A 262,450-nucleotide genomic window follows, 5' to 3' on the forward strand; every position below is an offset into this window, starting at 1 on the left:
TGAGGCCACACCTCCTAATAGTGCCACTCCCTTTGGGCCAAGCATTTACACACATGAGCCTATGGGGGCCATACTTATTTAATGCACCACATTCCATTCCCTTGTCCCCATAGGCTTGTAGTCATACCATAATGCAAAAAAGCATTCAGTCCAACTTCTAAAGTTCCCATAGTCCAAAACAGTCTAGACCCTATTTCAAAGTCCAAAGTTAAAAATGTCTTCTGAGATTCACATCAAAATCTCTTAACTATAATTCCCTGTAAAATCAAAATAAAAACAGATCACATACTTCCAACATATAAAGGCACAGATAATACATTACCATTTCAAAATGGAGGAAAGGGAGAATGGTGAAGGGAGAAGCCAGAAGCAAATCTAGCCAGAAAACAGCCAGGCAAAACCCAAACTCTGTATCTCTTTGTTTGATATCAAAGTGATCTTCAGATCTATAACTCCTTTCAGTTTTGTTGACTGCAGCACACTTCTTTTTCTTGGGCTGGTTCTACTTTCTGTTAGCAGCTTTCCTCAGCAAATATCCTATGATTGTAGCATTTCCAACATCTTGGGATTTCCAAGGAAATCCAAGCTTAATGTCACAGCTTCACTCAAAAGCCTCTCTGAGAGTCCATGAAAAGACACTCCTGTCACATACCTGGGCCTCAATGATTTGCTTTAGCCATGGAGGGAGATTTCATAACATTTTTTTTTTGTATCTTTGACTCTAAATCCAGAACCATGTGGCCAAAGTTGCCAAGTTCTGCTGCTTTCTGGGGCTGGAATATGCTCCCCTCATTCAATTATATTTTCACCAGATTTCTGTTTTTTATGGTTTCCTTCACTGCCTAAGCTTGGCTGTACTGGAACTTTCTCTGTAGGCCAGGCTGGCCTCAAAGTCAGAGATCTGCATGCCTCTGTCTCCTGAGTGCTCTCGGATTAAATGTGATTACCACCATGCCTAGACCTAAATTGTTCTTTAACTCTTTTTCACAAATTGGAAGCTTAGCTGGATGAGCTCTTGCCCTGGGGTCATGACTTCCTTTATTTCACTTAACATTAGGCTTTCCTCTAATCTGTTTTTCTCCTTGAACAGAGGATTTAGCTCCTTTCCACTTCCTGCTGCCCCTTTTCTACTCAAATTGTACATTTTGTATTTTTCCTTGCTCAGCTTGCTCCTTTTTGTTACAGATTTTCATAAGAGTGAACAATGATAACCATCTAACAGAGTTTATACTAGGCTGTCTTGAGATTTCCGCTGCCAATGGAATTAATTCAAAACTCTTCACTTTAGCCTCAGGCAGACTTTTTGGACAATGGCCAAAAGCAGCCACATTCTTCCCTAAAATATCACAAGACCCATCTCTAGGCCACGTACTAGCATTCTTCTCCTCTGAAACATCTTGAGCCAGGCCTTCAAAGTTCAAATCACTCTCAAAACCACTGTCTTTCATGTTTCTAGTAGGATGGTCTATTATGCCCCCATTTAAGGCATTCAACTGTTTTTCTAATCCATAGTTTCAAAGTCCATAATTCTTCCAAAGAAAAACATGGTTAGGTCTATCTGCAATACCCCAGTCCCTGGTACCAATTTCTGTCTTGGTTATGGTTTCTATTATTGTGAAAGACACCATGATCATGGCAGCTCCTACAAAAGAAATCATTTAATTGGGGCTGGCTTACAGTTTCAGAGATTAGTCCATTATCACCATGGAGGGAAGCATGGCGGTGTACATGCAGATATGGTGATAAAGAAGGGGATGTGAGTTCTGATCTTCATCTGCAGGCAGCAGAAAGAGACTGTCCCATTGGGAGTGGCTTGAGCATATTTGAGACCTCAAAGCTCATCTCTACAAGTGACACACTTCCTCCAACAAGGCTACACCTACTACAACAAGGCTACATCTCCTAATAGTGTCACTTTTATGGGTCAAGCCTTCACGTACATGAGCCTATGGAGGTCATACCTATTCAATCCATCCCAAGACATAAGCTAAAATATAACTTTCCTTTAAAATTTTTCTCAATTGATTTTATCATTTAATGTAAAGATCATTAACACAGTACTTGAAGATTTTTCATTTATAAAAAATGGTCCATTTAGTAGAAGAAAAACTAAAGCAACTCTAATATTCATCAGTGTAAAAAGTGTTTTATAGTATTATATATATATAATATATATATATATATGAAGGATTACTTAGAAACACATATATCATTATAGGTAGATCTCCAAAACCTATATTGACAGAAAAATACATTTAAGAAATTATGAACAAGTATAGATTTTCAACATAAAAAGTAAATGTATATTTATGGTGTTTTATTTGTTAATGCAAATAAAACGCATGAAATATAGGATTGCAGAAATCTCTAGAGGAGTGATTCTCCACCTTCCTAATGCTTCAGACTTTGAAACTTCCTCATGTTGTGGTGTCCCTCAAACATGAAATAATTTTTGCTGCTTCCTCATAACTGTAGTTTTATTACTGTTATGAATCACAATATAAATATCTGTGTTTTCCAATGGTCTTAGGTGACCCTTGTGAAAGGGTAATTCGCTACCACCTCCCCAAGTACATCATTAGTGGTATAGTGGTAAGCATAGCTACTTTCCAAAATTATACTGAGTTATTTCTAAGAAAAAATATAACTAGTTACAATTTCATAAATTTCTGTGTAAATGTCATATAAAACTGTTTCTCTACATATTGGGATTATTAAACTTTTCAAATTTTCTACAATGAATGAATACTATTTTTCTAAATCAAGAAGTTTCTTCTAAAGTAATATACTAATCTTTGAAAAAAATCACAAATCCTAATTGAACTATCAATGAAGTATATTAAATAATTAAATATTTAATTATTTAAAATAATTATATAATAAAAATTTCATTAAAATTATTAATATAAAAATAATTAAATAATCCTATACTATTTACTGTTGCAATATAAAAAATCATTAATATGCCTTGGTAATTTTTGTTTAAATTTCTTAAGTATTCTGTATTGATCAGAAGTGATAGTCTTCCCATTTCAAAAGTCATCTCATCAGGAAAATTTTATATCTCCTGTCAACTGCTTAGTTAGCATGAAGTGATACCTTTAGTCATTTACCCATATATTTATAACTAGCTATAGTAGTCCTCAACTTCTGTTGCTTATCATAATTATTAGGTGAATTCTTTTTAATCACACTACTCTTGACACACATTAAATGACTTTATAAGAAGTGGAATCTAGGTATCAGTTTTTAAAACAGTTCCTCCAGTAAGCGTGATGTGCATTTGGTATTGAGAGCTAGTAGACAGGCCTAGGAGTCCAGGTGTGGCTCACATACCAGGGGCATTGATATCATTCAAGAGCCTATTAGAAATAGAACTTCTTAGACCTCATTCCCAAACTACTAAATTAGAATCTGTATTTTAAACATACTCAAACTATTTGCCTGCATTTAAAGGTGGAGAATCACTATCCAAATATGCTCTCAGATGACTGATAAAGGTTAAGCCAGTAGCTTTGCACCTTTGAGACAACATTTGATTTAACGTGACTTGATCTTTAGGCCACTTGTATGGGTAACCTTTTGTGTTCACCGGTAGATGTGAGCTTATAATGATCTCCCAAAGGTAAATGAGGTTCTATTATTTGTTATCAGTTCCTCATTATCCCAGGGAAGCAGTCAGTTAATTCATTAATTATTAAGACACCATTTATGAACATTAATCCCGCAAGGACTTTTATGAACTGTGCTCACTTCATAGTCTCATGCTGGGTAAACCTCAATGTCTTTTTATATCCATGTTCATTTATATTTTGCATGGCACAGTCAGAGGAAACCTTGGACAAATACTGGGTAGCAAATATTATTTATATTTCAGTGCTGGGAGTTGAGTCCTAGACCTCATACATGTTGATCATCTGCTGTATTACTAGGTTTCGTTCACAGCCCAATATTCCTACCTTTATATGAGAAATCCCCTTTGAGTGGAAAGTCCTTTCTGCTCATTATTCACCTAACAAATGCAAACTTAGCATTCTAATACTGCGTCTCAGTATAACAACACCTGTATACTCTCATCCTGAGGACCATCTTGTTTGTCACCTCCTTTCATTGAAGTTAAATCTTCTATGGGGTGTGACTGCTGCTTCTTCTCACCATATTGATCCGGGAAAGGAATTAAATGTCTTAGAACTCCTAGGACTTTCTATGACCCCCATAAGTACATATGAATAAAATTTAAAACAATGAACCATATCCGCTTGTGGACGCTTGCCAGGTGCGTGGCAGAGGTTCTACACAGCCAGAATAGGGAATCACTATAAGTAAATGGGTTTTGAAAATGAAAGGCTAAAACCAGATCTTCACCTCTCCATGAGCTCTTCTAAATTCAGTCCCTCAGGCCCAACCCTAGCTCCATAGTGTTGGGAACTGTGAACCCCCAGATCCTGAATTTCTTGTAAACAATTTGTTTTCCCCTGATCTGAGTGCCTAAAGCTGCTCTGAGCACGAGACCCTCAGGAGTTCCCTAAGGTCAGAGGAATGGTTTCTGGTGCATTTGGCTGGGGTGTGGCTATCCCTATATAAGCTGCCCCTGGACACAATAAAGGGGGCATTCCTGTTTCAAGGATGACCTATGTCTCTATCTCTGTGTGTTTGTGTGTTTCAATCTCCAGCCCCTTTCCCAGTTCACGAACTGTATGGTGGCTCATAGAGTGCAGACGGGCATGGTGCATCGCACCGTAGCAAACCACCTGATAAGGCCTTCCTTGCTCCTCCCTGTGGACTACACAGATCTTCCCCTCCAGACATCTTTCCTCTACCTATTGCTTTATCTCACTTCCAACTCCAGCATGGGTCACTCCAACCAGGGAAGCAGGTAGGCTGACTGCAGATCTTCACTCTCCCTTCTGTTCCTCTAGATCAAATCCCCCAGTTCACCCCAGCTCTGCAGAGGGACTCCCTTCCCCTATTCTCATTTCCAGTGGAATTACAGGATCTTCCCCTCCTGATGTCCACCCTCCCACTCTTTGCTTTATCCCAGCCCCCAACTCTAACTGATATTCCCTGGGAACACGCAGGCCACTCCAGTCTGGGAAATAGAAAGGCTGACTGTAGACCTCCACTGTCGTGCCCACCTCGCTACTAGCAAGGAAGAACGCAACACCGGAACTCTTCTTGCAAGCGGTTTATTCAGGACCTTCTTACAATGGCTTCTTCTCGCTTCTCTCTCCGGGCAAGCTCCTCCCAGCAAGCTCCTCCCAGCCCTTAAGTAGGCCTGGACCGTCAATCCTGGATTGCTGCGTGGGCACTGTCCATAGGTCCACTTAATCGCAAGCAGCTTACGATCATGGCATGATTCCAGCCTTAGCCAAATACGGTGTTGTTTGTCTCCAAGACCTTCCGCTATTGGGAATGCGGAAGGAGGAAGCCCGCGCCATCTTAAGGGTGCGGCTCTGAAAGCTCTCAACACTCCACTTTTTCCACTGTTCCTCTAGATTCAATCCCCAGTCTCACCTCCAGCTCTGGATTAGAACACCTGCTGCAGGCTCGCTTTCCCCTGCACCCATCTCCTGTGCATCACAAAGATCTTCCCCTTCAAACTCCTTCCCCAAACCCATTGTTTTGTCCCAGTTCCCAACTCCAGGAGGCACTCCCTAGGAACCCACATGCTTCTCTGATCAGGGTAGTAAGAAGGCCAACTTCAGATCTTCACCTCTCCCTTCATTCTTCCAAGTCCAATCTCCCAGTTACATCTCCAGCTCTGAAGTAGGGCTTCTGCTGTGGTCTCTCCTCATTCATTATCCCCATTCCCTAAGGATCTAACTGAGCAGATCCTAGTGGATCACTTTGTTTCCCTCCCTCTTGTGAAGCTCCTTTACTCCCTGGCCCCAGCCCATGCCTAGTCTATGTGTCAACTCCCAATGCTCAGAAACACAATTTTACCTAGAACCCCCAGTGGTCACACCTATCAGGACCCCAGATATTTTCCTACCAGACAACACACAGTCACCACACTCTTAAGAACCAAAAAGGAAACAGAAACCAAGGAACAAAACACTCACCCAACAAAGACTATAACAGATATCAGAATTATTTATAGTCTTCCCAATCCAAGATGCCTAGATGACACCATAAAAATACAATCAATAAAAGCCAGGACAATATGTCTCCACTAGAGCCCAGTAACCCTACCACAGCAGGCCCTGAGTATTGCAACGTAGCTGAAGAACAAGAAAAGGACCTTAAAACAGCCTGCTTGAATATTATAGTGATCCTCAAAGAGGAAATTAATAAATCAATTAAAGAAATCTATGAAAATACAAACAAACAGCTGAAGGAAATGAATAAAACCATTCAAAACCTGCAAGTGAAAATAGAATTAATGAAGAGAGCTCAAACTACAGGAATTCTGGAAAAGAAAAATTTAAGAACACCAACAGGAACCACAGAGGCAAGCTTCACTAATGGAATGCAAGAGATAGAAGACAGAATTTCAGGTATTGAAGACACAAAAAAGAAATGGATGCATCGCTTAAAGAGAACATTATAACATTATATCTAAAAAACCCCTGGAGCGGGCTGGAGAGATGGTTCAGTGGTTAAGATCACTGCCTGCTCTTCCAAAGGTCCTGTGTTCAATCCCCAGCAACCAAATGGTGACTCACAACCATCTGTAATGAGGTCTGGACCCTCTCTGGCCTGCAGCAGACATGCAGACAGAATACTGTATGCATAATAAATGAATAAATATTTTTTTAAAAAAACCTGGAGCAAAACATCCAGGAAATCTGGAACATCATGAAGAGGCTAACTCTAAGAATAGTAGGGATAGGAGGAATGAGAGGAAAGTCAGCTCATAGGCATAAAAGACATTTTCAGCAAAATTATAGAAGAAAATTTCCTTAACCTAAAGAAGGAGATGCCTCTCAACTTATAAGAAACATACAGAATACCAGAGATATTGTATCAGAAAAGAAAGTCCCCTCAGCACACAATAATCAAAACACTAAACATAAAACAAGACGAAGAAAGAATATTAAGAGCTGCAAGGGGAAAAAGACCAAGTAAAATATAAAGGCAAACCTATTAGAATTACTTTTCAAAATTTGGATACTTTAAAAACCAGAAGAGTATGGGCAAATGTTCTACAGACTCTAAGAGACCATAAATGGCATCCCAGACAAAACTCTCAATAGCCACAAATGGATCAAATAAAACATTTCATAATAAAAGTAAATTTAAGCAATATCTATCTACAATTGTGAGAAGACAAACTACAGCCTAAAGACTTTAACTATATCTAAGAAAACATAAGGAATAAATAATCCTGTATCAACAAAGTCAAAAGAAAGAAGCACATACCTACCACTAGCACCAGCACCACCAGCACCACCACTAGCACCAGCACCACCACCAAAATAACAGGAATCAACAACCATTGGTCATTGATATCTTTTAACTTAAATGGTCTCAATTTCCCAGTAAAATAACATATACTATGGAGGTTTGAATGGAATGGTCCTTGGAGGTTCATATATTTGAGTGCTTGGTCATTAGGGAAGTGGTGCTACTTGACAAAGATTAGGAGATGTGGACTTGTTGGGGTAGGTATGACATTGTTGAAGGAAGTATAACATCAGGGTGGGCTTTGAGATTTCAAATGCCCAACCCAGGCCCAGTACCTTTCTCTTCTTACTGCTGCCTGCAGAGCTGTAGAACTCTCAGCTACCTCTCTAGCATCATGTCTGTCTGCATGTCGCCAAGCTCCTTTTCATGATGATAATGAACTAAACCTCTGTAAGTAAGCCCCAATTAAATGCTTTCTTTTATAAGAATTCCTATGGTCATGGTGTCTTTCAGAATAATAGAGCACTGACTAAGATACAGACTAACAGAATGGATGTGAAAGCAAGAACTAATCTAAGAAACACACATTAACATCAAGTATAGACATCCCCTCAGGGTAAAGGGTTGGAAAAATATATTCCAAACAAATGTACTAAGAAGCAAACTGGTGTAGCTATTTTCCGGTCTGACAAAATAGACTTCAAACCAAAACTAACCAAGAGACAGGGAAGGATGCTACATACTCATCAAAGGAAAAATCCACCAAAGGGACATTGCAATTCTTAACATCTATGCACCAAGCACAAGGGCACCCAAGTTCATAAACGGAACACTACTATAGTTTAAATCACATATTTACCTTACACACTGATAGTGGAGACTTCAATACCCCATCTCACCAATAGACATGTCATCTAGGCAAAAACTAAACAAATACTAGAGGTAAATGACATTATATTTCAAATTGACCTAACAAATATTAACAGAATATTTCACCCAAAACCAAAAGAATATACCTTCTCCTCAGTACCTCATAGAACTTTCTATAAAACCGACCACATTTTTAGACACAAAGCAAGTCTTACAAGATACAAGAAAATTGAAGTAATACCCTGTACGCTACACTACAGATTAAAGCTGGATATCAGCAACTGAAAGCTTCCAAACCCATGGAAACTGAACAACTCCCTTCTGAATGCAAAATGGGTCAAGATGGAAATTAAAAAAGGAATTAAAGACTTTCTAGAATTGAAAAGAAATGAACACACAACATACCAAAACATATTGAACGCAGTGGAGGTTGTTCTAAAAGGCAAGTTCACAACACTAAATGCATAAAAAGTAGAGAAAACACACACCAGTAAATTGAAAGCACACCTGAAAGCTTGAGAACTAAAAGAAGAAATCACACACAAAAGAACAGCAAGACAGAATCAAACTCGGTGTTGAAATCAATGAAACAGAAGCAACAACAGCAACAAAGCAATACAAAGAAACAATGAAGAGTTGGTTCTTTGAGAAAATCAAACAACTTGACAAACCCTTATCCAAATGAATTAAAAATCAGAGAAAGAATAACAAAATTAGAAATAAAAAGAGGGACATAGCAACAGACATCAAGGAAATCCAGAGAATCATAAGGGCGTACTTTAAAAACCTGTACCCCATCAAATTGGAAAATCTAAAAGAAATCGATAATTTTCTCAATAGGCATCATGTAGCAAAGTTAAATCAAGATCAGATGACTTAAACAACTCATAAGCCCTAGTGAAATAGAAGCAGTCATTAAGTCTCCCAACCTAAAAAAAAAAAAGACAAAACAAAACAACAAAAGACAAAAAACAAAACAAAAAACCCATGGCCAGAAGGTTTTAATCCAACCATACTTTCAAAGAAGAGTTAATGCCAACACTCTTCAAATTATTCCACAAAATCGAAACAGAAGGAACACTGCCCAATTTGTTTTATGAGGCTACAGTTTCCCTGGTACCCAAATCATACAAAAACCTCAACAAGGAAGGTGAATCATAGACCAATTTCCTTTATGAACATAGATACAAAAGCACTCAATAAAATACTTGCAAGCCAAATCAAGGAAAGCATCAAAAAGATCATCCAAGTGGGCTTCATCCCAGATGTGCAGGGATGATTCAACACACATAAATCGATAAATGTAATCTACCACATAAACAAACTGAAGGAAGAAAATCACATTATCATCTCATTATATGTAGCAGAGGCTTTTGACAAAATCTAACATCCCTTTATGATAAAGGTCCTAGAGAGATTAAGGACACAAAGGACATACTTAAACATAATAAAGACAGTTTACAGCAAGCTCATAGCCAGTATCAACTTAAGTGGAAAGAAACACAAAGCAATTCCACTAAAATCAGGAACAAAGTCAAGGTTGTCCACTCTCTACCTATTAAATATATTAAATACTTGAAGTTGTACCTAGAGCAACAAGACAACTGGAAGATATCAAAGAGATATGAATTGGAGAGGAAGAAATCAAAATATCTTTATTTGCAGGTGATATGATAATATGCATAGGTGACCTGAAAAATTTCACCAGGAAACTCCTACAGCTGATAAACTCTTTCAGAAAAGCAACTGGATACAAAATTATTCACAAATTAGTAGTCCTCCTATATACAAATGACAAACGGACTGAGAAAGAAATCAGGGAAACAATACCTTTCACAATAGTCTCAAATAATACAAAATATCTTTGGGGTAACTCTAACCAAGCAAGTGGAAGACTTGTATGACAAAAACTTCAGGGTACTGAAGAAAGAAGTTGAAGAAGGTATCAGAAGATGGAAAGATCTCCCATGCTCATGAATCATTATGAATAATATAGGAAAAATGACCTTCCTACCAAAAACAATCTACAGATTCAATGCAATCCCCATCATAATTTCAATATTTATTCACAGATCTTGAAAGGACAATTTTGAGCTTCATATGGAAATGCAAGACCACAGGAGAGTTACAAAAAAATTCCTGAACAATTAAAAAAAATTCTGGAAGTATCACCAGCCCTGATTTGTGTGATAGTGAAGTAAAAATAGATACATTAATCAATGGAATAGAATTGAAGAGCCAGACATAGATTGACACACCTATGGACACCTGCCTTTTGATAAAGCGGGCAGAAATACACACTGGAAAAAAGACAGCACCTTTAGCAAATGGTACTGGTCAAATTGGATGTCTGCACATAAGAGAATGCAAATAGATTCATGGTTATCACCTTGCACAAAAATCCAAATGGATCAAAGACCTTAACATAAACAAACACAATGAACCTGATAGACGAGAAGTGGGGAATAGCCTTGAACACATTGGCACAGAAGACTATCTGAACAGAACATCTTTCGCACAGGTATTAAGATCGACAATTAATAAATGACACCTCATGAAACTGAAAAACTTCTGCAAGGCATATGACACTGTCACCTGGACGAAGAGTCAGCCCACAGAATGGGAAAAATGTTTTGTTTTTGTTTTTGTTTTTTTCAACTCCTACACATGATTGATAGAGAACTAATATCCAAAGGACCTTCCTTAATGCTGCTCATCAGGGAGAGCCCCAGAGCAAAGGCTGTGGCCCTTGCTGGGTCTGCTTTAACTCATTTGCCTACAATGCTTTCAGTGTTCTTCCCATCAGGCCCTTTTATAATAAATTTCAGAACTCAACAATAAGAGATAAAACTGATCTTTACCATTGACCAACTTCCATGCAAATTAGATTTGTCAAACATGTAGTCTAGGGGAAAAGAAGCTGCCATAAAAATTGGGAAGATCTAAAATACTTTTATCACTTATAACAGGAAGAAGAGTCGTTTCACCATGAGTTTCTCAGTGCCTGTGCTACTATCTCATGCCAATCCTTCACAAACGTCCACAGTTTTTTCAATGTGACTGTCTTATGTCCGTTCTACAGTTGCTTACTCGTTGTCATGACTGGCTTTTGTCCTTATGTAATGGCATTTTTTAATCAATGCTAAAATATCACGATATCTGTGTGTTCGGAGAAGCATTTTTCAGTTTCTTTCAAGAATCATTTAAATTAGAATCTCTTTGGAAGGGTTTATTGGAAATGCAAATCTCTAGGTTCTATCCTTTGAACCTATCTGGAGACATGACCCATCTTTTTATTAAGCTTCATGTGACAATTGCTGATTGGCTCATAAATGAACCCATTTCTCAAAGAGAATCACTGAGAGGTCTTAGAATTTCAAAGGGGTGGCTTTTCAATTAGAAGCTACAGAAGAAACAGGAACTTCATTTTGTTCTCTGGCATTTCTTTCACACCTCAAATAGGGTTGTCTACAGAGTTTATTTAACTGACCTAATAGACTATGTCCCAATTTCCCATGAACAGAGAATTGAGAAGTATGAGTCAACCTCATTCTCTTTTGCTTGGAGGAAGAATAGAATCAAAAGGAGGATATTCTAATGATACCCATGTTCCCAATTCTAGCTATTGCTGAGGATTTAGCTATCTCTCTATCATTCCCTTGTTTTTTTTAAATTCAATAAATTGCCTGGAATCAATGCCTCAAATTCCTCTGATTTAATATCTGTCTCTTGCAACTTACAAAATTCTAATAAATAGAGCCAGAATCTTATGATCTATTATTTGTAAATTATTTTGTTTTATTTATAGAATTTTAGTATAAAGCCTAACTTCTGAATTAAAGTGAGTAATAAGTGCACAGTAAAGAGGGAGACATTTCCTTAACCCTATCTACTCATGCTTGGAAGGATAAAGACTAAAATGTTATTGATGCTTCCTTCTTAATGGAAAACAACAGAAAAATAAGAGATTGATATCTTCACATTGTTTTTTCCTGTCATGCTTTCTGATCAGCTTAGTGTTAGAGCAAAAGTGGCTCAATGACAAGAGAGTTACAGTATAGAAGCTTCAGAAATCTCATTCTGCTAAAGAAAGAATATCTGTCCAAGTCTTGTCTAGCTTTAGTGCAGGTATCATTTGTCAGAGGAGAGTGGGGTAGTAAGGGGAACTTATATACAGCCACAGGGAAGAATTGTGTGGTCATGATGGTGATTCAAAATTATTAGGAATCTAATAATAATACATTAAAATAAAAAATAACACATTGCAATAAATATTGTCTGACTTAGACTTTGCATATGTCAAAACTTGAAATTATCTCTTTGAAATTTGGCTTAAATGTGAAAATGGGAAACATAAAAGTTGAAAGTATTTTGTTTCCCCATCATCTTTCCACTTTTACCCTGGAATGAATGCAATAATTTTCAATGAGGTATTATTTCTCATTCCAAAATATTATCGAGCAAGTGCATGTGACCAAAAGTGTGGTGAATTAGATTGGTTTTATAATTAGCGTGTGATTAAAACCAGGCCAAAAAAATCAAAATCTTCAAAGAAGTACCTTTTTTAAATTAAGATTTGTAAGCTATATATAAAAACAGATTTGAAATGAATCAGACATGAGTGGAAGTGAAGAGAAAGGTGATTGTGGGCCTACAGACTTCCTTTTAGCAAAACTTAACTTCAGTTGAATTTTTGTCTAATATAGAGTTATCTAAATAATTCAGTGAAATTATTGAGAGCATTTATCAAGCAATGAATGTTTTAAAAAATGAAGATAAGATGGAAACAACTAACTAAATATGAATGGGCAGAAATAACAGGAAGTCTTAGTGGCATCAGAGGGGGTTTGAGAAAAGACTCAGTAAGTCTTTTCAGAGGACCTGAGTTTGTATGTTAACATCCACATGAAAAGCCAGATACAGCAATATACATCTGTAGCAAAAGACCTGGTGGGTGGAGACCAGAGGGTCTCAGAGCCTTGCTACCAACTCGTCTACTGGAAATGGCACAATTCAAACTCAACGTGAGACCTTGTCTCAAGGTAGAGAGGGATATACCTTTGGTCTCCATGTGCACACATATGCATAAACACACACACACACACACACACACACACACACACACACACAGGCAGAGAAAGAGAATCATGGCTAAATGACTCAGAGAACTTTGTATATTAAGTAAATGTATAATAAGAAGAAATTATTTAGTTTTAGTTTATTTTATGAAAAAGAGTCTATTGAAAATTATAGAAATATTAGTTGAGTTATAACATTTATGATAAAGTAAAACTCTCTCATCACTTTCGTGTTTGTCTATTTTTTATTTAAATAAAAAACATTATAATAAATGTCAGCATAAAACAAAAACTGTGAACATTTATAGAGATCTGAGGCTATATCAACCCAAACAATTAAGGCCAACTTGAACAGAAGAAATGATATATTAAGAGGAAATTGGGAAGCTCATAGCTAGTCTGAGAGGTCTAGTATTCTGAGCATAGGCTAAGGGCTAGGAAAAGTGTTCAAAATCATCCAATAGAAATCACCCATTGAAGACTTAACTGTTACTATTACAGTTTGTACCAAAATTTCCTTGGTACTGGACATTATGGAATACTGCCATTCGGATCCCATCTTTTCTACTCTGGATACTCAATTTTGACATAACATTTGGTGGTGTGGTGGTTTGAACAGGAATCATCCCCATAGGCTATATATTTGAATGCTTGTTTGTTAGGGAGTGGTACTACTTGACAGGAATTAGATGTGGCCTTGTTGAAAGAAGTATGTAACTAGGTGTGAACGTTGGGGTTTCAAAAGCTCAAGCCAGGCCCAGTCTCTCTCTTTCTCTCCTCCTGTTGCGTGTTGATTCAGGCATAGAACTCTCAGCTACCTCTACAGCACTGTTAGGAAAAAATTCCTAAGATGAGCACCTCCACCGGCACAAAGAAATCCAATTAGGTCAGATTAAACTGAATTAAAATGCCCATTGTTTTATTAAATATGATGCTCTCAGGTGGCCAAGTGCATGGTGGGGAGACAGGAAAGTGGGGAGCGCATGCAAACCTGAAACCATCTGGGAGTCCACTTAAATACCCTGTGGGAGTGGCATGCTGGGATTTGGAGTCCAGACCAATGCAACTCCCAGGCCAGGGGGCTGGGATGGATGCCAGTGGCTGGGGTTATGCTCCAGACTTAACAAGCACCATGTCTTGTTAAGCATGTAGGCATGCTTATAATGTAAGCCAGCCCAATTAAATGTTTTCCTTTATAAGAGTTGCCATGGTTAGAACACTAAGTCAGAAATTGATTTCAGGGACTGGGGCATTGCTGTGATGGGTCTGATCATGCTGCTTGCTGGCAGAATGTGGACTTTGGGATTTTGGATTAGGAAAGCATTTGGACTTTTGAAGTAGGGGTTAATGGGTCACACTAGTAGGAGCAGAGAAGATAGTGGTTCAGAGACCAATGTAGATTGTACTGCCCTTGCTCAATAGGTGTCACAGCAGAAGAATATTAGCAAGTGACTGAAAGATCTTTCTTGTGATATTTTGGAAAGAATGTGGCTGCTTTTTGTTTTTGTCTGAAAAATCTGACTGAGGCTAAGTTGAGTGTTTTGGATTAAGGGCATTGCCAGAAATGATTTCAGGGCAGTCTAGTATTGATTTTGTCATGTGGTTATTAGTGGTATCTCTTAGGTAGATCTATAATGAATACAAAATGTACAGTTTGAAGAGAAGAAGAGCATCAGGAAGTATAATAGAGCTATGTTTTATCTCCTATGCTCAAGGAGATAAAACATTGAAAGAAAACCCTGGTGCTAAATAAAATAAAGGGAGTGGTGACCTCAGAGCAAGACCTCACCCAGCTAAACTTCCGACTTGTGAAAAGGAATGAAAGAAAATATTAGGGCTGGGCATGGTGGCACATGCCTTTAATTCCAGTACTTGGGAAGCAGAGGCAGGTAGATCTCTGAGTTTGAGGCCAGTCTAGTCTATAGAGCTAGTTCCAGGACAGCCAAGTTTTGGCAGTGAAAGAAATAACGGAAAACAGAAAAGCTAGTGAAACTGTAATTCAACAAAGGAGTCATATTCCAGCCCCAGAAAATGGCAGAATTTGGTAGCTCCAGCCACATGGTTTGGGCTTTAGAGTCAAGGATAGGAGAAAGGGGTTATAGAATTCCCTACACAACTAAGGAAAACCACTGAGAGCATGCATCAAGGGTGCCACTGCATAGAAGTCCACAGAGGCCTTTGTGTGAAGCTGTGAAAGTGAAGCCTGGTTTTCCTTGAAAACCCCAAGACGTTGGAGATGTCAGAGTCGTGGGATACCTGCCAAGGAGTGTTGCTAACAGGAAGCAGAACCAACTCAAAAGATCAAAGTGTGTTTCAGTCAACAAAACTGAAAGGAGTTGGAGATCTGAAGAGTGCTTTGACATCAGACATGGAGATACAGAATTTGTAGTCTGCCCTACTGTTTTGTTTTTGCTTTTGGTCTTTCTTTGGTTCAGTAGTTTCTCACTATTGTCCCTTTGCTCCATTTTGAAATGGTAATGTGTATTCTGTGACATTGTATGTTGGAAGTAGGTGATCTGCTTTTTGATTTTGATTTTTTGTCAGGGAAATTCAGTTAAGAGATGGCCAGGTGTTGTTGGACCCTAGCTTCCAATCACTGAGGAGGAGGAGTTGCCCCAAGAGACCATCTCACACATCACAGCTGATGTAAAAGCATGAGGATTTTTATTAATTCTGTCAGGACAGGGTCCTCCAGCAGTCGGGAGGCTAGAAGACCCTGAATGTCTGGTACAGGTTTTTTTTTTTTTACTTACTTATTTATTTATTTATTTATTTATAAAAATTTCCACTTTCTTCCCTCCTCCCAATACCATCCCATTCCCCCCACTCCCTCTCCTCCTCCCTCTCCAGTCCTAAGAGCAGTCAGGGTTTCCTGCCCTGTGGGAAGTTCAAGGTCCTCAGTCTTCCCTCCAGGTCTAGGAAGGTGAGCATCCAAACAGACTAGGATCCCAAAAAGGCAGTCCATGCAGATGAAACAAGACCCAGTGCCATTGTCAATGGCTTCTCAGTCAGCCCCCATTTCAGCCACATTCAGAGAACACGGTTTGATCACATGCTCGTTCAGTCCCAGTTCAGCTGGCCTTGGTGAGCTCTCATTAGATCAATCCCCATGTATCAGTGGGTGAACGCACTCCTCGCGGTCCTGACATCCTTTTTCATGATCTCCCTCCTTCTGCTCCTCATTTGGACCTTGGGGGCTCAGTCCAGTGCTCCAATGTGGGTCTCTGTCTCTATCTCCATCCATCGTCGGATGAGGGTTCCCTCTGATCCTGCCTTCCTTGCTCACGTTCTCCCTCCATCAGTTTCTCATTTGGACCTAGGGAGTTAAGTCCAGTGTTCCAATGTGTGTCTCTGTCTCTATCTCCATCCATCGCCAGATGAAGGTTCTATGGTGACATGCAAAATATTCATCAGTATGGTTATGGACCAAGGCCAGTTCAGGCACTCTCTCTTCTGCTGCCCAGGAAACAATCTGGGGACCTCTCCTTGGGCCTGGGAACCCCTCCAGAATCAAGTCTCATGGAATACTCATCCATTGTTGGTGGGAATGCAAACTTGTGCAGCCACTGTGGAAATCAGTGTGGCGGTTTCTCAGGAAACTGGGAGTCAACCTCCCTCAGGACCCAGCAATTCCACTCTTGGGAATATACCCAAGAGATGCCCTATCATACTACAAAAGCATTTGTTCAACTATGTTCATAGCTGCACTATTTGTAATAGCCAGAACCTGGAAACAACCTAGGTGCCCCTCAATAGAAGAATGGTTAATGAAGGTGTGGAACATATACACTTTAGAGTTTTACTCAGCGGTAAAAAACAATGACATCTTGAATTTTGCATGCAAATGGATGGAAATAGAAAATGCTTTACTGAGTGAGGTAACCCAGACCCAAAAAGAGGAATATGGTATGTACTCACTCATAAGTGATCCTAGAGAAGCTAAATAAAAAGGTGAACCTGAAGAAAATCAAATAGTTATCCTCCTGGATATTGGAAGTAGACAAGATTGCCAGGCAAACTTGGGTGCACGGGGGGCGTGGAGGGGTGGGAGTAAGGGGAGAGGGCTAGAGAGAAGAGAGAGGGGGAGGATTGGGGATAGCTTGGGGGAATGGGATGGGGGGAGGGAGGAAGGATGGTTATGGGAGCAGGGAGGTATATATTTCAACTAAGGGAGCCATTTTAGGGTTTGCATGGTACAGGCTATTTTTAAAGGGAAAAACCGCAGAAGGAAGGAGTGTCTGGGGGTTGTTCTTTAACTATCATGATTGGCTTATTCAAAAGGGCTATTATCAATAATTGGCTGGAGAGTGGTTGCCAGATCAGATGAGGTAAAGAGACACTTCTGAGGGTCACTTTGCCCCTTCCCAGGGACTAAGTGAAAACATCAGTAACTGAGTCAACACCTAAGGGTTATCTTGCCCCTATTCAGGGAGATGGAAAGTTCCCAACATTTCAGTACGTGCATGCATAGCTGTTATGTCCTTGGTTCCCAGGGGAGGAGGGGAAGTACTGAGAGGGTTCAGAAATGGCTTCAGAATTGTCTTAAAGTTCTACATTTCCCCCTCTTATTTGGTCAAATATCCCAATCCTGGGACTAATTGGATCTTATTTGGACTTATTTGGTCAAATATCCCAATCCTGGGACTAATTGGATCAGTACACAGAAATTAGCAGTGTCATCAGAGATACAAAGGGTTAAACCAATGTTGTAGGCCCATCATAGATCAATGAAGGGCACCAGGTACCAGTTTCCTGTCATCTTGGGATTTAGGAGAGTTAGGTTACATACGTATTGATATTGAGGGGTTGGAGTCCCCAAAACATACTTTTGTTAAGGTTAACTTTTTCTGTTGCCCCCATTTACAGGACATGTGAGAGGTGATATTGTTGAAACTGCCAAATGAGGCTATTCCCTCGTAATAGAGAGATCCTGTTGACAGGCATAGCCAGCAAGATTGTGTCAAGCTGGGGTCAGTACTATTTAACAAGGAAATGGCTCCCCAGACAAGGTTGAATAGTCCTTGGCTGGTGGTGGGAGGTGCCGGCAGAGAAGCAGGGAGAGTAGCTTAGTCCAGCCAGCAGCAGCAGGCCCTGGTCGGATAGTACTTGGTTCTCTACCTTTAGCTTAATCGTGAAGGTGGCACCTAAATCTTGCTGCTGTATCCTGTTTGAGAAATACCATTGCATGCCTCAAGTCCTTCCTCACACCCATGGAAACAGTCCTGCTGCTTGCTCCTGGGAGACAAGTGGAGGAGATGTTACAGGTCACTGAGCTCCACAGGGAGCATTGCTTTGGAAGTATAATTTTTATGAACAGTTATCCAGTCCCAGGAAGAACTAGGTTTTCAATAAGCATCCCCAGTAGTTTTACATTTTCAGGCACCACAGTATAAAAATCTAGCTTTACAAGTGGCATTTGTGTTCTGGATCCGCACCTGAATATTTCCTACAGGGGAAAATCTTCTGCCAGCCTCCAGGGGCAGCTGTGGGGGATATGCATCTCGGATATCACAGGAGTCTAGCCCTGTTACTACAGAAATCAGGGACTATTTCGGAGGTGGTCCATACCACCTCTCCGGTTTGTGAGAAAACCCGCCAAGTCAGTTTCTGGGGTGCATGAGTATTGTTACAAAAGGGCCTGGGTAACAAAACAAGGGCTTGAGGAGACGTGGATTGCGGTGCAAACAGGTTTGAGCAGGTGGCTGCTGTTACGGCTGTGGAGTGCTGTGCTTTTCTCACGTCCCTCCAGATTTACCCCAGGTGTCACAGATGCGAGATTTCCCGGTGTCCGGCCTGGTTCAGATGGATAGATGACAGTCTGGGAAGAACAGCATTAGGATTATATACTGTTTTACATAGGATCCTGAAAGGGGTGTTTAGGACCCAGAACAGGACAAAGGTGGGTGGGGCTGCCCAGTAATTCCCTGCCGGTCTTTTTTTTTTTCTACCTGTCCTGAACTCTGGGGTCAGTAATTTCTCCCAGTCTTGTCCACATCCTGACTTACCTGGGCAACAAGGTAGTTTTACCAAAAATCCCGATTACCTTGGGCAGGCCAAACCTCAGAAAGATTTCTTCTTTATTTTCTTAACCACCAATTGAGCCATTTCTCATTTGGTGGGGAAAACTTCTGTCCACCTGGAGAAGGTGTCTATAAAAACTAGGAGATATTTATTACCATATTTCCTGGTTTTATCTCAGCGAAGTCCATTCTCCAATGTGTACCAGTTCGGTCTCCCCTTATTCTTATGCCCTCCGGGGCATTCTGATGCCCTGCATTTACCTTGGCGCAGGGGATGCAAGTCGACATTACCTGCTGAATGAGGGAATTAAGGCCTGGGATATTAAAAAAAATCTGTCTTTTTCATTAGATATTTAATCTTTTTTTCTTTTCCTAAATGAGTCCATCGATGCATTTGAGCGACCAGCTCAGGGACATCCTTCTTAAGTAACACGATTTTGTCCTGATACTTTCAAGCTTTTTGTTGTTCATTAAGTCTGCATTAAGTTTCTGGATAGTCTCTAGATCCTGGGCAGAGTATTGGGAATAATCCTCTGACTCTGGGGAATCTGATATCTCCACCAGAGACAATATTCTCGTTCCCAGTGCAGCATGCTTGGCTACCTCATCGGCCATACGATTTTCTCTGGCTAGAAGGTAATTGCCTTTTTTTTTTTTTTTTGGTGTCCTGGGCAATGAATAATGCTCACCCCCCCCCCTTTTTTTTGACAGAAAGAGGGCCTTCAATAGCGCCAAGATTTCAGTCTTGTTTTTAATCTCCTTTCCGGCAGATGTTAACAATCCTTGCATCTTATAGATCTCCCTGTGTATGTGGACCATTGCAAACGCATAACGGCTATCCATGTAGATGTTTACTTTTTATCTTTCTGATAGCTCTAGTGTCTTGATCAGGGCTATTGATTCTGCATTTGGGCTGAGGTCCCTGGCAGCAGTGCTGCTGCCCATATGATGTCTTGTCCTTCTACCACCACTGCCCCCACTTTGCGCTCACCTTTTTTGAGGAAATTGCTGCCATCTGTAAGTCTGCTCAGCTCGGCCACCATAACCAGCTCTGTTTGGGCAGCTTTGTTTGAAGCTGTGGTCTGGGAGCTGGGAGCAGTTGTTCTCTGTGAAGCTTGCAAGTAGCTCGGGAAGGCTGTTTGGAATTGGGTTCCATCACCTCCCGGGTCCCTCCTCTCTTCAGTCAGTCGCTGCCTGCTGGAGGCGGGCAGCTGTAAGCAGAGTTCCTGGGATTAGGCTGCAACCAAGGCAGCTGGGAGAGGAGGATTCAGCTGGCAGTGGCTACAAGGCCTTCCCCAGTGAGGTGGGTGTGGCAAAGGCTGAGAGCAGCCTGCTTTCCCTGCAACACTTGGGACAGCAGGGAGTGAAAACAAAAAGGCTTTTGATCACCTAAACCTAATCTGGGCCTTTGACTTTGTCAGCAAGTCTTTTTCTAATGAAGGCATGAGACACTCAGAGTCACTGGTCCTTTTCCCAGATCTACAGTTTGTAAGTTGGTTCACTGATAATGGTTGTTTCAACATAGAGTGCTCAGCCCTTGTGTCCACAGTCAAATGTTTTAGACACAGCGAGGGGGAACCCCTCCTCTTATTCTCGTATACCCAGCCTGGGTGCTCAGCGTAAGCAAGGGGGGTGTCCGGCTGCTGTGCGCCAGCATGGTCACCGTGGCCACTGCGTAGGCCGCTCTGATGGGCAGAGCGCCGCTTCAGTAGCAGGCCGTGCTCAGTGCCATTCTCCACCCCTCTACTTCTCAGCAGCTGCTTTAGGAAGTGTGTCTTTCAGCGGCTGCAAGGTCACTCCTCCTCACTGTTTGTTTTCTATTGTCACTGGGCCCAGGCAGTGGCCGCACAAGTCCGAATTCGGCCAGGTCAGGGGCTGCTCTGTCTGAGGCATGCAGTCTCTGCAGCTGCTGTCTTCTATTGCCTCCTTATCTGCGTGATTCTTTTTCTCCTACCACTGTGGTCAAAAATCTTTACAAATTTCTTTCTTGCTTACGATCCTTCCAGTCCTCTTTCTTTTGCTTCCTACCTTCCTCTCTTTCTTTCACTTTCTCTGCCTCCTGCTTCTGAAACACTTACTCAGTCCCTTCATTTAAATCTAACCACTGTAACTTTCTCCTTATGTCTGATGCTGACTGCTCTATGAAGGCCATAGCTCCCGCTGCCTGCTGACTATCAGAGGTTGGGTCAAAGGGAGTAAAATGCCTGTAAATCTTAAGAAACACAACTGGTGGTTTAACTGGCCCCTGAAGAACCTCTCTTACCTTGACCAAGTGAGTGGGACACCTTGCAACCAACTCCCTAAGATAGAGAGACCAACAGTGTTTGACTGTCAGCCACCCCCTACCTGCTGCTGTATTGAGATTCCAAGTGGTATGGTGGGTAGTCGGAACAGATTCTACAAGTCCAGTCATAGCCTGAGAGTTTTAGTGAAAGGGGAAATGTTTGGGAGGTCCCTCCCCTTTTACTTCCTCCTCCACACCTGTTCCTGAGGAGCCCCATTGGTAGGGCCCTAGCCCTGAAAACTTCAGCACTCAGTGTCTATGCAGGGACAGGGGAAGGAGATATCTGCCATGCCAGAAGAGCTTAGCTGGGTATCAGGAAGAACCAGAGGTGCCTAGATTCTGGGCTTTGTTCCTTCTTGTACAGGAAAGAGAAGACAAAAGGCTCGGAGGAGGGGCAACTACCGTTGCTGCTGTCTCTGCTTTCTGAATCAGAGGAGCTGATGATGGCCTTGTGGCTGTTACCAGGTTCTGAGTTCCTACAGGTGGGACAAATGGCTTGACCCATGGTGGGGGTCTCTGGATAAGCTCTCCCAGGTAATGATGTAGGGAACCTGGTCTGGGTGGCCATGAGGGCAGGTTTGGAAGATTTTTTTTCCTTGACCTGTAAGATAGTATCCAAGTTAAATGTCCCGTCCTGCGGCCAGTCCACCTCAAAAGTGGGCCATTCTGAGGAACAGAATGTCTGCCAGCATTTCTTTTGGATTTCCACAGATTGATTACTAGCTCGATCTTTAACCTCCGTCCAATGATCTTAAGTCAGGGTCAAAGGGGTAGTTAATTGTTAGCCCATTTTATCAAAGAAAAACTGATATACAAGAACAAAAATACAACGAGACAGACACAAACTCAAATCCAGAAGCTGGTGCTCTCACCACCACTCGGGAGCAGAACTGAAAATATACAAGAACAAAAAGACAGGCATAGACTCAAAATCAGAAGCCTCGCGAAAACAGATCCGAAAATACAGATGGAGGATCACACCTCCCCCTGGGACTAGGGCAAGTGACCTGGTCACCCCGCCCTCCCACAAATGCCCGTGAAACGTCTTTCAGGGCTCAGGGCCAGAGGTCTGGGGCACATCTGCTCCTTCTCTCAGTCCTATTTCAATATAGACCCTGTGCAGGTACAATTTTCAAATTACTGATTCACAATTACACAGAAACAGAAACACAATACACAGACAGACGTAAAAATGAGCTCATTCATACCTCCAACTGGATCTAGAGTGGGTCTGGGAACAACTCATTTTCCCGGTCAGGGAACCAAATGTTAGACCCTAGCGTCCAATCACCAAGGAGGAGGAGTCACCCCAAGAGACCATCTCTCACATCACAGATGATGTAAAAGCATGAGGATTTTTATTAATTCTGTCATGACAGGGTCCTCCAGCAGTTGGGAGGCTAGAACAGGCTATTTTTAAAGGAAAAAACCACAGAAGGAAGGGGTGTCTGGGGGTTGTTCTTTAACTATTATGACTGACTTATTCAAAAGGGCTATTACCAATAATTGGCTGGAGAGTGGTTGCCAGATCAGATGAGGTAAAGGGACACTTCTGAGGGTCACTTTGCCCCTTCCCAGGGACTAAGTGAAAACATCAGTAACTGAGTCAACACCTAAGGGTTATCTTGCCCCTATTCAGGGAGACGGAAAGTTCCCAACATCTCAGTACGTACATGCATAGCTGTTATGTCCTTGGTTCCCAGGGGAGGAGGGGAAGTACTGAGAGTTGTCAGAAATGGCTTCAGAATTGTCTTAAAGTTCTACAGTGTCACCAAAAAGACTTTGAACTTTGAACTTTTAAACAGGTTGAAACTGTTACAGACTATGGGGAATTTTGAAATTGGACTAAATGCATTTCTGTCTTATGGAATGGTTACAAGCCTGTGTGTACAAGGGAGTAGCAGAATGTGGTGGCTTGAATAAGAATGTCCCCTATAGGGTCATATATTTGAATGCTTGGTCATTAGAGAGTGGTGATACCTGATAGGGATTAGGAGGTGTACCCTTGTTGGAGGAGGTGTGGCCTTGTTGGAGGAGGTGTGTCACTGGGGTGGGATTTGATAGTTTCAAATGTTGAAGCAAGGACTAGTCTCCCTCTCCTACTGCCTGTGGATTCTGAATAAACAGAAAATTGGTAAGAAAGATGTTTAGGGAAGAACTATGTGGATAGATCCCTACAAATGGGTGAAGGATATGAAGATACTTTTGTCCCATGTGAATGCTCATCAGAAGGTGACTTCAGCAAAGGGTAAGTTCAACAATCAAGTCAATAGGATAACTGTGGACAGTTAGCCTCTTTCCCTGGCCATTCCTGTCATTGCCTAATGAGCCCATGAACAAAGTGGCCACAGTGGCAGAGATGGGGGTTATGCATGGGCTTGACAACAAGGACTTCTTTTTACCAAGGCTGACCTGACTGTAGCTTCTTGTTGAATTCCAGATCTGCCAAAAGAAGAGACCAACACTGAGAACCAGACATGGCATAATTCCCCAGGATGACCAAATGAAATCAAGTAGGTTAAATTGAACATGTTTTCCTCCATGGAAAAACAATGTTGGTTCTTACTGGAGTAAATACTTATTCTGGTTATGGATTATGCTCTCCTGCATATAATGTTTATGCCTAAACCACCATCCATGGACTTACAGAGTCTCTTATTCACCATCACGGTATTCCTCACAGTATTGCTTCTGACCAAGGAACTCACCTCACAGCCAGAGAAGTGAGACAGTGAGCCCATGATCATGGAATCCTTTGGTCTTACTATGTTTCTCACCATCCTGAAGCAGCTGGACTGATAAAAGGATGGAATGGCCTTGTGAAGACACAGTTACAGTGCCAATTAGGTGGCAGCATCCTAGAGAGTTGGGGCAGGGTTCTTTAGAAGGTCATATATGCTTGGAATCACCATCCAATATATGGCATGGTTTTTCCCACAGCCAGGATCCATGGGCACAGGAATCAAGGGATGATAAAGCGAATAGTTCCACTCACTAAAATCCCTATTGGGCCACTGGGAAAATTTCTTTCTTCCCATTCCCGCAACTTTAACTTTTGTTGGCCTAGAAGTTTTGGTTTCACAGTGGGGAGTGCTCCTGCTAGAAGCCACAACAAACATTCCACTAATCTGGAATCTCAGACTCCCCAACTCTGGCCACTTTGGACTTCTAATACCTTTAAACCAACAGGCTAAGAAATGAATAAGTGTTATTAGGGGTGGTTGATTCAGATTACCAAGGGGGAATTGGATTGCCTCTACACAATGAAGGTAAGAAAGATAATGTCTGAGATGCAGGAGATCCTTCAGGGTATCTCTTGGTGCTACCATATCCTGTGATTAAAGTCAATGGGAAACTTCAACATCCTAATACAGGCAGGTTGACAAAGGGCACAAACATGTCAGGCATGAAGGTATGAGTCATTCTTACTGAAAAAAAAAACTGCTGGAAAAGAACCAAGACCTGCTGAGGTTCTTGCCAAGTATGGAGGAAATACAGAATGCCAAGGTAGAGAAGATAGAAGAAGGTAAATATAAACACCAGATAATGCCATTTGACAAGTTATAGAACTGAGAATTATAGCTGCCATGAGTGTTTTGTTAAAAATGCATTTTTACAGATAGTTGTGTGTACTTTCCTCAGTTTCTTTATTGTAAGATGTAACATCAATTAAGACAATATCAATGGTTATTATATTTAGGTTTTAGATGTTAAAAATAATTTCCCTCAAGGGAAATTGCCATCTATTCTACATTTGTAATGCATTTGTGGGTATATGAGGCATAACATATCATGTAAGGTGTAATTATGACTTGGTTAATATATAATGCATTTGAAATTTTTTTGTGAAATAGTCATATTTAGGTGTTATTTGACCTGGTTATTACTTTCATCTGGAAATTAATCATGACATAAGAAGATATCAATGTGTATCAAGTTGACAAGGAGTGGACTTATAATGGCTATTCTTGGTTGTCAACTTGACTACATTTGGAAATAATTAGAATCTAGAAATGCAGGGCACACCTGTGAGGAATTTTTTTGTTTGATGTGGGTGGATTCACTTCTAGTCCAGACCTTTGGTGTATATAGACACAGGCATTTGTTCTGGTTCTTGAGGCAGGAAGATACATCTTTAATCTGGGTCACGCCTTCTGCTGGAAGTCTATATAAGGGCATGGAAGAAGGAAGCTTTTATTCTTTGCTTGCTTGCTCTTACCTTGCTAGCATGATGTGGGATGTCCTTCTATTTATGTGTTATTTTTATTGGCTAGTGAATAAAGCTGTTTCAGCCAATGGCTTAGCAGGGTAAAGCCAGGCTGGAAACCTGAACATAGATATATAGAGAGTAGGCAGAGTCACAAAGACACCATGTAGCTGCCAAAGGAGACAGATGCCATGTAGCTGCCAAAGAAGCAAGAAGTAACAAACCACAAGCCTTGTGGTAAAATATAAAATAATAGGAATTGACTAATTTAAGATGTAAGAGATAGCTAGAAATATGCTCAAGCTATTGGCCAAGCAGTGTTGTAATTAATATAGTTTCTGTGTGATTATTCAGGTCTGGGTGGCCAGGAAACAAATGAGCAGTCACTGTTTACACTAGCAGGTCCATTCCTTCACTGGCATTGGAATCTACTTCTTTGGGATTCCAGCATATACTGAAGACCAGCTGAGACATCCAGCCTTGTGGACTGAGTGACTGCTGGATTCTTGGACTTCCCCTTCCTAGCCAGTCATTGTTGGATAAGATCTACTGAAGCCTTTAATTGTCATAAATTATATATATATATATATATATATATATCTGTGTGTGTGTATTCATTCTATAAGTTCTGTTACTCTAGAGAACCCCAACTAATACAGGTTTGAATGAGAATGTCGCCATTGGCAAATATATTTAAATACATGGAACCATTATTTGGAAAGTATTAGGAGGCATGGTTTTGTTGGATGAGGTGTGTAGCCTGTGGCCGACCTTGAGCTTTCAATCATTCACAGTGTACTCTCTTGCCTCCTGCTTATGGGTCAAGATGTGAACCCTTAGCAGTTGCTGCCACCATGCCTTTACTCCACCATCATGGACTCTAATCCTTTGAAACTACAAGCCCAATTAAATACATTCTTTTATAAGATGCCTTTGTCGTGGCATTTTTTGTCGCAGCAATAGAAATATAAGTACGCCACCACCCAAGGAGAAGACTTGCAGTTCAAAGTTAGTCATACTGACAAATTCATCTGCTTGGCAGACTTTAATCATGTTCTCAGATTAAAGCTACAAGGGATATGGAAACACTATGAATTCAGTATTCTTAATTCTATACAAGGGAGTAGTTCTGCCTTCCATAAAAATGCAGAAATTTGGGATTTCTTAAGAATAGGATAGACTTCAGATAAAACAACTAGCAAAATCCCTTCACATTGTAATGTAGGTCAGACAACGCACTTGTTCACTTTGACTGGGGATGTGTGAAGTGAAAGGGATTGACTCTTAGGAGAATTATTAACAACTGAAGTTCTTAGACAATCAGAAGCATATGGAAGTCAATTCATAAAAAGAAACCTGAGCACTACTGAGAAGTGTCGGTAGAGTAGATAAAACATTTGTTACTATGAAAACCTGAGAACCTGTGTTTGGTTCCTGAGAATCAACATAAAAATTCTGAAGTAGCAATGCAGAAATCTGTAATGGTAACCCCTTCCTTACCAGGATAGGAGGCAAGGGAATCATGGAAGCTTGAAAGCCAGCTAACCTGGCACGTGCTGTATTGAAGTAAAAGACCTGGTCTTCCTGTCTAGAACAAAGAAGAAGAAGAAGAAGACTGACACTTGAGGTAGTTATCTGATCACCATTTATGCATTGGAGTCCACACACACACACACACACATGCACACACGCACACACACATACACATGCACACACTCTCAGAGAGTGACACAGACAGACAGAGAGAGGCACAGAGGGAGACTGTGTGTGTCTGGGGACCACATATCTTTAAACACATACCTCTTATGACCTACTTCCTGCAGCTAGAATCCCATTTTCTAAAGTTTTACCTTCTCACTTTCTCCCCTCCTCCCCCTCCCCTCCTACTCTCTCCACCCTTCCCCCCACCCCCTCCAATCTTTAGAGAGGTCAAGGCACCCTGCCCTGTAGAAAGTCCAAGGCCCTCCACACTACATCCAGGTTGAGCAAGGTTTACATCCAAAGAGAGTAAGATCCCAAAAAGTCAGTACATGCAGTGGAGACAAATCCCAGTGCCACTGTCAGTGGCCCCTCAGTCTGCCCCAACTGTCAACCACATTCAGAGGGACTAGTTTGATCCTATGCTTGTTCCTTCCCAGCCAGTTGAATTTGGTGAACTCCCATTAGCTCAGGTAAACTTTTTCAGTGGATGAACTCTTCGTGATCTTGACCTCTTGGCTCATATTCTCATTCCTTCTACTCTTCAACTGGACCTTAGGAGCTCAGTTCAGTGCTCTGATGTGGGTCTCTGCCTCTGTTTCTATCTGCTGTTGGACAAAGGTTTTGCAGTGATATTTAAGATAATCATCAGTCTGATTACCGGGCAAGGCCAGTTCAGGCACCCTCTCCTCTATTGCTTAGGGTCTTAGCTGGGATCATCCTTGTGGATTCTTGGGAATTTTTCTAGAGCCAGGTTTCTTGCTAACTCCATAATGGCTTCCTCAATCAAGGTATCCCTTTCCTTGCTCTCATATCTGTCCTTCCTCCATCTGAACTATGCCATTCCCTCAAGCTCTCCCCAACCCTCCCCTTCTCCCCTCCTTTTTAATTTTTAAGGTAATATAATAACAACAACAACAACAACAAGTCCTACAGGGAGCTCCAGGGATGCTGAACTGGGCTTCTGAGGATGGAGCTGCTTTTGAGTGATCCATGCACCTGTAAGTGATCCCAGCAAACTCATTGGTTTTCCAAATCAAAATAAATAAATAGATAAAGTTTCACCTTCTTCAAAAAGTGCCACAAGCTAGGGATCAAACATTTAACCCATGAGCCTATGGGGCACATGTTCTACTCCGAGTGTAACAGGAAGTAGTGCTTGCTGTTTTGCAAGATTTAGATAATTGGCATTGATTTTTTAAAATGTTTATAGGATAAGGCACAACCCCGAAATGCTATAATCATAAATGTTGAAAGCCTCAAAGGTCAAAATCTCAAATGTTCTGAAATCCTGAAAGGTGAAAAACACAATCTCCTGTGCTGGTAGCACAGAATTAAAGAAAGCCAAGTTCTGAGGAAGGAATTAGTGAGTTTTCAGTTACATGCAGGATAGTTGTGACATGTCAGGTAAAACATACCTAGAAATCTGGAAAACCATTGTTTGGAGTTTAGCTGTGACATTAGTGTGACTCTGAATGAACTAGATGGAGAAAAATTAGCCCTAAGTTGGGGTAGGCCAGAAGTCAGAGGCCAGAGTAGACAAAATTTGGTTTGACAAAAATTCATTATCACATTATTGATTTTATGTGTAAAAATATTCATGTATGCAAACATGTTTAAACTTCCTTAATAAATGAAGAGATATCACTTTTACACACCTATGTTTAGGAAACGTAAAATTTCTTCTGATCTTGATTCTTTGGGCAGGTACATATACTGTGGTAATTTTTCTTGTCTTTTTATTAATCTCATGAAAAGTAATTGATTTGCCAACTCCAGTATGCCAGATGACTATAGTTATGCATCTAAATATGCAAAACTGTACAAAAGTGCATCCATAGTTGCAAGCGTTCATATATTCTGATTTCTGTTTTTGGTTTTTTGAGACAGGGTTTCTCTGTAACTTTGGAGTCTGTCCTTGAACTAGATGTTGTAGATCAGACTGGCCTCAAACTCTCAAAGATCCACCTGCATCGACTGAGAAGCCAATGACAATGGCACTGGGATTTGTCTGTACTGCAAGTATTGGCTTTTTGGGATCCTAGTCTATTTGGATGCTCACCTTCCTAAGCCTGGATATAGGGGAAGGGCCTTGGACTTCCCACAGGGCAGGGTACCCTGTCTTCTCTTAGGATTTGAGGGGGAGGGGGAGTGGGGGAGCAGGAGGAAAGTGGGAGGAGGGGAGGAAGTGGAAATTTTGATTGATATTATTTATAAAGTAATAAAAAATTATCAGAAAAAAAGATCTGCCTGCCTCTGCTTCCCAAGTGCTAGGATTAAAGGAAAGTGCCACCACCGTCAGGCTACATTCTGATTTTTTTAAAAAAAACCAATTTATTTATGAATGTGGTTTATCTACTTGTAGCTATTATGTTTATGACACATTGTAAAGAAACTTGAGTGTTTATGATAGGAAAACAAGTGCCTTGTAACTTATTTTATTCTGAAAAGTGCAAATATTCAGTCACATTTGCATTTCTCAGGTAAATCCCCATTTACAAATGCAAATACATGTTTTGAAAGTATTTCAAAGGTATTTTTCAAGAATAATATTTTTATATACTTAGTCAGTATTAAAGAAAGTAATGCTTTGAGCTTTCCAGAATTTAGGGTTTGGTAATTTTGATATTTCAACATTTATGATTATGGCATGAATTTTTCTTTTCAGAATTACTTTCCCAATGCAGTAGAATTCACTTCTGAAGCCGCCTGGTTCTGGGCTTTCCTTTGTGGGGAGATTTATGATTATTTATTTAATCTCCTTAACTATTATAAATCTGATTGTATTTTTCATTTCTTCATAATTCAGTCTTAATGGGTTTTATGTTTCTAGGAATTTATTTATTTCTCCAATTTTCTGATTTATTATTATATATTTTTCTTGTAGTCCCATATACCCTTTTATTTTTGTGGCATCGGGAGTAATTCATCTCCTGGATTTTTTTTTTATTTTATTTGTTTGAGTCTTCTCATTTTCTAGCTAAAAGTTTGTCAATTTTGTGGTTCTGTAAAAAAAAAAAATCTAATTTCACTGACTTATTTGCTATCTTTCACTTTTGTATTTATTGTATGTCTTTTTCTAATCTTATTATTCCTTCTCTTCAGCTAACTTTGGGCTTGGCCTGTCCTCTCCCTCCACCTTTTGTTGAGACAGGGTCTCTAGTAGCTCAGGTTAATGTAGAACACACAGAATTCACAATCCTCTTGCCTTAGACTCCTAAACATTGGGAATATGAGCATAAACTATCACATCTAGTTTTTTTTTTTTTGGGGGGGTGACTATTTAGACTGCTTGAGATATTTATTTATTTAAAACTAGCTATTCATTATTACAAATTTTACTTTGATTATTGCTTTTGCTGAAATCTGTATGTTTTGGTGTATTATGTTTTCGTGTTTCTCAGAGTATTTTCTAATACCACTTTTTTACTTATTCTCTAAGTATTTGGCTATATGCTATTTTGTTGTTTAATCCTAACATATTTGTTTATTTTCCTTCCATAATTTATTTTTAGTTTCTTCCTTATGGTTAGAAAAGATACTTGGTATGATTTCAATCTTCTTAAACATTTTAAGCCTTCTTCTGTGATATAACATATACTCTATCATACAAAATGTTCCATATGTGTCTAAGAAAATGTATATTCTGTTATGGTTAAGTGGATTGTTCAGTGTATTTTAGGCCCATTTGTTCTTTAATTGTTGTAAGGAGGAGGCTGCTTGTTGGTTCCTGGCTACTTAGCCCCGAAATAACCACACAGAAACTGTATTAATTAAATCACTGCTTGTCCCATTAGCTCTAAATTCTTATTGGTTAGCTTTTACTTCTTAATTTAACCCATTTCCATTATTTTATATTTTACCATGAAACTTGTGGCCTACTGGCAAGGTTCCAGTGTCTGTCTCCAGCGGGGCTACGTGGCTTCTCTCTAACTCCCCTTCCTTCTCCCAGAATTCAGTTTAGTTTTCCCCACCTAGCTCTGTTCCCCCTTTAGCTCTGTTCCCCTACAGCTCTGCTATAGGCCCAAAACAGTTCCTTTATTAACCAATGCTATTCACAACATCCAGTGGGGAATCCCACGTCACTATAATGTTAAGGTTCTCTATTTCCTATTGATTTTCAGAAGTCTCTTGGCATCTCCTATTGTTGCTGTATTACTGCTATTTCTTTATTTCTTAACAAATTTAGATGCTCTGATAGTAGCATATGCATATTTACCATTGTTTAGTATTCATGGATAATTCACATATTTATTAAGGCATAATGTTCTTATTTTTCTATTATTACAGCTCTAAAACGTCTGCTGTTTGACCCAAATATGACCAGTGCTACTTTCTGTTAGAATGTAAATGATATTTTTTCTTGCCTTTGACTGTCTGTTTTTGATTATGAATTGGGCCTCTTGTAGACAGTTTATAATTGGATATTGATTTTAAAATATACTCAGCCACCTTCTGCCACCGGATTGACAAGTTTAATCCATTATCACTTAATGTAATTGTTGCCAGGGAAAGTCTTTGTTCATTATTTTCTAGTTTGGAGATCTTGTTATTCTTTTCTCTCGTTACTGCACATTCTTGTTATTTTTGTCTTATTTTGTAGTGATGTATTTTGATTTCTTTCTTATTTTCTTTTGGAATGTGATTCTTTTTTCATTTTATTCTCTATACATTTTCTTTGTGGTTATGAGGGGACTTACATAAAACACTTCTAATTATAGAATGCTATTTTTAGCCAGACTACAACTTAACTAACTTTAATCACACACAAAACCCTTGCTTTCTAATCTCTATCTTTAGAGGCTTTTCATGTTATTTTTTTTCAGTTTCAATCTTTTATTTTGCTGACTAATAGACATATATTTAGTTATAGTTTAGACTTTTTCTTTTAATTTTTGTGCAATAGCTGAAAATGACTTGAGCAGTACTGTTGTAGTATCACAGCATTATGTATTTGTCTAAACAATTTTTCTGACCATAAAACTTCACATTGTCATGTGCTCCATTTTGATGTACTCATTCTTGTTCATTTCAATTCAAATATTCAATTTTTCATGTCTTACAATGAAAATCTAATCATGGTGCACTTCCGCAAGTTTTTCCTTACTTGAAATAGTCCTTGTCTTCATTTCTGAATATAAAGTTGCCAGATATGAGATTTGGGTTAGTAGGCTTTTGTCTCACACACATGTGTGTGTATGTGTGTGTGTGTTTCTTTAAAGTTTTGGTTTTTTTTTTTTACTTTTTTTCTCATCTAAAACTCCCACATAACACATGTTTTTCCCCTTGATGGTATCCTATAAACTATTTAGACTTCTTTTTAAAAAAATATATTTTATTTATTTGTTGAGAATTTCATGTGTGAACATTGTTATTTACATCATTCCCCCCACTTCCAGCTCCTCTCATATGTTCTCATTTCTTCACAAACTCATGGCTTTTTATTCTTTAGTTATTACTGTTACATATATACATATAAGTGTATAGAAACAGTCTTCTGAGTTAATTTGGTGTTGCTCATATGTTTATGTAGTTAAGTCTGAGTGCTTAGGATTGGATCACCTATTAATAGTCTTGTCACTGTAGAAAACTGATTCTCCCACATAGACAGAAATTGAGATAGTTACTTCCTACAAACAACAAAAGTAAATCCTTTGACTTAGGTGCCTACAGACACACGTACAGAGAATACACATTAGTATACACAAAGATTCGAAGCCTTGAAAATCTTTTACCCAAGATGATTAGTTAGTGTTTTTACCTGTGTGAGCCCTATTCATAATGACTGAGAGAGGTGGCTGTCTATTCAAAATACAAATACTAATACAGAATTACTAAAATTCTATAGATACAGGGAGGAAAACTGAAGAAAGGAGTGATTAATAGCCTGTAGCTTTTCATTTATGGGTGGGGACTTATGAGCGTTTTCTCTTTCACATTGGTAGCTGAACGAGTTTTACATCTAGATCAGCAGGCAGTGGGAAGAGTGAATGACATTGGGCCTGGCTTCAGCGTCTGAAACATCAAAGCCCACCCCCAGTAACATATTTCCTCCAGCAAGACCACACCTACTCCAACAAAGCCACACTTTCTAATAGTGTCACTCCATATTGAGCTTATGGGGGCCAAACATGGAGGGAGAGGACAAGCCAAGCCCAAAGTATGCTGAAGAGAAGGAATAATAAAGATTAGAAAAGATGCACATGAATATAGAAGTAAAAGAGAGCAGATAAGTCAGTGAAATTAGATTTATTTTTTATAGAATAACAAAATTGACAAATTATTATCTAGAAAAGGCGAAGGCTCAAACAAACAAAATAAAAATCCAGGAGATTAATAACTACTGATGCCACAAAAATGAAAGGTTTCAGGGACTATAAAATGCATAACAATAAATCAGAAAATTGGAGAAACAAATAAATTCCTAAAAACATAAAGCCCACTAAGACTGAATTGTGAAGAAATAGAAAATATGACATCTCCAGCACCATATTTGCCTGTGTGCTGCCATGTCCTGCCATGATGATATGGACTGAACTTCTGAAACTGTAAGACACCCCAGTTATATGTTTTCCTTTATAAGAGTTGCTATGGTCATCATATCTTTTTACAGCAATAGAAACTCTTAACTAAGACAGGAGTGCACATGGATTCCCTAGATTGTGATAGTTCCTATCAATGCTCTTGATGGTCAAGACACAAGCATATATCCTCAGTCAACCCCACAGAAAGTTGAAACTTTGGATATATAGACCAATCATATTTTTTTTGTCTCTAGGGATAAGCATGAAGCCAAGAGCTAGGAAATTCCTCCCAATAACACTGCACTGTACTGGGCAGAGAACCTATGCCATCAGGGTATCATAAATTTTCCCACAGGCTTTGATATGGCTGGATTCAAGATTGTGTGCTGTAAAGGGAACATGTAAGTAGTTTCTGGATGTCTCACAGATGGAGCTGATCCATATCTGTGTGAATCTGTTTCCATGGAAAGAAGGAAGACCCAAGAGTTTCTGATCCTGCCAGTGTGATAATATTGCTCTATGCCTAGACTTTCTTTTTAAAAAGAGCAAAATAAAGTCAAATTGTGCTTAGAAATTTTGGGGGCATATTTTTATTTATTTTATTTTTCTGAGGCAAGGTCTCACTTTGTAGTCCAGGATATTCTGGAGCTCACTCTGTCGATGAGGCTGACCTTTAATTCAGAGATTCTCCTGCCTCTACCTCTTGAGGGCTGGAATTAAAGGCATGTGCCACCATTGCCTGGCTGGTATTTTTTTTTTATTCAGCAAAACTGTTTTCTAATGGCTAAAGAGAGATGGCTTCTTTGTATAGTAGATAAAGATACAAAATCCTTAAAATCATTACAAATCTAAAATAAATAAATTCAAGGTTCAATATTTTCTTCTTTCAAATGTGTGACAAGAGGAAGTTTAAAAAATAGGTTCTTGACCAAAAAAGGGAAACTAAATGATACTTAAGTTATGAGAGCATATAAAATATGATTCTTAGGAAGGCAAATCTTCCTAGTATTTATTTATTTTTACCCATAGCAGAACAATGGCTTTCTTTCTCCTTTCTACAGTTAGGAAGGACAGAGTAGATATCCAGATGTTAACTCATTAGTCTACCCCATACTATGTATTTTTCTTTGGACTGGATTAAAGTCCACAACAGAAACTAGAATAATCTTATAGTAAATAAATGGTCCAATTTTATTTACATTTAGTGATTGGGTAAATGAAATAAGTCAAACAGAAGATATAATAATCCTCAGAGATAGTGTAAATACATTCATGTTTCCATGACATTTATGTGGCAACGAAAGCCAATTGCATTATCACAATGCTGCTTAAGAGGATAAATGTATTAAAGGATTTTGCATGTAGTCACCTGCATAGCTCTTCTGCCTGTGGTGATCTTCCATTTTGGAATTATAATTTTATATGTCTCATGCAAAAATTAAGTCAAAATTATCTGTTCTGGATATGAAAAATATCATTTAGCTCCCCATTTTGGATATACATCTATCTATCTATCTATCTATCTATCTATCTATCTATCTATCTATCTATAATATATATATTTTTTATTGTGAATTTTTACTAATTATGAGGCATAGGTTGTATCTTGAAAGAATAGATTAATGATTTCCTGGAATATTTTAATTGAAAGAGAAAATATAATTGGAAGCTGAAGAAAGTGAAGATTTTCTTTTATTTTTATCTAAGCCTGACTTGTATTATTTTGTATTATGTTGTATTACTTGTATTACCAGCAGTAAAGCAAATGTCAGGTTTTTAAGAAGCAGTTTAAATCACAGAAAACTCTATGATATTTTTCAGGAATTTTTTTCAATTATGAGAGATTAGTAAGGTAAGTGAAAATGATAAAATTTTCCCATAGTATTTAAAGGACTGAAAAGAATTGAGGCAAACTCTTCATTCAGGTACTCCTTAATCCTTCCTTCCAGATCGCCCACACACATGGCCTTCATTCCCCATTTTCAATTCTACCACTTCAGAGTCAGATAGCCTTGCAAAAAGAGTAATTCCATCCTGTCTCATGCATCAGCAAGGACATTTGTCATCTTGAATCTTTATTATCAGCAAGGTTTCTTCTTTCACTTTAGAAGTTGAGTCTCTGGGATCCTAGTCTATTTAGATGCATGCCTTCTTAAGCCTGGATGGAGGGGGGAGGGCTTTGGACTTCCCACATGGCAGGGTACCCTGCTCTCTTTTTGGACTGGAGGGGGAGGGTGAGTGGAGGAGTGATAGGGAAATGGGAGGAGGGGAGGAAGTGGAAAATTTGGATGATATTATGTATAAAGCAATAAAAAAGTTGAGTCTCTCTCTCTCTCTCTCTTTCTCTCTCTCTTCTCCTCCCCTCGACTCTTTTCTATGGAGAACTGATTTAGGAAGACAGAAAAATTGGTTGATAAATGGACAATAGTAATCAATTTACTGAAGTGAGTGCATGCAGAACAATAAGGTTTGAAGACCCATATTAACATCTATGCAAAGCCAGATACCAAGTTTAACCCTTTGTAGGTATTACTGTTAATATTCCTTAAAAAATGCTGGCATGACCCTGGCAGGCTCGCAGGGCAGCCACGAGTCCAGCAAAGACAGCTGTGGGTCCCTGTAAGATCCCCAGGGGCCATGTGAACAGACGACGAGCTCACAGAGCAGGCAGGAGTGTGTCCCAGGTAGGCTGATCCTGCCATGCGGCCAGGAGAGCAGGAGGCTGATAAAAGGCTTACAAGACATAGTAAATAGACATAAAGCTAAACATAAAGCTGAACATTTATTACTTAAAAGAGAAAGAAAGACAGAGACGGAGAAAAAAAGAGAGAGATGGGAAAGCACATGTCAAGAGAGAGAAAAGAAAGAGGCCAAGATGGCGACGAGAGGTCAGAAGTCACTGGGAGTGGGCGTAGCTTGTCCCTTAAAGGGACCAGAGACCAAAAGGAATAACATTCCCAGATCCTTTTTATAATAAAAAACAGGAAATTAGACACCACAGTTTGAAGGAATTGGAGCGGCGAATTCTCAAGACTGCTTCCAGCTGATTTGTGGGCGTCGTCTTTGGGGGGGAACCCGAGAGAAGGCTGGGTGCTGGTCACATGCTGGTGTAGTTGGTCTCTGCTCCCAACAGGTGTCTGTGGCATGAAAATGTCTGGTGTTTCTTGTACCTGGTTAGGGTATTGGCAGAACAGAGGACAAAGTTAAATTAAGGAAAAAACAATTTAGGACCAGGGAATTGAGGGGGATGTATCTGACCTGTTTATGATGTGTTCTTTAATTTGGCTCCCTGGAACTCATAAGAACTCCTTGGGTTTGTAAAAACAGAGGTTTTAGACACATACATTGTATAATGACTGTGACATATTTTTGTACAATGAAAAGTATTTTTATTTAGTGGGGTAACCTGGCAAAACCTCTCAGCTATCAAACTGTCAGAGATCTTTGAGAAGGATAAAATTTTACTTGAGTTATTAATTAAAAAATGACAGAGAACTTACTTAGTTGGCATCCAGACCTACTCTTTTGGGTCCTCCATGGTCGCTGAAGGTTGCATTTGACCTTTGCTGTTTAGTGCAGAGCCTGTCAGGCTCCAGAAGACCCTGTGGGCTAAGAAATCTGTAAGAGGACAGGCCTACCTTACCCAGGCAGCTAGGCTGTCGATTGCAGTGATTCTGTCCACGTCCTGGAGGTCTTCAGTTTAGACGAAAGGCAGTTTTGCCCAATGGTCAGCATTTGGCAGGTGAAGCAAACTACAGATGGACATTTCTCTGCAACTGCAGATGGATGTTGTTCTGCGCCCATTTGTCTTCTGTCTTCTTGGAGGAAACAGAGTACTGCTGCTAGGAGCCAACCTGTCTCTTTTTGTTATGAAAAGTTTTTTTGTAATTAAATACTTAAATATCACATTCCCTGGATCTCTGAGCAGTTAAGACTGTTTATTAGGTATAGCTGCAGTATAGAATCTGTCTGGAAGCTTGGGTCTGAGCTTGACTGTACTGGCTCTTAACAGGTAAGATCCACACTCATAAAAAGACAGAAAGAAAGAAAAAAACTGTTTGTAATATAAGATAAGTGGCAGAACTGACAATGGTAGAGAACAGCTTAATATTAAATATAAGGCATTTTTTTTAAGAGAGTTAAAAGTACATACCAGTTTAAAATATGAGACTTATGATTTTGTAATCTGAAATGAGATGTAATGAACAATTATTATACATAGAAAGAATGAACAGGAATTGGGCAACATACATGCTTTTGATGGGCCCTATCAAAAGCATGTCACTGTGCAAAACACCTGTAACAGAGTTAATGAGAGAATTTCAGTGAACACTGGGGAGGGGGGAAAGGCAGGGCATACATAAGAATGGGAGAGCTTGGTCAGGTGACCTGGTTCTCAGCCAAGATAGCGATAAAGTCACCTGACCCCAGTGAACATGGCGGCGGCCACGTGTTGTGGGGAAAAAGTTACAATTTTTGAGCTGTAAGGATTTTAAACTTAATGAGAGGGACCTAAAGGCGTGATCTGCCCTGTTGCTGAGCTACCATGCCATACCACAAGCTGCAGAGGGGAACAAAAGGCTGGAACTGAAAAAACTGCACCATGCCATGGCTGAAATGGAAAAGCCGGCAGGAATTTTAAAAGCCGGGGGCTGCCTGCCATGGGCGGTTGCTATCCAGAGCCTGAATCATGAAAACCTGTGCAAACAGATAATTTACCCCTAAGTTATATTGAGGCCATTTTTGAAGAAAGACAGGTAAGTGTGGAGGATTTTAAATAAGGCAACAAAGCATGAGGCTGTATTTAGGCTGGGATGGCTTGCTTCCCATGGTCAAGGCCATGAAAAACCCACAAAAACCATGGTACCTCAAGCCTACAGCGAGAGCGGCTCCCCGTTTAGGCAAGATGCAGATGGAGCGAACACCCAGGACAATGTGACCGGGCGTCCGCGGTCCACATGTGGGGTGCTATGGGCTTGGCTGGTTCTGGGCAGATTGCTCAGAAAGCAGCTGCCGGGTCTGCACCGTAGCAGCCAACCATGAGAGCGAAAAGAAGGAAGGAAAGGAATGAAAAAAGAGAAAGAGTAAGAACTGGGAACACCGGGCACCCAGGTGCGGGTGGGGGGGGGGGGGCTGGCCACAACCAAGCCATCCTAGGCACGGGCTTAACAAAATTAAAGTAATTGAATGCCAGCGAAGGGACCCCAGGCTCTGAGGGCCCGTGGTTGGGGGATGTACCCCTGACCTTAGAAACACTGGGAGCTTCCAGGAGCTCACCGGTCAATTCCCGGGTTAAAAGAGTCGGTTAAGCTGGCTGGAAGGGGACACTCACGATTAGGAGCCAGTGTTGTTCGTTGGAGCCCGCCCAGGCAGAAGGAACACGTGGGTCATTGTAGAGGAGGTCCTCGGTTCTGATCATGCCCCGAGAGGGAGGTCAGAGCCCTGGGCGGCGCCTGAAGCCGGAGCTCCGGCCCCGGGTGGAAATCTGGGGCGGGCAAATATCCGAGTTGTGGCACCAAATAATATTTCTTGAAAAATACTGGCGTGACCCTGGCAGGCTTGCAGAGCAGCTGCTAGTCCAGAAAGGACAACTGTTGGTCCCTGTAAGATCCCCAGGGGCCATGTGAACAGGTGGCAAGATCACAGAGCAGGCAGGAGCGTGTCCCAGGCAGACTGGCAGGCTGGTCCTGCCATGCAGCCGGAAGAGCAGACAGTGGATAAAAGGCTTACAAGACATAGTAAACAGACATAAAGCTAAACATAAAGCTGAACATTTATTACTTAAAAGAGAAAGAAAGACAGAGACAGAGAGAAAAAGAGAGAGAGATGGAAAAACACATGTGCACATGCCAAGAGAGAGAAAAGAAAGAGGCCAAGGTGGCGACGAGAGGTCAGAAGTCCCTGGGAGTGGGCGTGGCTTGTCCCTTAAAGGGACTAGAGACCAAAAGGAATAACAACTGTAGCCATCCTATGAGAAAGATCCTGTTATCATTGTCAATTTATAGAGGAAAGAACTAAAGCTTAGGACAATTAAAAGCTCTTTCAAGGTCACACAGCTAGGTTTGATGAAACAGGAATATATCAGGTTGTCTTTTAATACCTCCATCTAGTCATTGTTCAAGAGTTTATAGAAATAATCCATCCTCTGTTATTCTTTCAAATTGAACTTTAGCAACACTTCCATTTTCTTTTCATTCTTTCTTGCTTCCATCTGCAGCTAGCTAGCTTTTCTAAGCAAAGCACAGTAAACTACCTCAAATACACCAAACCTGTGGGCTGGACATATGAGTCAAAGGGTAAAAGTATTTGCTGGAAATTATGAGTAATTAAAAAAACTGTTTTTTCATTTTACATATCAATTCCAGTTCCCACTCCCTCCTCACCTCCCGTTCCCTTCATCTTTCCCCCTACCCCACCCATCCACTCCTCAGAGAGGGTAAGGCACATTGCTTTGAGGAAGGACCAAGGCCCTCCCCACTATATCTAGATTGAGCAAGGTATCCCTCCAAAAAGAATTTAGGTTCCAAAAAACTGGTACAGACAGTAAGGATAAATCCTTGTCTCACTGCCAGTGGTCCTGCAGTTTGCCCTAGCCATTCAACTGTCATCCACATTCAGAGGGTCTAGTTTGATCCTATACTGGTTCCTTCCCTGTCTGGCTGGAGTTTGTTAGCTCAGGTAGACTGTTTCAGTGGGTGTCCCCATCATTGTCTTGACCTCTTTGTTCATATTCTCACTCCTCCTACTCTTTGACTGGACTTTGGGAGCTCATCCCAGTGCTCCTTGCCCTACCCCCTTCTCCTCTCCTCTTCCCCTTCCACCCTCCCTTCTCTCCCCAACACAATGCTCCCAACTTTCTCAAGAGATCTTCTCTATTACCACTTCCCAGGAGGTTCTAAATATGTTTCTCTTAGGGTTCTCTTTGTTACTTAGCTTCTCTGGCGTCCTGGACTATAGGCTCATTATCCTTTGCTTTACAGCTGCTATCCTCTTATGAGTGGGTATATACCATGATCATCTTTCTAGGTTTGGGTTAACTCACTCAGGATGGTTTTATCTAGTTCCATCCATTTACATGCAAATTTCAAGATGTCATTTTTTTTTCTGCTGAGTAGTACTCCATTGTGTAAATGTAACACATTTTTTTTTATCCATTCTTTGGTCATGGAACATCTAGGTTGTTTCCCAGTACTGTTTATTATAAATAATGCTGCTATGAATATAGTTGAACAAATGTCCTTATAGTATGATTGAGCATCCTTTGGGTATATGCCCAAGAGTCATTGTATTGTAACTAATTTTATCTTTAAAAAAAGATAGGATTCCAGCTGAGCAATTAACTCCCTATTAGGAGGACTTAAACTTTCTGGGGAGTGGATGGAAGATGGGGTGGGGAATAGGTGCAGGGAAACTGGAGAAGGGGACAGAGGGTGAACTGTGGTTGTTATGTAAAATGAATGAGAAGTATAAATATATAGATAGATAAAGAAAACAAAAAAAAGAAAAACAAGAAAAGATTTTAGGTGTGGTAGCATACACCAATAGTTCCAACACTTGGCAAACAGAGTCAGGCAGATCTCTGAATGAGTCCAGCCTGGTCTACACAGAAATTTTCAAGTAAAACAGGGATACACAGAGAGATCTTGTTTCAAAAAGAAAAAAAAAGCAAGTAATCAATATCTACAAGAATCCCAGACCTCCTTCTTTTGTGTCAGATACATACTTAAGCCAAAGTAGCTTTTCCAGGGCTCTATCTGTGAAAAGAACTCTGAGGAAGGCTGGGTGCGGGCCTTCTAGCAACATCAGCCCCGACCTTTTCTAGGGTTCTTTTCACTTCTGCTTTCCTCTGTGTGACTTCCTCTCTAGTATGCTTTCTTCTTGCAATGGTTGCAGTTAATTCTTCCACTTTAGCAATCCCAGAGTTAACAATAATTATAGATAATGAAGCTCATAATTTCTTCTGGTTAGGCAGGCTTAATACACACACACAAACACACACATACACGAATGTGTTTTAGATCCTCTTAAACCATATGATCTGGGAATGAGGCATGGTATTTCTCAAAGGAAAATCATGAATGCATCATTAGGAAAAATAGAAACTACATAGCCAATCTTCATTCTGCAGTCTATCCACATTACCTTTCCATACTATCTGTATAATTCTCCACTTCCAAAGATCATCTCTGTCAACACCCTTGTACCTTGAACTTTTATCTTATCTTCAGACATATTTATTGAGATTATATTTTGAATCTACATATAAACACATATATATTTACATCACATGAACTTTCTGGTCATTTTTATTAGTTGGTTCTGCTTTTCCCTGTGTGGTTTCTTTAGTGTGTTTTCTCTTTGCAGTTAAATGATGACTGATGATGACTGATTGTGTAGGTGGGTGTACACATATATTAACATGCGCAATTTCTTTCTCTACCATAATACTGTGAAATCACACTCAGATTTTAAACCTTAATTACCATTGTCCTTCTGTCTGTCCTCCATCCCTATCCTACTTCACATGCTGTTTTACTTGGTAGATATTACCTCCATTGACCCAACTACCCAGAGCAGAAAGACTACATAAGCCTTGATTCTTTCCCCTTCCTCCCTATTTCAGTTAGTTGTCACATTCTGTGTAACATGTCTGCTTATGTCTTTTGATATTTTTCAAATCTCTCTATTCTTCCTCCTACTGCCCTAATCCAATGTCCTGGTTGGAGGTTTCTGTTTGTTTGTTTCTGTATTACCAACTTTAAGTATTCTGTTATTCATCATAGGGTAATCACAATTACCTTGTAGGATTAGAAGCCAGATACAACCAGCAAGCAAATAACACCACATTGTCTGTAAAAGGACAGCAGTATTTCATTGGTCACATTGGCCAGGAATGATCTGCACCTTTGTTTATTAGATATGAGAATATATGTCAATTTTACCATAGGATGCTATAAGTTGGATAAATCTTCACTGAGAGAAGTGGGGGCAAGCCATGCACCCTCCTTTAGAAAAGAACTCCAAGAACAGGAAACTGTTATGAAAACTTCCCAAGTTAATGTTATGAGCTAGTATATTGGAGGGGCATTAAGGTACACAAGATGACTGGAGATGAAAGAGCAGGATATTAGTGACAGAAATAGAATAAGGTTTCTAGAAGTCCTGAGAACCCAATAGGCAATCCTGTGAATTATGGCTTTTCTCTTGAGGAGTAGAATCTAATGTATCATTATGGCTGCTGTTTTGAGAAGAGCTATAAGGGGAGAAAATGCAGAAGAAATGATAGCTGTCCAGTTATGCCATTAATCTAACAAATCAAGGATAAAATTTTCACACTGGGCCAGGAGGGCATAAATACTGGTTATAATACAATTCAGTTATTTCAACCATTTTTAAGATAAGTCCATGGAGAAAAAGCTTGAATATTTTTGAAAGCATTTTTAAGATGACCTATCTACCCCATAACATAAAGAATTCAGGTTTAAAAGATATAAAATTACTTATTTTTTAAATATTCACTCTGAGATATCAAGATTTGCATGAAGAAGACTTTTTATTTTAATATATTTTTCTTGCAAAGTTGTGCATAATTTTATGTGATTTTCTTGGTAAAAGCACAGAAACTGCTTCCCACCCATAGTTTTACACAATCCACATAATAAGGAATACTGAAGAAGAACTAGAACTGAGAGGTTCAGCAAATTGCAGAAACCATGTGGTGGGACTTATGTGTCAGCAAATGCTGCTGGAAATTCTGTGGCTATCAGGGCAAATCTTATAGATAAGAGTAAAATAAATGGCCTTGGTGGGATTTCCTACAGGCTATACATTTTTTTGGTTGAAAAATAGCTACTTCTAAAAAATCTACAGGAATTTTTAGACATAACTTTTTGAATGTCTCCTTGCTTTTATTTCCTCTGAGATAATTATTTTACCAACTATTTTTTCAGTGTTAAATAGATGCTGTTGATAAGAAGGGACTTCTATAAAATTGGGTGATGGGAATCGAGCAGGATATTCTAGTTACATTTGCTGAGTACCAAATTGTCCTCAGACTTAATAGCTTAAAATAATTTACTTTGCTTGTAATTTTGTGACTGGGTAATTCTGGATGGGCTTGTGGGAGAGATGTTCATTTGGAGTTGCAGTAATTTAAAGGTTTCACTGGGTAGATCTCCAAAGTGGTTCATCACTATCTGTCAGTTGATGATGTCAGCTGTCTAGGCTTCCTTACAATATGGCAACTTTAGGGTAGTCAGTTTTTGCTTTGTTTTTTTTTTTTTTTTAACAAGAGCATTCACGACTCCAAATGTGAAAGCTCTGGCATGTAAGTCAGAAACTGCCTCACCTTCTGTGACTTAGGCTTGAATGTCATGCAATGAAATTTCCATCACAATCTATTGAAGGAGAGCTACAAGGCTATCCAAACACAAGAGGATGTGGCATGTGCCTATTAGTGGGAGGAATGCCAAGGTCACATTGATTGTAGGGGAGCATGTGGCATAGGAGATATTGTGGCCATATTTGGAAAGTATATCTGTCACACAGGGTTAGTTAGTAAAAATAGAATGTGTGAAGTCACTGAATTCAAGGTAAAGTATAGAGGTCACTAGATCTTGGGGAGAAATTGACAAAGGAGGCAGAAATTATAAAGTGTTTACTTTCTTGCTTTTATAAGAATGAAGGAATTCAAGAATGATGTGGGCATTTAGGAAAGTCAGGTTAAAGTTCCTACAAGGATCCCACTTTGCATTCCACAGTTCAGGTACTTAAACAGTGACATTTTTACACTAATAGATTCAGCTGATAAAGTTTTAGCCAGTTCCTCCTGTATCAGGGAATAGTTTAAGGTTGTCCTAGGTTTCTGGTGCATATCAGTAAATAAATCCCTTACTGTCAGGAAGATGACATTATCGTGAAGTAATGATATTAAAATAAATAACAAAGCTTGCAAATGAAATGACAGCCAGAGTTGGGACTTTGGGTGATTTAAAGAGCTTGCTCCACCCTGGAAGATATTTTGAGCTTGAATTTTGTTGTGTGATTGTGCATAGAAAAAGGCCTTTTGGGAAACATAGCCTAGGGAGTTCAAGCAGGCTTCTAGATATCTCCAACCTCTTGCCCATCTCAAACCATCGGTTAATATCTTCTGTGTGACCCTGTGTGTATTTGTCAACATCAATGTTCAAAAGAACTTTTTAGGAGACTCTGTCTTGTATTCATTCCTTTAGGCACTGAACTCTGGAGGTTCCATAAGTAAAACATAGATTTCCTCGTGTTAGCTGCCAATGAGGCAAGATACAAGAGTTTGTCGGTACTGAGATGAAATCCACAGAAATCTTCTATCTTCAAATTTTGTTCTTACTCCTCTGCTCTTGCCATATAAGCATGTTTGGTGGGCCTGCTGGAGGACAATGACATGTGAGCCAGAGCCCCATTGCTTCCCAATAAGGAACCATTCCACCTTGGTATGAATGAATCCATTCAAGATTCTTCCAAGATTGTCAGACCACACTGAGGCTGCCGAGCTCTTTCTCTTGGTGACATGTTTACAGTTCGAATTTGAAGTCGTTTATTACAGGTTCTTTTCTTTGCTGTTGGTGCCACCTCTGGGCTGGGGTGTGCTAAAGTATAGCCAGAATCAGCATTAACAGAGGTGACTATAGCATCATGATAGATTGAAGATGTGGAGGCATGGGCTTTTATTTCTACTTGTTAAGTTTTGTAGCTTAATGTCTCCATAAGGAGGATGAGGAAGGAAGCCTCAAGATTACACCAGATATTCTAGTTTCAATTTTGATGCCCTCTTTCCTGTAAGTTAGCAAGACCTCTGCTTAAAAGTGGACTTACATTTATTGTTGTTGATGTTGATGTCATCATCATCATCATCATAATTATCATTAAAAACAAGCCAGTTTGGGCAGCATTATAGGAGGGTGGAGGCCATTCTGTCCCTGTATGGATGCCTCAGTTCTGGAAATAATCTTAGCAAACTGAGCTCATTTCCCAAATTGTATAACCAAGATGTGAGGACAAGCTATTTAATCTTCACATTGATGGTTGTGAGAAACAAGGACCCTGCTAGAAAATAAGCACACAAGAGACTCAGGGTAGCAAAGTCAACCATTTTATTTTTTGATCTTGCAAAGTCAGACATTAGCATAGAGAACAGACAAACATAGCTAGCACAGCAATTTGACTCAAAACGTGTTTTTATATTCCTAATTGCATTTCTGTGTCCCCTAAATTCATCGATGGCTAAGTTCTTCAGGCATGAGCAGTCTTCCCAGTGTATAGCATTACCACATCTCCCAATTCCCATCCTTATCATTTCAGGTTACATAGTCTTATCTAATGTGTATTCAGGGGCTCAAGATTCTCTCCTTTTCTGATACATGTAGTTGGTCATGTATGGAACTTCTTGTTATATTTCAACTCTAAAATGAACTGAGAGCACCGAAATAGGCAGGTAACAGCCGACAGCTAAGGAAGACATGGGGGCTAGTACCTCCTGTTTATCTGTGATTTTCTGAAGATCTCCAAATGCACCCCATATTAAAAATGACCATAATAATTTATTTCTTAAAATTTCTTCCATCTTTCCTTTTACTCTTATTGATTTCCTTTTAAGGTTTATTTGAACTGTTAAAATTGATCTAGCATCCTTTGACTTTCTTTATTAAAGGACCAACCATCTGGTGTATTACCTTAAAGGATTAGCTTATGTTACTGTATTATGGTCATTTGTTTGTTGATGGTTCAAGGAGTTTTTGAGTTAGCCTCGTTATACAAGGTATAATGCAGCATCCTACTGCAATTAATACTCCTGCTCCAATTACAAGGGAAATTAGGATCAAAACCACCAGCCCTTTCCATTTTCTAAACTATCCTTCTGGCCAGTCTATAAATAGATCAACAATTCATGAATTTTCTGCTAATTTATTGACAAGAGTAGTCTATGAAAGACCTTGAGAATTTTTATGACTGGGAACTTTATTATTGGGAATAAAAGTGCAACATCTTCTGAGAATAATACAAAAATATCCCTTTTCTGCTAACATTGTACCAAGTACAGTCCTTTTTTCCAAGCTATTTGGCTGGAAGCACCCCTCTGGCTAGACAATCTTTCAAGGACATCCCTGGTATAATTGATAAATCTTTATTGACAAGTCTACATTCTTTCTTCCATTCTACATTCTTATATTTTGTTGACTAGCAGACTATAAACAATTTAAATTCTGCAGCAATTTAAATTTTAGTTTCAAATTTAATTGCAACCCCACTGGAGATTGCTATAGAGTCAGTGTAGACATGATAATACCAAGATATTTATGTCTTAGCCCTGGGGTTAGCTTTATGGAAGAATCCAGGGAAAATGGTGTGACCAACTGAATCAGCATGCAGGTCCCATCCCAATTGGGTGGTAGGCTTGAGTAAAGTGTCACCTATCTGCAGCATTGCCATATACCAGCTTGGTGGACATTGATTGCAGAGTAGTTACTATTTACATGTTTGTCATTTGAGACACTCAGAACATAGGTACAGGCTCCATAATCCCTCAGTGGGTGAGAAGATTTGTCTTGAGGTCTTGAGAGACACAAAGAATAATTTACCCTATGAAGAAGAGAGGAGTTCAGGTTGGCCGACTACAGGAGGGACACTGGAAAGTCTCATTTTCCTAGGACTTCATATCCTAAAACATGACCAGCATGCAAGTTCCTCTGGTAGAGTCTGTGTACAATTCGAGGGGAATTGGGGCATTATGCTATGTAAGCATACTGATCACTCTCATTGAGCACATATACCATAAATTTAACTCATTCTACACAAGTATTCAATCCTCCATATCCAGTTTCTACTTTTTGTGGTCTGTCTTATGTCCTTGTCCTTGATTACCTTCTCTGTTGTTCTTGGATTTTGAGTTTCCTATAATGTAAAACTTTGCAGGCATCACATTTTATAGTAAAAGGTGATGAGGTTTTAGTTTCACTAATCACTAAGCTAATAGGCAAAGAATATGGAGCAACTACTGGGACATTCTTCCATTCTATTTGAAAACTCTCTATTTCTTGATTAGTAATAATCTACTGTACATACATTAGACTCCATAGGTAGGGTTAACCATGAATTCCCTTTAGGAAATGCAGAGCTCTAAGACTGGGCTACTTTAACAGCTTTAAAAAAAAGGACTGAATGTATTCTTTTAGAGGATTCTCTGTTTCACAATTACACAAACAAATTATAAGCAACCGATTTAGCAAAATCAAAACGGCAAAACCACCAACACTGTCAGTTAGGGAATAAGGTATCATTAGGCTTTTTGTGAAATTATTTTTAAAGTCTTGCTAGATGATGCACATGTTCCTCATTTTTCTCTTTTGGATGCTGGTGCCTCCTTGACTTGTTCTTTGACTTGGGTGTAGTAAGTCCACACCTTTCCAGCAGTCTATATAGTTGTTTTGATGATCAGAAGCATTTGATAAGAACCTCATCAACTGATCTGGAGCTTGTCTGCTCTCCAGGTTTGTATCAGCACTAATTGGTCGAGTTGGAATTGATTAACGGAAAACTTCAAAGGTGGGGCTTGGGCTAGAAGTCCCTTAGACTTGAGGAATAATTTGGAGAAGATTGCCAATACACAATTTTCCAAAAATTTGTCTTTGGTTTCTGTGGTGGAGGAGGTCATGTATCTGCTAAGACAGAATGTTGCTTAAGAATTTTATTCATTCCTTCTATTTTCCCAGGTGGGGAAGACCATGAAGCATGGTCATCTCAACTTAATATTTAAACTTGCACAATTCCCTGCAAGGAATTGGAAGCAAGGAAGCCACCATTCTTTGAACCTATATTTTCTAAATTGTCAAGTTATGGCATCACTTATTTTAAGATAATTTTAATCACATTATCAGAAATACCAACTGGGAGGGAGAAATCCTTCATCTACCCAGAGAAGTGCTCCATTATCCTGAGTAAACATTTTAGTTCTTCTACCTTATAAATTTCTTTAAAGTTTATTTGGATACTTTTGTCATCCTAGAAGACCATTCATCTGAGGTTTGTTTTTTAATTAAATTTTTGTTTTATATTTTGGCAAGTCACACATCTCCCACACACTTATGTTACCATCTATAGATTAATATAACCTTAGAAATTTTAATAAACTATAATCATCAAATATCTATCACCCTTAAATGTCATCTTCCATAAAGTCATTCAGGATTTCTGCAACTTGGCTTTAAGTTTTTTTCTATCTTTTCCCCCTTTTATTGAAAGTAGATTCTTGGCCTGAGCCAGCAACTTCTGCCAGAGCAGGCCAGAGCCAGTGACCTCCAGAGGAACAGGTATGAGGGAGCAACCTCCATGGGACGAGGTCTAGGCCAGCGACCTCCATGGGAGAAGTTTCGAGCCAGGGACATCCATGAAAGTAGGTTGAGTGAGTGATGTTCACAGGAAAAGGCCCAAAACAGTGACCTTCAAGGGAGCAGGTCCAAGCAAGTGACCTCTGGGAGAACAGGCCCGAACAACCTCCAACATTGCAGAGTGACCTCCAAGAGCACCAAGTGACTCTACAACAGCAAGACTTGAACACCCCAATATAGATGAAGCAGAAGAAAATGACCTAAAAAATAAATTTAGGGGAATGTTTGAGGCCCTTAAAAGAGGAAATGAAAAATTCTCTTGAAGAAATGGAGGAAAAAACAAACAAAAAATTGGAAGAAATAAGCCATCCCCTTAAAGAAAAGCATAAAAAAAAAACAATCAAACAGATAAAAGAAACAATTAAAGACTTGAACACCAAAATAGAGACAATAAAGAAAACACAAACTGAAGGAATTCTGGAAACAGAAAATATGGGGTAATGATCAGAAACCACAAATGCAAGTGTAAATAGCAGAATACAAGAGATGGAGGAAATAATCTCAAATGCTGAAGATATAATAGAGGAGACTCATCAGTCAAAGAAAATGTTAAACTTAACAAAAGCTTAACACAAAATATCCAGAAAATATGGGACACCATGAAAAGACCAAACTTAAGAGTCATAGGTATAAAAGAAGAAGTCCAGATCATAAGCACAAAAAATATATTCAACAAAACCATAAAAGAAAACTGATGTGGTATGTCCTTCTGTATATGTGTTGCTTTTATTGGTTACTGAATAAAGCTGTTCTAGCCAATGTCTTAGCAGAGTACAGCCAGGTGGGAAATCCAAACAGAGATAGAAATAGAGAGTAGGTGGAGTCAGGGTTATGCTATGTAGCTGCCAATGGAGACAGACGCCCCAGAATGTTGCCAGTAAACCATGAGTCTCAGGATAATACACAAAATAATAGAAATGGGTTGCTTTAAGGTATAGGAGCTGTCTAGAAATATGCTTAAACTATTGACCAAACAGTATTATAATTCATATAGTTTCTGCATGGTTATTTTGGGTCTGGGCAGCTGGGAATGAATGAGCAGCCTCTGCCTACAGAAAACTTTCCCAGCCTAAAGAGAGATATGACTATGAAGATACAAGAAGCTTACAGAACACAGAATAGACAGGACCAAAAAGGCCCCTTGCCATAAAAATATCAAAACAATAAATGTCCAGAATAAAGAAAGAATATTAGGAGCAGCAAAGAAAAAATATCAAGTAACATATAAAGGCAGACCTATCAGAATTATACCTGACTTCTCAGTGGAAACAATGAAAGCCAGAAAGTCCTAGACAAACGTTATGCAGACATAAAGAGACCATGGATACCAGCCCAGACTACTATACCCAGCAAAATTTTCAGTTACCATAAAAGGACAAAGCAATATAGTCCATGGCAGAACCAGATTTAACCAATACCTAATCACAAATCCAATCCTACACAAAGTACTAGAAGGAAAATTCTAACCCAAGGAAGTTAACTACATCCACAAAAACACAGACAATAGATAATCTCACAGCAGCAAATCTCAAAGAAGAGAAAACACACAATGATATCACCAACAACAAAAACTAAAATAACAGGAACTAGAAATCCCTGGTCATTAATATCCCTTAATGTAAATGGACTCAACTCACTTATGAAAAGATACAGGCTAATAGATTGGATACAAAAATAGAATCCATTCTTCTGCTGCATACAGGAAACATACCTCAACCTCAAAGATAGACATCACCTCAGAGTAAAGGGTAGGGAAAAAATTTTTCAATAAAATGGACCTAAGAAACAAGCTGATGTAACTATTCTAATATTTGACAATATAGACTTCAAAATAAAAATCAAAAGAGACAAAGAAAGATGGTATGGGAGGTCCTTCTGCCTATGTATTGCTTTGATTGGTTAATGAATAAAGGAACGGCTTTGGGCCTATTGCAGAGCTATAGGGGAACAGAGTTAGGTATGTGGGGAGAACTAAATGGAATGCTGGGAGGAGAAAGGCAGAGTCAGGAGACACCATAGATCCGCCACTGGAGATAGATGGAGATAGGAACTTTGCTGGTAGGCCATGGCCTCGTGGTGATATACAGATGAATAGAAATGGGTTAAATTAAGGTGTAAGAGTTAGCCAGTAAGAAGTTAGAGCTAATGGGTCAAGCAGTGATTTAATTAATACAATTTCTGTGTGGTTATTTTGGTTCTGGGTGGCCAGAACAAACAGGTGGGCCCTCCTGCAACAGAAGGTCATTTCATATTAGTCAAAAATGGAAAAATCCATTCAGAGGAAATCTCAACACTGAACATCTATGTCCCAAATGCAGGGGCACCCTCATATGTAAAAGAAACACTTCTAAAGCTTAAATCACACATTAAACCTCACACACTAATAGTGGGAGGCTTCAATACTCCACTCTCACCACTGGACAGGTCTACCAGACAGAAACTTAACAGAGAAATAAGGGAGCAAGCAGATTTTATGACTCAAATGAACTTAACATTCTATTCAAACATAAAAGAATATACCTCCTTCTTAGCACCTCATGGAACTTCCTCAAAAATTGACCACATACTCAGTAACAAAGCAAACCTCAACAGATATAAAAAATTGAAATAATTCCATGTATCTTATCAGATCACCATAGCTTAAAAAGAGAATTCAACATCAACCCTAATTTCAGAAAGCCCACAAACACATGGGAAATAAACAATGCTCACCTGAATCACCAATGGGTAAAGGAAGAAATAAAGGAAGAAATTAAATATTTCCTAGAATTCAACAAAAATGACCACACAAGATACCCAAATTTATGGGATACAATGAAAGCAGTGTTAAGAGGAAAGTTCATAGCACTAAATGCTTACAAAGAACTGGAAAAATCCCACACTAGTGAGTGAGTTAACAAAACACCTGACAACTCTAGAACAAAAAGAAGCAAACTCACCTAGGAGGACTACATGACAGGAAATAATCAAATTGAGAGCAGAAATCAACAAAATAGAAACAAAGAAAACAATGCAAAGAATCAATGAGACAAAGAGTTGGTTCTTTGAGAAAGTCAATAAAATAGACAAACCTTTATCCAAACTAACCAAAAGACACAGAGAGAATACCCAATTTAACAAAATCAGAAATGAAAAGAGGGACATAACAACAGATATGGAGGGGATCCAGAGAATCATCAGATCATACTTCAAAAACATATACTCCACAAAATTGGAAAACTTAATTAAAATTGACAATTTTTCGGATAAATATCACTTACCAAGATTAAATTAAGATGAGATAAATAAATTAAATAGGCCTATAACTGCTAAAGAAATAGAAACAGTCATCAAAAGTCTCCTAATCAAAAAGAAAGAAAGAAAGAAAGAAAGAAAGAAAGAAAGAAAGAAAGAAAGAAAGAAAAGCCCAGGACCAGATGACATTAGTGCAGATTTCTGCAATATTTTCCAAAGAAGAGCTAATACCAATTGTTGTCAAAGGCTGCTTGTTTGTTTCCAGGCTGCCCGTACCTGAAATAATCACACAGAAACAGTATTATTCTAATACCACTTGACCTATTAGCTCACAATTCTTATTGGCTAGCTTTTATATCTTAAATCAACCCATTTCTATTAATCTGTGCATTGCCACATGGTTGTAGCTAACCGGTAAGTTTCTGTCTGGCGTCTGTGTCCTGCAGTGGCTACATGACTTCTCTTTGACTCTGCCTACTCTCTCCTCTATCTGCTTGGAATTTCTGCCTTGCCCTATTCTGCACTGCAATAGACCCAAATCAGATTCTTTATTAACCAATGGTATTCACAGCATACAGAGGAGAATCTCACATCAAACAATACTCTTCAAATTGTTCCACACGACAGAAACAGAAAGAACATTGCAAAACTCTTTTTACAAGGCTATAATTACACTGATGCCCAAACAACATAAAGACATTACTAAGAAAGAGAATTACAAACCAATCTCACTCATGAATATTGGTGCAAAGATACTCAATAAAATACTGGCAAACCGAATCCAAGAACACATCAGAAAAATTATCCACCATGATCAAGTCGGCTTCATCCCAGAGATGCAAAGAGGGTTCAACATATGATAATCTGTCAATATAATCCACCTTATAAACAAACTGAAAAAAAACCCACATGATCATCTCATTAGATACTGAAAAAGCCTTCAACAAAAGTACAACATCCCTTCATGATAAAGGTCTTGGAGAGAACAGGGATACAAGGAATATACCTAAACATAATAAAGGCAATATACAGCAAGCCAACCAGCCAACATCAAACTTAAATGGAGAGAAACTCAAAGCGATCCCACTGAAATCAGGAACAAGACAAGGATGTCCTCTCTCCTTATCTATTCAATATAGTTCTTGAAGTTCTAGCTAGAGCAATATAACAACAAAAGGAGATCAAGGGGATACAAATCAGAAAAGAAGTCAAACTCTCACTATTTGCTGATGATATGATAGTTTACATAAGCGATCTCAAAAATTCTACCAAGGAACTTCTATAACTCATAAACACTTTCAGTAATGTAGCAGGATACAAGATTAACTAAAAAAATATCAGTAGCCCTCCTTTACACATGATAAATGGACTGAGAAAGATCACCCTTCACAATAGCCACAAATAGCATAAAATATCTTGGAGTAACTCTAATCAAACCAGTATAAGACTTGTATAACAAGAACTTTATATCTTTGAAGAAAAAAAAATGAGTAAGGCACCAGGAAATGGAAAGATCCCCCATGCTTTTGGGTAGGTAGAATTAACATAATAAAAATGCAATCTTACCAAAAGCAATCTACAGATTCAATGCAATGCCCAGCAAAACTCCAGCAAAATTCTTCACAGAACTCAAAGAATAATACTCAATTTCATATGGAAAAGCAAAAAACCCAGGGTAGCCAAAATAATCCTATACAATAAAAGAACTTCTGGAGGCATCCCAATCCCTGACTTCAAACTCTACTATAGAGTTACAGTACTGAAAATAGCCTGGTATTGGCATAAGAACAGACAGGAGGACCAATGGAACTGAATTGAAGATCCTGATATCTACCTACAAACACTTGATCTTTGACAAATGAGTAAAATATATCAAATGGAAAAAGAAAGCATATTTAACAAGTGGTGCTGGCATAACTGGATATCAACGTGTAGAACAAGGAAAATAGATCCATATCTATCGTCATGCACAAAACTGAAGTCCAAATGGATCAAAGACCTCAAAATAAAGCCAGCCACACTGAACCTCATAGAAGAGAAAGTGGGAAGTACACTTGAATGCATTGGCACAGGTGATCACTTCATAAATATGACCCCAGTATCACAGACACTGAGAGAAACAATTAATAAATGGACCTCCTAAAACTGAAAAGCTTCTGTAAAGCAAAGGACACAATCAACAAGACAAAACAACAGCCTACAGAATGGGAAAAGATCCTCACCAACCCCACATCGGACAGAGGTCTGATCTCCAAAAATAACCAAAGAACTCAAGAAATTGGACTCCAAAAGATCACATAATCCAATACAAAAAATGGAGTACAGACCTAAACAGAGAACTCTCAACAGAGGAATCTAAAATGGCTGAAAGATACTTAAGGAAATGTTCAACATCCTTAGCCATCAGAGTAATGCAAATCAAAACAACTCTGAGATTCCATCTTACACCTGTCAGAATGGCCAAGATCAAAAACACTAATGGCAATTTATGCTGGAGAGCTTGTGGGGAAAAGGGAACACTTCTGCATTGCTGGTGGGAATGCAAGCTGGTACAGCTGCTTTGGATGTCAGTATGGCGATTTCTCAGAAAGTTAGAAAAAACAACCTTCCTTAAAACCCAGCAATACCACTTTTGAGTATATACCCAAAGGATACTCAATCATACCATAAGGACATGTGCTCGACTATGTTCACAGCAGCATTATTTGTAATAGTCAGAACCTGGAAACAACCTAAATGCTCCTTGACCAGACAGAAGAATGGATAAAGATGTGGAACATTTACACAATGGAGTACTACCCAGCAGAAAAAAAAAAAAACAATGACATCTTGAAATTTGTGAGCAAATTTGGATGGATCTAGAAAACATCATATTGAATGAGGTTACTCAGACCCAGAAATACAAATACAGTGGCTTTTAGACATAAAGCAAAGAAAAATCAGCCTACATTTTTCAATTCCAGAGAACCTAGATAACAAAGAGGACCATAAGAGAGACATACATGGATCTAATCTACATGGGAAGAAGAAAAAAAGCAAGCCCTCTTGAATAAATTTGGAGTGTGGGGATCATGGGAGAGGGCAGCTGGGAAGGGAGGAGGAAGGGAGGAGAGCAGAGAAAAAAATATAGCTCAATGAAAACAATAAAAAATAATTCTTTCTCATACAATATATTCTGACTATAGGTTCCCCTCCTTCTACTCCTCTTAGTTACTCTCCACCTGCCCTCCCCTCTGGATCTACTCCCTTTCTGTCTCTCATTAGAAAAGAAAAGGTTTTTAGGAGATAATAACCAAACATGACAAATAAGATTAAGCAAATCATCATATTGAAGTTGGACACAGCAACCCCACAAGAGAAGAGTCCCAAGAGCATGCAAATGTTTCAGAGATCCACTTGTTCTCTCAGTCAGGAGTACCATAAAGCATTAAACTAACAGATATAATATATACAGGACCCATGAATTTCTTGTGATTGCCTCTTCAGTCTCATAATCTTGATTAGTTGATTTAGAGAGCCTTGTTTTCCTGATGTCCCCATTTCCTCTTCCTCTTACCCCATTTCTGCCTTCACTTCTCTGGGGTTTCCTAAGCTCTGAGGGGAGAGATTTGATGGAGACCTCAAATATAGACTCTCTCTTTTGCATAATGTCTAGCTGTGGGTCTCTGCATCTTTTTTCATTTGGTGTTTAAGCTTTCTTTATTTTGTCCTCATTCGTTATTTTTCAGTCCTAGGAAAAAATATCATTTGATGATACATAATACATACATGTCTAGAATATTCTCTTTATACAGTTTTAACCAAAATATAATTTCATATTTGCATCATTTACAATAATTTTCTTTCTCTCTTCTTACTGTTTCTTGTTTCATTCCCTTAAATTAGAGTTGAATCCAAATTACATACATGGCACATTGAAGAAAATTAATATTTTATACAGCCTTAAAAATATGCCACTTACCAGAGCAGTGACGCATGCCTTTAATCCCAGAACTGGGAAGGCAGAGGCAGGTAGATCTCTGTGAGTTTGAGGTCAGTCTGATCTATGTAGGGACTTCCAAAACAGCCAAGGCTATGTAGAGAGACTCTATCTCAAGGATGGAAGAGGAGGAGGGAAAAGAGGAGGAGGAACAGGAGGAATCAAGCCCCCTTTTCCTGTTGTAAATCTTAGGCAACTTTTCTTTCAACTTGGATTTTTCTATTTTCCCCTTTTGGTCTAATATAGCCTGGGAGTTAGAGAAGCTTTTCTTTATTGTAAGAGCCTTTGGAGACATCAATGACCTTGAGAAGTGAGGAACTCACTTGTAAATAGGAAAAGGCAAGCAGAAAAGAAATTACATAAAGGATCAGAAATTCTTATGTTAATCCTGTAATTGCAGTTTTAGATGATAGAAGATATTTATTACCATTGTTCAAGCTATAATAGAGAGGAGGACACTCAAAACCCTTGAAGAGAAGAAGGAAAGTCAAAGGCTCTTGTATTTATAAATCAGGTACCATTGGGAACCCTGGATAGAATTAGGGATGGAAGTGGAGGAAAAAGAAAGAAATGATTTTTATTTTTTGCTAACTCTGGGGTTCTGTCATCTTCTTTATTCTAGCTAGAACAAAGGGAATACACATCTTCTGCCATCTAAAGCACTGTTTTGCACCTCTTTGTTCTTATCTAAAGTGGTGGGAAGAGAGGACAGAACACACAAAGGTGGGACTGGATGTGTCCCCCCACTCTCTAGAGACCTAGGTGTTCTTTTACCAAATACAGAAATTCCTTGAATTCCCTTACATTGTAAGAAATAATGATCCTCCCTCTTAATGAGCATATGGGAGACTCAGAATAGAAAAATGAAGCATTTTATTTTGTGACCTTGCAAAGTCAGTCAAAAATGGCTAGTGCACCAGTTTGGTGTAAAAAAACAGTTTTTCTAGTCCCAGTAACATTTCCCTCAGAAGTCCTTACTGCCTGAGCTCCTCAGGGAGGTCCAGTATTTCTGCTGTCTAATTTCATTCTCATCCCAATTCCCCATCCTATGGGTTCAAGATACAAAACCTTATCTAATTTATATTCTGAGGCTTTAGATTCCATGATTTTCTTTCTCTGTGCTTAGAAGACTTATTTTTATTTTGTATATATGAATGTTTGTCTACATGTACGTATGTACACTGTGTGTGTATCTGGTGCTCTCAAAGGCCAGAAGAGGGTGTTGGATCCCCTGGAACTGGAGTAAGACAACTGTGGGTCACTATGTGGGTGTTGGCAACTGAACTGGAAATCTTTGCATGAGCAGCAAAGATCCAACTCTTCCATCAGGATTCCTTCCTCTTCTGATGTATAGGCTGGGTCGTCTCGCAGACTACCTGTAACTTTTCAACCTTAGGATGACCTGAGAACACCAAGAAAAGCAGGCAGCTGCTGCCATCTAAGATAGACAGGGACCTAGTGCCACCTGCTATTCTGATTCTCTGGTGAGCTCTAAACACACCTCTTATTGAAAACGAATCATTATGATTTGATTCATACATGGTAATCGTTGGTCCTGTTGAGATAAATATGCTTCCAAACAAAGCAGGTTCTTAAAATGAGTGAATTAGTTGCTTTCTGCACAGTTTCAGAAATTTTCCTATGAGGAACTTGTACCTATATAGCTTCTAGGAAAACAAAAATCCCCTTGAGAAAGGAGGCCTCTTTAGCCTTCAGTAGTGGATACTTTCTGGAGAGAAGAGTTAGTTAAAAAGAGCTGAACAGAAGAAAGACAAATAGACTATTTGTCTTTTTCACCCCAGTACACCTCTCAAGGTGTCCGGGAGTGTGTAGTTACTCTATTATGAAGTTTCAAAGCACACAGGAGACTAGACTGGGAGTAACACTTGTGGAGGACAAACATGAGGGAGCCAAAGGGGGAGAGAAGTGAACAGCGAACTAAGGAAGAATTCAATTCTTCCCCACACTTTATCCCCCACGTATTAACTAGCTCATGATCTAAAGGTGTTTTCTGGCCTCTTTCTAATTTCATGAGGGAACAGGGAAATAGAGCGAGGAAAGATGTAGGTAAGGAGTTTTCAATATAGTGTGCTTCTTTGGGTTTTTATTCCTGTGCACGCCCAGCAAAACAATATAGTAGAAGGCAAGCAAGGAGTTCTCATGCTCCTTTTAAAAACATAAACCATGTTACACACTACGGGTCACACACTATTGCTGTCCTTAGTATTGAGGCATTTTGACTGAGAAAGCCACTGTGACCATGCTTGAAAGGCGACTCCCAGCTGTGTATTCTCTGGTACTTTAGCCTAGTTCAGCAGCTTCGCAAACTTTATTGTGGATGCTTCTAACCTAGGACTTTTGCTGTATATTTTGACTTTTGATTGACTAGGTCTGAGGAGAAACCTGCGGCGCTGCGTTTTTACCACGCTCCCAGGTGCTGCTGGTGCTGACCCGAGGCAAAGCCTCTGAGCACACAAGGGACTGGAAGTCATCACCTCTGCTGCCAGGTGTGCTGATGGCCAGCCTCAGCATTCCCGATCCGTGTCCTGCACGTCCCAGGCTTTCTGCAGGGAGGGGAGGAGCCGAGGGCGGAGCGGGAGGAGTGGCGCGGTCCCCGCGTGGGTCCTGCCTGAGGAGATCACCTCGGCCCCTTGGAGAGCCGCGGAGCTGCGGCGGCGCAGGAGGGGGCGGCTCTGGCGAGGGCGCGGCCTCCGGGAGGGGGGACAAGCGACACGCATTCTCCGTGCTCTCTCGGGCCACTCGGGAGCCTCGCAGCAGCCCGTTGCCCCACTTGGCCACCCGCTCCGTGATCCCTCCTTGCGCCTACCTCCTCTTGTCACCTCCCGTCTCACCCTCCTCGCTCCATCCCCCCCCCCCCCACCGCATCCACAGCCATCCGAGCATCTCAGAGAGCAGGAGGTGCTGTGCCGGGCTGCAGGGCGCTCCCTCCAAAGGTCCCCAGCTCGACATTGGGGGGCCACAGGCGACAGCATGGACACCAAGCGCTGTTTCGCCAACCGCTTCGATGACTACCAGGGCAGCCTGCTGGCTGGCCAGTGCGAGGAGGCGGTGGCGCCCTTGGTCACCTCCACCATCGAACGCATCCTCCAGGAGCTGCCCCCGCTGGGGGGCGGCGCTGAGGCTCGAGGGGCGACAGCGGCGGGCAGCAGCTGCCAGGGGGGTCTATACAGCGGCGTGGCCGGGGTGGCCTACATGCTCTACCACGTCTCGCAGAGCCCGCTTTTCGCCGGGGCCCGCGAGCGCTACTTGCGCTCCGCCAAGCGCCTCATCGACGCGTGCTCCCGCTCCGAAGAGTGGGGCGAGCCGGACGCCGACACCCGCGCCGCCTTCCTGCTCGGGGGCGCGGGCGTGCACGCGGTGGCCACGCTCGTGTACCACGCCCTGGGCCGCTCCGACTACGTGCAGCCCCTCGGCAAGTTCCGGGCTCTGTGCGCCGTCTGCGCACCGGTCTCCTTCCTGGAGTGCGGCTCCGACGAGCTGTTCGTGGGCCGCGCCGGCTACCTGTGCGCCGCGCTGGTACTCAAGCAGAAACTCGCCCAGGAGGTAAGATGCTGGCTGCCCCGGTCGCCGGAGGGCGCTCGCCGGCTGCCCGCGCCCCGCGTGGGTCATTTCGGGACTCTCCGACGCCCGGAGCACCACCCCTGGTTATGCATCCCCCATCTCTTCTTCGTTACTTCTTTGTCTGGAGCTGTGCTTTCTTCTGTCCCTTCTGCTTTTGTCCGTCCTTTCCCCCTTTCTTTGTCCGCGCAATCGTTCGCTGGATTACTTGGCTTTTTGCTTTGTTCCCCTTTGTGCAGTAAACTTGGTGGCATCACTTCAGATGCCTCCTTGCCCCATAGCTTTTTTGGGGGGTTGACCCTGTGGCCCTTAAAAGCTAGTGTTTAAAAATGGGGGGAACTATTTTCTTTCCTTTGACCGTGCTAGCAAAAGTACCCTTAAATGTTAAGTCTAAAAAAGTAACGGGACTTTAGGACTGATGTGCAAGAAAGTTGCTTCTGGACTCCTGGGCCTGTGACCAAGCTGTTCAGGCGTAGGTCTGATGTGTGCACTGTGCTTTTTACTATTAAATTAATCCTAGGACTCATAATAAATGTGTATCTGATGTGAGTATAGTCTCTTTAAACAGCTAAATGTAGACAGAAATATGGTCACTTTGATCAAAAGCGGTTGTTTTTCTTCCATTTTAAAATCAGTAGTTAGGTTGACCACAGCATTTGTGACCAGGAAGCTTTTCTTAATAAACACTTTTTCAGGGACTCCTTGAAAGCAATTCAGTTTCACAACTATATATGTAGGCATTTTTTTTTCTTAAATTGTCTTTGAATATAGTATGCATATGTTAGCAGAAAATGTGCCAGTTCCTGTGGAGTTGTGGGAATTTAAAAAAAACCTATAAAGCCTCATAGTAATTAGAAATGAAAGGGAGGCACATTCATTCATAATCCACTGGAACAACGTTCTGTTCAAGGGAGAAAGCAGCACATTTAACTTGGCTAGATATGGTGAGAAAGGCATTTGGAGAAAAAAATAAAGGTCTATGGAGTGACTTAAAAGTATAATTAGCTTAGAAAACTAGCAAGCAGACTTCGTGTTTTTTTTTTTTAAATTTACATCAGGTGAGGTTGATTCAAGTGAAGAGGAAAAATGCTGAAGGATGCACCAAGCTAGCAGGGCAGCCAAGGGCCATGTGACAAAGTTGTCTTGAAATAGTTTGTTCTGCTTCTGAGTCATTGTTATCTGCTAGCTGTTTCCCAAAGGCCCTTCCAGTTGTAGACAACCATTTAGAAGGCCACAGAGAGATTTACATATCATTTGCATTACATTTGCATTTGCTTCCCCAACCCTGCAGTCTGATGGTAGGCATTTTTTCTTTTAAAAAAAAAATCCCCCAGTTGTTTTCCTTAAGCTTGTTTATTCTTTTGCCCATGCCTTCCAAGTCTTTTTTCCATAATAGAATGGCAGAGTGGAAAATCAACCAAAAGACCAGGAGAGCTGTGCAGAGAAACTGGTGTTCCAAAACCAGTTGAAAGCCCTGCCCCACAAAAGCATTTAAGACCTTTTTTCTACCCTCCTGCCAAATCGGATTTGTCTTTTTGTGCTAATCAAATTGAGGTTCTCTGTCTGTCCCTGGGAGAAGGAACAAGAGAACCAGCTCTGAAGATTTTGAAAGAACAGCTTTTAATTTGTTAGATCAGTTGCCTCCATTTCAGCAATCCAAGAAATTGAGGCTTTGAGTGTGTAGGGCAGAGACTGGCACACCTTCCCCTCCCTAACTCCTTGCCAGCAGACAGCTTTTCTCTCAGTAGATGATCCGTGAACCTTGATTAAATTGAATTTCTAACTTGTGTCATTTTTCTATAAATAATCTGCCATTGTGTCCCAGTATCTTTTTTTCATTCAATGTCATTTACATTCACCTTCCTCTGTCATTTCCCATAGTTATCACCCTAGTTTAGAGCCTTCTCACATTATTTGACACATCTGTGCCACGTAATAAGTAATGAATGAATCACTCTGAGTTAGTTTTTCCCCCACTAAGCCATTCATCACCCTTTAAAAAAAGCTAGCTTCTTAAAGACACTTCTCATTACGTCATTTTCCTGCTCAGCATCCTTCAGTGGCTCCCTATTGCCTTTTCTCCAGTGGTTTCCTATCTCATAGTTAAACCTGTGACACTGGAAATGGCCGATAAGGCCTCACATGATGAAGCCTCTTGCGTACCTACTTTGCTTCTTACTCATGTTTAATATCCACACCGGCCTTATGTTGTTTTAGGCATTCTCTTGTCTCAGGCTGTTTGGACTCTCTGTTCTCCCTGCCTGGAACACTTCCTCTAGATATTTTTATAGCTAGCTCCATGACCTTGGATAGGTCTTTACCTCCTTAGTGAGGCATTACCTCTCAGCCTCATTTAAAATTTAAAATTACCCCCTTTCGTGTTTTTTATTCAGTTTGCTTGTTAATGTCTTCACTAATCAGACTATAAATTCCATAGGATGGAGATATTTTTATGTTGTAGTTTCAATATTAACATAGTGCCTAGCACATATGTAGGCACCTAACTCTTCTTTTGTAATGTTTCAAATATTGACTGTATACTATGTGACTTGCATTGCCAACCCACCTTTAAAATGGTAAGCCTTATCAATATTTCCCTTATGCTAATGCTTCTGGAGCTATGTTTAAAGAAAGCGTTTCCTACTTCTGGGTTCTCAGTAAATATCTATTGGAATAAATGAATTGAATAAATTATAGGTCCTTACAAATTCTTATTCAAATCAAAATGACCCACTAGATCAGTGCTTTAGAAAACATATTTTGCATAGGAATCACCTGTATATCTTTTCTGCAAAATAAAGAGAAATTGCCATAAATATTATAAATATATAGTAAAATATAGAAAACATTCTGATTTAGCCTTGGGAGAGGATCTGATATTCTGCATTTCTAACAAGTGCCTAGGTGGGACTGATAGGGTTGACTCATAGATCACAGTTTAGATAATAAGGCAATATGATGCCGTTTGGGTTTGGGTGTCACACCAGCCATGACTGTTAATCATGCTGCAACACTTCATTGTATGAAGCTTGATGTATTGATTTATGGGGCTGTAGTTTAGAATGCTCATTACAATATCATATCCCGTTCATTATAAGGACCCACAAAGGAATTTGTCTCAGGAGGTGGAAACAAATAGTTGCGTTCTTTTTACAATTGATAGAATCAGTCAGTCTTTGAAGTATGTCTTGTGGCTGATTGTACTTCTCATTTTCTTATACTAGAAAGCATAAGGCCAGAATTATGGATTACATGCTCTAGAATACAATGCTGTCTATATTTTCATACATCAACACTTCCTCTGGACTTACCTAATTTGTTACATTCTTAGGTGGTTCATTTAAGTTTTTGAAGTTTCCATTTGTGTTCATATAATTGATAAATGTTTAAAACGTGCTCTCCCCCCCCCACACACACACACAGAGAGAGAGAGAGAGAGAGAGAGAGAGATAGATACTGAATCGCTCAGTGTGCTTAACATTTCCAGTGAATTCAACCGTCCTGAAAATACTTAAAGAAAGGGGATTTGAAGTGTGTAAGGCACATAGTCTTATACAATGGATTAGTGAAGTTCCAAGAAATTGTGTCATAAATATTTGCTGTCAGTCTGTTTTGACTTTTACTGGTTGGTGGAGATATAGGGGGGATGGTAGAGGGATTAAGGGAAATCTAGGGTGTTAATGAAAGTAACTTTGTCACTCAATGATTTTGTACAAATAGCTTCAAAAAAGTCTGAGCCTAAACTTCCACTTTTGTAATTGGATTAATAAGAATTCTTTAAAAACATCAAATAAACTGAGCCCTACAAAACAATTCTTCATTGAACTTTTCTTCATTTTATTCATTCTTTAAGCAAGTATTAATTAGATTTTTCTGCTATACCAAGCACCGTGCTAGATGCTGAGATTTAGCAGTGAGCAGAACAACAAACCGAATTGATTGTAAGAAATGATCTGAAGGAAGTAAACAGGAACTAAGATGGGGGAGGGGACAGGTTAGAGAAGGCAGAGCTACTGTTTGGGAGTTGATGGTAGAAAGGCTCCTTTGTAAAGGCATGTTATGTCTCACAACTGAAGCATGAGAATTAAGAGACTGCCCTAGCAGCAGCCATTGTGGCACAGGGGCCAGCAAGGACCAAACCATGCCGGCTTAGAGGTCTCTAATAAATGAGTAGGAGATAAGGAAGTTCAAAGACAAGGAAGGTTCCCAGTTGGGAGTAAATTAAAATCAGATCCCTTGGTACCAAAGAAGTCAAAGTTATGTAACTGAATTTGTTTTGTGTTTAAACAAGAGTATATTGATCTTTTGAAAAAAATGTTCCTGATTTTCTGACTATTGAGTAGATTGTCAATAGTAAGAATGATAAGGGGATAGGTGACGTGGGAGGTGATATATGTGTGAATATGTTTTATTGCCATTGGTTAATAAAGAAGCTGCTCTCGGGCAATGGCTTAGCTGAGAAAAGCCATGCTGAAAGAGATAGAGAGAGAATAGGCAGAGTCAGTGAGAAGCCATGTAGCCACCGGCAGGGGACAGATGCACAGAGATTAATAGAAATGGGTTAATTTAAGATATAAGACTTAGCTGGAAATACACTTAAGCTATTGCCCAAACAATATTGCAAATAATATAGTTTCTGAGTGATTATTTTGTGTTCTGGGCATCCAGGAACGAACAAGCGGCCTTCCCCAACAGATAGGGATGCAGTTCTTGGTGGAAGTGTGTTTGATTAGGTTGTGAGAAGTCCTGAGTTTGATCTCTAGTGTGCATACACACTCACACAACACCTACAATAAATGTTTATGTGGCTCTTTTAAAATCTTCTTTGCACAAAGGCCTCCTTTGTCAGTCTGATGAACTTTCAGGACTTCTCAGGATAACATCTAAGAATGTATAAATTAAAACTTAGAATTACAAAAAGAAACCCATTGTAGTCAATTCAAAGCCCAAAACATTAAAAGATGTGATGCAGCAGCATAGGTGCTTTTTGATTAACACATTAGGATTTTACAGCGAATCTTGTGATTATGGTAATTCGAAACAGGACTCAGTCAGTGATACTTTGAGATTTCTTCAACAACTCCAGCATGATACATATATATCTATGACTTCTGTAGGTGGTTGTAGTCTGCATTTATTTTTTTAAAAATTTAATTGATGTTTTTGAGATGAACCTGGAAGGTCTGGAGTTTGTTATGTGTACCATGCTGACCTTGAATTCACAGAGATCTCCCTGGTTCTGTTTCAAGTGTTGAGATTAAAGGCATATACTCCCATACTTGGCCCAATATTTTTGGGGGTGGTTATTTTTAGGCTGGGTCTTACTGGCCTTTAACTCACTGTGTAGTCTATGCTGGCTTGAAACTCATAGCATGCTTCCTGCCTCACACTCCCTGGTGCTGGCATTACAGGCATTAGCCATTGTGCCTAGCTTATATTTGTACTAAAAGGAAATGCTCAGTTGTTTACATGAATTAGCAAACAGATTTTTTTTTTTTCATTTTCGCAATCAAAGGGAGCTGGTTTGGAAGTTGCTGTGATATACTAGATAAAATGCCTGTTTTATTACTTGGCACATAGTAGCTGTTTAATAAAAGTAATGGTAGCCCTTTCTGTTTCTACTAGCATATAATCCAATGCAATTCCAAATATCAGGTAGAAAATCATACTCAGTACAATATTTGATCTTTCTGCTGTGATTTAAAAATTTTAAAAGTGTTAATTGGGTCTTCAGCATAAGATAACTTCTAGGGTTTGCTGAAGAGGCAGAGACATAAGGATCACGAATTTGAGGCCAACTTGGACTTTTGAAATCTTCAAGCCTACCCCTAATAACATACTTCCTCCAAGGTCACACCTCCTAATCCTTCATAAATAGTTCTACTGCCTAGGAACCAAATATCAAACATAGGGCTGACATCTTCATTCACACCACCACATTGGGATGCTTTTATCTGAGAATCACAGAATGGTCAAGAAAACATAATTAAATCCAGATGTAGTAAGTGATACACACCCATAGTTCCAGCACGCAGGAAGCTGAAGCAGGAGAATCACTTGAGCTCAGAAATTGGAGGCCAGCTTATGTAGCATAGTGAGATTCCTGCCTCAAAAAGGAGGGAAAACTATATACATACAAGAAACTTTAAACTGACTAATCAGGTTGGATTTATATATGTAACTACCAACTAAGGGAACTGTGATTGGACTGAGGAAAACATTCATTATACCGTATAACAAAAGTATAGAGTTAAGCCATCCATAGGTTGGTTAACCAAAGAGACTTAAGGGAACCCACATCAGCATTTCCTAGCATATTTTCACTTGTTCTCCTATGTGAGCTATGTCATTCCTGTATACTCAAGATGGTCGTTGCGATTCCAAGCATCATGCTTTTGTATAACAAGGAGAGAGGGGAAAGTCTGTGGTTTTTCCCAGCATCTTTTTTTTTTTTTAAATCATGTAGAATCCTCTATACTAGAAGACTTTCTATTCTGACTCATTGCTTATCACTTGGTCCCTGGCCAGGTCTAGTTTTTAGGGAAGACTGAGAGCACTAATTCTCTTTCATTTTTAGCCTTTAAAATTGGGCACAGGTTCTGACAAGAAAGGAGAGAGAATGCAATGGCTGTTGGGAGGTTACCAAGCTGTCTATCCTTTGGCTTCTCTTGACATGATCTGTCTGTGACTTATTACCTTCATTCACTCAGTTTTCCTGTTGTGGGAGTTTCCCTTCCCTTTCCAGGTTACCTCTATGCCCCATGGCAAATGGAGAGTGACTTAATTTTGCTGTTGGCTGGCTATTAATCAAACAAAAGCTATGATATTAACTTCATTAAAATGTATGCTAGTAAATATTAGAAATATATTTTATAGTAGAAACTATTTACATTCCCTATTTTTCTTTTTTGGGTTACATGTAAAGGTTTATTATTTTTTTAATTGAAAATAGATTCTTTTCTTTACAGTACATTCCTACCACTGTTTTTTTCCCTTCCTCCACTCCTCCCAGCTCCCCCCATATCCCCTCTCCCCTAGATCTTCTCCTCCTCCATTTCCCTTCAGAAAACAGCAGACTTCCAAGAGACAACAACCAAGCACATACACATGTGCGCGCACGCACGCGCGCGCGCGCACACACACACACACACACACACACACACACACACCATGATACAGTAAAACAAGGCAAAAGCCCTCACATTGAGTTCAGGAACCAGAGACTGGATAGCCAAGTTTTAGTTCAGAGACCTAGTGTAGAACCAAACACAACTGGCCAAAAAAAAAAAAAAAAAATCAATGAAATGATTCTTAATGATATTCTGGTATACTTATACATCATTGCCTTTTCCAGTCATCACCAGAGAGGCTTCCTCCAGCAGCAGATGGGGGTGGGTACAGAGACCCACAACCAGACATAATGAAGAGAGAGAGAGCCTAAACTGGAAGTTTACATAGGGCCCTTACTTTTCTTAATAATTGTTATAGTTACATGCATATGGCAAGCTAAATCAGGCAACATAAAATGAGCTTTCTATGGACTATTATGTTAAATTTTCTTTTTTACAAGCGTATTTCATAAGTGTGTTTTCTTCACTTACACAGGTAATCATATTTTTAATATTTATTTTATCTCCAGTTGTATGTGCGTATGCACATGTGCATGCATGCATACACACATGTATGTAGTCACTATAGGAGAATGTAGGGGTCAGATCCTCCTTGAACTGGAGTTACAGGCTGATGTGAGTTGCTTTGATTTTGGTGCTGGAAATGCTACTCAGGTCCTCAGCAAAAGCAATCTGCACTTTAAGCCATCTCTTCATTCCAAACAAATGATCATATTATATATGTACTCTATAGCTTGCTTTTTTGTGTATTATACTTCAGGCATCTTTGCCAATCTTTTTTCTTTCTTTTATTATTATTATTATTAAAAATTTTCACCTCCTCCCCTCCTCCCATTCCCCTCCCCATCTCTCCTCCCTTTCCCCCTCCCTCTCCAGTCCAAAGAGCAGTCAGGGTTCCCTGCCCTGTGGGAAGTCCAAGGTCCTCCCCCCCACATCCAGGTCTAGGAAGGCGAACATCCAAACAGACTAGGCTCTCACAAAGCCAGTACATGTAGTAGAATCAAAACCCAGTGCCATTGTCCTTGCCTTCTCAGTCAGCCCCTCCTTGTCAGCCACGTTCAGAAAGTCCAGTTTGATCACATGCTATTTAGAGAAATATCTCTTTATTTTGGTTGTATGTGACTATAATATGACTTAACCTTATTGATGATCACTAACATTTCCTAGTTTCTTTTTTCCTTTTTCTTATATCAATAATAACACTAAAAAGAAAGCACATGTATATACAAATAGTGTTTATATTCCTCTTTCTATATGTTTGTTATCTACTGTAAATGGAGACTGTTCGTTTGTTTCCCAACTGCCCAGACCCAATAATCCCACAAGAACTATATTAATCACAACACTGTTTGACCGATGATGACTCAGGTGTATTTCTAGCTAGCTGTTACATCTTAAATTAACCCATTTCTATTAATCTGTGTATCACCATGAGGCTGTGGCCTACTGGTAAGGTTCTCGCATCTTTCTCCTTCAGCAGCTACATGGCATCTCCTTGACTCCACCTACTTTCTATATCTTTGTTCAAATTTCCCACCTGGCTTTACTCTGCTAAGCCATTGGCTGAATCAGATTTTTTTCATTAGCCAATAAAAGCAACACATACAGAAGGACATCACACATCAATCCACCTTTACAAGTGTGGATGTAGTAAACAATTTTTAAGATTGAGTCAAAGTTTACACATGTGTTTTTTTATTTGCTGGAGATAATCAGATTATTTTTAAAAATGCCATGCCAAGGGAGGCTGAGGTAGGAGGATTGTTGCAAGTTTGAAGCCAGTCTGGGTTACATAGTGAGTTCCAAATCACCTTGATCTTCATCATAAGATTCTCTCTTAAAATATAAACCAAACAACAACACAACCTTACCATCAATTTCTATTCCCACCACCAGAGTTTGGGGTTACCCCTGTTCTCACATTCTTTTCAATAGAGGATTTTATAAAATTCATTGGCCATCTAACTGATAAGCATAAAATGAGGTTGGACATGTCTGCGGTGGAAAAGGAGTCCTCTTACTGTTCATGTCCAATAATATGTAGGTAAAGGATTTCACTCAGTTTTTTGATATGAGAAATCAACATTTTTAAAAGCAGGCATGTATTGCACACTGCCTATATGGAGCTTAAAGACTGACTTGAAATGACAGTAATGTTGGGGAAGTTGGGTTATTGTAGACCAGGCCTAAGTTCTAATTGCTTGATTATAGAACTACCAAAAGTGGGTTGAGTCTATGATTTAGATGATATGTCACTTACAAATGAATATCCTGTAAATGCTAAAAGTCAAAAAGAAACTAACAGAACATAATTGCTTATTTACATGCACTAATGTAAACAATTAGAATATATTATGTTCCCATTCTTCCTGTAGTAAAGTGTAACTTTATTTTCAAATTTTTGTTTTTAATATCCACAATAATTGTTTATATGTATCAAGTACAATTGAATTTTTCAGTACATTGTCAGATGAGCAAATGGGGCTAATTAACACATCTATAATCACAAATATTCGTGTTTCATTATGAGATTGTTTTTCAGTCCACTTTTAAGCAATTTTGAAGCATCAAATACATTAGTATCTACAATATACATTTGTTGTGCTATATTACAAGAGCTTATTCTTCCTATTAAATTTATTTATCTTGTCTCCACCTTCCCTTTCCTCTGGTAACCACCCGTGACTATACTCTATATTTCTATGAATCTTGACTTGGAGTGTGTACATATATATATGATATGTATGTGTATATATATGTTAATACCATCAACAACCTTACCAGATGGGTACCATTACTATTTTCATAATACCCAGTGAGGAAACTGAGGCCCAGGGAGGTTGAATAATACACAATTGGACTGTGGTAGACATTAGACATGAGACTCCACTAGGCAATTGATAATATCTGTTCTTAGTTTGTGCTTCTCACACTTTAACATTCACACAGATTGTAAATATTGTTCAAAGTCAGATTTGGGATTGGTGGGTTTATTGTGAGGCCTGTAATTCTGCCTTTTGAGTAAGCTTATGTGTAATGCTGCTGCCACTGGTCTGTCAAGCAGTTGTGAATACAAAGTCTCCCAGTTTTATGGGATTTTCTCTCAAGAAGTTTTACTAATTTACCCCAAGTGTCATGAGTTTCATCATTGTCCTTTAATAAGAATCACCGTTTTCCATAGGTGCTTTTCCATTGGGTACAGAATCTTTTTCTTCATCCTTTTTTTCTGTATTTTTTTAAAATTGTGGGTAGTGAGGGGAACTGTGTAGGTTGTTTGTGTGTATCGTGCATATATGTGAGTGAGTGCGTGCATGCGTATACAGAGACCACAGCATTACATCTTGCTATTACTCGTATGCTTATTCCTGTAAGACAGGGCCTCTCATTGAATCAGAAGCTTGCTTTTGCAGCTAGAATGGCTGGCCAGTGAACTAGATCCCAGAATCACCTATCCACAGCCCCCAGTGCTGGGCTTATAAGTGCATAACTTCTATGTGATGCTGGGATTCAAATTTGGGTCCTGATGCTTGCGCGGGAAGTACTCTTCTTCCCTAGGCCATCTTCTCAGCCCCAGGAGGTTTGGTTCTTTTTTTCTTGTCTGCCTTTTTGAGACTGGGTTTCTCTGTGTAACAGTCCTGGATGTCCTGGAACATACTTTTTGTAGACCAGGCTGGCCTCTAACTCAAAGAGATTAGCCTGCCACTGCCTACTAAGTGCTGGGATTAAAGGCGTGCACCACCACTGCCCAGTGGTTTTGTTATTAAAGGGCCTAATTAACCACATTCTAGAAATTTTGAATTATTTAATGATAACACAAGAAGAGGCTCTATTATAACATCCCAGATAAAGTAGAAAATGTCTGCTCAATACCATCTCCCATTTTAGAATAGTACAATTAATTTCACCTGTATGACAGAGAGTATTGCTTCTCCCTCAATACAAACTGAAATTGAAGGTGATTAAACATTTTCCTTTTAATTTTTAAAAATTTTCTGATGTACTTATCTAACAGACATGATAAAGTCAAAATATTAAACAAAACAACCCACTTAGGTTTAGATATAATTTATAGCTTTTCCTGCATTTATATATATTCCACTAAAGCTCAAATGTATTCTTTATATTACAATTACTTGAAATATCTTGGTTAATTTTGTTTTGTTACTGAATAAATTAGAAAAGTAAACACAGTAAAATCTTTGTAAGTATACTAAATTTTAAATGTGTTGAGTTTTTCCAATAACAAACTACCATTATGCTATAAGAATATGGTTTTAATGAAATTGAATTTATTAATCTCTAAATATGAAAATGATTTTTATATTATATGAAATATGAATTTCTTATTAACTTGTTGACTAATTTCACTTACATTGGTTAATGTAATGACTGGTGTTGGTACATAATACACAGATTTCATCCAAGTAGAAGGGACTTTTTTAATATCTTTCATAGAATAGAAACAATCCCTTGATTAAACTGAACCAACAGTCTCTAATATGTGATATGTCCAATTGCTTTTAAACATGATTCAGTTTCAAAAACTGATCTCTGACCTATATTTTTTTAATTATGTACCTAATCCTTTGACTATATGGTTTGTTCCAGAAAAATAAACAACCAAATGTGTGTGTGTGTGTGTGTGTGTGTGTGTGTACTACTACTACTAACAGACCACTTAGGGTGCTAGACCCTTGGGCAAATTTACCTTTTATGAAATCACAGCATTGAATCCATTTGTTTTGTGTAAGATCAGACTTCTTTATGAATAGCTTTAGCTATTCTACAACTCCAGCAATGAGTGACTTTGACATATTGAAGTTTGAGTATTGTTATCTGAATCATAAAGAAACTGTCTCCAGGTGACAGATAAAGCCTTAACAGACTTCACTGGTGAGCACATCATCTAAATGAGAGGTGACAAAGGAAATATTGGCCATAGCATTAATGTGCAGTTAGATGTTACTGTGTCCATCTGCTGGTTGGTGTCTTTGCATGGAATAGATTCCAGTGCTCAGTGGTGTGTTGAAATCTGGTGTCCATGGCAACAAAAGCATCTCTGGTCTCAAAGCAAGCACTGTGGGGACCAGCTGAATCTCCACTTATACAATGACTTCAGAAAGGAGCCACTTTCTTAGCAGATTTTCCAGGTATCTAAGCTCAAAGAGACCCAAAACACAATCAGAAATGAAATATCCTCAACATACAAATTTGCTTTTTTGTTTAAAAAATTGCTTTCATTATTTTGAGATAGAATTAAAACATAGCTCTTGCTGGTGTTGAACTATGTTGGCTCAGGCTGTCCTCAAAGTCACAATTCTGCTTCAGCTTCCCAGGGGCTGTGATTACAAGCCTGTATCATCACTCCTGAGCATATTTTATCTCTTTCTTTTTTTGCTTTTAAAACCCTTTTCTAATTTGCCTGTGAGGCAAAATGAATTACACATATGTTACAAATTGTATCTGTTGAAATAGGTTGGGGTCTCAGCAAAGGGGTTTTAATGTAGTAGTTCAAAACAGAACCTTCAGATTTACCACCAGCTTTGAGATTGAATCCTGGCTCTAGCACAGCCGTTTGTTGACTTTAGGTAAGCTACTTAGCATTTTTGAGGCTTAATTTTCTGATTTGCAAAGTGTAATCCAAACATCACTGACCTCTTAGGGTACTGAGATAAGCCAAGGAGGCTATGCTCATAATGTGTTTAGCAGAGGATCCTCTAGGTATAGAGGGGGCTTGTGTGTATGTGAGTCATTCTTTTATTTTTATTTTGAATATTATCCCTAATGTGAAATGAAACTCTGTTGTCCAAATAGTACAGGGATGTGTTTTTGGACTTCTGGTCGTCTGTCTGCTATTCCCTGGGGTGGTTTTGGTAGCTGCTGTGTCCTGAATGGCAACAGTAGAGATCTGAGATTTTCCCTCAGAGGCTGCAAAGGGCTGGAAGGAAATAGCCTGTGCTCTGCCACACAGGAGATTAAGCTGAGCTGCTCAGACAGATTAGGTGTCAAAGTAAATTGAGTGCCTGGGCATCACCCCTGAAATATGAACCTACATGAGTTCCCCTTTCCTCTGGGGAAAAGAGTCTTCCTTTCTGTTGGAAAAAAAAAAAAAAAAACATTAGGTTCCTTACAAACTGAATCCAGGGACTTGATTTGCTGTGTCCCTAGAGGAAATCATCTCACTGACTTGAAGCTACTGTCAAATGCTAAGAAAATGATGTTGGAATGTCGATTTCTTGTTCTATCCACCCCTAGCTTTTTTTCCTTCTGAAGCTCATTTGTTTATATGGCATTAACTCAAAATTTCAGAGGAATTTTGACAGTTGTGATTTGTTGAAGTTACAACTTCAAATAACTTTTCCTTAGCAAATGATCCAGACGATATATGTTAGGTAGCCTGTTTTGGAAAAGGATGAATACAATTAATGATTCTTTCAAGGTGTGTATTCAGATTCTAGAGATTGAAGTAAATTGTTTTTGTATTAATTTACTTTCTGCTTTGTGTCAGAAAACCATAGTGCAGCTCATCATAGATTTTACAGACTAAATCTACATTTCACTCTTCAGTTCCTAGCTCTTATATATAGTCATTAATAATAATGCTTTTAGTACTAACAACTACTCTGCTCTAATGATTCATAATTGTGACTTCTTATCCATAATCAATGAGGTCCTGCATGTATTCATGAGTTCTACTTATGACCTTCAGTATCACGCCAAGTAAGTCCAGGTCTTGACTTTAATATTTGTGTTGATCTGTTATATGTTTTTCCTCTGAATCCAGTGCTTCTCACAGTTGAGCATGCAGCAGAATCCCTGCAGGGTTTGTGAAACACACATGACTGGCTCTCTCCCTAATGTTTTGACATAGTAGGTATAAAACTGGGCCTGAGAATATTTGTACATATATGCTCCTGTTTCTGCAACTGGTTTGGCAAATACATTTTGAGAACATCATTAGGCTAAAGTTGTGCAAACATCACTGAAATGTGGGAACTAGATGGAGTCATGTGATAGTTATGCCATAAATTTCTTATAAACTCCAAAAAATAAGTAAAAAACTAGGATTTACTATATGCTATTCACTATGATAAATGTAACATTTCTATTCCAAGTAGAAAGTAGGTCATAAAAATCACAGGGTAACATGCAAATACTCATGCTGAATTAATTGCGAGGACTTCATGACACACAAACATTTCAACAACTTAGGTTTTTCTTTCAAAGCAACTCCCACCACACTGGTAGCAATTCTGTGAGTCGAAGAGCAAGTTAAAAGAGTATGTATGACATTCAGACTCAAGAAAAAATAAGAGCCACAGATACTGATATTCGGAAGAATACTCTATCCCAGTGTAATTATAGTTACACTGCCTGGTCACTCAATAGCCACCAACAATCCTTCCCAAGCTCCCATTTCCCTTTGAGGTTTAACATTGAAACTGAAAAAGCAATTGTCTGTTAAAAGACATTTGATCTCAAAAGCAGTTACCTTAACAAAGAAAACCAACAAGGAAACTGAAAACTTGGAGGAAACAGATAGTATTAGGAACGTGCTACAGTTTGGGCCTTCAGTGTTCCCCAGAGGCCTGTTTTAAAAGGCTTTGACCTCAGCTGGTGCTATTGGAAGGTGGCAGAACCTTTCAGGAGATTTGGTTGTTTGTGTGTGTGGGGGGGGAGGGATGTCCTCAAATGGAATTGTGGGAGTCAACCTCTTTCCCTTCTTTGAATCTGACGGGAGGTCTTCATCTATTACATGATTCTAACATGATGATGTGACACTCCACAACTGGCCCCAAAGCATCAGGCCACCAACTGTGGATGAAACCTTTGAAACAGGTTTTTTTTTTTTTTTTGATATTGCTACAGTGACAACAAGCTCACTAACATTGAGCATAAGAAAACTAAATGTCCGACACTCTCCAAATGTGCAAATTGATATTGTCAGAGGGCAAAGTGAGCACACGAAGAGGATGAAGCAGGATATTATTGAGAAGGGCAATCACAACAGAAAAGAACTCTGAGAAGGTCACAATATGTTAGCAGTAAAAACACTTCCATTGAAGGATTAGACTACTGTTGAATAAACATCCCTAAAAGTTCAGCCAAAAAGCTGATAAAAAGAGAAGATTATGCCAGCTTTGATGGGAGAAGCATCACACGGCTCCTTTCCTAGAAGAAGAGCAATCAATGACTGCTGAAAGAAGGAGAACTCCTTGTCTCCACGGATGAGCCCCTGAGAGGTTATCAAAACCCCAGTGGTCAGCCCTAAACTTAGTACATAAAGGCAAAACTAAATGGACTCAGTAGGTTGTATACATACATGTATGTATATGTGTAATAATAATTTTAAAAGAAGAGGTCATGAATTTAAGAGGGAGTGGGTTCATGGGGAAGTGAGATGAGGGAAAAGGAAGGATGAAAATGATGTAAAGACAGTACTTATGTATGGAATTTCAAAAGTTATAAATTAAAGAACAATTAATTAGAAGAATACTAACCTCTGTCTACTAGTCAGTCCCAATTAAAAGAAAATAAAGTAAGTAAAGAGGAAAACGATGAAAAATGAAATAGAGTGCAAGACATGGGTAGCTACAGTTAAATAGTTCACCACGAAGTTTTTGTAAAGCTTTCAAAAAGAAAACCAGAATTGGTTTCATGCAAGAGTTAATTAACACTGTACTTTTCATAGCACCTGAGGAAGCTGGATGAGGAGCAAGAACTCCAAAATTCGAAAAGAAAAGCTAATTCTCAGTTAGAATTTCATAACAGCCTATGCTATCTGTTAAGTATAAAAGTAGCAAAATACTCAGATGCTACAGATCTCCAAGCTTAACATTTTTGGGGCACCCACAACAAGGGAATGAGTCAAGCAACAGAAAAGTGTAGGGATCTCAAAACCTGGGGTGGCAAAACAGATGTGGTAAGAGGAACCTATGAGAACAGTGCTAAAGGGCATTTTGGTTGATAGCTGAGTGTAAATGCCAAGAGGGGAGATCGAGGAGAGAGGAAAAGATAATCATCACATGTGCTATTTAGGGAAGCTGAGGAAGTCGGATGGAGGTATTATAAGACAGCTAATTAGTCACACCAAATTCATAAATAATTAATACATAGGAAAAATAGTTACATAAGAATTTCATTTTAATATATGGAGGTAAGTCATTAGAAAAAACATGGTTTATGAAAGTGTTCTAGATTTTTACCTCCAATGAATTGGAATATGAGGGGGGAGAGGTAGAACAAGGAGAAACTGTTCTTGTTTTGGAAACCTGCTGACTGTCTGGATTAGCTCCGTGTAATTTTTTGGAGAAATATCAGGAACATATTTCTTCACTGGCCTCACCTATATGGTGGGCTAAAATATTCTACAATGTGTTCTGCCCTTCACATTGCACTGTTAACCCTAAGAAATTTTAATTGTTATGTATTACTTACTAAGCTATCCAGTGTAGTGTTAAGGGATACATGTAGATTGTTAAAGGTTGCTATCATGAGGTAAATTAGCTGATTCGCTGTGTGTATTAGTTTTCAGACAATGTATTTGGATTATATCCTTGACTAAGTCCTCCCAGATCCTCACTTTCCTCCAACCCACTCTTTTTTTTTTTTTTTTTTTTGTGGCAAGAGCGGTTAAATTGTCAATCTAGTATGGAGCTCAGGAAACAGTATAATTTTATTACCTGTAGGTTGGTATCCTGCACAGTAAGCAGCTCTCTAGGCTTCTTCAGCCTACACATCTGTTGCTTTGTTTTTGCCTGATAATGAACCAATATTCCTGGAGTACTTACATTAAAAAATGAAGCCATTTATAGAAGAATGTTGCCAACCCATATTTAACATCAGATATATGGTTTGCTATAACTCTTACATTCTCAGAAGTCACACTCAATTAAGATTTAATTAAAATGATGACATTTCAATATTTCGAACTACCTTGAACTAATAGCCCCGTGTGAACAATTTGTATATTTTAACTTAAGACTGTGTCTTAGTGAGGTACTGTGTAAAATCATGAAAATAAGTTTATTAAACTTTTACATGGGGGTGACAAAGTTTTAGTTAAAATAATTAAAAGTGAAGGCATAGATGATTAGGATACAAGAGTGGTTGAAACATTTATGCAATACAAAATGAGACAAAATTTTCTCATATCCATGACTCAGATGCTTCAAGATCTAAAGTGCTTCCAATCCATTCTGCTGGTCGTATCTAATAATTATATACAGCAATGTATTGCCAACTACCTTTTACTGCTTAAGCTATCCTATTTAATTCTCATGATATCTCAAGTTTGAAATTACTTCTCACATTTTCAGACTAGAAAATAGGAAACATTTGAAAGGTTGAATAACTTTTCCAGGATATATGGTAAGAAGTAGATAATTATAGCACTATTGCCTAAGTTGGATGCTTTTAAACATATTTTTCTCCAATTTAATATATATAATAATAAATTTGATCATATTCACCCCTATTATGAATTTCTTACCCTCTCCACCTCCCACGAACCCTTTTCTTCTTCCCAACAAGTCCTTCTTCACTAGGATACTTTTGATAGGCACCAACTAGTTGGGAATCTAATTAAAAAGCTGCAAACCAAGACTAACCTCTGAAATTTATAGTCTCCCATTGATAAGGAATTGAATGAAGTCTAGAATCCAAATTCTTCTCCTAAGTTGTGATCTCTTTACATCATTCATCTAGTTTAACATAAATGTTCAAATTTCCCCTTTCTTGAGTATGTTAATAAATACTGACAAAATGACAGCTAATTTGTTTTCTGTTTATTGAGAAGCCTCTCAAGAGACTATTTGGAGCTTTTAAACCAACCTGAGGATTTATGACCAAATTAGTTGCCTACAAAGTCTCACAGAGGTGAGGTACAGGAAAGTCATTACCAAATAGAACATAGAAAGATGTTAGGTGGTGTTAGGATGGGAAAAGTATGACGCCTGCGGAAGTAATGGTAAGGGCAAGCGGTAAGCAGGCTTCCAGTGTTACATTTGTTCATGGATTTTCTTTTCCGTGTGTGTGTGTGTGTGTGTGTGAATGTATGAGAGTGTGTGTGTTTGTAAGTGTGTGTATGTTAGTTTTTACTTATATATTTGATTTGATCTTAATTTATTTTTTAAAACAATCTTTTCTCATTATTATATACCATTCCCATTTCCCATTTTCTCCCCTTCTCCTGCTCCCCCTGTTTTCCCCCTACCCTACCCCGATCCACTCCTCAGAGAGAGTAAGGCTTCCTTCCCAAGGGGAGTCAACAAAGTCTAACACATTACTTTGAAGCAGGACCAAAGTCCTGCTTACTGTATCTAGGCTGAGCAAGGTATCCCTCCTAAGAGAATGGGCTCCAGAAAGTCGGTTCAAGCAGTACGGATAAATCCTGTTCCTACTGCCAGTGGCCCCTCAGTCTGCCTCAGCCACACACAATGGTCACCTACATTCAAAAGACCTAGTTTGGTCCTATGCTGGTTCCCATGCTGTTAGTCTGAAGTTGGTGAACTAGTTCCCTAATTTTCTTTTAATATTTTTCTTATATTTTATTCCCTTTCTCAACACTTTGCCGTAGTGTCCTTAGCTGTTCTTTTGTTTGTACTGCTTACTGCACATAACGTATTTATTTTCATGCTGTGTGTCTCTCAGGGAGCCTTTCCTGCATCATACATGGGACAACTCCATATTTTTTACTGCCATCAATGTTTTACTACTACTGAGATGGGTACTGGTCAGCTTCCCAGCAAACAGAATAGTCTTTGTACATATTTCCTGAAAGAAGGAATAAGGCAGTTGAAATGCTTTTAATTTCATGAAATCTAATAACACTTTTGAGCCTGTTATACAATCTCCAGAAGGCAGGGCCATATTTTGAACCTAGCTCTTCACAATCTCTTTTTATAAATACGTTTTTACTCTCTGACAGAAGAGGCACTTAGGATTCAGTATTTGATGGACACAATTATTGGTTAGTCATGAACATTGTCATATTTTCACTTAGAATCAACCTTTCAACAGCCACAGAATAGTAAAATTTTGCTTTTTTCATTATAAATGGGAAATGTACTGGCTTGTAACAGGTCAAAATGATCCACTCATGCCATTCTGTGATAACAAATAAGAACTCTGTGATTGCTAACATCAAGGACACCGTGGAAGAATAGAATAATTTTGAACTGCACAATGCTTTGCATCTTAAAAGCTTTTGTTTTGCATTTTAAAATCATCCCCATTATGTTTATATTCTTGCAGGTGATAAAATCCTGTATATGTTTCTGGACCTTTTTCATTTACTATTTTAAGGCTTGCAATTTTTCTTGACAAACTAAACACTAACAGATGAGCAATTAGAATTGCTTCTCTTTGTTTCTCTAGCACAGTCACTGTTTTCTCAAAAAGAACAAAGGTAAACTTAAAATAGAAAATAGTGGCTTTGATTTTATGTTCAAGTAGCATCTCCTTAAACAGTTGTTAAATATGAATCATAAGTCACAGATTAAAAATTGATTTATAGTAATTTTCCTTGTACTATGGCAAATAAATGACTATCTAATCATACCCTCCCAGTAGTGAATAAGCACACTTGAAAATAATTAAACCATGTGTTTGAAAGAAAACTGGGCCTTCAGAGTATTTCTTGAGCATATGCCGACTGAATATTTCTCTAATTTGGTAGCTTGAGCTTTTAATTAATGAGGTGACAGCCTACATGGGATAACGGTTGATTTTTTATGCAGATTGACCAACAGGTGATTCAACATCACTATGTCCTGAAGTCATAAAAGGATTCAGTTCTTCTCCTTGGTGCAGATAATTGCCTCAAGTTCTAACTGACACTGCTGTGCCATGTGGCTTTAAATATTTAGTTTTCAAGCTTTGGAGATCTTATAGTTTACAGCAGGCAAGCCACACGTCTGTCCTGACACACCAAATGAAAGTCAAAGGCAAATCAATAGTTTTATTTGCTAATGTTGTTTTATTAAGGAGACTTCAAGCCCATTATATTGTTATAGTTATCTTCAGCTGTCACCTTGCCACAAACCTCGAGTCACCTGGCAAGGGAGAGCCTCCTCTGAAGAACTGCCTTGATCAGATTGGCCTGTGGCCATGTCTGTGAGGCATTTTCTTAATTGCTCATATATGTAGGAGGTCCCAGCCCACTGTGGGTGTTACTGTCCTTAGGCAGGTGGGTCTGATCTGTCTAAGAAAGGTAGAAGAGCAAGGCAGGAAGAGCAAGCCAGTTTATGCTTTTCAAGTTCCAGTCTTGAGTGCCTGTCCTGGTTTCCCTCAGTGATGAACTGTAATCTGTAAGTAGAAATAAACTCGTTCCTCCCCCAAGTTGCTTTTCGTCACAGCAACAGAAAACTAACTAAAGCATATACCTTTTGAGTAGCCTCGTGTTCTGAAGTTCTGTCCTTTGGATATCAATTGGCTGTGAATTGGCAAAGACTTCTTCGTTGTTGGTGCTTCCAGACTCAAAGTCATACGTTTAGTATACACTTAATTTAAAATTCCCCTCATTATGTGTTAATGCTTTTTGTATTTCTGAATTTATATCATCAATAATTTCTGCCTCTTCAGACATTGCCTCTCATTTTTAACAGTTATCTTGAGATATCAGTTACATGGCATACACTTCATTCATTAAAATATACAATTTGGTGATTTTAATGTATTTATACTGTTGTATAGTCATCCAGCCAGTCAGTACAGAATGTTCTATCACCTTAAGGGAAAGGAACATTGACGCTATTATCAGGGTCTTCTTTGGTATTCTTTTTCCTCTCATCTGTCCCAACTGTGGTAGACACCACTAATCTACCTTATTTTCTACTTTGCTGAACATTTTCCACAAAAAGAACACCCTCCATGGCAGAAAAACACTGGTGATTGGGTGTTTCTTTTTCTTAAAAAAAACAAGGACCCCCCCATCATTTTATTTTTAACCATGTTTGACTTCACCTTGAAAGTTTTGGTACACTAATGCAGACTGTGAGAGCTGAGTCCTACTACCCTACTACCTTCTGACCAATAGTTATGTTTAGATCCATTCCAAATTCAGATGTTAAAATGTGAAAAAAAGTACATCTTGGAATTGAGAAGTTTTTGTAGTGTTGAGGGAAGGTTACTGATAACGGTACAGAGCAGCGCTATTCAGAGTGTACCTGGATGGCCGGTGCTATTCTGCAAATATGTTATTGATCTACAAAGACGTAAGCACAAAAAAAAATGACAGTAAGTATTGAACTTTTGGACAATTAAACTGTAATTTTTGCAATTTGAGTCTAATAATACAAAATTGGGACTGCTGTTTTGTATGTTTCTTTTACTTCACTTTTCTGTAGCAATGATCAATACGTTATTTTAGGAAAATAGCAATCCATGGTGCATTAGAAATAAAATGAACAAAATAAAACTAGTCTTTTACCAGTGACAGTTTCTATAATATTGATCCTCATGCGCCTCAAATTTTGGCATTCCTTGAATCACCTGGAATGCTTAATAAATTGCAGGATACTGGTCTTTACATAGGTCTCGAGGCAGGTAGTGGGAGAATTTGCATTCCTACCAAGTTCCCAGCTGGTGTTCATATTTCTGGTCCAGGGATGCTTTGAAAATTCTTGCCTAACATCAGTATACTGCTGGCTGCAGAACTTTTGTGGCCAAAGATTTTCAGTTTGGTTTGTTGTCCAGAATCTCTCGATGCTCTGTAGGAAGCTTTTCTTCTTCCAGTGGTCATGTTTGTATCTAGTGAAGTTAGAGTAACTTCTCCAAACCTTAGTGTGAATATTTCTGTGGAGGCTGTTAGAATTCCACCGACTTTCCGAGTTGACAACCTCAGGAGAGGCTACAGAATACATTTGGTCATGTTTGATGAGATGTTCACACTCGTCTTAGGAGTGCAAGATGAATGTTTTGCTTCTCAGGTGAATTGGTGCCATGATTGGCTGTAAATAAGCTCCTGATTATTTGAAAATGTTTTCGACAGTCTGTTGACAGCACTGTAGAGTTTCGGACTGTTGAAGTAACACAAAGGCCCAAAGTGGCCCTTTCTTGTTTACAAGTCACATCACATCAGACTTGGAGCTATTAGCATTGCCTTATGGAGGTGACACAGGCACTTTCTTAGTGAGCATTAGCACTGCATATCACAGCGTGCTTTTCAGTAATAACTATGATCACATGTCACCTGGAACAATATGCACTACCCTTCAAAGCTTTTATAAAGTGACCTTCGGGGGAACTCGTCTTTGGAATTGTCAAAAACATCAATCGCTGGTGCTGCAGGCAGAGTGACTTCCTTTCTTCGCCTGATAACAGATGTGTAAATCTTTGCAGTGTCCAGAGTCACTCTAAATATTAGCTGTTGTCTTGCCCTTTGGTGAAGTTGTAGTAACTAGCCTCCTGTGATTCTGGATTTTATAACCTGTTATATATTTCTTCTCAAACTTCTTGTATCTGACTAACCTGGGAAACATGCTAGAGTTCCTGTATGGGCTTTGAGATTATGTATTTTTTGTAGGATTCTATTGATGCTCGTGTTCCTCAGCCTATGGAACACAGGTGAAGGAACCTGTGCTAAGTAGTTTTGAACTTCTTCTTTCATATGGCAACACCTCTTGTGAACTAGTAACTGAGATCCTAGTGTAATCCTCTCTACTAGACATGTTTATCCTGGTCACCCAGAGTGGCCTTTACCTGCACCCTTATGTTCATAGAACAGTAATATTTAACTACTCTACAGAGAGTATTCACCTTAAAAACCATTCCTTTTATCTCTTTATACTTTGGGATCTTTTTACCTCAGTTGTTAAGTTTTCCAAATTGAGGTGCTGAGGGTATAACACAAAGACAGAACATATGCATGTCATGTGTAAATCCTTGGGAAACAGCCCTCATCAAAAAATTTTCAGGTTTATTTCTAGCAGGAAATTATGTTGCAGGGAAAGGTTGTCATGAATGTCATACTGAAGGTAATTCTAAAACATTTTATCAGAGAAAACGCCCCATATCTAAGAAAAGACAAAATGAAGTCTTTGTAATGTGCTGCTTAATGACGTCCCCAGCTTTCATTTGTTAACCTTCAGCTAGCTATCAACGGTCAGTGGTGCATGAGATGACTACCGCTGTGCTAAAATGAGCGTTTCATTGTTTGGTTAGTCTCGAGTGAAACAGGAATAATAAGAAATGTTAATGCACTTATATATGGTCATCATACACACCTCTTCCCAAAGGATATGTTATTGTAACGTAGCAGGGGTTGTTTTAGATAGTGAAATCTTCTCAGATCTGAGGATGAATGCTGGATTCTCTTCCTAGCCAAATGTATCAGTTAACAAGGTTTTTAGTTGAAAAGTGGTAGAAAATCTGAGTTTTAGTGGCTTGAAATAGGGCGACTCTCGTAATGCATAAATACATCTGGAAGTAGGCAGCTGTTGGCCATTGTTCAATGAGTGACTGGTATCAATGCCTTTGTCTGTACCATTCTTTGCCCCTCCTGCATTATGGTTGCAGAATGTTTGCTGAAGCTGCAGATTGCCATGCCTGTGTTCAAAGCAAGTAAAGGTGAAAAGGCTCTCAACTTACCGGAAGAGCAAAAGCTGTCCAATAAATCTCTAGTTAATTTCTCCTCCAGCTTGAGATCACAGCTGTCACCTGGCCACACAAAGCTATCAGGAAAAGCTTGCATTGATCTGGATTGCCTTGCAACACATTAGTGAACAAAAAAAGAAAGTAATAGCTTTCTTTAATTTTTAAAAATTACATTTATTTATTCTGAATGTGCGCTGGGGGGTCATATTGAGTGGGCATGGAGGTCAGAAAACAACTTGCAAGAAGAGCTATTTCTGTTCTTTACTGTGTAGGCTCTGGGTATTGAACACAGGTTGTAAAACTTGCTGCCAGTTGCCTGAACCCACTGAGCTATCTCCCTAATCCCCCAAATGACTTCTGAGTATGCAACTGTGTGTCACACCCAAAGTAACTAGAAGTAGAATTTTCGTTCCTGCTGTGATCCAACTTGGTTCTTTTCTTTGCAAAATATACTTTTCATTACTGGGAATACCGTGTATAGTAGAGAGGTTTGATAGCAGGGAGAAACAAAGGTCAAATAGGCTTTATATATATATATATATATATATATATATATATATATATATATATATGACATGCATATGTATACAGGTTTCTGAAGGCACAAATTTTATTTAGATTCCAAAGAAAACATAAATGGTCCTCACATCCTAAATACAAATCTGTTTTTAAATTCAACAGCAGAATTTCCCTGGTAACAATCGTGCTGGTCCCCTTATCCTACCATCTTTTTAGAAAGTCAAGTATTAAACAGCTTGTGTTGTCAGCTTAATGAATCCCTAATGATTCTGAAAGAAAACCTTGCATTATTAATTATAATTAGAATGCCTCTTGGGATGCTTCAAGATTCAGCTGTTGATAAAGAGCAATCAATAAGTTTTGTTTTTATAATGAAGCAGCATGGAACATGAAAATCTTGAAATCATGTATATTTTCTTTTTAAAACGGTTCTTTGAATATTGATTTCTTTTATTCTAGTACTTTTGGTGTATTTTCCATCTAAGTTTCCAATGGCTTTCTTTGATTTTTCAACCAATACTAATTAGATTTCTATTTGACATTGCCAACTGTTGAGTCTAACTACTTGTGCCCTTTCTTTTAACCTTACTAAATAATTTAGTTGTTACTGTGATTTAATTCTTTTGAAATTGAAATTTTCATTTTTTTCTGACAGTGTATTTTTTTGTTCTCAATTAAAAACCTAATTTTTACAGTTAAAGTCACATTTCTCACTGTGGCTTTTTAATATTTTGAAGATGATTGCCAGATTTTAATCCTCTCTGTACTTTTTGACTCAGAATTAGCTCATGCATTTTCAGCTGTACTATAATAGTCAATGAGAAGGAATGATTTCCATATTGTACATATTCTAGAGTTTCTGGTGAAAAATTAGATGAAAGGCAAACTAATTTTGTTACACTTATCTCAAGAAAATAGGTCCAGCATTTGGGAGGCAAAGACAGGCAAATTTCTATGAGTTCGAGGTCAGCCTGGTCTACAAAGCAAGTTCCAGGACAGCCCGAGCTCTTATACCTTGTCTCAAAAAAGCTCATAAATAAATAAATAAATAAGTAGTGTTTCAGAATTTCCGCATCAACTTTTACTGGGAATAGTGACCATGAGAGCCCACAGTTAACAGTTTCTGAGTGTTGTGAACACGGAAATGAAATGCTATTCTTTAACTACATATTGCTTCCACTTTTCTGGTTGACATAATAACTGTAAACTTTACCTCCTCTTTTTGTATCTGCACAAGGCTTGGAACTTGGTTGGCCAGTTGATATTTTGGGTCAAGAGCTCCAGGGGCCAAGGACTGTATTTCATCACATTCACCACTATAATTGATGACCATTAAATCAATGAATGAATGAAAAATATCTTACTGTAATTTTTAGAATTGAGAGTTGCCTTGTGCCTGCTTTCCTCTGTTCTTAATCAGCTTGTATCAGAAGACTTCTTGCAATACCCCTGCAGATCCAGAAATTAAGACCCACATAGCTGTGATTTGTCCATGAGTACTCAGCTGCTAAAAGTTCTATAAATATTTTCAACTTTTCTTTTTAGGGCACAGTAATTAAAGGAGGTGCCTTGTATGCCAGTAAAGGAGGGTGGAAATGAATGTGATATGAAGAAAAGAAAAATGTTGAATTTGATCATCACAAGACACATTCAGGTTCTAAGTTAACTTTACAATTGCTGCCTAAGAAATAGACAATAAAACGGGTGACTCTTTTATTCTTGGGAGATGAAAATATTCTTTCAGCCTTATTAACTGAGGTTGCAATGTTGAGATGATGCCAGCTTCCCTGCTGGGCAACCTGCTGACATTTCACCTAGGCATCGAGTTTCCTGTTCCTCTGTCTGTGACCTTCCTGCTGTTCCCACTTTGCCAAAGGCTTGATCTCCCTCAGCTGTGTGAGAATCTGCCCTTTGTTGTACTTGAGCCGAGAATGATTCCAACATTTCAATTGCTCTTTTCCCGGTGAGCTGGAGAGACAGTGTAAAGCTGTGACAGCTGTTGGACTCTCCAGCTGGAAGATAAGGACTTTCCTAAAGCACCGCACCTTTGAAGTCAGAGTCTGCACTCTAGGTCGCTCTGTCTTTGAAGTTGTAGTCAGACAGTGGCTCTCCTCAGAGGTGCAGTGGGATAGTCCACGTTCATTTTAACATTGACATCCTTTGTGAGTAAATTAGAGAACTTTTTCAAAACACTCGAGCCTGGATTGCATTGGTCAGTTATTTATTGCCATATAGAAAAATGCCTCAAGACTTAGTGGGGTATGTGGTATTGTGACTATTGCTTACAAGTCTGCAGGTCATCTGGCAGTGGTTCTGCTCTGTGAGAGTTGGCTGATCTTGGCTGAATTTCCTCAGGTATCTATAGTTAGCTTTGAGGTCAGCTAATGTTGGCAGATCTGGGCTGAATGGCCTCCCTTATATCTTTCAGTTAGCCAGTTTGGGGGTAGATTGATAGGATAGAAATGGCTGACTTGTAGGAGTAAGGATAGAAGCATGGAAGCACATCACTGGACTACTTAAGCCATATGGTCAGTCCAGTTTCAAAAGGTGGCAGCTGGACTCTCTCTCTGTATGGGAGAAACTGCAAAGTAAAATGACAAGGCAACGGATTTAGAGAGGGTGGGACATTAGATAGGTTTTCCAGGATGACAGAGTAGGTGATGTAGCAGGCTATGGTTCATTGGGAATGAATGCATGGGTGTGTGTTTTCAGAGTTGTAGAGTATAGAAACACATGTCTGATGGAAAAGATGTATAAGACAGGTTCTGAGTAGTTGTCCATGATCATATAGTCCCTTTGTAGGCATCACCTCTTGTTGGGGCTGTTATGAAGAATGCCAACCTGCTTTATCCACTTCACAGGTATAATGAACTATTTACCACTGCTTTCTCAGAACCAGTACCAGGTAGTAAATGTCTATTTCCCCAGAGTGAGACCAGAATGGATGTGGTATAGTGCTTACTAATGCTCATTTGTTTTTTATTGTTTGTATTCAAATCCAAAAAAATGAATAGTGCTTATTCCGTCCAATTGTTAAGCTATTATGTTGTTTTTAGCACTGTTCTAACCTTTAAATTGAAATACTATGATTTTAAAAACTGTGAGTAATCCTTCCTGCCAGTACAAATACAAACCACTTAATGACTGCAATCATCAGTAGAGTGTGTCTTTTGTGTATTCACCTCACACTTGACATTCTCATAGTCACTTTTCTCTCGTTTTTAGTTCAAATTATCCTTTTGATAACCTTCAAGGGTCTAAATGATGATTAATACTTCCTGGTCCTACATGTATATCCTCAAGTTCTATCTAGCCTTACCCAGCCCCCATCTGGCTCAAATGGCTCCAGATACATCATCCTTCTTAGTGAGCCTTGAAACACATGTAGGTGCACTCTACCTTAGGGCTATTGCACAAGCTGTTTCCTCTGCCTAGCGAACTTTATTTTCATATGTTGCACTAATGCCCCTATCTCCTTTCCTTATTTGGTCAGTTAACAAAACCCACTTCCTTATTTATTACAGCACACTACAACTCTTTCACTCCAATACCCCAAGCTGTCTTTCGTGCCACATAGTATATATTTTCTTAACACTAATGCAGTCTGGCATGTTACATGATTTGCTCAGTTATATAAACCACGTATTGTCTGATCCACCCCCTTCATGTGGAAAGTCTCTAATACCATCTCTGGATTGATGACTCACCGGAAGAGCTCAGAAAAGCCAGCATGTGGTCATAACCACTGCTATGATTCTCTTATAAAGCAGAACAAATAAAGGCAAAAAAGTAGAGGGAGTGAAGCCTAAGGGAAACGGTACAGGCTTCCCAGAGTCTTCTCGCAGTGATGTAAAAATATGTACTTCATTCCTCTGGGAATGACTGGTGACAACACCACCAGGGAAGCTCACTGGCACTCAGTGCCTGCACATCTTATTAAAGGCTGTTTAAGTAAGGACCCGCTTCCCACCATATACCAAAATTCCAGATTCCCCAAATGAAAACAAGTGTTGAACGTATGCCACATTGTTTATGCAAACAGCTGAGGCACAGGGAGACTTTTTTGCCAGTTCTTGGAATGGTTGGCCCCCACATGCAGGTTTTTGAATTCCAACCAAAGACCAACTTTCTAAGCAGGCTTTTTAAAGAAAAATAGCTGCTAGGATTACTGTATTAACCATTTTATCTGCACCATGCAAAGGTATAAACTTTTTGAGCACAGAGATCTATTTTTTTATTCCATGGTATATCCCTGAGAACCGTGCCTAGTGTGTAATGGGTGATGGCTAAATGCTGGTTGAGGAAATGAGTGAAATGCAGCCTTCAGTAAATTCTCTGAGGTAGACATATCATGCAAAGGATGAAGGATTCCCTAACTTATTCCCACAGGGAACTGGAATTGTCAGAAGTCTCATCTCACACCCAAGCAATTCCCCGTCTAGGGAGCCTAACACCAGCCAGTCTCCACACTGGAATCGGAGTTTCTGATGCTTTCACATGGAAGCATAGCTTTTCAACGGATTTTCAAATGCTTATGATGGAGTCACTCAGCAGCTGAACTAGAAAAGGCTCTGCAAGAATTCATTTGCACAGGAGCAATATGACGAGAGTAACCTAGTTATCTCTTTCCTGAGGCACTAAGACTCTTGGTATGTTTTTGCCTCTCTTTACCACGTTTCTGTTTTGCTATAATTAGTGCCTGGAAGAGGGCAAAGTGTTATATTATCTTTAAACATCTTTGAGCTAGTTGGGACTAAGAGTGGCCTAGGTGTGCCTATGACTTTTCCTGGGGCTGGTTGTCGCATTCATGTCAACAATGTCTTTTTTAATGGTTGTTCTTATAGGCAAAGAGCCATGCCAAGAATTTCCCTTCCATATAAAGTACATTTCCTTCTCTCTTCTCTGAGTGCTAATCCTAGACCATTTTTCACTGTGACAATGTAAGCTCTTCAGTTTACCTATTATCCATGTGTTTTTAGGTAAAAAGCTCATTTTTTATTTCCTGAACTCACTCAGTAATAGCTAATTTCAAAGTTACTTGTGTCACGATTTTAGCCCATCTGGAAAGTCTGTTTCACCATAAATTTGCTTGTCACATTCTGAAGTTTTAATGGATGGGATGAGTCACTTGTTTAAATTCGACAAAGAGTATCCTATCCAGGCTTTGTGTTTCTGCTTAAGATTGGTCACAGCTCAAAAACTACTCAGTTGAATTCATCAGCAGAAAAAAATGAGTGGCTTCTAAAATGAGTGCCACACTATAATGTTAGAGTATAAATCTTACACTAGTCGTTAAAATTAAGTTTTAATATCATTGCAGTAATATATTGAAATATTAATGCAAATATAATATGTTACATTTGAATCTTAGTAACAATTATAACTAATATTGAGTTATTTTTGTTCAGAGAGAATTTTTTGGTAGATTGAAGGGGTAACTATGAATCTTTTGGTGGTTTTGAAAAATAATTTCACTACAAGAATCCATAATATGAAGATGAATTAATGTTTCTGATTGTGATATGGTGAATTCTAGAAGAGAAACTGTCAAAGAGCATTCGCCAGCAACTTGCACAAATTTCTTGGCTTTGAGAGAAATGTTTTAAATACAGCTGTTTAGTCGTTTTGATGAGCTTGGGTTAGCACTTCTGGAAACATTAAATATAAAGCTTACATGGAAAAAAACAGTGGAGATGAGCTAGGTATAGTATTCAGGCCTGTGGAATTTGGAAGGTGGGAGCAGGAGGTTCAGGATTTCAAGGTCAGTCTGAGGTACATAGTGAAAGCCAGCTATAAAAGACCTTACCTAAAAAATATCCCCCAAATGAAATCACATATCAAAGTATTATCAGCTAGACCTCTTTACTATGGTGATTTTTCAAAGAGGTGTTTGAAGCTGACATAGTAAACTAATAGGAGAACATCGAAGTAAACTCCAGGTGTTTTGTATTTTAAGTCACTGTACTACTCTGGTCCATTTTTACATTCTAAGGTGGTGGTTTCCACTTTCCAGCAGGCATCCAAGTCACCTAAAGGACTTCTTAATACAGACCGCTGGGCTGTATACTAAAGTTTCTGTTTCCAAATGTCTAGGATAGAGCCAGAGAATGTGCATTTCTGTAAATTTCCCAAATGATAGGCAAATTGTGTTTAGTCAGAGAACATGCTAGGAACCATTGGTTTAGAAGAATGTAGAGAGGACAGCAAGGAGACAGAATTGACTGTGGAATTTCTTAGAGGTTAAGAGAAAATGGTGAGTGGGTGGATGGATGGATGGATGGATGGCATGGAGCAAGTCCTGGACACACCAGTACTCAGAGAATGGGACTCTATTGGTACATTTGGTTCACTTAACTCTACTAGAGTGGTTGCCTTACAAATTTCATTGTTAGATTTATTTATTTTATGTGTGCAAATGTGTCTGAATGTGTGTGTACCACAAATATACACACAAGGCCCACAGAGGTCAGAAGAGGGCACCAGATCCTCTAGAAATAAACTTATGGGCAGTTGTGAGTCACCATGTGGGTGCTGGAGACCAAGCCCAGGTCCTCTGGAAACAAGTGTTCCAAACCACTGAGCTACAAAACTTCTTAGAGTTTCTAGGTCATGCTCCATCAAGGAAATCATTGAGTAAAGAAGATTTTGGCAAATTCATGTCAATTAGAAGCAAATCCATAGCTAAGAAATTCTTTGTGATATAAAGCAATGGGTGATTGTAAATACTTCCTTAGAACCCAAAATCTTCACCAGGAGGTTTTGAAATTCTTTTTGCATTTTGAATATTCACATTAACATAGAAAAAAGGGAACCAAAATGATGACTGCAAAAAAGAAAAGTGGACAGTTGACACAGAAAATTGCACTTAAAATAAGAATATAATTATCCCCAATTGTGTTTGTCAGTAACACTTAACAAATTAGTTGGCAGAACATGCTTCTAGTTTTCTTGGATGCTGCAGAATGGGAAAATTTCCTGATACAATTAAATTTGAAAACTCAATTCTTCCGGTGGAGTGTGTAAGTAACACATCGCATATTGCTGTGATAAAACGCCATGCCCAAAATCAACTTGGAAAGAAAATGTTTGCTTCATCTTACAATTTGTAGTTCATCATCTAGGGACATCAGAATAGAAGCTTAAGGCAGAACTTGGAGGGGAGGCAGGAGCTGATGCAAGGCCATGGAACAGGGCTGCTTACTGGCTTCTTCTCCATGGCTTTCTTGCTCAGCCGGCTTTCTTATAGCACCCAGGGGTGGGCACCCACAGTGAGCTGGTCCATCCCATATCAAACATCAATCATGAAAATGTTCTACATGCTTGCACATGGGCCAGTCTAGTGAGGGCATTTTCTCAATTGTGCTTTTTTCTTCCCAAATGACTCTAGCTTGTGTCAAATTGACACAAAACTAGCCAGCACAGTTGAAATAGGATCCAAAGCTAAAATGGCGACAACTGTGTTAGAGTTCTTTGATCCTGTGGCAAAATACCTGAAAAAGCAGTTCAATGCAGAAAGGGTGTCATTTAACTCACAGTTTCAGAAAATTCCTTTCATAGTTGCTTAACTGTATCACTTCAGGGCCTGTACATTGTGGTGATAGGAACAGGTATGTGCTGGAATAAAGAAGGCACCTCATGGCAGCCTGGAAGCAGACACACACACACACACACACACACACACACACACACACACAAACACACACACACACACACACACACACAAACATGCACAAAAGCCTGAGATAAGATATAACCTTCAAAGGCACCCCCGGAAACCAATTCTTCTAATAGATCCTACTTTCTATAGTTTCCACCACCTCTCAGTAGTGAGAGAAGAGACTTCAATTAGGAGTCACTCAGTGAATGGATTCATTGATTAGATCGGAGAAATGATGATTCAAGCACTCCTTAAAAGTCAATCAGCTGTCAAGCAAACATTATAGATGTAAAACTTTGGGATGGGATGAACACTTCATATCTAAACTATAGCAACATTCATCCTCTCCACCCTCTATCCAAGAAACTTTTATCTGCTAAAAGTAGACTCATATTTTCTTTGCTGTTCTTTCTGTGTTTAATTATTGATATTATAATTTAATTTCAGCATTTATCCTTTTCCTCCCTCCAAACTCTTTCATATACCCAACACCTCCCCCTTCTCCTTAAAATTCATGGCCATCTTTTTTATTAATTGTTATTTGCACACATATATGCACATATATGTTGGTATATTTCTAAAATATGACCTATCAGTCCATCGAATGTTATCTGAATGTATGCTTTCAACCAGCTGGTATGCTACTCTTCCCTGGGAAAGGCCACATCTCCTGCTCCTGGATTTCCTCACTTATTTATAGTTCTTTGTGTGGGGTTGAGACCTTTGGGGCTTCTGTCTGTCCAACTTGGCATGTTCATTGGTGAGACCTGTATTTTCACTCGTCATTCATAATTATGGGAGGAGAGAAGAGGAACTAGAGAAAGGAACAAAAACCGCAGAAATGGATTCTAGTACATGAGAAAACACTGAAGTGTGAGATTCTGTTAACAGCTGCAAAGGACAAAGAAATTGCAAAATGGGGAAGGGGTTTGCAGAAATGTTATTGTGAAGTGTTAATGGATTTCTATTATAGTATATTGAAAGACAAGTAAAAAAGGGAACTTCTTTTTTTCATTATCTGTGGATGTTATAGAGACATTACTCCAAGATTGGACCATGTGGGTTCTTAGAATTATTAAGTTTACCTAAAGTACCTAACGCTCTATCTCCACTGTAATAAAATTTGTTTTTCAGAGAGAATCATGGAAATCCATAGAAAATTAAGTTTCTAAGGAAACCAGGATAGATGGGATAAGAGCAACATTATCAGTTAGCATATACTTGTAGTCACCTGAAAGCTCTTGCTATTGGTGACTTAGGAAATTCTCTTCGTTGTTATAGTAGAATTAGGGAGAGAAGTAAAAGGATGGAAATACAGGATAGAACTCGACATTAAAACCTTCATAAAATAAGAAAATACGCCATGTTTTAAAGGTTTGGTAAAACCTTTGAGTCTGATTTTTAGTCCTGGGAACCAAGTATATTTGTTATCTATAGCTGTTTTTAAAAAATGACCCCAAAATTTAACAAGTCCAACATAACAACAATCATTTAATTTGCTCAAAGGTTTGCAATGTGGGTAGGATTCACCAGGTTGGCTTGCCTCTTCATTGTCTGTTTTGAGCCAGGTGAAACAAAAGAAGTTGTTAGCATTAACCAATTGTTATCTTTCCAACCAGCCATGGCTTCTCTCAGCACATTAAGAAATTCACCAAGTTTAGAACTTTTCCTAATGTAGTAGTTATGTGTCCATGTATATATGTATGTGTGTATATATGTATATATACACTCTCACTCCCCCCACTGCCACTCCCACATTCCTTATCTTATTTTTTTTTTTTTTTACCAGAAAGTACACTCTGGAATATGGACTCGAGAAAAGTTTATTTGAAATGTGATTCCAGCATAAACACCAAGGGAGTGTGTGATCATACGCAAGGCGTTGCTGTGGAAAACTGGGACTTAGCCCCATGGAAATGTTCAACAGATAATGTAGAATGCTCTCTCGCATCAATAAATGATCAAGATAATGCCAGCTAGACCTCTCTGCAGGCCAGCCTGATGGGCTTATTCTTCAATTGAGGTTTCCTTTTCCAAGGTGATTCTAGGTTGTATCAAGTTGACAACAAAAACTTACCAAGACAGTCATGAGGTTTCAATATCACTGCTCTGGATGGGTTGGCAGGGAAAAGGCTCAGATGGTGTCAAGGCAAGATCAGTTGTACCTGTTTTCTCCAGGATGTTGGATAGTACTTCTCTGTCAGAGTTCTCTAGATAGTTGAGAATCTCTTCTTGTTTTAAATATCCAATGTCAAAAGTTAAAAATTGGTGTGTTATTCATTCATAACTCTGAATGGTACTGCATTGTTCAGCAGACAGTTATAGAAATAAATGGTCATGTGATAATGTGTTGTGTCACCAGATAGCCAGGTAGATAGTAAAGGTTTTTTAATAGCATAACGGGGTCTCCTCCTGGTTGTGCTGAGTATATAAGAAGGTTAAGAGGGCCACATCCCTGCATTTGTGAGGCTCGCTGTAAAGTTCACCAGAGACCAGGAAATGGTGATAAGATAGTAAAAGCAGCAGTAAGGCAGTTTCAGTTTTATCACCGCAATGTTGTAGAGAGAATTGAAGTGCTTGACCCCTGCGTGTTTGGGCATACCAGACTGTACCTCCTGTGACTGTCTGCACTTGTCAGTTGGTACACTCGAATGTTTTCCTGACTTCAGGTGACCTTCCCATTTTCAGTGGATGTGATGCTTCTTATCTATTAGAAGTTGGAAACCAGATATCTTGACTTCCTGAATGATTGTTCTCTCAAAAAGGCCTTCTCCATCTAAAATAGTATAGCCCTCCTCCACGCAACCTCAGCCCTCCCTCCTCATGCTGCTCCTCTCTGTGGCACTTGTTTATCTGACATGGTACATGCATTTGTTTCTGTTCTACAGTCTGTTTTCTACAGTTCAATATTCTATAGTCTATTTTCGACTCTAGAGTGCAAGAGTCAGGAAGGCAGGGGTTCTGTCGATTTAGGTAGCCTGTGTCCTACAAGTAGAACACTACCTGTCTCGGTGTAAGCTCTTAAGATTTATAGAATGAGTGATAATAGAAGCAAATAAGAGGCTGGAGAGACTCAGTGGATTCATTCCTATCGCCTAATGGCAGCTTGCAACTGTCTGGATCTTCATTCTCAGGGAATCCAGTGCCCTCTTCTGGGCTTTATAGACACCCAGCACTCATGTGGCACACAGGTGTACATGCAGGTAAAACACTTACATATTTAAAAATAAAGAAATCTTTAAAAAATAGAAGATGCATTTCCTTTTTATTGCTGTATATCTTACGTGTAGTAAAGCACACATATCTTAATAGTTTGATATACTGAATATTGTGCTATGTGCATATATTGTAACTTCCCCCCACTCTGCAAGCTCCTTCATATACTTCCAGTTCTGGATCCCTCCCCCCAAAAAGATAGCCATTCATCCAAACTTCACTGATCATTGGTTTATTTTTCTGACTTGAATTTCATAGAAATTGATTTGTGTTTCTCTTGCTTTTGTGTTTCAGGCTTATCAATATTGTGTCAGTGAAGTTCCTCATGCTCTGTACTGGAGCAGCTCATGCCCTTTTACTCCCTGTGATTTTCACTGGGTAAATAATACATTCTTATTTAGTTTATTTAGTTCATTCTACTGATATGCAGGCTATATTCAGGCTTTGCTGTTATGGAAAATGAATTTTGAGATAGATTTGATGGCAACCCTATTGGGTGCTGTTTTTCAATACTTCATTTTGTCACTTTTACATTTCTACAGCTGCCCCTTTTCTTTTTATAGCATTTTTATTTGTACTTGGCCCTGATGTCTGTCCAAAACTAAATCAAATTTATAAAACTCCCATGTACTGATGGTAGGGAAATCTCCCATTCCTGTGGTTCATCTCAGAACATAAATACAGAGTGCTCGTCTGCTTTTCCATCAGAAACCCTTTTCCTCAACCCCTGTTTGCTTTATGCTAACTTCTTTCATTTAGTCACTAAGTGAAAAGTAAGTCACTTAGTCACTTAGCCACTAAGTCTTAGTGGCTGCATCTTCAGGGTTAATGTGTTTTAGAGCCACAGTTCTCAATCATGGCTGCACATTATAATTGCTTGGGGAACTTTAAAAAAAATTCTCATACCTAGGCTTCACTCTGAAACATTTAAATAAGCACTCAGGGGTGAGACTCTGTTACCAGAATTTTTGAAAAGCTCTCCAGCAGTTCTAATGGGTAGGCAAATTTGAGAGCCATTGCGTGACACAGATTATCCTAGGAAATAGTACAGACATGTAGGATTCCACTCGCCCCTCAACCCATCAGGCAAAATCAATTTGTTTCCACATAGCTTGCCAGATGGGACTCTTTTCAGTGCTGTCAGCTTTATAAATCTCAGACAGTAATTTATATGAGATCTGTGTTAAAATGGAGAAGTTAAAGAATGTGACTTTTTATTCCAACATATTAGTCATTTTGTGATGTCTAGAGCAGCATTAGTTAAAGTGTGACTGATGAATTACAATTTAGAGTTTTCATTTAAGCTCTAGGCTGTTGGCAGGGAAGTCTTGACTGTCTCAGTGGTGCTTAGGAGAGTGCTGTGACTTTTTCTTTTTCCAATGAGGACCATATGTAAGCAGAATTAGATCCAAGTTACGAATACGGTAAGGTAAGAATCCATTGGCTTTTTTTTTTTTTTTGAGATAGGATCTCCACTATTTAGCCCAGGCTGGCCTCACCATCATTATCTCCTTGCAAGAGTGTTTACATTACAGTCATGTATTGTTGTGGCTTTCTTTTCTTTATTTCTTTCATCCTTTCTTACTCATTTTTATTAGTTCTTTGAGAATTTTGTACAATCACATTCACCTCACTCCCTTCCCCCAATTCCTTCTAGATCCATTCTTTTCTTTTTCCACTCAACTTTGTGTAGCTCATTTTTAAAAAAATCATCTTCCTGACAGCACTCAACTATATTCTGTCTACTGCAACCCAGTATTTCCCTCTTTGTTCTGAAGATATGGTTTTGTGTATTTGGATGCTAACCTTCAACTTCTAATCTCTCTCTCTCTCTCTCTCTCTCTCTGTCTCTGTCTTACTGGATTACAGGTTTAAGATAGCACACCAAATTTTACTCAGTACTTTTTGATTTTGATATTTATTCTCTGCATTTACAACTCAAGTCAATCCTCACTATAAACTGTAGTCTGATTGAGTGTTATACCTTGTTCTAAGCTTTGTATGTGTATTAATATATTGATTCATTTATGCTGCGGGACAATGGTCTTTTATCCTGTCATTTGTATTATTTTTAATAAAATGCTGATTGGACAGTAACCAGGCAGGAAGTAGAGGTGGGGCAATGAGAATTCTGGGAAGAGGGAAGTTTCAGTCTGTAGTTGTCACCCAGACACAGAGCAAGCCAGACACAGAGCAAGCAAGATGTGACTGCCTTGCCGAAAAAGGTACCATGTGGCTAACACAGACAAGAATTACGGGCTAATATAAGTTATGAGTTAATAAGAAGCCTGAGATGATAGGCCAATCAGTTTATGATTAATGTAGACCTCTGTGATTTCTTTGGGACTTAACGACCGCAGGAACCAGGCAGGGCAGAAACCTCAGTCTACACGTTTACTTCTCTCAATAACCCTTTACATTGAGTTTTGTCATCCCCATTTTGTAGGTTAAAAACACCTAAGGCAAGTGCCATCCATGCCTGGGCCTCATAGAAGGTAAGTGTGAGGACTTGGGTTCATACAGATTGACCTCAGAGCCTGTTTCCTTATGTGCATAAAAGTCACCTAGGGATCTTGTAATAGTTCAGAATCTGACTTAGTAAGTTTGGGGTAGGATTCAATATCCTGCATTGCTAATGAGTACCTAGATGGTGCTACTGCTGCTAATTCATGGACCATATTTTGAGAAATGAGGTTCTGGCCTTTGAGGTAATTTATATTATCCCCATTTTCAGGTGATACTATGGGGCTCAACGAGGATAGTGTTTTCTCTATCTTCCTGTAGCAAATATACAATAAGGCTGTACTTGGGATTTCTGCTATTGGGGCTCAAAAGTTACTACTTAATGACCGTGATTAGAGTCCTTGGAAATGACTATTAAATGACTAATTCAGCTGTCATACAGAATTGGGGCCAATAGTCTACCACCGTATAGTCAAAACTTGAAAGGAAATTAATAGAATTCAAGTAATATATACCTTTTCATTTTGACTTTTGTAACCTTAGAAATAAATCTAGTATCAGTCATTACCTTTGCCACAGTTTCTTCTCATGGTTTAAACAGGTTGTTTGACCCATGCTTTTAGCAAGGATTCAAAAGGAAACAGCTCAGCAAGTTTTTATTGAGGGTATTACTCCATGGTCTTTTTATCACTGCATTTGCTTTTGAGAAAGTAGCACTTTTCTAGCATCCTGCTGATATATTATTTCTTATTAAATTGTCTGAATAGCAATACCAGCAGATGTTAGTGGAGACTGCTTGTTCATTTCTGGCTGCCCAGATCACAAAATAATCACTCAGAAACTATATTATTTGCAATACTGTTTGGCCAATAGCTTAAGCATATTTTTAGCTAGCTCTTATATCCTGAACTAATCCATCTCCATTAATCTGTGTATCACCATGTGACTGTGGCTTACCTGCAGGGTTCCAGTGTGTCTGTCTCTAGTGGAGGCTACATGGCTTCTTTCTGAGTTTGCCTACTGTCTCCTCCTCTATCTTCTTGGAACTCTTGCCTTGCCTTATTCTGCTAAGTCACTGGCTGAAACAGATTTATTCATTTTAACCAATAAAAAGCAACACAGAGACAGAAGGCCTTCCCAAACCAAGCAGGTATAGAAGCAGTATTTGTTCACAAATACTGCTACTATTTGAGATTTTGTCACTGGCAAAGGGATTATTTTCCATTACAGAGTGAAAGCAAGTATTTCCATTAGTAGCCTAGACTCACATTCAGTATGCTTGTTTAGTTTAGGTCTCACCCCCACATTATGTCCTCAGGTCACAAATTTCCCTCATGAGGGGCCTTCCACAAACAATACCCATCAAAATAAGGATCAAATTTCATGTTCCCTACAAGAGTTCAATCAGTAATGTTCCAGGAAGACCTCTTCTGTACTAACTCCCACCATTCTGAATAATGTTTTGCAGCCAAGTAATACAAATACATGACAAAGAGTCTTTGCCTGGAAGGAAATTTATTTGCTTATTTATTTTAAGAAGCACTTCTTGGCTAAGAGAGATTGAAGGAATGAAGTGTGTAATATAAACTATGTGACCCATAAAATTGTGTGACTCCATTCAACAGAAATCAAGACTGAAATCCTCAGGTCTCTGTGTAAATATCAGTGAAGTACTGGTCTATTTCACTTATTAATGCTATAATAATAACCCCAATCTGCATATTGGTATCTGTACTCACTTGCTTGCTCACTCAGCTACTTGCTAAAGGATTTGTTTGTATGTGTGGCTGTGATGGTGGAACTTAACTTAGGACCTCATATATACTAAGCCCAAGTCCTACCACTGAGATACATGCCTTAAACCTTCTAAAATAGTGAGAAGGGTGGTATGTGTGTGTGTGTCACTGGGCTAGATAATCTTGGGAATAATAAAGAGCATAAGATAGTCTCTGCTCTCAAGGAGTTCACAGGTTTCCTGGGGACACAACAGAAACAAGAAGAGCACCAGAAAGATGATGTATGATAAAAATAATACAAACACTATGTAGTGTCTTCTATCAGTGTTTCCTCAGAGAAAATGGCCCCTGAACTAAGCAAGCTGTTGTAATCTGGGGAATTGTTTTTTTATTTTTATTTTAAAATTGTCATTAATGAATTAAATTTTATTGTTGGTATTCAATTCACATATATTGCATTCTATAATACCATTATTTTTTCCACTTTCACTAGCTCCTACCCCTCCTTCTGCTTCCAAAAAGCCCCACCCAACTTTCCTATCTTTTTGTTTTTTTCATTACCCACATGGGCATAGATGTGGAGCTATCCAATGAGGTATGGGCAGCTCACTCGTCGCTAAACTACTGAAGACAATGGCTCCCCCCCCCCCCCGCCAGCAGCCATCAACTGTCAATAGCACCCTGGAAGCCCCTCCCCCACCTCTGAGCCATGAAGGGAGTAATATGTATGTCCTTTTTAATACTGAGCACTGGATAGTCACTTATAATGGATACCTTGATCAGCCATGCATGAATCTCAGCATTAACCACCTGTTCACTTCAAAAAGTTGTTTCTCTGATAGAGATGGAGGACAGCACTAGCCTATGGATGTAAACATACACATTTAAAAGACAGTTGAACAGTATACAGGAGCTTATTTTTAAAGTCACATATCGAGCCCCCCCTACATTAAACCTACTAATCAGAGCTTCTATGACTTTGGGTCCATTTTGAAAGGCTCCTTGGGTTATTTTAATGACTGTCGTGATTTCAAAAGGTATGTTCTTCAGAGGATGAAAAGATTAAGACCATAAACACAACAGCTTATAATTCTAAAAGGGAAAGTGGTCATTAAAAAGAAATAAGCACACGTAAATCAGAAACATTCACTCATGTGGCCGCTAGAAGAAGGAGAGAAAGGGAGATGTGTTGCTTAGTGGCAGGTTGGAAGGTCTATGAAATGTTTCCTAGGGGCCCTTTAATGAGGAAAGTTTATCAACTCTGAATGCATTTGACTATAACAGAAAAGGTGACCAAGAATAACATAAGGAGAGTTGTTCCTTCTCACACAAGTAGTCTGGAGGTATGTTATAGAGATAATCTGTTATCCAGTACAGAGCAATGTCAGGTATGTAAGGACTAGATTCTGACTCAGTGTCTTTTGTAGTCCTCTTCTTTCCCATGGATCATGGCCACGAGCTTATAGATGACGGAACTCTAAGAATCACATCTTTGTCCAACTATATTCAAATGCAAGAATCAGAGAGGCATGGCACAGATGTTCTACTTGCATATCAAGGAGACAACTATTTTCTAGAAACCTCTGAGCAAATATCCCTAGTGTCTCATTGTCTAAAGCCAAGACATACAATTTCTAAAACTTTGAGATCTGGTCTACTTTCCATTACTACTAGGTATGCCAACCATATTTAAAAGAGCATTTCACTGTTAGTAGGAAACATGTTTTCTTAAGTGACAGTTTTAGGATAAGTCCTCCATGGTTTATGATTCCAACTGACTTTAGTGGATGTGACTGTAGTTACTGTTAACTTGACAGCAGCTTGAGTCACCTAGGAGATGGACCTCTGTGTAGGCAGGACTATCCCCTGTACAGGTTATCTGAACTGTTTAAGTGGTAAGAGGGAGCTGGGAAGGAGCTTGCATTTTTCTCTGCTTCTTGACTGTGGCTGCCGTGTGACAGCTTCAAGCTCTGTACTGTTTTCCCCACAGTGATGGGCTGTACCCTTGAATTGTGGGCTGAGGAAACTGTTCGTCCATTCAGTTTCTTCTGTCAGGCTATTGGTATGGAAGAATTGTCTGTATTCTGTCAATCATGTTTTAAATAAAGTGCTCATTGGCCAGGCAGAAGGTATAGGCGGGAAAGCCAGACAGGAAGTAGTGTAAGGAGAGCAGAAGAATTCTGGGAAGGAGGAAGTTGATTCCTCCCACTCCTGCCCAGATCACCAAAGCAGTAGGATGTGAGCTGCCCCACTGAAAAAGGTACTGAGCCACATGGCTAACATAGATCAGAAAAATGGGTTAATCAAGATGTGAGAGTTAGCTAATAAGTAGCCTGACCTAATGGGCCAATCAGCATTATAACTTACAGAGATCTGTGTGTGGTTTTTCTCTGGGACTAAACAGCTGGAGGTCCGGGCAGGACAGAAAAACACAAACAAGCTGGCCCCCCTCATGTTACAGGCTATGCTTTCATTGTAATAGGGAAAGGCACTAGTATTGCAGGTAAAAAGCAAGTGTAAGGGCTGTTCCAGAAGGGGAAACATGAAAAGTGAAGTGTAGGGATTAAAATACTCAGCCAGTTTGAACAAGACTTGGGGGACTTACAAAGAATTCTGAGCCGTTTAAAAGTACATGGGTCTAGGAATGCTAACTAGCATGCACAAGTCCTCGGGTATACTCCCTAGAACTGCAAAAATAAACTGAATGAAAAATAATTATTTGGAATATTTTATTCATTTGTAATCTCATGTTGAAGCTCAGTTTACAAAGGAGTTGAAAGTATTCTTTTTTTTGTTTTGTTTTGTTTTTTTTAAAGTAAATTTTATTAAATTATAAAAGTTTCCATTTCCGCCCCTCTACCCAACACCCTCCCACTCCCCCCACTCCCTCTCCTCCTCCCTCTTTGTACCTTAGGGCAGTCAGGGTTTCCTGCCCTGTGGGAAGTTCCAGTTCCTTCCCCCTCCCTCCAGGTCCAGGAAGGTGAGTGTCCAAACAGACTGGATCCCCAAAATCCAGTATATGCAGAGGAAACAGGTCCCAGTATCATAGTCAATGGCTTTTCAGAAAGACTTCGGGCCAGCCACATTCAGAGAATCCGGCCAAATTCCGAGAATCTGGTTAGATCACCTCCTCGTTCAGTCCCAGTCCAACTGGCCTTGGTAAACTCTCATTAGATCCGTTCCCTTGTATCAGTGGGTGATAGCATCCCTCGCAGTACTGATTTCGTTTTTCATGTTCTTCCTCCTTCGGCTCCTCATTTGGACCTCGGGGGGCTCAGTCCGGTGCTCCAATGTGGGTCTCCAACTGTATCGCCGTCTTTCGCCAGATGAAGGATCTATGGTGATAAGCAAAATATACATCAGTATGGTTATGGGCCAAGGCCGATTCAGGCACCCTCTCCTCTGTCCAGAGAACAATCTGGGGGATCTCTCCTTGGACCTGGGATCCCATATGTAATCAAGTCTCCTGTAAACCCTAAAATGACTCCCTTAGTTGAAATATATTCTTCCCTGATCCCATATTCATCCTTCCTCCCTCCCCCCCCATCCCAGGCCACCGAGCTTTCCCCGTTCCTCCCCTACTCCCTTCTCTCTAACCCTCTCACCTTCCATCAACCCTCCCACCCCCCCCCCATGCACCCGAGGTTACCTGGGACTCTTGTCTATTTCCTACCTCCTGGTGGATAGCTAAATAATCTTCATCAGGTTCATTTTCTTATTTAGCTTCTCTAGGATCACGAATAATAGGCTCAAAGACCTTTAATTATGGTTAGAATCCACTTATGAGTGAATGCATACCGTGTTCCTCTTTTTGGGTCTGGCTTACCTCACTCAGTAAAGCGTTTTCTATTTCCATCCATTTGCATGCAAAATTCAAGATGTCATTGTTTTTTTCCCGCTGAGTAAAACTCTAATGTGTATATGTTCCACACCTTTTTTAACCATTCTTCTATTGAGGGGCACCTAGGCTGTTTCCAGGTTCTGGCTATTACAAATAGTGCTGCTATGAACATAGTAGAACAAATGCTTTTGTAGTATGTTAGGGAATCTTTAGGGTATATTCCCAAGAGTGGAATTGCTGGGTCCTGAGGGAGGTTGACTTCCAGTTTCCTGAGAAACCGCCACACTGATTTCCACAGTGGCTGCACGAGTTTGCATTCCCACCAACAATGGATGAGTGTTCCCCTCACCCCACATCCTCTCCAGCATAGGCTATCGTTGGTGTTTTTGACTTTAGCTATTCTGACAGGTGTAAGATGGTATCTCAAAGTGGTTTTGATTTGCATTTCCCTGATCGCTAAGAAGGTTGAGCATGACCTTAAGTGTCTTGTGGCCATTCGAAGTTCATCTGTTGTGAATTCTCTGTTAAGTTCAGTACCCCATTTTTTAATTGGGTTAATTAGAGTTTTAGTGCCTAGTTTCTTGAGTTCTTTGTATATTTTGGAGATCAGACCTTTATCTGATGAGGGGTTGGTGAAGATCTTCTCCCAGTCAGAAGGCAGCCTTTTTGTCCTACTGACAGTGTCCTTTGCTTTACAGAAGCTTCTCAGTTTCAGTAGATCCCATTTATTCATTGTTTCTCTTATTGTCTGTGCTGCTGGGGTCCTACTTAGGAAGAGGCCTCCTGTGCCTATATCTTGTAGACTACTTCCCACTTTCTCTTCTATCAGGTTCAAAGTGGACGGATTAATGTTGATGTCTTTAATCCATTTGGACTTGATTTTTGTGCATGGTGATAGATATGGATCTACTTTCATTTTTTTACAGGTTGACATCCAGTTATGCCAGCACCATTTGTTAAAGATGCTTTCCTTCTTCCATTGTATACCTTTAGCTCCCTTGTCGAAAATTAGGTGTTCATAAGTTTGTGGGTTAATATCTGGGTCTTCTATTCGATTCCATAGGTCGACTTCTCTGTTCTTATGCCAATACAAAGCTGTTTTCAATACTGTAGCTCTATAATAGAGTTTGAAGTCAGGGATGGTCCTTTGTGTATAGGAGGGCCACTGATTTTTTGGAGTTGATCTTGTATCCTGCCACGTTACTAAAGGTGTTTATCAGCTGTAGGAGTTCTTTGGTAGAGTTTTTGGGGTCACTTATGTAAACTATCATATTGTCAGCAAATAACGAAAGTTTAACTTCATCATTTCCAATACGAATCCCCTTGATCTCCTTATGTTGTCTTATTGCTATTGCTAGAACTTCAAGCACTATATTGAAGAGGTATGGAGAGAGTGGACAACCCTTGTCGCGTTCCTGATTTTAGTGGAAAGGCTTTGCGTTTCTCTCCATTCAGTTTGATGTTAGCTGTCGGCTTGCTGTATATTGCTTTTATTATATTTAGGTATGATCCTTGTATCCCCAGTCTCTCCAACACCTTTATCATAAATGGGTGTTGAATTTTGTCAAATGCTTTTTCAGCATCTAGTGAGATGATCATATGGTTTTTTTCTTTCAGTTTATTTATATGATGGATTACATTGATAGATTTGCGTATGTTGAACCAGCCCTGCATCTCTGGAATGAAGCTGACTTGATCATAATGGATAATTTTTCTAATGTGCTCTTGGATTTGGTTTGCCAGTATTTTATTGAGAATTTTCGCGTCTATGTTCATGAGTGAGATTGGCCTGTAATTCTCTTTCTTGGTTGTGTCTTTGTGTGGTTTTGGTATTAGGGTAACTGTAGCTTCATAAAAGGAGTTAGGCAATGACTCTTCTGTTTCTATATTGTGGAATACGTTAAGGAGTATAGGTATTAGCTCTTCCTGGAAGTTCTGGTAGAATTCTGCATTGAAACCATCTGGTCCTGGGCTTTTTTTGGTAGGGAGATTTTTGATAACAGCTTCTAATTCTTCACGACTAACAGGTCTATTTAGATTGTTCACCTGTTCTTGGTTAAACTTTGGTATATGGTACTTATCTAAAAAAAATGTCTATTTCTTTTACATTTTCCAACTTTGTGGCATATAAACTTTCATAGTAAGATCTAATGATTCTCTGAATTTTCTCTGTGTCTGTGGTTATGTCCCCATTTTTATTTCTGATCTTATTAATTTGCATGTTCTCTCTCTGCCGTTTGATTAATTTGGATAGGGGTTTGTCAATCTTGTTGATTTTCTCCAAGAACCAGCTTTTTGATTCATTGATTCTTTGGATTGTTTTCTCTGTTTCTATTTTGTTGATTTCAGCCCTCAGTTTGATTATTTCCAGTCTTCTAGACCTCCTGGGTGAATCAGCTTCTTTTTTTTCCTAGATCTTTCAAGTGTGCTGTTAAGTCTCCAATGTGTGCTTTCTCCGTTTTCTTTAATTGGGCACTTAGTGCTATGAACTTTCCTCTTAGCACTGCTTTCATAGTATCCCATAGGTTTGAGTATGTTGTGTCTTTGTTTTCATTAAATTCAAGGAAGAGTTTAATTTCTTTCTTTATTTCTTCCTTGACCCAGGGGTGATTTAGTAGTTGACTGTTCAGTTTCCATGAGTTTGTTGGCTTCCTGGGGGGAGCATTGTTGTTGAATTCTAATTTTAGTCCATGGTGATCTGACAAGACACAGGTAGTTACTAATATTTTTTTGTATCTGTGGAAGTTTGCTTTGTTACCAAGTATGTGGTCAATTTTCGAGAAGGTTCCATGAGCTGCAGAGAGAAAGGTATATTCTTTCCTATTTGGGTGGAGTGTTGTATAGATGTCTGTTAAGTCCATTTGATTCAATACCTCCAATAGATCTCTCAATTCTCTGTTTGGTTTCTGTCTGATTGACCTGTCCATTGGTGAGAGAGGAGTGTTGAAGTCTCCTACTATTAGTGTGTATGGTTTGATGACGGCCTTGAGTTCTAGAAGAGTTTCTTTTACATATGTGGGTGCCTTTATATTAGGAGCATAGATATTCAGGATTGAGACTTCCTCCTGATGAATTGTTCCAGTTATGAGTATGAAATGTCCATCTCCATTTCTTCTGATTGATTTTAGTTTGAAGTCGATTTTGTTAGATATTAGAATGGCCACGCCTGCTTGTTTCTTAGGTCCATTTGCTTGGAAAACCTTTTCCCAACCCTTTACTCTGAGTAAGTGTCTGTCTTTGTGGTTGAGGTGTGTTTCTTGTAAACAGCAGAATGTTGGATCCTGTTTTCGTATCCAATCTCTAAGTCTATGCCTCTTTAAAGGTGAATTGAGTCCATTGATATTAAGTGATATTAATGACCAGTGGTTGTTGACTCCGGTCATTTTTTTTTTTTTTAGGTAGTAGAGTGTATGTGTTTTTCTTCTTTGATTTGTGCTTGTGAATGGTCGCTAGATGTTCGAGTTATTGTAGGCCGTGTTGGGAATGTTGGATTCCTTCGGTAGTGATTTTCCTTCTAATATTCTCTGTAAGGCTGGATTAGTAGCTACGTATTGTTTAAATTTGTTTTTATCCTGGAATATTTTGTTTTCTCCGTTGATAGTGAACAATAGCTTGGCTGGGTATATTAGTCTGTGTTTGCATCCATGGTCTCTTAGTTTCTGCAGTACCTCTATCCAGGATCTTCTGGCTTTCATGGTTTCCATAGAGAAATCCGGTGTAAGCCTGATAGGTTTACCTTTATAAGTTACTTGACCTTTTTCCTTTGCAGCTCTTTAAATTTTTTCTTTAATATTTATGTTTTGTGTTTTGATTATTATATGGCGAGGGGATGTTTTTTTCTGATCCAGTCTATTTGGTGTTCTGTATGCTTCTTGAACCTTCATAGGCATATCGTTCTTTAGGTTGGGAAAGTTTTCTTCTATAATTTTGTTGAATATATTTTCTGGGCCTTTGATCTGCAGTTCTTCTCCTTCTTCAATCCCTATTATTCTTAGATTTGGTTTTTTTATTGTGTCCCAGATTTCCTGAATGTTTTGTGAAGAGAATTTCTTGGATTTGCCGTTTTCTTTGACCAGAGCATTTATTTTCTCTATGGTATCTTCAGATTCCGAGATTCGTTCTTGTATCTCTTGTATTCTATTGGTTATGCTTGATTCTGTAGTCTCCGTTTGTTTACCTAGGTTTTCCATATCCAGCCGGTTCTCCGTTTGTGTTTTCTTCATTGCCTCCATTTCAGTTTTCAATTCTTGCACTGTTTCCTTTACTTGTTTGATTGTTTTTTCTTGGTTTCTCAGGGTATCATTCACGGATTTACTTATTTCTTCAAACTTTTTGTTATATTTCTCATCTATTTCTATACTCATTTCTTCAAACTTTTTGTTATATTTCTCATCCAATTCTTTAAGGGAGTTATTCATATCCTGTTTAAGGGACTCTATTGCTTTCATAATGGCACTTTTTTCCACTTCTTCTGGGTTAAGGTGTTCAAGCCCTTCTGTTGTAGGGTCCTTGGGATCTGGTGTTTTCATGTTGTTTTTCAGATTGTTGGATGAGGTCTTGCCTTGGCGTCTGCCCATCTCTTACTTCAAATGTTCTCTATTGGAACTTCTGTTACCGGGTCAGGTTCCCTTCTTGGGCAGGGACTTCACTGACAGAATGCCCACCTTCCCTCAGGCAGGCTATTGAAGCACAGGCACTCCCTCTTTCCTGGATGAGCTTACAATGCAGGCTCAGCTTGCAAGGCAGCTGAGCTGGGGAAAATTTTATGGCCCCAGGGGGAAGGGAGAAATATAGGAATTCGTACCTGGATGGGAGCTGGGATGGCAGGCGGGAGGGGGTAGCCAGCACTGCAGGGCGACCTGGGCGACTGTGGGGTCGGGGAACGCCACAGCTCTTCCTCACCAGGACCCTGTCAAGGCCTGAAGCAAACTCACCCCACCGATGGCCCTCTGCTAGAAGTCAGGGCCCCTGCTGGATGGGAGCCGGGATGGCAGGCGGGAGGGGGTAGCCAGCACTGCAGGGCGACCTGGGTGTCTATGGGGTCGGGGAACGCCCAAGCTCCTCCTCGCCGGGACCCTGCCACGGCCTGAAGCCTGGTCACCCCACAGAAGGCCCTCTGCTAGAAGTCAGGGCCCCTGCTGCTCAGGAATGTGGCTGAGCTGGCACCTGGACCACCTGTCCTCAGGGAGGCCTTTAGGACCCAGGAACTGCCTCGAGCCGGGCTTCGCCTACAGCCCAGGCCCAGCTTGCAAGGCAGCTGAGCTGGGGAAATTTTATGGCCCCAGGGGGAAGGGAGAAATATAGAAATTCGTACCTGGATGGGAGCTAGGATGGCAGGCGGGAGGGGGTAGCCAGCACTTCAGGGCGACCTGGGCGTCTATGGGGTCGGGAAACACCCAAGCTCCTCCTCACCGGGACCCTGCCACTGCCCGAAGGAAACTCACCCCACCGATGGTCCTCTGCTAGAAGTCAGGGCCCCTGCTCGAAAGCATTCTTTAGTCCGAAGTAGAGTGAGATGCCTATGGCTGGCCCCATAGGCCCAAACATAGGGACGATAGAAATAGTGAGTGTGAACTGAAGGAAAACAACAAAATTTCAAAGTCGCCATTCAGGGGAGATTAAGACACGTACAAATATGGGCTTCAATTTAACTAAACCAATTTATTTTGAGGTTATATGGTCATAATGTAGTACCTTAGTAGAAAATGTGAAACCTGCTAATTAAGCATCATCTCTTAGTGACATGATTTGGTCTTGATCAGGGAAGGGAAAAGAAGTTTGCAAGCTTGCTTTCTCATATGCAGTTCTGTTGTCAGGTAGGAGGAGTGCTCTCAGTGGAGGTTGCTTCTGATTCCATTTCCCCCAGAAATAGAAGCCAACTGCACAGAAGCCCCATTCAGCATCCTGTGTGTTCAGACTCTTGCCTGAACCATCCCCTCTTCTTCTTTCTTTATCTTCATCTACCAAAAGCTCCAGTCATTTCTTCTCTTTGGAGAATTTTCCTTCCTTATTTCAAACACCCATCCTCATAGAAGCATGCTAGCAATTGATCACTCCTGACTAAAATGATTATCCCTCTTAATGTTCTTTAAGACTCTCCCAGGGAGAGTTCTGGGGCACACATGTGAGGAAATAAAACGAGGAACCCCTAGGGATGCAGATAAGCAGCCTCATCTGAGATGGCTTGGGATTTTCAGATGTGTCTGCCATGTCCAGAGTACTCAGCATTCTTGACCTCTTGAGCAGTTGTATGAATTGTGCCTTCATAAGACCCAACTGACTTCTGGGGCAAACTAAGGAGCATAGAAGTCTCTAGTAAAAGAATGTGCAAGCAAGGAAAATGTAGTTTTCATGTTCTGGGTCTGGGACCTGAAAAGACAGTTGGCAGCACTTGGCTCCTATCTGATGGAATCCTTCCCAAATCAGTAGATTCCAAATATTGACTTCTCATCAGGTTTGAGGAAATAGAGACCATTCCTTTGTCCATGTGGTTTTACATTCTGGGATAGTTTGCTGAGAAGTTCCAAAGACTTAAAATTCAAGCCTGGATTTGCACACCTCTTCAATACAAAACTCTCTCTATACCATATACTACTTAATAGTTGATGTCCACTTCTAGAGTCAGGAATTCGTGCACTCTTATGACTTTCTTACTTCCCAAAGCTGTGGAGAACTTAAAAATATGGTCAATACTATAGTATTAACCATGATGAGATCATGGCCTTACACAGATGGTTCAGCTACTTTCTTCAATCATTTCAATCTGGAGATAAAAGATGCTTTGTATTGAGTAATAAGTTATTGTCTCCAGGGGCTGGAGAAATGGATCAGCAGTTAAGAGTGCTAGGTGCTCTTCCAGAGGACCTGTGTTCAATTCTCAACACACACAAACTGTTCCAGGAGATCTGAAGTCCTCTTCTGGTTTCTGTGGGCACCAGACACACATGCAGACAGAACATTCATAAATATAAAAATAGAATAAAATTAAAAACTTAAAGGATACTGTATCCAGAATAATTTTCCAGTTTCTCCTTCATAACAGACTCCTGAAATAACACAAAGGGCTGGAGAAGTATGTACACCTTTCTATACAGATCTCTGCAAACCACAGCCTTGCTTCTGACAATGATAGCCTCCTTATCTAATTTACATCCAGTTAAGAAACCCTTAATACAAAATCTCATTTTTCACACATATGCCAAGCTGGTTTGGGATCTCTGAAGAACAAGTCCCCATGTCTTCCTGCCATTATTTGACTCCTTGGGAACCCTGTACTATTTGAGTGGCCCTACTGTCACTTCCCACTATCCATGCCTTGACAACGTGCTCCATCTCAGATATCTTTTCAGACAGCACAGAACTTGACCCGGCAACTGCAGAACACACAGATAGTCTTGCTTGACATGTAACTTTGACATGTTTTGCTGTTTCTGAAGGACACTGATTCTGCAAGCATTCTGGGCCTACAAGTATTATATTCCAGAAAACTCCTTACTAAAGAAAATTCTAGTTGAAGGTCACCTTTATGGTGGAAATAAGTGTTGGTCGATCAATGGCAACACATTATAAATACTTTCATGTTTACTGAATTAGAACATTAAAAGCAGCATTAAATAGAGTATTGATAACATTTTGCCATCTTAAATTAATAATGTTATTTTTTTTTCAATTTCCCTCAGCTCACTGGAGAATTGTGTCTTTCTTCCCTGCTGTTTCAATTAAATGATTTGTTTTGTGGTGGCAAATATTAATTATTAAATGCTAACTGTGGACTCTGTCTGACCCTTACATCTAAAAATGTCTTCTTGATTTTATAACAGAAAATAGTTGACCATGACTTCAAGTGGTCCACCTTCCTGAGTCCCGGCACCCCAAGGACGTGAAGGCAGGCATGTGTAGGCTCGAGGTTTAGCAATGACTCTTCTGACTCCGACTCATCTCAGCCCTGCTTCTTCACACTTCACAGCACTGCACTCTCAGGCCTGTTTCTGCCGTTTGGGCCTAACCACCATTCGCAGTTCCGGTCACGTGCCTCTCAGAAGTCCTCTGAGCATATTCCTTTTTTTTGTCCTTCCCAAGACACCATTTCCTCCTTTGTTTAATCTAGTCCTCATCTATTTCATCCTGTAATTCTCAACTTCCTGGTTTTTTTCTCCCCTAAGAGCCCCAAAACACAAAGTTACCATCCCAGCTTGACTTTTTCTGGAATCCCAATTCTTATGAAGAAGACAAGATTTCAAATGTGTATACATGAGAATAACTTTAGTTGAGAAGCAATTTGGAGACTCATAATGGAGATTTTATGATGCTTTTATGCTGACACTTCAGCTTGTTCCACAACCCACAGATCATTGATCTTAGACAAATTAGTTTCTTCTCTAGAATCAGTAGAGACTGTTTCCACCTTGCCATATACTATTAGTGGAGATTTTCCAAAAAAGAGGGACTTTCTGTTGCATGTTTTCTTTATAGCTTCTAGTCTACACAATTTTTTAAAAAAGCTTTATTTTTATGTATGTGGGTTTTTTATTTCTTTTATTTTTGAGATTTTAATTACATCATTCCCCCTACCCTTTCTTCTCTTCAAATTCTATGTACCCCTCCTTGCTTTCCTTCAAATTCAGTTTCTTTTTTCATTTTTTTGTTTTACACACACACACACACACACACACTTACATGCACACATGCTCAGTCTGTTTAATGTTACTTGCATGTGTGTTTTCAAGACTGACCATTTGATTTTCGATAACCGTTTGATGTGCTCTTCCCTAGGAAAGACTATTTCTCCTTCCCTCGCATTCATTCAGCTCATGTTTAGGCAGTCATGTTGATGAGACTTTAGAGGTGCGTTTTCTGACTTCCTAGAAGACACAATCTCAAAAAAATTGTTTCTCTCTTTCATATATTCATTTCACCTCCTCTTCTGCAATGATCACTGAGCCTTAGGTACAGGAGTTGTGTTATAGATAAATCCATTGGGACTGGGTTCTACAACTGCATGTTAATTGGTTATGGTTTTCTCTAACAGTCTCCGTCTGTTACCAAATGAAGTCTCTTTGATGAGGGGTGAGAACTACACTTAACTGTGGGTACAAGGCTAAATATTTAGAATGTAATTAAGGATTATGCTGGTTTAGTAAAGTGGAAGTTCTAGGTTCTTTTACAAGATCCATGACTTCACTAGCCCTGGGTAGTTGGCTAGGTTTCTGATGCCAATTATGATCTCCCTCTTGTTGAACAGATTATAGTCCAATTAGAGAACTGTTTGTTACCACCAAGGTATGTATGCCACTACTAAACCCTTAGGCTTATTGTGTTATACTAGTTGTTGTTATGGTTCATGGGCATCATATCTCAGTAGGACTGTTGGTTTATTCACCATTTCGAAGCTTGCTTGGTGCCTTTTGGTACTATGAAAGTTTGTCCTCAGGGAGAATGCAATAAGGTCAGTTCCAACTTAGGGGTCATTGGGCCCTGTGTCTGAAGTGTATATTATTTTCAGCAATAAGGACTTACCTTCTACCTCTGAGTGGCAACCAAGACAAATAACAATAGTCTTTAAGGTTTTGGGAGGTTCTCGGACAACTACAACTAATTTAAAAGAGGAATTCTCAGCCTTGATGTCCTGTCCTATCTTAAATTATGCTATCCATCGTGTCTGTCTGTCTGTCTGTCTGTCTGTCTGTCTGTCTCTCTCTCTCTCTCTCACTCTCTATCTATCTATCTTTACTTATTTTAGTCTCATTTACTTATTTATTTAGGCTGAATCTTTCCTTTCATTTTATTGAAAATGGATATTCTCACATAATCTATCACAATTACAGTTTCTTTTCCCTCTGCTCCTTCATTTCTTCCCTGCCTCTCTTCCTATCCCAAACCACCCCCTTTCTATCTTACATTAGAAAGCAAATGGGTTTCTAACATATAATAATAAAATATAATAAGATAATTAAAAAGACGAACACACCAGAATAAAAGGAAAAAAACAGAAAGAAAAGGGCCAACCCAAGGAATGACAGAAGAAACAGATTTAGACAAAGAGACCCGTTCTTTCAGACATTATGGACAAAGAGATCACACTTCACTTGTTACAGATTTTAGTGGAATTGCTCTAATTTTTTTCTCCATTTAAGTTGATGTTGGCTATGGGCTTGCTCTGAACTTCCTTTATTATGTTTAGGTATATCCCTTGTATCCCTAATCTCTCCAGGGGTATTGAATTTTGCTAAAGGTTTCTGCTCTAATGAGATGATCATGGATTTTTTTTGTCTTTCAGACTATTTATATGGTGAATTAGATTTATCAATGCATGTTTATTGAACCATCCCTGCATCTCAGGGATGAAGCCTACTTGGTCATGGTAGATCATCTTTTTGATGTATTTTTGGATTCTGTTTGCAAGTATTTTATTTGAAAAAATATGTGTGTTTATAAGAGAAATGGGTCTGCAATTCTTTTTGTTGAATCTTTAAGTAACTATGGCCTTATAAAACAAATTGGATAATAATGCTCCTTCTTTCTGTTTCTATTTTGTGGAATAATTTCAGGAATATTGGCATAAACTCTTCTTTGAAGATCAGGTAGAATTCTGCACTAAACTATCTGACCCAGGGATTTTTGTTTTGCTTAGAGTGCTTTTAATTGCTGCTACTATTTCACTGAGGGTTAGAGGTCTGTTCAAATTGCTTATTTGATCTTGTTTTGTACGAGTGGTACTTATTGAGAAAATTATCGACTTGCCTCTGTGGACACTATTCAAATTTCTAAATGTTTCATTTCCAGAATTTCCTTAGTTTTGGTTTCCTTTATTAATTACATTTTTTTCTGTTTCCTTGCACTGTTTGTATTTTCCTGTATTTCTTTAAGGGATTTATTCATTTCCTCCCACTGTTTGTTTCTGTTTTCCTGGATTTCTTTAAGGGTGTTATGTTAATTTCTCTTTAAGGATCTCTATTATCTTCATAAGGTTAAGTTGTTTTTTTTTTTTGCTTCAGCTATGTTGCAATATTCAGGGCCTGTTATGGTGGAGTTACTGAGTTCTAGTGGAGACATATTGTCTTGGCTCTTATTAGTTGCTTTTATGATTGATTGTGTGTGGGCATCAGGGTTTGAGATGATTGAAATTTTAGGTGTTCTTGTCTTTGTTGGGTGGATGTTTGTTCCTTGATTTATATTGCCCTCCTTGGTTCTTAGAAGGGCTGTGTATTGCCTTGTAGAGAATTCTTCTGGGATCCTGTTAGGTATAATCACTGGGTGTTCTAAGTAAAATATGTTTCTAGGTATTAGGACTTGACACTTAGGAATGGGGATAGGCTAGAGAAAGGAAGTTATGAATTCTACATGTGGGAGAAAGCAATGTGTTCCTCCAGGATCTGCTTAGTCCCTGGGAATGGGGTCAGAGAGTTTAGATAGGCCACAACAGGTTGTCTGCTACAGAGCCGGGAATAAGACTGATGGCTTGGGTATGGAGGAGCAGAGGAAGAATGAAGATCTGAAGCTGGCCTATTTGCTTCTCTGGCAGGCTTGGCTACTGGGTTCCCAGGAAATGCCTGCTGGAGTTGGGGGCAGAGACAAAACAATGAGGGGAGGGGAAAAATGTTGGAAGTAAAGACCTGTGTGATCCACTGGAGATGGAGACAAGGAGGAACGGGGAACTGCAGCAGGGTATCTGCTTCAGAGGTGGGGATGATACTGGGGGTTTGGATTTGGAGGATTGGGGGGAGAAGTGAAGATCTGCAGTTAGCCTACCTGCTTCCCTTGCAAAAGTGGCCTGTGAGTTTGCAGAGAATGCCCAGCGGAGTTGGGGACCAGGGTAAAGTGTTCATGTTAGGGTGTTTGGTATATGGCCTTTGGCTCTTGGAGGGAATATTGTCAACCCAGATCTGAAAATTTTATTTTAGGTATATTTATACACAGAATTATGTATAGTGTAGGTATTTTATGTTGATAATTAATAATAAGATTTATTATGTATTTTTCAGACCTCCTTATGGTTATTTTACCATCTTTCTGCTTCTGTATTTATTTCCCTTCCCCTGCCTAGTTAGAGATTCCCCATTTGTCCTGCTCCCCCTATCAAATTTCTTGCACTCTATTATTCCCCTCTTTATTGATCATCCACCATAGCAGTGACCCCATTTTACTTTCTTGGTTTCCGCAGTTACTCCAGGATGTGTTTATGTATATGAGTATTTTGGCTGTATGTTTCCTGCACGCCTACAGTACCCACAGATGCCACAAGAGGGCATCAGGTCCCCTGGAACTGAAATTACAGATGATAGCCACCAAGTGGGTTCTGGAAATCCATCTCAGGTCCTCTGAAAAGCAGCCCAAACCACTCCGCCATCTTGCCATCACTGTGTAGCTCATCTCTAAAGACTCAAACTGCTCTGAGAAGTTAAATATATATATATATATATATATATATATATATATATATATATATATATATATATATATATATATAGTAAGAGTGTTTGTCTATCATTTCCCAAGTACCTATTACCAAGAGCTTCCATGGTCTCTTCTCCCACTGTTGGGTTACTTGTTACCATCTGATAAGCACACTTTTGTAAACTAACACACTAGTTGTGTACTTCCTCATGTCTTCTAAGCCTGCTGCCAACTTGTATTAGTTTCTTCAGTCAACCTAAGCATAATATGCCATTTTATTGGTGTCTGTTTGCCCAGTTTTGCACTGGCTTGCCAGAAGGCTTTTGCACCTGTTGTTTTGCCTACTTGGATACTCTTAATTTTAGGCACAGTTTATGTCACAAATCTTCCTATCTATCCCTCCTTCAACTGTGTAGACTGTTTTCTGTATTGCATTAAGAAAAAAATCTAACATTCTAGCTGGGATTGGTCACACATTATTTTAATCCCAGCACTCAGGAGGCAAAGGCAGACAGATCTCCATGAGTCTGAGGCCAACCTTGTCTACATAGAGAGTTCCAGACCAGCCAGAGCTACATAGTGAGACCTTGTCTCAAAAAGAAAAAAAAACCACTTCATTTTGTCCCAGGCATGATTAGATATTCCTAAGGCATTATGGTCATTTCCCATCAACTGGACTACTTATTAGTTCCTTTTAAGTACAATTATTCTTTGTGCCCGTGTGTCCCTGTGTGTTCATGTCCCCGGGAGCTTGTGTATGCTCGTGCACGTTTTTGCATTGTGCAGTCACATGTGTGTATGCATATGTGTGGAAGTGAGAGAAAAACTTCAGATGTCATTCCCCAGATGCTGTCATGCACTTTGAAATGATCTCTTCCTGGCACTGAGCTTCCCATGTAGGTAGGCTAGCTAGCCAGCAAACCCCATGAATTCACCTGTTTCTGTCACCCTAGCACTGGGATTATGAGTGGGTGTCATAATCATAAAGCACTCAGATTTGCTTTTCACCGGGGTACTGGAAATTGAACTCCTGTCTCTATGTTTGAGATGTTTGAGCTATCTCCTCAGACCCCAAACAGTAGCTTTTGCCAAACGATCCTTTGCACTGAATGCAGCTTCTTTAACCAAGTATAGTTCAGTTATTCTCTGAAATGTGTACTCTGCATCCATCCCCAGCAAACGCCTTTCTACTTATGGATAGCATAACTGCTGTGGTTTTCTTATTGTTTTCTAATTCAATAGGAGATTACTGTTTTGATGTTTCATCATGGCTCAGTGCTTGAGAAGCACTTTAATTGCCCCAAAGCAGTCATACCATAGGTATAAATGAGGGTATTAAGCCTTCAGTCTCTCTATATTAAAAGATGAACCTTGAAGATGAAGCTGACATTCTCTTTTCTGTGTCCTCAAAGTTATGTAACTAACCCCAGTTCTTTGCTAACTGAACAACTATCATTAGTTTGCAAGTCAGTCACTATTGAATAAAAAAATCAATAACTTTTGAAAATCCAACCTTCCATAGTCTGATCAATAGATCATTATTTTTTTTAAAAATGACTATTCTTTTGAAAGCATTAATTTCTTTCAGCAGTAATAGGAAGACTATATTAGGTTTTTATTTCTGTTTATTACCCACTTTCTGGCAGTTCAGTTATTTGTTTATTATATGAGGTTTGAGATAGTGTCTCACTATGCAGTCCTAGCTAGCCTAGAACTTGCTATGAAACTCTGCACCACATGCACATGCCACTTTTTATTAACTGGATTCGCTTTTTGAAAGCACTCCATGCTCTTGGTAAAGCAAAACAAAAACAAGCAACAGTCAAAACTCTAACCCCAAATATACTGAACATTATAAAATGGGTCTTCCTCTCACTTTACACTGATTGCCAGTTTCCAGTTTTCAGGACTACATCTCTAAAGGTAACTAATTTTACCTGCTTCTTCTGAATCTAACCAGAAACAATCTAGAAGTATCCACGAACATTCCTACAACACACATTGCATGTGCCATGTTTATTTAGTTGTCCCAATGTATTAGGAAAATTTCCTTGTCTACTAAGTCCCCCAGAGCTGCCCCTTGGGGGAGGGGGTGGGTAGGCACAACATCAGTAATACAGACAACGGAAGCGGAAGTTAGGCTGAAGACAGCAAGCTCTGTGTATTCAGGAAGGGGAAAGTCGCATATATCCTTCACCCACCCTGGGGGAGGGGAAACGAGCACTGGCATCAGATCATTTCTTGTAGTGAGTGGAGACTGGTTCAGGTCGTCTTGTCTTCGGGGCACAGCAGCTGTTTCTAGAGCCCCTTGGCTCATGAGGAACTTACTACCATTGTGCATGCTCAGATAGCCTATTTAGTCTGTTTAGGCCAACTAGGGGGCCTGTTGGCTCTCAGGCCTTTTGTGCCTGACCAAATACCATCCCACATGCAGTTTTCACTTTATTTCTTTTGTGGCTAAGCAGTACTTCATTGTACAATAATGCATTATGTTTTAGTTAGCTAGTGCTGTATTGTTCCTGCTTGTACCATAGAACACAGCAGTACAGAAAGTGAGACACACTTATTTGTACATCTGCAAGGAATTATTCATTGGAATTATTAAGGTAATTTTTATCAGTGTTACCAAACTGATCTTCCAAAGAGGCAGTGAATATTAGCCTCCTTTCTCAACAGCATGCGAAAGTGCTTGTTTTCCCGCCAGGTACCTGTGCTGTCAATTTAACCTTTGTAATTTATGCTACTCTGCTAGATTGAAAATGGTATCTCATTTTAATTTGCATATTTCTAATTATAAAGATAAGCTTTGCATATGTTTTAAATCTTTTGCACATCATTATATGTGATATTGCATGTTCATTTCCCACTTATTTCATAGATTTTTTTCTTTATCTTGTTTATAAAATTTAAATATTAATATCATCTGTTATATAGTTCCCAACATGAATAAAGTTTCTCAACTAGGATTTTTCCTATACAACATCTATGATTACTCTTTTTCTGGTTTAAATATTTTATACACCCTGAAATTGTTTTATTTTACTAAATTATTGTAAAAATAATAACATTGCACTTGCTTTTAAGTTCCAAAAGAATGAGGGCAAAGTATCCTTTATTAACCATTGTACATGTAGTATCTGATGCATTTGCATTTATTTAGTACTGGCTGGGGCCCAAAATGTACTGAGTAGCACATTTCTGGCATTTTTGTTATTCCTTTTCTGGCTTCCTTCTTAATATTTTTTTTTTTTGGCCTGGCTTTTGTGAGAAATAAGCAATCCTATAGCGCTTTTCTGAAATAGCAGTCAGGCAGCAGTGGTAGAGGACTGCCACCTCTATCTTGTTCAAGGAGTCAGTCTTTGCCCTAATCTTCACTGTTGCCTTTCTATTGGGCATTGGGTACCCCCGACAGGGTGAGTATCAGTTCACATTCACCAGTGTCCTGTGAGACCCTTCCCTGTGTGACAACTGCCTTTATGTGGGAGAAACCCCACACCGTTATACACTTGGAAGCTTGAGAACACTAGGAAGAGAAGAATAGCTTGTAAAGAAGTCTGACCATGGGAGCTACCCTGCTGTACCTCAAGTGCTTACAAAACGACACCAACCTACACCATTTGGGGGGCCTGGAATTGATAATCAGGTAGGAAAATTTCAAAATACCATGATTAATTATTTTTAAATATTTAACAAACATCCTTAAATCTAAGTGACATATAAGCATTTTTTTCCTACCTAAGCAGGTGACTCTGTGTGGATGTACATTGATTCCATGTGTTTCTTGGTTCCCCTTACACCATTACCTATATTATGGTATTCTCATGGCAAATGCAAAAACTGAAGAGACAAACAAAACCACAACACCATATTGAATTCACCAAGGCCTGGTTGAAGGGACTTCCAAATTGCTTTGGGTTACCCATGATAAAACATGGCAGCAGTGTGGGGCACTCGTAAAGTTTATACACCAGAATCTGAGGATGTTGACAAAGCAGGTACTGTTAAATGCTACACAATTTAGCTCCATTTCCTTCCATAGTGATGGGTCTTGGCAACCCCAGTAGAAGTTTGCAATACAAAATTATTTTCTAGCCTCCCTTTTTATTTATTTATTTATTTATTTATTATTATTATTATTATTATTTTACCATTGTAGGTAGTCATATCAGACAATTCTGGATAATGACGTAGCAGGATAATTCTGCTGGGTGTTCCTGGGAATTTCCATATTTTGTTTGGGCAACACAGTTTCTCAGTTCTTCAGTATTCTGATCTACATATTGGAGCTGTTCACAAAGCTGTTGTATTAGTCAAATTTTGCTTCCTAACAATCAATATAAATTCTAACAATCAAGTACAAATCAATGGTTTATACTAAAAGGACTGTTTTTTTTTTTCTGAGTAGGTTTATGGATCATCTGGTCTACAGGTGGTCTTCAGGCACAGGACTGTCTGTGAGTAGAGTTCAGCTGAATCCCATGTGTTGCATAGAATAGAAGCTATGCAGGCTATTTCTGCCCATGACACTAACATACCTTCGATCAAAGCAATTCATGTGGTCAAGACCATCTGTAGCAGACAGATATGCTGCAGCTACAATGGGCCACTTATATGATTACAAAGATGAGACCATGCTATTCTTTCAAATGTGCATTCAAAGTAATGAATGTTTAGAATGGAACAAAATAATCATTCAAAGTTGTACCCTTTCTAACTGTGTGAATGTAAATATCTCCAGCTTCTCAGAACTTTATTAACATTAAAGATTGAGCCTCTTTTTTTTTTTGAGTTGGTATGAACACTAATCATGCAACCATATACTTTCAGAGACCCTTACAAAAGGTAGCTCTTCACCCCCAGCTAAAGCATGATTACTTACTAAATAAGTTCTTCCAAGAAGACAGGGATGCAATTTAATACTGACATTTCATAAGGTTGATGAATGTATGAAAATAACCCAGACAATAGCTCCCCGAGAAAAGAGACAGTTTGTTCACTAAGCAAATAATGATTGAGGACCTGAAATCATTAACTTTTCACATAGCAATAATCTAGAACCCATTTCCTGTTGTTTTCTTTTGTCTTTGGCAAATGTTTGTTCTGACAAGATGACAGGAACACTGCGTTTTTTGGTTGATTTGGGCTGTTTTAGAGGCTCCCTCTGCTGGAGTGAAACAGCATTTTCTCCTCAAGAACTAAAGCTACCTTCCTTTAACTGAAAACAAATGGTAATAAACAATTTGCTGCATTTCTAGGTTACCTTTTCATATAGTGTTTCTGGTAGTGTGTCCTGAATTTACCTGTCCCAGAGATATACACAAATTGTCACTAGTTACCTTTTTTCAAAATAGAGCCTTACAAAAGAAACTGATTTTGAAAGAATTTTCAAAAAATGTGAATTGTTAATAATAAGCAGGTTCCTGTTTCCTGTGAGTAATGAATGCCCTTGTTACTTCAGTTTGAACATTCATGGTTTTCGAACACTAGGGAGTATTATGGTAAGCCTGTGACAGATCTATTTAGAGGTGCTTGCTAAGAGGAAATTATCCTGAGTCACCACATTTGTTATGTTTTGTAGGTAGATCATAATTTTCCATAGAAAAAAAGGTGAGCATGGATGCAAAGCTAGCATTTCCCCTGCCAGAAGGAGCTACCGCTTTTTGGGGACACACACGTTCTTTTTTTTAAATTTTCTTTTTATTTATTCTTTGTGTCTTTCACCTCATGCATCTTTATCCCTTTCATCATTCACTTCCCCGACCCTTTGTACCCACCCTCTGCCCTTACAACCTCCTTCACTAAAATAAAATAAAATTTAAGAGAAAAAATAAGAAAAAGAAAAGAAAAGTCAATCTTGTCATGGAAGCTGTAGTGTGACACAGTGAGTCACACAGTAAACTCTTTTATCCATATGTCTGTACTTGCAAGTGTTCATTGCAAAGAGTCATTGGTCTGGTTTGAGGCCTTAGGTTTCTACTACACTTGATGCTGGGCCCTCACTGGGACTCCTCTTGGATATCCTGATGTTGCCCTGTGTCATGGAGATCCTGCAGCCTTGGGTCTGCAGGACCTGTCCCTTTATGTGCTCTAGCAGATCACAGATGGGGTGGACATTGGGGCGGGCCAACTGATAATCCTGGTTCTGAACCTGGGTAGTTGTAGGGTTGGTCAGCTGGCCAGCTCTCCCTTGTCCACACCTACAGGGTGAGCTCTTCAGCATCGCCTCTTCAGCATCGCTCTTCAGGATTGCCTGGTTAATTCACCCCTTGCAGTGACGAGCAAGGGGCGGGACCAGTTCTCCTGCTTTTATGTCCTCAGGGTTGGTTCTTCCACACCTATACCTTCAGGACCAGCTCTACTGTGCTGCCCAGGTGTGGCATAGGGACCACTCTCCCAAGTGCCACAGCTGATGAGGGGCAGGGACAGCTCTCCTGCTCTTATGGTCTCAGGGCCATCTCTCCCACCTGCCTCAGGTGTTGATGGGCAGGGGTGGTGTGGGGGATGGCATCTCTCCCCTGCCTATGTTGCATGCTGCCACATGACAGATGAATAATGGGGACAGCTGTCCCATGCTCATAACTTTGGAACTGGCTCACCAGCACATCTGCTAATGGGGCCAACTGACATATACATTCTTAAGGATACAAAAAGCAAATGTCTTACTTCTATTTTAAATGAAACTTTTCATTGCCTAACTTTTATGGTGCTTCATTTCACTTCTGTCTTGGCAACATGCCAAGTATGTATTGTTACCTTTTCTTACTACTATACTCTGTTGGCATTGCTTTTTGCATTTAAAGAACTTGGAAGGGCATTTCAATGATTTCTGAATTAGCTGACTCAAAGAGCTACAGTGAGTAGCAAGTAATTTCATAGTAGTGTTGACTCTCATGGTATGTGGATACTTACAGCACCTGACTTTCTGTCATAGCCCAGTTAGAGATTTGAAAGTCAAAAGATGGTCGGAATATGCCCAATTGGCATCATCTGTGGATTCGTAAGAGACATTTAATCTTGTGCTACACTCTGGTTCTACTGGTCTGAATGCTGAACTTCAACAAGCTTGCTAGGGAACTGGCATACGCTTTACAATTTGCACAACCCTGATTTGGAGGAAGGGGAGAAGGTGGCTGCCAACAGTGAGGCATATGAGATAGTGCTGGCTTACTGCTGTAGTCAGGAACACCTTACTTGGCATTCCACTAAAGCCTATGACTAACACCCACTGGCTCAGAGCCAATTCGCCCATTAGCTTTATAACACTGGGAATTGTGCCCATAACCCCTGCCCTGAAATCAGAGGTTATGAGCTTTGTTGGCTGGTGTACACTGTCTTTGATTTTGTGGACTCTGACTTCCTGCACCTACCTGTCTACCCCTCCACTGACTTGACTGATTAATCTGACTTCCATAGCACATTGAACTTATTGGCCCAAAGTCTGAAATTCTGAACCTTCCCAGTTGGAAAGTAGCCAAGCTTAAGCAATGCCACACCTTCCTGTTGAACCAGTGTGAGAAAAGTCCGAGTTATTAGCAGTGACACCTGCATCGGCATTGTGCTCTTTAAACTCTCCAGCAATAGAAAGTCATCAGAAAGTAAGTTACTCTTAGAAGCACCAATATGGGTTAAATACTGTATCCTTCTTGATATTCTGTTCCAGAAAAGCAGCACGTCACTTCTGAGGTCTTCCTGCCACAAGCATGAGCCGAATTTTGTCATCAGGTTAAATTAAGGGATATGTTCTTAAATAAATTGCCCATCATCTTTTTTAAGAAATTAAAATCAAGGGGAAAAAAGAAAAGGGCTTGAGGTTTCTTCCACGTTAGTGGCGTGTAAAGGGATATGACAGTTAAATATAATGTGTGGCCAATTCTGCCTTTGTTCCTGATCAGTAAATGAAATAGGCTTAGGAGATATATTGGGATTATCAGAAAACTGTTTAAAGATAGCCTGTATTGATGTTGTATCAATGTTAAATTTTCCAACTTTGATGATTACACTATAGTTAGATGGGAAAATGTCTGTGATTATATGATGTGTATACTGGAATATTATTAGAAAAAGTGGTATTATATACACAATTTATAATTCCTCCTCACCCCAAATAGAATGTAAAAGCAAATATGTCAAAATATTAATAAGAGATAAATAATGATGAGTAAATGATACATGGGAATTTTGCTGTATTGGAATAATGTATTAAAATGTATAAAATTAAAATGAAAGGGATAATCACTAGCAGAATACTAGGAACCTCACAGAATTAAAGGAAGAGATGTAAGGCTCAGGGCAATGTGTGGGCACAGTGGGACTGGAGGTTACGGCTTCATGCCACCAGAATAAACTGTTATCTAAATGACCCTCTTTGAGAGTAAGAGAACCTAGTACTTTGGAACAACTAAATGTGCGTTAAGGTCCTTGAGGGTAATCTAGCTGGCAAAATTAATTTTAAGGGTGTATAAATAGCTAAACAGCTAAATAAATAAATAAATAAATACAGTTTCCAGCTGCAGGTTAGGAATTCATTTTATCTTGTTTTTTTTTTTTCCCCAGTAGCTTCCCACAAAGTGCAGTGGAACAGTCAGTTGGCAAATGCATGACTATTTAGTAAATGTCTGATGTTTGGTCCTCTTCTTACAGTTTTTAGGAATATGAATTGAAAGAACAAAACAACATGAGACGTAAACTGAAACATTGCTGTATGTTCGGTAAACAAATAACTAAACACCTCCTCCATTTTCATGCCCCCCATTTTTTATACCTAAAAGTGTATAGTGTAAATAAAAAGTTTAAACATACAAAGATACTGGTAATTTTCTTTCAACACAGTCTTATTGACATTGTAGATGAAAGGATGTAGCACCTCTGGCAGTGTTTCTTTGGCATGCAAGAAGCCTTGGATTTGATCCTCGGCACCAGCAGTAATAAGCCAGGAATAGTGACAGACCCCTGTAATACTAGGACTCAGAGGGTGGAAGTACGAGGATAAGAAGTTCGAGGTTATTCTGGACTACATAATAAGTTTAAAGCTAGCTTGGGCTATCCGAGACCCTGTCTCAAAAGACAGAGAAAAATTCCCACAATCTTGTTTATATGCAAATGTCAGCTAGATTTGAATTTCTCTTTTCCATGGCATTTCCTCAACTAGTAGAGTGCCGTGACTCTCAGTTGGGAACTAACATTAATCTGGACTAATTTCTGGAAATACCCTTCATGATTTGGAGTGTCTTTTATTGCACTTGATCTAGAAACTGTCACATCAGACATAGAAGGATGCTGGGAAGATCTCCAGTTTCACAGGTTCATCTGTTAAAATTTTTATTATATATTTATTTATCGTGTGTGTGTGTGTGTGTGTGTGTGTGTGTGTGTGTGTGTAAGGGAAGGGGACATGGAAGGAAGGCAGGCAGGCAGGCAGGAAGAAAGAAGGGAGCGCAGGCATGTGCCTGAGCATGTATGCACAGGAGTGCCGCGATGCATTGTGGAGGTCAGAGGACAACTTGCTAGAGTCAGTTTTCTCCTTCAGTCATGTGTAACCTGGGTATTGAGATGAGGTCATCGGGTTGGCAGCAGGATCTTTATCCACTGAGCCATCTCTCTGCTTTCTACTACCCACTCTTTTTAAAGGTAAAGACAGACTGGCTAGTGAATTAAAACATTCTCCATTTCACACAGATCAAAATTTAAAGGATATATATATATATCTTCATATGTTGAGATAATTATCATTGCAGATTTCTGAAGTAACAGTATATTTAGAGAAAGCCACACATCCTCTCTGCATGCTATAATCCTATGTTACTTTGCTAGAAAAGGTATTTGTATACTGCTTAGCTAGGCTGCAAGCTGAGAACTAGGCTTTGACCAATACCTGAACCACAGGTTCGGAATACCTGCACCACAGCTTCAGAAATACAATGCAAATCATAGTTGAAGCATTCTAAATCAGAGTTGAATGCAATGCAAATCATAGTGGAAACACCGTAAATTCAGTAGGTAGTGGCTTAGTATGCTGTGAGAAGCAATATAATTTTTAAAAGAATTAAATGTGCGTTTCATCACTTGTGTCCAGACGTGATCATGAATAGCTAACAAATATTCAGATAATATGGATTCGTAGATTTCAGTGTGGTCACAGGCATGTTGTGACCTAGCAGACCCCAATTTCCATGGCCTTACTGAAGAAACCTAAATCTTTAATGACATGGTAATGCTCTCTGATAATTACTTGATTTTCTAATCTTTAACCTTTATCATAGGTGGCCATATTAAGGAAAACTCCTAGTGTCTTGCAGTCAACATATATATAGTTTGTGCTGCCCTTCCCTGTTTCTTTCTGCCTTGGATAGATACACAGCCATCATTTTGTGTCTATGGGTGCAAATGAGAGAATAAAGAGGGAGTTCTGTCATCCTGGCTCTGACACCGTAAGCCATTGAACAATATCAACAGTTGGCTGCGTTAGGCTTGGGTAAGAAAAGTGATGTGTTATGTGATTGAGCCATCAAATGTTAGATTTTCTTCATTTTCTCCTTTCTTGTCCATTTGTGTGTGTGACATTCAAATGTGTACCATGGCATGATGGGAGGTCAGCTTTAAAGAAGTAGAGAAAACAGGCTTGTATAAAGAGAGCAGAAGGCGCAGAGACCAGCATCACCAAGAGAGAGCCCTGCCTTCAGATTGGCAATTCTCCAGGTCCAAGTAAGACTCCTTCTTGGACCTGACTGCTCTCGGGTTTCAGGAGCTTTCCCAGTTTTCTTCCAGATAGCAGGGCAGGCCTTGAGTGTTTATAAGGTTACACCCTATGAGAACCAGTAGAAGAAAGGAAGTGAAATCCTACCTTGATGTGTTGGTCACTAAGCCTTGGCCCATGCTACAGTAGTTCATAGGTGATTTTCTCTCTCTCTTTCTTTCTTTCTTTCTTTCTTTCTTTCTTTCTTTCTTTCTTTCTTTCTTTCTTTCTTTCTTCCTTCCTCCCTCCCTCCCTCCCTCCCTCCCTCCCTCCCTCCCTCCCTCCCTCCCTCCCTCCCTCTCTCTCTCTCTTTCTTTCTTTCTTTCTTTCTTGTAATCCATCTACCTAGAAGGGAGCATGGCTTTTGCTCTCTCACACAAAGCTATAGGAAGGCTTCTTCTTCTGGACAGCTGGTGAAGGTGCCTTTAACTGATTAATAGCCAAAGAACTTTATATATTAAATAAAAAAATGCATTTTGTCAGTTAAAATGTATTAATTGATAGCCAAACTATTTGCTGTACTATTTGATGGATATATTGACCAATAGAGTAACCTATTTTTGCTTATATAAAATTGAGGAACAATTTACATGTGACAAACTATATTTTTTAAAAATCTTTAAAATGTAGCCAATGAGTTAACCACATAATTCGTATATAGGCCATCTATATCAAAATACAGAACATTTACTTAGGAGGCAGAAGCAGGTGGATCTCTGTGTTTGAGGCCAGCCTGTTCTACAAAGCAAATTCCAGGACAGCCAGGGCTATGCAGAGAAACTTGGTTTTGAAAAATCAAATCAAAACAAACAAACAAAGCCCTTTGACTAATCCAGAAAGGGTCTTTATCCCAATTACTGTAATTAATGAACTCTCTCTCTACACACAAACAAAAGGAAAGCAATTTGCTGACCTCTATCACCACACTTCACTTTTGCCTATCCTATGAATGGAACAACACAGCAAATACTCTCTGAGCATGGCTTCTTTGCTCAGCATGTTCCTTGGACCCACTTATATATGGCAGTGTCACAGTTTATCCATCCTTTATTCTACTGATGGATAATGAGTTTTCTAGGTTTAATTATTATACATAGAACTTCTTTGGACCATCTCCATTTTTGGTGCAGGGGATTGAATTCAGGGCCTCACACACACTAAGTAAGTGCTCTGCTACTATGAACATTCTTGTATGAGTGAACTTAAGTACTTATTTCTTGTGTACATTCACGTATCTAGGTAAATTTCTTCCCAGTTACTCCTTCTTGTAATAAATTAGGAGAGTTAATTTGAAAGTACCTTTAACTATTTTCACTTTCCATGTACCTGCACCTTTTATATAGTAAGCATGGTAAGCTCCCCTCTGCATTATCATGGAATGGTGTGCTTTTGTTTATTTATAAGGTAGTAAACAATCAGGGCCAGTAATTTATTTTCAGGACAACTAATGAAGCAAATATATCCAGAGGGTATGTAACATTAAGTCTATAATTAAGAGTCTAGTCTGTGACCAAGTGTAAATCCCATCAAGCTATGTGAATCACATAATACTAAACTGTCTTCCTTGTTGCAGTCACCTGTGTTATTTGCAATAATGAATAGCACTAGATTTGTAGTGCAAAGCCCTGGGAAGCAAGTGTATGTGGCTCCAGCATCACAAGTGGATTTTTGAAAGGTGTTTAGTCCTACCATCACCTCAAAGAATACATTTTAAGGAACTTGGGTTTATCCTTGTGGCCTCTGCTTTTCATGAGTTCCCATGCAATGATGCATTGTAGCAGTTGGCCACTTCTCCCCTATTTGCATATTTACAATTCTAATGACTGTAGTTGAGCACTGGCGGCTAATGGATTTCTTCTCCTGTTAAACTTTTCTTGAACAATGTAAGATGAGAAACTCTGTACATTTACTGATGCCTGATGCTGGTTTTTGTGAAAGTAGCGCTGTTGAAACAATAATTCTTTATGGAGACTGGCAAAATAAGACATATTGGGGCAATAGAACATGGATCAGGATATGCATTTATTCGGGCTGTCTACTAGATCTCCATGGTATCAAAATTTCTCTTTTTGCTCATTGTTCTCTTATTGATCCATACTAGAGCTCCATAAATATTTATACAATAAGCCTTTGTCAAAGACAGAGACTTTTGGTTGTAAAGCCTGCTTTGCTTAGTATTAAGCGTACTTCCTAGCTGCCTGCTCTTGCCTTTCTAAGGACCACAAGCCTGCTTTGCTTCCTTTATTCAATGCCAATCATTTGGATTTTTGGCAAAGCCCAATCTAAGGGTTCCTGTTGGAGAAAGTTCTCTCTTAAAAGAGTAAAAGTATTTATTTACCCTTCTTTCCTCTTTAGCCATAGTTCCAGCTCCTCCTGAAGTTTTCTATTTCTCTTTCTCCTAGTAGATATAAGATTAAAACAGAAATCAGCCTCTGTTTGTTATGACTAAGGGTTGCCTGGTCAACCCTCCACTTCCTTCAGACAGGTGTTAGCAAGTCCCTTTATCACATCTTCATTCTCAGGTCACCTCACATTCCCTTTTTCAATATGTCATTTATGTAGAAAATGATTACATCTAAATTTTACAATCTGGCTTTCATAAAGATCCCGATGTAAAACTTTTTTCTTGAAAGAAATCAGAAGAAAAGGAACCCGAATCATTTTATTAACTGCTAAGCCTTCAAGGAAAAACTCTTATATTTAGTCACCTTCAAAAGTGTTTTATTCACTAAAACTTCCTGATGAAAGTTCTGAGCATGCCCAGATGGGTTCCTGTCCACCATTTTTATGATGTATGTTAAGAAGATCTACAAGTGTTCTTATCCACCATTGAACCTTTCAAACATGTCTTCTAGTGGGCTGGAGAGATGGCTCAGTGGTTAAGATCATTGCCTGCTCTTTCAAAGGTCCTGAGTTCAATTCCCAGCAACCACATGGTGACTCACAACCATCTGTAATAAGGTCTGGTGCCCTCTTCTGGCCTTCAGGCATACATGTAGACAGAATATTGTATACATAATAAATAAATATTATTAAAAAACATGTCATCTATGACCTTGAGATAAATATGCACTAATATAACTGCCATTTTTCCTTCTTCAATTTAATTAAAGGTCTTCTTTGACCTTTAATTAAGCATGCTCAAAAATATGACTCTTAACTGAATATGCTCAGAAGGGTGCCTGCCCTAGAAGTACTTTCCTGTATGAATAATTATAGCCTCCCTGCATAAAATCTTTACACTTCCTTTGATCCAAAGGTATTGCATTACAAATAAGTCTCCGTGCATGCTGTAGGTAATAGATCATTCTCCATCCTTCAAAATGTTCTTTGCTATGATTACTTTGGCTTTGCACTCACTGAGATAGAGATCTGTTACATTTGGTAATTTCTTTTTTTTAAAACTATTGGAAAATATGTCAATACAACAAAATTGCTTTGAACATGAACAAAGAGGATGGTTTCTTTTTAATACCTTACTTAGGTATTGCCATAACCAAGAAAAGACCAAAGAGAAGTTGATAGAACAGTCACATCATTTTACAGATAAGGACAATGAAGTCAAAAAGATTAAATTGTTGGGGGTAATATAGTGACTAAGTCTGGAGTTCTAATTTTCCAACCGTAGCTACCCTTTACCATCCTCTGATCCTGTACAATAGCTTTAGATTTGCACATGCAGAACGTGCCATACATGACCAAGACAGCTCTGTATCTCGCTGCTTAATTAATTAATTCCTGAGAAGCACACTCATTAAAATGAATTTTAAAGTAATAGAGCAGTGGTTCTCAACCTTCCTAATGCTGTGACCCTTTAGTAAAGCTCCTCATGTTGTGGTGACCCCACCATAAAGTGATTTCATTGCTACTTCATGACTGTCATTTTGCTACTGCTATGAATTGTAATGTAAATATCTGATATGCAGGATATCTGATATGGGACCCCAAAGGAGTCATGACCCAACCACTGTAACAGAGGAAAGGAATAAAGATTTGAGCAGTTTAAAAAACTCTCCAATTTCCTTTTCTGATTTTCAGTCTTATAACAAAAGCAACTCTTTTAGCTACTCCTGTGGAAAGCTTCTAGGAGAAAGAAAAGCTTTTAAATGCTGTAAATTGTTCAAGTATTTTTTCATCAAGAATCATTTTCATGAATAGTTCTTGAAGGTGTCAAGAGTATGCAATACATAACACAATCACTTCAATTGAGAATACAAGTCCTCAAAGAGGAGATAATTTGCTCCAGGGCACCTGTTGCTGAGGCTCCCATTGGGGCTTCCTCTGTCTTCCCAAAGCAACCTTGGGGATTTGAAGATCAGCTGTCATGATAACACATTGGATGGATTATCTAGGACAGTGGCAGCAAATGTGGCAGTTTATTTCCCATTCCTTGTCCCTGAGCTCTAGGGTAGCAATTAATGAGAAAGATTTATTGCAAGTATAGGCAGAACTGGACATAGCATTTGAATTTGCCTGCTCAGGCCGTTGGCCCCGCATTAAAGAGCTCCAGCAGTATAGAATCTTGCTGAAACAGATGCACATGGGCAAATTTGCTTTATACGGAGATGGGTGCTTGCAAAGTTGTTAGATTGGCAGTTGGCTCTCCAGTTGATGGGTTTGTAAATAACTATGAAGAGTGACTTTTCAAAAGAGATTAAATCTCTCTCACAAGAGTCTAGAGATGGGTGGTCCTGGTTGCACTACCCAAGCTTTAATGATGTACACAAGCTCCCTAGATTATTCTTTCTCTCTCCTAATTTTCTTTAGTACTGACCTTTCACCCATTGCCACATAATACAAAATACATGACTCTGCACCCGAACTTGTGTATCACTCAAAACCACAATAACAGCAAAATGATTCCTAACAGCCAACTTCATCCATTTTATTTTTATCTATTATGAAGAAAAGAGTATAAAAGAAATTCTTTCTGATTTCCACATTGATCAAAATCTGTTACCAACTATAGACATACAGAATACTGTGTTTCTTTCAAGGAATAGTGGGATTGTCATGTTTGGCTAAGGCTGTTCACAATCCCTTGGGGCTGAACACAACTGTCATCCTAACAAAGTTGAAATGTGTTTATTAAAGGATAAGGTGTGAATGGATGCTGAGCAGAGAACCAGTAGAGGAAGTCATAAATACAGGTCAGAATTGGCTTTTCCAGGCAGGAAAGGCTTCTTCTGTTTATATGATTAGAAGCACCCACATATTTCTGCATAATCTTTTTAGCACAATATTGTGTGCTCATCATCTGATGATGCTCTAAATCACCTGAAGTTCTAATTTTCCAACTGTAGCCTCCATCTTTTTTCATCCTCTTCTGCCCAGTAGCTTCAGCGTCAACAACTTGCCTGAGTTAGTTCTTTGCTTTTACCATGTGGGATCCCAGGATCAAACTCATTAGGCTTGGTTGACAACAGGTGCCTTTATGTGCCTTTACTTGATAAGTTGGGCCATGGCTTGAGAATACTGCAATGGCATTCCCATTTAATAGTGGTTCACAGGGGAGAGCCTAGTGGGCAATGAGCATTAAGTGTCAGGTTTAATTATGTTATTGTGGTTTGAATGCAAAGTGCCCCCCACCCCCAGTCTTCTGTGTTGAAATATTGGTCCTTAGCTAGTGACACTGTTTAGAGAGATGGCGGAGAGTTTAGGAGTTTGGGCGCAGATGGAGAAAGTAGGCCCCTGGGAGGCATGCTTTTGAAGGTTAGAGCTGGCCCCAGTCCTTTCCTCCCTCCCTTTCTGCTTCCTGTCCACTATTGAACGAATAACCTACTGTAGAATTTGCACTCTGTTGATGTGATAGAACATCATGTCCAAAAGCAGCTTGGGGAGGAAAGGATTTATTTGGCTTACATGTCATCATCATAGTCCATCACTGAGGGAATGGGCAGGAATGCAAGCAGGGCAGGAAGTTGGAGGTGAGAATCAAAGCAGAGGCCATGGAGGATGGCTGCTTACTGGCTTACTCATTCTGGCTCACTCGATTCGATGTCTTGTTTTTACAGTTTGTTTCTACGTGCATGAGTATTTTGCCTACATTCATGCTATGTACCACATGTGTGCCTGGTGCTTGAGGAGACCAGAAGGGAGTATCAAATCATTTGGGACTGGAGTTATAGACAATTATGAACTGCCATATTGGTGTTGGGAATTAACTAAACTTGGGTCCTCTGGAAGAATAGCAAATGCTTTCTTAACTGCTGAGCCATCTTTATAGCCCATAAATTTGCTTTCTTATATACCCCAGGGCCACCTGCCCAGGGATGGCATTTTCCATAGTGGGCTGAGGCCTTCCACATCAATCATCAATTAAAAATAAAAATATGCCCAACAGGCTTGCTTACAGGCCAATCTGCTGGGGGCATTGTTTCAACTGAGGTTCTTTCTCAGATAACTCGAGATTGTTTCAAGTTGATTGACTAAAACCTATGCAACACACACATTCTCATAGCCATGTTCTGCCTTCCTATGAGTCCAAAATCAATGGAATTGAGGACTATGACTGAGAGTTCTGAATTCATGGTCCAGAGTAAATCTTTCCAAAATGTACATTGGTTTTTTTTTTTTTGGTTTTTTTGTTTGTTTGTTTTGTTATGTTTTGCCAGATATTTTGTCACAGTGACCCAGAGTTCAACTTACCCAGTTGTAGTCAGTTGTTTTAGGGGTCTTGGGTGACTGGTAAATGCACATATTCAAGCAAGCAGTGTAAAAAGAATTGTAGAGATGGCAAGAAGGCTCAGCATGTAAAGGCACGTGCTGTCGACCATGCCTAATGAGTTTGATCCTAGTAGCCCACGTGGTAGAAGGAAAGAACTGATTCCCATAAGCTGTTTTCCCATTACATCCAAAGGAAATAGACGGTTATTTTTAGAAAGTATTCTAGTTTGTTAAATTTTCTACTAGAAAGGAAGTACATAGCAATATAAGCTTCTTGTTGAAATAAAATATCTAGAATATGACTTTATGCCTCCTCTAAGAGATTAAATAACTACAACATACCATCTTATCTACACTTTAGTCTAAATTTGTACACACAGGGTTGTAAATATGTGCCATATAATGTTGAATCACAAAAGCTGCAAAATAATATACCTGAAACCAAAATAAAGATCACCTTTCTGTGATTGCTTTTTTTTCCTTTTTTATTCAGATGAGTAAACTGAGGTCCATAGAGCTTGTTTGGCTTGTTTGAAGCTATTTAGTTAGCTAGTGACAGAGACTTCTCTAGAAATCAGTTGGACCTGAGAGGTAGTTTGAAAGCAAAGGAGTGAGGCTTTGTGGAGAATGACAGTGGAAGCTGCCAGTATGATGATGAGGAAGTATAGATATGCAGATATGAGAGCCGTACATTACTAGTTTAGGACTTTCTTGTTGCAATAACTTAGGGGATGCTGGCATCCCATGGGTGTGGCTTGGATCACAGATAAGGTGCAGGGGAAGGACAGAGGCAGGGTTACTTTGTGAGAAGTCTTCTGAAGTTTATGTTGCTGGACGCTAGGAGTTGAGTCATTATTGGACCTCAGATTCCACATTTTAGTAGTTTCTGTGTGTTTTAAAAGTGTTTCATGTGAGGAACTATACTGCATATCTTTGGTGGAATCTTAACAATTCAGTGAGATAGGTTTTATTATAACTCCTTTTTGGCAAATGAGAAAACTGCGGTTTAAAAAGCATGTTAATTAGAATTCTTGCTGCTATCGTAAGATACTGAACAAAACAGCTTAAAATAAGAAAATATTCATTGTTGGCTCTTGGATTCAAGGGCTTCAGCCTATAGTTGCTGCTTCATTGTTTCTGGGATTGTGTTAGAGCAGAAGAGCATGACAGAGCAAAATTGTTCTCTTCCTGGTCGCCAGAAGCAGAGGCAGGTGGGGAGGCGGGGAACTGTATTATATTTCTAATCTCTCTAGTACTGTGTCATGTACCCATCAGATACTTGAAAAGATGTGTCATGGTTTAAGAATACTGCAATGACATATTCATTTATCAGTGGCTTACAGGGGGAAGGGCTAGTGTGCAATGATCAACTGAACATTCATGCTTAACGATGTTGTTAAGGTTTGAATGTAAAAGGTCCTCCACGTTTATAGATTGAAATTTTGACCTCTAGCCAGTGACACCAATGGTTGGAAGTTTAGGGGTTTGGGCCAAGTTAGAGAAAGTAGGTTACTGAGAGGTATGCGACCAGCTTGAGTTTAACTGAGCTGTTTCACTGGTCTGACTTCTTTTAAATGCTAATGTCTTCAGAAACTTTCTTCCTTAACTCCAACTTTATACAGAAATTTCTGAAAGAAACTGCAAGTACCTTAAGACTTTCTGCTTTGCTTTTCACTATGCTGTATTCCTTATATCCAAAACTCAGACTCCACTGATATCTTAGAGAATGATAAAATTTGAAGTCCTGAGGGACCTTAGGTGGTCATCTATTACAAACTTACTCATTGAGTGCTTCTCTTACTGACAACAATACCACCATCCACAAGATTATTACAAATACATTATCTCAGGTACCATTCCCCAACTACTGAGTCAGTCTCTGGCCCAGGAAGCTGTATTTTAGCAAGTCTCCCAGATTTTTAGGCAAAATTCTTCCTTTTTTTTTTTTTGCTAAAGTAGAATTACATCACTACGTCTCCCTTTCCTCCCTTTCAGCTTCTCCCAGCTATCCACCATTGCACTCCCTCCATGCCTCCTACTGTCAGATTGATAGCTGCTTTTTCTTGGAATATATTGCTATAGATAAAATGTGTATTTGAATATATATTGCTGCATATATGTGTGTATATACATATACTATTGCTACAGATACATCAGTGAACATGTTAAGGTGTAAGGGGAAAATTTTCACAAGGTTCTCATCCCTACACAAAGAACTAGAGGCAACTAATTACTGCAGAGAGAAGAGGAAAATTAGCCTTTTCTGAGAAAGAACTGCCTTATTGATCATCCTTGAATACATATAACATCACCAACAAAATGGACTCAATGGGTTATATTTATATACATTCATGTACTTTTATTAATAATATTGTTCATTGACAATTTCAAATGTTTTTGTAATGCATTCTGATCTATCTCTTCACGCCCTCTCTGATCTCACTCCCCATCAGTGATATTGTTTAAAGTGATATTGTCATATTACCTTTAAACGTTTTTGTCACAATTTGTGATTTCATGGTAATACTTTTCAACATTGAACTTTTGTAATCATTTTGAGAGCTTAAAAAATATGGAGATGTTGGGATACTCTACTCAGGGACTATGATGGCATTAATTTGGCCTTAGGTGAGGGCATCAATAATTTTCAAATTTTCCCAGTGACTGCAATGTTCCCCTTTTTTTCTGCAAATCTCTTTCCAATATTCATTTGTGGTTTTTCTTTTTTGTCCTGTAGACTTTAACTAGGGCCTCATGGCTAAACATGCAACTGGATATTATGGCTCCTTCTTTCCCAGAATCTGTCATTTTCCAATAGTCAATAAATATTAAGGCCCCCTGAGTCCCTTTCCCATCCATGTTGGATGATCCTGACTAATATAAGCCCAGTAGTCACAAACAAGCTGAGAAGCATATATATAAGAACAGATTTCAGCTTCGCTCCTTGATTTTAAAAAAGAGGGAACTGAATTCTCATCACTTAACCATGATCATGGTGCCAAAATTAGATCTCAAGCCCCAAATTTCCAGATTCCTGGTCCAGCTCACTGTCTGCAGTTTCTTCATTAACCTCTAACAAGTGGTATACTGCTAGCTGCCTTGGAAACCTTGGGTAGTGTTTGGAGACCTCTAGCTTGACTCAGCATATGCATTTATGTGCACGTCATTGTCTCCCTTCTACTTGTGTTTGTCGTACACTAAAGTCTGTTTTTCTGTACCTAGCAAACCTGCTGTTTATCTTCCATTTAACCTTCCTTTTCTTCCTCCTTCCCTTCTTCTTTGTCATATTACCTTTAAACGTTTTTGTCACAATTTGTGATTTCATGGTAATACTTTTCAACATTGAACTTTTGTAGTCATTTTGAGAGCTTAAAAAATATGGAGATGTTGGAATACTCTACTCAGGGACTATGATGGCATTAATTTGGCCTTAGGTGAGGGCATCAATAATTTTCAAATTTCCCCAGTGACTGCAATGTACAACCCTATAGTAAGAACTACCTTTTTTTTGTAGGAGTCTCACCATTACCTGAGTAAATAGATGTGGTAAGTGTCTTGGTTCGCTTTTGGTTTAGGCTCTGAGTCATCATCTAGTGTCACTGGATCCTGACTGGGTGACCAGTATCTCTAATGAGTCTTAAAAGTCAGCAGTCCACAAAAATGAAGTAAAACCTGTTTTGTTTGGTTGTTTCTTTTTTTCATTTTCTGGCTCTCAGTGTTTTGTTGGTTCTTGTTTCTTGACATGAGAAAGGAATGGGAACAACAGTGAAATGGTATTGGACCAAATGTTTACAACTGAAATTCCCTGCTGAGTTCCTTTAATGGCTGGAGAATAATCATCGCTCCAGCAACCTGCCTCCCATTCCTCATTGCCCAGCATAATAATAGTCAGGGAGCATCAGGAAAACCAGATGGAACTTGCTCATTCTGCACCAGCACACATGCCCCATTTGGAGACTAATTAAGAAAATAACAAACCTGGCCACATTGGCTGAGAGAGCTTCCCACTGGGGTTTGTAAATTTGGACATGTTTTTCCTGCGTGCAGCATATTGATAGACAATGTCCCATTGTTGCTTCCTCTTTCTGAGTAATCTAATGATTGTATAACACGATGCTTGACACTCCCTCTCGCTTCTCTGTTTTTCAAACTTCCTATAGTTCCTTTATTCTAGTTTTCTCACTACTTCCTAAGAGAAGTTCTGTGCAGTAACCAGTCTCTGTCTTCCCATTATCCTTTGCCACTTCAGGTGTGATCCAGAGGCAACACCACCAGCCTCAGCGTCATCTGGCAATTGTTAGAAATGGAGAACCCTAGCCTCACCCTAAACCTAACAGATTTAGAATCTTCATTTATTATCAATAACTTTAACTTAGCTTGTGTATATATTGCTGTTCCAAGTTTCTGTCTTCTCAGTGCCTATGTAAATACTCACCCACTAAAGAGAGTTCATGAAAGGCCTGGCGTTTCTAAGTAACTCAGAGAACCCCAAGCTGAATACAGCCCTAGAGACAGCAGAAGTACAACTCCAACCATGTGTGAATATTGTTCTTATATAAAACCTCTGTAACTATTTAAACTGATATTATTTAGATTGGTAATTTTAAAAAGTAACTTTACAATGGAGAATAGGATACTATTCTACTTTGCCCTGTTACCCCCTGGAAACACGGAATTGTTTTTTGTCATGTAGACATGTCATGCGTTGGTATTTCTCTTACTGGTACCATACCTTGAGACAAGAGACACATCTTTGATGCTACTGTATTCCTGAGTACCAGTAGGAAGGGAGCATACATCCTAACTACTTGTAATAACCCTCGTTTGTTGGGCGAAAGGAGGCTATAGTATCCTTTCTAAGGGTTGATACAAAAAGGTGTAGGTAGGAGCCTAACACGGCGACATATGCCTTTAATTCCAGCACTCCAGAGGGAAAGGCGGGCAGATCTCTATGAGTTTGTGACTAGCCTGGTCTACATAGTGAGTTTGGGCCAGTTAAGACTACATAGTGAGACTGTGTATCAAAACCAAAAATGTGTAAGTAGGAAATGGAGAGTTCCATGCTGACTTTCAATTTTCTGTTTCCTGGCCTTAAACTTTATCACAAAGTTCTTGCTGTCCCTCTGTAATAAAATCAAAACATCAATTTGATTGATTTCCTAAGTTGCTAAAAGACTTCTAAAGCACTATCTTTAAGACCTGTTTAAAAAACTCGTCAATTTCCTTTTGTTCATATAGAAACCAAGGTCCTTGCCATGAAGACAATGGACTAAACCTCTGAAACTGTTACCAAGCCCCCAATTAAATGCTCTCTAAGGAAAAAAAAAGAAACCAAGGATGTGGTAGTTACAGTTGAGGGACGGGTCTCGGGGCTGGAGAGATGGCTTAGCAGTTAAGAGAACTGTCTACTCTTTCAGAGGACCAAGCTTTGATTCCTAGCACCCATCTGGCAGCTTACAACTCTCAGCAACTACCATCACAGGGGGATCCCATTCCTATTCTGGCCTTCTTGGGCACTTCATACACGTGGTGCATCATAGATATATATTCAGGCACACACTCATGCACATAAAATTGAAAATAGATAAAATCTTTTACAAAGTGTTTTTAAAATATGAAAAGCCTGGCTTATGCAATTTAAATACGCAGTATCATCAGGCTTTCATCTAATACCAGATGAATTCACAGATAATAACTAGAGAAGCCTATGCTTCTCAAGCTGTCATGTGAATTCATGCCACCTGGCGATCTTGTGAAAATTCGGTTTCTGATTCTGTGGATTTTGGACCGGAGCTGGAAATCTGTACTTCTTCTAGAGGTTCTTAGATGGTGGCAGGACTTCTGGTCCATGGACCACACTTGAAGAGAATATGCATCTGAAATTTCAGATGTTTCCAGTGAGCTTTGATAGTGCCCGAGGACTGAAGTCTCTGTGTGTGCCTTAGATTCAGGCATCATTGTTCGACCTATACTGGGAGGTAGCGGAGTTGATGTGTTTATGTGGAGGATGGCAGCGTAAATAGAGAAAGCACTGGCTTTATATCCATGCTCTTCCAGTTAGGGTTGCTACGGGGAGGGGAGACGACAAGCCTCTAAAATAACTCAAGTTGGGAGGATGGATGAGAGTGTGTGCTGTATAAAAACTTGGCAGGAAGCCCGAAAGGGGATTTCCTTAAACTGTCCTGAGTTAAGAGTTATAGGGACCAGCTACCCAAGTTCCTTTCCACACAATTGTTTCTGCCCTAGCCTCCTTTCACTCTCAGTTTGGGGTGGCTTCCACAGTCTTTCTCCCCCATAGCTCCTGCATGTTTCTAAGTCTCAGCTGCACATGGGTCCATCCCTACCGTAACCTGACCTGCTGTCAGCATCAACTGTCATTGCTGACAGCTTCATTTCTTTCAGAATATGCATTTCAAATTGTTGAGAAGAGAAATTTAATAGCATAGGATGCCTTTGTACACTGATAGACCTTGAATTTCACTGCTGCTATCTGAAAATCCAATTACTGCAAATGGGGGAAGGGCCAATGGTATTTGATGCCCAGACAAAAAAATACAGCTAGCAAAGATTGCTCTTTCATAGGGGCTGTGTGCCAGTACAGAGTCTGTGGCGTGGGGCAAGCATCTTGCAGCCTACTCCATTTTATTCATTTCCTTAATGAAGGTCATCTCTGTATGGATGTGGTTCAGTCACAGCCTTCAGGCAGGACCAAGAAACATACCATTTGTTTAATTGCTCTTTCATCTCTTCATACTAGAGGCCAACCTAATAAGAATATGTTACAGGGTCAGTGAAGGGAATCAGTTAACTAATGAAACTGTTTAAAGCAAACCACCGCAGACCTGCTTCAGCATTTTTGAGATATCTTTATTTTAATTCAGCATAAGCAAAGGAGGTTGAAAAAAAAACACCAATTAATCCAAAGTATCAATACAGCATTAAGCCTTCAGTGTTAAGAATACAGGAGACGGTATCAGGCTTCTTGTAGGAACGATCTGATCAGCGGACAGGGAGCTCCTCTGTAGCTTTCTGTCCCTTCCACCTGGAACGACTGCTTTCTCATTCCTGGCTATCTGAGTGTACCCCGGAGACATATCCTCAAAGGGAGTGCTCATTCGCCTTCCTGAGTGCTTGAGCAGGAAATGAAGAGATGTTTGAGAAAGTAGACAGCAGAGGGACCCAAACTCAGCCCTTACCCCTAAGACTCATGCCCCAATACTTTGCTTCTGTGTTGTTTGTTGGTGGGGGAGGGGCATGTTCTTTCTCAGTATTTCTTCCCACACACAGACTTTTAGGGAGAACTATTTTCAGTTTTTATTTGCTGATCAATAAACTCAAGGGTAGGTCTTGTCTGTTCTCAGAGATAAAGAACTGCAGGCATAACTACTCTCTATCCAGCTGAGCAAGCACCGGTGTTCGCTTTGTTTTTCACGGTGTTTCTGTGAGATAAGAAGAAACCGCCCAGACATGATGCATGACCAGGCAAGGTTTTGAGAGAATATTTTATAAATTCATTTTCTATTTTGAATGGTAGGATGAAAAGAATGGGGAGGGTACCACACACAGGACAAGCTGATTTTTTTTTCTGGCTTCAAAATAAATAGGAGAATAAGAATACATGTGCAGCTGAGGAAAGAGACAGTTTTTAGTTCTGAATATGAAAAGCAAATAGAAAAATTGTAGTAATTTAGTAATTTGGTGACCATTTTCTACCACAAAAATTCTCTGTCACATGAACTCAGAATCAATATAGGACAGATAAGACCTGTGGATAGCCAAGGAGCAAGATATATTCCTAGGAAAATAAAAGGTGAATGGAACCAGATTAGAATTGTATTAGATCCAAACCCTCCAAGGATCTTAGCAATTTTCTGATGGAGGAGCTGTTTTGAGATTAATGATGTAAGACTTTAAACAGTAAGATTCAGTATAAAATTAGTTGCTTTTACTAAAGAAAAGAGAGTGTTTTCATATGGCAGGTAAATTTGGGGGCCAACAACTTACATAAGTTGAGTCAGAAAATCATTTAGGAGAAATATGCCACTGGGCTAAGGAAAGACCCGAGTTTGGCTGGATGTGACACTGGCGGTACATAGGACGATGGGGATTTCAGAGCTAGAAAGAAAAAAGAGATAAACTCAAGAGACAAAGACAGGTAGTTAGTAAAATGAAAATTGAAATTGAAAGCCATGATGCAAATGTTTCTGAGCAAGTGGAACTGAGGATAGAGTAAAATCTTAGGGAAGCTGAGCAGTACTTCATCGTCCATGTTTCTTTCCATCTCTAGGTTCATGAATCCAACAAACTGTTGTCTCTCATCTCCATCAGCAGATAGTAAATTCCCCATAGGGCAAAACGTAGTCCATACTTTCAAGAATCTCCCTAGGAGATCAAATGAGGGACTTACTAGAATAGAAACTCAATAAATAATAATTGGTAAATTAATGAATAGATAGTTCCCTTTTTCTTGAATACATTTTGAAATGTGGTATCAGTATAGAGGCCAGGCAGATCTAGAACTTGAGATTAGCCTCCCAAGAACTTGGATTACAGGATGTGTGCCATACTCAGTAACGGATCCTTCTTTAAGTAATCATCTTGTTAAGTAAGTCCTAGATTTGAGGAACCCAGAAAATGGATTGTACTTTATTTTCCAAATATTGGTTAAAACAGGGAATTTATAGCTTAGATCATTATTGTTTTACTTAAAACAGTAATTCGTTGGTCTAATGACAGATATAGATAAGTGAGACCTGTGGTCTTAGGAGAGAGGCCTAGATTCAGTGATGTTTTTCTTGCTCCTAGAGTCAATCAGGCTGGACTGTAGATAGCTTTTTCCAGGTCAGCCTGACCAGTACTTTTCTATTACTATTTGCCTTTTTGGGAAGCTTGGTGTCCTCAGAGCAAGTCAATGTCTATTATGTTCACTGTCCTAGCGCCAGCACCTACAATAAGCTTTTAAGAAATGGAACACACGCTTAAGAAATGATCGTGAAAAGAAGGGAAAGGGAAGAAAGCAAGAATAGGGGTAAAGGAAGGAGGTCTCTGCTTTTTATACTTCACTGAAAACTTAAGTCATCTGTTATCAAAGTTTTCTCTTCCCCCAACCTCAATTTTTGTGTTAGTCGCCAGAGATTCAAACTGATGAAACTTAATTAAACTGATGCTCTTAAGGAACTGATAGTCTGGTGAGATACAGAACTAAGACAGCAAGAAGGGAAGTGTTTCATCATAACAGGAAGCCCGATAATAGAGTAAACAAACCAAAGGAAGCATCCAGTTGGCCCCTGAGGGGATACAGGTCACTGAGCATAGTGCAAACCAGAGGAGAATACTAACAAACTCCTTTGTGCTTTGGAGGCTTGACAGAATCTCTCTTCATAATCCTAAAACTGATTATACACAGATTGAGCAAAATGTGACAGACTACAAGTCCTTGGATTTCAGACTTTCTCAATTCAGAATCATTTTAGTGATTAAGTGATTTTTTGTCTTGGCACAACTGGACGTTGCTTTCATTCTGGGAATGCAAGTGGCTGCTCTAAATTTGTCACGCAGTGGCTTGTTGTAGAGACATGGCTTTATAAGCACAGCCTAAATGCCTCCAATTAAAGGCCTGATGTCTGGACAGACCTGTATGTAGCATGTGCTGTGTCAGGAGTAGTGGCTTTGTTAAGCACCATCCATTAGCATCAGCGTTTGTTCTTTCCTGACGAAATTCTTGTCCCCATGACAAGGATTAATGATAGAACATGTATATGGTGGTCTTTGTATTTTATAACAACCTATCATGGCAAAAGTGTCTATTTTAAATGTTCTGAAGCGGGTAGATAAACTTGAATCAAAGAAGGAGAACCAGTGGCAGAATAAAAAGGAAGTTTAGTTGGCTAAATTTTTGCATATAGGTTAGCCTTTTTAAGCCCTCTGATTTAATGTTTGAGGGGCCAGAGATAGAGGTCCTGCTTTGACTTTGGCTTTTTGATCTTTCTTTATTCAGGTATTGACCCCAGCACAAATTAAATCAATATGCCAGGCAATTTTGGACTCTGGGAAGCAGTACGCCCTGAAGAAGAGAAAGCCGTTCCCCCTGATGTATTCTTACTATGGAACTGAATACTTGGGTGAGTGGCACATGCCTATAGACTGGAGAGTCTCTGCTGGTAACACCGAATAAAGAACAAATGCTTTCAGTTTTGCTATGGAACAGTGATTCTCAACCTGTAGGTCATAACCTCTTTTGGCGGTCTACTGACCCTTTCACAGGGGTCGCATAGCAAATATCCTGCATACCAAATATTTATAATGTGATTCACAACAGTAGCAAAATCACAGTTATGATGTGGCAACGAAAATAATTTTATGGGGGAGGGTCACCACAACATGAGGAACTATAGTAAAGGGTCGCAGCATGAGAGAGGTTGAGAACCAGTGCTGTAGACTGTCATTATTCATGAACAAGAAATACTTTAAAGCATTTGAAAACAAAAATTTAGGTAAAATTGAACACCTTTTCAAAGTGTGAATGACGGTAATATAAGTATTTTAATATTTATGTTTACTAAAGGTGAAAACCTTTATTATCACCCACTTATTTCTTTGAGATAGAAGTCTCAATACATTGCTTAAGCTGCCCTTGAAGTATTGGATTCAAACAAATACCCTACATCAGCTTCCCGGGGGACTGGAACTATGGGCATATATCATCATACATGGTTTAACTTTGTTGAAACATGATGAACAATTATTACACTGATTCTAAGTACTGTTTTGAATAGGGGAATAAGATCAATTCAGTAAGCTTTTAGTGATAGCAGATTCATAACAGGTAACTGAACTACTAATTTTGAGCTCCGAATAGGGGAATAAGATCAATTCAGTAAGCTTTTAGTGATAGCAGATTCATAACAGGTAACTGAACTACTAATTTTGAGCTCCGATTCATGTAAGGAAAAGATGAGACCCCACCCCCACCCCCAGTTTGAGTCCTTACAATCCTGAGCAAGACTTGTAAGCCATACTTAAATGGTGTTGTGTCACAAAGTGAACTCTTATCTTTAAATTATTTTTTATGTTCCTTTTACCTGGAATGTTTTACTTCCCAGAAGCCCTTCATCCGCTTCTAATACCCAGACTTCCAAACTTTGTGCAACCCTTATGAGATCTACTGAGACACATTCTGTGTCTTAGGGAAAAAGGTAGCTGAAGCCTATCTTGAGAATCATTAACATGTTTCATGTATTTTCCCCTGAAGCAAATAGGGTGACATCATGGTATCATGCCCACACTGTTAATGGAGTCCTCACTGTAACTTATTATAATTTGTGACTCACTTGTTCAACTGCCCTGTCAGGTTTTATGCACATTCAGGCTAGGGATTCATTCATTTAGCTCTCTGATCCTTGGCCCTTTGCCACAGAGGCTGCATTTAATGAGGCTATCCGAAAGAATGGCTGAATGGCTAATGAGCAACATTAGTGCGAGTTTTTTCAAAGAAGTCTTGCATTCTTTTCTAAGTCTTTGTAGGATCAGACCTTGAAACAGGATTTGAGTATAAAAATCTTATTTGAAATGTGATCCTAGAAAGCATTGCTAGGGGAGTGGAGAAATGAGACAAGGTAGAGGGAGAACTTCATTGTGATATAATGAGCAGTTCTAGATAGCACAGGCTCTGTGTTAGACTTCTGAGCTGCTTTGACAAAATGCCTACTGTAGCAACTTAAAGGAGGAGACATTTTTAGGCGCATGGTTTCAGAAGGTCCATTCCATTGTCACTTGCCGGAACTCATTCTGGGCCCATAATAGGGAAGAACATCGTGGGAGCAGAAGCATATAGCAGCAGTTACTCCTCTTGCGCTAGATGAAAATCAGGGAGAGGGAAGGGCATGAAGACCATCAAAGATATATACTAAGCAATGTGCTTCTTCTAGATAAGCTTCATATTCCAACAGTTCTACAATATTCCAAAATAGCACCACTCACTGAAGCACAAACATTTACTGTATGGCAAATATTTCATATTCAAACTGGAATAGGCTCAGTTTCCCTGGAGACTCTTAGAGGACATATAGGACATGCCTCAGAATCGTCTTACCCAGACTGAGTCCAGATATTTATCTATGCATTTCCTGCTGTATTGATTGGCTGCTCCAGGGCTGTTAATTCTGTATGTGTTGAGCATATTCCTGTGGCCAGAGAAAAACTCAGGCAAAATAAGAACTATTTAAGGTAGGGAGTTTGGAGAGCATAGATGTGCCTGAGTGTAAAGTTTGTCAGCATACTAGCAGTGTCTTTTACACTTCTTTCATTAATAGTATTTTTAAAGAGAAATTGACATTCTGGCCATTGATATACATACTACACACCACATTTCTGATAAATATGTAAATACTTTCCTGAAAACTCAAGCTTCCTTTTAATAATTATTACCATATATACTATGCAATATGTTTTAATGTAAGACTAAACAGTATGCATCATATATGTTCTAAGCTGTATATGTTATATAATATGTGAATATTTGCATGGATATTGTTTATTTGTGTAAATAATGAAGCACTAATAAAGGAACTGGATTAAAGGATTATAAGGCTGAAAAATCAAGACCTAAAAAGGTCAATATTGTAAGTTTCAGGCTGCGTCTAAGTCCCCAGGGAGAAGGCAAATGCCTAAGCTGGAGAATTATTTCTTAGTGTTTTTGTTCCATCCAGGCCTTGATGAGTGGGTGAGGACTACATACATGGCAAGGGCAATCTTCTTTAATCATTTTATAGGTTCAACTTTTTTTTTCAAGGCAGGGTTTCTCTGTGTCACAGCCCTGGCTGTCCTGGAACTCTTTTTGTAGACCAGGCTGGCCTTGAACTCACTGAGACCTGCCTGCCTCTGCCTCCCGACAACTGGAATTAAAGGCGTGCGCCACCGCCACCGCTTCCCGATGCCAGGTTCAACTTCCACAAGCACTCAAAATGACGTACTTAGAAATATTGTTCAACAAAATCTCTGGGCACCACTATTTTGCCTGGTTCAGTTGCCACATAGACTCACTTATGCTCCTCCTGCAATCTATTATATAGAGTACTTCACTTATATTCTAAGAGTTTTTAAAATATGACTCACTTTCTGAACTGAATGGGGAGTATACAAGAGTATAGGCAAACTCATATTCATCTTTTTTTTTCTCCATAGTGAGATGATGTCCAAAACACAAGTATTAATTGTGAAGACTTGAGTGAATTTATGCCAAGAGAAAGGGCTTCTTTTTTTCTTTTGTTTACTCATCTGTCTTTAGCACCTAAAGCATCTGGTGCATAGTAGATGCTTAATACTTATATTTTAAATAGATTGATGGCTTGTTAAGATATCTAGACCAAATTGATCTCAAGCATTTTGGGAATATTTTTATAAGATCAAATTTTCTATAACGAGCTTAACAGTTTTAGTTAGGGTTTGTGGACCATGTGGTTTCAGTCACAAATTCAAGTCTGCTGTATGATGCGAAGGAAGCAGAGAACAATGTGCAAATGGCTATGTTCCAATAAAGCATTCTTTACAAAAGTAATATGTGAGCCAGATTTGGGCTGCAAACTATATTTTTCCTGCTGGTTTAGGTTTTAGCAACTCAATTGTTATAGTACTATATGTGCTTTTAAATAATATTTTAATGTGAAACAAATGTCACAATTTTCTTTTCACTAGATCAAACTACCTTGCCTCGCTTGATGGATAAATGGTGCTTGCTTTGTCCACACAGGGGCAGCTCATGGCCTGTCGTCCATTCTGCAGATGCTTCTTTCTTACCACGAGCATCTCAAGCCTGCAGATCGGGAGCTGGTGTGGCAGAGTGTGGACTTCCTCATGGAACAGGAACAGAATTGCAACTGGCCACCTGAGCTGGGAGAGACGATCGAGAGAGAGAATGAACTGGTCCACTGGTGCCACGGTGCCCCAGGTCTCGCATACACTATTATCTGGAAACAGAAACAGGGCCGCCTTTCACTAAGCTTACACAAAGGGAGGTTCATTTTTCTGACGTCTGAGGGTATTTCTCATTCTGGGCCATAGCTATCAAGCTGAAATTTTTGACAACTAAAAAAAATCTTGATCTTTAAAGGACTTCTGAAAATCATTCCACGGGTTGAAAAAAAATTTCTCTATCCACAGTGTTAAACAAGCACTCTCTCAAAATGTAATGTGACTCACATATGTAGTCCAAACTTTTAGGGTATTTGAGTGGTAGAGTGAGTGATGAGTATGTTCAGAGTTCTGGGTTTGAGTCCCAGAATATATGCACAAAAAGAATCAGTAGCTCCATGTTCAAAAACAAAAAGAAATAGGAAGAATTAATTTTAATAATATGTAACCCAAATATTATTTCAGTATGATACTAATTTAAAAATAGATATGACTAGGCTAGGGACTGAAGGCACTGCTGGTAGAACCCTTGCCTGGAATGCAGAGGACCTGGGTTCAACCCAGAGCACTAAAAATAGTGTTAGTGTACATTCTTTCAGACATTGAAATCCTAAAAATTTCCTGCTGATTTTAAAGTTACATAACATTATAATCAAATGCTACATTTTAGAGTCTTTTTAGCTACATTGGAAAATGCACATCCGCAGCCTGATCACTTATATGGTGGCCTCTGTCATGCCTAGAAGCCTGACAACTTGTGAATCTCGAATCCCAGGCTCCATCACAGCCCAGTGAATCACAATGTATATTTGACCAGTATCCTTATGAAACTTGTATTAATCCTTAAGTTTCAGATGCATGGCTTGGAAATTCTTGGTCAACTGAGTATTTCCAGTAATAATTAGTAAAATGTCTAATGAAATAACAACCCATCCCCCAGTGAATTCTGAAATCGAGCCTTTAAACCAGACAAACTTCACTATTCTATCCCACGTTTTACAAATCCCATTATACAACGAACTAACCTTTTGGAGAAGGAATAATTTAAAAGAAGTTAAATTCAAACAAATAAATTCAGTTAATTGGCAAGGAGACTGAAATTATCAAATAATAGTTATTAAATTTGTTTTTTGACAATTGCATGTGTATATAATGTTTTATAATTTTATAATATTTTGATTATGAATGAATTTAGTTTACCAGGCTGTGCTTCAAACAGAAGAGCACAACTTTAGATTGCATTTGATTTATCTTTGTCTTGTTACCTGATTTTTATTGCCTCCCTTCTCCCTTTAATTAATGTTCTTTAATTAAATCAGAGTTCTGTTTTTTCCTTGATACTGTTTGAATAATATAAGTCACTGTCTATTGTCATATTTTCTTTGCCTGCCACATTTAACTATGGAAGGAATGGCAAATTGTGTATTTTAAAAGTACCAGGACATAGTACATTATGTTCGGGCTAGCTGCTGCCAGGTATAATTTGTGCCGATTACTTCTTGCTTTGACATTTTTGGGGAGAAAAAAACACAGCAGTTAAATACCATCCTGGAAATCATGTTTATTGTTATACTCAATGCTTCTATTTCTTCTTCCTCTTAATCAATCTCAGCGGTGGTCTCTGGATATTCTCCAAGAATCCCAGGATTCCTAAATTCTGGAGATGTCCCAAATTAAATATAGGCTATTTTAAAAGGACTCAATATGCTAGTAAAAGCCCTTAATAGAGTAGAAAGAAATCTACTAAAATGAGTGGGTGAGCTTGTTGAAGTGGATGTTTAAATGACTGTTATTGTACCCTTTCTGTATACCAAATGCCATCTGTTTCAGCAAGGCATGGATAGAACTCATGACATTGGAGACTTTACCTTCCTGTAACATTCATTCTAAGTGTTTTAAGAAGAGTAACATAAATATATTGCTTCAAATCAAAAATAAGTCCATGTAGTCACCAGAGTATGAAAAAGAAACTGATTCACTAATGAAATAAGGTCATTATTTCTGCTTACCTCAGCCCTCACCTAAGAGTGATTATAAAACTGATAATTGCAGATCAAAGACGGTCAAGATCTCACTGAAGCTGACTACAATCAATTTCTCTCCAAATTCAACAGGAAATGGCCTAGAAAATAATTTTATTTGTTTGAGAAAAATTTTGAGAATAGATTTATGAGCAGCACAGATGGTTTGGGACGACAGACCATTCCTGTGGTTAAAAATCTGCCAGAGATAATCTACAGTGTGGAACTTCATTAATCCTACCTTACCCACACCTTAGCTTCCTATGGGCTTTCTTTCAGCTTCACCTCTACTAGATATTAGGTATGAAATGCATAACTAGTTCTTGACTATAGATTAACAACTCTGGGGGCTAATTGTAACTTTAACAGTTACAGTTAAGTAACTCTAACAGTTAAGTGACCTTGAGAAAAATCTCTTTTTTTAAAAAAAAATCTGAAATGAGCATGCTGAAGTGAGGTAGTGAATCTCAGGGTTTTTGTCACCATTGAGACATTTTCACATCTGGACCTTTGCCATTCCTAAGGGAAGTATCTCTGACGTTTTTTATAAATACCTACAGTGACATGTAGCTTTGTCTCCTTAAATACAATAAAGTACTGCAGGAAGACTCATGTGATCCCTTCATAACCTTGATCACTCTGAAATACAGGATGGAAGTCATTTGCAGAATCATTAAAATAAATGCTGTGGCTAATATAACCTCCCTGGCTGCATCAGGTTACAGCATTACTTTGGTAACACTGACAGTGCACTTCCTTTAATTCTGTGTGAAACACAGGTGTGAGCAGTTTTGAAATTTCATTTCACAAAGGCTCTTGGGTAGGTGACTTTGAATAAAGAGCAAAGCTCCTGGAGTACAGATTGGTAGCTAAGTTTTGTAATGACTCAGCAGAATTACACATCCTAGCATGAACCTGGGTGATGATGCTCCAGTATGTTGAAGTAGTGTATTCTATCTGTCACAAGTCTCTGAAGACCCCACATTTCAAGGATTTAGTCTCCCAAAACCATCTTTATTAAGTCGTGATTTAATTTCCTGGTTGTATTTGGCAAAGTCATCTACCGTCACTGACTTCCGTTTCATATCATTGAAAACTAATTAGTGGCCGCAGGAAAAAGTTGTGCTAGTTCCCATCACAGTCAAAGAAACGTGACATCCTTTCCTTTAAGAATCAGACGACGTTAGGATGGTTTCCATTAGGTCAGAGTAGGTGCTAACAAATTTAGAACATGTTCAAGGCCCTACTCTGTCCAGAACCCTAGGATCCATAGCTTTTTAACTGTCTGGGGCTAATGCTTGATATAGCAATTAAAATCATCTCAGTCTGTCTTCTTTTCTACACCTCTGCTCTACTTCTAGTGCCAGCTTCCACTAAGGCAGTGGTGCTCAACCTTTCTAAAGCTACAACCGTTTATACAGTTTCGCACGTTGTGGTGACCCCTCCTAAAGCTTTAATACAGTTTAAATTTAATACAGTTTAATACAGTTTAATACCCTTTAATACAGTTTCTCATGTTGTGGTAACTCCAAGCATAAAATTATTCTCATTGCTACTTCATATCTGTCATTTTGCTACTGTTATGAGTAGTTATACCAATATCTGATATGCAGGGTATCTGATATGTGATCCCTGTGAAAGGGTTTGAGGCTCACAGTTTGAGAACCACCAGGTGCTAGGGTGCTAAATGAGGTATTTATTATAGGGACAACAGACATTTGTGGAATTATTTGGCGGCAAAACACCACACAACAGATGAGGAGAAAAGAAAAGGAATATGATAAAATTCCTGCCCTTTAGTGCTTTGCCTTAGAGTAGGGGAGGCAGACATGGAAACAGATAGTTTTGATTTGGTTATGTATAAGTTCTACATTATATATAGTGTGAGATAGGATCCAAGAAAAGAGATTTCTCATGCTGCCTCCAGATTCAGTGAAGGCTTCCTAAAGAAAGTGATTTCTGAGTTGAGTTGTGCCAAGAAAAACAGGCTTCTTCCAAGAATAACAGGCACTCAGTAGCGTTGGAACACTGCAGGTAGTCTGGTTTTATGGAAGTCAGAAACTTCAGTCCAAGAATGAAGAAGCAGCTAGCAGACAGAGCAGGATGTTGATCATGAAGGGCTTTCTGTATCATGCTATGGTGCCTGTATAATAGGGAACCCTTTGGCTTTTCCTTGGCTAAAACACTTTCCACCGAACACACTCTTTTCTGTGTATCTGGAAGCAGGCCGTACTCTCGAGGGAAACCTACTAGGCCAAGGGTTGTAGGACAAAGAAGCTAAGAAAGCCAGAGAAATGGCTTTCATGGAGACTAGCTTTACTCTGTCTGATTCTGAGGGATGCTAATAAGCACAAGATCCACTGAAAGTTTGGTTCTGTCTTGAGGCAAGGGAGTAGGCTTTTGTATTCCATGATAGCTCCAGAGGGCTGAGTACTTGATACAATTTTCTGTTTGCCTGTGGGACAATCTCCAAAGGCAGGAATCCAGGACATATGTTAGCAGCCAGCTGTTAAATTCAGGCGTGGCCTGCTTCCTGATAAGATAAAGGGAAGCTGAGTCAGTTATCTCATTGATTCCTGCTCATCCTTCAGTGCTCAATTAGAAGATGATAGTCTAGTAGGCCTTTCCCACCAGCAGGGACTCTCCTGTTTGTTCCCGTAACTATATTTGTAGTTACATAGCCTAGTTCGCACCTCCAGATTAAGCTACAAAAGCCATTAAAGACAGAGGCCTTTTTTATTGATTTTATTGAGCTGTACATTTTCTCTGCTCCCTTCCCTGCCTCTCTCCTCCCTTTCTACCCTCTCCCATGGTCCCCATGCTCCCAATTTACTGAGGAGACTTTTATGATTTTTTTTTTAAAAAAAATGCTGCAAGATCCCCGGCAGCAGTAGGCAGCAGAAATGCTGTAGGTCCCAAATGATGGTAGTGGGCCATGTGGCGGCAGGCAGCGGGCCCTAGGAGCAGCCAGTCCCAGAGTGGTGGCTGGACCCAGGCAGGGAGACACATGGCGGGCGGGCAGGAGACAGAGACATGGATAGACACGACAAACAGAGTGAGGTTGATTATTTATTCAGGGGGTTATGGAGGGGGAAAGGAGAAGGGGGAGCAGAGAAAGATAGAGAGAGAGAGAGAGAGAGAGAGAGAGAGAGAGAAGAGAAGAGAAGAGAAGAGAAGAGAAGAGAAGAGAAGAGAAGAGAGAGACAGAGAAGAGAGGCAGAAGCGAAGCGAACCTCAGGCTGGAAGTTGAAGACCAGCCTGCCTCAGCTGATGGGGGAGGGAGTGGGCGTGGCTTTTCTCTTAAAGAGACAGAACAACCATTACAGAGACCTTGTCATTTTCTACTTCGCATGTAGATTAGATCCACATATGTCTCTCTTAGGGTTCTCGTTGTTGTCTAGGTTCAGACGTCTGCCATATAGTTCATGCTTAGTTGGTCTAAACAGTCACTATGTCCTATGAAATTACTCTTCGGCAAATTTCATCTCCATCTTTCTGCTAACAAAACTAGCTCAGAGCTCTCCTATCTTTAGGTGTTTCCTCATAATACTATGTAAGAACAATCACATTGTTATGCAAAAATCAAAACCAATCAATTTATAATAAAAAAAGACTTCTAGTAGTTCCCTATCACCCACAGTATACAGTCTAAAATACCTAACAAAACTATCATACCATCCATAATCTGAACTCATTCTTATTCTTCTACCGTCCTGGCGCTTGGTTAGGATGCTGCCACCCTAACTTGTGGTTTAGACTTAGATGTCTTGAACCTCTTAGCCTCTGTGATCTTTGGTGCCTAATATGTTTTCCTTGCCTCGTCTTGGGCCTGGTGTTTGTTATGCAGCCTACAAACCCCAGAAAATGCCAGCTTCCATCCAAGGCCTCCCCTGACTGTTTCCATCAGGATAGTTTTCACTTGTCAGATCTCTAGTTATGCTGACAGCAGCATGGGCCCATGCCTTATTTTAGTCACAGTGTCGACCTAAATTTTAATGAATTTTAGTGGGTGAGCCCATCAAGATATTTATTCTATTCAAGCCCATTGCTTTCACTTTAAAAATATAATTTTGGAGGGTGCTAGGCACAAATCCCAGTACCTCACACTCGCTAGGCAAGCCTTGTACCTATATGCTAGTCTCTTAGCCCATTTCTGTCTTCCATCAAGGAGGAAAGTAGGCTATGCAGGAGCTGGAGTCATCTTGGATTATTAATTTCACTATGGACTGCCAGACCTTGCAACTTGGGGAAAATAATTTCAATTAATAGCTGTCATGTCTCTTGTTTCTGCTCTTGCTTCTGTACTGGCAAGTTCTGAAGGAATGTTTCTTTCTGTGGAACATGAACTACGGGAAGGGATAACCTCAAAGCTGGAGTCGACGTCTTATTGAGGTTGTTTGATTGTACTATTATTCCTGGAAAGGCTCCTAGCTTTGCTCTTAAGCAAATGGATATTGTTATAAATATGTAAACATTGCAAATTCTGAACTTCTGTGGGGTAATGGGTCATATTAGTTGACGTACTTTAGAAGTCCTCTCTTTAGAAATGTAGGTAGAAATGTAAAAACAAAAGACACTGGGTGTTAGAATATGTGGTGATTCATGAGGTGTATACCTTTGAGAAGTTATTAAATCCTGAAAGTCACCTCTTATTCTCATTGATGTATTTACAGGAATTGCTTATCTGTTTGCCAAAGCTTATCTTGTTTCCAAGAAACCACAGTACCTGGACACATGCATACGGTGTGGGGAGCTAACGTGGCAGAAAGGCCTACTGAAGAAGGGGCCAGGAATTTGCCATGGTGTAGCCGGCAGCGCCTATGTCTTCCTTCTGCTGTACCGTCTTACAGGAAACTCCAAATACATCTACCGTGCTCAAAGGTCAGCTGTTTTCCTGCGCATATTCTTAAAAATCCTTTTTCCCCTTGTGATAAGATCTCACATGTCTTAGGCTGGTCTTAAATTCACTATACAGTGATCAACGACCTTGAATTCCTGACTCCTTATGTCTTCCAAGTTCTAAACTTACAGGTGTACACCACCACACCATTTTATGAGGTGCTAAGGAGTAAAACCAGAGCTTATGTGCTAGGCCAACACTCTGCCCACTGAACTACATTCTGAGTTCTAATTTTTGAAATATTAATCTAATTAATTTTCTAAGCAGGTAATGTAGTCACCTGGTTTCAAATGTGTAAAAAAAGGAGCATAGCATAATAACCATCCGCCCCCCCCCCCCAGGCCATTTAATTGACTTCCCTGGAGATATGGTCTGGTGTGTCTTCCCAAGAATGTTCTCTGCAAATATGGGAATATATATCAAATTTTATTTTTCTTATACAAATGATAGTGCCTTGTTATCTTGTTGATTATGTTATATGAATACATAAAGGACCTCGTCTATCATTTTTGTTAGTCTTACTAAAACAAGAATATTTGACTCCAGTTGTTTCCAATATTTTCATTCTAAACAGTGCTACCTTTTACACTGTATGAATAGATTATCCTTTCCTGCCTTCTGTCTAGGAGGGAAGTAGCCTATGCAGGAGGCAGAGTCATCATGGATTACTAATTTCTTACACTGTGAACCTCCAGACCTTGCAACTGAAGGGAAATAATTTCTAATTTCTATTAATAGTTGTCGTTTCTCTTGTTTCTTCTCTTGTTTCTGTAGTGGATACTCCCTTTGTTAGCAAGTAAATTCCTAGAAATGGAATTTCAGAGCTAAAGGATATATATACGTGTGTGTGTGTGTGTGTGTGTGTGTGTGTGTGTATGATAATACTAAATTAGTCTCTGTAGTTTATTTCCTGAAGCATTGATACATATGGAAACCAGATGTAGAGCAGACAGCATTGTTTTGAATAGAAATAACTCCATACTGATTAACTGTATACACTGTGCCAGGAAGACTATGAATAGACTATAAATAAACTGGTAGAAAACTGAGCAGTCCCTTTGAAGGCACTTGGAAGCTGTCTGTGTAGGTCGTCAGAAGAAGTCTTGGTTTTCTGGGTGGCACTTATGTCTGCTAAACTAGGAGGCTTCTCAGCCATCCCCCATATAATTTGATTCTCTTGTATCTCTGAGTTGTCACTTAGTCGAGGCCAAAGAATAGTCCCTCATAGTTGTGAGAATCCTTTTGAAAGGATATACCCAGAATCATATTGGTTATGTGAAACAGTGCCCATTTTTCAGGTGTGTTGGCTGGTTTAAATAAGTTAACACATGAAAATTATTTTATTTTTTAAATTTTATAAACTTTATCATAAAAAATTGCAAATAAATATAAGAAAATCATATTGAATAATGCCTGGAATATATAACCTTTATGTAAAGATTAGCTTTTGTTATTACTAAATTTGAGTTTCATCATTTCTAAGTTTTATCTTTGCATATATATACATTGCTCATTTCTGAAAATGGTATGAATAGTAAAGTGAAAACTGTTGTTTCAAAAATGTACTCACTGTTTCTCAAATCAAATTAACCAATTTTCTCAATAATTCTCAGTTAATGTAGAAGCCTGAATGGTAATTATAGAACTAAAAAGAATAGACAATATTGGCTACAGTACAAATAAAAACTTAATGGTTCTATAAAAAAACTGAGCTAAGAAAACCTCATCATTTATAAATTATTACTTTTAAATAATAATTTATTTATAAATTTATTTATATATAATTATACACATTGAGTTAGTTCTTAAGTTACATTATTTTCTGCTGTTTAGAAGTACAAACTCTTATTTAAATGACTGCATATTTAAGAAAACAGTTGATAGAAAATCAGTAACAAGTGGAATTGCAATTTATTTCCTCATTTATTTTAAGCTGCCTGCAATAGTTTCAATGGCCCACAAAAGATCAAATGAGTAATTACTCTTGATAGGACTCCTATGGTGACTGCAATAATCTAAATTTATGACAGTACCAACTCTCAGGCCTCACCAGCATCAGAATTGGTGATTATTTTTGTTGTTAATGACAAATGGATAAGATAGTGAAAAACAATGATATAAGTGGGGGCATTGGAAAGGCTGGGAACTACTATACAATGTTGTTTAGTTAATTTAAATAAGAAAATGAAGGCCAAGAAGAATGTTTTTCATCAAAATTTTAGAGATCAGTGACTTGTTTTAAAAGCAAATTGTCTTAACAGTAATGCCTCATAGTTGAATTTACTATTTGATGGCACCATTATGAAAAGTTGCTTGCATCCTCCCATTCATCTTCATCCTTTGTTGCCCAAAGCAGATTGTGTAAAATCCTCACATTTATTTTCAGCCTCTGTGCTCTGTCACCTATAAATGAGACCAAGTTCAGAAATAATATGCTTCCAGAAACACAAATATTTAGATTTTTTTTAAAGGAACAGTGATATATAAGTTTGCTTTGGTTCAAGATAAACAAAAGTAGGATGATTTATGTGACTTTTTCACTTATAATTATTGGACAGTGGAAGGAATAGAATTTCAGAAAATACTAATGTGTTTTGATTAGCAGCTCCTAAAAATAGTTGGATTTGTTTGGCAACAAAATCTGTTGCAAAACACAAAGACTTATATAACTGATCTGGTTTTTTTCTCTAGAGAATGGAGTTTTCTCAAATTAATTACATAATTCTGAAAACAAACTGACACTAAAACTAATTTCACAAAAGGAGAAGAGCATCCTGTAGTTGGTCACAAGGACATATTAAAACTGTTCGTGTTTTCTTTTTCTCTTAGGTTTGCACAATTCTTGTTCACCGAAGAATTCAAAGCTGGTTCACGGGTCCTTGAAAGCATATACAGCTTGTATGAAGGCTTCTCTGGCACTGTTTGCTTTCTCATTGATTTGCTACAGCCCAATCAGGCTGAATTCCCTCTCTTCAGCGTCTTTGTTTAAAGGCTCCATCTCCCGTTGCAGCCTGGCAGAAGTCCCCTGAGATTTCCTGAGCCTCCTCTAGGCAGTTTCCCGCATAATCCACATCCAATGGCATCACAACTATGAGCCTTCACATTGCTGCCAGAAGGATGAGCCCAGCCTTATGAAGAAAGCGTGATACCAGACTGGAGAGGGAGCCTGCCAAGCAAAGATGCCACAACTCATCTCAAAATCACAGATTTGATGTTTCCGGGGAGAGATGTAAAACCGAAGATCAGAGAGAAGGCGAAGGGAAAATAATGCTTTCCAGTTGGTGAGACTGAAGGCAAAAGTGACCTGGAGATGGTGGGGATAGACTGGCAGCCCTTTGAAAACTGGAGAGCAAATGTGACCATCTGGCTATACCCTCCACCCTTAAATTCAGAAGTGAAGACAATCTAAATAATCTAAAATATATAAAATAATTTTGCCCTCTTAAAAACTGTTAGCAGGGATCAAGTGTCATGAAGAAGGGCATGAAAAGAAACCTTGATTGTCCTAGGCCTTCGCTTGCTGAAGTTGATGATTTTTTTTTGAGTGGAGATATTTGAATATGTATGTGGGTATTTTTAGAATCACTATCCTAAGGCACTTTAAAAACATCATATCATAACTTACTTTAAACACTGAAATTTGAAGCTTCCTTAGGTCTTAGAATATCTCTTTCCCTAGTTTTGTTTTCTTTCCTAGAGCTCATTATAGTGAGATTCCGAGCAGGAAGGATTGTAATTTTAGTGACAACCTAAGCTTAGTAGCTTTGGGGTGTGGCTTGTTTAGCATGCACAAGTCCCTAGTTCCATGCCTAGTACCATAAACAAACAAAAAGGAAGACAGGAAAATTCTTATCTAGCAAATAAGTGTTGTTGTTATGTGTTGTCTCAACTTGAAGTGTGACCTGTATATTGTATATGTTGGTAATTCTTCAAATGCCTTCATCTTTGTAATTTCTATGAAGCTATTAGACTGTAAAATATGCTCTCGGTGAAAATCATTCATCTCAAAGATCAGGGCAACTACCACAAAGGTAAGTCATTTCCATATTTCATAGAATACCATGAAAGACATGGAATGGGGAAAATAGAAGTGGTTATTGAAAAAATGTCATTTTATTTTATCCTATTAGATGAAGAGTGGAATAAACTCCCTGGCTGGTCACCTTACTTTGCAAAACAAAGGATATGCTAGAGCTTTACTATCATACCAGTTGATTCTAGTTATCATATTAAGTTTACTTTTGCTATAAACAAAAGTTATAAAAATGCTTCAAGCCAATAGTGGATTGCTAAACACTAATAGAAGCAACTGTCACTTCCATACACAGAATATGAGTTTACCACAGTCTTGGTATTTAACCACTGAAATTCAAGCATCATATTAAAGAAAACTGTTGTGCTGTATAAGATGTCATTGATTCAATAGTCATTAGTTATTTGGATATGTATATATGCTACATTTATTACCATATAATTTGAAGCAATATTTGAACTGTAGATTTTGGGAGGAGTTAGGTAATAATTTACTGCCTAGAAACATTTCTGTGTGTGCTGGCTTGTGGAGCTGTATGAACCAATGAATTCGTATGGGTTTGTATGAAAGTTATATGTGTGATCCTATTTTGGAAAAGAGGATCTCTTGTATTCATAAGATTCTCAAAGAATCTTACCAAAGAACTGTCTTTTTATATTTTATGACTCTTTGTATGTTTACAATCATTAACACAAGCTGGGACAAAATGATTTTTGCAAAATGTATACCTTGTTGGCTTATAGTCCCATTTCACACCCTCATATTTCAACATATAAAATTGGCTTTAATTGCTCATCTGTGAAAATACTGTTTGGAGTAAAACTTAATTAGATTCCAGAAGTTCTTTCTTGAGGAGGGCAAACACCTTTTAGAAGCCCTAAGAAAGATTCTGTTTACAGAATGTTCTCCTACTGAAAGGACCAGTAACAGCTGCTACAACATCTCATTTAAAATGCACTTGACATGGGCCCTACAGGCTAAAGATAACCAGGCAGAATTAGGCCTTTTACATTAAAGGAATACATGCTTTCATTGTGTCTGAGCAGCCCCTCAAAGTGTGTTAGGTGATCTCCCTAAAGACAGAGCTAGGGGAACAAAACAAGGTTTCGAAGTCTGGTTTCTCCTTTCAGGGTCATTTATTCAGTATTCTAGATTAGAAATATGCCAGCATCACAGCAGACAAGTCAGCCCCTCTCTCAAAGGAACCTCCATTTAAAATCTGCCCACCTCTTCCATCATTCATTATATGGACCGGAAAACCAAAGGGCTAGGAAATGACGCATAGATTTGTTGTATTTGTTATGTTTCCAGGAGCTTTAGAAAAACTGGACCTACCTTTTAAAGATGCAATAGAGTGACTGTAACTTTGTGCAGATCATTGTGAAAAGCTCGCTATTTTTGTATGTCGTATGTAAAAAGGGGTCATGTTTGGGTGTGGTCTTTCTGAAGTACCACCTCAGTAAATTTGAAACAAGGATACACTTTTTTTTTTTGGCTGTTAAACCTATCATTGAAACTTTGCATTTTCCTGAAAGAAAAGCACCGTTAGTTTGAGAGTCCTCTTCTATATTACTTTCCCAAGTTCCCAAGAAAGGGATGAAAGACACATATTTTCAGCAGGAAAGTAAGTCATGTCATTTATTCCATAATCAATTTCATGTGTAGTAACATTCTTAATGTTAAAGCATGATCCCTCTTGAAGGCTACTGTGGCATTTTTGGAAAGGTTTATTTTTATTATTTTAATTACAATTATGTGTGTGGATATGTGCATGAGAGTGCTGGAGCTACAGTTGTGGATGACTCTGAGGCACCCGATGTGAATTCTGTGAAGGGAAATCCAACTTGGGTTCCCAGAAAGTGGGATGGGACTCCATGCTCTTAACCATCGAGCCATCCCTTCAGCTCTCACTGCGGCATTTTCACCACTGCTCATGTTGTCATACTATTTACTATATAGGACAAAACCAATCCTGAATGCTGGGTGGAGATGTTTGAGGATACATTGAAAGAGCCTTAACAGTAAGGAAGGAGACACATTATACTTCAATAGCAATATATTGTAAAACACTGTAGCTTTGTGGCATTAACACAGTTACATGCCTTTCTTTCTACCCTTAACTGTCTATATTTAATTTACCCTATCTCATTGCCACTTTACCTCTTTTCAGTTTGTAACCTGGTATTTGAAGAGAACAGAAGTTTGACAGTGTATATTTCCCACTGACTTTTTTCCAGGCAATTGACCATGTTGTTAAGATAATAGTATTCAATTATGACAATTCATTACATAGAACAGCTTACTTGCTCTGTAGTAAATTCCATCTCTTCTTTTTACTTCTTTAGTTTTCTTTGAGATTTTAATCAAAGTGTTATGCAAATTGTTTTGGTTTCTGTAGAGAGTATACCTCAGTAATTTCAATGCAAAAAATATGAGTTTGGGATTTATAACCAGGCTAAGAAAGTATACACAAGCTGAGGATGTAATTCTATAGTAGAACACTTTTCTAGCATGCATGCTGCCCTAGGCCCTAGTCTCAGCATTAAGAACAAAAAGACATTAAAGAAAAGACACAATTAAAAGGCAGTAGTAATGTCAAGAGAACCATGTTAGAAATCCTAAATCCTTGTTCTGCCACTTTTTTGGGGGCACTGTATATAGTTCATACAGTTGTCATAGGAGTTATTTGTAAATATGGTTTTTTTATTATTTAAAAGGCTTCTATGTTTTAGGTTCCTATTATGTGCACATAAAATTATGTTCAGTTCATATTTAAAAACTAAACAAACAAACACATGTCATATGACGATGCAGTGCTTGGGGCCCAGGACACTAGAAGGGTAAATATTAATTTTATATTCTACTGCCAATTCTGACTGTAGTGTTTGTGCCTCAGAAGGTTCTGACTTGAAAGAATTTCCTCCAGAGGAATGGGTGGTGTAGTCTAAACGCTCTCTTTAACACAAATATTTTGCTGACTGAAAATAAAGGAGTCTGGTGCCAATAACTGAAGAAAAGGAACATCCAGGCCATAACTACACAGCAAAAAATGAATTGGGAAATAGGATAATTTAACACTGATTTTGATCTGTATTTTAATTTGGTCATCAGAGGTGTATTAGCTACAGGAATAGAATTATGCTGCTTGTGAAGCCTCCCTTAAATTATTATGCCTCAAATTAATAGCGGGATGACTAACCGTCACTTACCAAGGTCATGTGATCTTAGCGTAAATTTGGCTAGAGAAAGGCAAGCTAGAAGGCAGGATCAGGGCTTGGGGGTTGCTTACCAAAGCGTGGCATCTGAAGATAATTTGTACATGTGCATTTAATGGGACTAAACAAGTATAGTCTTACCACTGGGACTTTTTTTCTTGCTTACCGAAATCTCTTTAATCCTAATCCACCTTCAAGTCAGCATGTGTCATCACCTGTCTCTAAACATCTCATTCTGATAATGGATTTCCCCCCATGTCTGTTTAATCACAGGCATGACCTCTTTTCTCCTGGGAAGGCAGGCTTCCTCCGTATCTTTGTCCACATCTGTCCTTAGCTAAGAGCACGGGACTCAACAAGGCTTGAGTCTACTTTAGACAGAAGGACTGACCTCAAGGTCAGTAGCAACCAGAATTGGGACTATTCTGTAGTCAGATCACAAGTACAGGGCAAGCTGCCACAAGAGTGCTGTGCAATGAGAAGAAGGTGGTGGCCACATGCATCCTGCTTCCACTCTATAAACAGGACTGCCCATATTGCCTTCATGTCTTTTATTATGTCATAAAAGACAAAAACCGAAGTAGTTCCTACACAAACAAAGTCTCTCCCCTTATTTTATAAATTGAAAGTGTTAATGAATTGGGACCTAATGGGTGATGCTGTTAAGATATAAAAGAATATTCATTTTCATCTTCTTTAAATATTGAACCTTGTCCTTTCCATTCAGTTCCCTTCACAAATGACAAAGTCTCTCATCTTCAGGATTCTCTGCGTCTTCATTTCCTTTTAGGGTACCTGTTATTCACCCATTCTGAATTAACTTTGAAAAGTTATTTAAATGGAAATCCCAATCTTCTGTGGTTTTGTTCTGCACTGGGGTGGAAGGAGGGCCAGTGAATTGTATGACACATGAAGCAGACTTATCTTTGTACTCAGAATCACCTGAAAGGCAAGATACCATTTTTGTTACAGAATAATTACGTACTAAATTGAAAGTAGCTGAAGATCTATGTCTTAAAGATCTTCCTGAAGTACCCCAATACACTCCTTTGTGTTATGCCTTCAGAAACAATGAGCACTCCAAAAGAATGGAGATGGATAAAACACCTGTGTGTATGTGTAAACAGAATTTCTTCATATAGAATAATGCAGTTCTACTGAAATTTTCTTCATATATTTTGTGTGATGTGTTCCTCAATGTGTAATCTTATATTGTGTATGAAGTAGCTGTGACTTAGCAATCAGTATAAAAAAGGTATAAAATCTATACTTGTCTACTGTCTTTAGCAAATGACCTTATTACAACATATTTTAGTGGGATGTCTGTGTGTAAAGGGCAACTGCCAGTAAAATAAATTGTGTCATTAAATTTGATTCAAGTTGAATGTGGTAATACTTATATGTGGATATATTCAAATAAGCATATTGCTTCAAATAATCAGTCTTGTCTCTTTTAGGGCTTTTAATATTAGAGGTGTCTTCTGAAGACTATAGCAGCAGTAGACTCCTTTTGCTCTTGAACGTGCAGTATCATTTGTATTATAGAGATGTTCCAGCGGTAAGAGTGGAACACTGTAATAGTTTGGTCTCAGAATCTGGTATAGGCCACTCCAGTCTCTTGGATGTGGTGGCATCAAACTAACAGAATTTTTAAAATGGGTTTTGTAGAAATCAGTGAAACCTGATGAGAAGCCATAAATAACTAGGGACTGGTCAAACATCACATACTAAAGTGATAGAATATACTTCACCAAAAGGGTTTTCATTTTTGCACAATTTCCAATATTTACAAAAATATGTTTGTGTCATCATTGGGTTAAAACAAAGTTAATCTTCCTGATGGTACATTTCATAAGCAGCAAACCAGTACAATTCCTTAATCTTTTGGGGCAATACCCCAAATAGGGAATTGTCAGTATAGTATGACAACTTACTCCTAATTGTACCTAAGAGTAAACAAGCACCACAGTTTAATGTACTATTGAAGTTTAAAGACATGTTCAATAAATTAGTATTATTAATAAAGTTGTGCTCTTTGCTGTATTTCTCCACCAATTATGAATAAAAAATTATAAAAATAAACCAAATGATAGGAATAAGTTATTAGTACTTTAAAATTCTTTTAATTTTTATTAACATTAAATTTAACACCAGTTATCTGTTGTATATAGCAAGAATTTTGAAATACTTGCACACCAATTGAGAGGCTTGGTAGAAATGCCTTTTTGCCAAAATCAAGTTCTTTGACTTCTTGATAATTCTTATATGTCTGTAGGGGTACTTTGAAGGGTTTGAAAGATATATCAAGAGCAGTTCTAATCTTAGTGCAGAACATTTTGCTAATCATTTTACTATATTACAAAATGTTATACTATGATATTTTATAATAAAACAAAATTATCAAGTATTCTGGCCTATTACATATTATTATACCCAAACATCACTTTCTATAAGTCTATTACTGAGTACACTTATTTTTTAAAAAAAAAAATCACAGTGGGTATTTTGATCCTAGTGAGGAAGTATAATGCAATATCTGACATTGATTTTTAATGAAAATCCACTTAAATGTAGGGCAGGGAAACTAAGCTGTAAACGTGTGTGTTCATCTGACTGATAAAATGACAAGTGATAATTTGGAAAGGTCAGCTTATAAATGCTCATCAGATTTGAGCTTTTGTTATCTATTGTTCCTGGAGCAGGACGACAATTGTCAGTTAAATTTGCTTCAGCTTCACTGAGGGGTTTGCTTACAGTCCACTGCCTGGTGTAATGAAATCTCTTCTGAAGCAAGACTGACTTAGAAACTTAGTGATGCACCTTACTACTTTTTAGCTGCTGTTATAATATCAAAACACTGTGATCTTTCCAATGTGTTTTCTGTATCAGTTTTGTACTGTAGAAAATAATCTGCCATAAACTGCACTTTACTGTTTAAAGTGATGTTGCTGGCTTATTGCACCACTGCTCCACAACATGGTCCACTTAATAATGTAAATAAAACCTGTGATAATCCTTTGCCTTAAGATCTGATGCTAAACCGTTACTGTGTTCTAATTAATTATTCGTAGCTACTCATTAGTTACCCTTTAAAGCTAATGATGGTATCAAATAAAATATTAAACAAATACACCGTGGAGGGCTGCTGGTGATTCTGTTTGTGACTGTGTGTATCTGAATCCAGGACATGGTGGCCTGCTGGGCTCTATAAATAGGCATTCGTAATCCTTTTGGAGAAAGGGCCTGGTACTTCTCAGGCCTTGGCTGAATTCTCCCCTCAACCCTTATAAATAGATTTTCTGAGGTCACTTTAACAACCAAGTCAAACAACTAAACTTGTCCACACCTTCTCTCTTCATTCTTGTGGAAATCTTACAAATCTTTACATCTTGTTTGTATTTACATCATTTTCCAAAATAGAAAAATGCCCAAGATGCCTGAAAATTAAAATCACCCAATTGCTTCATGGAAAATGATCTTAGAAGGTGTGAAGGAGTGTGTGTGTGTGTCTGTGTCTGGGGGTGGGGTGCGGGGAATCCATCTTGATGTACAGAAGGTTGTGAAAAGTTCAGCGGGTACACGGGATGTGTACAGGATAAAACCAGACAAAACCCAGCACTGAGAAAAGGAAGTAGACACAAATTCCAACCTCCAACCAAGAAGATATTTGCAATTGATATGTTCTGTTTTTGCAATTGAGTGTCAATGAGTACCTGTCAGCCACTCTCCAGGGCAGGTCTCATGGTCAGGAGTAGTGGGCCAGCACAAAATGGACTCCATGTTTGTTGGTTGGTTGTTGTTTTAAAAAAATATTTTTGTACTTTTTGTTTCATTTTGTTGATTTTGACATTTTTTTGTCATACTGTTTTTTATTTTACGTATTTTTTGTGACAGAGATAGCATAAAGTTGGGTGGTTGGGAGGATGGGGGGGTAGGGCAGGGGAAAGAATATGTTGAAATATATTGTGTTCAATTTTTTAAAATAAACAGTTGAGTGAAAAAGAATTGTATTAACCTTAGGGGTTGGCATACCAACAGAGGTGTGTGGGGCTGGAAACTGCTTCCTTATTAGGCTCTGGTCTTTGACCTGCCTTGAGTTAGTCACAGCTATACAGCAATATATTTTGAAGGCAGTTTTATCTAGAAAGCAAAACTTCGGCTCACACAACTCTTTCGATGCTTCTTCTGTCTTTCTTCTGAGAAAGACAAAGGACATGCTCAAGAGTATCGTTGAAAAGTTAAAGGTATTTCTCAGTTGAGTGCATGACCAAACACTTGTGCTCTGAAAACCTTCTCAGGGGTTAAGGCCCTCTTGGAATAGCAGGAAAACCTGAACTTTTGACCATGCTTTTCTTCTGTCCAGAAACCAGACGGATCGTGGATCAGGAAGGAGTTCAGACTCCCTCACCCCCAATTCTGGTTTCTGCTGCTTATGGTTTATCAAAGTCACTCAAGACAGCTCAGACCTACGGACTCTAGGACCCAGAGGCTGCGCGCGGGCCACCTTGGTTGGCGGCCTCCAGGCGTGCTCGGGCATCTGCGGTCAGAAGGCGCGGGTTCGCGACCCGCCCGGAACAGTGGCCCCAGCGCCACCGCGAGCTTGTGGCGCGCGCTGGCGGCTGCGCACGGTGCGCGTGGGCGTGTCCGAGCGGAGCCACGCTGCCCGCCCCACCCCCCCTGTGGCGGTTGCCCCCAGGCTGGGCTCCGGCTTGCGCGGGGCGTGTGGCCGGGCCCGCGTGCCCTCAGCGGGCTACGCTGCGCGCCAGCGGCTCGGGCCGGGCATGCTGGGAACCGTTCGGTGAACCGTCACCGCTGCCGCCGCCGCCGCCGCCGCCACCCGCGGGGCGAGTCTCCGAGGCGCGGAGATGAAATTCCCGGCCTCGGTGTTAGCGTCCCTGTTCCTGTTCGTGGCCGAGACGATAGCGGCGCTCTACCTGAGCAGCACCTACCGCTCCCATGGGGACCGCATGTGGCAGGCGCTGACGCTGCTCTTCTCCTTGATGCCCTGTGCTCTGGTGCAGTTCACGCTCCTCTTCGTCCACCGCGACCTCAGCCGCGATCGGCCACTGGTGCTGCTCATGCACCTGCTCCAGCTCGGGCCCCTGTTCAGGTGCGTGCGGAACCCAGAACCCGCCCTTAGGTCACAGCCCCTGGCTGGTCCCCCCCCCCCCTACTGCCCCAGCTGGGGAAGAGGCCTTCCTGAAGGGGACAGGTGGCCAGAACCAGGGCTGCCCTGCCCTGCTTGCCCAAACCTTCCCATTCCAGTCTCCGGAGATGTCCTGGATTTCAGAACCCATAGATGGAATTGCCAATGTTAACTTGAATTTGCTCAAAAAGAGTAGCAGTCTTTGCCTTTTTTCGGTCTCCTAAAAATACGTGGCTTTCTCTGTGGTCAAGTGGACTTCTGCAGGATTGGCATGCGTGGTCTTTAGAAGTTACTCTAAGCGCGGTTAGAGTCAGAGCCTTTATGGGTCATGGGTCATTTGATTTAGTTTATCAAGCACATGACACTTAACTGTGTACCAGGCACTACTCTAAGTGCTTTGTTAAAATTTATTTAATTCATATACAGAAGTCTAGAAATTCATGCACTCTACTTTTCTCTTAGCGTGATGATTATTGTCTAGCGTGAAAACATACAGTACCAGAGATGTCTTCTGAGTCTGTTCAATTTTTAATATAGTCATGAAATCTGGGACACAATGTGCCTTGAAGACAGGAAGTTACTATGTGTTAAGAAAAACTGTTAATGCCGTTTCTGGGAGGAGAAGTTGTTGTTGCTCTTTGTGGTGCTGTGGATTCAGTCCAGGGCCTAGTACAGGCTAGGCAAATGCTCTACCACCGGGCTAAATCCTTAGCCCTGAGAATTAATCTCTATGAACACAAAACAAGAAGTACACAGTAATGAAATAGACCTGATTTTAATCTCAGAATTTGAAGGGAATTTAAATGTATTATTTTCCTATCTTTTATCTTACTGGGGAAATGCGAAAGTAAAAGTTTATGTTCAGATTAAAACAGCATTCACAATATTAAAACTTTGCATGCTACTTTAAACACAACCGTTTTAGCTTACTGTACTGACGTGCAGTTTAACAGGGCAAACTTGGTAAACAGGTTCTCCATTCTTCAAGAACTAGGGATTCCTAGAAAGGACAAGAAATCTATGCTGGTAGCAGTGAGAAACTGCTGCTGACAGGGAGGAATCAGAAAATTGGTTTGGGGGTACTTAGAAAGCATGGCAATCAATTAGCTAGTAGAGAACCCATGTTCCCAAGCAAGCCCTGCGGCCCTGCTAGTTAGTGCCCCTGCTCAAGAAGCAAAGTGAGGTTTGACCTTAGACAAGGCACTCATCATTTAATGTCATCTGTGGGGAGGAAACTATATTTGGGTGGAGTGGCTTGGGGAACTGAGAATTCACAAAGGTTGCTGGTGCTGAGTGGTTTGGTTCACACCTCCATGCCTTAGCTGATTGACTCTTGCATTTGTTCACAGCGTATCTATTATTTTGGTGCTGGAAGTTGAATCAAGGACCTTAGTCGTACTAAACCCGTGCTCCGCCAATGCTATAGGCGCTTTCAATCCCAGTCCCTATTTTATACAAGGGGCAAATGAGGCTCTGGAGCATGTTCCCAAGGCTTCCTTCCAAAAGGCAATTAGTTTCATTATGTTCTCTGTGTTCTGTAAAAGAAAGTAGAGTGTTCAGTACACCTTATCAGCAGTTCCATCTTCAAAGCTTTAAATGGTTCATCATTTGTGAGCAAAATTTTTTAAAAAAATAAACAACCAAAAGTAACCAGGCAAGTAAGACTCCTCTATCATTGCTGTCATTTAGAAGTGTCTCTTAACGTTAAGCTCAAGACAAAGCTGATAGAATATTGCTTATAAAAACAGCAACTATAATCTGGGGTTCAAGGGAGTGTATTATGATGTTAAGAACAGTAGTACTGAATGGCAGAGTGTGAGTTTAGGGTTTTTTTCCTCCTAAATATGAACATATGACAAATTTCTCCTTTATTATAAATTCTTTGGTATTCTTCAGTCATCACAGTACTTAAAAAACTTTATTAAGGAAAGGAGTCTCCTATTCTGATATTAGCTGATTTATGTCAAGAAGTAATGGACCCACGATCTTTGAAATGAGACACACAAAATAAGGTTTCAAGACTCTTAGCTTGCAAATGAAAAGCAAATTTGTTGATTTTTGGTTAACAGGACTTAAAAATGATTACTGAGATTTCTTGCTAATGACAGGTTCTAATTTGAACTCTGAAATCATCAGCTTTTCAGAAAGATCTCATTATTCCCTCAAACAAGGGAATCCCAACACTTGTTCCCCTTTACCCCTTAGCAATGGTTTTTAGTAATATTTTCAAGTTGTTTGGGGGCAGTTTACTTCTACTCAAGTTAGGGTAGCCAAACTACCATTTTTAGGGAGATGCTGTTACTGAGTTCTTACAATATGATCCAATTAAAGTGCATACATATTTTATTCTATATAGTGGTTGCCTTAATATGTCAGATCTTTAGTATGGGGAAGATGGAGGTCTGCAATACCTTACACTAATGATCATGAACTATAACTGTTAGCTCACTTCTACCCCTTCATTACTTCAGTGAGTCACTGGCAGCACTATTTAGTTCATTTATTTATTATAATTTTAGTCATATATTTAAATGTTTAGCTACACTTTCTATAGTACTTTCTAATATGAACTTTGGATAGTGTCTTGAATTATCTTTTTTCCCAATTTGAAGGAAAATCTTACTTTAAGTTATATTAAATATTCTGGAAAAACCGAAGGGAGACTTATCTTTTACCCTCTGTTTCCTATTATTCTCACAGTTATGTTAGCTTTCATAATTAGTTCAGAGGAGTAAATATAAATGACTGACAGCAGTAAATCTCCCATTTTTATTACTATCACAATTTAGCAGATAAAATGAGGGTTTGAAAAAACCTAGGTTTAGAAGATATAGGTTAAAAGTCTAACTGTGTCATAGAACATAACAAAGTGACTCATAGTAGTATTTCTTTATAGGGAACTTAAAAAATAAAAACAATAGCAATCCATATTTGAAAAGCATTTCTTTCCTTTGCAAAGTACATCCATCTGTAGTAAAACCCTGTAAGCGAACTGGCACAGTCTTATTTCTCTGGTCCAGGCGTTGAGACTCTGGAGATTAAGCAAGTGGCTTGTCAAAAGTTTCACAATATTTTCTATTTAACCAGCATAGGTCTCTGATGTCACTTCTCAGAGCATGTGTCTCACATGAACGTCATGTTTGGCTTGTAGGAAATCATAATATTTCTTTGGAAAAAGTATTTTCATTAGGGTCCTTGGTACCTCAAGTCATTTGTGCTGCCACCAACATGCCTAGTTTTACCTAGGGACAAACTACTGTTATGATTGACAAATGAATTATATTATGCTAGAAAATGGAACTGAATGATAAAAATGATCAGATTACTAAGTATCTCCAGCAAAGAGCATCACGAGGTCTGCAGGCTATGCTCCACTGGCCAAATCATGCCACCACCTGTTTTTGTAAATAAAGTTTTTTTCTATTTTCTTTCTTTTTTAAGATTTATTTATTATGTATACATTTGGCCTCCATATATGCCTGCAGGCCAGAAGAGAGCACCAGATCTCATTACAGATGGTTGTGAACCACCATGTGGTTGCTGGGAATTGAACTCAGGACCTCTGAAAGAACAGTCAGTATTCTTAACCTCTGAACTATATCTTCAGCCCCCATAAATAAAGTTTTATTGGAAGATAACTATCTATCCTTTATATAATCGTTCCTTTATATATTATTTGTCTGCAGAGGCAGAGTTGAGCAGAGACCCTGATAGCCTGTAGAACCTAAAATACTTACATTACACAAAAGCTTCCTGACCAATGGAGTATGTGATATTGAAAAACTACCTTGAATAATCTTTATGAAGGATGCTGGTCCTCTACCACTGACCTACATCCTTAGCCCTTACCTTGGGTGATTTTATCAAGTAGCTCATGCAGAAAAACAACAATTAAAACCAACCCTCTAAGCAATATTGGAATAATTAGATAAGTCTTGGCAGAATTTTAAGAAAACAGTAGTTTGTTTCTTAGTTTGTTTACTTAGTAGTAGTAGTAAGAGGTCTTAGGACAGTTCATAAATTTATAAGATACAATGTTTGAAGCTTTATTAAGATATGCCAGGCATGGTGGTGTATAACTTTAATCCCAGTATTCAGAAGGCAGAGGCAGGTGGATCTCTATGAGTTCGAGGCCAGCCTGATCTACATAGTGAGCTCCAGGACAGCCAGAACAACATAGAGACACCCTATCTGAAAGGAGGAAAAAGACAAATATATCACTTGGGGAAAGCAGTGGATTGTGAGAGGCTCCAACATTGGAGCTTGCTATGCCTTTTTTTCCTGGAAACTTTGTCATTTGCATAAGTTGATCTCAAGTTTCATTTAAAAACATTCTATAAATGATCCCTATTTTATATAGTCTCCTCAAACATCAATAGAATTTTATTTTTCTACAAACCCTTATTTCATTCATTCATTTCATAGAGCAGCTTTGGCATGCTCTACCTTTTGGTTGTTTATTTTGGTCTTTAAAAGCTCTAAGTTTAGGGGCTGGAGAGATGGCTCAGCGGTTAAGGGCTTTGCCTGTTCTTCCAAAGGTCCTGAGTTCAATTCCCGGCAACCACATGGTGGCTCACAACCATCTGTAATTAGGTCTGGTGCCCTCTTCTGACCTGAAGGCATACATGCAGACAGAATATTGTATATATAATAAATAAATTTTAAAAAATTTAAAAAAAGCTCTAAGTTTAACTTTTATATCACAAGTAAAGAATATTTGTTAAAATAACAGAGAAACAAAATATATTTGTAAGTGAAGAAAATAAAACCTTTAATTCAACTACCTAAAGAGAATTTTTAATGCTTTGTTTTATATCCTTGCTACTAATTATAGGGGTATGATTGTAAATGTCAGGGAAAATGAACCCAAATTTCAACAGTTTGATAATTTACAAAATTTATTTATCCCCATCAAGTCTGACCAAGGTACTAGTTGTTTAACAACTTGTTTACACCCTTTATTTTTAACAATTATCACTTTTGAGTCACTATAATTCAGTTCTGTCATTCCACTGTTGATGTGTATGTTTGTGTGAATATATGTTTGAAGATTTCTCTTAAAATTTCCTTCCCAATCCCAGAGAATTTAGACAACAATGAGGATCCTAAGAGAGACTTACATAGATCTAATCTACATGGGAAGTAGAAAAAGACAAGATCTCCTGAGTAAATTGGGAGTATGGGAACCTTGGGAGAGGGTTGAAGGGGAGGGGACAGGCAGGGAGGGGAGCAGAGAAAAATGTAGAGCTCAATAAAAATCAATTTAAAAGAAAGGGAAAAAAAGAAACTGGAAAGAATTGCTTCCCTTATCAAATATGATAAAATATTTTTTCAAATATGATAAATGTATTTTTATTTTAATAAATAAGATTGTTATGGATTGAATCCAGGGCCTAATACATGCTGAACAGACTATATCCCAAGCCCAGGATTTTAATTTCTTTGAAAAAATAAATTTGATTAATTGTGTATTTGTGTGTCTGTGTTAGCGTGCATATACACATGCCTCACACATACCTTGGTGCATGTGTGCAGGTCGGAGGACAACTTGGAAGAGTCGATTCTCTTCTTTCACCACTTAACAGAAACCCAGGGATTAAACTCAAGTGCTCGGGTTTGGTAGCAAGCACCTTCACCCACTAAGCCATCTCACCATCCCAAAAGTCTTATGCTATTTATATTAGACATTTTCCTAAACTGTTGGTTTTGAGAACAACATAATATTTAATTGAATGGATGTGCTTGTATATATTTATCCTTTCATTTTTGAGGACCTCTAAAATAATCCCATTATTTTGCTATTAGAAATGATGCTGGTTTAAATTCTTTCATAAGGTTTTTTCGTGAACTGGTATATCAGAAGCTATCATGTGAACCAAAAGTACAACATAAATATTGTTGTGTTACATATTATACTTATTCTGTATATGCTCCATTATCCTGTTTAGATAGTGAGCACCTCCGAATGAATGGAGTGGGAGTCTTCAAGCTATCTAGTAAAGTACATCTGCTATCATCACCTGTTTGAGAATAAATACCACGACCACCTTATCCTCTCTTCTACACCTTGCCACTTTTGGTGGTCTAACAATATTAACAGGGGTGTTCATTGTCAGTCAAAGGTTTAAATTTTGGAGGAGGTGGCCTTGAATTCATGAACTAAAAAGTATTATTATTTTTCTTCTGAACAAATTAGACTATACTGCCATGTCTTGATAAAATATATTAAAGCATCTTTGATTGAAAACGTATTACAAGATGAATAGTAGACAGACTTATAAACTACATCTGCTGTCATCACCACTTTGAGAATAAATACCATGACCATTTTATTCGATCTTCTATGCCTTGCCACTTTCGATGGTCCAACAATCATCTTTGAATATATATTACAAGACAGTAGACAGACTTCCCCGATATACAAACCACACACTTTCTTCCCCCTAGAAACAAGTGAACAAAGGTAATAATCATGAAATCTGTCCACTTCGTGTTTACCGGAAAGGTTGTTATATTCCTTTTCGTGCATCAAAACGAAGGTTTTAAATGACTATTTCAAATTATAAGTGTACTTAGGTTGTCATAGATACCTCCAGGTGATATTATAAAGTTAACAACATTCAATAAAACCAGTGAAGCCATAAAATCTAGCAGCATTGTAAGGTTGTTATGAAAGTGCCTGTTTTAGGGCATAAAAGTCAATGTGTAAAACTAAGGGAAAATTTGTTTTTCCTAGCATTTCATTATGTAAACTTTCAAATATGCAGAAGAAAATCTTTTTGATTTGTACACCCAAGTACGTACAACCTAGATTCTATAATTAAGATTTTGTTTCATGTATCTTTCCATTGATCCATTGATCAAATCTATCTCAGTCTCTTTCCCTCTCTCCCTCTCCCTCCCTCTCTCTCTCTCTCTCTCTCTCTCTCTCTCTCTCTCTCTCTCTCTCTCTCTCTGTGTGTGTGTGTGTGTATGTGTGTATTTGCTTTAAACAAATTATACCCACCAGTACTTTTTCTTTCCATCAGTGTCTATCTATAATATTACCTAGAGACAAAAATTTTAGACACTGGTTCCTTAAGGATGTGTCCCTAGAGCAGGCTTGGGACTCCTTAAATAAGACATTTGCCAACCCCAAGCATGTTTAAATTTACCATGGCCAATATGGGATTATTAGGATAAAGAAATAGATAATATGTTATGGTCTTTCAATGAATTCGAAATGCTAAGCATTTATCAGCTGTGTGTTATAAAAGTACCTAATTTCATTCATCTTCATGTTCCCCTCCTCCTTCTCTCCTTCCCTCCCTCCCTCCCCTCTCCCTCCCTCCATCCCTCCCCGCTTCCTCCACCACCTCCCAGCCTTATTGTAGCCCAGGCTCATCTAGAAGTCATTGTGTAGCCCACACTGGCCTTGAATGCTTGACAATTATTCTTCCCCAGCCTCTAGGCTCTAGAGAGTGCTGAGATGATTGAGTGAGCCTGCACATCCTTTTTTAACTAGGCTAGTTTGTGGCATCAGTTTTACGTGGAACGTTTACACACAGCCCTTTAGTCCTCTTTCATAGCAGGATGATAAAGTATGTATTGTCTCTGTTTTATTATTGAGAGGGAAAGTTCAGAATGTAAGGGCTTTATCTACAGCTGCACAGGTAATGTATGTCAGGAAGAAAAGCTAACCATTTTTCTGTGGCTCTAGAGTGTTAACTGCTTCCCATTGTCTTGTTTTCTTTGCCTTGGTAGCTTTCAGTGTCACCTTTTCTTGATTCTGGCTCAATTCCCAATGGTCTACTGGAGGCCTTGTAGAAGACTGACCCCTAAGAACTGATCCTGAGAGCATGTGATTTGGAGAGATTTAGAATGGCCGGGGCAAGGGTTTGAGAATCAGGCTATGTGAAACAAGATGACTGGGAAAGGACAGAATTCTGCCAGGCACTAATTGCAATGACTCATTAATTTGTTTCTAGGTGTTTTGAAGTCTTTTGCCTCTACTGTCAGTCCAACCCGAATGAAGAGCCTTATGTGAGCATCACTAAGAAACGACAGATGCCAAAAGATGGCCTCTCAGAGGAGGTCGAGAAGGAGGTGGGCCAGGCAGAAGGCAAGATGTTTACCCACCGTTCTGCCTTCAGTCGGGCATCAGTGATCCAGGCTTTCCTAGGCTCTGCCCCACAACTGACCCTACAGCTGTATATTACCGTCTTGCAGCAGAACATCACTACTGGAAGATGTATGTATGCATGTTTTTTTTTTTTAAAAATTACGCTTTCATTTGAGGTTCAAACTGAGAAGCAAAACAATTTTTATTTAGGTGAAATCCATTTAGGTGTTCATTTGTTCTGAATCTGTGTTCTCTTTGCTAACCTAAACTCCCAGTGAGTTAAAATGGTGAAACTTTTTGAAGGAGGGGTCTTATGAATCTGTATATTGGTCAGGGCTCAAAAGGATAAGTTTATCTGTGCTCTAGTGTGGACCAGCTGAGGTGGCTCAAATATGTAGGAGTTAGAATTCATTGAAGACTCATATACTGTTATGTTTTTAGAGACTCACCTCTTGTCCATGTGGGCAGAGTTTAGGCTTCCTTTACAGCATGGTACTGCTTCCAGGTGTGAAACTGAGTCATTTTTGTTGTTTTGAGCCAGCTACATGATACCTAGAGTGTTATTTTCTTTTTAACTGCAGTCTAATTTGTAAAGCAAATCCAGTAGTTTTAGTATATTTATAGTGTTGTGCCAACATAACTTACCTATCATTTTAGACTCTAAAATTTAGAACATAGAAGTAACCTACACATTATCAGTCACTATTTTCCTTGTTCTCTTGTCCTTAGCAACCGTGAATCTTCTTGCTGTTTCTGTGGATTTGTCTATTGTGCCTATTTCATGTAAATAACATCATGTACTATTACAAAGTTTTTGTATTGTTAACAAATAACATACCCTGTCTCTGTGAAATTTCATTTTGGATAGGGTAGACAGTCTTTGACCCCTTCAGTTTAGTAAGCAGAAGCTTGATCAAGTCACTGGGATCTTAGAGGATATGTTGCTCTTACACCCGGGTTACAATTCTAAGATTGTTCTGCTCTGGGAAGGTTCAGACAGCTTACCATTTGTCTTGCTTGAGGGTACCCTTCTGTATTCTACTATAGGAGGTAAAGTTGGCTGTAATAAAGAGTGTTCCATGGACACTTATTTTATGGCAGGTACTGTGCTGGACCTCGTAGCATTTGTTTCTCGTGGTGTCCCATGATGTAGAGGGTGTTCTTTTCATCTGCTTGAAGAGGGAAATCATACCTACAGTCTACTAGAGGAACCGTGAGCTAAGATTAGATTTGTGTGGTTTCATTATGGATGCAATGAGGATCTATTGAGTATGTTCTGTGTTCTAGTCTCTGTGCTTGTCTCTGGTGATAAAGTGTTAATGAAATGGACAGGCTCCTGTCACCTTGAAAGAAAATGACAGATGTGAAATAACTGATTAATCGTGTATTTGTTTTACTTCTGATAAAGTATGCAAAGTAAAAGTTAAGGAGACTTTGTGGATTCTAATCAAGGTTGGAAATGAGTCAGTTTTCCAGACATAGATTTATATTTAAAAATGGCCAATGAGGCAGAGAAGCTAGACTAAGGAAAAACAATATAGAGCATCTTAAGATTTAAAGTGTTAGCCCACATGCAATGTGAAGCCACTGATGAGTTTTAAGCGATACAGTGTCACAAGCGGATTTAGTATTAGTAAATGACCACCCTTGGAAATGAATTGGAAGATAGGGAAGGAATAGGAAGGACAGTAAGTGTGTCACTACAGTGTCTAGGGGACAGTGATAATGCATTTGAGTAGAATGGTCAGAATGGATTCTTGAAATAATATTAAAGATATGGAAAAGGAGTGACTAATTAGATATGAAGGTAAAGCAGAGGAGATGCTAAAGAGTATTTTCAGGTTTCTGCCACAGCTATAGTCATGAAAGCTCTCTCTGTACAAGAAGCAGGATTCTGTAACTTTTTTAATTTAAGATTTAGAGTTTTTACAAAATGAACATATTTAAAGATTCTATTTAGATCATGAGATAAAAAGATGTTAAAACTACCTCAAAAAGTAGACCAAAGAACAGACCTGAAGATAGAAGATGGGTGCATAAAGGGAGATAAGTCTGTGTTCAGTGGATGTCAGAGGTAGGACTAGGAGTGTGGGTCAGTGGAAGAGTGCTTACTTAGCAAGTGCATGGCCCTCCGTTCAGTTTTCATTACCATAGAAAAAAGAAAAAGGTATGGAAGAAACATAAAAGGGGCTAGGAATGTACCATAGCTCAGTAGGTAGAGTGTTTACTTAGCATGCATGAACCCTGAGTTCAGTCCCCAGAATCACACAAACCAAGTGTGGTGGTGCACACTTTACTACAGCGCTTGGGACAGGAAAATAAGAAGTCTAAGATTCCTTGGTACCAATCTGCTATATATGAGAGAGACTCTGTCTCAAAAAGGGGCAGAAGTCTTGAATGTGGCCTAGTCACTAGACTGCTTGCCTAATTTGCCTGAAGCTCTCTGAGTTTGATCCCCTACACTAACACAGAATAAACCAGGTATGGTGACACATGCCTGTAATTCAGCATTTGGGAGGTGGAGGCATGACTATCAGAAATTCAAGGCCATTTGTGTCTATATAAGAGTTCAATACCAGACTGGGGCTTCAGACCTCAGAATACCTTAAAGCTACTCTGCAAAGGATTGGAGGTATGAGAACTGTAAGGACATTTGAATCTGGTTTCCAGCAAGCAGTTTCCATGGGCAATGGCCATGGTTGGATACTAACAGTTTCATAACATTGCCAATAGACACCAAATTTTATAACTGGCTAAGATGGTAAAATTTATGTTATGCAAACTTTATCTTAATAGAAAATAGAACAAACCAGAAAAGTGTCAGTCACTGTTGTTAACAATGGACAATAACTTATCAACTGTAAAGGGATGGGGGAAAAAGCCAGCACACTAAATTAGAAATGAGGAAAACACAATAGTAAAAATGGAATCAAAAAGAACCTTACACAGAACTGGAGAGATGACTTAACTGTTAAGAGCACTGTCTCTACGCCTAGTTGTTAGGAATTTTCCTAATGCAAGCACTGTGCCTATGCAAAAATCCCAATCAAGCCAAATGACATAGAGCCAAATTAAAGGATATCCAGGTTTAATGGGATTTCTGCATTCTCGGGTGGGGAGTTGGGGGTGGGGGAGGGGTGGGGGTGGGGAGTAACAGGTGGAGGGGTGGGGAGAAAAGGCCACATAGAGACTTTCCCAGGAGCAGTTTAAATATACAAGGGGAGTGGTCAAGCTTTTGGTGGACTCTCTTGTCCCTCCTCAGGGGAGGGGGTCAAGGTTTTGGCAGGCACAGAGTGAGGCTATCTTGCCCCTCCTTGGGGAAGGGGTCACGGTTTTGGCAGGTTGCCTTGCCTCACCTCAGGGGAGGAGTCAGGTTTGGTGGGCACAGGGGCGGCCCTCCAAAGATGGAGGCCCAGACCAGGAATTACACTATTGACCTCCACATGGTGGAAAGAGAGAACCAACTCCTCAAGTTGTTCCGCGACTCCCAAATGCTTGCCAGAATATTATGCTCCCCAATAAATAAATACTAAAAATTTGAAAAAATCCATTAATTGGTACAATGACTATATGGTAAAAATAAATTTTAAGTGTTCTGTTGATGTATAGGATTCACATGAACTGATGAAAAGGGTAGGCTTGGGAGTACATTTCTGTCATTGAACTGGAAATGGCTGGAAAGTGTTTCAGATAAAGTAAATCAGTTAAGTATGTTTGTGGATGTGCTCCAAAACGGGGGGGGGGTGAGTAAGATGATCAAAATTGTAAAATCAAAATCCTCAAGGAGATATGAACACCTGTTAAATACTTAACATGTAAATACTTGGCAGATGTTAAATGAAATGGTAAATGTGATGAACAGTTCAAAGAAGACTAAAAACTAGAAACAGGAATACTGATTGGGAACATTAAGGTGACTATATCAATTGAGAGAAAGCTAGAGTCTGATACATAACCTGGAGTTTCATCCTCTGGGTAGGAGTTTTCCATTGTGTCAGAATATAAAAATCAATGGAAAGGGTTCCCATAAAAAGAGGATGTAGTCAGGTGGGCTTGGTGGCTTGCCTGTAATTCCAGCTGTGAAAGGCTAAGGCAGGATCTCTCAAGCAAGATGGCTAGTAAGATTCTCTGCATTGGTGAGCTCTGACTTGAATTGAGAGATCTTGTCTCAGTTAATAAGGTAGAAAAGTGATCAAGGATGATTCCAGATAACAAATTCAGGGCACACATACACACACACACAAACACATGCACCCACACATACATGCAACATGTGCACATATGTATGTATAACACACTCATGAAAAAGTGGGCAATTTCTGTGCAGACTATCAGAGCTCAGTGGATACCAGTGACATCATAAAGTCTGCATTGTAACAAAGACCTCTCCTGAAGAGATAAATACGTGTGTAGTTCAGAGGCTTGGTTATTTTGAGACACCCAGGCCAGAAGAGCCGTGGAGTTCATCCGATCTCTTCAAGCAAGCGTCATGGCTGGAAGAAGACACAGAGGCTCCAGCAGAAGCAACACCTCCAGCAGACGCAACACCTCCCGCTCCACCAGAGCAGAGCTCCAATTTCCTGTTAGCCGGGTAGACCACTACCTGCGAGAGGGCAACTATTCCCGCCGCCTGAGCTCTTCTGCACCAGTATTTCTAGCCGGTGTGCTCGAGTACATTGCTTCGAACATCCTTGATCTGGCTGGTGAGGAGGCCCACGCCAACGGCAGGAAGCGCATCTCCCCAGAACACGTGTATCAAGTGGTAGAGAACAACCAGCAGCTCCACGAACTCTTTGGAAACCCCAGATCTCTGGGTGAAGAGATGTCAGAACTCAGTGAGGACTGATGGTGCCTAGGTCTCGAAGGTTGGAAGATCTACCACCCCTTCAACCTCAACCAGTCACAATGTTGTTCTAGCTGGGGGACTAATCAAACATGCTATTAAAGCATCTAAACTGAAGCCAGTGGTTCTGACTCTTTTTCGTTTGTCGTTTGGGCTAGAGACATACCCAGGAGGGTGGTGGTGCATTTGGCGCTGTGGACAGTATTGGGGATTTGATTTCCAGGGGAAATTTCTAACGGGGGACTGTGTGAGCAGTGGTCTTGGTGGGAGGACTTGGTCAAGAGAGAAAATGGGGACTGATCTAATGAGAGTTCACCAAGGCCAGCTGGACTAGGACTGAACGAGCATGTGATCAAACCGGAGTCTCTAAATGTGACTGACATGGGGGCTGACTGAGAAGCCATTGACAATGGCACTGGGTCTTGTTTTGTCTGCATGTACTAACTTTCTGGGATCCTAGTTTGTTTGGATGCTCACCTTCCTAGACCTGGAGGGAGAGGGGAGGAACTTGAACTTCCCACAGGACAGGAAACCCTGACTGCTCTTAGGACTGGAGAGGAAGGAGGGGAGGGAGTTGGGGGGAAGGAGGAGAGGGAGTGGGGGAAATGGGAGGGTATGAGGAGGAGGGGAGGAAGTGGAAATTTTTATAAACAAATAAATAAATTTTAAAAAAGAGAGAGAAAATAGAGGTCTTGATAAGAGAAAGGGGTCCTGGTGAGGTGTGAACACAGGTGGCCCTAGGAGGATTTGGCTGTGGTAGAGGGCAGAGAAGCAGGCCTGGGAGGTTGTGAGCATGGGAAACCTTGGGAGCCTAGAAATTTGGGTTGGGCCTCCCAGGCACATTGGATTCCCAGTGGAATGGTGCTAACTGGAGGGGGGTGGATGAAGACATGGACTGGGGAGGAAATGCTTCTTTGGAGGGAAGATCTCAGGTCAGAAGTCTTGGGATAGAGGAGACCATGGAAGGTGAAACACCGTTGGCATGAGCTTCCAGGGTCAGGAGTGTTCACGGAGCACTGAACAGTGATGGTGAAACCAGAAGGAAATGCGCAAACTAGGAAATATAGTCTGTGTTTTCTTTTAGATTTTAATTTTTTTGCCTTCTTCTGAAAGGTTTACACAAGGATTAGTAGGTATAGTACTAAGATGCTGTGTGGAATATATGTATAAATGCTTTTATATCATTCTTTTCTTTTTTTCTTGGGAAAAGGTCTCTCTACATAGCACTGGCTGTCCTGACACTCACTATGTAGACCAGGTTGGCCTCAAACTCACAGAGATAGACCTGCCTGCATCTCTCAATGTCTGGGACTCTCAAGGTCTGGGACTCCAGTCTTTGGCACACTGGTAAACTAAATAACAATAGTATATAAATGCTATTACCTAACATATAATTCAAGCGGAACATTAATGAATCTATAAAGATCTTCAGTTGTGAGCTGAATGTGAGTGTCATTCTCAGAAGGAGGCTGTGGGTTGTCAGTGGTGGTGTATGTCATAGAGCAATGCAGTGTCATCAGAGGCTGAGCCTGTGTCTCAAGTGTTTTCTGAATTATATATAAATCCTGTCCCAGATGTTTCACAGAAAGTCCATGAGATTATTATTAACACTCTCTAGTGCTGCTTGCACGTAGCTCTACGACCCAAATCAAGTGTACCAACAATCTATGCCCCTGCCTGTGAATGTCCACACTTGAAGTTTTCACTGTTCATCAGGTCCTGGTATGCCCCCCTATGCTGCTGTTGGCCCTTTAGACAGGACTTCTCAGAGGATGTCCAGTCAGCTTTCACAACAGCATCAGAAGACTTCAGTTTCAGGTCCCAGTGCACCACTTTCTTTCCATGTGATCTTGGACATTCCCTGTTTCCTCTGGGCAGGGAGTTCTTCATGTGGAGCTTAGAAGATAAGAATCTCCCCTCTTTGGTTTCCTGTAATAGCTGCATAGTCCTTCCCTGTCCCCGCATGCTCAGGCCACTTTTCCAAAAAGCATCTAGCTGTGCCTGGTGCTCAGTGACTGTTGGGTACTGGGATTACTGGCTATGACTAGCACCCTCTACTGTCCAAGGGATAGGAGAGTAAAGTACAAACTATGCAGAGGACAGAGGCAGATGGCAATGAGTACATTGAGTAGGCTTTGCTTCTCTTCTTTGCTCTTTCTGGTGGTTCCCTATGCCTGGCTTATTAGAAGAGGAAAAACACAACTTGCTTTGATGCATTTACAGGAATAGTAATAGAATGAAGTGCCAGAATTGTGCTTATGGCTCTGGAAGATGTACTTAGAAAACCTGAAACAGCTTCTTGCCACATAATCCCCAATGATATTTTTGTGTGTCGAAACCCTACTCCCATGATTTCTGCCACACATATTCATGGTTCTATGGAGAGCTATGAAGTATATTTTCTTTGTAAAGCCTCTTATAAAATGCCAATTTATTTTTTAATTAGCTTCTAAGTATTGAGTTTCTTTATAACATTTTCAAATATAGCTTGTTTTTCTTGATCCCCTAGATCCTCTTCTCCATTCTCCCTGTTCTCACTTGTTCCATTCCACCCAAAGTAGTTCCCTTCCATCAGCCTTAGAGCACCCTGTGAACTTACCTCATTCTCCCCTGCTCATTCCTACTGCATCTTCCCTCTGCCCAGCAACCTCAGGGGAGATGGACAGCTCCCCTGATCACAGGATGAAGATGTTTTTAACCTTTTCCCTTCCCTGCAGTGAAACATCTCTATGTCCAGAGGTTCTGAGTTTCTTCAAGTTCTGTGGCCTTCGATGACAATAGTCATTATATTCAGAGCTCTATTCTCAAAGAATGTTTTTGGTGCAGAGCCGGCCTTGTTCTCGAGCCTGGACTATTTGGTTGGTTAGATAGCTGTCTGACTTTTAAAAGCCATTTTTTTTTTGTCTTATGACTGACTTATTGTAATCTAAAACATGGCCTCCTGGGTATGGAACAGGACAGCATGTCAGCTGAATTGGTATAAAAGGAGCTATAGTAGGTAGGTTAAACATGTCAGAAAAACAGCCCTGTGCAATCAGTCAGATCATCACCTTACAGTCCGTGTAGTAGTGTAAGAGTGCAGCCTTCCTAGTTTCTCTGAGGCTCTGCATATTTCTGGGGTTGATTTTGAAGATAGCATTTGATTCAGCCCGGCTAGCAAAGTCTTTGCAGCATCAAGAGACGTTGGAGAATCAATCAGCAGGGTTAATGACCTCCGTTTATGTATTGTGCTCAGCTGTGCCTACAGGTTTCATAGGAAACATGGGGCCCATGAAGACATAGCAGATGCTTAAATGCATTACCATGTTAGATATCTCTTATATTAGTTACCTTTTATTGCTGCGATAAAATACTGTGACCAACTTAAGGAAGAAAGAGTTTGTTTGGGGCATAGTGAGGAAATACTGGACCATAGCAAGATCAAAACTCAGTAGGGCAAACATCAAATTCTGTAGCTCCATGCCTGGTGTCTAAGGCTTTGCTTTCCAAGGGTTTAGATGGTTCCACTCCTCCAGCTTTGTTGCCTGGGCTGAACCACTCCCTGTATGCCGCTCTCATTGGCAGATGCTTCACATCTCTGGTGTCTCCAACACCCTTGGGCCTTCACTGAAACCCAGGCTACACCTTCACAGCTTCATGCAATGGCCTCTCAGGGCCCCCAGCCTATTGCCTTTTCGTAGTGACTCCAGTACTTCCATACTTTGCCCAGCCATGGTGGCTCTCCGGAACCACAGAGAAAGATTCCATGACCCCTTCACTTTTGTATGGTCCATGCCCCCAAAGACAGTACCACATGGTTGACTTTCATAAATTCAGATGCCTGCTTCAGATGGGCCATCTCCCCCTTTGACAACTCTATAAAGATAGCTTTTATATGCTTTCTAGGAAGAGAAAACCTCTTAGGCTCTCTTTTGTAAGTAGAAGCTGTAGGTAGGCAAGGTTTTGCTCTGAGGGTCCCCTTCTCACCTCTACAGTATAGAGCAGGAGTCTCTGAGGCTATCAAATCCCGGAGGAGGTAAACAGATCATGGAAGGTGCCATAGTTAGTGGGCAGCAAAGTGAGAAAGTTCAGCTCCTACCTGTTCTTGAGACTCTTTCCTGGACTCCGCCCTAAACGGAGACTTACAGTAAAATGATGTTCTCTTCTAGACAGATGAAGCTCCTTAATACTCAGATAGTGGGGTCTGTCTGATTTCTAGGAACGCCCTCAACAACTCATTTTCAAGAACATCGACTGGTATCTTACTTGGGGTACAGGTTAGGAAAAATGGTTTGTTAACCAAAATCTTATTCTGCTGGACATGGTACTGACTTTCCAGTATTGACTGTTATGCAACTTAAAAATAGTTTATGTGTGTGTTTAGTCTACACGTATGCTTGTGCACTACATGTGTGCATCTCTCCTGGAGGTGAGAAAGGGGTGTCATATCCCCTGGGATTGTAGTTACAGCTGGTTGGGAACTGTCATGTGGGTGCTGGGAATTGAACCTGATTATCTGGAAGTGCTCTTGACCTCTGAGTCATCTCTCCAGCCCCTGTTATTTTTTCTCTTTCTTTTTAAAATTTATTTATTTATTTTACACCCTGACCCCAGTTTCGCCGCCCTCCTATCCTCCCTTTCCCCCTCCCCCTTCTCTCAATCCATTCCCCCTCTGTTTCTTTTCAGAAAGGGGCAGGCCTCCCATGGGCATCAACAGAGCATGACATATCAAGTTGTGTTAAGACTAAGCACTTCTCCTTGTATTAAGACTGGGAAAGGCTGTCAGCATGAGAACTAGGTTCCCAAGAGCCAACCATAGCATTAGGGACAGCCTCTGTTCCCATTGTTAGGAGACCCACAAGTAGACCAAGATACACACTGTCACATACAAGTAGATGGCCTAGGTTGGTCTCGTGAAGGCTCCCTGGTTGTTATGTTCTGACTCTTTGAGTTCCTATGAGCCATGTTAGTTGTTTCTGTTGGTTTTCTTGTGATGTTATTGACCCCTCTGCCTCCTACAGCCCTTCCTCCCTCTCTTCAGCAGGATTCTCTGAACTCTGTCCAATGTTTGACTGTGGGTTTCTGCATCTGTTTCCATCAGTTACTGGATGGAGGCTTGCTGATACCCAATTGGGGTAGTCACCCATCTGATCACAGGAGATGGCTTGTTTAGTCTACATATCCAGTATTGCTGGGAGTCATAGCCAGGTCATCTTTGTAGGTTTGTGGGAGTTTCCCTTGCATAATGTTTCCACCTGACTCCAAAATACCCCCTTTCCAGTCATTTCTTTCATATTTTCCTACTTCAAATCCAAACCCAATCCTTCAAGTTTCCACCCCCATGTGCCCCTAGTTCACCTAGAAGATCTCTTCCATTTTCCATTCCCAGGGAGACCCATGCATTCTACCTAGCAGACCATGGTATTAAACTGACCACTTTCGAGGTCTGAAAAGGGCTTACATAATGGCATGAGCCTGCATCTAAGAGCCTCTTCTCTACAGTCACTGAAGTCCATTTTCACTCAACTCTGAGACAGTTATTGGTTCACTGTAGATCAAAAATTAGCCAGAGGCGACTGAAACTTAAGTCTCTGTGGTTCACTGGTGACTTCTAATAGTTTTCGCAACTGGACAGTCAGGTGGGAGTGCATACTAAATATAATACTAAGGATATAATAGTAATAGAAAAAGTGATATGCACAATAAGATAGACTAATATAAAAGAATGTTTTGGTCAAAATGTTCCAGTTGAAATGATTAAGCATATTTTCAAAGACACATATACTAGTTTCTAGGTGTGCATGTTTTAAATAAAGTGTGATATATGTCTTCCTTCAAAATGTACTGTTAAAAGATACTTAACAAAAATTTAAAAAAGAAAGATTTAATTTTTTTTAAATTTACTGAGATAACAACTGCTAACACTATAATTGTTTGCCTTATATCATGAGGAAGCACCAACTGGACCCTGATAATTAGAAGTGGGGCTCTAGAAATTTCCCATATAACCTAGAACTTTATAATACTTCTGTCTTCCAGTATCTGATATTGGTTCCTAGATGACCCTTGTTGATATGAAGATCTGATTCATGCTTAAGTCCAGTATATATAGCGGTGTTGTTTTTATCTGTAGTGTACACCCACATTTCTCTATATTTTATCTCATTTTATTTTATGTGAACAGTTCCTTGCTATTCTAGACTGATCTCATATTTGTGAGCTCAAATGATCCTCCTGCCTCAGATTCATAAATATCTGGGACTACTACAGGCATACACTACCACTTGCCTGTAATTCATGTCAGCTCTAGGCCATCTATATAAACACAATGTAAACGGGATGTCAATAGCTTTCATTCTCTATTGTTTAGGGAAGGATGACAAGGAATTATACCTCTTCAGGACATTATTCTAACATTTTTGGTCTTTAGTTGATTGAATTGTAGATGGAGAAGCTATGCATAAAGAGTCCTAACTATACTTGTATCAACACCATTTTCCCTACTGAAGTGAATATTGACGAGACGAAGCACCTCTTTTGCTTTGGTGTTTTTGCCTGTGACTTCTCAATCCTGACATAGCAAATAAAGGTAATTTTTTAAACATCACTCTTATAAATTGAAAGAACAAATCTTTTTGTTTCCAACATTTCTTTGGAAATCTTAAAGACAAGTTTATCCATGAAAGATAACATGGATTTTTTTTTTTATTTTTACTATATTTTTCATTTTGAGTTTGACTTTGGAACCAGTTGCTAGGAGGTTTGAGTTGTACCTTGACTTTCTATTAATCAAAGTGAAAATATTTAGATAAGTATACAAAAGATTTTAGCATATTTATAAATGTAAGTTTTGCATTTTTTTTCCTTTTTTGGCTTTTGTTGTTGTTGTTGTTGTTTTAAAAAGAATAGTCAAGGACACGATCATTTTAGGGGGAAAAACCCTCACTGTGATCGGAAATTCAATCTTGGCTGTTTGATCAACATTATATGGAAAATATGTTACACCGAATAATGTCTCCTCTAAAGATATTCAGGTTCTGACATCTGGAATTTGTGAATGTCACTTTATATGATAAAGAGAATTTATGGATAATGAGACTGCCAAGTTTATTATAACACCCAGATAGGACTTTAAGGTTATGAAGAAAGAATACAGTTTGAGGACTGAATAAGCAAGATGATGAAGGAAACAGGCAGAAGTTAAAGAATGTAGCTGTAGAATCACGAAAAGCCAAGAAAATAGATTCTCCCCTAGAGTCCAGGGTAGGAGCATAGTTATTTACTTTCCAAAGTATAAGAAAATAAATATATTCTGTGTTAAAGTACTAAAGTTAGGTAATTTGTTACAGTAGTCATAGAAAACTAATATCAATAATGTTTTAGTAACTTATGATAAGAGCAGATTAGTACCCCCAAAACTGTCATTTTCATAGAGAAAAACAGTTTTTTAGCTTGCTGTGATAAAGAAGCCACAGGTACCTATTGATGGTCTTACTAACACAATAAAAGTAAGAAAGCATTGTAATTTGAACTCTCAGCAGCTGTGATTACCTGTGTAAGACCTGTGCAAGATTAGACCATCAACATTCCCTCATGGCGGAGGCAAGAGGCCCCTCCCCTCCCTGAGGGCTTAATGGCAGTTAGCAGGCTGTTGAGCAAGATGAAGAGAGGATCCATAAGCCAAGCAATACAACTGTAGAAGGCAGCTACATGAGATCCTCCCCCTCCCTGAGGAGATGCTGGCAGTTAACTGTTACTGGGGAGGGAGAAGGCAGTCAGTTACCTTAGGGATTTAAACTCAGGTAAATTAACCTGTGGTATTGTAAAATAATTCTTAATTCGTCAGTTTACATATACACAAAAAGCTTTTGCAAAATTTTAGTGCCTATTTTCGTTCCTTTTTATGATTCTTTTACAGCTTTCGATAATGCTCAAATTTGTCATTCACTATTATTATTATTGCATCATAGAACAGCAAGTCACTGTGCTTTAGGGCAGAAACACTATCATTTTTGCCCTTAAAATATTCCTAGCACTTGGGAGGCTGAAGCAGGAGAGTTGCCATAAGTTCAACAAGGCCAGTCTGGAAGACACAAGTCCTGGTCAGACTGAGCTACAGTGTGAGATAAACCTTATTATCTTGAGATTCCTAGAAGAATTTCATTCACATCTTATAGCTGTACACTAGCTTATTTTGGTTCCTAAATAAAGAAGAGTGGTGGAAAATGATGAATTTCTTTCCTTTCATCAGACTTAGTAGTTGCCATGGGTAAGCTTTATGCATATCTACACCATATATTTCCCTTCCATAATGTGGCAGAAGTAATTGTATTCACTTACAGACCTAAAGATATAATCGCTCCTGTGTGGATGTTATGTTTACCCGTCTATTACAGTTTTCTATCTTACTTGGAAATTATATTTGGAAAACACACTGAATAACTTATCTTTAGTTTTCTAAAAACCCCAGAAATACTGATCAAAATAACCCACTACAATGTCTTATAGTAATTTAATAAAACAATGATTAATTTTTCAACATAAATTTAGATTTTGATAATCTTAAATATTTGCTAATGGTAATTCTAGCTCATTTGATCATGAACATATATATTTTAGAAAAACATTTCCAAGAAACATGAGAGAAACAATTAATAAATGGGACCTCTTGAAACTGAAAAGCTTCTGTAAAGCAAAGAACACAGTCAACAAGACAAAACGACAGCCTACAGAATGGGAAAAGATCTTCACTAACCTCACATCAGACAGAGGTCTGATCTCCAAAATATACAAAGAACTCAGGAAATTGGTCATCAAAAGAACAAATAATCCAATATAAAATGGAGTACAGACCTAAACAGAGAACTCTCAACAGAGGAATCTAAAATGGCTGAAAGACACTTAAGGAAATGTTCAACATCCTTAGTCATCAGGGAAATGCAAATCAAAACAACACTGAGATTCCATCTTACACCTGAAAAAAATGGCCAAAATCTAAAACACTGATGACAACTTATGCTGGAGAGCTTGTGGGGAAAAGGGAACACTTCTGCATTGCTGGTGGGAATGCAATCTGGTACAGCCCCTTTGGATGTCAGTGTGGTGATTTCTCAGAAAATTAGGAAACAACCCTACTTAAGACCCAGTAATACCACTTTTGGGTATATATCCAAAGGATGCTCAATCGTGCCACAAGGACATGTGCTCAGCTATGTTCATAGCAGCATTGTTTGTCGTAGCCAGAACCTGAAAACAACCTAAATGTCCCTTGACCGAAGAATGCATGAAGAAAATGTGGTACATTTTCGCAATGGAGTACTACACAGCAGAAAAAAATAGTGACAACCTGAAATTTGCAGGAAAATGGATGGAGCTAGAAAACACTATTTTGAGTGAAGCAATCCAGACCCAGAAAGACAATTATCACATGTACTCACTCATAAGTGGTTTTTAAACATAAAGCAAAACAAAAAAAGCAGGCCACAAATCACATTCCCATAGTACTGAGACAACAATGAGGATCCTAAGAGAGACATACATAGATCCAATCTACATGGGAAATAGAAAAAGACAAGATCTCCTGAGTAAATTGGGAGCATGGGGACCTTGGCAGATGGTAGAAGGAGAGGAGAGAGTCCGGGAAGTGAGCAAAGAAAAATGTAGATTTCAGTAAAGATCAACAAAAACTATAATTTTGCATTATTATGTGTAACATTGGTAATTCAGAGAAGACATACTTCTTTCATTAAACTCTTAAATCTAGATCTATTTATTAAAGATTTTAAAAATCAGAAACCTCGTAGTCAAGATCTCAAATAGGGTTTGATTGTTCATAGCTACATAGTGAGGTTGAGATAGACCTTCTCTCAAAAAAGAGGCATCCCTCCTAACAATGCCAAACCAAAAGAAACAATTTATATTATCATGTTTTTGAAGGGAAAAATACTGAAATTTCAATGTAGATTGCATTCTCTGTTTCAGTGACCTGACAGCATATAGTCCAGAGCTGGCAAACAATAGGGCCTCAGAAAACCACAGGGGATGTATTGCCCCAGGATTCAGTTATAGCAGCAAATAAGTATGGGTACCATCTCTTCTTTTGGACTGAAGCAGTATAATTGATGATGAAATGTTCCAGTCTAGTAAGAAATGCTGATGCTTGAGTTTCAGAGTTTGGCCAGGGCCATTGTAGCCCTATTCTTTGACAAAAGCACAACACAGCTCAGAAAAATCATATGTTAATATCTACCATCAGCAAATACTGTCACAGACGTTAAACCTGTAAATGTGCTTTAGACTTCTCTCACATTACAACATCTAAGAGTGGACACACCATTGGGATTATTAACATTCTGTGTGGAGTCGGGAATAGATAAAATGGGCAGATTCTTGGGTACTCTGTGTGATTCATGGGTACATGTCCTTTCTTGCAGCTGTGGTAAAAGTTTTGATGCATTGTCCCACTGTGAGCACATGCCCTAGCACACACTACAGTATTTTCTTGTTCTTAGGACTTTTGTCAGTGCCAGAGAATGTAGCTTAGGTACTGCTGGGCACTGTATGAAAGATAACATCCATTGGATCAGTTCAAAACTAAGGGAAATGGTATTTAATGGACAGTACTTCAGACTATATCGGATGACTGGGATCCAGTCTAGATGAGCCTCTGTGGGTTCCCAGTAGACATGAATATCATGCAGTAAGTGGAGCAGTAACCAGCTTAATAATGTCTCTGTTGGTGGAGCAGTAACCAGCTTAATAATGTCTCTGTTGGGCTTGTGTTTTTCCATCTTGCCTTCCCTAACTCCTTCATTCTGTTTTCTTGGCCTGCCTCCCAAATGAACTTTTTTGTCTCAAACTTTGGTATTTGAGAATAATCATCTGAATAGAGATGATAATTTGAGATATGGCCCATGCAGCTGTGGAAAGGCACCTAATTTCATTCAGGGACAAATTCTGTAAGGTGTATGCTGTGAAAGAAGGGGTGCTTCAGGTTTCAGAAAGACAATGAAGTTTTGGACTAAACTGGATGGGAAGCAATAAAGGATTTATTTTCTTGGAGAACTTGGTAGGAATGAAAACGAGCACAGTTGTAGTTGTTCTTCGACAAGTGCATTGGATAGGTAGAGCTGGCTAGTAGAGGGTGCTGGAATTAATGATTTTAGAGGTGTTGATTGGAAATCATTATTAATAATTTATTTACTCCCATTTCTACTACATTTGTGTGAAATATAATACAATTTAAAAAAAACTTTGGTGACGTAATAAATTCATCTTTTTGATCAGGTCACACTTTAGAAATCTATGTTATCCAAATACATTCCATAGCCTCTGGAGGGGGAGAACACAATTTTATTTTATTACTTGTTTCCAGAACCAACTCCACTTTATGAATTAATTTAAATACAATAGCTTTAATTCCTACCTTCTTAGAGGCAAATTAGGAGGATGAGTTGAAGGATAGTCTTTTGTGTTTATATGTAGTCCTTTTCATTAGTTAATAGCTGAACTTACACATTTCAGTTACCCTGTCCATCTCAGGTTTTTACATGCGTAGTCAGTTGCACACATATACACAAAGATCTTCAAAATGTCTAAAATGGACTACATTGAAATGCTGACATAGTTAGAATATGGGTAATTGTTTCTTTTTTATATATTATGACTTTACACTAAGTGTAAGGTTTTTCAAGGGAGGTGGGGAGGGTGGACCCACATGAACTACTGGAGCTGACTGTTGGTCTTTGTCATATTCACTTGAACAAGCCCAGTCCTGGCAGACAAATGTATTCAATATGTTGCCAACAAATGGTTAAAAGAGAAAATCAATTGATATTACAAATGGTATTTCTATGAGTAAGCATACTAGTTACATTAGTATTATTTTATAGATGAAGAAAGCTGGAGCTATCAATTAAGAAAATTCAAGTGACTACATATCCAATGAAAGGTTTAAAGTATAAATATGTATCTTTACACAATAAGTACAGAAGCAGTGTTCCCATGGTAGACTAATTGGTCAGCATAACAGTGTCACCAAGGATACAGGGGCTTTACATTTTCATCTATCTTTTTTGACTTGTTATTGGAGTTTCCTTTGTTGATTTTAAGATGACTGTGTATCCATTATATATTTCTATATTAATAGAACACCATATATGTATGTAAAAACAATGAAAAGGATGCCTTGAACTTGAAAAAAGCAAAGAAGAATTTATGTGAGGGTTTGGAGGGAGAAAAAAAGAAGAGGGAAATGATATAATTATAATCTCAAAGAAGTAATTTAAAAAATGTCACAGGAACCAAGATGACTCAGTGGATAAGAACACTGGCTGTTCTTAAAGAGGACCCAGCAGCTGCAGGCAGTTACACCTATCTGTGTGTAACTCCCATCTCAGGGGGTCAGATGCCTCTTTTCACTCTACATGTACTATATACATGTTCACATGTGATACACAGACTTAGTATACATACATTCAGGTATACATTTAGGAAAAACACCAATATACATAAAAGTAAAATTTTAAAAATATCACAAAATATAGTGATCTAAAATAACAATATTCTTTTCTTTTGCACACGGTTGTTTGCAATCTGTACATAGTCTTATCAGGGTCAGCTCTTCTCTGCTAAATGTGGGGTCAACTGAGTCAGTTTAATTAGGGCCTGACAACTTGATATTCTTTCACATTGGCTGCTTAGCTGTGGCTGAGAGGTGGAAGCTATGATTCCTTTCCATGTAGACTTTTCCTTAACTGAATAGTTCACTCTCATAATTTACTCTCTTTCTCCTTCCTCCTTCCCTGCTCTCCCATACCTCCCCTCTGCTCTGCTACTCCCCTTAATCCTGGTGCTGGGGCAATCCTTCTCAAAGCATGACAGCTAGGTCTTCAGATTCAGATTGGCAAGAGATATAAGTTGGAAGTTGTTTAAGTCAGGATCTTTTTATGTTGCCCAGGCTGACAGGCTAGAACTCTCTATATAGGTCAGGCTGGATTCCAACTCCTAGTCTCCCTGCTTCTGCTTTCTGAATTCTAGGATTATAGTTTCATTTCACCATGCCTATTAAGTTTTCTGTTCTTATAATATGTGACCTAGAAATTTGTAGTTATTTTTGCCATGCTATTTAAGGAGTAACATGAAGAAGAGCTGGTATGGCCGTGCATGCTTTCTGTAATCCCAGCACTTGTGAGACTGCAGTAGGAGGTTGGAGAGTAAATTCAAGGATATCCTCAGCAATCATTTTTTGTTCTGTCTAAGTCCTCAAGAAATTGAATGATCCCTATCCACATTGGTGAGGGTGGACCTTCTTTAGTCTACTGATTAAAATGCTAATCTCTTGCAGAAACACTTTAACAGACACAGCCAGAAACAGTGTTTTACCAGCTATCTGAGAATCCCTTAGCTTAGCATTGGCATATAAAATAACCCATCATAGCCTAGGCTAGGTTAGGTCAATCTTGGCTAAGCATTGTCAAGAATATAATCAGCATGTCAGTTGGGGATAAGTGATTGATCGTGACTGTGAAATTACCCTCTTTTGTGTAGTCTCTACTTCTCCCAGTAGGCTACCATGTTGATGGCAAGGCTCTGGAAGAGTCAGAGGATAAAAACCTGCAAAGTCTCTTTGGTCTAGGCATAAAACCAAGTTGGTTTATGTCTGTTGGTATACATTTTATTTCCACAAAGCACAATTGAGAGGTGATTGAAAGACAAAAGTAAACACCTTCCAGGATAATACAGTTGCTGAGTTAGCACTATTGAGTAATACATTTCCACTTGAAATGCATAGAAGCCAGCTTTCTCTAATTATTAGCCTGGTGGTTTTCCCCACCAAAGCATCTTCCCTTCTTTTCACAACTTATCTCTATATACTCACAAACAACTAGTTTATCTCCTTTTCCAGTTCATTCTTTATAGCCTTTAGTCGGTTCTCTAATGGCATACTTATCATTTTAACTCTCAAAGCTTCTTCACTGAGGGTCTGGAGTGAACAAGAACGCTTGCTACTCTGGCAGAGAATCCAAGTTTGGTTCCAAGCATACACATCTTGTCTTAAAACTCCGGATACAACCCCCTCTTCTTACTTCCTTTGGTGCCAGGCACATACATAATGCACATAGATATATACATGCAGGCAAAACATTCATACACTTAAAATAAATAAACCTTGAAAATAATTTTGAAAGCTTTTTCATATGGGATAAAATATACATGTCACTTTTTCATAAAATGTAGTATTCACAATTTAATGTGCTGCTAAAAATTTATTTTGGTAAGATTGGAAAGCAGTGGATATATGTTTTATTTTGGTTTTGGTCATATCTGTATGATTTTTGCTTATGTGCCCAAATGTGAATTTTGGAGAAGCTGAATTGCATAGTTGATTTATGTTGAAAGGTGGCATAGTAAATCCTTCTAAATCCGAGACTTCCCATCTTACATCTGGAAAATAACACACATGTATATATAATTTAAATTATTTAATTTAGTTTTAACTGATACATAAAAATTATGAATGTATGGGATACCATATGATGGTTCAATATATGTATACGTTGTATAATATTTAGAACAGTGTCAATATATTTACTCAAATTTATTTATCATTTCTTTATTGTGAAAATATTCAAAATAATCTCTTTTATTTTAGGAAGTATATATTATCTTTATCTATAATTACCATCCTGTGCAACAGTATGCCAGAAGTTACTACTCCTATCTGGTTATAACTTAATGCTTATCCTTTGATAAGTCAGTCCCCACCTCACCCTCACTGTCACCCTCCCATTATTCTCCATAACCTTTGTATCCACCATTCTTGTCTCAAGTTCTGTGACGTCAGTGCTTTTTTAAATTGTACATATTAATAAAATCATCTGTTACTTTTCTCTTCAGTTTTGTTATTTGATACAAATACCTACAGTTACATCTGTTGTCACAAATGATAGGATTTAATCCTTTTTCTAGCTGAATAGACTTCCATTTTCTGTTTATGTTTTCTATTTATGTGTGTATATATGTATATTCATCAGTTAGCAGACATGTTGATTCCCCCTTTTGGCTCTTGTGAGTACTGTTGACTTAAGCAGAGATGAGCAGATGGCACTTACCGCACTGACCTTACTTCCTTTGGGTATATAATTAGTACTAGGGATTGCTGGATCATATAGTAGTTCTCTTTCCACTTTTTGAGTGACTTCCTCACTGCTTTCCAAAATATCTGTACTTATTTATAGTATAATTTTAAATATTTAAAGGAAAGACTCAATATTTTTCTTATATTTCCTTTTCTTGGATTCATGCAAAAGTCTGAAGCATGGCATTCTTAGGTTTCCTAAGGTTTTTTTTTGATAACTTCTAAGTTTTGTCCCAGCTATCAGTCTGTCTTTATCTAAAAGTTGATAACTTTGATATTATGAAGAACCAATGCCAACAGTCCTGCAACTTTTAGAGACACCTCAGCCTGAAAAACATTGCTTAACTAGTTGTGAACCCATGTAACTGTCCTTACATTAGCATCTTTCCAGTTTCTTGTCCATAAAGTTACTATGACGAGGTGATCTATTTGTTTATTTTTGTTCTTTTATTTTAATTTATTTTTGGAATATTTTGGAGATAGGGTCTCACTTTATAGCCCAGGTTGACCCAGAACTCCCAACAATCCTGCCACTGCTTTCTAGAATTCCAGATTACAATCAACTACAATGCTCAGTTTTCTGTTTGTTTTGCTTACTGGAGGCCTTGTTGATAATGATACACTAATGTTTGTAATGTCCATTCACTTACTAATTACAAGTACTTTTTAGACTTTAATTCAAAATATTGGTAATATATTATTAAATAGGATCAGAAAATAAAATAATAACTACCTACCTCTTTGATTAATCAAATCTTTACATGACATTTTTGCTTTAGATATATGTTTCTTTTTTCTTTTTAGAAATAAATTTCTGTGAGGGGGAGTACCTTGTGAGCCTTCCTTGTCATGATTTCAGTATTTATCACTCTCATTGATTTATGAATGCATTGTAGAGACACCATATGCCTAAGTACTATAAATGCTGATTCTGTAACTCTTTGACCCTTATCATATTTTAGTTCTTGAGTCATATTGAGATAGGGCACAGTTTGATGGCTTCTGTTCTGTTCTATGACTATAACATTATCCTTTCTCCTTGATTTGTGTGACTTCCTTGACATCAGGTTCTTTTAAAGCAAAAGTATTAATGATTTTTTTCCTCATCTATCTCCTTTAAAGTTTAGAAAATTGTCTTGGTTTCGTAAAACACTGACAAAAGCAACTTAAGGGACAAAGGGTTTATTTTGACTTACAGTTCAAATGTGTAATATCTCATGCTAGAGAACTCAAGGCAGCAGCAACTTGAAGCAACTGGCACCCCTTATCGAGTCAAGAAACAGAGCAATCAGTGAATGCTTACATGCTACAGTTCTGCTTCCTTTCTCCATATCGTCCTGTATCCGAGCCAGGGAATGATGCCACTCACAGTATATGAATCTTCCCACCTCAACTGATATAATCAAGATAATCTCCACCCCAAACATGGCCAGATGCCCATCTCCCACATAATTCTAGTCTGCAAGTTGATAGTTAACAAAAAACAATTGCAAAATTTAAGGTACATAATTGATTATGAAAATGACTTCTATACTTTCAATGTTTGTTCTCTTCCCATTTACCTTATTTTTCTGTTTCTTTTCCCTGTGTTTTTTTTTTCTTATTTTCTGGCCTGAAGAGTCTCAGAATTGAATTTCTGTTAAAATATATAGGAGGTTATTGAAAAAGTTAGGTTGCCAGGATTCATGGGACTTTGCATTGGATACTTGGGCATTGTAGCAACCTAGACATAGAGAGTACAGGGTTCACATTCTTGCATAGAAATTTCCTCTTGATTTGGTGCAATGGTAATGGTAAATACAGGAGGTATGCTTGCATGTGAAACAGCCGCTTATTCAGAACCCCAGCTGTGACTTTGCTAAAATCCTTTGGATCTAAGATCAATGGCTTAGTCTGAGATAGCCTACTTTTATACCAGATAGTTATGTTACCACACTAATGTCATACAGCATTAGTCTTGTAATCTGCAAACTGCAAATATCAGCATAACTTTTGCAAGGATGTTAGGGAAATTAAGGGAGAGAGATTCTGACAACATTTGCATGTTTGTTCTCCAGCCTTGCTGGAGGAAGTATATCATGGGGGCAGGCTTTGAGATTATATAGCACCATCCTACTTCCAGTATGCTCTTTCTGCTTTGTGCTTCATTTGAAGATGTGATTACTCAGCTTCCTGCTCTGGTCACTCATGCCTGCTGCTGGCATGTTTATCTGCCATGATAGGCTCCCCCCTTTCTTATTCTTCTCCCATACAATACATCCTGACCACAGCTTCCACTCCTTCCCCTTCTCCCAGTCCTCCTCCACACTTCCCCTCTCTCCCAGACCCATTGCTTTTCCATTTCCCTTCAGAAAAGTGCAGGCCTCCCAGTGATATCAACTGAACACGGCATAACAAGATCAAATAACACTAGACACAAATGTTCATATCAAGGCTGGATAAGGCAACTCAGTAGGAGGAAAAAGGTCCCAAGAGCAGGTGAAAGAGCCAGAGAAACCTGTTAGGAGTTCAACAAAAACCTGAAGCTAAACAACCACAGCTTGTGTGCAGAGGGCCTAGTGCAGACCCATGCAGACTCTGGTTCCCACTCCAGTCTCCGTGAGCCCCTGTAAGCCCTGCTTAGCTGATTCTATGGGCTGTGTTCTTCTGCAGTCCTCGACCCTTTTGGCTTCTACAATTCTTCCTCCCTAATGGCCTTTCATCTCTCTGGAACAGTGAGCCAAAAAACCTCTTTCTTCTATAAGTTGCCTTTCGCCTGAAATTGTATTACAGCAATAGAAAAATCACTAATACAATCTTCTTAGACATGTAAGATCTTTATGGCTATAATGATATCATCCCTTTCTTAGGTTGGTCATTCATGGTTTTGCCTTTATTTATCAATCTAGATAGATGTTTATCAATTTTATTTGTGTTTTCAAGAAAATAACTTATGATACATTATATTAGGATCACTGTCCTCATGAACTTTAGTTTGAGAAAAAAATCTATACATACTAATGCACCTCTCCTATGTTACTTCAAGCATCTTTTTAATACCTAGAACACATGTCTAATAGTATCTTGTTGATAATGAGTGTGTGCATGTATACACACACACACACACACACACACATTTTTCTTTGAGGGTGAATTGGATTTACATTTTTTCACTTCTTAGTCTTTTCTTTTTCTGAACTCTGTGTACTAAGTGAGAAAATGAAGAGTTGATTAATGACTAGATATTCATAAATAAACAAGATAAACACATAAAGAGTTGAACTGACTTGCATGGCCATACATTTTTGCAATGTTGAGAATGGAATCCAGGGCATCCCTCACGTAGATGTTTTAGTATGGACAATAGTCACTAATGTTAGTAGCCTTTCCTCATTAAGGCTTATTCTTCAGTTAATCATTATATGGGAAACTAAGAAAGAAGGTTTAAAGATTCAGTCTATATATTTCCATATATAAGTAGCTTTTATTGCTTTCTACATATTGAAAGCTATTTCCAACATTTCTAATTGTACTTCAAGAGGTCTAACAATGATTTAGATTCAACAAACAGAAAGGAATTGAATCTTCTCTGGGAAAAATAATAAGAAACATAAATTCAACACATCTTACACCAAGGTTAGTTCAAAGTTACATCATATGATATTTATTATGTTACAGAAAATTGGGACAATAGGTTCATGCCTTTAGGATCTCTGAGAATTAGTTTCCTTTGAGTTTCACTTCAGGACTTGGAGTTGTTATCAGTTTCTATGAACATTTTGTATCATGGTTTACATGTAGACCAGTATCCAAATATCTTGTTGATTAGAGGAAATATTTGTGTGTATACATTCACACATTGATGATGTACTAGTAAATGAAGAATATTAATACTGCTTCACCTATAGTGTTTATTAGTTTAATAATAAATCCTTGTTACTAATTTATTCAATAAATAATTATTGAATACCTAACTACTAGTTTGAACCTTATGTCTAAGGCTTGGTTGCTAACCCGGGGCTCTACTGGGGAAGTTACAGTCCAGTACACCCAGCTTCCCAGTTTACATCATGCCCTCGAATGAAATATTGGATCCTTGATCCTTTCTTCTCTCTGCTTTCTGACTGCCATGAGAAAAGTTGTCCCTTTCACCATACGTTCCCAGCTGTGATGTACTACATTGCCATAGGCTTCAAAAGAAACCTTTTATCTTTTGAAGTTAATTATTTCAGGCACTTTACTATAGCCATACAAAGATTTCTAATACGCCATATGCCAGACATCAGTGAATAATACAAGATTTTTGCCTTTGTCCACTTTTAGTCTATCAGGTACATCAATTTAATGTGTCTTTTTATCTAAAAATAGGGTATTGGTAGAATGATGAAACAAGAGCTCATTTTAGACTGTTACTGAAATTTTCAGTTACTAGAAATTTTTTTTTAACCATAGTGAGCACAGAATAATGCATTTAAAAACAAAGAAGGATAAAGAGATTTACTGAGAAATATGGGTTGATTAATAGAGGTTAGAATATGTTTGTCTTTAAAAAAAGAATATGTCTGTCTTGTTAGGAAAGAGAGAAAATAGCTTGTTTTAACCACAGGGGGTCCAGTGGTCATAGATGGTTGTTTACAAAGTTCACTATATACGGGACACTGCATTTATGAGGGTTTGCCATGCCTTGGCCTAGCTTTGGATATGCTGCTGGATGGAGAACCTCTCCATTGCATTCTGGATGGCTGTAAGAGAGCCTATTTGAGGGCCCCACACAGAAGTACAGGTACTTCCTTCCTTCATCTGACTATAAAAGTCAGAGTTTTTTTGTCCAGCTCAACTCACTGATGCTTCTCTCTGCCTGAGACAGGATGATAAGGAAGGAAGGAGACAAGTTGGAAGGGCAGATAGAGGAGTGTGCCCCTGCCCTACCTCTTTCTGGGCATTGCTTATGTCTTGGGAGGTGATTCCTAGAAACCAGTTTAGTGACATAAGGCATATCCATTTTCTGGACATAGGCAGCATCATTTCAAAATACTCATCTACTAGAAAGTAGGTGGGAATGTGGGCTCAGTGGAAACAAGAAAGTGTAATTAACTTGACAAAAGAGTCGGGGAAGATTTTCTAGTCCCAGTGCTGATGATAGAGATTAAAAAGGAGAAGCTGAGAAATAGACCTGCTTAGGTTTATTTAGGTAGGAAAACCAACTGATTGAGATCAAGCTTCTAGGACAAGAATGCTCAAGTTTCAATACCAGTACTATTCACTGGGCTGAGCAGTACCAGGGATATTATTGAACATCAGTATCTGAGAATAATAAAACTATCTACTTTATATTGATACTATAGCATTGCTAGAATTAAGTAATTAGCACTTGTAAAATTTTAATTGTATTCTCTAGTTCTTGAATTTTAATTTGAGTTTCTAAAATAGTATGCTAAAATATCTTGCCATATAACTTCACAAGCATATTAATTATAGTTTTTATGCTTTGTTAAATAATTCTAAAGCTACATTTCGTCTAGGTTTGTCCTTATAATCCATTGATACTTGTATGTAAGAAATTTTTGACTTTGTTGTTTATGTGCCATGTTAGATTTAATTTACTCTAGATATGTGTATACAGGAGTAGAGATGGTTTGAGACTCTGAATAAGTTAATTTACTTCATGCTTTGAACTAGGAAATCAATGTGGGTGGACCACAACTTCAGTCAACTGGAATCTGTATTTCAGTCTTTGTGAGGGCTTAGTCTATTTTTCAGTCACATTTAAACCCAGTGTCTTTGTGTTACTGCCTGAAACCTTGTGAATATATACCAAGGCCATTTCGAGGTTAAATGTCAATATTTACTCACAAATCGAACAGATTTGAGCGACTGCTGAAAGTTTCATTCCAGTTTTTAATCTCTTAGTATCAATTTTTATTTGAGTAACTATTTTATGGGAAAAAACAGCTTCAGAATTTTTCTTAGGGACTTTTCTTCTTTCTCATATCTTTTTTTTTTTTCCGTTAGACTTGTTTATTCAAGTATCCGAAAACACTCTTTCCACTTCTTCCCCTCCTCCCAATACCCTCCCGCTCCCCCCCACTACCTCTCCTCCTCCCTCACCATTCCCAAGAGCAGTCAGGGTTTCCTGCCCTGTGGGAAATCCAAGTTCCTTCCCACTCCCTCCAGGTCCAGGAAGGTGAGCATCCAAACAGGCCAGGATCCCAAAAAGCCAGTCCATGCAGACGAAACAAGACCCAGTGCCATTGTCAATGGCTTCTCAGTCTTCATTTGGACCTTGGGTCAGCCCCCATGTCAACCACATTCAGAGAGTCCGGTTTGATCACATGCTCGTTCAGTCCCAGTCCAGCTGGCCTTGGTGAGCTCTCATTCAATCAGTCCCCTTGTATCAGTGGGTGAACGCACCCTTTGCGGTCCTGACTTCCAGTACTCCAATGTGGGTCTCCGTCTCTATCTCCATCCATCGTCAGATGAAGGCCCCCTCTGATTTTGCTTTCCTTGCTCACGATCTCCCTCCCTCTGCTTCTCATTTGGACCTAACCATACTGATGAATATTCTTTCTCATATCTTAAACCCCCAAAATTTTCCTTGCTTTTGTCAGTTTCTGATGTCTTTGAATGCATAATTGATCAGTTGTCAGTTGCTTAGGTAGGAATATTGAAATAAAAAAATTGATCTGCCTTTTTGCCATCATGAAAATCCTTTCTGGTTTTGCTTTTTTTTCCCCTTTCATTTTAAGTGCCTATTGACAGGTATGTATAAATATAATGTTTTATTATATAGTATATCTGTTTGTACAGATTTGACTAGTGAGTTTGGGGGAATACCTTTATGACAAGATAAAATTTATGAATTTGATCAATAGTTCTGAAACAATAGCAATCAAAGAAGATAGACATTTGCTACTTAGCACATAAAAATACCTTTAAGTCATTTGGAAAATGAAAATTAAATTTTCAAGAAAAGTCTTCACATTATTTAGAATGGTTAAAATGAAAAGTTAGATAATAAATAATGTTATTATTATGTTAGTGAGAATATAAATAAATTGAATTCTTTATACTCTGCTTGTTGTGATGTAAAATGCTGTAACTGCTTTGGAAATCAGGCTGGCAGTTCTACATATAAAACTACTATACCATTCAATAATCTCTATCGAGTCAAAGGTAAAAAATATGTGTGCACAATAATTTGTACACTATTATTCACAGCAGCACAGAACTGGAAACAACTCACATGTTACATGGAAATAAAAATGAAGTATTGATACATGCTATAACATGTGTGAACCTTGAAACTAATAGGTGGGAAAATTCTTTCATTATATTATTTCACTAATAAGAAATTCAAAATTAAGGAAATCCATAAAGATAGAAAGTAGATTGGTTGTTGCTTAAAACTGGTAGAGGGTTGGTTCATGATGAGAGGACTAAAGAACTCAAAGAATTATTTGCAATATGTTGGCAAAGGTTTGTTTAAGCTTATGGTGATGATGATCCCTCTTTTCATTAATTAAATTCATTTATTTTACAGCCCAAATGCAGTTTCCCCTCTCTCCCCACCTCCTATTCCCTCCCCTCCGCTCTACCTGCCTCCCCCAGTCCACTCCTCCTCTGTTTCTGTTCAGAAAGGGGCAAGCCTCCATGGGTATCAACAAAGCATGGCATATCGAGTTGAGGTAGGACTAAGCTCTTCCCCTTGTAGTAAGGCTGGGCAAGGCAACCAGTATGAGCAATAGGTTCCCAAAAGCCAACCAAAGCATTAGGGACAGGCCGATGATGATTCCTCTTGCTTTTAGCCATGACTTCTTCAGTTTGCTCAGAACTTTCAGGGTCAGGCTGGGAATTAAATTATAATAACACTGGATTCTAGAACAAGTCTTTAAAGCGAACCCTAATGTGAAAGTGGTGGAATTCAGCAAGAACAGTAATCAGTTGACTGGCCAGGAAACTATAACACTACCAAGATAATTCAGACTTTTTTAGCCATTGGTTGTTTCCCATATCCAGAAATAACATTTACTTAACTTCTTTAATTTCTCATGACGTCAGAGAAGACTACCTTGTTCCTATATATTCCTGTTAAGCAGGCCTTTCATTTACTTCAAATAGCATCTCTAGATTGCTGGCTTAAATTTCAGATATCATTTCCAATATGGATTCTAATTCTCTGGAAATGTTGGAGAAAGGTACAACTTTTAACTTAGGAAAAATGCATGAAGGCAGACAGATTCACATAAGAAATCCATAATCTGATAAATTGCCACATGGTAAAGGTGTTTGGGAGTTCTTATTGTTTCCTCCAACTATTTTTATGGGGAGTGTTGAAACTGAAGGTTTCCCTCATTAGTGAAAAGAGATGATTTGTACTACATGCAATTAGTCATTCTTGTATTATGCTTACATAGATTGGTTGCTTTTTCTGCCAGCCACTGTTCTGGGTGTTGGTGGTAAAAGTCTCTATGAAAGATAGCTACCTTGAGAAGACTGCATTCTAATAGGAAAGAAAGTAACCTACAAAAGGCAGGTAATGAGATAGAGGTGGCTGTGAAAGCTCGATACATAAGCAGTTATTTGAGCTTGGGAAAAACCTTAGAAGCATTTAGCACAACTGAACATTTGTAGTTGAATGATGTCTGAAAAAGGCATCATTGATGAGATGATAGCAACTGAACCTTGAAGAATAAATGAGGAAAACTCTTCATGGTAGCAAACTCCTGCAATACCAGCAGCTTTCAGGAAGTAGAGATGGAAGAATCAGAAACTTGTTGTCACCCTTGACTATATAACACATTCAAAGCCAGCTGGGACTACGTGAGACACTGCCCTTTCCCAAAAGGATAAATAAGGATATTTAGGCAAATAGAAGAGGTAGGTGGCTAATGGTATCGAAATATAGGAACACATGGTAAGAGCCTTATGATGGTCACACATGACAGAATGAAAAAAAGAGAGGAGAAAATTCTAAGAGCCACATATCTTAAACTTGAATGTTCCTACAAATCACTTAGCAAACACTGTGAAAACAGATTCTAATTCAGTGACATGAGCTGGGACGCTTCTAACAAACTCTCCATGTTAAACCTCTGTTTGGATAGAATGAGAGAGGAAGGTAGAGTGTGTGTGTGTGTGTGTGTGTGTGTGTGCATGAATATACATATATATATATGTATATATGAATAGGGTGATATGTGGTGGTGATGTGTAAGTGATTGTTTGGGAATTGAAAGTGTTACTTTGTGTTTTGGGAGTGGTATTTTGCTTTTTGAGGTACCTACAGGATATCTAGCAAGAGAAATACGACAGGAATTAGACATAAGAGGAGTGGAGGGTTAGGAAGTGAGTATTTTGATTAGAAACAACAACTCAAGGGGATTTCCTGGAAAGTGTCCAGGAGTATATATAGTAGCAGACAAAAGAAAATACAGGGTAAAGGGGTAACCTTTCTTCTTTCATCTGCCTGTCTCTGTTCCCATTCCTTTTTTATTTTCCTTTCCCTCCATTCTCCCCTGCCATTCCTTATTATTACATAAATCTCCCAAAACAATTTTTTACAGTTTTGAAAATGAAGAATAATTTTTAGATGCAGCTGACTCAAATAAATTAATAATACTCAGGTAAAAGAGCCAGTATTGAGAGGGCAGATGAAAACTTTGAGAACAGCAAAATTGATACAGTAAAGATTTGGAAAAGAAAAAAACAGTCATGGAGTGTAGTAAGACAACAACCAAAGATCTAGATAAGGCACACTTTGTTTATTGAACTGATAGAAACAATTATGAGATTCAATGAATCTCAGAGTCTGCTTGAAACTTGAATTTCTAGCAGTTTACTGTGTATGTCAACTATTTCCAGTTTCCCTTACCTTTACAATTAATATCCCTTTAGGCTTTCTCCGTTCTTGACCCACCCCTATAACATGGCCCACTATTATTTTGAGACAGGGTCTAGTTAGGTACCTCATGATGGCCTTGAATTTACAGTCCTTCTGCCCAAGGCCTCCTAGGATTACTGTTATACACCAACATGCCAAGCCCATTGATTTTTATTAAAGTCTGTTTGACCCAAGAACTTCATGAGTTCAGTGGTTTGACTGAAAAGTTGGTGTCTTCACATGCTCAGCTATGTCATAGCAGCATTGTTTATCATATCCAGAACCTGGAAACAACCTAAATGTCCCTCAACAGAAGAATGGATAAGGAAAATGTGGTACATTTACACAATGGAGTACTACACAGCAGAAAAAATAACGACATCTTGAATTTTGCAGTAAAATGAATGGAGCTAGAAAACATTATTTTGAGTGAGGTAACCTGTTAGAACCCGCCTTCCTGTGGATATCCACACCCCATCCAGGCGCGCGCCTTCCCGAACTCGGGCCCACGAGAATGGACGACTGTCCTGAGGGTTTAAAACAGACACACACACAAAAGAGACCTTTGCTCATTTACCAAGAGTAAATGGCAACTTTATTAAACTCAAGTCTGGTATTTATACCAGTGGGCAACCGGGATCAAAAAGGGCAAGGCCTCCTCCCAACAGAAGCAGGAAGAAGAATAAAGGCCCCGGCGCCTCAGGGAGAATCAGCTGGGGGAGGCCAGGCGTGTGGAGCCCACTGCTAAAACCTTGAATACAGGTGGAATCACCATAACAAAGAGAGCCAGGTTCTTCCTAAGCTAACCCCTCAAGCCAGTGCTAGTGCAGAATCTCCAGGGAGCCGAGGTCACACGACCCTGCAATCGCCAGGAGAAGGGAAAAAGACCTTGGTAGCTACAGTAACCCAGACACAGAAAGACAATTATCACATGTACTCACTCAAAGGTATGTTTTAAACATAAAGCAAAGAAAGCCAGCCTACAAACCACAATCCCAGAGAATTTAGACAACAATGAGGACACTAAGACAGACTTACATAGATCTAAAAAAGACAAGATGTCCTGAGTATATTGGGAGCATGGGGACCTTGGGGGAGGGTTGAAGGGGAGGGGAGAGGCAGGGAGGGAAGCAGAGGAAAATGTAGAGCTCAATAAAATCAATAAAGAACAAACAAAACAAACAAAAGTTGGTGTCTTCAGACAGCAATTTCATAACAGAGAAACAACATCTATCATCCTCTATCTAATGGGCAGCCTTTGGTATGTATTGACAGCCACATAGAAACTATCTTCCTGTCCTACAAATAGAATTCCTTCTTCAAGCATAATTGTGAGCAAGAAAACAACCTTCATCTCTTTGCATAAAGGTTAAGGTTTTGGTGTTAAGAAATGAGCAAATTCATACCTAGTGACAGTTTCTCTGAGCTAACCAAGTTCTTGCAGTTCAATGGACTAGAATTAGGTAAGAGGAAGTAAGATTGTGGCAAGGGTTTAGAATCTGCTGAAGTCTTTTTCGTTATTTTTTTTTTTAACCTAAAATTGTGTGTTGCCTTTTGATCAAAGATGAGGTTAGGATTATTAAAGGATATTAGACTTTGATAAAGAACCACTTAAATAAGCAGGATTGCCAAGTAACACCCTTCTGTGTTAACTATAAGTAGAGAGATTTAGGAAATTATGGCAGAGATCCCCTAAAGACTTGGTCTCTGTAAGTGTAGGAAAATGAAGACAAGGACAAGAAACTGTATAGTTGAAGTGTACCAGGCAAGGTCTGGTTCTCTGTGGGTGGGAGGCAGGGGAGTAGAAGATTCTTTGCCAAAGGTCAGAGTTACACTATTTCTGCCTGTAGCAAGCTTTCTCTCTGAACTGTCTTTGGATAACCAACTCCCAAATAGTGACATGGAGACTTATTATAAATTGTGAAAGCTTGGCCTTAGTTTAGGCTTTTTTTCCCCAGCTAGCTCTTTTGACTCAAATTAACTTGCCTCTATTAATCTACCTTCTATCATGTGTCTCCTTCTGTACTGCATGTCTGACTTGTTTCACATCTTACTGGTATCTCTGCCTTTCTTCACCCCTCCCCAGAAATCCTGCCTATTCTCTCCTGCCTAGCTATTGGCCATTTGCTCTTTATTAAACCAATCACAGTAACACATCTTCACCCCTTTGCAGTTGAACAACCCTTTGACAGGGGTTGCCTAAGACAATGGAAAGACACAGATCTTTACATTATAATTGATAACAGTAGCAAAATTATAAAGTAGCAATGAAAATAATGTTATGGTTGGGGGTCACCACATAATGAGGCTTTGTATTCAAGGGTTATAGCATTAGGAAGGTTGAGAACCACTGCTTAGGGTATTACCTTTCTTGGCTCAATTTTGATGATATTTTGCAATAAGCATCTATCAGTTAGAGTTCTGTGATTGAAGTATATGTTTTAAAGATAATTCTTTGCATTTTTAAAATTCTGTGCTTGATTACTTAGTACCAATTGGGTAATAATTGCTTAATTTTGTTGATGGAGAAAAGGATATTATTTGGAAATACTTGACCTTGCAAGAAAAAGATTAGTAGATTCAGGAAATTGTTAGAATTCTTATCTTGTTTATTACAATGCATATTTCAGATAAAATATCAAATTTAACATAAATAACTATATGTAGAATTGTATAATTTACATTCTAACTATTGCATATATAGTATTTTAATAGTGGAAAATGTAAGTAGTAAAAGAAAAGACTTCAATACTAGATCCTTAGGATGTGGGCATCTATAACCATACATATGGAGATTTCTTCATGAATATTCTACATTATAATGTTAACTGAACTAGCCTGTCAAGATAAATAACTCAGTCCAATTAATTCCTAGTCTATTATTATTATGATGTTTGTAGTTTTTACATGTTATTAGTAGATGCCAGTCTTTCCAGTGAATGATAGTAACTAAAAGCAGTGTCAAAAACTCAGTGTCCACCCTCTGAGACAGTGGGACTGATCTAATGGGAGCTTACCAAGGCCAGCTGGACTGGGAGTGTTGGAGCATGTGATCAAAATGGACACTCTGAATGTGGCTGTCAATGAAGGCTGACTGAGAAGTCAAGGACAATTCCACTGGGTTTTGATTCTACTGCATGGACTGACTTTGTGGGAGCCTGGTTTGTTTGGATGCTCACCTTTATAGACCTGGATGGAGGGGGGAGGACCTTGGACTTCCCACGGGGCAGGGAACCCTGACTGCTCTTAGGACTAGAGAGGGAGGGAGAGGGAGGTGGGGATAGGGAGGGAAAAGGGAGGCGGGGAGGAGGTGGAAATTTTTTAATATATAAAAGAAAACTGAATAAAGTTGATACATTCAGTAGATTTGAGCTTCTTTTTGAGAAATTAAAAACTAAGGCATATGAGTCTTTAGGTCCATCAATGAACTCAGAATTTACGGAGAAAAACTTTCTTGTCATGTATCATTTCAATTAATTTTTTGTGTGTATGTGTATATTCACATTCATGCTGTGATATGTATATGTAGGTCAGAGGACAACTTGGACAAAGTTGGTTTTTTTTCAACTGTATGAGTCCCAGGAATCAAACTCAGATTGTCAGATATGCATCCTTACCTACTGAGAAATCTCACTACCTTCCTTTATGTATCATTTAGATATAGATAATTTTAGTACATATGTGGAAATAAATGATGTGCATTTTAAGAGGCAGTTAAAAACATACTATTTTAGAGGATCAGTGTTCAGATCTCATTGCCCTCATCAGGTGGCTTTTGAGTACTTGTAACTCCAACTCCAAAGGGTCTGGTGCCTCCTTCTGGCGTCTTTTGAAACCACAATCAAGCATGCATATAAATAAAATAAGTATTTTTTAAAACGGGAAGAGGAAATGCTAGACACAGTGTTGACTCTGTGAAAATTAATAGAAAAACTGACAAAATGAACACATTATGTAAAGGACTCTTCATATTTTCATTGACCAAGATTGGCATCAGGAATAAGTTTCAGTCTGAGTTGCCTCTGAAGCAAACCCTAAGGAGCTGAGGCATGCATTTGAAGGCAATGTCTAACGAAAGAAAACTGAGGGATGGAAAGGGATGAGGTAAAAAAAAATCACAGTTGGTGACTAGAAGTTAAGCTTATGGGCATACACTGGGAAATAGCATAGAATATATTCGTCACACTTACTCTGTTTAACAGGTTAGGAAACTATCTCTTACTGTAGCTGGAACTGAGTTATTGAGGGGGTCACCCATGCACCTTAATTCCCTAGTGCTTCAGCCTAACAAGAATATGTGTATAGAATATGTGTATAGCAGTCCTCTGTGATTCTGGAAAAAGTCCTCGGGGAGTCTCAGATAGCAGCAGGTGGAAGTTAGCCTGCATATGTAATACGGAGGAATTCAAGACCTGTGGGTGGGAGATGGCAGAACATTGGCCATAGAATTCTTGGTGGTGGTGAGATTTGACTGTGCTCTTTCTCTTCTCTCTTCAGGCATCATCATGTCCTTGTCCCTGTTGTCCATTGTATATGGAGCCTTACGTTGCAACATCTTAGCCATCAAAATCAAGTATGATGAGTACGAGGTCAAAGTCAAACCCCTGGCCTATGTTTGTATCTTCCTTTGGAGAAGCTTTGAGATTGCTACTCGGGTCATTGTCCTGGTCCTCTTTACCTCTGTCCTGAAGATCTGGGTGGTGGCAGTCATACTTGTCAACTTCTTCAGTTTCTTCTTATACCCCTGGATCCTCTTCTGGTGCAGTGGCTCCCCATTCCCCGAGAACATTGAGAAGGCTCTGACTAGAGTGGGTACCACCATTGTACTGTGTTTCCTCACTTTACTCTACGCTGGTATCAACATGTTCTGCTGGTCAGCTGTACAGCTCAAGATCGACAGTCCTGACCTCATCAGCAAATCCCAGAATTGGTACCGACTGCTAATTTACTACATGATGAGATTTGTTGAGAATTCTGTCCTCCTGCTCCTGTGGTATTTTTTCAAAACTGACATATACATGTATGTGTGTGCGCCTCTGTTGATTCTGCAGCTACTCATTGCATACTGCACAGGCATTCTGTTCATGCTTGTGTTCTATCAGTTTTTTCACCCTTGCAAAAAGCTCTTCTCTTCCAGTGTTTCTGAAAGCTTTAGGTCATTTCTCAGGTGTGTCTGTTGGTCCTGTGTGAGGAGAAAATCCTCTGAACCAGTAGTAAGTGTGGACACGGACTTTAAGTCATCCACAGATCAAGATCAAGGTCAAGATGAAGATGAAGCTCAAGATCAAGATCAAGATGTAACACCTTCTACCAGTAGACTAAGTCCAGAGACCACTGAGATGTGGAGTGCAGTTGATCTGTACTCTGCTTAATGGAACCTGAGATGTCTTACAAGAAAGGGATATTGTGTTCTGGGTTAATAACTATTCTTCATACAAATAATGAGCTCTGCACAGGGAATAAGGCAGGGAATTAGCTGCCAATTCCTTGTGAGCTACTGCCTTTTATAGAGCTCTTTGATTTGAGGTAGCTATGGAATGCACTGGGGAAGCCTACTACCCCACAGTTTGTTTCACAGTTGACTCTGTTACGTTCTTGCAGGCCTTACTGGCCATTTCATTGACACAGTATCCCTGAAGTTTCAGTTGAGCTGGTCATATTCATCGAATATAATAAAGAGAAAGGCTTGTTTTCTACAATGTTGTCTCAGTAGCCTGATGCTTTACTAATACTGAGTATAGCTTTATACAAAAGTCACCGTGATAGTCAGAATAGGTTACTAGGGATTTTTCAACCTCATTCCTATCATAACTTACAGGGAGAGCTGTTTAAGTTTGTTTTATCAGTGTATTCCATTTTCACCTCATTAAGACTTTTTGTACATAACCAGCTGTAGCCACTCTGGCATGCCTAGATTTGGGGACTTTATTCCCTATGATCCATTGGTACAGTTATTTAGGAAAGCTGAGTTTCATTCCACATGTTGAAGAAATTAGGGATCAGGATGGACTGGGACAGTTATTAGAACATCAAAATAATGAAAGTTTATACAAATAGAACTGTTAACTTCTCCAAATGTCTGAAGATATTCATTGGTTAGAAGGTAGGCTCAGTTCTCCTTATAAGTCAGTCTTGTCTTATAATTCTGGGAAATTTCTAGTAGAATTTGCTAAGATTAATATTTTAAGAAAGAATAAAATAATAGTTTTCATTCTTATTGCCCCTTTCCTCGTCTGCCAGGAAATTTTTAACAAGACTTACCTCAGTTCACTTGCTGTTGTTTCTAGAAAGCCCCATAGAAGTCTCTTCCCCAATTCCAGTATATAGGATGTTTTAATTTTCATTATTTGAAGAGAAAAGAGTGTTTTCCTCACTGCCACCCCTAATTAGACACATTTTCAGTTATAGGAAGGAGTGAGAGAAGTGAAAGATCTTCAGGAAATACATTTTGACTTGACATCACTATCAGTTAATTTTAATACGCTCTTCATTTTTTCTTGTGTGTAATTTCTCTTTAATCTGCAGCTATTTGTTTCCGTTTAGAGAGTTGGGTGAATATTGTCACTAGTCTGGTGGAAATGCCTGTAAGCAGTGCTGTTATTTGTACCACTAAAATTTGGACAGTAAAATGTCTAGAAAGGCATGGTTATAAAGTTTACACCAATTTAAAATGAGAGTTGTAGCAAAATTTAAGAATTTTTCAAAGATACCTTCATTTATAGATTTTGTGAGACAGAGCAGACATTTACTTTTCTGACCACATTTATCTGGCTATCATACTAGTAATAATTTGCTTTTTAACTCTTTTATCACATTGATGAATAATTTCATAAACATGAAAATTAATTTGGTAAATAAATTTTATTATACTAGAGGATTCATAAAACAGTAAATATTCTTTGACATGCCATTCACTCTGTAATATTTATACCATTTTATATGCATATATATCAGTAAGATCCTAAACTGTAGAACATCCATTTTAGTTTCATGAAGTATATTTCCTCATTTGTAATTCTCATGGTATTTATAGTTTAAGTCTATGAGAATCCACAGGGAGTACATCCATTTTGACTACTTTTAAGATATAAAAATGAAACTTAAGATTGTCTATTCTCTGTTGACCCATGTGCCACTTTTCCTGTCTTTAAGAGGACTAGATAAAGTTAGCATATATCATCAAAATGATACTTTATAGAACAGATATTTCTCTGTGCTCTGTACTTTTCATATTCAGAGGTATAAAACTGTACTACAGGGGAAATTTTCTTTGAAAATATATAACAACTACAGGCAAACCAAAGCTAAGGTGTTAAAGCGCTCTTGTTTTGGTTATTTCGTAATTTAAGGTGTTCAAAATAACAAGAGAGTAGAAGACTGCTCCTAAGCATTTCCAAACTGGTTTTTGGTCAAATCGCTTCGTTATATTTCCAGACACCACATGGCTTCCCTCTTTAATGTGAAAGAGCACCTTCCCTGAAGATCCGCAGTGACTGGGGAGAGAGGCACTGCTACCCTTTTCCAACTTTAGGCTATGCCTTGGCACCGAGGCTCGAGTTGGCCACCAGCTTGTCACTTTCTAGGAGGTTTGGAATTAGACAAGGGTAAGGACACTTGTATTTTTTCAGCCTGGTTTGGAAACATGACTAAAATATTTTTAATTCTTAATTTTAAAATATATTGTAAGCCCCTTTACTTTAGTCAGTCGGTAAGCATCTTGAATGATCTCAAACAAAACTAACAGTGATAAACTGTCAGACACTGAAGACCCAGCTCAAGCTTTATAAAGAATGATTTTTATTTTTCAGCAAATTAGATATTATTTCAGTCTCTTGGCATATAGGCATTTTCCTACTACAGTCCCAAGTTTACTTAATTACTCTATGCCTCAGTTTCCTCTCTCACCAGATTAAGATGATATACTTGTCCAACTTACCTCACTAACCTGTTGGAAGGATTTCATTAAGTAATAGGTACAAAAATATTTTTAGAATATTTTCAAAATACCTTTAAAGAATTATTATATTATTCAAGTCTATAAACAGGTTATTGTTTGTGTTCTGGTTTTGTATTTACGGTCTGAACTGAAATAAGTAGTTTCATCCACGTCAGTGTTTTGAGTGAACATATAGGTCATTGTTCTTCTATGTAACTGCCCTCTCTCGCCATCAGTTGATTACAAAATTTAGTGCTCAGAGTGTGTGAAATGGCTCAGCAGGGAAAGGTACTTGCCGCTAAACCCAACACCCTGAGTTCCATCCTTGGGACCTACATGGTGGAAGGAGAGAAACAATTTTCACAAGTTGTCTGATTTCCACAAGCACACCATGGCATTCACACACAGGCTCTCTGTCTCTCTCTCCCCCACCCCTGCCTCTCTCTCCCACACACAATTAATATATGCAATGAGTATTAAAAATCACCCAAAGCCCTTAGTACTTGGCAGAAAAAAAAGACCCAATGGATCTGAGAAACTGCTTCTGGTGGCAAGTAAGTTTATTGTCTTGATATAATATTTCATAAAGAATGTAACAGCATCTTTAGATGATTGTACAGTACAACTTAAATGGCTTATTCAAATCATTAATTAAATGTGAATGTAATCTGTTCAATGTTGCAAATGGGAAAATAAGCATTAGCATCGATTGTCTTGACAACACAGCATTTCCTTGAGATCTATCTTACAACATTAATATGGTCGTATGTGCCAGTACATCTGAGCCAATTGGTTGTGAATATGAACTTTTGTGGAGTGCTTCTCTGAGTCATTGGCTCAAATATTGTTTATGTTTCCTCATATAATAAATTAATTTTTTAAAAAATTTCTTGTATTTTATTTCTTGTATAGTCCTCAAATGACTTAAAATTTAAGACCCATTTGAAAGGCAAATTTGAAAATGGTTTGTTATGACTATATATTTTAATGTAAGATGGAAATTCTGCTATAGCATGAGAAATTTCAGAATGCTAACATTGAGCCTTACAATACAACAGCTGTTCATGAAAGCACTGCTTTTTGTGTATGAATTTGCTCAATTTATTGAAGCCATGATGCTGGGTACTGCTACTAAGATTATGCTAAATTGTCTCAGTTGTTGTATATGACACAAAGACAAATGTGATATATATTTCATATTTTACATATAAAATAAATATATGGTACTTGTATATCATAAATATATATATAAGTTCTAGATAAACATGAGTGTTATGGTGATTCATAAATATGAAATATGAGGATGACTAGCTTTTGTGAACATTATATAAATATTATGTTTATAAAATCAAAATGAATTGCTTCTGTGTTTCGAAAAAAATCACACATTGAAAGGTGTCATTGCAGAACATGAGCTAGATATACGCTGTTTTTAATAATTCCTTTGCTGCTGAAGGTGTTCTTTCAGTTTGCAAATATATAGCTATAGGATGTTTTTCTTTTTAAAAATAGCTTTATTGAAGTATAATTGCTCCACAAAAACACACATATTGAATTTGTACAGTTTAATAAGTTTAGACATTTGCAAACACTCATGATATTATCATCACAGGCAAGATGCCACACCTCAAAAAGCTTCATTGTGTTTCATTTTTATTTTTTAAAAAAATATCTTTTCTCATTTTACATACCAATCCCAGTTCTCACTCCCTCCCCTCCTCTCACTCCCTTCACTTTCTCCACCACCCTACCCCCATCCACTGCTCAGAGAGGGTAAGGCTTCCCATGGGAAGTCAATAAACTCTAGCACATTGCTTTGATGAAGGACCAAGGCCCTCCTCACTATATCTAGGCTGAGCACGGAATTCCTCTGAAGAGAATGGGTCCCAAAAACCAGTAGAATCTGTAAGGATAGATCCTGGTCTCACTGCTGGTGGCCCCACAGTCTGCCCCAGCCATCCAACTGTCACCTACATTCAGAGGACCTAATTTTGACCTATACTGGCTCCCCAACTGTCTGGCTGGAGTTGGTTGGTGCTCCCATTATCTTAGGTAAACTGTTTCAGTGGATGTCCCCTTCATAGTCTTGACTCCGTTGCTCATATTATCAATGTTTCATTTTTATTTCTTATTTTTCTTTTTTGGCAGAACACAACAAGAAAACTACTCTCTTAGTTCATAATAATCTTTTAAAAAAATTTATGCACAATGTTGTATAGCTGTTTTGCCCCTTCTTGAGGGAGGGGTCAAGGTTTGTGAGGCACAGGGGTGGGGCTTTCTTACCCCTCTCCTGGGGGGGGGGTCAAGCTTTGGTGTGCACAGAGACAGGGCCTCCAAAGATTGAGGCCAGAGACTGGGATTTTATACTTCCTAGCTAGGCTTGTTTACAGTTTTCACCCCTCCTCCAACCCCAACTGAGTTCTTACTGCTCCCTACAAACTGACATTTTGCTTGTCTCCTGGGGGGAGGATCTAGAGTATATGTGTATATGTCTATATCTATATACACACATTGTATATGTGTTTGGGGGCAGACAAAAGCGGGGCTCCATGGATGAAGTTAAAGGGCAGGCCTCATCCGCTCTGGGTGCAGCAGCCCTCAGTTGCCTCCACCTATGCTTTGTATATGACAACACAAAACAAACTCTGATATTTTTGTAGACATTTTGTTTTATAGTACTTTGTTTTGGTATTTTGTTTTTGTCTTGTTTGTTTTTTGCTTGAATATTATAGCTTCCAATTTTCTGTTCTTATAGGTTCTGGTCATGTGTGAGTATTTGTGTGTGTGTATTGTGTGTGTGTTTTCTTTTTTGTGGTTTTTTTTTTTTCTAAAGAGAAAAAGAAAGGGAGTGGAGTTGAGAGGGTGGGGAGACGGAGAGGATCTGGGAGGGTCTGGGAAAAGGAATCTGATCTGAATATATTGTATGAAAACAGATTTATTTTCAATAAAATGTGCTTTTTTATAAAAAGATGAGGAATGAGGTGAGGGACGTAGATATTCCTCTATGGCCACATTTCTCTGCGTCTCTCTTAAAAAAGATGAGTTTTTTTTCTAAGTAGTGAAAGTTGTACAGCCTGCTGAATGTGGTGGGACATGTCTTTAATGTCAGACATTTGAGGCAGAGGCAAACTCTGGTCTAAATAACGAGTCCCAGACTAGCCAGGGATGCATAATGAGACAAAATATTACACATATTTATGAGGAGGTGTGTGATATTTTAATACATGTATCCACTGTGCAATGTTCATAGTAGAAATAACCGGGTCTACCTCCTCAAACATTTGGCATTTCCTTCTAGTGAAAGCATTCATAATCGTTTTTTCCTAGCTATTTTGTAATGCACAGCACACTGTCACTATCTGTAGTGACCTGGGAATAGAATAGTAGAAAGTCCTTCTTGTATCTAACTATAGCTTAAGGGATATATATTTTATGAATGTCTTTGCAACTGAAAAAGCACTCAGACATGCCAATTACATGTGGTAATAAAATGGATAATGTTCTCAATAGGTTTTCTTGTTCAGGAAAAGGTACTTCATAGCAGCAAAACTTGGTATATTAAGCACACACCCAGAAACCTTGAACCCCTTCTTTCACACTATACCACAAACCCTGGCAGATGAAGTCCCTGTTGTGCAGAGCCATTCTGTAGAACACAGGTGTGTCCAACCTGTTCATCATATACAGCAGAGTTACCCATGCAGGAGACCCAACACTTTGTTAAAACATTACGAGGTTGGTTTTTGCAATCTTTTTTTAACTGACTGCATAGCTCTCAAGCATGAACTTCGTAGATGACAGTTCTGTTTTATGTCAAACGGTTGGGCACACCTGCTAGGAAAGGCCTCTACATACTACATCATGGTATTTTCTATGCAAATTATTAGGGTTCAGCAGTGTTGGTTTGAGCAGGGTTTGGAACCAGGACTACCTTTGAGGCGTGTACAACAGCAGCATCTCTACAGCAGATGATGAGAAAACTTTCAGCATTGACTGTAATATGCCAACACCTTGTGTGGGAGAGGAATTTCAGGGTTTGCTGCTCCCCAAAGAAAATATGTGTGGAGGTAGATTTGAAAATTCTGTGTGTACTTTTCCTCCCTCTCTGCCTCCCATCCTGAATTAATTTTCTATCCTAATGATGAGTTTCTGATTGAAACCTGATTAGCCTACTTCCTAGAATGCTGGTAATACCATCCTCTTTATATACCTGCATTATGCATACTGGTTTAGTTTCTTATCAGTTTGCTTCTGATCTTAATTGCCTCAAGTCTACAGCTAATGAGTGAGTTTTTGTAGTGAGTGACAGGACTCAAGAAATAAAATGGGATGTAAAATTTCTATTTCAGAGCGGTTTCAAGACCTCCTCAACTACCACCACGATAGCACTGAGAAGGGCACTCTGCTGTTGCCTTCTCCTACCAAGAGGACTTTCTTAAATGGAGTGGCAGAATTGCCATCCTCTCTAGTAACTAGAAGGATCTAGCACACACATGTACAATTATTTTCAAGCCAATTGGGGATGTTGTTGTGACAGTAGTCACTGTATTCAAAGTAATCAGCATGGTCCTCCAAGCCTACAGCAGAAGCAAGAATTGCAAATTGAAAACAGAACCACTACCATGTCAGGTAAACTTAAGAGACACTCACTGTGAGGCTGGAGAGATGGCTCAGTGGTTGGGAGCACTGTCTGCTCTTCCAGAGGACCCAGGTTCAATTCCAACACCCACATGGCAGCTCACAACTGTCTGTAACTCCATTTCCAGGGGATCCAACACCCTCACAGATGTACATGCAGGCAAAACACTCTGAAAAGTGCACACAAAATAAAAATAAGTTATTTTAAAAAGACATTCACTGTGATTGAAACTACAGGACTACTATTCTTTTTTAATTTTTTAAATTTATTTATTAAAAATTTCCACCTCCTCCCCTCCTCCCATTTCCTTCCCGCTTCCCCCACTCCCCCTCCCCCCTCCCTCTCCAGTCCTAAGAGAAGTCAGGGTGCCCTGCCCTGTGGGAAGTCCAAGGCCCTCCCCTCTCCATCCAGGTCTAGGAAGGTGTGATCCAAACAGACTAGACTCCCCAAAAGCCAGTACATGCAGTAGAATCAAATTCCAGTGCCATTATCATTGGCTTCTCAGTCAGCCCCCATTGTCAGTCACATTCAGAGAGTCCAGTTTGATCACATGCTCATTCAGTCCCAGTATTCTGTGAGGCTATTTCTCTGTTGGGATAGTTTTGTCTGTCTACTAAAAGCTCCCATTGTGGAAAAACACAGTTTGGTTAAGGAACTATATAGCCATATTTTAGTATCAGCTCACAGGCTCCAAAATAATTCACTACCCATCTAGACCGTCAGTCTCTCCCTTTAGTGTTCCTAAGAACAAAAATTTATTGCAAGAAAGAAGTAAAATGTTTTATTATTTCATCTAACCTCCTTGTGGACTTCTAGTTAGCTGGTTTGACACATGTGGAAGGATTCTTTCCCATGCTTTAGAAAGAGTCAAGACATTCCAGTGTTTAAAAGGATAGAAGAAAGACCTGCACTTATATTTCTTAAAAATATTTCCTGTATTTCATGTATGAATTTCATCTGTCAATATTTGGATTTACAAGATTAGTGGGAAAATGGGTTCAGCCACTTCTACCAGAGGGCAAATCTTTCACCTATGAAAGGCCTAGTGTCACCTAATCCTGCAGTTGAAATCTGATCTTGACTATGCTGAACTTGTCTTTATTAAAGTATGGATAGGGTCCAGGAACAGCAGGAGTGATACCATGATCATGAAGATGGTTTCCCCAGGGGGAGGCTTATTCATTGCACTCCAGTTGTGTTGAATGAACTCTGTGATGTCCCCAAATGTGGGAAAGTCAACTGCACAATTTCTGGTAGTGGAGTACTGTTTGATCTTTCTCCTACTAAATATATTTATAAGAAAAAAGAAAGGGTCCAGGAAGTATATTAAGGCAGAGTAGTTTTTACTTACTAGGGTCAACACTTTTCACCCAGTACTATGGGTTACATTGAAAACAAATTCCTATTTTTCTGCCTGAATTTTGACCTCATTTCCTAGGTTTTAGAACTCCTTGGAATTTCTTTATATACCATTTTCTACTGTTCACCCTGAATTTATTTTCTCCTTTCTCTGGAGAATTGATTCTTAAGGAAAAAGAAAAACAAGGTTTCTATTAAGCCCCAAAGAACTACTCAGGTATGCAGGGCTGTTTGTACCCTGACAGAGCTGCCTGGAGTTAAAGGATAAAACAAATATTATTAAGGTCCCAATTATAATTATTTAGCCACCCGGAAGGCTGCACTTCCAGGTCCTAAGGCAGGCACATGTGGGTGGACCCTTGGGAACAGGGCCCGCGTGACCCTATGTGCACATGCGTGGGTCACCTGCCATCTGCATCATAAGCGTCATTTGCATGACATGCTCATGCAAAACCCCTGTGTGCATGTGCAAGGCTTAGGGTCGCCCGTCATCAGCGTCTGATGTAGGCACATCTTCCCCTGTGTGCTGGCACCTACCTTTACCCCTCCCCTCACACGTTCGTGTGCCACCAAGGAACCTAACCCTAACCAAGCCAAGCTTGCTACAGTTCTCCCATTGCGAGAGGTGGCTGGCGTAGATGGATTGATTGATTAGGGTACATGTTCCTTTTTCTCTCTCAGAGCTTTCCCATATAGAAAAGTTACTGGGTTCCTATATGTCTAATCCTACCACTTTCATAAAACAATTCCAATATCTTACCCAATCTTATAATCTTACCTTTCATGACATCTATATGATCCTATCTAATAACCTACTTCCTGAAGAGCGCAGGTGGGTTTGGGAGCAGGTCAGGCAACATGCAGACAACATTCACCAGACTCTTGCCTCCCACCCTCCCGGAGCAGAGGTGTTCCCAGAGCAAGAGCCACACTGGGATTATAATACTCCAGGTGGGATCTTAGCTAGAGACCAGTTTTTGACTTGCCTCCTGGCAGGTCTATGTAAGGCTGCCCACAAGCCAGTAAATTATACTAAACTCTCAGAAATCATTCAGAATACGAAGGAAAATCCTTCTGCATTTTTGGAACACCTCACAAAAGCTCTGTTACAGTATACTAACTTAAATCTAGAAACTACCGAAGGCAGGCAGTTACTCATGACCCATTTTTTTAATCAGTGCTACTCTGGCATTAGGGCTAAGCTTAGACGTTTGGAGAAAGTCCCCTTGACCCCGCAGGCAGAAGTCTTAGAGTTGGCTTTTAAGGTGTACCATGTGAGAAATGACAAAGCCAGCAATCACTGTCATGTGTTAGCCATGGCCTCCTGACTGGCTGAGGTGACAGACTGCCCGATCCATGCTGTCTGTGCTGCTCCCCCCGCCCCCCAGGGCTCAAGAACTGCAAGGTCAGTGTTTCAAATGTGATAAAACTGGTCACCAGGCCTGAGCATGCCCTAATCCTCATCCTAGTCCCAAGAGACCTTGTCCGAGGTGTCATAGGGAAGGACATTGGTCAGTAGATTGTCCTCGTGCACATGTGCATGGAGACATTGGACCCAGAAAATTCCCAAGTTGACCTTCTAGGTCTAGCCATAGATGAGTGAGGCTTCCCGGGCTTCTTTGACCCGATCACAACCGTCATCTGTAATGAGGAGCCACGGGTACTCATGGTATCAGGACGGCCCATCTCCTTTCTCTTGGACACTGGAGCCACATACTCGGTACTGAGGGAATTCTAGTTTCCCTATTGTCGGGGTAGGGGGACAGCCTTATCTACCTCAGCAGACCCCACCACTTAACTGTGTGTTTAGGGGTATTTATCTCTCTCATTCATTTTTAGTTATGCCGACCTGCCCCGTATCTCTCATGGGAAGGGATTTTTAAACAAAGGGATTTTAAAAATGGTAGGAGCCTCCATTTCTTTTGCTTCCATTTACCTTACCCCAGACTCTCCAACAGCTCCCCTCCTCCTCCTTCTAGCCTCCCAAACTTACAACCCTAATGTATCTTTTCCCCCTACCAGCCTCCCAGGTAGACCCCCACGTCTGGACACCCAAAACCCCTCCGTTGCTAAACACCATTCCCCCATTGTTATCCAATTACAGGACCCTACTAAGTACATTACCCAAGCTCAGTACCCTCTTTCTCTCTCTCCAGACCCTTAAGGGACTTAAGCCTATTATTTCTGACCTTTTAAGGAAAAAGCTACTTCGCCCCACCTCTTCTCTCTTTAACAACCCTATACTTGCTGTTAAAAAATCTAATGGAACTTATCGTCTGGTTCAAGACCTCCGGCTCATTAACTCTGCAGTGGTCCCTCTCCACCCAGTAGTCCCTAATCCTCTCACCCTTCTATTCAATATTCCTCCAGGAACCTCCCACTTCTCAGTTCTCGACCTCAGGGATGCTTTTTTCTCTATTCCTCTCAGTCCTCAATCTCAAAACATCTTTGCCTTCACCTGGACTGATCCTGACACTCACTTCTCTACACAGCTCAACCTGAACTATCCTTCTCCAAGAATTCTGGGACAGACCATACCTGTTTGGCCAGGCTTTAGCTTCTGACCTGCTCTCACTGCCTCTCCCTAAATCTAAACTCATATGGTATGTGGGCGACATTTTACTTTGCAGCCCATCATTAGAGATCAGCAAAACTGATACCTTCACTCTTTTAAATTTCCTGTCCAAAAGGGGCTATAGAGTCTCATCTTCTAAGGCCCAACTGTCTACCCCTCAGGTCATTTATTTGGGATTAACTATAACCCCAACACAAAAGGCTATTACTGTAGACAGAAAAAAACTAGTTCAATCTCTTGCAGTTCCTCCCACCAAAGAAGAGGTTTTATTGTTCCTAGGAGTAGCTGGCTTCCTGCAATCCTGGATCCCCTCTTTTTCTCTTGTCGCCCGCCCCTTATATGAAGCAGCTCTCGGCTCTCTGCATGAGCCCCTTCCCCACCCTGTTACTAAACTCTTCCAGAGGCTCCAGCAGGCCCTTATCCAGGCTCCAGCTCTTCATCTTCCAGATTTAACTTGCCCCTTTTCTCTTTATGTAGCAGAGAAGAAGGTATATGCACTTGGGGTCCAAGAACATCAACTGGGACCTTCTTTTGCACCTGTAGCATACCTGTCAAAGAAGGTGGACCTCTCCACTCGGGGCTGGGCACCCTGCATACGTGCCTTAGCGGCTGCTGAGCTTCTTATTCGTGAGTCAAAAAAACTAACCTTTGGGTCACTCACCACTGTCTTCTCCCACCATAATCTGTCCCACCTCTTAACTTACAAAGGTTTACAAACCCTACCCACTTCTGGACTTCTTTCCCTTCAGGTCGCACTGGTAGAAGATGCCACACTCACTTTCCAATGCTGCCCACCCCTTAATATCTCAAATCTCCTACCTCAACCTAATGTAATGATTCCCCATCTCACACCTGCATAGAGATCTTAGAGGATCTACTACCCCACCCCTCACATATACAGGAGGGTAAACTTCCCCAAGCCACTTATACCCGGTACACAGATGGTAGCTTCTTTTTATGTGACAGGACCCGTAGAGCAGGCTATGCCATAGTATCAGATACTGAGATATTGCAGGCACGGGCATTTCCCGCCCATACCACTAACCAGCAGGCTGAGTTGATAGCTCTTACCCATGCCTTCCAGTTAGTGAAAGGGCAATCTTTAAATGTTTACACAGACTCCAAATATGCCTTTCGTATACTCCTGTCCCACACGGCTATCTGGAAGGAGCATGGGCTTCTTACAACGAAAGGAGGATCCACAACTAACTCAGGTTACATTATGGACCTGTTAAAAGCCTCCCATCTCCTGAAGGCTATAGGAATTATTCACTGTCGGCCTCATCAGACTGACAGTTCCATTATTTCCAAGGGAAATAATCAGGCTGACCAAGCAGCTAAAACAGCAGCATTCCAAAGCCCAAACCTACCCCAGTCACCTCAGGGGGTTCATACAGTACAGCCCACACTCTCACAGACACCCCCTGACACTCAGCAGATTCTGTCCTACCTACATCAGTTTTTATCCTAATAGCAAAGCTTTGTTTCATTTTGTTAGGCTCACCTCCAACCCACCCCTGAGGACATAAAGTTCCTAAAAGCTATCACTGCCTCCTGTCAAATTTGTCAAAAGTCAGATCCCAAGACCAAATATCGTAGCTTTCTTTTTCCCACCCACTAGGCCAGGGGCTCCCTTCCAGGAACTGACTGGCAGCTGGATTTTACTCATATGCCCATGGTCAGAAGAGTTAAATATCTCCTGGTCTTGGTGGACACAGTGTCTGGGTGGCTTGAAGCGTTTCCCATCACTAATAAGAGGGCCCAGACAGTTTCTGATGTTCTTCTCCAAGAAATCATCCCCGGGTTTGGAATCCTAACCTCTCTTCAGTTCGATAATGGCCACAAATTCACTTCCTAGATTTCCCAAAACTTGTCTAAGGCTCTTAACATCCCTTGACATTTTCATATCCCATGCCACCCTCAGTCTTCAGGGAAGGTAGAACTGACTAACCGCTCTTTACAAAATGTTCTTGTTAAAATGTAACAGGAACTTCACATCAACTGGTTAAAACTTTTGCCGCTGGCCCTACTAAGACTTAGGGCTCTCCGCAAAAGCCCCCTTTTCATCTCACCCTTTGAACTCATGTATAGGCGGCCACTTTTAACCCCCAGCCTCTCACCTAAACCCTCTCCCCTTCCTGATCACCTGCTTATTCCCCTGCTATCTCATCTATGCTCCCTGTGGGATTTACCGACCACTCATTACCTCAACCATGTGCTAACTCATGCCCACCACTGATTATAATAAGGGATCAGGTACTATTTTCTCCCCCAGACCAACGTCCCTCACCCATTTCCCCTAAATGGCAGGGTCCCCTTAGAGTAATTCTTCTGACTCCCACAGCTCCAAGCTCAAAGGACTTCCCCATTGGATTCATCCATCGCATCTTAAACCATTTACTCTTCCAGCTCAAGATGACCCCCCATACACAGCAACTCAGACAGGACCCTGTTCCCTTAGGTTCCAGAGGACACCAAGATCAGCCCCTCCTGCTCCAGTACCAAAAAAGAAAAAGTCCCATCCTTATTCAACTCTCTTGTGCCATTATACTCTCCCTTTTCCTCTTCTTCCTGTATGCAACTTCTCCATTTACCTCCAATTGACATTCCAAATAATTGAATTTCCAAATAACCACTCAGCTGTTATTACAGGAACCATCATTAAACATAGAGCTGGAGGTACAAGGACTGTCAAAAGCCCAGGTGGTAAGAAACAATAATAAATTTGTAGCCCCAAACTCCAAAAAATCTCACAAAGCAAACTTTAACATAACAGGCTTGTGACTGACTGCAGCAATGTCTCCTGGATGTTGAGGTAATGCCATGATGCAAGAATTTACTTCAGGGAGCCAATTTGACTTACCTAAATGGACCATACTCACCCGGAATAAGTATCATTTAATTCTTTCCTTGTCATTCCTGGTCTCAGGAACCCCTAACCCTCCCCCATCTTCCATCTTAAACCTCTCCTCTATTAATCACTAGGATCTAATTTTTTTTTCTCCCAAACATAATTTTGTCTTTCCAGCACCTTGCGAGGTCCAAGCTGCCAGCCGACCCAGTTCCTCAGAACCAGGAAAATACAACCGTAATCAAGCCACCCCAGGACGCTGTCAAACATCCCAAACTCCTCGACGCCCACAAAGTCAGCGTGAAGCAGTCATAAGAGACCTTGCTGCGCCCCATTCCACCCATTAAGATCCTTAAACCCTCCAAATTTTTATAAAAAGGGTGAGCTATAATTATTTAGCCACCCGTAAGGCTGCACTTCCAGGTCCTAAGGCAGACACATGTGGGCGGACCTTTGGGAACAGGGCCCACGTGACCCACGTGCGCGCATGCGTGGTTACTCCACCTGCGACTCATCTAACCTCGTGTGCGCATGTGTGGGTCGCCTGACATCTGCATCATCAGCATCTGATGTGCTCGTGCAAAACCCCTGTGCGCATGTGCAAGGCGTAGGGTCACCTATCATCAGCGTCGGACATAGGCACATCTTCCCCTGGGTGCATGTGCTAGGAAGCCTTTAAAAGCTGAATGCACCATCTTTACGCTCCCGCCCCCCCCCCCCCCCCCCGCACACCATTTTCTCGGATTCATGAACACATCCTTCTTCTTTAATAAACTCCTAAGTGGGTTTGTTTTTGTCTCATGTCCTTTTCTCACTCACGTTGGATATTTCACCAATACCAGTATTAAGTACTCAATATAAGGTCCCTTCTCCAAAGTGAAATAAATTATATGTTAGAATGTCATGTTCTTAGATAGCACTCATATTAACATCTAATACTAATGAATGCTATTATGTCTGTACCAGTCTGTCATGTATGGCAGCCACTAACCACATGTGATTGCTAATCATATGAAATGTGTCTACTTCAAATAGAAATGTGTAAGTATAAAACATGAATGTCATAAAATTTTAGTACTAAAACAAAGTAAGAAAAATATTAACAATGATTACCTTTACATTGGATGACATGATGAAGTCAAATATTTGACGTTTACTTGTCTAAATAATAAGGATTAATAAAATTAATTTGACTTCATTTAACAAAATTAATTTTACCTCTTTCAAATTACTATTTATTGTGACTGCTGGGACATTTAGAATTGGCCACTTGACTTCTTTCTGTGGTCTGTGTTAGAGTACACAGAGCTACTTCAAACACTTGGCCTGGTGAATAATGTCCTGATTTTATTTTTTCTTTTTAAAAATTTATTCTTCTCTCATATATTACATCTTGATGGCAGCCCCCCTCTTCTCCTCCCAAGCCCTCCTCCTGTTTCCCTTAGAATCACTCATCTGTTTACCTTTAGAAAAGAGCAGGCTTTTTTTTTTATTTGGGGGAATAATTTAATTCATTATTACAAGATGTTTTGATCAAATATACCCCCCCACTCCCTTCCAATACTTCTCTTAACCACCACCACTTCTCCCTCATCCATGCTATAATATTGACCAGCATGATCTTGTACAGGCCTTGTGCATGCAGTCAGCAACTGTGAGTTCTTATGTGAAACTCTATCATTTTATAATCTTTCTGCTACTACTTCTGCAATGATTCCCGAGACACTGGAGAAAGGAATATAACAAGATGTCCCATTAGAGCTGAGTACTTCACAGTTCCTTATTCTCAACACTGATTGACTGTGAATCTCCGTGTTAATTGCCATCTGCTGGGGAATAAAATCTCTTAAAACTGTTGTGAGGTGTACTAATCTATGGTTATAAGGATGTGTTTAAAGAGCAGTTTGATACCATTTAGCAAAACAATGGTAGGATGTTCTCCCCTAGGGCCAATGACCTCTTCTTCAGCCATAGGTTATTGATTAGATTTACAATATAGGGCATGAGCTCCATCCTGTGGAGTAGGTCTTAAATCCAATAAGAAAGTGCTCTTAGTGACCTCCATAGCATTTATACCACGTGTTTGTTCCCAGCTGCTCAGCCCCAAAATTATCACACAGAAACTGTATTATTTAAATTACTGCTTGGCCCATTAGCTCTAGCTTCTTATTGGCTAACTCTTACATATTAATTTAACCCATCTCCATTAATCTGTGTATTGCCACACAGCTGTGGCTTACCAGGTAAAGTTCCCAGCGTCTGTCTCTGGCGGACTACATGGCTTCTCTCTGACTATGCCCTTCTTTCTCCCAATATTCAGTCCAGTTTTCTCTGCCTAGCTCTGTTCCCCTATAGTTCTATTATAGGCCCAGAGCAGTTCCTTTATTAATCAATGATATTCACAGCATACAGAGGGAAATCCCATATCACAGAGAGAAGAATATAAAGGGGAAGAGACATGAACTCATTGGAGTGCAAGTCTGAGGATTAGTGAAGACAGGATCTTGCCCCCTTCCATCTGAATATTTGGTAGAGGTAAAAGGTCTCTCTAGTGATTGGCTGCTTTGCATTGCTGATCTTCAGGTTGAACCCCAATATCTGTCTCTGGATTTTTATTATTTGCCCTATATTAGCACAGGAACTGCACCAGAATTCTAACCTCAGGCAGAACTGTGTATGGGGGATCTAAGACCTGCCCATGTTTAGCTTGAGCAGCTGAGCCGGTTCCAGAGCAAAGATTTGTGTGCTTTACTACTCGGTGCTACTCCTCAATGAGTGGAACCTTGTACTATACTATGTTGCCTAAACTTGATATATTGTTGCTGAAGGCGGAACACTGGTCATCTTGGCTTGTACTTTGTATTAAGATGGATTGCAGCTGAATTTCATGAGTTGTGAGGAGCTGCAAAGCAATCTCAGGTGGCAGTAATGCAGGCCAAATCACAAATCTGTCCCACTTGATGCACAAGATAGTTCTGGGATTAAACTATCCCAGTTCAAGATTCATGTATGTGAATGCTGTTCTGGCAAAGTTGAGGATGAGTGGTCGAGACAGTCCCCTGACTACAAAAGCTGATGCTAAGCTGGGTCACATCTATATATCAGTCGCAGGGGCTTGGACACATTCTCAGGTGTAGGACATGTTCCCAAGCCTCCTCTATGGATAGAACTGAAGCAGTTGAAACTCAGGCCTGTCCTACAGACACATAGATTTCCATCTGATTGTTGGTCTACAAGGTGTCTGAGCTTTGGACTACCTACACAACCTAAATTTTTAACTTAAATCTTGGTCTCACATTGAGTCTGCTATTGGACTCTCAGACAAATCCCTACCTTAGAATCCCCACTGTATTCCTCAATTGGTGGGGTTCTGCTCCCCACTCTACTACCTGAGGTTAGGGGTGGGGCAGTCTCTACTGCCTGCTATACACAGTTACAGTGGTTCAATTTTAAACTGCTAACCTAACAACAGGCATCATGGGACTTTTCCCAGTAGAGTTTTACTGTGACATGCCCAATCCTGGATTTCAAGTCTAAGACCTATACTTAATTTTTTCTTTCCCCCACATGAGAAGTGTTTCTCTTTGGTTTTTTCTTAGTGATGGGGGAAATTTGTAAGGGTTTGAATTAAAAATGTCCAACATAGGCCTCTGTGTTTAAACACTTAGTCCCTGGTCCATGCTCTTTGAGGAGGTTTAAGTGGTGCAGCCATGCATTCCTACCATGATGAACTCAAAAGACTCAACCCATAGGCTCAAATAAACTCTTGCTTCTATAAGTTTCTTTGGTCATGACGTTTGATCAAGCAACAGAAAAGTAATGGCTGCAAAGGGAGTGATGGGGAAACATTTTTGCTTCCTGTTTTCTTCTGCAAGTCTTTCAGTTTGTTACACTATATCAGATGTGACATTATCTTTACTGATTTCCTTAACTCTTATGAAATTAGTTTGCTGTGTGAATAGCTAGCTGTTCTACTTTGTGTGTCTAGGGAGAGACTGCCTGAGGATTTATTTGGCCGCCATCTTGCTTGGCCCATTAAAGGAAACATAACCTAATTTTTAAAATAGACTAATAAATTGAACAGGGAGTTCTCAGAAGAAGAAATACAAATGGCCAATGAAAATTTTAAAAGTGTTCAACAGCCTTAATTATCAGGGAAATGTAAATGAAACTACTTTGAGACTTATCTCACCCCAGTCATAATATCAAGAAAATAGCTGGCAACAACTACGGGCCAGGATGTTGGTGGGAGTGCAAACTAGGCAAGCTACTGTGGCAGTCAAGGTGGATGTTTCTCAAAAAACTGTAAATAGATCTACCACACCATGTACAAGTCCTGGACATATACCTAAAAGGACTCTATATCCTACTATAGAGATACTTGGTCATCCATATTTGTTACTGCTACTGCTTGGTTGTAATGGAAATAGTCTAGATGTCCATTAATTAATGAATGGATAATGAAAATATGGTAGCTATGTACAGTGGAATTTTATTAAACTGTAAAGAAAAATAAAATAATAATGTTTGAAGGCAATTAGATAGAGCTGAAAAGTATTATCCTGAGTGAGGTAACACAGGCCCAGAAAGACCAATACTCTATATTCTTTTTCATAAAGGAATCCTTGCCTCTAAGTTTATGTCTGTGTCTCTAGCAGCATGGTCAGGGCAGAACTTTCAGGATCCCAATTCCAAGACAGGCGAGAATCTAGAGGCACAGTGACCCTAGAACCAAGACCAGTGCTATGAGACATTGGCCACTGAGGGAAGGACGGGAGCACAGTACCCAGATACCATGGACATATGGGGGTTTGTCCATTTGTGCCCACGCTGGTAAAAATTTTTAGGTGGTTAAAACATATGGTTAGACGCCCCCAATTTAAAAAGATTTTGTAAAAGCCAGCCCAAGATCATTTGGGGATCAGGTCTTGAATTGCAGGCGCCCATTTCGCAACAGGAACCGAAGTCCAGCGCAATGCATCTACTGTAGTAGGCTTTGGGTCAAAAAAATGGAGGGAGGAAATTCCTTTGAATTGAATGTCTTCTGAAAAAGGGGTCCCATAGGACAAGGCAGGTTAGGAGCCTGGGTAGCCGTGTCTTTTGCAGAAAACCCTAAAAATTGTAGGAGGCGCTGGGCCTCTAAGGCAATGACTTGGAAAGGACCATTTACTTAGTGGAAACCGATCTTAGCCTGGCGGAAACCAGGCTCAGTTAGAAGGGAGTTTTCCCTCCACGTGGCCCCAGGTCGGTGAGGAAAAACAGCCCTTCCGTGGAACCTCCAGTTGAAAAGTTTCTGCACCCTGATAAGCCTCTCCGCTGACGCAATAATATGAATCAGACTAAATCAAAATGAATTAGAAAAGGCCCAGGTTTAATCGATACAAAAGCTTCCGGATGGTTTTCCAGTCCCCAGAGAGAAGATGGGAAAGGAAGACCCGGAAAACCACGTGTTTGTTGTCTGGGGGCAGTTTAAATACCCTGTGGGAGTGGTCTTGAGCATCTCTGGGGAGGAGTTATTTGGCAGGCTTTCTCCGGGACAGAGTCTGGACTGAGACAACTCCCAGGGCAAGGGGGCTTGGAGTGGAGCTTCTGCCTGAACACAGAGGAGCATTCATTAGCGTCACTAACAGAAAGGGACACAAAATTCCCTAGATTAGACACCGTCTTGGTCAATTTAATAGGACTCATCTCAGACACAGTTTTGGGACAGGCCATTAAGGTACAGAGGCCTTTCCATCAGCCTCTCTATTTTAGTCTTTTTTTCATCCCAAATCATTTTTCATATTTATTTAATTAAATGTTTAAAATGTAACATCTTGACAATTTCTCACATGTACTACAACCATATCTGTTCCCTCTCGCCCCCACCCCCGTTTTCATCCTCTTCCTTCTACTAGGGATCACCTTTCCTATTGGTCCCCTTCCTACTTCTGTGGCCTTATTCCATTGGGGCATTTAATAGAGTTCCTTGTATTAGCATGCATAGGCATTGTTTACAAAACCATGGATAACTTACCAGTGACAACATAGAAGGAAATGACACCCCTTTCTTAGGCAATAATTAACTTTCAATAACTCCCTCAAAGAAGGGGGGGGACCTCATGTGCCAAACTGACCTCTCCTCTCTCACATTCTCTTCCCTCTAGTTGGGGCAGATCCCAGGTCCTATGCTGTGCTGGAAGAGAGGGGTGTTCTCTCTCACTGGGGAGCAGGGTGGCCTCGGTTCTAGAGGGTTGGCTTTTGATGTGTGTGTGAAGCCAGAGCCAGGGAAATGATGAGCATTCTGTTCAGAACAAAGCTTGACTTCTACTCTGAAAATTATGTTGTCCCCAGGCCTCGATGGAAGGGGACATTTTACTTTCTTTCAAATAGTCTAGCCCCAATTACTTCTTTCCATCCCCCAATTCCAGGTCAATAACTCAACGTGATTAAGAGACAGGATCAAACAATGAAAAAAAAGTTCACTCCAATGTATCTTAAGATTGTATTATTGCACTTAGTACAACTACATAGAATTAGGTCACTGACCACAAGACTCTGGTCCATAGGTGTTACAAGAATTCAACCATATTTAGCCTGAATACAATGTGATGAGAAAGGAGGAACAGTGAAGTTAAGTAACTTGTCTGAAGAAACACAGCTGTGAAATTCCAACCAGGGCCGTGACTATAGCCTGGCTCCAGGAACTGTGCTCAAATCCATTGAGCTTTTCTCTAGCCCTTTGTACTCCCACTATGCCTCCAAAGTGACACAAAATGAAGAGCTGCAGGAACACAGTGTTTAGACACAGGAGGCTCAAGAGATTCATTCCCAGTATGTGACTTGGAAGGTAATGGAGTACCCTACTCATACATCAAATGCCTGTGTAGGAAGACTGTGTGAATTGGTTATCCACCAGCAAAGCTCGTCCTCCCTAGATGGTCTTTAACCTGCTATTGTGAAATCCTAATCCTCAAGCCCTTTGGAATTTCAGACTTTTCCATTTATCTAGTGTGGCTTATGATAAAAGACTCCACAGTCTAGGACTCCACTCTTGCTACCTGGTAATTTCCTCTGCTTGCCACCTGCCCTGCCCTACACAGCTCACCACATGGTTCTGTGCACTGCTATGTGCATTCAGATGTCACCTCCTATGTCTGATGCCCTCAACTAGACACAGACCTCCTTGAAGAAATGACCATATCCTGTATTAGGTTTGCAGGCCCATATTCCCTGACACTGTAGGGGACTCACTTAGGCGCTTCTCAGTATGGGAAGACGAAATTGTTTTCTTGTATCCTATTAATTTCTCTTATTTCCCTACCTGCTTATTCTCTTTACTCTAATATTTGCAGTCTCTTGCTTCTTTTATATTTCACATATATCCCTTGTGCTTGAAACTACACTGAATGGGTTCATATTTGACACACACTGTTCCCTGCAGATTGACTTTGTCTAGGACTACATTCATCATGTGTGTATTTGCCCAAATGTAAAATGTAGTGAATAAGATCTGTTCAATATTTAGACTGGTGACTTGCACATTGTTAGTATTGGCTACTTGTTAACCATTAAAAACTAGAATGTGTTTGTTGGATGCAGTGGCATGCACTTGTACTCCAAATTTTCCTCAGAAGTTGAGATGTGAGAATCATTCTGTAACTGGAGTTTAAAACCACCCTGCACAAAGTAGCCAGACCCCATCTTAAACTGCCACCACAAGAAAAAAAATGGATGCACACTCAAAAATTACCTGTTAGACTTATTGCTTCTTCTGTCTGGTTTTGGTATATAAACCACAAGTTTACACGCACATGGTAAAACACTAAGTCTTAAGTATTTTCTTTTTTTCTCTTCCTTCTTCCTTCAACACCTCCCTCTACACTTCAATGTTTTTCAAGTGTGTGGTTTTGTAAATGGTCCCTCAGCGGTTGTATTCTCCATGGCCAGCAGGTGGCAGTGTTTGCTCACTCAGGCCGAGGCCCTCTCTTGGGCTTAGCACACTGGTCACAGCTGCTTTTGCCCAGGTTCTAACCTTCTTGTCAGTTTTCTTTCTGTATCTAGCCATTGATTTCCCCCCGCTTCTCATCGCCACCACTGCTTCACTTATCTCTAAAGATATTTCTAAACACAGCCCCAAATAAAGGAGTTAGAAGTTTATCCCCTCCCTATCTACCCACCCACTGAGGCACTAACAAGAAATCGGGGTTTAAAATGAACCAGTTTATAAAACATGAAAAGTTAAATATATTCTGGAAGAGCAGGAAAGGTGAAGTCCCAGTTAGCCTGCTGACACTGTCTGCAAAGCCTGTGTAGGCTGTAGTGGTCAGAGATGGTGCTCTGCCACTACACTGGGACTTGCCTTGACTTCGGGGTCCTTTTTTAGCACAGTTATCCAAGAAGCTTGTGACCGATACGCAACAAGACAAAATGTATTGACTTGCCCAGGAAGGGCATATTTCTGGATTTACTAATCTCGGATGGTCCACGATGCATTTAGCTACCTTTCAGAAGGCACTGTCTTGTCACCAGCTCTTCTTCCCCACTACAGGAGCATTAGCAATGCTTTAACAGTAGCAGCTACCATTAATGAGCTCATGCTACGTGTTGGGCAGCTACACATTCATATACATCACCTCATTTAATCCCCAGAGTAGGCAGATACTGTTATACATGTGGCAACCACAGTTTGGTTTAAAAAGTGCCATGCCCTCAGTAAGAGGAAGAGCCAGGATTACATCCAGACCCTCTTTCAACATCATGCCTTTAGCCTCCCACTCCTTGGAGGTCCTCTGGCCTATCACATGTTCTGACTTCAGAACTTAAACTACAATGATTCTATCACTGCCTTACGCCTAAACTCCTACAAGCTCCAGATGCGGTTGCTTCTTGCCACTACGAGCTCACAGTTCTGCAGAGAAGTCAGGAGTGTCCACTTGATCTGGCGTCCCAGAAATGCTGAGGTCCTATCCTTCAGGTCCATCTGCAGTAACAAGGGAGAGGCTTAACAATACCCAGGTAGTCACCTCAGCCTTGGGGCAAATGGCCAACAAAATAGGCAGTGTCTCCAGGGCAGCATGGAACTGAGTGGTTTTGATGTGCATGGAGAAACAGGAAAGGAGCTTAGTGGTACCTAGTCTCCTGATTTGGAGTTAGGATGTCTCCTCACTCCCAGAAAGAAACAACTCTGCAAAGGATCCATGGGGACTACACTGTGATAATAGTGGCTGAGGAGATGGAGAAAGGAGCTAGTACTCCTGCAGCTGTGGAGATGAATATAGACAAGCTTTGTCTACAGTGTGAAGTTGTTCATACACGGACCTTGTTTTCCTGTAGAGCACCAGGACCAATTGTCCCCTTCCTGCTGCTTCCACTGAGCTACATCCCCAAGTTCTGAGGAAGAGACAGGAGCGGAGCAACCTGTGTTGAGAGCAACCACTGTAATAGTTGATTGTATAAGCAAGAAGGCATAAATTCTGTTAAACTTATATATATATATATATATATATATATATATATAAACTTTCATATATATATATATATATATGAAATGTAAATATAAAGTAATGAAATCCCCCAAAGCTTTGTATTGATTACTTACTCAACATGAAGCCAAAGCACAAGAAACAAAAGCAAAACTTGAAAAATGTGACAACATTAATCAAAAACCTCTGAATACAAAAGGGAATTGAATTAAAAAAATAGTTAAATGGCAAGCTACATGCTATAGTTTGTAGCCATGCCATCCTCCAAGGGCTCATGTGTTATGAGGTTGCTGTCCAGTGGAGAGCTGTTGGGAAATGTAGAACAATTTACCAGACAGACCCTAGTGAGACATCTTAGATCACTCAAGGGTGTATCCTCAAAAGGGATTGTGGGACCTTGGTCTCTTTTAATTCATTCTCTTCATATTCTCCTTCTCTTTCCTTCTCTTTTCTCCTCTTGCTCCTACTCCTCTTTTCCTTATTTCTGCATAGAAGTTAACATTTCCTCTATTACACATTCCCACAATAATGTGCCACCTAAACATGTGCCAAAAGAAGCAGGATAAACCAACTAAGGCACAGTGCTTCCATAATGTGCAGCCAAAGCAAAACTCTTTTTTTGAATTAATTTTTTATCCCAGTTCTTCATTACAGTAATGGGAAATTGACTAACACAGACAATATGAGATGGAAGAAACTGATGTCAATCAAATGGCCATTCAAATAAGTGAGTAGATGCTGAACACTTGTTAGGGTGTCTGTTACTGAAAAAGGAAATGATAATAAGTTGTATCAAGCATGGGGAGAATTAGGGAAACTGGTACACTGTTGATAGCATGTAAGATAATACAGCCACTGTGTTAAACAGTAGCATGGCCCCTCAAAAGATTAAAATGAGAATTACAATCAGGTACAATTTTACTTTAGGGTATTTATGCAAAACTATTGTACTAGTGATCTTGAAGCGATACAACATTCCCATGCTCATTGCCCATTATTTACATCAGATGAGACACAGAAAAAACCACCAAAATGTTTATCAACAGAATAAAGAAAATAGGGCATCCATAGACATAGCTATAGATGTACATATGTAATAGAATATTATTTGCCTGAAAATGAGGGGAACTCTGACATTTGGACAATATGGTGAACCTGGAATACATTACAGTAACTAGAGTAAGCCAGGCACAGAAAGGCAAACACTGATTCACTTGTATGAGGGAATCATAAGTAATAAAACTCACAGGAACAGAGGATAGGCTGCTGACTGCCAGAGCCTGGGGTGGGTGGGAGAAATGAGAGTTACTGTTCATCAGATAAAAAGTTGTAGTTATACATAAAAAAGAAGTGCTAGAGACATGATATACAACCTATTGCCTGGTGTTAACAATGCTACATTGTGTACTCAAAATTTGTTGATGCTGCTTCCCATATTAAATGTACACACTACAATAAAAATGTAGACTTTGAAACATAACTAAGTGGGCATGGTGGAGAATGGTTGTAATGCTAGCACTTGGGAGGCTTAGGCAGGAACAGTGAAAGCTCAAAGCTGCCCTGGGCTACATAATAAGACTTCGATTAAAAATATTAAAAAGAAAAGAAAAACATAGATCTCATAAAGAGAGAATGACTGTAAGCTCTGAAGCAGGAGAATACACATGTTCAACAGTAGTTTCTACCACAAACTGGTTGAAGACTATTTTAATATGAATTGTAAAACCCAAGCTCTGCATCTTCTTTGGTTGCTGCAAAATATCTCATCAATGAAAGCTTCAAAGATATGATTACACAATTTAATGATGTCAGGATCACTTAGTTCTATATCAGTACAACTCTTAGTGATATGGCAATGTTTTCTATGTGTCCAGTATAGGAGCTACTATTCACACGTTGTAACTGAGCATTTGAAATTCATCCACTGTAACTGAAGAACTAACATTTGGATTGTCTTTTCTCATGTGTGTGTGTGTGTGTGTGTGTGTGTGTGTGTGTGTGTGTATGGTATGTATGTCTCTCTGTGTGTGTCCTCACCTTTGTGTGTGAGTTTGTGGATGGGTGTGCCATGTCATAACTGTGGCGGTCAGAGAACAGTGTCAAGTGTTGGTTTTTGGTTTTTGCCTTTCACCTTATTTTGAGGACAGGATCTTTTTAATTGTGCACTATAAACTAGGATAGCAGGCACTTGGCCTTCTGGAGATTTTTCAGTCACTGTTTCTCATCTCATTACAGGAGCACTGGGTTATAGACATATCTGGATTTACCCTGTGGAATCTCAGGTTTCAACTCTGATCCTCATACTTTTATGATAAGTGCTTTTACCCACTGAGAAATATCCCCAGCATGGTATTTTCTTTATCTTAATTTAAATGTAGAGACTCACTTACACCTACTGAATATGGTATTGGGCAATACTGGTTGAAGACCATTTGGAATGTATAATGTACTAATGATTGTGTTTAGACAAATCTAAATTTGAAGCCTACCTTTATCTCCACTACTCAGAAACTTTAGATATGTTACTTTATTTTTATGACCGTACTCTGTAATGGGGAATGGGAAGGGATACATTGTAGGACCCCGCCTCTTCTGTGGATACCCACACCCGATCCAGGTGCGCGCCTTCCCAAACTCGGGCCCACGAGAATGGACGATTGTCCTGAGGGTTTAAAACAGACACACACAAAAGAGACCTGCTCACTTACCAAGAGTAAATGGCCACTTTATTAAACTCAAGTCAGGTATTTATACCAGTGGGCAAGGAGGATCAAAAGGGCAAGGCCTCCTCCCATCAGGAACAGGAGAAGGGGATTAAAGGCCCCAGCGCCTCAGGCAGAATCAGCTGGGAGGGGCCAGGCGTGTGGAGCCCACTGCTAGAACCTTGAATACAGGTGAAATCACCATAACAAAGAGAGCCAGGTTCTTCCTAAGCTATCCCCTCAAGCCAGTGCTAGTGCAGAATCTCCAGGGAGCCGGAGGTCACATGGCCCTGCGAATCACCAGGAAGAAGGGAAAAAGACCTTGGTACCTACAATACATCTTAATCTTGAGTAAATATACATATTAGAATTAATGAACAGAAAGAAGCTATCATACCTGCTAATAGTGAATGTTCAAAGAACAGTTTTTCCCTTTTATATAGCAACTGTTCAACTTGAACAGCTGTTCCCTTCTATATAGTAACTGTTCAATTTGTAAGAGTTTCTACTTCAAATAAGAAGTTGTAGGATTCTGATGAATCTCTTCAACAAGTCTAAGAGGACATCCATATGCATACCCGAAGGGGACCTGCAGCACCCTGTACTTCTTGAGCAGAGATTCTTCCAACCCCCCCCCCAAACACTTACAGTCATGTTTCCAGTGGTAAACACATGCCCCCAAACCAGCCTAGCATAGAAATATAGAAAAAAATTTTCTACATTGGGAGTGTTCGTTATTTTCTTACTTATCTTCTTGAGTGCTGCTGCTAGGAGCCAACCTGTCCCTTTTTGTTATGAAGAGTTTTTAATAATTAAATATTTAAATACCATCTTCCCCAGATCTCTGAGGAGTTGAGGGCTGTTTATCAGGTATAACTACAGTATAGAATCTGCCTGGAGAGCTGGGTCTGAGCTTGAGTGTACTGGCTCTCAACTTAACAGGTAAAGCAGGATTGGATTAAATATAAAGTATTTTTTAAGAGACTTAAAAGTACATACCAGTTTAAAACATAAGACTTATTGCTTTGTAGTCTGGAATGAAATACAATGAGCAGGCAATTATAATATTTAACAGAAAACATAGGTGCATTTATGTTACATGTATGAACACACACACACAGGGTGAACAGGAATTGGGCGAAGTGGATGCTCTTGGTGGGCCAAAGGCATGCCACTGTGCAAAACAAACATGCAATAGATTCATCAAGAGGAATTTAGAGACAAAAACATAAGTAAACCGGGGGACCAGGCAGGGAATACCTCAGTAAAGATGGCAGAACTTGGTCACTTGACCTGGCTCTCAGTTAAGATGGCAGTAAGGTCACCTGACCTCAGTTAAAAATGTAGGTAAGGTCACCCATCTAACAGAGTTAACACTAGGGAACCAGGCAGGGAATACCTCAGTAAAGATGGTGGAACTTGGTCACCTGACCTGGCTCTCAGTTAAGATGGTGACAAAGTCACCTGACCTCAGTTGAGATGGCGGTAAGATCAATTGAACTCAGTCAAAATGGCAGCGGTTACATGTTTGTATGGAAAAACCATAATTTTTGAGCTGTGGGGATTTTAAACTTAATAATAAGAGAGACCTAGAGTTGTGATTCACCCTGTGGCTGAGCCACCATGCCATGAACCACAGTAGGGAGGAAAAGGCTGGAATTGAAAACAGCCGCCTCATGGATCCGACCAATCTTGTTGGCAGCAGTAACAGTGGCAGGTACAGTTTGAGGAAACTCCTTCCATTTGCCTGTGTACTGATAGTAGTTAGAAAGCTCCCATAAAAGTGGAGCCAGCGGGACACTGGAGGAGCAAGGGTAGGAGCTGAAGAAGTAGGGTATTAAGGCCTGGGATTTTAGGGCTTCTAAAAGACATCCATCCCAGACGGGGACAGACATGGATGACTTGCTACCCATAGCTGAAACTGAAAACCTGCGAAACGGTGACACCACAAGGCCTACAAGGAGATGTCTCTTCTTTGATAGGCAGGGTTTAATTGGCATGAACACCACAGGACCTGAGGGAGAGCATCCCCTGCACTGAGGTGGGGTGCTATTAACTGACTGGATCTGGTTGGGGCAACTTGGAAGCCAGAGGGGCCAGAAGCCGCTCCTAGCAGCCTTTCACAGTGGGAGTGGGGAGAGAAAGAAAAGAAAAGAAAAAGAAAAAAAGAGAAAGAAGAATCTGAGGGACCCTGGGCCCCCAGTTGCAGGAGGACCAGCCCCAGGCCGTCCAAACACAATTTTACCTAAGGGAAGCAATCCAGAGATGAATGTCAGCAAAGGGCTCAACTGCAGCCTTAAAGACCATGGTTGGGGGCTGTCCCCCCATTTTTAGGAACACCAGAAGATTTCCAGGAGCTCAATGGTCAATTCCTTGGATTCGAAGAAATGGTTAAGCTGACCAGAATGGGGGAAACTCACCAATTGAAGTCGGTGTTGTATGGAGAAAACACGCTTAGGCATATGGAACATGTGATTGTTGTGGAAAAAAATACCCGGTTTTGAATGCTGAGTCTGGGGGAGGAGCTCAGGGTGGGAGAGCCTCCCAAGTCTTATGGCACCAATGTATTGGATTAAGTAAAATGCTGCAGGTTCCCGAGTGGCTGCAGTGGGCAGCAGGCCTTGAGATCATGCTGCAGGTCCAGGATCAGGGGCAGGCAGTGGGCAGGGGGTCTGGAGAGCAGTCAGTCCCAGGCAGGGATGTCGCAGTTCTCTGAGTGGCTGCAGCAGGCCACGAGGAGAGACAAACAGATGGGCATGCCATGAGACCATGCTGCAAGTCTCCAAAGGTGACTGGTCCTAGGCAGGGAGCCACATGGCAGGAGAGAGACAGAGTCATGGATAGGCATGCCATGCAGAGTTAGGTTGGATATTTATTTAGTGGGTTATAGTAGAGAAGGGGAGAGGTGGTAGAGAAGGGGAAAGAATAGAGAGAAACAGAGAGATAGGGGAAGGGAAGAAGTGAGGAGAATGGAGAGAGGCAGAAGCTGCCTCTTTCAGGGAGAGATGGAAAAGGAAGGGACTCAGGCTGGAAACTGAAGATCAGCTTGCCTCAGTGGATGGGGGAGGGAGTGGGCATGGCTTGTCTCTTTTTATTACTATTATTACTTGAAAAAATACCAATCCAAATTCCCACTCCCTCCCATCTTCCCTGTCCTCTCCCTCTCCCTCCACAGAATCTCCCACTCTACACTTCCAACCCTAAGGGAGTGCCATGCACCCCACCCTGTGGAAAGTCCAAGACCCTCCCTACTACACCTAGGTTGAGCAAGGTATACACCCAAAGGGAATAGGATCCCAAAAAACCAGTACATGCAGTAGAGACAAATCCCAGTGTCGCTATCAGTGGCCCCTTAGTCTGCCTCAGCTGTCAACCCCCTTCAGGGGGGCTTGGTTGTTCCCATGCTCATTTATCCCTGTGACTTGTCTCTTAAAGGGACAGGGCAGATCAGTACAGAGGTTTCAGGGGAACTTGAGGGAATGGGATAGTCGAGATGGAGGAAGGATAGTGATGAGAACAAGGAAAGAGATATCTTGATTGAGTGAGCCATTATAGGGTTAGCAGAAACCGGGCTCTAGAGAAATTCCCAGGAATCCACAGGATGATCCTGGCTAAAACCCTAAGCAATTGAGGAGAGGGGGCCCAATCTTGACTTGCCCTGTAGTCAGACTGATAAATATCTTAAATATCACCATAGAACCTTCATCTAGCTACTGATGGAAACAGAGGCAGAGACCTACATCACAGCTCTAGACTGACCTCCCAAAGTCCAGTTGAAGAGTGGAAGGGGTAATAATATGAGCAAAGAGGTCAAGACCATGATGGGTTAACCCACTGAAACAGTTTACCTGAGCTAATAGGAGTTCACCAACTCCAGCAGACTGGGAAGGAACAAGCATAGGACCAAACTAGTCCCTCTGAATGTGGTTGATAGTTGCATGACTGTGGCAGACTGAGGGGCAGTGAGACCAGAATTTATCCCTACTGCTTGTACTGGCTTTTTGGGAACTCATTCTCTTTGGATGGATACTTTGCTCAGCCTAGATATAGTAGGGAGGCCCTTGGACCTTTCCCAAAGCAATGTGCCTTACTCTCTCTGAGGAATAGATGGGAGTGGGGTGGGAGGGTGTACTGAGGGAATGGGAAGAAGGGGACGGAGTGGGAACTTGAATTTTTAATCCAATAAATTAAGAAAAAGAAAACATGCAATAAAAAATTAGATTTCTGAAAAAAACAGAAATGTTAGGTAGGAGGATCAGAGATAAGAAAGAAACACAGAGACACAGGATAGAAACAGGAGGGCAACTCAGTGAATACTGAATTTCGAGTTCTGAGTTCCTGTGTTTATTTTTCATACACTTTTATACCCCAACATAAAAGGGCAAAAGAAGGCAAAAGACTGCTTTAACATGACACAAAAGACAACCAGAACATTTACTTGCTTCAATACTTGAGACATCAAGTCATTAATTCCTGAGAAAAGCATTTGATGTTTGGGGCAGTGAACACACTCTAGACCTGGAGGCAGTCACTCCCTATGTCAAACCTCATATTTTAAAAGAAAGAGCAGAAGTAGGCTTGAATTTTCTGACCTTCTGGTCAGAGTAGAGAAGATCCACCTCTATGGGCCATCTTAACATTTAAAATACCAAATAACCACACACTAGGTCAGGTATTTTGCTTTGTAGCCACACCTGTTGACAACAACTTTGAAGGAACAAAAATAAGCTCAAACTCTCTGACCTTCTGAAAAGGTAGAATAGGCTCACATTCAGTGTGAGGCCCTGTCTTCCCTGTTCCTCGAGGCCAAAGCACAGGATGCAAGAAATGTTTATGCTAACCAGCTAAGCTTCCTGCTAAGTTCCGTGCTTGCTTCTGCTCTAGCCTTGTATAATAGCCTAGGGCCCTATATCACTTTAAAATGGTAATTTCTCAACCTGCCTGGAAGAGCCCAGGCGCCAAGGTACCTCTCACCTGTCTAACACTGCTTGCACCCTCGACCACCTGCCTGCCGAGAAGCTCTCACAGGCGCCAGTTTCCCCATCCCCCTCTGGGTGGGAGGAGTTTTTCTTTGCTGGGGCAAAAGGATATATTAACCCCAGATTAAGCTGAATAAATGGGGCATTCTCTTCTTGAGGATGACTCGAACTCTCTGTCTGTGTCGTGTGTGTCTGTGTTTCAACCCCTAGGACAATATAGAACTCGTGGGAGATGGGTGGTGATGCTGACCCCGTGGCGTGGAGCGACCCCCACAGTTGGAGACCCTGCTGGGAGACGAAGAAAAAGCGGCCACGAGTTTCTAAAAAGGTAAAAAACCTATGGGGTCGCCCTGAGAAAATAGGCTGGCCAGCTGTGTATGTTAAGGGTGAATTGGGAATTTTAGAATGCAATTATCTCTGTTCTTCTTCAGAACCGAGAGGCCGGTTAAGGCCAATTGGCAGTGCTTTTGGAGAAGCACCAATAATTAAGTTTAAGACGACATGAGAGTTCTTTAAGACAGTTTCCTTTTACAAGGTAATTAAACACCTAATTTTTTTAAAGAGAATTCAGTCCCTGTCTTTACTAGCATGGGACTGTAACTTTTACTAAAGAGAACAGGCTGGGCGCAGCTAGCGCCCAGTGGGAATCCGTTCCCAAGGCAACAGGGCCCAGCATAGCTGGCGACTAGCAAATAGAATAGTTGAGGACCCATGAAAGTGTGGGCTGCGGGCTGAGAGAAGATTCTAAAAATGTGTCTGTAAGTTCTATTAAGAGTTTTTGAGAAACAAAAGAGCAGCTTCACAGAGCCTGTCTTTCATGGGGATTAAGAAAGCTCCCATACATGTTTGGGTGCAGGTCACAGGACCGCGCACAGGCCCTCACCGTGGTCGGATCACACAGGCTCGGATACAAATTAAAACTGTACCCGATGCACTTAGAGCCATAGAGAGAGAGAGAGAGTTACAAACGGGACCCAAGGCAAGCGGAGCGTGGGACCGGGAAACCAGCGCAGCCGTGGGACACACAGTGTCTCCTGGGGCGGGGCCACGTACTGAGCAGGGAGATGAGTATCCCCAAAACGCAGGCCCAGGGAACTCGAACTCGCGCAGGAGAGCGCTGGTGTTGCCACCCAGGCCAAGCAGCCTGCAAAACAGCCACAGCATGGAGTCCTGTTTCCAAGGCAACAGACTCACAGTCTAGAAAGCAGCCTATGGCAAACGACAAGGTCCTAAAGGCAAAAATCACAGCCACAATAACAAACACTGTTGAGCCAGTTAAAGCTACACGAGCTCACGACTTAATGGCAGAAAGTTCCCGCATCTGGGCACGCCCGGAGGGCCCGCAGCGGCTCCCGCGCCCCACGCCCCCCCTTTTTTTGTCCCCCGCCGGCGGTGGTGATGGCGGGGGTCAGAGCCCACAGCTTGAGCCGAGGCAAACTCAATAGCAGGTGCCGAGTTGCATGGAGGCACGCGGAGGCACAGGGCGCTCAAGATTCGGCCTCATCTGTCACCACCTTGGCCAAAGTAATATATGGAGAGCAAATTTAACCTCACACAGTCTATAAACAGAGGAGAGGATTCAAAAATTCTCCTAATTTTATGATTTACAAGTTATTATAAAGGGATAGTTAAAGACCCGCCCGTCAAAGCTCAGGAGGCAGTCTGCAGATGGAATGGGTCTGTGTCCCACTCCCTGCTGTGCAGTACGGCTTCAGCTATGGGGAAAAGACAGGTTTAAGTTAAGACAGCCTCTAGATAAACAGGTTAAAAACGCTTTTTTCCATTTCACAATTTTGCTTCTTTGTCAGAAGTCTGTGGTTTGTAGACAGGTAAATTTGTATTCAAGATAAATTAATTATAGTACTATAGCTCTGTAGTAAAGTTTAAAGTCAAAAATTGTAATGGATTCAAAAGTTCTTTGATTTACACAGGATTTTAAGATTGCTTAGGCTATCCTGAGTTTTGTCTTTTCTCATAAGGTTAAAATTATTTTATTCAAAAGTCTAAAATTTTCATTATAAATTTATTGGGCACTTACATTTAATTTATAGATTATTTTCAATAATATTGTCAATTTGGCTATATTGGCACTGTCTTCACAAGAAAACAGGAGATCTTTCCATTATCTGATGGCTTAAATTTCTTCAGGTTTTTCAGTTGCATAATTAGAGTTACTCAAAGATATTTTATGGTATTTATGACTATCTCATTTATCAGATATATAAAAAATACATTTTAGTTGTTTTCAGATTCTATATATGATAAAGTAATTCTGCTATATACATGGTTAAACACGTGTTCATGTGACATTGTTAAACATCTTTTGTATATAGGCCCAAAAGAGGTATAGCTAAGTTTTGAGGTGGTTTGTTGCCTAATTTTCTGAGATTTCAACATACTAGGATCCAAAATGGCTGTGCCAGTTTACATTTCCACCAGTGGTGGAGGAGTTTATCATAAGTTGTAAACAATATTTTTAACCTTGGTTATGTTGCAGAGATAAGATAAAGTCTCAGAGTCATTTTGATTTACATTTCTCCAATGGTTAGAGATGTCATATTTAAACATTTTTTAAATGTCTTTCAGTCATTTTAAGTTCATCTATTAAGAGTTTTCAGTTTAGGTCTATTGCATATATTTTTATTTGATTAATTGTTCTTTGGAGGACTAATTTCTGGAGTCCTTATGTTTTTTAAAATGGATTGATGACTGGTAAAAAATGTCCAATTCTATAGCCTGGTATGTCTTGTTGACTGTTCTTTGCTATACGGAAGCTTCTCAGTTCTAAAGATCCTATTAATTATTTCTCTAAATGTTCGTGGGAGACTATGTGCCCCCATAAAGATAACAATTTAAATAATTCTATCCAGTTGTGTGAGTGCTCACGTACTGGATCAGATAATTATTTTCTGCCCCTGGAAAACTTCCAGGCAGAGCTGATTCTAGGAGATGTTTTGAGGTTGGCTATTCAGCCCAATTCTAAGGCCTGCTGCAGTGGCACAGGCCAATAAAATTTACTCTTTGGAGCAGAGACCTACAGGTCTCTATAAGTTCAAAACCAGCCTACTCCAGAACTGGCTGTATTAAATTTTAACCTGAGTTTTTTATTACTCTTAAGTACTAACCGGGGAGAAAAGTTTGTTTGTGTTTCTCCTAGAAATGCTGACATCCATCTGGGTACTGCTGCTGTGCTGTAAATTCATCTGTCCAGAAGCCTGAGGACAAAACCTCTGCTGTGGAGCTGTCTGACCTGATTGCTGCAGAGCTGGCAGATTCCTAAAAAGCTATCCAGTGCCTAAATTCATCCTCCCCCAGCTCCCTACCCTTGATCTATCAATCTTTGCTGTATTGTCATTGCTGTACAATTTCTGTACTACTGGGTTTCCCCTTGTCCTGTCAGTTGTTTCTGCTAAGCGCTATGGGTACCTTCAGGGCAGGTTGCAAATGCCATAATCGTTCAAATTGAGCTAAATTTACAATTGGATACTGCAGTTATTCTTTATGGACTGGATATGGGTTTTTGACCTCTGCTGGTCACAAAAAGGCTTTTGCTGTTTTTTCTTGGACCCCGAAATACAAAATTTACTAATTGGTTGTTATTTAGTCTGGTTAGTTATTCCAGGGGCTCCATTCACCGGTGCTGTAGCCCTACTCAAGGGGCTCTGTTCTGAGCAGACTTTTCAGAATTGTGCTAAGCACAATATCCTTTGTGGATGCTTATATATGTTGGAGCATGACCTTCATGATCTCATGAAGCCGGAGTCAGGACTACTCAGGTCAAGTCCTTTTGACATTTGCCTCGAAATATCTTTCAGCATAAATCTGACTAAACTTGATGATGTATGACTAGTGAGCCAAAGATGGGTAAGGCTTGTATGGGAGCAAGCTCTGACCTAAGACAGGAATGTATTTTGACCTAAATACTTTTCCATGACTGGTAAGGAGCCTGCCTGTTGCCATTGCTACCTAAGACAGGTCCTAGTAATCATATTTTATATAAAAGGGGGACGTGTGAGGCCCTGTCTTCCCTGTTCCTCGAAGCCAAAGCACAGGATGCAAGAAATGTTTACGCTAACCAGCTAAGCTTCCTGCTAAGTTCCGTGCTTGCTTCTGCTCTAGCCTCGTATAATAGCCTAGGGCCCTATATCACTTTAAAATGGTAATTTCTCAACCTGCCTGGAAGAGCCCAGGCGCCAAGGTACCTCTCACCTGTCTAACACTACCTTGTACCCTCGACCACCTGCCTGCGGAGAAGCTCTCACAGGCGTCAGTTTCCCAGCCCCCTCTGGGTGGGAGGAGTTTTTCTTTGCTGGGGCAAAAGGGTATATTAACCCCAGATTAAGCTGAATAAATGGGGCATTCTCTTCTTGAGGATGACTCGAACTCTCTGTCTGTGTCGTGTGCGTTTGTGTTTCAACTCCTAGGACAATATAGAACTCGTGGGAGATGGGTGGTGATGCTGACCCCGTGGTGTGGAGCCACCCCCACAATTCAGGGCTTTGTCTCAAGGTTGACACAGGCATCTAGAAGGTTGATTGAAGATACAGAGCAGGATTTTTGATAGTTAAACAGCTAGCCTTTGAGAACACTAATGATGTATGTAAAGCTGCTTTAAGGCGTTTTAAGAAGAGAATTAATATCTCTGATTATATTCAGATCTGTTAAGATATTGGTCACTCATATACACAGGGACTGACTATAGCTGCCGCTTTACAGGGAAAGGCAGTTAACAATATTCTCTCCCAACAAAGAAATCAAAGCCCAAAGATAAAGGGGGATGCAGGGCTCCCTGGAATCTGCTTCAGGTGTGGTCTTATGGGACATCAGGTCTGGCAATGTCGTGATAGGAGAGTAAGCCCAGGGGAAAGGAAACAACCAGGAACATGCTGGAGGTGTAGGAGAGGAAAACATTGGACTAATGAGTGCAGATCAAAGAGAGATGATCAAGGGAACTCCCTGTTGGGAAATGAGGAGAGGGGTCCACCTCAGGCACCCAAAGAAATATATGGGGCAATCCAGAAGTCTCTTACCCTACAAGGAAATCCATTCAGGATCTTTGCAGAGCAACCCCATGCAGTGCAGGGCTCAAACTCAGCTCTTCTGTCTATATAGTTTTAACTCCTAAAATGGTGATGTAGGCTCTTCCCACTGGAGTTTATGGGCCTTTACCAGAAGGCAGTGTAGGATTATTACTAGGGAGAAGTAACACCACTGTGCAAGGGACTCTTGTTGCTCCTGGAGTCATTGATGCTGATTTTGAAGGACAGATCAAGGTTATGACTCACTTACTTAATGGAGTTTCTGTGGTAAAGACAGACCTGAGGCTTGCACAATTAATTTTACTACCAAAAGTGCAAACTAGAAATCAAGTTAAGGGAGGTAAAAGAGGAGAGGCTGGATTTGGTTTATCTGATGCCTATTGGCTACAAACCATAGGCCCACAGTGACCAGAACTCACTTTGTTTATAAATGGAAAAAGCTTTTCTGGTCTTCTGGATACTGGTGTGGATACTTCTGTTATAACTGCCAGTCAATAACCTTCAGGGTGGCCTAAAACAGATACTACTACACAGTTGCAAGGAATTGGTCACACTCAAAATCCTGAACAAAGTAGCAATGAGCTTTACTTGAGTGATGGAGAGGGTTGTAAAGAAATTTTTGACCATACATTGCTCCTCATTTACCTGTAAATTTGTGGGGCTGAGACATTATGACCTGATGGGGGTATATTTATATTCCCTCAGCACAGCTATTACTAATCAAGTTTCAGCAAGGGTTGTTGCTCAATCAAGGACTGGGTAAGGAGAATGATAGAAGGACTGATCCTATCATACCAGCCCTCCTGGGGCTGGGTTATGGTATTTTTAGGAGAGGTCATTGAAAAGCCTGTACTTCATGCAGACCCAATTATTTAAAAAAGTGACAAGCCTGTATGGTTAAATCAGTAGCCTCTAACTGAAGAAAAATTACAAGCTTCCCAGCAGTTAGTGCAGAAACAGCTGAATAATGGTCACATTGTGCCTGCCAGTTCACCCTGGAATTCTATTTTTGTAATTTAAAAAATCAGAAAAATAGTGATTAATATAGGTTTTAAGAGAGGTTAATAGGACCATGCAGCCGATGGGGCTTTCCAGCCTGGGCTACCTTCTCCTTCAGCTACACCGAAAGATACCTATAAGGTTATTTTAGATTTAAAGGACTGTTTTTATATCATTCCTTTGGCACAATAAGATTGTCAAAATTTGCATTTAATATTTGTATCAGTTAATTTCAAAGAGCTAATAAAAAGATATCAATAAAACATCTCTCAGGGTATGGCAAACAGTGCTATGTTGTGCCAAAAATTCAGGCTCAGGCTATACAATATGTTAGAGATCAATTTCCACAAGTTTATATTATTCATTATATGGATGATATTCTGCTTGCCCATAAAACTGAAGGAGTTTTACTTGAGACATAGGGACAGTTTCACCAGAGAAAGTGCAAAGTCACCCACCTTTCCAATATTTAGGTCATATATTATATCCTAAAAAATAAGCTCAGACTCTCTGACCTTCAGACAAGGTGGAATAGTTTCATATTTTTTGGTCCCCACACCCCTGATCTTGGACTCTTACCAATGAGTAGTGTGGGAGGTCCTTCTGTCTATGTGTTGATTTTATTGGTTAATGAATAAAGAAAACTGGCTTGACCTATAGCATGGGAGGAGGAATGAGGAATTAGGAGACACCATGGAGCTGCCACCAGAGTCAGACATTCTGAAGCTTTGCTGGTAAGCCACTGCCATGTGGTGATACACAGATTAATGGAGATGGGTTAAATTAAGGTATAAGAGTTAGCTAATATGAAGTTAGAGCTAATGGGCCAAGCAGCAATTTAATTAATACAGTTTCTGTGTGATTATTTCGGGTCTAAGGTGGCCAGGAGACTGGGAACCAACAGGCTCTCTCCTCCTACAAATGAGAACTATGACAAACTAAGTTTCTGTTATTTAAGCCCCAAAGCCTGAGGTTTTTTTGGTATAGCATACTGCAAAGTTAATACAGCAAGCCTACCATGAGGCTTTTTAATTTACATATGCTTAACAGAGAGATATTCTTAGCAATTACTACAACACAATTGCTGTGGATTAAATAAAAAATCCAGTGGCTGTGTTGATTGCACACTTCTGTATGTGCCGGTAAGTGGGGCAAGTCTTAGAATGGTAGCACAATTGGTATGGAATTTCACCATTGACTTGTGGTTTCTACAACACAGGAAGGTAAGATTTCACTTCAGTACTGACCAGTCAGATCACACCTAGAAAATTTTCTTAATTCTAAGTTTCTCATCAATTCAGCAAGGTTTATACTAACCACATTTTTCAGATAAGGAGACCAAAAGAAGGAGGTGAAAAGAGGTTTGTCTAAGATCACAGAGTTGGTAAATGCAGGGGTCAGTACTCAACCAAATTCTGCACAATTTCATATGATGGTTAATATTGATTCTACTTGACAGGTCCTGGAGGGGAAGATACACTCTAACTGTGGGCACCATCATTCCATGGAATAGAGAGAGAGAGAGAGAGAGAGAGAGAGAGAGAGAGAGAGAGAGAGCTAAACACTAGAGCATTAGAACCCCCCATCTCTTTCCTGACTACGGATGCACTGCCATCAGCTGCCTCAAGCTCCTGCTGCCATGCCTTCCCTGTTATAATGGACTGTATCTTGTGTAACTGTAAGCCAAATTAATAATAATAATAACAAATTCTTCTGTCCTTAAATTGATTTTTTTCATATGTTTTTGGCACAGCAATAAGAAAACTAATATACTTCACCAACTTCACAACTGAAATAGGGTAAGCAGACCAGGAAGGTGTTTGGTGCTTGAGCCATCTGGGAACTGAATACTAGCAATCAGTTTAATCTGAATAAAAAGAACAGAGGCACCATCAAAATATGTTTATGAAACTCCTGGGATGATGATGGAATAGTCTCCTAATGCATCTGTGCAATCACCTGGGCTTCATGGCTCTCTGGTTTCCCAATCCTCCAATGTTTTCCAAGGTATACATATTCTGGACTTCTCAGCCCATGGTGCAAAATTAAGCCTGAACTCTTGTCCACAGTGCAGACAGACAGACAACTCAGCTACTGAGATGGGTTCACCCACAGGCAATGGCTATAAGAGTGGGAACTGGGATTGTGTTTACCCTAGCAAACTCAGAAATCTGCCCACCTCTGCCTCTGAGTGCTGGAATTAAAGGTGTGTGCCACCATTCCCAGCTCTTGTATATATCTTTATTTCCTTCATGCTGGGTCCTTCGGAACAACTTGTCAGGGGAAACTCAAGTGGTTGCCACTCATCTTTCTCCATTTATATTTGCATGTAGGTACTACTGATTTCTGATAGCTTAGGCTCCAGTGGGTTGTTAACTCAGTCTGCAAATCATTTGGGTTTCTACAGTCAAATCTCCCCTTCTGAGCTGCAGCTATAGTATTGGAAGCTAGCATCTGCCTTCGGAAAGATCTCCTCACCACTTGACTTTCGACAGATGACCCTGCCTTTTCTTTCACTAAGGAAATGAGGACCACAAAGAGGAAGAGTCTCATGTTCCTGCCACTCGCCCTGGACACCTTCTTGTATCTGTACCCTTCTCCCCTGCTCTCACCAAACAGGTACCACCTTCTATAGAAGACTTTCCATTTCATTCTTTCACTGTGCTTAGAAGCCTTACTCTATGCAAATTCTTCTATGTTCAGCCTCCCCTTTTGTGTGTTCCAGTTACATAGTGTTTACAACTTCATATTTTTTTAAAAAAAATTAAATCTTTCTGGTCTGCAGATTCCTTATCCACACCAGCCAAGCTCTCTCTTCCCTGTCACAGTTTTGTCCACCTTGAGGTGGCTCAGTTCTCCACTTCCATCCATACACAGTATCTGGGTCCCCTTATGCTCTCTAGTGAAACCCCTAAATGAGGTCACTAACAACTTCCTATTGCTAATCCCAAGTATTGGTTGCTAACCTGTTTCATACATAATTCTTGGCATAAAATAACTGGTTTTTGAGTCTTCTGTGAAAGCCATCCCTGTAGCTCCAGGCCTATGTGTTCTGTGCTGACAGCTTGCCTTTTCTTCATTTCAAGTCCTCTTCTCTTGTTTTTCAACCCCAAATCTCCAAGAGTGTTCCTTTCTGGAGATCCTTTCTTCTTATGGCATTCTCCTATCTTACTATAATAAAGACTATAGACAATGTGACTTAAAATGTATTTCTCACAGTTCTAGCAGCTAGGAGTATTTTCTGTGACCTCTGCTTGTCTAGGATGTGTTTGAAGTAAGTTCCCTTATAATTGGTGGATTGATTGCATTAATGACCTCAATTCTTTACTTCTTCACTAGACGACTTTCACTTTGCTATATGACTTTATAGTTCCCCCCATCAAGTGTTAAAATACTTTTTCCTGGCCTTTGAAAATTAAGCTCAGCCATGCGATGTGCCTTAGGTAATGGGAAGTAGGAGATACAGTGCCAGTGTAGGCTTGAGGGGATGCTTAAGTGTTCCCTCTTGTATGGCTTTCATTTTTACAATAAATATGTGCTCATATTTGTCTACTGTTCCCAGAAGGAAGGTAAAATAATGTGTAGAGCCCATCCCAGCCAAGCCTGGTCCAAATCACTGGGCTCTCAGTTTGATTCAGATGCCTAGGAAGAAACAGTTTAAAATAGTCATCTAATTCTTAACCACTCTACTGCCCCCCCCAAGAAGTAATTTTTGATGTTATTTCAATCCACTGAGCTTTGGGTCTTTTCTCAACTAGCAATAATCAATTTACATGCTCACCCATATGAATTCAATTACCTCTTAGTTTTTTTTTTCTGATCCAACAAATCCGTCTTCAGTCTCTCTCTCCCTCTCTCTCTCTCTCTCTCTCTCTCTCTCTCTCTCTCTCTTTCTCTCTCTCTCTCACGCGCGCGTGCGCGCACGCTTTCACTTTTCTGAGACAGGGTTTTGCTGTAGTTTTTTCACTATTTATTTTCTTATTTTATTTAATTGTTTCGAGATTTTTTTCTTTTGAAGAAACCAGATAAATCAGATAAACTCCTAGCATTCCTTTTTTATTAATGCTTTTTATTGAGCTCTACATTTTTCTCTGCTCCCCTCCCTTTCTCTCCCCTCCCCACTTCAGCCCTTCCCCAAGGTCCCCATGCTCCCAATTTACTCAGGAGATCTTGTCTTTTTCTACTTCCCATGTAGAGTAGATCTATGTATAGCTCTCTTAGTGTTCTTGTTGTCTAAGTTCTCTGGGACTGTGGTTTGTAGGCTGATTTTCTTTGCTTTATGATCAAAAACCACTTATGAGTGAGTACATGTGATAATTGTCTGTCTATGTCTGGGTTTTAGAGCCTGTCCTGGAACTAGCTCTTGTAGACCAGACTGGCCTCGAACTCACAAAAGATCCACCTGCCTCTACGTCCCGAGTGCTAGGATTAAAGGCATGTGCCACCACCACCTAGCCCGTCTTTTATTTCTTTTTTAATGTGTAGTGGTGTGCATGTATGTATATGTACATATTACCATGTGTGAGGCTGCAAGAATGTGTGGAGGCCCAAGGTTGACATTGGAAGTCTTCTTCCTCCACGTTCTCCTAATCTGTTGAGGTAGAGTCTCCCAAATGAACCTAGAGCTCACAGATACAGACTAGTCTAGCTGATCACCCTGCTCCAGGGATTTTCATTTTCCCTTTCCAAGCACTGGAATTATAGGTGGGCAGCCACACCCACTTGGGTGCTGGGAAGTCCAAACTACAGTCCTTATACTTGCCCAGCAAGCACTTTTTGGTCTTAATCGTCCTTCCAGATTCATGTAATCTATTTTTAGTGAAACATAGTGCCCTTCTATGACACAAAATTAATCACTCTATCATTTATTTACCTTCCTAAATTATTCAAAGAACTTTATCTTATTTTGAATCATAACTCCTGCACAATCTAGCTCCTGCTTCTCTTGTTCTTCTCAGCCTCATTTCTTAGCATCACTTGCCTCTTTCTCTCCTGACTTTACAACTCAGTTGTTTGCTTGCTCTGGTTGAGCCATTCTCACTTTTATTCTCATTGCACAACTTTGAAAATGTTGTTCTCCTTAACAGAGAGGCAACGTACTTTCTTCTGGCTCTTTTAACCAAGTAGCAAAATCTTGGTGGTTTTAAATCACAAAAAAATGATTGGTTCAGATTTCTAGAAGATAGAGGCCTGGACTCAAGGTGTCAGTAGGGCCTTATTTGTTCTGAAACAAGCACTCATCCTTCCTTCTTTTGACTTCCCAGAAATTGCTGGCAACCTTGGGTTTGCAGCAGCAGCACTTCAACCATGCCCATTTGATGCAGTTCTTTTCTTGGGCTTTCCCAGCTATGTCTCGTAAGGACTTTGGGTGTGTTGGATTAAGGTGACTTCTGACTCCAGTATGACTTAAACTTATCTAATTACATCTATAGTTCCATTAAGTTCATGTTCTGAGATATTCGTGTTTAGGACATCAACCTATCTTTGGGGGAGACACAATTTAATTCAGAGCAACATTTACTTTTAATGGCCTGTTTCTGGCTGCTAATCCTAGTCATTTATCACATGTCATTATTGCTACCAATTCTACTAGGAAGTCTTTCCTTATCTGTTGGCCTGTTTAAAGACCACTCTACTGTATAAACAAGACATTACAGAAAAATTCCTTGATAAACTTTGGTTCTGTAGCTACCAAATGAATGGGATTTTCCTTTGTTGTAAACATAATTGTTTACAACCACCAAAGAGTGATTTGTTGGTAAGGCCTGTCCTGAAAACATGCTGGACTAAAAGTTAAAACAATCTATGACTTTCTTTCAGTTTCTCATATCTATTTCTCTTTGAACATCAGTAATATTTGTTTTTCCAAATGCAAAAGGAATTTCTTTGTTTCTTATCACTTACAAACTTAGAGCCATGTCATTACCTCCAAGTTTCGATATTACAGGTCCAGCCAGTCTAGAGGAATGAGATATTTTTTCTAAATATCTAGTTGGCACAGTTGTGATTGGCGTTAAAATACTGACCAATTGGCATACCATAGGATTTTTGTGTTTCAAGCATACATTTAAGGGCATGCTGTCTCCTGAAAGATGGGGTTTAATAAACTATGATTTGAACCACACCTCAACTGAAATGTTACTCCTTACAAACTGATTATGTAACAGAGTAGCTTTTCCTACTCAGTACTAAAAGTATTAATGAGACAAAAGTCTTCAAGCTTATCCCCATATTAAGGGAATATGCTTGATGATTTGCCAGGTGTCATACTGAGCTTGGAATCACTGTCCCAATAATGCTTTAAGTAAGAGTTTCTCTCCATTCCTTCTTGGTGCATCTTCATAAACTATATAGAAGGAATGCATATGAGTACCATAGAGTCCAAGAAAATAAAGACTAAAACCCCATGATAGACCTTGCATCCACTAGGGACAGGAAATGTATCTTGTTTATCTTATTCTTCTTTTGCCTTCTGAGAAAATAAAACATTCATGTATCATGTGAAAATTTCAATGCATTGCATGAAAATCATTTCAAACAGACCTTATTTTTATTGTAAACAAAGACTTGAGTTATTTGAAAGCAATGGGTAACAAAATGCTTTAAGTTGTTGAATATGAAACAAGTACATTGCAATTACACCAATTATGACACTGTGTATTAGCAGTATAATTTTTATGGTGCTGCAGACTGAACTCAGGACATGCAAGAGCACTACCACTAAGCTATATCACCAATCTTTAGCATACTGCATATTAAAACAATTATGCATTATCCACTTATAGTATAAATTCTATGAAGAATGGGAGGACCACACTTGCCATATTCCTTTAATTTCCTAAATACCTAGTTTGGTAGTGCAATTGCATTTGTTGTATCCATTAATACATCCTTCTATCTATACCTTTTGCCTGTAACTTCATAACACTGTCAAGGTGATTTGCTTTGGATGATGAAATGTTAATGAATATGAAATAAACTGAAAAGTTCTTATGTGTTTTAAAAAACCCTTTAAAATAAATTCTCTCAACTAAAATGGTGACTTAATTACTTTTTCTGTTTATTTTCATGATAGTCCCTTCCCTCACTTATTTTATGCTACATTTGTTTTTATTTTGAGCCAGGGTCTTCAACATAGTCTAAGATAGCCTAGAATTTGCTTTGTAGCTCAGGTTGGTCTTGAACTCACAATACACCTGCTTCAGACGCTTGAGTACTGATTTAACAAGCATATAACTCCCAAGATCTTTGAACTGCTTTCTTTCTCAGAATTCCCTAGAACTTTTCAGAGTACAGGCCTTAAAACTCTGGCTGTCTAATCTTCTTTCATTCGTGCTAATTTCTTAAGTGTCCTCTTTTGCCTTTTTCAAAGTAGTAAGTATAAAGTTTCTTATTTTTATTTTTCTTTTCACAATACGTTTTAGCAATTGTATGTTTTATACTATATCTTTGGTCTTTTCTTACTCTTACACATTAAGTTTTTATGCAAAATCCACCTTGTCCCGTGCTACCGTCTCGCCTGCAAGAACCACGCAGGACACAGGATTCTTCTGCAGAAAGGCTTTAATCCTCTTGGGAGCTAGAGCATAAGCCATATGGCGGAGACCCAGATAAGATGGAACCCATCCCTTATATAGGAAATAGACCCTGCTTTGGACGTGTCACTCTTGGATTGGTCAATTGTCCATAATCCCAGGTGAATGCCTCGGGAGTAGTGGAAAAATACCAACACGTGTGAGCTTTCTAGCTCACCTGGCGGTGCAGCGCCATCTATGGTGGAGAGTGTGGTTGTGGCCTTCTACATCTCCCCCTAATTTTACTTCTTTGCAGAAAGGCAACTCCCTAGGAAGGTAAAGATAGAGGTCGCACTTCCCAAAATGAAAACATTAAAATGGGCTTACACGGAATCTGTCCCTAGGCTCATGACACCTGGAACCTATCCGGCCTGCCCTCTGCCAATTTTCTGGGAAAGGGAAATATACGGCAGGAAACCCTTATGCAGAGCGACTTATCTCTCAGAGAGGGCCATTCTCTGTGCGATGCTTTTCAGCTCGACAACCTTCAGGGCTAACTAAGCCAAGCACTCCACCCTGTGCAATGGACCACAGTCCTAGGGGTGCAGGAGCTGGTTGGCTTAAACCTTACTGCTTTAACAAGATAACCACATAACAATAGAGGCTCCCTGTTTTAGGGCAGCCAGCGCTGAGCAAAAACCACTTTATCCCTATGGCTTTGGGATTTGAGTCAGCAGACCATCCAGAGGAGAAACACTATTCCATAGCATAGGACTGTTCCAAACATTCCAACCCCCACCCATTCTTTGAAGTAGGAGATGAAGGACACAATCCAGGACTGGAATCCTTTGGCCAGGCTTATGTCCATTCGCGTGGAGTTGATTGTCACGATGGACCGTCTCAAGGAGGACAGCAAATCATCAAAATTCTCCTGCAAGATACAAAGACAATTCTCGGGACAAGTTAGCCATTTTTATAAAGTTCTCATATGGTACATTGGTCACACATAAGGCTGGAGTTTTCCATTTATAGCCCAATTGGGCAAGCTGCCATAAGATATCCACCTGTTTTTTATTTTACCTCTAATAGATGTATCTATGGTAGCCTGTTGATCCAGGACTGTAGCCACTGTGGTAGATAACTGATTGAGGGTCTTTGTTTTTCATGATATAGGCCGTGCTGTCCCAGTGGCGCCTAGGAAAAACCCAGGCCCTGTTTGTTGATATAAGGTTTAAGATTTATTGGCTCCCGTATTTCTTGCCGTTACGGTGGCCTCGGGCTCCAGAGCCCGCCCGCCATCCAAGGGCTGTGTGCGGCTGCACGGCTCGCATGTCCCAGGCCAGGAAGTGGCGGCTCCACCCCCAGGCGCCCCTGCCTTCCCTGCAGGGCCAGCCCAGTCCTCAGCGGCTGTGTTGATGGGGGAGTGTGTCGGGAGCCGACACTCAGATCGAGGCGGCACAGGCGGCAATATCTCAAGGTCCGCGCCAGAGCCGCTGCGGCTCAAGGGGCCGATGGGAGAGGCGGCGACCAGGGCTGCTTTCCTACTAGCAAACTCTCAACACTTGTGCTATAGCAAAAGCTGTTGTAAACTCTCACAGATCCAGCCAACGACCCAATCATCCCAAAATCCAAGGGCCCTTCGCATCCACCTCCCTGCGGATCCTGAAACATCAGACAAGCCAAGCGTATACACAGCAATCTTTCAGGAGGACTTGAGTTCTTAAAATGTTAAGCAGTTCTTAAAAACTTAAGTCGCACTATGTAGATGTAATACGGTACTGCCTGTTTACTGCGTCTAAACCTTAATTGCGCTTTTATTATGATAAATACGACCAGCCCTGCCTGAAGTCAGCATCGTTTAGCGTAGCCAAATGGAACCATAGCCATTTTAGCCTCAGAGACCCTCACAGTTTTAGGTACATTGTAAGCCTTCTGGCCCGGCTGCCTGTGGCACCGCTGTGACATCCTCCAGGCCAGGCACCAACCGAGCCGCACCAATTGAGCCGGCGCAACGTGCTCCCCACCATAGCCATAGAGCAAACTCCGCTCCAGCCGCCCTCCAGCCCCAGCTGCACCCATTCCGTGCCCAAACCGGTGCATGGAGCAAAGCTGAACTCGGAGAAGCAGGCTTGAAAGGACCTCATTTAATCTTTTAGGGAATTTGGGCGTCGTTAGTCTCTTTGGCTGCTTCCTGCTGTTATTGGGCCGCTGCATTTTAGGGGTAAACACTACAACATTTCAGGAGGTCTCGGTGATTCAAACCACATAAATCCCAAGTACACCCTTAGGCTCTCCTATTCTGTGGAGACGAAAACAGAACCTCTTTCCCAAAACATCATATCCTTAGCAGTTTTTAAGTTTAAATATCTTTCTCCTATCCAGTACACAAAAGACAACACATATAACATAACATAAAGCTTTTGACCTTGTAAATCAGCCTTCTCCCCCATTTTTACTTTTTTAAAATAATTGGGGGGTCCTTTTTAACTTATTTTCTTTTCTGTCTCCCCCATTCTTTACCGGAGGGTCATTTTTTAACTTATCTGGGTGCACACATAACCTCCCACTGCTTTTCAGTTTCTGATATGCTCTCTGGACTTTAGAGCGTACCTCTCTAAGCATGCATGCCTGTAGTTCTGAATCCTCCTTGTGTCCAAGGGGTCTCCGGCGGTGTAAAGTTCTTTTTTTTCTTCCCGGGTTTCGGCAACAGATGTCCCGCGCTACCGTCTCGCCTGCAAGAACCACGCAGGACACAGGATTCTTCTGCAGAAAGGCTTTAATCCTCTTGGGAGCTAGAGCATAAGCCACATGGCGGAGACCCAGATAAGATGGAACCCATCCCTTATATAGGAAATAGACCCTGCTTTGGACGTGTCACTCTTGGATTGGTCAATTGTCCATAATCCCAGGTGAATGCCTCGGGAGTAGTGGAAAAATACCAACACGTGTGAGCTTTCTAGCTCACCTGGCGGTGCAGCGCCATCTATGGTGGAGAATGTGGTTGCGGCCTTCTACACCACCTCATACTGGCTTTTTAATAAAAGGCAATTATTAAATTTCAAAAATTTTATGAGCAGAATATTAAATACGACTGTCTGTCCTTGAAATCAGTCATGGTAGGAATGTATATACCACAGAAACTGATAAATGTAGGGTGCTTTATACCTGTAATTCCAGAACTTGGGAGGTTATGGAAAGAGAATTTTAAAAAATTCATTGATAGCCTGGGCTACATGAGTTCCTGACAATAAAGCGCAAAAATAAATAAATAAATAAATAGCCAGGAATGGTGGCAAATGTCTTTAATTCCAGCACTTGAGAGGCAGAGAGACAGGTGGTTCTTGAATCTGTATGAGTTCAAGGCCAGCCAGGGCTAAATGATAGCGCCTCTCTCAAAAAATAAATGAATCATCAACATCAACAAAACCTCAAAAACAAAGAAGGAAAAAAATTGATAGTGCTACAAATCAAGATTGCATTGCATGCAGAGAGAGAGAGAGAGAAAGAGAGAGAGAGAGAGAGAGAGAGAGAGAGAGAGAGAGAGCTATTAAATATGTATTAGCACCAACTTGTCTTAGTCACTGTTCTATTGCTATGAGGAGACAACATGAACAAGGCAACATTCATAAATGAAAACATTTAATTGGGAACTTGCTTCTAGTTGTAGATGGTTAGTTCATGGTCATCTTGACAAGAATAAGACAGGCATGGTGCTGGAGCAGTAGCTGAGAGCTCTACATCCTGCTGCACAGGTTGCTAGCAGACAGAATGGGGGGATGACTAGGCCTAGCATGGGCTTTTGAAGCCTCAAACCCACACACAGGGACACATCTCCTCCATAAGGCCTTATCTCTCCTACAGTAACATACTTCCTAATACTTCCCATACAGTTCCACTAACTGGGGACCAAGCAGTCAAGCCTATGAGTCTATTGGAACTATTCCCATATAAACCACCACATCCTACTCCCTGGCCCCCATAAGTTTATTGCCATATCATAACACAAAAAGCATTATGGACTAAAAGTCCAACTTCAAAAGTCTCCATAGTCTTTCAGTTTATGCTTGAAAGGCCAAAGTCTCTTCTGAGACTCAAGACAATCTTTTAACTGTAACCCCCAAAAGTAGACCACATACTTCTAATATACAATGGCACAGCATATACATTACCATTTCAAAAGAGAGTAAAGGGGACATAGCGAGGAAATATTGGACCAATGGAAGAGATTGAAAACCAGCTCAACAAACTCAAACTTCTCCATCTCCATATCTGATGTCAAAGTGCTCTTCAGATCTCCAACTCTTTTCAGTTTTGTTGAGTGCAAAATACTTCTCTCTCTTGGGCTGGTTCTGCTCCCTGTTAGTAGCTCTCCTTGGCAGGTATTCCACAACTGTGACATTTCCAACATTTTTGAGTCTCCAACACAATTCAGGCTGCACCTTCACAGCTTCATGCAATGGCCTCTCTGAACCTCCATGCAGGGACACCCCAGCATTATCATGCCTAGGCAGCTTTCCTTAGCCATGGAGGGAGATTCCATAACCCCTTTCTTGTATACTTCTTGATTCTAAAGCCAAAACCACTTGGCTGAAGCTGTCAAGTTTTGCTGCTTGATGGTACTGGAACATGGCTCCCTCCTTGAATTTCATCTGCATAAGCTTTCAGTTGTTGTTCAGGCCTTAAAAAATCTGTCAAGCCTTTTCCTTTTATGGGTTGTAAGATGAACTGTATGGAGTCTCATCCTGAGAGCACAGCTTCCTTTAGTCCATTTAGCATCAGGCTCTTCTTTAAACTTCTAATCTCCTTGAGCATGAAACTTGGCTCCAACATTATATTTCCTGGTGCTACTTTCCTCCTCAGACTGTAAATTTTGTGTTCCTCTTTACTGGCTTATGCCTTTTCACCGTAGAGCTACATAAGAGTGAACACCAACAAACAGGTGACACAGTCAATTCTGAACTATTTTGAAAACTCCTTTGCCAATGACAGACATTAATACAAACCTCTTCAATTTAGCTTCAAGAAAATTTTTTTGGGGGGTGAGAAGGAAAGAGAGCAGCACATTCTTTGCCAAAATATCACAGAAATGGCCTATAGGCCACTTATTAACATTCTTCCACTCTGAAACCTCTTAAACCAGGCTTTCATCGTCTAAATTGCACTCAGCACTATTGTCTTCTATGCTCCTATCATGATGGCCATTAAGCCCTGATTAAAGCATTCAACCACATTTCTAGTACAAAGTCCCCAAGTCTTGCATATTCTTCCAAATAACAGTGTGGTCATCAATACTCCAGTCCTAGTCTTATCTGTCATTCTATTGCTGGGAGGAGATGCCATGACCCAAGATTATAAATAAAAGCATTTAACTGGGGGCTTGCCTACAGTTTTAGAGTGTTAGTCCATGATCACCACAGCAGGAAGCAGACAGGCATGACATTGGAGCAGTAGCTGAGAACTATACAAAATGATCTGCAGGCAACAGGCAGAGAGGCACTGGGCCTTGTGTGGGTTTTTGAAACCTCAAAGCCCATCCCTAGTGACATACCTCGCCCAACAGGGCCATACCTATTTCAAATAGACCATAGCTCCTAATCCTTCCCAGTTTGTAGGACAGAAGTGTGTGTGTGGGGGGGGGGTGCTTGCTAGTTCCTGAGCACTTAGCCCCGAAATAATCATACAAAACTGTATTAATTAAAACACTGCTTGGCCCATTATCTCTAGCTTCTTATTGGCTAACTCCTACATATTAATTTAACCCATTTCTATTAATCTGTGTATTGCCATGTGACTGTGGCTTACTGGCTAAATTTTCCAGTGTCTGTCTCTGGTAGCTCTATGGCATCTCCCTGACTCTGGCCTTCCTTCTCCCAGCATACAGCCTAGCTATTCCTGCCTAGTTTGTTCTGCCCTTGCTATAGGCTCAAAGCAGTTCTTTATTCATTAAATAATGGAAGGAATACATAGACAGAAGAACCTCCCACACCAACAGTTCTTACTGGGGACCAAGCATTCAAACACATGAACATTGGGAGCCATTCTCATTCAGACCACCACATTATTATCTATAGTTGTTGTATTTTATTACTTTCTTCTCTCATTTTCTATTAGAAGAGTCAATAGTGAGGAGCTGAAGGGAGGGAGAGTGAGTAGAGCACTAAAGAGAGTCAGGAAAGCAGTGAGATCTCTGGAAATAGGAACTTTGATTTTCTATTATTTCTGTCCTGCAGATATACACATTTCTAATTATTATTACTACATGCATATGTATGTATATGTTTATACATAGAGAGATAAATGCGGCTCTAACCCCTCATCAAAGAAGTTTCTTTTGTAATAGATGGAGAATATTGCAGATACAGAATTTGTCAAAATGCAAAGAATAAGTTACTGTGGTGTGCTCAACCCCAGTTGATATATCTTGCAACACAACCTCTGTACTTAAGGCTCAGAAGACATTAAGGAAGAGAAGTTGGAAAAATTCTTAAGAGCCGATTAACCAGTACATATGCTGCTAGATACTGCCCTGTACAAATAACAGGGAAAATACAACCATGAAATCTCAACAGTATGGTTGTCTGAATATGGTTAACATGATGGCAAACTCAGCTGGTATGCCAGTGTTTATAGGGGAAATTCCACAAGGTTGGACAGTGGCTAAAGACAAAGGGAGAATAAGTCTCTTCAAGGAATGAGATTTATGCTTCCTAGCTACTCTTCTGAGTGGTTGTCTTTGGTTCTTAAACTTTTAGACAACTTCATATAAGAAAAACCACTGCAATTATCCTTTGATCTAACAAGAAAGAGTGTAATAATGACTATATTTTCTTAATGCCTGGACTTCTAGAAGGAGACTGCCCTGATTTAATTTCCTTGTGTGTGTGTGTGTGTGTGTGTGTGTGTGTGTGTGTGTGTTTTAGAAGAAAATAGGTCTGTTTTCTTTTCTTGTAACAAAATCAAAAGAAACTGCATTTGGTGACAGGTTCTTTGTGAAAAACAAATAAGGTCTTTTTGTTTGCTAATCAAAGGAAAGTTCCATTATATAGACTCATTAATTTCACTTTGACTTTTAGAGATTGTCATTCAACTATAAATTTGTATTGTTAGGCAATTATATAAAAATTCATACTTTGCAAGTCAAATCCATAATACAAGGCTTAATTAGAAAAATCAAAATTTGATTCAAATCCTTAGATAAATATTAATATCTATATGACATGGGGATGTATAAATGTGTGTACATGTTTCTCCATTTAACTCATAATTTTCAAAGTAGTAACTAAAATTAAACTTATTTATTAATTAAAAACACAACTTTAAACAATGGAAATATAGAGCAAAACCTACAAAAATTAAGTAGTCAATAATCACGTTTATTGATACTTTTTCTTCGTGTGCCTTCAAAGTATATTTAGCAATCTTTCATTTCATCCTAAAGATATCATTATAGCATTTCTTATAAGGTAGGTCTACTAGAACTTCATTCTTTTCGTTTGTCCTTATCTTTTAATGATTTTATTTCTGAATTTTAGATTTTGGGGTTTTGAGACATGGTTTTATGGTACCCAGGCTGGCCTCAAACTCACTATGGGTGTACTATAAGCAGTTTTTTTCTTTCTTCACCCTGCTTGGGGATTGTTGAGCTGAACATCTGCATGCATGTTACCAAATTTGGAGAGTCCTTTTTACTATTTACACTATTTCTTCATATATTTTTCTTCTGTGTTCATTACTTTTTATTTTTGTCGAACTTTATTTTATCTCATCAGTATAAATCTGCATCACATGTGTGCCTAGTGCCCTTGGAGTCCAGAAGAGGGTATTAGGTCCCCTGCAACTATAGTGATAAATGGTTGTGAGTCATCATGTGAGTGTTGGAAACTAAATCTGAGTCTTGTGCAAAAGGAACAAGTGTTCTGAACCTCTGAGTAATCTCTCCAGCCCCCATCAGTTGCTTTTCTTGGTGTGATAAAAATATTTGACAAAACTGGCTTAAGGAAGAAACAGTTTAGGTGGACTCACAGCTTGAGACTGAAAACCATCATGGCAGGAAAGTCATAG

At 39.6% G+C, this 262,450-nt stretch overlaps 3 protein-coding genes and 1 non-coding gene across 4 annotated transcripts; all 4 read left to right on the forward strand.

Annotated features, from left to right (window-relative positions):
* Nucleotides 1-59,446: 59,446 nt before the first annotated feature.
* Lancl3 (LanC like family member 3) lies at nucleotides 59,447-164,395 on the forward strand. The gene is made up of 5 exons (XM_048461530.3): nucleotides 59,447-60,224; nucleotides 143,186-143,309; nucleotides 146,936-147,133; nucleotides 153,791-153,998; nucleotides 156,847-164,395. The coding sequence occupies exons 1-5, from the start codon at nucleotides 59,652-59,654 to the stop codon at nucleotides 157,004-157,006; spliced, it is 1,263 nt and encodes a 420-aa protein (XP_048317487.1). The 5' UTR covers nucleotides 59,447-59,651; the 3' UTR covers nucleotides 157,007-164,395.
* Nucleotides 164,396-166,054: 1,659 nt separating this feature from the next.
* On the forward strand, nucleotides 166,055-210,031 carry Xk (X-linked Kx blood group antigen, Kell and VPS13A binding protein). The gene is made up of 3 exons (XM_048461392.3): nucleotides 166,055-166,375; nucleotides 174,379-174,641; nucleotides 208,830-210,031. The coding sequence occupies exons 1-3, from the start codon at nucleotides 166,131-166,133 to the stop codon at nucleotides 209,702-209,704; spliced, it is 1,383 nt and encodes a 460-aa protein (XP_048317349.2). The 5' UTR covers nucleotides 166,055-166,130; the 3' UTR covers nucleotides 209,705-210,031.
* On the forward strand, nucleotides 178,858-179,472 carry LOC148117508 (histone H2A-Bbd type 1-like). Its single transcript, XM_087902598.1, has one exon. The coding sequence runs from the start codon at nucleotides 179,002-179,004 to the stop codon at nucleotides 179,356-179,358; it is 357 nt and encodes a 118-aa protein (XP_087758724.1). The 5' UTR covers nucleotides 178,858-179,001; the 3' UTR covers nucleotides 179,359-179,472.
* An 8,001-nt stretch (nucleotides 210,032-218,032) lies between the features above and the next one.
* Nucleotides 218,033-218,190, forward strand: LOC125418017 (U1 spliceosomal RNA). The gene has a single exon (XR_007237301.1). It is a non-coding gene; the product is annotated as a U1 spliceosomal RNA (small nuclear RNA).
* Nucleotides 218,191-262,450: the final 44,260 nt, after the last annotated feature.

Source organism: Myodes glareolus, chromosome X (genome assembly GCF_982192425.1).
Source record: "Myodes glareolus chromosome X, mMyoGla1.1, whole genome shotgun sequence".
Lineage (NCBI taxonomy): Eukaryota > Metazoa > Chordata > Mammalia > Rodentia > Cricetidae > Myodes > Myodes glareolus.

Excerpts from the sequence above, each read along its gene's own strand:
- Lancl3 (XM_048461530.3), top strand. The coding sequence starts at position 59,652 with ATGGACACCAAGCGCTGTTTCGCCAACCGCTTCGATGACTACCAGGGC. Across the intron at positions 143,310-146,935 it reads CTATGGAACTGAATACTTGG|GGGCAGCTCATGGCCTGTCG; the intron begins GTGAGTGGCACA and ends TTGTCCACACAG. Across the intron at positions 153,999-156,846 it reads TACATCTACCGTGCTCAAAG|GTTTGCACAATTCTTGTTCA; the intron begins GTCAGCTGTTTT and ends TTTTTCTCTTAG.
- LOC148117508 (XM_087902598.1), top strand. The coding sequence starts at position 179,002 with ATGGCTGGAAGAAGACACAGAGGCTCCAGCAGAAGCAACACCTCCAGC.
- Xk (XM_048461392.3), top strand. The coding sequence starts at position 166,131 with ATGAAATTCCCGGCCTCGGTGTTAGCGTCCCTGTTCCTGTTCGTGGCC. Across the intron at positions 166,376-174,378 it reads CAGCTCGGGCCCCTGTTCAG|GTGTTTTGAAGTCTTTTGCC; the intron begins GTGCGTGCGGAA and ends ATTTGTTTCTAG. Across the intron at positions 174,642-208,829 it reads GAACATCACTACTGGAAGAT|GCATCATCATGTCCTTGTCC; the intron begins GTATGTATGCAT and ends TTCTCTCTTCAG.